Below are 243793 nucleotides of genomic sequence, written 5' to 3'. Positions count from 1 at the left end.
TATTAAAAAAGCATTTCTATTAAAAAAATATATATGTTCATATGATGCTTCTGAAGAGTATTGACCTTCAGGAATTTTAATAACACATTAGAGGAGCCATTGGCCTAGTAACAAAATTATGGTATTAATTATGGTGTCCCACATATAATATCTGCAAACCATGATTTGTGCATCACTGTTATCATAAAATTTTACATAAATGAAATATTTGGATACTGGAATAGGTTACATCACCTCCTACTGGTCCAAAACCCCACGAATTTAGCATATTCGGTGTGTGAATCATACAATACCAATTAAATTCTGTGCTATTGGATTTACACTCAACCCATTTCCATATTGATACGTACTATGTCCTTTACATACACATATTTGCAAGAATTTGCGTTACTGTTCTACATGATTTTGCGGGGAGAAGGGGGGGGGGAGTTAGAGAATAGAGATGAGCGCAATAGAATGTAACTCATCGAATAATTCCGTTGCTGTAAACTGAGGATATTTTATAATTAAAAATAACAGATTTATTGGAACTCGAAATCTATTCGCATTCATAATTATGAAGGCAGTGTTGTTTTTGTCACAATGAAGTCTTCTCGATCATTCATCTGCGTCATGTGGTCGAAAAAATCCTGACTCTGCTTATAGCCCAACAAGATTCAATAGAATTTAAGTCGCCGCAAAAGCTATATATCATTCAAATAAATAGTCTGACCAACTTTTGGATAAAGATATATGAATGTCATATGTATTTGTTGTAACTTGTATTCCGAAGTACTTAGATTACAGGTTAGGAAACTTCCTCGGTAGCTCGGCAAACGTAGCTGTAACGTAACCTCAAATCTTACATGAAACTTAATAGTTTGGCGTAGTTAGGTTGCCTATGTTTCCATGACAACGGGCACCGTTGTAGTAAACACAGAAACGCGTATCACGTATGGTATTGCATTCTTTAAGAGTATATGTTGAATGGCATTGCACATCGAATTTTATTTGCATAAGCTGTTTAAGATTTGTTTTAAATATTACTTGAATTCGAAATTTATATCAAAATGCAGCTAAAACATTTGAAAACAATAATGCAAGCAGAGGTGAGCATGTTCGACTTAACATTTAGCATTGACATTATCATCCAGATTAGAATAAGTTGGATTTGGGTTAACTAATTATTTTGGACGATCCATCTGACCAAATCTGGTATTAATCAGCTCAATATGTGAGCCCACGTTATATATTGTTCATTGCCAGAGAGTTACTGGAATAAATAGGTTAGCAAGTTTATATTTATTTATACATTAATTATGAAAGATTGGATTTGTAGGTTTAAAGTCTACTTGTGCAGGCTTTGGGTTGTGCTACAGTTATGTTCTTTGCTTATGTAGGATGGAATGGCAAAAATTGCAGCTATAGCATGGGCTCCAAATAATGTCAAATTGGCAATCTGTACATCAGATCGTGTAATTCATCTTTTTGATGAAATGGGTGAGAAGAGGGACAAGTTTTCAACCAAACCTGTAAAACCAAAGGTACTTATGACATTAAAAAAAGTTTAAAAAAGAATGAATGATATATTTGCTCATTTAAATGATATAAAATAATCTTACAGGTTTTTGTGTTGTGTAATTTCTGTTCATCTCATTTTTGTTTCAGTATGGGAAAAAGAGCTATGTCATAAAAGGTTTGGCATTTTCACCAGATTCCACAAAGATAGCAGTTGGGCAATCAGACAATATAATATATGTCTATAAAATAGGAGAAGAGTGGTAAGCTCTCTCTTAAAGAAGGGATTTCATGTCTTAATGTTGGCATACAGGTGACTCTTGTTATACATGCTTTTGCTGGCAATAATTAGTTCTGATAAGAGGAAATAAGCACTGATCCTTTCGGTTGTCTGATTGACTTACTTGTAAATGTAAAAAAAAATGTTGAATTTAATTTTCAGTAAGTCTGGTGTAGTGCACTACTATGATCTGTTTGTTTCAATATAATCATGCAGATGAAATTAAATGTGTACTATCCTTCCATCCATTATTTAATTTTGTTACTAATAACAATCATTATTTGTAGGGGTGAGAAAAAAGTGATATGCAATAAATTTCCTCAGCAGTCAGCTGTGACTTGTTTAATTTGGCTCAGCGAAGGTCGTATAATCTTTGGACAAGCTGATGGAAAAGTGCGTTCAGCCAATCATAAAAACAACAAATCACAGACTTTATATGCTACAGATTCATATGTTGTATCTCTTGCATCCAAGTAAGTATTTCTTAGAACAAAGTTGGTGTACAATTTATTAGGCATATTCATTATTATTATTCTTCCTCCACCTAAAATGCTCTTGCTTTACTTACATGGTCCAAAGTTAAAGTTGTCTGTAGTGATTAATTAAACATCACACCATGAGGGAATATGGCAGAGTGGTGGTGTAGCTCCACACATTTTTAAGCTCAGTACTAGATGGAGGTGAGCAGTTAGGTTCTTGCCCTTGGTGCTGTGTGCTAATGGAAGAACTCTAGTTTGACTGTAAGCCGAAGGGTTGGTTTGGAATTTGTAGTCGGGAGAAAAATCCTGACCTGCCAGGAATCAATCCCCAGTTGTCCAGCCTATAGACTAGTCACTATACTGATTAAGTTATATTGGACTGATACAAACCAAAATTAAATTAGGTTTTCAACTTTTAGTGGTGATCCATTGTCCATAATTGTATCCATACTCCTTTCAGTATATGTGAACATGAATCATCTGAATACTACATTCTGTCATGCAGTGTTTCTTAACCAGGAGGATGCAAGTTATGCCTGGGTTTACAAGTTGAGTAGATTCTACTCTTTTATTTTATTGATGCTGTATTGCTGCTAGTTTTAAGCTTTTCTCATCACATTTGTTACTTCCACACTGGAATAAAAACATGATGAAAAAACTATACCTTCTATCTATATTTTACTTTTATTCTTTTCTCTTTAGTCAAAATGTATGAGATGTTTTGGGGAGGGGGGCCACAGTACCAGAGAGGTTGAGGGTTCACATCATGCACTTTATGTGACAGTAAGACTGGTTGATAATAAAGTATAATTTTATGTCTGCTTGAAGAGTTACCTGAAATACATGCAGTACTTCGGAAAGTTTAACATTTTGTATAATTTCCGTGCTTTTATTTTTAGTCCTCGAGGTACAGGCTTCTTGTCAGGGCATGCAGATGGCACCATTGTACGATACTATGTAATCGAAGATTCAACTATGGAACAACAGGTAGTACTAATTTTTATTTTTTTAAATTACACTGTTTAGGCTAAAGTTACATGCATGACAGCATATTCTACCAGTGTAAACCACTTTCCTCTGTTGTGCTGCCTGTTTCAAAATGTGATTATTAATTCATAATAAATGTTAGAGCACCTTAATCAAATTTGACAAAATGTTACCTAATAATGGGACTAAATTTCTGAAATTATTGCTGAACATATCTTTACCATGTATATGAAGTAAGGGTATAGAGGTATAGAAGATTCATTTTAGTTAACCACATATGGATAAATACAAGTAGATTACAGATAACTGGAATTATGATGCCAGCTATATGCTTACTTTACTTCAGGTTTGGGACTTGAAAATTTCAAACCCTTAATTTTTTATTGCACAGATTGTACAATGCATTGTGTATACCTGCACAGTAGATAGGTATCAGATGAAAATGAATTTCACTGTAATAATGCCACTCCAAGGATGCATTTGCCTGTTCTTCCTGTTTAAAATGTTCTGCACTATCTAATCTAACACACCTATCTCATCTTTTACCAACCAGTTTTAATTGACAGACCAATTCTTAATTCCATGGAGCAGAATCATACTTGTCTTTTATGGAACATGTTCATAAAAGCCTATGTCTATCTGCCCTTATTCAAATGAATTTAGTCCACAGCTTCCTTCATGCACATACCACTTTCTTAAGGGTATCCTCCCATCTGTGCCTAGGTCTTACAAGTGGTTTCTTCCCTTCAGATTTTCTGACTAATGATTTGTATACATCTTTCATCTTTCCCATACATGTTACATTTCCCACTCCTGTCATCCTCCTTGACTTGATCATCATACTGATACTTGGTGAAGAGAACAGTCTGAAACTGACTGTTTTTTAGATGTTCTTATAGTCACACAGGTTATGTACCATTTAATGGGGTGGCTGTAAGATCAGTAATAGGGAGCAGGTAAGAAACTGGAAGGAAGTGGTCACAGTCTGTTTGAAGGTTTGCATGGACAGACACAGGAAAATCATTAAACCCTCATTCAGGATAGCCAGTAACCTGACTAATATTTTGCATAGGTTTGTCCCAAATACAAGTCTAGTTTCAGCAGCATCAACTTGTTGAAGTTGATGTTACTTTCTCCAGACACATGATGAGATCTTACCTTGAACTAGGCCTTAACCACTTCATTGTACATCCTTCCTAGCCCATCATTCTTAATCACTTGTCATTTCTCTAGTGATGCGCTTTCTGTTTTGTAGGGACGAGTTGTTGTACATTCAGCCGCACCATATGCATTGGCATGGCCCATGGGACATGTGCTGGCTGCAGGATGTGATAGACGTGTCATATTATACAGCAGAGATGGACTTGTGGCTAGGCAGTTTGACTATAGCCGAGATGACACAGAGAAAGAGTTTACAGTAGCTTGCTGTAGCCCAAGTGGACAAGCAGTGGCAGTAGGCAGCTTTGACAGGTAAGTGTAGCTGGACTCCTTTGTCATCAGGATTGGGGTTAAGATCCAGTGAACATTTCTGTGCTGGGTTTCTCCAGCCCTCCCCTTCCATAAAATCAAATGTTATTGAATGTTTCAAGTACCCAGCCCTTCCTGTGATTTGTAGTCAACTGGTAAAATTAGAAAGAAAAGACGTGGATAGGTGTACTTCATTATGAAACACACACATTTATCAAATGCGTTTCTTGCAGATTTGCTTTTCTTTATGGTCTTGGTTTATTTTAGATAAATCTCAGTTTTTTAAATTTGTTTCATATCTGTCTTGTGCTAAACTGTTGTTGTTGAAGTTACTGTTAAAGGCTGGTGATGAAAGAATAGTATACGAGGTGCGATCGGAAAGTTTCAAGACTGTGTCAATAGAGGGCGAACCGGATGTAGTACGAGCTTCTGCCGCTAGGGGGTGCGGCCTACATTCATAGTGAATCAGTGTGCCAGCCAGCATCATCGAATTAGCATTTGTTTCTTAGTTACGGGCGTTTTGGTAGTGCATTACACCGACCCTCCTGCGATTTCGGAATGGCGGATTTTCATGAACAAAGAGTGTGCATCAAATTTTGCCAAAGACTCGCTAAAACGGCTACGGAAACCTATGAAATGCTAAAGCAAGCATTTGGGGAGTCCGCAATGGGTCGTGCACAAACTTTTGTGTGGTATTCACGTTTTAAAAATGGCCGAACCTCTGTCGATGATGACGAGCGTTCTGGACGACCATCTTCGAGCACAACGCCCGAAAATGTTACGAAGATTCGGCAGGCCATTCACGAAGATCGACGTCGTACCATCAACGACTTGTGCGACATTGTTGGGATAGGCTATGGGACCTGTCAGCTGATTCTAAAGGAAGAACTCCACATGCGACGCATCCTGTCTGAGGACCAGAAGCAGAATCGACTTCTCGTTTGTCAGGAGCTCAAAGATCTTGCAAGAACCGACCCCAACTTCCTTTCTAAGCTTCGTGTGACTTCTTCCTCTTCCCAAAGATGAAAATTCAGCTAAAGGGAAGGAGATTTAAGACGATAGAAGAGATTCAGGCAGAATCGCAGATGGTGCTTGACAGGCTGACAAAGAAAGATTTCCAGGGATGCTTCCAGGCTTGGCAGCGGTGCTGGGATCGTTGTGTTCACTCCCAGGGGAACTACTTCGAGGGTACTGGTTTTTATACGCGCAGTCTGGAAACCTTTCGATCGCACCTCGTATGTTTGTTGTTAATGAAACCAATTATGAATAAAGTGATACAATATCTTTCCTTATATCTCACTAAATATTTCATACCTAGTACATCAGGAATTGATCAGTTTTTAGAAAGTTATAGTTTTCTAATTTAGAAGTGACATAAAAGGATTATAATTTCTTATTTATTTGATTGGCCTTCACTGTACTGTAGGGAATGAAAATTCCTAAAGTAGATGGACATGTTTACTATACATAGTTTGCTCATTTTCCTTTGTTAAGTATGCAACAAACTGGAAGATACCACAAATAAAAGTGGTACATTTTAATAAACAGTATTTTGTATTTATTGTATACTGAGATGTTATTGAACAGCAGATAAAGTTTGATTCAGTTTCATATGAATTAAATGTTATATCGCATCAAGATTAACCAAAAAATAAGTCTTCTGAAACCTTTTTGTACAAAACCACCAATACAAAATTTTGCTGAAATATTTTCTGAATTTGTAGAGATGACATGTGCAATGATCACACTGTGCTTTTACTTTTTGCACTTAATGCAAAGTATACATAAAAAAGTGTTAGTGTTGAATTGATAAAACAGCCATGTATATGCGCAGGTTACGAGTATTCAGCTGGAGTCCTCGGAAGTCTTCATGGGAGGAGAACCAGGCGAAAGAGATTCCATACCTGTATACCATTACTGCACTAAGCTGGAAGCGAGATGGATCACGGGTTGTGTGTGGAGCACTCTGTGGTGCTGTTGAGATGTTTGAGTCAGTGCTGAAGTAAGTTGATTTATTATATACAGAAGGAAACCAAGCAGTTGCAGGCAGAACTCACAGAGCCTATTTTCTTCTTGCACAGACTTCAAGTCATACAAATCTTGTGTTATTAATATTATATCAGATACCTAACCTAAATTTATAAGCTAACAACAAAATGTAATTTAGCTGATAGGTTAGTGTGCTGAATTTGTGAGCAGTTGGTCATGCTATCAATTTCTCATCGAATAAGTATTTTTAATGCATGTAATTGTGAATATGTTACATGCACAGTATTGTTATACCAATAACAAGGTACTTACTGACCAAGTGTTTGGTACCGATGTTAGATGGCAGAATATTCTATTTTACAAATGCTGCATGTTAATTACAGTTCAGTCAAATTGTTGGAATCAGTATTGAATAGAACATATGTTTTCTTGCATTATGTTTTGAGCCCAACTTATCCAGTGGTTGATGGCCAATCAAACGTTATCTTGTGATATGAAAGACCACACTTTGTTGCAGTAATCCAAGGGACTGAAACAGTTTTGTCTGATTATTTTAAAGTTTTGGAAAATGTTCTTCCACTGATGCTGTTTCTTTTTTAATCTCTATTTGATGAAAATATTTATCTCTTGGTTATTTGAATCTGTGGTTTTATTATTTACCTATACAGTATATATTTAAGTTTTTATTTAGTAGTCATATTATTGACCAAAATTATAATTTTTAAACTTCCATAATTCATTATTTTATATCACAATATTATTATTGTTCTGTATGTTACACTCATGATGTTTGTCATAGTTTAGGTCTGTATTTGCTACATACTGCTCAGTATGCTGTGTAATGTCTTGCTGCTTTTTTTTGTAGGCGAACATTATGGAAGAACAAGTTTGAAATGACATATGTTGGTCCAAGCCAAGTACTTGTTAAACCATTAGCACCTGGATCACGTGGTGTTATCCTCAAATCACATTATGGCTATGAGATTGATGATGTACGCATCATGGGCCGGGACAACTATCTCGTTGCCCGCACTTCGGAAACTGTTCTTCTGGGAGACTTACAACGTAACTTACTCAGTGAAGTGCTGTGGACACACACTGGAAGAAATGAAAAGTTCTATTTTGACAATCCAACTGTATGTCTTATCTTCAATGCAGGTGAACTTAGTCTGGTGGAGTATGGACAGAATGACATTCTAGGATCTGTTAGGTTGGTACCATACTATGAACACCTTGTTGAGTATGCACATACATTTACATGTAAATTAAAGTGGGACTGATAATTGATTGGTAGGACACAAAAATGCATCTTTTGATGAATTATTTATGTTGTTAGTCGACATGTCAATGTTTATCTTTGCCTCTATTTCTTATACAGGACAGAATTCATGAATCCTCATCAGATCAGTGTACGCTTAAATGAAAGACATCTTAACACAGCAGAAAATAATAAGAAGTTGGCATATTTGCAGGATCTGAAGACCATTTGCATAGGTATGGAACATAAGATAAAATTCAATTTTAAAGGGTTTTGACAATGGTGTGTTACACTCAGGATTACTAAATTCTTGGACTTTGTCCATTGTCTGATATTCAGAAGAACACAACATTTCAGAAACTTGATCTGTTTCCATCGTCAGGTTAAAAGAGAAGGGGGCAACTACTCACCTGGGTCCATTAGAAAGAGCTAACCTCAGTCACAGTCATGAGATTAAACAACTTTTAATTTAGAAAATATTGGCCATTTTATTATAGCCAGATTAGCTCAGTTGGTAATCTTATTGCCTGCAAACTGGTTAACCAGTATTTGGTTCGTGGTAGGGGTTGGTGTCTTTCCCTTCTCTAGCTGAGGTAAGGACATGAATTACAAGATAGGATGCATGTCTTCCATCATTTGCTTCAGGTCATATGGTGGAGCAAATAATTCGTTTCTGTTTATAGTTTCCATTGACATAGATTTTCACAATGTGAAATTTATTAGCTGTAGTCTCATAGTTTCATGCTATAACCATATTTGTAATTGTTAACTCATAACTATCAGTTACTAACTGACTGACTAACCAATGCTAACTGCATGGAACAGAGTCGTCCTTGGAAAGCTAATAGTACACTCAGCTAGTAAAGAATTTCCCTACCATTTATGGAACCTTAAGATTCATTATCATTTTCACAAGAGCCCACTACCAACCCTTATCCAGAGCCAGATAATCCCAGTTCACAACCTCCAACCCTGTTTTTCCTCTGTCTCTTCCTAGGTCATCCAAGCCATTCATATTTCTCATCTCCCTCATGTGTGCTACATGTTTTACCTATCTCACATTCCTTGGTTGGAACACCCCAATAATATTTAGTGAAGACTACAAATTATTGAATCCTCATGCAGTTTAGTAGGATTTGAGGATTTCACAGTGGTGAGTATCTCAGGCGGGATCTATGGGAGATAGGAGTTGGAGGAGACTGGATTTCGTTGGCCCAGGACAGGGTCCGGTGGAGGGCTTTGGTTAATTCGGTGATGAACCTTCGGGTTCGGTAAGCCATCTAGTTTGTTAGTTAGTTAGTTAGAGTATGAAGATTGCTTTTTTGTCTTGGCTGTCATGGGTTGTAGCACCATTTCACAGGTCCTTGCTGCCTCCATCATTGCCCTGATGATGGAGGCAGCAAGGATGTCTGAAACGTTAGTAAACTTTTACCAGAGTACATGGCAGTACTATCCAGCAGACAACCATTTTCTTTCTCATGCAGTTTTCTTCAACCTACTCTCATTTCATCCCTCTTAGATCCAAATATTCTCGTAAACATCCTGTTCTGAGACACCCTCAGTAATTTTTGACACAAAGAACACAAAATTTTTAGGCATGTTCTTTGATATACAAGAGCTGAACCGGCTAATAAATGTTCATCAAGGCACAAATGAATGATGTAAGATAACAAAGAATTCATTTGGAAATATTCTGTACTCAAAACTGAAGTACACTTTTAGTTCTTCCCTTATCTCAAGAGATTTTTTCTACCATTCTGTTTGCCAGTGGACCTGGTGTATGGAACAACAGTTTCCCAAATAACACATGACTCAAAGATTGATTGGTTGGAGCTTAATGAGACAGGGCGCAAGTTGCTGTTCCGTGACAAGAAGATGCGCCTCACTCTGCTTGACATCTTAAGGGACCAGAAAAATTCCATTTTGAATTTCTGTACATTTGTCCAGGCAAGTAATTAGCTACAACTCTAATAATTTACTCTTTTGCAAGATCTTAGAATCAGGTTATCAAGAAATTTCCTTGAAGATGACTATCTCTTGGATGTTTTATCATGCAGTCTTATGTAAACTGAACAGTGTCTTTAGTTTTGACAATTGAGTTGACAGTTTGTTGCTTTGCTACAACTGTAGGCTTATTTCAAAATATGTTTTCCACTTATCATACTGTATGTCTTGTTCATATTTATATTGACTCCTTAGATGTTATGAGCAGAGTATAATAATCCATGGCGTAACAGCCCTCTGAGAGTCTAAGCCGACTAGCTGGCTGCTGGCCTCACGTTCACATGCCTAAGCAGAGGTGAATGATCATCCAACCAGATATAGGGTGACGTGTGGTTAGCATGACGAACCGCCAGCCATTGCTAGTTTTCATGACCGGATTACACTACCCATTATAGCTCCCCAATTTCCTCGCGATTCTGGGTTGGCACTGGTCCCATACACTGGTCGAAAATTTCATGAGAAATTTCTTCCCCGAGACTCGAACCAGCGCACATTCCATATCACTGATCCGAAGCATGATGCCTCAGACCGTGCGGCTACGGCGCGGGACATGAGCAGAGTATATTACATTAAAATAGACTGCGACTGCTTCTTTTATGACCTTTCATCATTCACAATCTTCCTACCATTTAATGTTATGTAACACATGAGTCATTCAATCACAACTGAAAATCTAGATGTAGGTATGCAAAGTTGACAAAAGAAGTGGCTGCAAGTTGGACAACTGGGATTTCATTATGTATGGAGGGCAAGGATTTTTCCTTGTGTCACAACATCCAGGTCAGCTGCCATCTGGCCACCTGTCCAATGAGCACCGGAAACTTTTTTCCTTGGATTAAAGTGGCCAGAGGATAAAGCTGGCCACTTAGCTACTACTAGTGCCAGGTCTAGAATACATGGAATTTATCTCCATACCTCCTGTCTGCTTCAGTGGCATAGCCCTTAGTCATGTAGAAAACTTTGCTGTTACTAATATTCTATATTTTTTTCTGTGATGACAGTGGGTGCCTGGTAGTGATGTTGTTGTGGCTCAGTCACGGAACAATTTATGTGTGTGGTATAACATTAACGTTCCAGAGCAAGTCACATTGTTCAGTATCAAGGGAGAAATAGCAGATGTCATTAGAGCGGATGGTAGAACAGAGGTACGTTGATTTAACCCTTAATGTCTGTTTTTACAGTTTTCTCTAATATCCTGTGCAGAGTATATTTTGCTACTTTAGGTTTTTTGTATTACTGTTTTTTTATGCTTTCATTTTATTTTTCTCTTATCTTATGATTGTATACATAAGCTGGGGTAGCTCAGTTAGTTTAGTGTCTGACTACACACTGGACAACCAGTGTTTAATGCTTGGCAGGGGCGAAGGATTTTTCTTGTAGCCTCTGCTTCCACATCAGCTCTGGGGCCCACCAAGCCTCCTATCCAATGGGCATTGGGTAACGGATAAGTATTACTGTGCCACTAAAACTTTCTATAACTATCAGATTATGTTACTTCAGTAGTCTCATCCACCTGAAGTGAATGATCTTGTGACATGGAAAATTGTGTGTCAAACACTTATAGTAACATGTAGCACTGGTGGGATTGAAATGTGTGCGCTTCTATAAATATATGTAACACTCAGACTGTCAAATTATAGCAGTAAGAACAAGAGATTGTACCTTAGCTTCCTTGTTTTAGAACAGAAGATAGGATTGTGGTATAATTTTATCCCGGTACACAAAAAGATACTTATAATTTTTTAAATATCCTTAAAACAGTAAAATAATTTATTGTTGTAGGTTAAAAGTTTCATATGTATGGAAACACTGAATTAGCTTTTCATTGTATACATATCACATACATTAATTGCAGGTAATTGTTCAAGAGGGCCAGCATCAGCTGGGTTATGAATTAGATGAAGGCCTTATTGAATTTGGTACAGCAGTCCATGATAATGACTTTGGTCGAGCCATCATGTTCCTGGAGTCCCTAGGAGACAAACCTGAAGCTGAGGCAATGTGGAGTAATCTTGCAAGCTTAGCTGTTGATAAGAACAAGTTGCAGGTGGCTGAACGATGTTATGCAGCTTTGGGAGACGTGGCTCAAACACATTACCTGAGAGAAACTATAAAGATAGCAGATGAATATGCAAAAGAAAATGGTAAGTAACTAAGTAATTAACTCTGTGGAGCAGTCCTAATTGAGAAGCTAATACTTTCTGACCTGTACAATATTTTATTTTGATATATGGAACTCAAACATTTATTGCCATGGTCACAGGAGACTACCACTGGTCTCTATTGTGAACCACATCTGCATCTCATGCCCTATAATTGTAATTAACATATTTAATGATTAGTTGTATTCTGTGAGTGTGTGTGTTTGTGGTGTAATGAATCAGTCATTTTCCAAATCTAGAGAATCATATCAAGGATGCCCTCATTGCAGACAATCATATTTGTTATTTTATATTTTAAGTATTTTATTGTAACACATAATAAACAATTAAATTGATTATTCAGCTGGAAATGGGATGGCTTGTCCTGAAGTATGGGCCCGTCTGGCAATCCTCAACAAGAGACTGAAAGATGCAGAAGCCATTTATTTGGAACAGAACCAATTGGATGAAGCTCTTAACATGTACCAACGCTTCCACAAGTGGGATGAAGGTAGCATATTTTAACTCACTTTTAAAATATTGTGCCTTCTACAGTGCACCTGTTTTTCTTTTTGTTGCTTGTGTTCTGTGTTTGTTCACATCCCATAAGGCCTTAATCTCACCTGTTGCAATATTTTTCAGTAATGAAACACCAGTGCATGGTGAGAGATTGCTGTATTTTTAATATGAATGATACCTACATAATTCTGTTCCCTTGACGAGCTGAATGGTACGTTTGATTTGCAGCGTTAGCATTGGCAGAGCTGAAGAGCCACCCCAAGTATGAGGAACTTCGTGAAAAACACATGAAATGGCTAATGGAGACTAATCAGGAAGAGAGGGCTGGTGAAATTAAAGAAAAAGATGGTGACTACAGCACAGCTCTGAACTTGTACCTCAAAGCCAATCTCTCTACAAAGGCTTCTAGGTGGGTCATTCAACTGAGATAAAAGTTTTCTGGGTTGAAGTTTTGATACTGTTAATTTTGTTACATACTATGACTAAAATTATATACTACATGTTCAATGTATCAGTTAATGTGTTAGCTCTTCAGTGTAACAACAAAACAAATGAGAGTTAGTGAGAATAAAATTTTTAACAAAATGATTGACAGGCAACCTTGTTAATTTGAAATTCACATTGTCGGATGTCATTGGGTCTGAAATAAGCATTTTAAATAATCTAATTGTCTAAGTTCACACTTATTTTGCATCTTTGTTGTGGTTGTCACAAGACTGCACAATGGAAGTGATTCATCGAGTTGTATCTATAGTTCTGTGGAGTGTAGAGAGTAGAGAGTAGGATAGCTCTAATGGCAGAATGATTGGTGACAGGCTGGATTACCTAATTTTGGTATTGGCAAGAAAAGGATCCTTTCTTTGCTACCACATTCAGAACAGATCTGGAGACTAATCATTCTTCATGTATAGAATTATTGGTCATGCATTTTTTTTACAGAAGTGCATTAAATTAGGCATATTGGGAGATGTATCCTTCCATTTGTCTGTGAAACCACTGAACAGATTTCAGTGTACTCATAATTTGGTACTGGAAGTATATATTAAAAGCTATGAGGAAAATGAATTTATTGTTAAGTTCATATTAGTATAATATAATGCCTATGTTACATGAATTTTCATCAAACTTTGTAATTTTTATCAGAATCTTTATATTATGAAGAAGACTGGTACATGACATAAAATGTATGTCTCGTGCAGACCAACAATTTTTGTTTAAACCTTTTTCTGCATTGTGTATATTTAACAAAACACATTTATTTCTGATTCTGTACAATGATACTACTTGTGATCAGCATTGCAACAATAGACTTACATCTGTATTAAATGAAGGTCAATGAGGTATTCAAAATATGAAAGAACACATTTGGAAAATATGTATGTTCATAGTAAGCCTACAATTTTTTCCTCTTGTTCAGTCCTTGGAAATTTCATATTTCCAGTATTACATAATATCAGTTTACATATTTGATTTACTTTGTACATTCCAGATTGATCCAGAATAATCCTGAGATGCTACGTAATGATGAACTGGTGGCTAAAGTTTTATCAGCTTTACTGCGTGGCAAATTATTTGAGCAGGCAGGAGAGCTTTATGAGAAAGTAAACCAGACTGAAAAGGCTTTTGAATGCTATAGAAAGGCTCAGGCATTTCCAAGAGCTATAGAACTGGCTCGATTTGTTTCACCATCAGGTACTGAACAATTTTTCTCATACTATATTGTTGTAAAGAGCGAATTTCTGTAAAACCTTCATATCTACTTATGAATCCATTTGGCATCACAACCCAGAACAAATACATTGTCATCTTCATTGCTATGACAACCTCAAATCTCACAATTTTTCTCACGCTTACTGCTGTATAGAGGGTCTCATGATCAGGTACTGAATAATTTTTCACATTTGTTTACTGCTTTATAGATGCTTGTGCATTCCAAGAGCTATAGACTTGGCTCAGTTTGTTTCATCATCAGATACTGAATAATTTTGACGTAAATACGTCTATAAGGAAGGGTCATTCGGCAAAAAAGTGGAATGAAAAACGGAAACAAAAAAGTGTACCAAGTGTACCTAGGGAACGTCGTGTTTACTCGGAATTGTTGTTACCTAGGAAATGTCATCTGTTTACTCGGCATTATTGTTACCTAGGAAACGTCATCTGTTTACTCGGCATTGTTGTTACCTATAAAACATTACATTACCTTACCTTACCTTACCTTACATTACATTACCTTACCTTACCTTACCTTACCTTACATTACATTACATTACATTACATTACATTACATTACTTTGCATTACATTCAGCTACCACAGACCCATCTTAAGCGTAACTAATTCAAGTTTATTAAGCAATGTCTTAATCAAACTTATCTCAATTGTAAAGCATGTATAAAGGAAATATTTAGAATAAAGTCAATATATAAACTTCCTTTCCGTATAGATGTATTTACGTCAAATTCTCCGGAACCGTGGTTCCACTGACAACTTTTTCTCCTGTGTTTACTACTATAGAGGCTCAGACATTTTCAAGAGCCATAGAACTGGCTCAGAGTGTTTCAGGTACCAAATTAGCATAAATTAATGTTAGCCCATGTCCATGTTTAGATATTATCAGTAATGTTTCCCTTTATCCTCTTTACTTTCTCACACAAAGTGCAGAATGGTACTGTAATTATAAAATGAAAGGAAACAGAGATTTAGACAGAATTACAAGTCTGCATATTTTTTCTATATCTACAACTTGGTACAGGAAAGTCAAGTGGGGCCTACTCCAGATTCAGTGTCTAATGCATTTCTAACTACCTTGGTAGTTTTGAGTGTTGTGTCAAAATTAATTATTAATAATATTAACTTGTATTTTAGGTATATCTGTAAAATATATACAGTCTGAATAATGTATAGCCATTTCACAATTATGTTTGTTATAGAATATTCCTATTTAAGCCCTACAGTTCATGGCTACTTTGAAATATCACCATCCAAACAATTAATAAAAATAGTTGCACAAAAAAGTATAAAGTATCATGATTTTGGTTCTTTACAGAGGTTGTACATCTGGAGGAACAATGGGGAGACCATCTGGCAGCCAACAGGCAGCTTGATGCTGCTATAAGTCATTACATTGAGGCTGGCAAAACACTGAAGGCATTGGAAGCAGCTGTGGGGGCCAAACAGTGGAAAAAATCTGTTCAGATCATCCAGGTCATATTGTGTAATAAGTAGATGTTGCATGCTTTAGCTACAAGTACTTCATTGTTTGAACTGAAGCTATTACATAGCAATTTCTCATCCACCAACAGATTCTCTCCAGTGGTTACTTCACTGTTTCATAGTTCTGTGAAGGAATAGGGTTGGAAGATAATATTTAAATAAATCTTAAAGAAGGTTTTTTGTTTGCTGGATTTCATTGGCACATAATAGGGTTCAGTTGCAGGCTTTTGTGAATATAGTAATTACCCCCCCCCCCCCCATTTTTTTTTTTTTATAATTTTATACCTTTTACTTTTCAATAAATATTATTAGAGTGATCAAGTAAAGGAGGATGAGATGGACAGGATATGTATCATTAATAGGAAAGATGAGAAATGCATATAACATTTTAATCAGAAAACCTGAAGAGAAGTGACCAGTTGGTAGACTCCGACATAGATTGAACAATGATATTAAAATGTATCCTAAAGATAAAGGTATGAGGTTGTGGACTGAAGGTAGTATCCAATGACAGACTCTTGTGAACATGGTAATGAACCGACAGGTTCTAAGAAAGGTAAGAAATTTCTTGATTAGCTGAATTACTGTAAACTTCTCAAGGTGCTCTATGGAGTTGGTTAGATGAAAAACTATCAACTTTTCACACAACACTCTGTACCATGGAACTAGTTATGAATGGATTAACCAACAGTAAATTTAAGTACAGCGATGAAAATTCCAATCTCTTGATTTTCATAGGTGTTTGATGATCCTGAAGTTGTTGCGAAGTACTATACTCATCTAGGAAAACATTTTGCTTCTAATCAAGAGTACTCAACAGCTGAACATTTGTACATTCAGGCAGGAATGCACAAGGAAGCTATTGATATGTACAATCAAGCAGGTAAGACTATAGGATGGAATAAATATGTAACACTTTAAATTTTTCAGTGCCTACATTCTGAACCATAGCTACGAGGCGCGTCCCAAAAGTAAGTTTCCCACCCGTCCCACAGCTAGCAAACCTTATATTGAGCGAAGCGACTGTGCGTACGTGATAGAGCAATGACGTAGCATGGCGCATGCACTAACGGTACTTCCCGCGTTCTCACAGTAGCATCGTTGCAGCTGATGAAGATGGAGGTTCTTATTCCAGCTCCCGCCGACTGTGAAGTGCGGTCAGTGATAACGCTAGGCCGCACACGGCTCGACGGACAGCAAGTCTCCTGCAGGAGTTCAGCTGGGAGGTGTTTAATCATTCACCCTACAGCCCGGACCTCGCTCCCAGTGATTTCCATCTTTTCCTACACCTCAAGAAATTCCTGTCCGGTCAGCGTCAGCGTTTTGAGAATGACAGAGAGGCGGAGATGGTTGTCACACAGTGGTTCCAATCCCAGGCGGCAGACTTCTACGACACAGGTATTCAAAAGTTGGTCCCACGGTATGACAAATGTCTCAATTCCGGTGGCAAATATGTTGAAAAATAGCTGGGCACTTGCTGTATCTGTTGCAATAAATATTTCCATGAAATTGTGTTTTGTTTCTGTAAACGGCCCCAGGGAAACTTACTTTAAGGACGAGCCTTGTACATACCCTGTTGACTGAACACTGTTAGATCACAAGACAGCAGCATTGTATCCTCCTCCTTTTCTTCTTTCATTAGGCAACTTAACCAACTTAATTAGTTTGCTAGAATGTAAATCTACAATATGGAAATTGGTTGAAGTCATGATTTTGCATTCAATTTGGCAGTGATAACTGATGAACTGCCTCAGCCATTCATATGAAATTAGTGTGGTGATAAATCATGAAGCCACATACATATTTTATACGAAATGTTTCTGTATGTTACAAATTACAAACAAAGTGAAGATAATCTCAGAAGTTTTTTCGTAAATTAAACTTAGTGGGAACTGTTCTAATGCAAAGTATGCACATAAATTATTTATTAATTTCTGTAATTAATATATAGTTCTTGTTATTCTCATACATATTGAATTATTTTCCAGAAAATAGTTCTCAGATATTCTTCACTGTTTGTTAAATTCTGCATAATTTTGGGTAACTATTGTTTTGTAGTTGTTTATGTTTCGCCTCCATTCTGTTTGTCCACAATGTATTGTATTTCTTGATGTGCTTTGTCACAGTGTTTGATTTTATAGGTGAGTGGGACAAAGCCCATAAATTGGCAAGCCAGTACCTGGATTCTAATGAGGTATCAACAATGTACATCTCTCAAGCCAAAACTCTAGAGGAGCAGGGGAATCTTAGAGAAGCTGAGAAACTGTACCTTTATGTACCTGAACCTGACATGGCCATCTCCATGTACAAGAAACACCATCAGTATGATCAGGTAAAAATTATCAGAACTCTTGTATTCCAGATGAAGGATGTGATCAAAATGTGGCACACAGTCCAAATCCAGACTCTTTTTTATGGTTACCTTTGTTATCTTAAAATGTAGTTTTGCCACAGTAAGGTTAGGTTTTGTACATACTAGATGTAAAGGTTAAACTTAGTGGGAACATGATTCATTCTTCTGGTATTAGGAACTTCTTCTCCTTCTATGGCTCTCCAGTCCATATTCGGTCCATGGCCTCCTCAATTCTCCTCTTCCATTTGATCCTCTGTTAGGTCCGTCTGTCCAAGGCTTTGATCGAGGTTTCGAAACATCTTCCTTTTTATGGCGCAAGGTTGTTAGCCTTGCAACCAACCCCCAACTTGGGAGACTAGGGTACCTGTCTTAGTCTGACCTCTCCCCCTCGACAATCTGACTAGGGAGGCCCTACCGCCAGCATAGCTCTTGGGGGTCACTGAGGTACTCAAGCCCCACCACCATATTAGGAACTACATAGTACAATATTTGCTCAGAATTAAATGTATTGACTACACCACTACAATGCAAGTCTCCTGAAGTTACAGTAGGCAGTAACACTTCCTCATCGTCAGAAGTAAAGATTATTTTATCATGAGTTATTTTACTGAGATATAATGGTTAGATATTTTTTAAATTAATTAGCTGCCTTTTCTACATACCAGATGTTCAAGTTATACTGCATTAACTTGGTTATGAGAACCTTGTTTATGATGAGGGTGAGATATGTGTTAAGGTACAAGAGGTTTTAACAAGTGCTCTTCACATACTGTTACTGTCATCTGTGTTACAAATATAATGATGCAGTATTTTCTTTAAATTAGATTTAAGTTGAGATTTTAAGTTCTCATGGTGGTGGTGATTGATCACTCTGATAATGGAGGCAGCAAGCACCTCAATGTTTGTGAACTTATACTGGGCTACACAATACAACAAACGAGAAGACAGTCATCTTCATCTTCAAATTTAAAGTCCTTTTCATTTGACAGATGATGCGTTTGGTGAACCAGCACCATTCTGAACTTGTGCAGACAACACATCTGCATCTTGCACAAGAGATGGAGGCACAAAATAACTGGAAAGGTGCAGAACAACATTATCTCAATGCTGGAGACTGGAAAGGGGCTGTCAATATGTACCGTGCAGCCAGTTTGTGGGAGGATGCTTACAGGGTCAGTCAGCATCAGCATCAAACCTTACCTAACTCATGTACGAGGGTCGCTCATTAAGTAATGCCCCACATTTTTTTCCTCAGAACATATTTATTCAAGATGGCTCAAATTTAGTGACAATATAAATCAATGTTTCCTTTACACATACTATTTTTTCACATAGTCCCCATCAACTTGTACGGTTTTACGCCAGCGTGGAACAAGTGCATGCATGCCTTGCCGGTACCAGCTCTTGTCCTGTGCACGTAGCCATGTCCTCACTGCTTGAATCACGCTCTCGTCATCTTCAAATCTTGTTCCGCGGATAGCATCTTTAAGTGGCCCAAAGAGATGGAAGTCGGAGGGTGCCAGATCTGGACTGTAGGGTGGATGGGGTAGCACCGTCCTACCCAATTTGGTGATTTCTTCCCGGGTTCTCAGACTTGTGTGAGGGCGTGCATTGTCGTGCAGGAGCAAAATTTCTGCTGGATGCTTGTGAGGCCGAACTCGTCGAAAACGCTTCTTGAGGGTTTTCAGGGTCCTGATGTACGCGTCTGAATTGATGGTCGCACCTCTTGGCATCACATCCACAAGAATGACCCCATCACTGTCCCAAAAGACAGTCATCATGACTTTTCCGGCGGAGGGAGTTGTCTTGAATTTCTTCTTTCTCGGTGATTGAGGATGATGCCACTCCATTGACTGCCTTTTTGTCTCTGGCTCAAAGTGGTGTATCCAGGTTTCGTCACCTGTAATGATCCGGAACAGAAAGACCTCTCCCTCAGCATCAAAACGCTCCAACAATTCAGAAGAAATCGTTTTCCTTTGAATCCTGTGGTCTGCTGTGAGACTTCGTGGAACCCATCTTGCGCACACCTTCGAATATGCGAGAGCCTGGATAATTGCAATCACACTTCCATTGCTAACTGAAAGCTGTTGGGCCAATTGTCGAGTTGTGATGCGCCGATCCTCACGAATAATGGCATCCGCGCGGTTCAACATGTCTGGAGTGGTGGCTGTGGCAGGACGCCCAGAGCGCGGCAGATCACGGAGCTCGGTTTCTTCACTTCCTGAAGCTTTAACTCTCTTAGCCCAGCGACCAACGGTGCTCCTATCGACTGCACAGCTTCCATACACAGCACACAAACGTTTATGAATGTTCACCACCGTTTCTTTTTCAGCAACAAAGAATTCAATTACAGCTCGTTGCTTGTAACGAGAGTCGTTCACAGACGCCATTTTAACAGTTCACTACAGCTCCGCTATCGGTTGGAATCATTTGAAACTCCGTACACGAACGCGGGAAACATCAAATCTCAAGCATGTAAAAGTACACTTTTCTATCTTCATTATTGGCTGAGAAAAAAAATGTGGGGCATTACTTAATGAGCGACCCTCGTACTTGCCTGGTCATAATGAACCACCAAATATAATGCACACTGCAGTTTTTAAAGGTTTGGTTGAATAATACTTTTTATGCATATCAATTATATAAAGTTTACTGACTCATTTATAAATACAGTGAACATCTGTCAATGCATTAAACATTTTTTGAATTCTTAAGTTTCTCCTTTTTGTGTGCTTTCTCAAAGTTCTCACTTCTGCAGTTTTTCTTCTTCAGTTTGTCACTTCATGTTTGTTTCTCTCATCTTTATTATATTTCTGATTTATCGACATTTTATATTATTTGAATATAAGTACTTCTGGTCTAATTTATTCCACTTACACATATCATTGTGTGCCACCTATGTGTCAGATCTCTTTTGTAATCTGGACTAATAAGATTTTCTTTAATTAATGTACTTTTATTGTTTGTTTACTTTCAGGCATAATCTTAATATCTTACTAATTTGTTTCCCCTTTAAAAGGTACTATTTTTGTGTTACTACAAAACATTAGGTGAATTGTCATTATGAAGCTTAACAGTGATGGTGTATTAGAATTTATGATGTTCTATTTAAACATTATTTATTGTAATTTAAATCACAGGCAATGGATAACATAAAAATAAAATATTAAATAAATTAATTTACAAGCCTTGAAAGATAGGCAGCCAAGCAAATTGTGACTGATATTTTATGCAAACACTGAAACAGGTTCATTATAGTATATATATATTATATGAATGCAGTTTCAACATTACAGGTTGCTAAAAACAATGGAGGACAGCAGGCCAGCCAGCAAGTTGCATTCCTATGGGCAAAATCTTTAGGAGGAGATTCAGCTGTTAAACTCCTTACAAAGTTCAATCTTCTAGAGACCTCTATTGATTATGCCTGTGAAATTTACCAGGTATTGGAATTCTGAAGTACAGTATAGTGCAGGAGAAGTTTATTATTATGAGTGTGACCTGTGACAAACAGTTATAATGAACATTATTTGAAACACTGTAATTATAGTAGCATAATTTTTAATTACCACTGAATGCCATAAAAATTAGCTCTGAAAATATACAACACCTAATTTATTTAATATAGAAATGTTTCCTGAATTTTGTTTCTCTCAGTTTGAGTTTGCATTTGATTTGGCACGCACTGGCATGAAGTCGAAGATGTCAGATATCCACTACAAATATGCAATGTCTTTGGAAGATGATGGAAAATTTGAAGATGCTGAAAAGGAATTTGTGAAGGCTGGTAAACCCAAGGAGGCCGTTCTCATGTGAGTAATATTTATAAATGTATAATTTAAGTGAGGCATGAGAGAGCACTCATCAAAGCTCTAGTCAGTAAAAAATACTGGTTATGTCATGCATAAATTGAATGTTAACTATGAGAAATATCTGGGATATCAGACTGATATTAACTGGAGACAAACATCAGATACCTTCAACATCTCCTGAATTTATAAATAAAGAGATGACAGAACAGTGGTGTGGTGCATCCAGTGTTCAGAATAGATTATATTGTTTTACAGATTGCTAGCATGTGTCACAGTTGCACTTATAAAAAGCCAAATGTCCCGTCTTCATTTTCCAACATTGGACTACAATTTAAACAGTGTTATTAATAGTCTGATCCAAAAACCACCATTAAATTAACCAGTTTACTAGTGATTATCTGACTCATCACCCTGATGATGGAGGCTATACTGCACTACAACCCAGAAGAAAACTTCTTCAGGATGTCAGACTGCCACAACAAGAATTAAAAATGGGATATCTGAAATGCAGAGCAAGAGTGATAATTACTGAACTATGATATTCAGTATTGAAATTAAGGTCCCTCCTTGCTATATGTTACAGGTATGTTCACAACCAGGACTGGAAGAATGCCCAGCGGGTGGCAGAGGAACATGACCCCGTGTCTGTCACAGAGGTCCTTCTTGGTCAGGCCAAAGACGTGTTCAACTCCAAGAATTACCCTCAGTTTGAGTCCCTGTTGCTGCGGGCACAGAGACCTGAGCTCATCATCAAACATTACCAGGTGAGGCCCAGGAGAGAAACTGTCTTATTGCAGGGGTAGGCTATTTTGTTTTGCTACTCTTACTATATCTATGAGTACCCTGATAAAAAGTATGATTTGAGCTCTATGTGATATAGGGATTATATTGAAGTGATATGATTCTAAACTAAATTTGCCTGACAACTTTTAGTATGGATTGAAATTCAATCAATAGTTTTGGAGACTGCATGTGTGGAAGATACTACCGCCCTGTTATGCATTTCATGTGACCATATAACAAAATTACTTTTATTGTCTCATGTATCTTTCAGGATTCAGGAATGTGGGTGGATGCTCTTAGGGTGTGCCGTGAATATTTACCCAGTCATCTACCAGCATTGCAAGCTGAGTATGACCGTGAGGTAGGATCAAAGGGTTCCAGGGATGTTGTTAGTGTGTTGGCTCAGGCCAGAGAATGGGAGCAGAGTGGAGAATATAAAACAGCAGTGGACTGCCTTCTGAAGGTAACAGCTTCTGGTTTCTTTACACATTGACAATCCTGTAGCTCTTGGTTTCTGCCCATCTGCCTTTAATGTGTTAATCTCTTAATGGGCTGAAATGCTGATCTCCATGTATAGATTGGTACATTGCTTTATCATAAAACTGGCTATTAATTGTAATTCAGATATACCCTGCACCTTTCTATGGCATATTTTGAAGAGATAATTTCAGCAGTAAGTTGTAACATCTTTTGGCTGCATTGTAAGCTACTAATTGAAAGGTTTTATCAGAGGAGAGCACCAATTTTCTGAAAAGACATTTCAGTATGCAGCTGCAAGATTGTTTTGGGAATTCACACAATCAATAATGATCAGAGTATCAGTGTTCAATGTGCAGTTTTGATATGAATGCATATCTTAGACCAAATACATGACAAATTGTATCAAACGTTTGAAGATGTGATTTTCTGTAAACCAAACATGCTGTCTTTGTGCAGGAAAAATTCTGGCTGTGAAAGTGTTGAAGTGAGTTGATTAGGTAGTGCAATTGGTTTCACATATAGTCATTTCCCAATATATACTCAGATATGATGAGTAATATCAAGTACAAAATAAATGTTGCATTTCATTTTGTATTGTTCTGTTTTAGGTGAACACGAGTCTTACCAAAGACCAAAATGTCATTATCAAAGCCTGGACACAAGCAGCTGAACTGACAACGAAATACCTTGAAGGCCAACAGGCTGTGGAAGTGGCTAAAGTGTTAGGTAGGTGCAGCCTATCCAGGTAACAAGCTCTAACAGTAGGTTCAGAGTGAAATGACAATGTAACTTTATTTGACACTCCATTGTTATTATAACCAAGTTAAACTGTAAACTGTACTATCCTGGCATTTGTCTGGAGGAACTGAGGAAAATCACAGAAACCATCATTCAGAGTAGCTTGTGTTCAGGCTCCACCCCAAACTACAAATCCTTTAATTCATGCTAAAAAAAAATTTGGATGCCTTTCAGTCAGTATCCATCCCAACCCAATCCAATCAAACTTAACCTAACCAAAAGTAACATGACCTGAACTGCCCTGTATATATATTTGGCTTAAAAATGATGATTGTTGGTAAAGCAACTATGAGGTCTAATAACGTTGATCATTGTATAGGATATACGAGAGTGAGGCAGAAGGTTTCAGCAATGATTTACTTTACAGCTTGTTGTGTTGGCTGCACTGCTTATTTTGTGCGCAGATAGAAGTATGAACATACGTTATTGCGAAATACTTTCGATCTTGGCCAGTCAGTTGTAGTGTAATAGTAGTAGAAATAAAATGGTTGCTTTGCTCTCCGTATGCACCAAATAAGATCAGTGTGCAATTATACGATTTCTGTGAACTGAGCTGTAGCAGGAGCTGAAATCCATCGCAGACTTTCAGGACAGTATGAAAACAGGGCTTTATCACAGCGAAGTGTATACGAATGGATAACCATGTTCACAAATGGTGGCACAAGTGTGACATGAATGATCAGCCCCCACATCCACTACTGAGGAAAACATTGAAAGAGTCTGTGCCATGATTCTGGATAAACGACAGGTGACTGTCGGTGAAGTGACACATTAGTCATGGTTCTGCTCTTGTGTCTGCATGTGTAATAGCCTTTTGTAATATACAGGACCACGTTTATTGGATATACAACAACACAACCTCGCAGCTCATGTGTATCTGGGAGTAGATCTGATTAAGGAGGCTATTGACACATTCATCCATGCTGAGGATTGGATCAAGGCTAAAAGAGTAGCGAAGGAGCTAGAACCAAGGTATAGTTCTCATTGTAATACCATGAGTGGAAATTTTGTTCTCCTGTCTGGAATAAACAGTACAAAACATTTATATATCTCAAAATATTTAATTTGCTGTTACTTTTTGAAACACCCTCGTAATAAGCATTTCATGAATATCATTTTTTCCTAGTATAGTCATGAACCTGATTTCTATTTATAACTCTTGTTCTGAGATGCGTTAAAAAAATGTTCAAATTATTTTACATAGTTACATTGTGACTAGTTTATCTGTCTTTACTTGCTGTTAACTATTTAAGTTTTCTGTGCTACTGTGGTGATAAAAAGTATATATTGCTAGAGAATAGCTAATGCTGGTTTTGTATTTTCAGTGGGTTTCTAGATAAGTGCTCCATTTTCTTTCCCTTTTATATGCCCTTGCGTAGAAGGGATAAAATAGCTGCTTAAAATTATGCAGGTTAGATATATTTCCATTTCTTCACAAAAGACTATCATGTAGGATTTGAGGTTTTCACAGCAGTGAGTCTGAAGATTGCCATCTTCGAAAGACTATCATTTTTGACAGTAATATCAGAGAGAGACTCATCTCATCATTGTCTACCTTTTACTTGGATATCTGCCATTATCTGTCCTGTACCTGGGAGCTTGCATTATCCTGTAATTTTTTCAGTGTTCATGTCATAAAAACAATAGTCCATTCTTAACATTGGACAGGTCAAGGTGAGGTATGAATAGAATTTTTCCTCTAGCCTCTGCATCCAGACCAGTTATGGGGCCCACCCAACCTCCTATTCAATGGGTACCGGGGCCCTTTCCCAAGGGTAAAGCACGGCCATGGCGTGATGCTGACCACTCACCCCCATCTAGAGCCGAGGTGAAGAATAAGTACGAGCTATACCACCTCTCCCCCCCCAAGTACCTATATGGAGTATAGTGGGAGAGCTTTACTTCTCAGCTTTCCTCTTATTATAATTGCTAAGTTATGAAGACTATGTGGATGAGCGATACAAGGACTGGCTCAGGAGACAAGGCCGGGCTGAACAGTTGGCAGATGTGGACATTATTGGAGCTTTGGACCTTTTGGCAGAGCAGGGTCAGTGGGTCAAATGTCTTGAAACAGCTAAGCAGAATGGATCTCAGGTGCTGCACAAGTATGTGGCACTGTATGCCACACAACTGATCAAGGTAAGGCACATTTCAGATTGAGTGACTAATTGAAAAATAAATTAATTGAGTAAATAACTAACCATCTTCTAAGAACCTCTGATCTAAATTATCTCAGGGGCTTACTAAGCCTCCTGTCCAATGGGTACCTGGTGGGGGAATGCAGCTAACCACTCAACTGAATCCAATCCTAAGATTAAGAGTGCTTAGCCTCCATCTCTCCATACTCTTCATAGCATAGTGATTACCTAAGCAAAGGCATGATGTAATACCATTAGACAGTATCCCTTATCTGGTAACTGAATGAAGATGGCTGTCTTCTGGATTGTAGTACCATGTAGTCTGGTACAAGTTTTCCAATATTTCAGAGGTCCTTGCTACCTCTATCATCAAGCCCCTAATGATGGAGACAGCAAGGACCTCTGAAACATTGGTAAACTTGTACCAGACTACATGGCACTACAATCCAGAAGACAGCCATCACAATAAACATACAATATAAAATCAGATGGTTAGAATTATATAAATTAATAGTAGTTCTGAAATAATAATTGCATCTACATGTTATTGATATTGTACAAGTGTCATTGCTACACCAGCCTTCTGATTTTCCAATGTAGGATGGTTATCCACTGGAGGCTTTGGGCCTATATGTGAAGTATGGTGCACCATTGTATCTTCAGAACTATAATATCTATAAACGCATTGCAATGGACATATTCAATATGTCTAGCTTAAGTGGGCCAGATGCTTACAACACCTGGGCACAGCTGCGGAACATGTTACTCAGTCTGGTAAGAATAATTTCAGTTTGGTTTCTTTGTGATAGAAAGCTTCATACATTCCCATCTGTTTCCAGTTTTCATTGAAAACACATTATCTTTTACTGAAATTGAAAGGAAGACTGCAATGGAAAAATGCATTCTAATTTGGAGTATTTTGCTCTGTAAAACATAAGTGCTATATTTTATGAATACATGTATCTCTCTTAATTTGTAAAATTCTTCTTTATGACTTGTCCACTGCATAAATTATAAAATAATAAAACTAGATTGTTGTGGAAATTGGATTCTGCTTGTGTCTTCAAATAGAAATGATAGAAAAGAGGAAGAAGGCCTATCTGTTGGACCCCATGGTTGAGTTGTCCTCTCTTCCCCTTCCCCCTACTTGTTACCTGAAGATGGAAACAGATTTTAGCTTCCGAAATGTTGTAGTTGTATTATTTAATAATATAGACAATGACCGAAGTCCAAAAGAAAATTTTACTTATCAAATGCATCAGAAAGCTGCAGATTTTGACTGCATGTTTGTTTTCTAGTTCCTTCTCTTTCAAGTAAATGCCAAAAATTGCCTTAATACTCCAAGTAAAGTGGGCCTCAAAATTAATTAAAATAAATCAAACTTCCCCAGGTAATACTCATGTAATATAAATTCTGTAGCTATTAAGTTTCATCTGAATATGTCAAAGGACTGACAGGATAATATAAAAGTTAATTTAGACATTCAAGTAAAGTAGATCTTAAATAAACCAAAGCAAAATTAAAGTGACTTGACAAAACTTATTTACCATACTGAGATTTATCAAAATTAGTCCCATAGTATGGGAGTTGTTACAGATGGAAAGACAGGCTTGATGAAATTAATTTGTTTTTCTTTCAAAATTTGTTTCAAGATGCACCTAACAGTAGTAATGACATATCTCAACATTAGAATGAGACGTTAAAAGTTGTGGCTCACAAATATACAGTAGCAGTATAATACCAGTTTCATATTGTAGTGAAGCAATATATATATGTATTTTATAAGCTTTCTTGATTGATATTTGATCATAACTAAATGCTCTCATTATGAAGACAGAAGCCATGAAGACTTCTTCTGAAGCTGGTAGTGCTCTGCATGACGAGTTTGACACTCTGCTGGTGATCAGTCATTACTATGCAACCCGTACTGCCAGCAGGGAAATAAAGACGCTGGATCACCTGGTGGCCAAACTGTCCACCTCACTCCTCAGACACACAGACATTATCCCTGCAGATAAGGCATTCTGTGAAGCTGGTGTTGATTGCAGAGTGAGTACTATATTGCTAAAATGTAAAAACTGCACATTATTTACAGAAACTAATTGTTATTTTAAAATTTCAATTTACCTTTAAAATAATACTTGTCTGTATGTTTGACTGTTCAGTGATAATATATTCCTTTATTCTTCACCCAACATGTATGTAAGTATTCGTGAATTTGCTTTTCCTGTTCTGCATCGGTTTTATAATTTGGATCATTGATGCTGTCTGTATTCATAATTCATATCAACTTCCTTTACATTCGTGTTATCAGAGTGTTAACTTTACTTCTTCTGAAAGAAAATAACCAACCATTTAGTGAAAAATAATTGAATATTCAGCCCAGTAATAGGAAGCTGTAGGTCATCTAATTGTTTGATGGGCTGTGGTATTCACAGGCTGTTGGGCAAGAGAGTGAAGCATTTGTGTTCCTGAACCATTACCTGGATCTGTGTGAAGCAATTGAGGAGGGTAACCTGGATTTGCTTGACAACAGTGACTTTACCAACACTGACTTCCCCATAGAAATTCCATTACCAGCGTCTCTTCACATTTCATCACAGCAACAGGAGGACATCAAAGAATGGGTGCTGGCCATTTCCATAGACCAGAAGGTTGATCAGGTGGGTGCAAGAATGCAAGTTAATAAGGATGTATCAGAACATTCTCTTCATCCATTTATATTTAAATGTCCAGTGATTATAACCAATAATATAAATTAGTGGGACTCGGGGACAACTGTTTTATTCTTTATTTATATATATTTAATGTTTTATATATATATATAACATTAAATTGGGAGTTGGTAAAATCTCTGTAGGTTTCCACTTTTACCTGTTAAGGCACTTTCAGGTTCCATAAAAGGATGGAATTTCTTAACCAGTTGAATATGTCAGTTTCCCCAAGGAAGATACTGCACCATGAAGTTGGTTTGTTATGCTGTACCTCATTGAGAAGTTTGATCTTCTTTGTTACTGATTATCTTTGTTATATACAGGTTTTAATTGGTATCTTCTCTGTGCATTGCCTTCAGGTTTTGCCCATGGATGAACGTGGTCTAACTCCTTCATCCCTAACTTCACCTAACAGATCAGGTCCTCCTGCTTTACCTTGTGTTGTGTCTGGTTTCCCTGTGCTCTCTGACAGGGGACGTAAACCCATCGAATTCAAACGTCAAGGGAAGCAGGCCAACAGGGATGACTGGAACAAGCTCATGATGGCTGCGAAGATGGCTCCTGAAACACACATAACTGATGTCCTATCATTCATTGGAGAATGGTGTGGAGGGTCTCCTAGCTTCTCATTTCAGTAAAAGGTGCAGATATTATTTTACAGTATATTCTGGTAAAGTTGGTTAATTGGTGCTACATTGTGCCAGAGTGAATCTTGACAGGGATTAAAAAAGTGTAATTTTAGAAATGTTATGCCTCCGTCCTTATATCACTGTTGCAAAAATGGAAATGTCACTGTATTTTTATATATATACAGAAAGTAGCAGGTATGAGTCTGGAATGATATCATGACCTATTTCAAGGTACTATCATGGTATTCTAGGGTGACTGGGGAAAACAATGAAAGCAGACTGATGGCAACCTGGACAAGGTTAAACAAGGTACCTCCTATTACTTTATTGTTCATTACAGTTTGTATATTACATTTTTTGCTCATTCTTAGTGTTGCATAGGTAAGTGATATTCTAGTCTTATTTTTGAGACACAAATCATATACCACTTCTTATTATCAGTATGGTAGTTCGTACTCTTGTATCACGCTATAATCTTTCACTTTAAAGAAAAATATAAACCCTTAAGGAAATGTTGTGATTTAGAATTATGGTAACTTGGAAAATGTATAAATATGCAACCTTAACAGATTTTTCTGTAAAACATCAAGATTGAAAGGGCATGATAAAATTCTCAGATGTGTTTACGCAGTGATTGTTGGGTTCAGTATACAGGTTTTGGTTCTTAAGACTGTATATCATTATTAATTCACAAAGCAATGTTGAGACTAGTACCCTTGAATAATTTTGTAATCTTACACATTATATCTAAAAGTAATCAACTCTCCTAATAATGTCTGTTTCCAAATAGTTATAGATATGTTTCTCATTCTTGAAATTTTCTGTGATTTTTAGTTCAATGGGTAGACAATATTACCACAGAACCAATTATTTGTAGCTATATACAATATAATATTAAATTCCTTGGTCTTTTATACTGATTGGGTGGTAGTGTATATAATGATACAGTGTTAAATATAAAAGTAGGACACCTAATATTAAAATTTATTTAAATTTCTCACAATTTTGGTTATTGGCATCATACGTTCGTAAGGATATCGTGTGGGTTGAACAACAGGGCTCCAGAATACATCACAGGATTTCTTCATGTACTAAGCTATTTTATTTTATATTCATAAATGCTACAATAAAAATATTACAGCAATAACAGCTTTCATAATCATACCTTCTGGAAATAGTGACTTCTACAGGTGACTGGAACTATTAGTAGTAGCATAGTATAAACTAAAGAGTGCAAATGAAAATATTTTGAAGTTCAGGAAATTTTTAAGCTAAACTTTTGCTTTTTATATTCTGAACATAATAATTTATCCCACGATAAAGTTTATATATTAAAAATTAAATGGTTTGGTAATGGCTCTCTATACACATACTGTTCAGTCTCTTGTGCAATAATCAGTCATGTCACATACCACCATACATTTTCATATAAGATACACACAGATTTCATCCACATAACATTCATATGTGTACTATCACAAATTTTTTTCTGGGTTAGCAACTGAAACAAATTTGTGGCTTTTATCAAAGTTCATCTAGAAAGAATGCCAAACTATAAACATTCTATTGCAGGTTTGTCCACAAATTATGTATAAAAAAATTAGTAAACTGATTTTAACAGGTGTGCATAAAATAATACACAATGTTTTACACATATACAAGAACACAGATAACACTCTGTTTCACAGATTTTTTGCACTTCTAAAATACACAACAAACTCTTTTGTGATTTAATATATGGAAATGTTCTATAACTTAAAATTTGTTTGCCTTTGTGTTTTGATTATAGGAATCATGGATTTAAGGCTATAATATTTTGCTGCCTTCTCTTTTATTAATACATCAGGGTTCCCATTCATATCCAACTTATCCAAACTTTGGTGGTCATTTGTAAAATATGAATACTTCAATGACTTAATTGCATGTAATAAAGTAGAAACATCTTTGGAAGTAAAGACATGTTATAATGATGTAGTATACTTTGCTTCATCGTGAGTAAATACAGTACTTTCTTGCATAAATAAAGGTTTTGGTACTCAGATCTTATAATGGGGATTATTTGTTGAATCAAACACACACAAAATAGCTTTAAGATATAAAACAATAATGCTGATTTTAACTCGTAAAAGCCATCCAAATAATTTCTTCATGACCATACAATTTTTTGATTCCTTCATTAGTAACGGATACCATTGTGCCCTGACAGGAAAAAGTCCTTGGTACATATAATGACATTCCAGGTTTCACACAATTGTGCAGCTACACTGAAATAGTCAAACATGTCTCCCATATATCCTGTAATGATATCTGCCCACTACTGGGTTAAGAGAAAAAAGCTGAGAAATGGGATGTCTGATACTAGAATCCAAACAGCCAAAATTAAATGTTGAAACTAAATTATATAGAGCAGAGTCCTTCCTGATAAGCTAATTGTACGTTCAGCTAGTCAAGTAAGTCCAGCTTTAATGGGGCCTGAAGGTTCATTACCATGTTCACAAGGGCCTGCCACCAGTCCGTCCTTACCCAGATGAATTCAATAGACACCCTCCAACCCTACTTGCCTGAAATCCATTTTCTTAGTATCCTCCCATCTATGCCTAGGTCATCTAAGTGGTCTCTTTGCTTCAAGCTTTCCAACCAAACTTGTGTGTGCATTTTTCATCTTCTCCATGTGTGACACATGTCCTGTCCACCACATCCTCCTTTATATTTCCCCATGGTTTCTGAAAGTAGGAGGTTGCCTTATATTCAGGCTACTGTGGTGAGGTATATGAAGAAGCCCTTTTATAAATGAAATCTGAAGGTTTCTAATGATGGTACATTATAATCTGTAAAAGTGGTGTTTTAGACTTTGTCCATGGTCTGCCGATGTTTCAATAAAATTGCATTTCAGAAGCTGGATTTTCTTCCATCTTCCAGTAAAAAAAGGAAGGACAAGGACAGAAACCCTGGTCTGAGACTAGCTTAACCAGGGGGCCAGACAGCTAGGGTTTTTGTCCCCCCCCCCCCCCCCCCCCCCAAGATGATCCAGCTTCTGAAACGTAATTGTACTGAAATATAGATGATGGACAAAGCCCATACTACCACTTTTACAAGCTCTTTCATCATTATTTCCATTAGTACTGTCACTTAAGTCTACTTTTTAATGGCCTGCTTCAGGTTCATAACTACACCTCAGAGAGGGGCCAGCGTTGTATTTTATAATACCCTAGAGAGGTAGACTGTATTTATCCAAATACCATGTACGCTTTTTTAAATTCATACATAAAAAACCAGACGTGTGACATACGAGGATTCAATTTTGGTAATACACATTATGCATTGAACTTTGGCAACATTATTTCCAAAACCTGAAATATGCACCAGGTACATCAGTGAACATGAGATTTTACTCAGCTTACAAACTTACTCAAGACAAGAAAAGACGTGCATTTTTATCCCAGCAATCCTGAAGTTATTCTTGTGACTTACTGTGAAACCATAAACAAATTAATTACTTAATTATTAATTGTAAATGATTAAACTTTCTTGTCTGATACCTTTTGCCAGTCATAAACATTACTACTAAGAAGTGTAAAAATGCCTGTTTATGCCTATTTTACTCATATATTAAATATGTAAAATCAGAGATTACAGTGGCTCAACATAACACATCTAGTCATAACACCCACACGACTGAATGTGGCTCTGCGGTCATGTTAGACAAAACCTCTGCCACAGGAACAATTTTTTTGGTCTACAATTTCTCAGTATTTGTGGGAACCCTGTGTATACTTACATTATCACTAATATAAATACAGGAGGCTGTGTATTCTACAACACTGAAACATATTAGGCAGGCACGTCTTCTGTATTCATTTAATAACAACAATGCAAAATAATGGAAGTTTCTGTACACATGTACAATGCACTCTGCATTGCTGATTTAGAGTCAATTCGTTTTTTGGAATTAACTTCGTCAGTGCATGCTGAAGAGGTCCCCCGCAGATGGGAGAGGTGCTAAGCCCCCTGTCACATCTGGGAGTTGTGTGAGGTCAGGGAGATTCTGTATATGGGACTTCACCTCTTGTCTCACCACATAAACCTTCTGTAGCTTCTCTGTATATTCCTGTAATAAAGAAGCAATTGGTTTTATTTCTGAGCAAACAGGCTTATACTGTCATCATGCCTGTCTTCCCCAATGACTTTTGAATCAAGTGGTGGTGTTTTATTAAACATGGTACAACCACCATGCTACTAAAGGCAACCCCATCTTTGTACATTTTAATGTTCTATTATCAGTCTATAAATTCTCTGTAAATTTCATTACTGTGTTCACAAAAACTAGTCAAAAGTTTTATCTTTGTCACAGATAAGGGAAGAGGAGGTATGCAGAAAAATCTGCGCAACATTCAAATGGTCTCGAACAAGAGACCTTTTACTTAGAAATTCAGTAACTTAACCTGAGACCATCAGGTCACTAATTCTCCTTATTGACAAAACACTTGTTTAACTGTAAGTTTTCACCTCTAGCCTGTGTTCAGCTTGAGCAAGCAAGTCTTTCTGTGCTTGGAGAAAGTCCTTCAGCATGGTGGTTAGTTTCTTGCGGTACTCCATCTCTGATGCCAGTCTACTGTTGTAGTCTGTCAACAAATGCACTGCTTCATTCACCTGGACTGATAACTTCTCTGCTGATGCTTTATCTGTAAGTAGAAAAACTATCAAAAGCAGCTGCCCATTTCAACCCTATTGCAGTGACAGCATATTAAAGTATAGTTTAGTATTTCATGGCATAGAGTGGTTACCACCTACAAGACCACATGGTGTCACGATCCAGATCACATCTGACACCTTGATCTCCATGAGAACCTCAAAAATCATATATTTCTTCTGTGTGTATATGAATTATGTATATTTACATAAACTATGTTCATAATATAATTATTTTAACTTTAAACCTGTTCCCTGCACGGTGTAGTTCGAAGCAGTAAAGTGAATATATTCTTCCTGCACACAGTATATTTTGACACACCTCATTTCCACTCAGCATTATAATCCCAGCTGATCATACCAATATGTTTAGTATGCAGTTTCATTCTGTTATTCCTGCACAATGTTATCCACATTAAATTAGCAATGAACATTGTAAGAACTATTCCCTGCAAAAATTACCTTCTAGTTTAGAAAGTAGTCCAATTTCTGAAACCTCTGGAGGCAAGCTGGCGATCTTTTCTCTGACAAGCGCATCACTGGATGCAGAATTTTCTAGATCCTAAAACAAATGAACAAATCAAGGCTGAGTGTATTGTATAATATTATGAGCTATAAGGTTGCATTTACTGAACATATTTTAAAATTCCCCATTTTTTTTAAGAGTGTATAACTTTCTAAATTTTTCATGGATGTGGCATTTACTATATAAGGATTCCTAACATTTTAAAATTTCTAACAGAGATTATTATTTTATTTTCTGAATATTTCTAAGGGAAATTCAGTCCACATTTTTAAATAATATAGCTTGTCTAGTCTATAATTTTTGCATTTTATTCACTTCTAAAATATCATTAGTTACGTACTGACATTTTCCATTAAGCACCAACATTTTTCATCAGACAGCAACACCTTCAAATTCAATTAGCCTATTTATTCTTTAGTATCAATAATTAAGTAGCCAGGCCTCTATCCTGAGTCAGTTGAATTCAGTACACCCTCGCATCATATTTATGTATGTTTAATATTATCTTCCTCTTTATGTGTAGGTCTCTAAATGGCTACTTTCCTATAGGTTTTCTACAAATTTTTGCATGCATATCTTATCTTTACCATGCACACTACATGTGCTCATCTTCCTTGCTTTAAGTATCCTAAATAACATTAGACAAAGAGAAGAAATTATGAAACTCTTCAATATGTAACTTTCTCAAACTAAAATTTTATAACTTTCATATACATTTCCTGCACAATAACAATAACTGACAGTAAGAATTATCAGGAATATAAGTGTAATTCAAATCTCTGTATTTAAATGTATAATGTTATATCTTGACTACTAATTATGAACTGAGGTAACTCAATAAAGTGACTGGCTACAGGGTGGATGACCAGGTTTGAATCCTGGCATGGGCAGGATTATTCTCTTCACCATGTGCATATCAGTTCTGTAATCCTCCTACTCTAACAAGTACTAGGGGCTTTTTCCCCAATGGTACAGCAACTGAGCATGAACCTGACCACTCATTTCCAACTTAATCTGTAACATATTCTCAATTTAAAACTGTCCTCTCACCATCAAAGCTTTAATGAGCTCCTCAGGTTCAGGAGGGTCTCCAGCTGGAGTTCTTGGCGACAGCGTGACATGTAACTCCTTCATCCCATCTACCTCAATTTCTACTTCTGTCTCAGACTTCTTGCGTTCTCTAATAGGAGACCTGGATCTGCCAACGGCCACTCTCTTGGTAGGTGTTTTATCTGTCTCTGGTCTGACATTTTCCACCACCTTAACTTTTTTCTTGGGAGGTGACCCCTCTCTTTGACTTCCTCCTTCTGCTTGGAGTCATGCATAAATATTGAAACAAATGTTAGACTAGCCAATTCAATATATCACAAACTCATATTCCTTTTGATCCAAAGGAATTTTTATGCCAAAATCATTTGAAGCTACCATAAAATTATACTTGAATTCAATCTTCTGTGTTTTCATCTCTGCTATACTAAAAGCTTGTACCTTCCTACCCATAAATCAATGTTTATAAAAAAAACTTCCCCAACATGAGACAATATGTGTTGCAACATTTTTAATTCAAATCTGTTTCTACATATTTAAAATTAATTTGTAAACTGTGGAAAAAGCAGTGAGAGTACTCTTCTCATTTATTACACATTCCCAAAATGATAATTTAAGAAACTGCTCTATGAACTGTAATGAAAATTACATTGAGCCTGATGAATGAAAATTATAATAATAATTTGAAGAATAATATGAACATAGTTTATGTATATACATACTCTTCTGATAATACATGTCTTGGTATACTATGAGATCTTTTTATCTTATATTAGTGTGCTACCATGATATAGATGCTACTCTGAGAATTCTACAGCTCATAATACAAGCATGTGAACCACTTTTCCATACTTACCCAAACCTCGTCTGAATTCTTTTATGAGCTTTGGATCATATACACTTCTTTCTTCCCATATTTGTAGAATCCTTTCAATACTTTTTCTCGTTTTCTCATCACTTTCAGGAACTGCCATATTTTCAAATGCTTTTCTGAGAACATTTCCAAATTCTTGCCCAAATTCTGGACCTTTCTTCTTACTATTTTGAATAACATCATTGGCCAGATACATAAATGTTAACTTCCTATGATCTTTAGCTGCAATGAAAGCATATATATAAATAAACTGCTGGTTTCACTAATGTCACATGCATACTCTCTCCATTTCAGACTCGAGTACAATTATTTATCTTCCCACTTTTTCCATACAGAGTATAAAAATAAATAACAGTAATTCAAATTAGAAATCTGCACTGACCCTTTAAAGTAGGAACCTCTTCTATATAACTCATACCTCCAATACTTCTCCATTACAAAGATCATCTGGATTATGCTGTTTCACCAAATTATTTCTGTTTATTGTGAGAATCATACAAAATCCATAAATACTCTGTGGGCAAACTGCAATTACTGAATGTTAAAGCAGGTATATATAGTTACTATCTCACGTTAAATAGTTAACAAATGTTCTTTCGGCAATAAGTACAAATTTCGAATCTCTGCCCAAACACATCAAATCATATGATGGGTGAAAATCACCAATGACAAGTTACATGTCTGAAATTCAAAGCTAGTAGCTATGCACAACAATACCTGACTGTTTAAATGCCTGAGAATCTTGTATAACTTTCTGACATAATCATGTATCAATATGATGCAAGTAGGGCTTCAACACTCGGCGGACAGAAATTATCTATTACAAGGGTGTTATAAAACTTGTTTTCGAACTATTATTTGAAAGATACGTAAACAAGTAACTTTCTTTAATAAATGTCTTTCCGTTTTCAATAAATATAACCAAACAAAGATTGTAAACTGTCACAAGTACGTAGTTATTTGCAATCTCAAAATGTAACATGAGAATGGGGTCCCAGAAACTCAAATTTTACTTCTCTGGTTAATATGATCTATATCCACTATCACCAATTGCTGGTGTAATATAACAGCGGTCGTTAAGCAAATGTATCACTCAAAACTAAAGCATGCAGCTTAAAAACATTCATCCTAAAAGTAAATAACCATACACTCTTAGCCACTATTCTAATCGCTTACCTTTCTGAAGTTCCCTGAACCAAACTTTTACAATTGTGGCATGATGTTTCCTATGATGTATTAACCACAAGGAAAGTGTCTGAATGCTCTGTTGCGAACTGTTTAGATCTGCTAGCTTTTTCGCTAAAGCACCTTCTGTAAAACCAGCCATCATCTCAATAAACATCCACAGCAAACTGTTATTCTCCAAATTCCGATCCTCTGTTGTTTTGATCATTCGTTTATGGTATGTCGGATAGAGTACGTTAGTATAAACACGTTTCGAGTTCGATTTCGATCGCAAAACGAGGTAGCAAGTTTAGATTTGGGCCGCTCGAAGCGCTGCGAGCAACCCACATACAAGTCGGCGGGAAGTGGCATGGAGTTACATTCAAAGTACACTGATTTTATATGCAAAACATAAAGTGAAAGAAATGCAGCAAGTTCTTCAGCTGACTGGTTCACTGGTATCAAACATGAAGATCGACGAGGTAATTCAACATTTATTATTATTATTATATTATATTGGCTTATAACATACTAATGCGTGATTTGAGAAAGGTCGATCGTGAATCCAAAGAATTTAGTTAAGATATGTGAGAAAAACGTTTATCAGTTTTATCAAAATATTCTTCATAATGTTCACCAACTGGAGATATGCTCGGAGTGGGATGATATATAGAAACTAAGAATTTTAATGCTCGTGTATGAGATATAATGACATACAGGTATGCAAAATTAACTTAAGGCATCTTTCAAATGAACGCCAAATTGATATTGTGTAAAAATGTTTTCAAACAGATTGTGTACCATTATATGCTTAGCATATATATTTCTAAGCTTTATAGCATATTAATGTTACAAACATATACCTACGACATAAGCCTGTATGTGTAGAACACAGTACAACAGAACCAATCAGGTAAAATCGCCCCGATGACGGAGGCAGTATGACCTCTGAAACGTTGGTTAACATCGACCAGACTGCACAGCGCAACAACCCAGAAGACAGCAATCTTCAGGTAAAATGTATTTTTAACCAGCACCAACCATCCCATCAGAGTCATTGCTTGCCATCAATAACTTACCTGTTAGCCACCTCGTTCAGGCTTACGTTCCCCGATTGTTTGCGCAGGCGCAATTAGAAGAGACACACTATAGTTCAGACTCGAGGTATGGAGGGAATGATGACCTACCAAGCTGTTAGCCAGACCTCGACTGCTAACACTCAACTTACTTTTGACGTAGCGCGCCGTACCACATTTCTCGCCTGCGCTGTTTTGTAATTTGTGATCGAGCATCATGGAAGGTAAAGTACGACGTTTTTCTCAGTTTCCATTTTCACGAACCCTTACCCTGCCTCGGGATTTAGCTAAATTTGTTTTAAGTCAAGCTCCGCCATTGTTTAGAACATATATTTACTGCTCAGTTGTATTAATCTTGGTCCACGCCCGAATAGTTTGGTGCTGTATCATGATTGCCCTTGGGTGTGGCCATAATGCACGCCTTGAACTTACAGCCAATGCCATTATCCCACATTGTCTGCCGCAGGGGCTCCGAAAACTCGTGTTTGCTGTCTTGTGGACGTTAAAGACGCTGTCGTTTTCATCGTATTCACAACTTCATATTGGTACACTTTTTCTAAGAGGCCCACTACTAGGCAGATGATATGTTTTGTAAGGTATCACACGCTACTTTATTGACATAAACACGTCCTGAAGCTACATAATGGGATATCTAGGCGTAGAGGGGAGAATAATATTGGAATTTATATATAATAAATATGGTGTGACAACGCGAAATGAATTCATGTGATTTAGGATATGATCAGTGGTAGGCTTTCGTCAATACGGTAATCGATGGATTCCATAAGTCGGATAATTGTTTAACTATCTTGTGCCTGACTATTTTCTCTTTATGAAGGATTTTGCGCAGTGAAGTCTATTATGAAAATGTGGCGGCAACTTTCACATTAAACGTTACAAATAATATTTCAGAATTTTTGTCGACTTTCATTTCTTAATGATTTTAATCTTTGTTGCCGTTGTCATCATCCTAATTATTCATATAAGTTTTATTATTGTTATTTATATTTGTTTCCTTTCTTCGTTCTATAATTGTCTATTTAATGCCAATGTGATTATATAAGTGTTTGATATGTTATTGTGCGACTGCAATTTTATAAATATATGTAGGGCACTAATGTCAAACACGTTTCGACCTCAGGAGGTCATCATCAGTGGCACAAAAGACGAATTAATCCATATATATCAAGGTCTTTGAGGTATGAAAATAAAAAAATAATAATTCAATTTGAATAATATAGATCTATGTGTTCCAGCAGATATACTTTTCCACTCTTGTTTCATTTTATAGAACAAGTAGTCGTACTAAAAGAATGGTGGGTTAAAGGTCGTGCATTTGCCCAGAGTTGTTTATAACTACGATATAGAAAACGATCAGAAACTCGGTGTCGTAGCAAGGAGAAGTTGCCGAAGCAGGTTGTTCTACTCTTTACCTTGTACCGCTGCGGGAGGGGTCAGTGTGGCAGTGTGTCTGCTCTGGTGAAGTTGCGGAGAGAGAAAACAGTTTAGTGGGGTCTCTGACTCTTCCTTTCCGTCGGTAAGACTTTCTGTTACAGTGCCTGACCACCATCATGTTTGATGTACGATCTGTATTGTGTAAAGGGACGCTGTGCGTGATTTTATTCCTTTTGGTGACATACGGCGCATCGCAACAGTTAAGAGGACACAGAAGTGATGCAAGTGAGTGGATCACGTTATATATTTACGAAAGTTTTGTGACAATTTGTCAGTTTAGAGAATTTGGAGATTTGTGGAATTCCTAATGCTGTCTAACTCGAATAAACCACTGCAGTCTTCCGAGTTTAGAAACTGAATGTGAACTCAGGAGCAGCGTGAATTGTTTTCGAGTTGGACCATAAACTTATTTTTAGCGTTTTATTAGGCAAAGACACAGTTTTGCCCCAAAATTTAGTAGCTTTATTTAAGTAAAGTAAAGTAAAGTTTGTCCCACTATACGCCATGTAGGCGTTTGGGGTGAGTGGAGGTATAGCTCCTCTCTTCCTTGACCTCGGCACTAGATGGGGGTGAGTGGTCAGCATCACGCCCCGGATGGCTTTACTCCCGGGAAAGGACCCCGGTAGCCATTGTAGAGGAGGCTGGGTGGGCCTCAGAGCCGGTCTGGACGTAGAGGATAGAGGAAAAATCTTCTGCCCTCGTCGGGGATCGAACCCCGGCCGTCCAGCTCGTAGCTAGTCACTATACTGACTGAGCTATCCCGGCTAGATTTAGTTACAATTATAAAATTTAAATTAGAGAAAAATATAATCTACTTTGTAAAAAGATTACTGCCTGCTGTGAGTTGCATTGTATAATCTCTTAGAAACAGACCGACGTTTGAGAGGAGCTTAGTGCCCCCATCAGTATGGCGATAAGGCAGTTACTAAGCACCCCTGAAATGTCGGTCTGTTTCTAGGGCACTACAGGGCGCAGCATCCCAGGAGACAGCCATCTGCACACCCGCCTTTTTAAGAACCTGAAAGCTCACCTAGTTAATAAGACGTTGCGGAGATGCGAACATAAATTAAATGTATCAGGATAGGGTCCCATGGCGAAATTTCATGTTCATGGTTATGAATCTTAAAAGTTCTGTAACGGAAAATAAATTCCTAACGAGGTGAACCGGACTCAGAACCGCTGGGTTTATTATTTGGCTACATAAGATAGTGTAGTTAGATACAGAGCCTGTTAGTTCTTTGTCATTTATTTAGCTGATTTCATGGTTTGTTATATATTTATTTAGGTTGAATTAGGGAAAATTACGAAAAATTTTACCAAGTCTCGGGACTGGATGGATTCTTTGACACGATCATGGAAGTTGGCCCAGGACAGGGGGCCGATGGTTTTTTTCGAAATCGGCCTCGTATTTTGACGTTGTAACATAGACTGACAGACTTATATGAAATAATTAAAATTATGCGTTTACATATTTTCCCGAAACGCAGCTAAAAGTCAGACGGAAGGACCTATGTAGCTGAAGTGTCAATAACATTTCTGCGGCGTCTTAAAGATTTCACGTATTAATTATAACGGAACTTGAACTTGGCGTTTTATGTACGGCGGGAGAAACCAACCATGACCTCCTCTTTATACCACGACACGAACAAGCGCTGTATTTTCATGAATAAATATTGAACTGACTTCCATAAGCATCGTCTCCTACAGAGCGAACCTTCGTCCCCGATTGAAGTACGTATTTGTAGACTTGACATTTGCATTCATAAATTTCTATGTCTTCCATTGTGTTGTGCTATTCAATGCTAATTTAATGACAAAAAGGATTTCCACTATTGAAGCAAAGTAATTTGTTATGAACTGGGACATTTATATCCCAAGATGCCTGTCTTCTGGATTGTAGTGCCGTGTAGTCTAAAAAGGACCGATGCTTGTCTTCGAGAAGGTGAAGTACATTTTCAGCATTTTCTGCAAAGCTCTTTTGTAAGTTATTCCTTACAAATAAATACTGAATAACAACTAATTTAATTTATCTCGTAAAATTTATATTACTGCACGCATGGGGAAGGCAAGGGGTGTATACAAAATTTTGGTACGGAATCCTTCTGGAAAACGACCACTGGGCAGACCAAGGAAGAGATGGGAGGATAATATCAAGATGGATCTTAGGGAGGTGGGCTATGAGGATGATAAATGGATGGGGTTGGCTCAGGATTGTGGCCGGTGGCGGGCTTTGGTATTGTCGGTGTTGGACCTGCGGGTTCTGCTACCAGGGAGTTAGTTTAGTTAGTTCCAGAGCTTACAAATACTGTTCTAGGTAGGGCTGCGTTTTATGTGGAACATTCTGTATTTATAGATGGGGTTCAGCATCGTGTTTTCTTTCGTTAGTGAGAACAGTTATGACAAGTGAAGGTCTGCATAACAAATTACAAACAGCAAAGTCAACATTTGGCTAGGATGCCTGCCCTTTGCTGTCACATGAAGATGTTTATCAAGACACGATTCGTTGTACTGCTCTCTACGATTTGCACCAGGATGATCCTGTGAACTGAAGCGAGCAGGAATGTGTACTGCCTTTGCTTCGAATCAGGATACCGAGCAACTTCGTTCCCCTATGTTAGTATCATGCACTTCATTTGAGTGAGCACCTTTGCATTTTTTGATGTTTTTGACGCTGTGGTGCGAACAAAGAACGAGTAAAATGCTTTACTTTACGTAATCTGAGTCTTCTTGTCACTTCTTTCGTGGGTGCGAATATTCTTTTCTGCAATTGGTATAGGATGAGAAAACTGTGGCTACGGAGAGAGAGAAATAGTCCTCGTTTTGAAATTGTGAATGATAACGATGTCCAGTTTTATGGCTGCAACCAATGAACCACTGGATATATAAATGCGAAACTACACCTTATTGTGTATTTGAAATTAATAATATCACGACCGTGCGATTCTTTTGAATTTACATCCCAGGAATATAAAATAGGCCTACTCGAAATTTGTACTACTGAAAATATGCAGCATTGAGTTGGATCATTAAGTTGTATGATTATTTATTTATAATTCTTGCTAGACTTCAATAATTGAATGAAAGCAGACGTAATAAGTTATTAAGTAAACTCCTTATTTATTTTAATTTTTAAACTTGTCGATTCACCCTTTGCGTCTTCCTTTCGAAAATGACACTTTCTGCAAATACATGTATTTTATAGATGTCATTCTTATTTTCTAACACTGTTTGCCTTCTGTCTAAATAAGCCTTTCTCTTTTTATCGCTTCCGTTTCGGTGTGACACATATCCCATTTTTGTGTCCTCATAAGCAATTATTTTCCTTACACATGTGTTTTTGTGCCAATGAACTGTGGATTTATTAGATTAAAATCATTTTCTCAGCTGCATGGGTCTCTATAGCGTCTAATTGGAAAATTATTAGTGAATTATGACTTGAGAATGATATGAAAGTTATGGTTGTCTGTTCGAGGTCAATTCTTCTATATACTTGGACTGACTTATGGAAATCACGAAAAAAAATCTGCCACGATAGTCGGCTTTGACTTCAGAATTGGACCCGGATCCTCTCCAATACTTAGTTCTGTTGTAAGTCGTTCGATCCTATGTCTAGTAATATTGTTAGTTTTACCCGGAGTATTACAGTTCATAAATAGCAAATATCGCAAAATTCGCTACTCTTTGGTTATTCTATGTAAATGCGGTTAGGTTAACGGAGAAGAGCCTATTGTTAAGTGCACCGAAACTGAAATACAGTCATACTGCATGTCAATACCATATAATGCTATTCCTCTAAGGGATAAATTTATTTCTTCAATCCTCTCAGATTTCAGTTTTCACACACAAAGGGGACCAAATATTTTGTGAGGAGCGTGGAAAGGGTTTAAACACCAGTTATGAAGGAATCACCCAGCTCTTTCTCCATCTATAGAAACAGATGAAAGTCATGCGGATTAAGAATCAAGGCAAGGCAGTTCAGTTTTCACCGTAACAAGGTAGAACAGGAAAGAATGACTATGAGAATCATCCAGCGAATTCTCGTACAATGTAAATCATTAAACTACAATGTTTGCCTGTTATTGGCTTCTTGCTGTTGGCAAACACGTAAATAAATTAATTGAATTGAATTGAATTAATATAATATATAGAGGAGACCTACAATTAGTAGTAATAACCGAGAACTGCGCTCGTTTGTGAGAATTGTTTTGCTGATGTAATTTTCATCTTAAATAAACGTGAGTCGTTTGTCACGTTCTAAACGCTTGAGAATATTGTCGATTGTCAGGTGGCTTCGATTTATCAACGGCCATTGCAAGTGAGAGTGGTTGGCGTCACGCAGGTTCCAGTTAAGTTGCTTAGATTTAGATGCGCGAGTAAAAGAGTAACCTTCTGCTTAACCGCACTGTCTAATCACAAGGTACTTGATTTTTCGAAGGTTATGAATATATTACATTTCACATACAGTTTAGGTTAGCATTGTGTGTGTGTGTGTGTGTGTGTGTGTGTGATTCCTTGTCTGTCAGTTTCAAGTGTTTCTCAACTGCATAGATGCCGGGTTACAGTGTCGAATGGGAGGAGGGTCATTAAAGATGAACTGGAAAAGATGTGAAAAGAAGCTGGTTGTGATCTTTTGTAATGAACAGCCCCGTAATTTGAATACAGGGTCTGAGAAGACAACGAAAGACGTTGGGTTAATGGACCTCCTGTCAAAATTTCGAACCCGAGGCATCCAGAATACGAAATACTACAGTTGACCTCTCAACAAAGACGTTGTTGTGTTAAATAAGTTAAGTCATTAGAACGTTATCGTATATTTTATTCAGTGCTGTCTATTGGAATTCCTGAAGGATTTAGATATGTCACTTGTGGATGAGTTTCTACAGCGTGTTATTACTGCATTACGGCTATATTACGGTCATTCATGAACTTAATAATTTGTACGCTTAATAAACAATTAATGATATCGTATAAATGAAAATGTTATGGGTATGGCATGTAGCACGCACGAGAGATTCCTAATATTACAGTTATTCGAAAATCTTAAAGGGAAGAACCCTCTTGGAATACATTGGCGTTGATGTGAGAAAAATATTAAAATGTATTATTTTAAAGTAATAGGGTGTGAGGGTGTGAACTGTTTTTTTTTTCCTCCGGGTAGCGAGAAGTGGCAGCAGACTATTGTGAAAATAGCAATGACATCTGGGGAAAATGGCGGAAAATATTTAGACTAGCTGAAGACTATCAGCCTCTAGTGATGAGTATAGGCCTGCATTTGCTCCAAAAGACAGTCGATTTGACGTGCAAAGTTGCCTAACTAGATACTTCACAGAAAGTAGAGGATAAAGCGTGTTAGTCTGATAATGACCCACTTGTTGGTTCTCCAAGTAAAATGGCAAGCAGCCAGAACGTCATCTTAGTTTCTTGTCACATCCAAGGGGTCAAAAAGAAGACATCTCCGTGTTCTAAGTTCAGGAATTTCAAGCTAGACGTGGATAGCAATCCGAAGGAAACGAAACCATTCCAATCGAATATTTCACTTTAATTCTAATTACATTAGTTGTCCGATTAAAAGATGACTTAATGACGGTGCATCAACCATAAATTTGATTTGCAACAAGTACAGAGAGCGTGGAAATTAAGCCACACCCATTCTAAACCTTGACATGAAGTGGGAGTAATCACCGTCGAACTTCGGGTGCGTTTCTCACTTTGGACTGATTAGTCATTTCTGCCCACTGCCTAGGCCCTTGGCCCCAGAACCGATCTGAAGACAGAGGAAAATTAGAAACTAAAACTTTCCCTTCCTTAGAAATTATGGTAACCAAGTTGACCAAGGTGAATGTTTTCTGCAGTCATACTCAGATACGCTCAAAAATGTATGGTATTTTGTAAAGTGGTCTTTGAAATTATCGGATCTACGTTAGAAATGAAATCATTCTATTATTTTTTACAAAGTTGTCAAAATAGTTATTTACTTTGGAGTTATTCAATGCGTACGGACGCACAGACAGGTTTAGCTATTATAATGGGCGCTCAGCATATTTTCAAACTCACCTAAAAAGCAGGATCCCTCACAAAATATTAGTATTGTTAAATACAGACCTCCAACAGAACCAAGATGGGGAGACTTGTAATCACGTACTGTCCGTACCGAATTCGGCAGAAATAAAAAAAATCCATTTATTGATATCCTACTGAGGTTCATTCATCCTAGGGCTCTTCATTTAAGCCGAGGAAAAGTTATGATTATGAAAATATTTTGGGTTGTAGTGGCATGTAGTCTGGGTCCCTGATGTCGGAGACTGCAGGACCACTTAAACGTCTTACCAGACTACACGGCGCTACAACCCAGAAGACAGTTATCTTCGTACTCACCGCCTTGAGAACATCTGAACCCTAGCACGTAATTATATTTATCAAGCAGAAAAGTGTGAAATATGCTTACATGCTCGCAAAAAACCTCTAACGAGTTATACATGAAGTAACCTGTTGTCTTTGGGGACAAAGAAGTCCCCAATTAAAATCGAGTGTTAGCATGTGGATTCAAGGTTTAGAATGCATTTGAATAGAGTCCTTTCGCTTTTGTTAACAATCTTGCTGCGTCATTCATTTTGTAAAGTTCAAACAGACCATGCTAAAGCGTGATGGCCATCCATTATAAATAAGACAGAGCGGCCCAAAGAAGACTAGTGCAATTAAGGATAATAACGGTGTGGGCGAAAGCTAATGGTCTAATATGTTCTTGAAGCCCTGTTTAACAGATCCACATTCCTTCTTCGCCGTCCATTATGAACAAAACAGAATTGAATCCATCTGTACATTAGGACTTTTAATATTTCAGTGGTTCCGAAATCTGTATTCGTAAATGCGTTAGTTTGATTCGTGGCGCCAACTGAACGTAAATATATTACATAAGTTCTCTGGAGTCGAACATCTGGACAGTAGCTCCAAATAGACGACGGTTATTAAAATAAGTTATTTGCGATCGTTTTCAAATTTTAGCTGCAAAACTTAGCTAACATTTCAAATACTCTTAAAGAGGATGTGATCAGGACATGCAAAGAAAAAATAATGTACATTAGAGTGGATACATTAAGAGTGTAGGTTGTGTTAACGAATCTCTGAGCTTGTATTTAGGGTCATCTCTGGATGTCCACTCTTTTTATATGTATCCATATTCACGTAAGTAAATCTTTGCTTCTTGGAAGAGTTGACGGTGTACAAAACGAGTAAACACAAAAAGAAAGACATGAAGAATAGTTAGAAGGTAAAGAAAGGTTTTAGTGTAGAATACTGAGAAGAAGAATGAGAGAATATGAAAAGGGGAGAATAATTTATTTATTTATTTATTTTATATGTATTTAATGACGGTTTAATGAGTGAATGAGGAATGAGAGAGGACATAGAGGCAAGCGGTTGCAGTCTACTTTAAGGTGCTGTACCAGCATTTACCGAAAGGGACTCGAGGAAAACCACGGAACACGTGTGTGGCTCGAGTCCTTCCGAATACAAAGCAGGACAGTTAACCATTCGACCGCGACATTCGCTGAGGAGACAAGGAAAACGTATAAGAGACGAAGAAATGTGATAATAATGAAAAGGAGAGTAGCAGGCGGACGAAAGGAATATTACATTATTTTAATATAAATGTTGATGTTTTATTCTTATAGCCCTTTTGTCTCTAACTTTTGTCTTTGTTCGTAAGTAGCAATAGGAGATTACATAGGCAGAGTCTGCAATATGTCAGACAATTTCGAAAAATTCTGTGTTTATGTAGCTACTTCTTCAAAAACTAGGCTTTATGTATTCTTCGCAGAACTTCTGGTTCCACCTCAAGTCTCCTGAGTATGATTTTTTAATTTGTTTTTAAATCACGGTTTAGAAACAAATTAAGGAATTTGCAGTATGCCTTCATCCATGTCAAATGGAATTCAGCTAAAACAATGCCCCGGGTTTAGGTCAAGGTAAATTAGATTTACAACAGAGTGTGAAGGAGTGTAGGCCAGAATAAGAAGCGGATATTTGTACTCCAGCCAGGAAAATGGCCCTGAATGCATTATTAATTTGATTCATGTTTGCTTCTATAAAAATAAAAGGCCTGTCTTCGTGGTTTTAGGTATAAGTTATTTACACGAAATACGCCGTTACTGGGGGATTGTAGCAGTTATGTCTCCATCCATCCATGTATCTAAGTCTCCAAAACTAACCCCTTGAAGCAGAGTGCGTCTTAGGAAGCTATTAGTCGAGGAATCCGCCACCTTCTGTGGAACCACAACACTCATTACGGCGATAACAGAATCTCACCATTGACCCCTATCCTCAACCAAATGAATCCATTCTACATTCTCAAAACCCACTTCACTAAGATCTGTTTTAAAATTATCAATCGGTCTATGCCTGTGTCTTCCAAATTGATTCTTCCCTCCGGTTGCTGGGGTACAAATTTTATGTTTCAGTAATATATGGTGAAGATTAAGGATTGTAAATGTAGTCATCATGCAACTTTTTTCAACTTCTTGTGATTTCTCCCTCTTCGCTGCAGATGTCAAACTCCGAAACAAATTTGGAATAACTTTAATATAGAAAGTCTGGACCGAAAGATTACTAGAGATTTTATATAAATTCATAACCTTATAAGCAATATGTTGCTACAAAGTGGCAGAATGTTCTTCCAGTAAAACACTGTTAAAATTAATTAGTCTCCACAGTTAATTGGTTTATCTAGTTTATATGATTCATCCTTTAAAGCAAGACTCTATAGCCGTACGAGTTGTGTTTTACAAAGTTACCTTCCGTCATCCACGTATTTGTACATTTATATTGTAGTTTGTGTATCATTTCCTGTAATGTCCATAAAACCATTAAAACGGGTATGTAGCCACTTGCCAAATTTTTTGCTACGACAACGAATGAAGACGATTATTTCATATGTGTTTTTATGCATCGGTTAATATACATTCTCAAGCAAATATCAAGGACGTCAGCATTCTCAAGAGTCTTTCATGTTAGCTAATCTACCTTGAGGCATTAAATTTATAGTGGGTAACAAGTTATTTTGTTGCAATTTGACTTCCATCATATCACAAATTGTCCCCTCTATTAACTTGTCTTTATTTGTCCATGAATTTTTATGTTGAAAATGTTTTGTGTTGTAACGCTGAGCTTGAATATCATATTAATATGGATTACCGCATTAGCATTTGTAAGTGCTTTTGGGGTCATGTTAGATGAAAAACGTAGTTTTTAGTGAGGAAAGAAACCAGTAAGAGCATTTAGGATATGTAGAATTAAATTTGATTACTCTTACTTTGTTCCAGAGGTTAATCAACCTGCTAACCAACCATTAAGTCCATAATGTAGGGTCGTTTCTTGGTATTTTCTTTTTGTTTTTATGTGATCAAGGAATTATCTTTTGTGTTGCAATCCTTCAGTTCTTAAGTTGTAATAAACCATTCAGTAAACTCTATTCCACGAGTCTATTTCATCCATGCCATATCTTCAGAACATAGTATTTAGCAGACATCAAAGTAGATAAAACAGCTACTGATTAGAGACTTACGTCAAATGAACCTCGTGATTAGTGATATTTTGAATTCCTTACAAAATAGCAAAATGTAACAACGGATACATCAAATTAATTCTTGATGGTTCAAAAACATTTACATGCATTATGAAAACTGTAATCCAGGGCTCTCGGGTTCGATTCCCGGCGGTGCCCGAATTTATAACTTGTGTTGGGCAAGGCCGTGGTCTAGGCAACACGGAGTTTTCCTCCGGGGGCTTCCCCGGTTTTTCCATGGCATCCCAACAATTACTCCAATCACACACAGAAGAAGGCAATGGCAAACCACTTCTGAATCATCTGCCAAGAACGTATATGAACAGGTCCCAGTCCGAGAAAAGGATGGAAGGATCCTGTTCGTATGGACCTGTCGTCAGACAGAACACTAAATAAAATAAATAAATAAATGAAAACTGAATAAAATTGTTAAAGATGGCTGTCATCTGGATTTTTGCGCCGTTTAGTCTGGTAGAAGTTTAGTGACGTTTCAAAGGTGCTCGCTGCCTCTGCCATCATCAGGGCGATGATGCCTCAATCATTGTCTTCTGCAGTAGCCCATATGACAGTGATCTTCATACTCGCTGCCGTGATAACTTGAAATCTCACCAAATAAATCGTTGTTGTAGATCGTTTGAAACCATTAAATTCGTGATGAGACTTCGTTGTGCGTAAAATATTAATATTCTGAACCTCGAAACATGCTTAAACACCAGTTTATTGTGGAGGGAAAACTTGTTCTAATTAGAGGGTTCCTTGTTTATGAAACGCGTGATAAACGATTACGAACTGAGTTCATGTTTTACACGGCATCGAAGTCCAGTGCAGCTGCCTGAAATCGGTGTTAGAGTAAAAGCAGACCATCGACAATGCTGCATAGTTGCTCTTCTTGTCAACGCTGAAGTCACAACAGATATATTGGCCAACCTGCTAGAAATATTAAGTACTAGTGTTCTAGTAACACAGTATCTCAATTTTGTACAGGATGCAGTCCAAGATAACACTATAGTTATAAAATAATTCTGATACGTGTTTCGTACAAAAGTGTAATAAATAAAAATGTGATGAGGTATCTGTGCGTGTTCGTATGTTTCCAAATCCATAACTACGTAACGGATTCAGAATAAAATTTGGTTTTTGCACACGTTATGTAAAATTAATTTTGTATTAGAGTTATTGCAGTTGATTTTTGCCATGATGTATATTTGCAAAATGGCATGGATTTGTTCTGGATACCGGTTTGTTAACAATAGTCCGGCTCGTCTAGTTGACCGCCGCGACCGACAGACGACTGTGATGGAAACGGTAACGAACGGGTCCGGCCCCAGTTCTCCTTGAAGCGATATCGCAATCCACCCACCGATGATCCAGTATTCTCGCCAGTTCTTTATCTTCTTTTCATTCGGTCTTTGGCCCTAGGACAAAAGTTCTTGGCCTTTTTAGCTAGCGACATAGTGTCGATTCCGGGTAGGGCTATTAATATTTTGTTATTAACATCATCTCCATACCGACTGTAGGGCTGAAGCGGAAAACGGTAGGGAAATTTGCTCAGCGAAAAGACAACTTAATTCCGACACGTTGTTTTTATTGTCATACGACTACACCCTACCCCAAGTGGAGAAACAAGGAATTCACCTTCATGTGGAGGACGATGTTTGGAGGTAACTTCCCAGTATGTAACGGTCTGTTCTTATGTGAGATGCGCCATACCAACATCGATTCCGGCTGATTACGACATCGTAATTCGCTTTACTTCGATGTTCAGGACGAGCAAGTCACCATAAAGATCTGCCTGATTATGTGGGAAATTGCTGCAGGGCAACACTGGGTCATCAAAGTGGTACAATGACTCCAGGTGCATAAATAATCAGTATGCAACTGTAAGATTTTGTGTTAGGGTTATTCTTGAAGATTTCTGTCTTCTGGGTTATTGCGCTGTGTAGTCTGGTCGATGTTAACCAACGTTTCATCGCCCTGATGACGGAGGCAGTATGACCTCTGAAACGTTGGTTAACATCGACCAGACTACACAGCGCAATAACCCAGAAGACAGAAATCTTCATATTCACCGCTGTGAGAACCTCAAGTCTTACAGGGTTATTCTTGTTTATCCTAACACACCGTGCATAATATGAGGCCTGTACAATCTTCATTTCAGTGTGATGAGCAGAGCGATTAACCGGTGCCTCAGTCTGAAATAAGGGGACGGTGCTCCGTTTTGTGTTGGCTTTAGTGCAATTTGAAGTGCAGCGTTTGTAAGTGCATTTCTTTGTGCTTTGGTTTTGAAGTTTAACTGTATTTGACGAAACTGGTCAGCAGTAGAGATACAACACTATAGCAATACATACATTTATTTTTCCAGTTTATACACAAAACTTGTTTTAAAATAATGTTGTTAAAATTATTTATAACATTTACAATATAAATTGCATTATGTTATATTTTATGGCGCTTTCTGTGTCATTTATCACAGCGCTTTTATGTTATAAATAATTTTAACAACATTATTTTAAAACAAGTTTTGTGTATAGACTGGAAAAATAAATATATGTATTGATATAACACAAACATGACGCAATTAAGATACAACACTATAGATAAATAAATTAAATTGTTGTTGATTATAATAAAGAACAGATATATCGGAATTAAATTCTGGTTTTAATTTGTTGACAAAATTAATTGGGTTCTTGTCAACACAAGATGGTGCGTGCTTAGGTTACGGGTGGAGGTATTATAAATGTGGAAGGTAGATGCGAGTATACTCAAAAAGTAGTCGCGGATGGCCGATAAGGGGCGGTCTTCCACGTTGTGAAGTTTGGGCGGAACTAACCTCTCACTATATGAAAACTAATATCGTATGTTAAAAATTACGCAGTCCTTGGGCTTTGACTGCCAATAAACACCTGTTTGACGGTTATGTAGCACAAATGGCGGAGATAAGAAATTTTGGTCGACGATCATAAAGGAAAGATGCCACTTGGTTGGCCCATTCGTATATGTGAAGATAAGATTAAAACGTATCTAGGATAATTGTCGGTAGGTTGCGAAGTTAGAGACGCGAGTTAGCTGCCTCAGGATAGAATTCAATGTCAGGGGCTTGTGATTACGGCAATGTACTTTCCATAAACGCTAGAAACGCATTCATCATTTCAGAAAAATCAAGTGTTCGTGTAAGATTTTATCTCACGGGGTTCATTGAAGTTATGCTACTGACATCATTTGAGTTGGACCTTCCAAAAGCTTTCTTTAGCAACAACATCATTATCAGAAGAAATTGAATGGGCAGTGCATGTGCTTTCAAATTTCCAAGGTCGCTTTGGAAATAGTGAATGACTTGAACCGTGAAGAAATGTAAAACATTACCATTCTTTTTGAGCATGAGAATGAAGATGTTGGTGATTTCACGGTAAGAGTTTTCCGAAAGTAAAGAGTATCTTTTTGTGAAAAGTCTCCGCTTGTTAAAATACACACACACACACACACACACACACACACACACACACACACACACACACACATAAATCTCTGTCCGAGGTCAACCAATACTCAGACCTGATTCAAACAACAGACTGCCTGGCAGGAAACAAAACAAGTAACAGAAACTAATTTACAGTTACATCATGACGGAACATGCCAATGGGAGTCTGTAAATTTTGTTTCCTCTACGCACATTGGTCGTTATTAAAACCTGCTGGACGACCTGGTATTGATTCTGTGTAGTGACATATTTTCCAGTAGACCTTATAGCCAGTATACTTCCGAGGCCACCCAGGCGCCTTTGATGCCGGGAACAATTTCCCTCGCATAAGACTGATGGTGCATGAATCTGGCAACTCATGTCCGATTATGTTCAGCAGCTTAAGGACAGGTAACACACGAGACTTTCATTCTGGAAAGAACGCAGTTCGAATTTTGATCATACTACCGTCTAGCTTGACTGAGGTTTTCGAGAGTTTTTCCACGAAACTTCTGCATTTATCCTGCAACAGGCCGCTGTAGCCTGTTCAAAGTCCTTAACAAAGTATGTTCACTGTTCATGATAAAAGTTAAGCTAAGGTTAGCTAACCGAACCAAACCTAACACAACATAAACCAACTTAATCCAACCTAACGCATGGCAGTGACTAGTGGAGAGTTGTTATGAACACGGCAATGAACCATCGGATTCAATAGAAGGCGGTGAATATCTTTACCAGCTGAGCGGCTATTAGCTTCTCAAGAAGGACTGAGCTGTGCTTGAGTACCAAGCTATAAGATGTATGGGGGAGTGGAGGAAAATCTCTGGAGATTATTAATTTAGTCACTAGATGGAGGCGAGTAGAGCTTCATGTTCTGGCCATTTGCCCCCTGACAGGAATCGAATCCTGGTTATCCAGCCTGTAGCCAGTCACTGAACGAACACCTATCTTGACTCTTTCGTTTAGAAATATTATACATTCTAAATCGGGATGCGCATTACCACACTTGTTTGTAATAGAGTTTGTAACTTTGGTTGATGTTGTCGTACCTCAGATTATTGTGTTGTTATTAAGAAATCGAATCAGCCGAACATTCCATTTATAGGCCATTATTTACTTCCTTATTGTTCCATCATCTGTCACATGAACTAGCACGAGAGATCGGATTGTGGGTCATCCATATTTTCTGTGTTGTCTCATCACGTAGTTTCTTTAATTTTTCATTGTTTTTCCAGTTTGTCCCTGTGCTACATCATGTATAACAGCTTAAGTGGCGTCGTTAATTTATCACAATTAATATAATTTTTGGAAGAAGGGCTGAAAGGCTATTATAATTTTTAAACTATTGATCAATTATATATCATGGTCTAATCAGAAAATTAATGTATTAGTAGGGGCGGTAAATAATTACCAGAAAGCGAACGTTGTGTTAATCGAGAGGGTAAGCAGATAATCCACACCATAAGCACAGGAAGCAGTCTAATACGTCTTTTGGCTACGATAGCCAGTTCGACTGTCGACTGTCTTTGGTAACTGTTGCGCATTACTGTTTTCATTCTTTGGACCGTATCTGTCTTCTGCTTTTTTTTAAGTCTTCGGAATCTTAAATCCTCAAAAATGTCCACGCTTTTACTCGGTTTTCTGAATCCCGCCCCCTTTTTTACCCGAAGACGAAGGAAAATCCATCCTTCGAAACATTGTGACAAAACACCGTGCAGGAACTTTATCTGCTGCGACAAGGAAGTGAAAGTTCGTAGTTTGTAAAGGCTTATTAATTCACTGATGCACAACAGATAAATAATGCTGTGTGATTCCCTGTCCCATTAAGAAATATATTTGTCTGATGTGTAAATATTAACACGAGGGAAGAAAGATGTGAGTTCCAAGGACGTATCAGCAGAGAAAGTAGTTCGTGATTGTTTGCTGTAGCTTTATCAGAATTTAATTTTGCCGTAGCTGACGGCGAGCGAGGGAAAGACCACGAACTTGACCAACTTTTAAGTGGAAATGGGATTTATATTTGGAACAAAAGTTTATCATGGTGTCCGTGATTAAACATATGGCTAACTGTTTCATAGGGGAACAACGGACTCCTGGGCACTGAATGCAACAAGGTCCTATTGTCAAAGAATGTACGCGTGAAACTGAATAGCGCTCTTGTCCGTTCTTCGCCTGGGTCTCTTTTTATAAACAATTGTATTGAAATAAATTTGCTTATTTATAACATTACACATATAATAACGTTTTAATATTTCAAGTACGTCATTAATCTCCTGCATACGTCGTTAAAATTATTTCGCCAAGAAATATAAATTAATCGATAGATTTGGCTTACGATAGGTATTAGACCTTGCATATCGATTATTTTCTCCACAACATCTCTGCCCCATTAAGTCAAAACTTTTCAAGTAAAATCTTACACTCTAATGAGATCTCTCACCAGTCCCTTCTGCTCAAGTACGTCGGGTACAACGAAAAACTCGCAACGTCAAATTTAATCGCATTCCGTTCAGTAGTTTCGAAGATTGCTATGCGAACAGGCGGATGAATGAACTGGCAGAAACCTGCAAAGAAGCCAGCCTCCAACATTCTACTGCAGTCGGAGGTGTATGCGCTGACAGCGAAAGAGAATACTTTCACCGCGATACGACTTGGGAATGTAAAGTGCCGAAGCCAGTTTTGCATCGCATGCTCCGGAACTGGTTGGACGGGACATCTCCAGCACGACTTTTACGCCCGCAGGATCTGGTCACTGGATGTGTTCTTCGTATTCAGTCTGTGGCGACTTGTTTACCTTCCCAGCCTTGCATTACGCAGGCAGTTTGTACAATTTACAATTCACAATTCACACAAGAACCTTTTCCGTGTGCAGAAAGAATACGGAAGAAAAGTCAAGAGCTGAAACGCTACTCCAATTTGCGGTAGAGTGTGCGTATTTTCTAAATGCGTCTTTTTGCAATTTTGTATCCGTCAGTGACAATGATAATCTACTTATACAAACTGTACAGTGAAAGCATAATTTGGAGATCTCTGTATTCCGTCTAAAATGCTCTATTACAATTACACCACTAAAAGCGCAGACATTTTAAGCTTATTTGGTCACAGACAATTCCGACATTGCTGGCGACATTCGCAAACATCAAAAGTCAAATTCTGGTGAACGCTCAATTATTAATTATGTATATTCTTCCTAGCTTGTTGTGCTACTTATAGATCACAAACGTAAGATCTAGTATTTTAATCTCCACATCTGGCCTAGGTGACTTGAAAACTAGCAGTGAACGAGTTATAAATTAAGAACACCTGTTGACGTTAAAGAAAGCGCAAGTTAAATAAAACAAATATTTCAGTAAGTTGCGTAATATCCTGTATAGACTTTGAAATAATATTTATCTTTGGCTGTGTATTATTGCCAAAGAGTCTGTACAAGATACCTGCCCGGAATAATGGACGAAGAAATTCTGTATCGTCAAAATACATGGGACAAATCTACTAACGTCCTCGAATGAAGTACAGGTTTCAGTACTGCCTAATTCTACCACATTTTGTTTATTTTGCGCTTTTGCACAAATTTCGTAATTGTTGCACTAATGCGATCCCAGGTCCAATGTCATTCTTGTACGAATGCTATCCTAGACTATTGTTGCGCAAATGTCTTACAACAATGGTTGTTCTTGCACTAATGTAATCGAGGGAGATCCCATTATTGCCCGAAAAGTGGTGGACGGTCACAGACGCATATTAGTACATTCTTTGTCCGAGATATCGTCAGTTCAGATTGTGTTGTTGTGACTTGTTGATCTTGTAATCTTGTGGAGTCAGCATGTTCTTTGGAAACGCTGGTGTACTCCTACAACTAACGACGATTTAGCGAAGGGGCTGGAAAGACCACAATCTGTATCTATAGGTTAAATTTAATACAGACTGCCTCAGTCTTAAAGTTTCACTAAAACCATGAGGCATGTAGGTTTATTTTTGAGAAACTGACAATCCCTCAGTTGCTGAAATATTTCGGAACCGGAATGTTTATTACCTTGTTCACAAAAGCTGACTACTAGCCGTTGCCCCGAACCACTTCGATGCAGTCCATATCCTCTCATCCAGCCGATATATCCCAATTTGTATCTTCCTTTCAGGTTTTCGGAATATTTTGTACATATTTCTCGTCTCCATCATGTACGCATGACGTCCTCAATCACTCTTCGTTTATTACTCACGTTAGAATGCTTTCTCTGCTTGTAACTGAACTGTAGCTGAACTGAAGCTGTCGCTACATGGTGGGTTGTGTGTTGGCTGCAGGTGAGATTGCTCGACAGAACCGCATAACACAACAGATCCTGGCACAGTATCTGCAGAGACGTCTGTTCCCCCATCTCACTACCACGACGACACCCTCATCGAACGTCCTCCTCCAACTAAGGGACAACTCGACGGATCATCAACTTCATCATCATCATCAAGCTCATGAAGCCGAAGGCGATGACAGACTGGAAACAGTCGAATCGGAACAAATCTCCAATGTCTACTTCACCTCGGAAGGTGATTTCGGAATATAAAATGGTCCATTGCTTAACATGGGGACATCTTTTGATATTTTATAAATTAATTGTGAGCTGGTCGTTAAAGGAGGTTTTTGTTTCTGGTTGGGTATCGCCATGTTAACAGAATCGAATTTCATTTTGTAGGTGGTATAAATATGGAGCTAAGAATGGCCCGTTTTTGCCAAATTTCTACAAAAAAAATCTTGCGAGGTTCCTTCCTTCGGAGCATATTAAGCTCTATGAGAAAACTAAAAGAGAAGCAACATGGCCTCTCTGTGAGACACAGAATGTCATGAATAATTTTCGAAAACCAGTTGCTTATTTTTGTGAATCCCGTTTGGGCTCCCGGTCTCAAGAAGTGTTAGATATATTTTTCCGAAGATACTGCGAGCATGATGTCATGGGCTGCGTGTAGCTGTAATTTATGGCGACACCTTTGTCAGGAAGGTGCCAATGGGAGCATAAAAGATGTTATATTTCTCGTTGGATAGTGTTTTAGGCATGTCCATTAATCCTACTGCCTCTGCCAAAGCGCCAGCATCGATTCATTGCGTTTCGTGGCAAGCAACTTTGATGGGGATTTTCCAGTTTCGTATTCCACAGATGTCGGGGAATTTCTTGGCCAGCACAACGAGTATTCATTACCTTCTGATAAAGGTCTTCGATTCATGAACTTGTTTGATCAACGAAATATAATTGTACTAGTTTACGACTAGGTCTGTGTGAAGTAAAACTTTTTCTTAATTCTGTCTTTCAGTAATATATTTGTCCGCAAGAAATTAAGACACCGTAGAACACATTTCAAAATTCTGTATTTTTCTTCTGCGTTCTTCTTTTAAACTACTTCTGCATTTTGTTGGAACAGTTCATTCTCTTTCTCCTATTTAAATGGTCATATACGGAAACCAGGCGAAGCACTAGGATTATAGAAAACGATTAACAGTAATATTTGTGTTGGATAGAACTAGTTTCCTTACACAGGAATTCCCAATGACGGTTCACATTATGTTAAATGCTATTCGTGACTAGTGTTGAGTAGAGAGATGTGGTTAGGATCAAACGGGATAAGATCTTTTGCTTTCTAAAATAAGATGAAGTGTCCGTATGATGGTAACAACATTTGAGTCAACTTGGAATTTCAATAAACCATAACAATCAGTTATGTTTTGAACCTTGTCCATCGTCTGATGTTATAAAATACACAACGTTTCTAGTGATTGAGATTAGCTCATTCTAACGGACCCCAAAGTGTATGTGCCCCCTTCACTACACCTGAAGACGAGGACAGCAGATGGACTGACTTCTGACTGGTCGTCTTAATGATGGAGGCAGTAAGACCTCTGAAACGTCGGTAAACTTCTACCAGAGTACACGGCGCAACAACTCAGAAGACAGCCATCTTCGGCACGGCATTATCTTTGTTCTGGGTTCACTACAAAACTATCTGGGACAAATTTATTAGCAATGGACCATTCTTATATTTCGAAGATATGTTATTTCCCTGTCTTCTGTATTGCTTTTAAAATTCACCTCGCAACACACATTACCATTTGTACCACATTCAAAGATCGACTACTCCCTCTACACTTTGCAGTTAATTCTTCTCTGCACTTTCTTATTTCCTTTTCCCTTGTCTCTCTTGATCTTCAAAATAAATTTTTCCATCTTGTTATGCTTATTTGTCTGTTTTCCGTCTCTGGTTATTGCATGTCTGTTGTTGTCTCATAGTTTAATTGACTGCATTCAAATGTGTTTTAACACTTTTAGTTTAATTTCTTATTACATATGATTTTGTCTTCTCAAAATGGGCATGACAAATTAATTTAAATTTTTGCTTAATAAATGTTTAATATACATCACAAGGCTACTGTGTAAATGTACTTCATTTGTTACCCAGTAAGTTTCAAGTTGAAATTTCAAGTTTTTGCGCCTCGCGAAGATTGGAATTTCAAGTTCGAATCCCATTTTAGTCAGTGGTGATTGAGCTTTTCTGTGTCGTTCTGTGAAAATGTATAAAGCCCTTGGTTTTAATTTTACATATTTTAATATTTACATTTTATATAAAAAACTGGAAGACACGAGTTTCTGAGGTAAATGTTAGCAAGATTCTTCCATTTAACCAGCTCTTAATTCTTTAGCGAATGTGATATGATTTGCTACTGTAATTTCCATACATTTGAACTTTACCACATTTCTGAGCGATTTATTAGCTATATTTTATTATGATTTTGCCCTTGTTTGGTTCAATCTCGTCTTCCTATTTTTTTCAATTACCCTGCAGTCTTGGAATAAGTATGATAATGCATTGCATTCAGATATCGGACATTCGCATGTGATCCAAATATTTTGTGATACCAATGCAAAGATCGTGAGCTGCCTACCTTTTTTCTGGTAGTTCATGGTCAGATCTCGGCGACTTTCGACACCCATACTGACGTAACTACCCTAACACGGGCTCCGTAACAAAACGCCCCAAGGTAAGATGAAGTAAATCACTGCTCGCTATAACAACTGTACGAAGCTTCTTGCAAAACGCATATAAAAGAAACTTCTGTGCGTTCCTAAGTAGTCATTCAACAGAAAGGTTACACTAATGGAGGTGGGGCACTAAACCTAATTACCCGCTTCTGTGACTGCATCCTAGCATCCTATGTTAAGAGAAGGGGGAAGTTTCAGTCAAAATCATCTTGACAATTTCAGGAATCGTTCTGGCTTTCAGGGATACAAACTGTTTTCAACACCTTTTAAAACTGTGGATGGTGTATGATTTACATCTTATTTTGCGGAAACACATTGAAATCCTCTTGATGTTACGAATGTAACCAACGTAGCCCTGAGTTGCTTTAGACTGACATTCTTATCATTCTTCTTGATAGCAAAAACCGATTTTAGACTTGGTCTCTTCTCGTTACACAAATTTTTAAAACCGTATCCAAACGGAAGATGTAATTTCTCAATTCAGGGGTGTATAAAATATGACCCACGAAACAATTCGAACTTGCCAGCGGGTATGTTCAATATAACCCGTTACATATATATATATATATATATATATATATATATATATTACTTCGGAAAATTCTACACTTTGCTCTGCTTTAAAATACATTCGGTTATCTCAGTGTGAGGGACGAATCTAAATATGAAACCTCTGTCCTTAGAATATAAAAGGGGGTTTAAGGGAATTTATTTAAAATTCCAGACATAATCGACATTAGACGGAGGTGACTGGTTATCTTTTTTCTCCGGCCGCTTTAGACCGTAGGCTAGAGCCTTCTGTACGCATTGAATTGGAGTTTGGTTTGTCCCCACATTAGGTGTGGTGATGGAGGAAAAAATTCTTCCCCTGCCTGGAATTGAACCAGGTTTCCCAGACTGTAGCAAGTCACTTTGCTGTCCGAGCAACCCCCGCTTGCCCTTACAGACACACTGAATATAAAGTCATTCCCAGATGTCCTTGAATATGCTAACTTTACTGCCCATTGTCTGGTTCTGTTACATATATGGACATAGAAATGAGCTCAAGTTAGTCATTCTATGGAAGTTTGGTACAAAAAGGGCATACCTCGATTTCTTATTCTGGTCTCGAAGTTAGGTCAATAAATGACCTGATGTTCCTCTTCTGGACTTTGGCGTCGTGTAAACTCTTTGGTAGATGCCAGCGTTTCGGAGAAATATTTTGTCTCCATCTTTAGGGCTGAAGGTTAGTGAAATCGAATTTAAATATATGCGAATTAAACGTATCCTAACCGAGCGCAGCGGCCGCACTTTGAATCTAGCCTCTTCGAGACGTTATCTCAGAATTCGTTTTGAATAATTGAGGAAAATTAATACAGCCGATTTCCCGACCAAGGAACACGAACGCTACCCACTCTGCAGCTGCATTTGCTTACCTGCGTTGTTTAAATACAAATGATATGCAAATCATCTTCATAAATATTCTTAACACGACAGAAGTTTAACTTTCATCTCTATGTTGACCTAATTTTAGAAAGATGATTATAAATATTCTGTTATCTCTGTTTTGGGGACTCTACAGAAACTGATCGTGGTTAAACACCGATCTCAATCGGGATAAACTGTGCCCTTCGACGAAACGTGGAAGCAAACAGCCGACCCGTAGCCGGTAAGAATTATTGACAAGACAGCGATCATATCTTCCTCAGGAGCACAATGCACAGGATACTCGCTGGACTGGGCTTGCAGTTGCGTATCGTGCATCCTTTTCCTTCGGTGGATGATTACAAAGACTGCAGTTTTGAAGGTTGTGCGGGTGTGTAACTTGGTCCCTTTATCTTGCGGGATAGTGGATAAATTGAAGGTGCTTGAGAATAGGACGCTAAAGAGAATATTTGATGTTATATATGAGATGCAACGAGAGACTGGAGAAAATTGCGTTCTGGGGACATTCATAATCATTGTCCATTAAATTTGATTACATTACCAAGTAAAGAAGAGTCAGTGTGCTTGACGTAGATGAGAAACGTGTACAACATTTTAGTCGGAATGTCCGAAGGCATGAAACCAGTTAGTAAACCGAGGCGTGGATGAGAGAATACTTTTAAAATAAATCTTAAAAACAGGTTAGAAATGTGTGAACTGAATTTATCAGGCTCAAGATAGCGCCCAGTAGCTGGCTCTTGTGAACACGGTAATTAACCTCCGAGTTTCGTAAAAGGTGGGGGATTTCTTGGCCATCTGAGCCACTACTGGTTTCTCAAGATGGATTTTATTTAATGGAGTTAGTATATCTTTTTAGAGATTTAATAAGTTTGTTTTTATGTTTCTCTGTTCTTTTTATAGAAGATAACACAACGACGCACTTTTGTACACCAGCCCCAAAATCCTCTGCATTTTCTCTTTGCCCCTCTTCTTAGGCATTCTCTTTCTTCGGAGTGGATACTGATATCATTCTAAGAAGCTAAAATATTATGTTTTGTGTGAAGACGGTAACACATCGACGTACGTTTATTCTTCAACTGGAAACTTGATATGAAATTTATTTGCTCGTCCCTGGAGTAAAGAAATTCCTTCATATATGAAACTGGTTGTAACGAATCACCACACTTGAAAGGAGTCTTGTCTGGAAGCTTTTATATCTTTGTCATCACTGTTCAGACGCACATAGACTAGATTGTTTTATGATTTATTATTTTTTGTTTTGTTAAGGGCTTAAAGACACTTCAGCGTCTTTGGCTGTGTGCACCCTAGTACAATTTAGCTCAGAAATAAACCACAGACTAACGTTGTGACTCGAAAGTATTAACACAGTCCTGTCAGAATTGTACTCCGACGCCATGACAAATATCTGCTTCACTTGTAGACGAAAAATTCTTACAATTATTCTGGTCGGAATTCTTTATACGTTATTTCAATACTGGTTATTTACTATGGTAGCGACATCCCATCTGTGCGTACCATGATGAAAGTGTGTGTGTGTGTGTGTGTTGGTATTTTTTGGTTAAAAATGATAACGCATTTGGAAGGAATGTGCGTCCTTCATGAGGGAGAGGAAGAGAAAAATGTTAAAAATACAAAAAAGGAAAAAAAATACCATTTTGCCTAAAATACCGTTAAGTATGACCACATGATCATATATTCATTAGACCTTAGGTAGGGAAATCGGTGACTTCCGGACAATAGACAGACCTCTCGTTTTCGAGGGTCCAGCTTAAGCCCTGGAAATGATTGTGTGTGGCAGGCAGTCTGCTTGCCTGCAGATCTGCGCAAATTAGCGTAACAGCGCAGTGACAGAAGTGTGACAACAATCCTGTCTGTGCCCCATTACGTTTAATGACGTTTATTACAGAATGGGACAAAGCGTAACGAGAGAAAAGTATCAATATCAGCCTTATTGTTAGTTTATATCCGAGGTGAGCCATTTTTTAATATTGTGTGTTGGATTAATTATATTTTTTATACACGGCATTACGGTTGTAATGGTCTAAGGATCTGCATACTTCCAGAATTAATAATGTTTAAAGCATTTAGCGGTTGATCTCGAAAGTTACTAGTAATTTCTAAAGAATAAATAAATACTTTATATAATAATAATAACCTGAAGGTTGGATCAGATAAATCCTAAAAGTTCGTATATATCAAAATTATATAAAGATAACATTAATATAATTGTGTTGTACCACTGTCAAATACGTTTACAAAATTAACCATTTAAGTCCCAGTGTGGATTATATGTTCCACCTGCTTTAACAATCAATAAATCTTTCATTTTATTTTAGTAGGTTTTGTACGATTTTCTGGCGGTACGGGTTGAAATTTTAAAAATTATTTAGGCGAGCTTCGGCTGCAAAAGTTAATAGTCTATAGATTTTCTTTTCGCCTCGTAGAAAGACTGTCAGTTGCTCAAGAAGATTCTGTATTAAGGAGCTGGAAAACGAAACAATTTTTTACATTTCCTTTGGCTAATGACTTGAACCTAATCTATTTAACATCATAGACAAGATTTCTTTATCACAAACGTTTCCGAGTTATGAAATAGGTCGTATTATTACTTAAGCAGATGCCAAGTGTAAATGAGAACAAGGAAATGCGAAACTCTTTTATGTAACAAAATTATGTCATTGACTTTTCTTGTGTACCTAAGCAATGCAGTGAAAAACTGGTCATGAGTTTCTAATTTTGAATAAGCGCATATCGATGACCACCTCGTAATAAATGTTGAGTTCCCTTGTCCTTACCGATCCCTGTGCGTTGTTGGGACAACTTCCTCATTACTGAAGATGGCTGTTTACCGACGTGTCAGAGGCCCATACTGCCTCCATCATCATCATCACCATCAAGGCGATGAGGTGATGGAAGCAGCAAGTACATTATATCAGACTACACGGCGCAACAACCCAGAAGACAGCCATCTTCAGACTCACCGCCGTGAAAACCTCAAATCCTCATTACTGGCAACAACATCGTGGGACAGGGCTATCCTGTAATTTAGAACAGGTTGTGTTATATATATAAAACCGCTTTTCAGTAATGGATATATCAGGCGCTCCTAGAATATTTATCCGCTTGCAGGTAAATACATTTTTCAACCATTTAATTGAACGCTGGAAGACACTTTTAAGGTGAAGTTTGGTCTTAAATATGTATACACTTTATTATACAGTATTCGCTTGTTAATCAGTTGCTCGCCGTTGTCAACTACACCACGAATTATAGATTATGTAGATAAACTTGTGGTACCCTTGATAAATCACCTATTGCAAATGTGAATTTTATAGTTCCAAAGGAAGATAATCCACTTACATTATTCCCTTAGGGAAAGGAAACGAAAATTGGGTGCTTTCGAGATTTGGACCTAGTGTTTGCGCGTCTGGTATAATATTGTAAAATATTCGATAGTTATCGCCTTGGAAATTCCTAATCGAAACAGCAGCTAACAGTGACAGCGTGAAAAGCGAAGAGCCAAGCTTGTCAGCGGAAAGCAAGTCAATGGGATTTACTCAGAAGAGACTAAAATACGTCTTAACGGGAGGATAAGAGCTGTTGCTTAGTCGGTCGTCCTGATAATGGAGGCAGGAAGTACTTCTGAAACTTCGGCCAGTTTCTGTGAGGCTACAGGGCGCAACAACCCAGAAAAATCAAACTTCGTACCTTTTTCAGAAGCTCGCAGGCTGTAACGGGCCCGGGTATCTGTAAGCTGCTTGTCAAATAAGTTGGAAATAAAACTTAGATAAATCTGCGAATTGCAAACGACCTCCAAATTGACATCTGACCTACCTCGATTTTCAACCGCAACAATCAGGAAGAGGAGGGTCTGCTTTAACCTCGATACCTCGTCTCATCATGAGGGAAAGTTAATGGAAATGGTGTGACGTTACCTGCTGTTGGCTAATCCAAGGTTTCCTTCTGTTCTCCTAGTATTTCTGTTGCGCTCCATTCGTCCCAAGTGTTTGTTGCATGAGAGAAACGGAAATTCAGTGGCGGCACCTCACTACGCAACTGATTTTGATTAGTGACGGCGATCAAAGGCGAGGGGAGAAGGACAGGTATTTGGTGGCTTGGTCTTGTTAACCCTTCCTATGCTACGCTATTACGACCACGTATTTATCTTACACTCCTGTTATAACTCGCGACTTTAATTTTTCAAGCTAATTATAAATATTGAACTGAACTTAGTTTAATTATAGCTTCTCGCCGGTAACTAAATCTACATACTATATACTACATACTACATATCAGTCCACTCTACTAAAATAGCTAAACTGATTAAGACATAGTCAATAAAATAAAATATATCTATAAATTAGAAGTAATATCTGTTACTTTAGAACACTTAAAGATAACCACCTGAAGATGACCAATCAAGGTCGAAACATGAGTGGATTCTTAATTGGTTTGTCTGTTGACGCAAATCAACGCAGGAAATCGTTGAGAAGTGTTTTATGAGATGATTTTATAAACGTCTTCCAATTCGTGTATGTAAGTTTTATGTGCATGGATGTACATGAAACTTTTCAATGTATATTATCGGCTGCTTTCTTATATACTCTCTTTTAATCGAAAGAACGGAAGAAGAAACTAGTAAAAAAATGAAATTGATAAAAGAAGAGCGTAAGGAAAGAGGAAATGAATAGGGAATAAAAGCGTGAGGTAAATGATGAAAACCCCGGTAGCAGCGTGTTCCGAACGCGACGCAGCGTGAATCGAATCCCGGGCTTTCAGTTCATATCCTGTCACTTTATCGATGAATCTGTAAACTGCACGAGACGCCGCTGCACGTGAGATTCGATTCAGGCATGAACAAACACTTGACACCCGAGGCTATGCAAATTCCTGTCACCAGGTAACGACTGCCGCATGCAAAATGCATGGCTCCTCACACACTGCACAGTTAGTCTGCTGGGCATGGAAGACACTCGCTCGAAACTCGACACAGTCAGCGGGCTCTTTTGACCGTGCACTTAATTGTTCCTGGGAATTCCCCTGTCACGTGTTTGAACCGCGGCTCTTTAAACTGGTTTATAATATTTCTTCGTCTGTTGGTTTAAATAAACACAACGTTTCGTAAGCTGCTTCTGTTTTCGTTATCAGGCGAGACTATACAAGCAAATCAGTTCAGTCCATAGCAAAAATTCATCTCAGTAGACCCAACTGATAGGGTGTACATTGACATCTTATAACGAAAGCAGAGGTAGCTTACGAAACATTGTGTCTGTTAAAGTGATAGACGAAGGAAAATGTCGAATAATGTGCATCACGTTAACGACACACCTTCGTCAACAAACTTCTAGACTAATCTTGCTCTGTAAGATTTGAGGTTTTCACAGCGGTGAGTATGAAGGATTTCTGTCTTCTGGGTTGTTGCGCTGTGTAGTCTGGTTGATGTTAACCAACGTTTCAGAGGTCATACTGCCTCCGTCATCAGGGCGATGGATTTCTGTCTTCTGGGTTGTTGCGCTGTGCAGTATGGTCGATGTTAACCAACGTTTCAGAGGTCATACTGCCTCCGTCATGTGGGCGATTCTTAGTATGAAGATTTCTGTCTTCTGGGTTGTTGCGCTGTGTAGTATGGTAGATGTTTACCAACGTTTCAGAGGTCATCAGAGCGATTCATCGCCCTGATGAAGGAGGCAGTATGACCTCTGAAACGTTGGTAAACATTTGCCATACTACACGGCGCAACAACCCAGAAGACAGAAATCTTCATAATCCTGCTCTGTTCATTTACAAGACACTAGTATTTCTCTGTAGCTTATACAAAATATAAACAGAAATGGAGATCCTTCTTGTTATTCTCGTGTTGTTCCACGTATTTCCCTTAAAGTGGTTACCTCACCTTGAGGTTTTAGGTGCGTTCAGAAAAACTATTTTGAAAAACATCTGTGGGTTTCGTAATTTCCTTCCGTCCTCTAGCAACATCACCAGAATTACCTGTCCGTTTCGTTCAAAGTCGGTGTGGTTGTTAAACACAGTTTGTCGACTTATTTAACGGACGCTTAAGAACTTAAATGAGTTAAGTGTACATTTTTAATTCCGTGATGAAACGTGATGTCCAGTATCTCGATTATGCTTAAAAGAACTTATCACGTATACGTTTCATTTACTCTAATTCGCTGTGCCATTTTCTCGAGGATCTAACTAAACTGTGAGCCTGTTTCTAATTCTTCGGCAGTCCTTTGTGATAATCATTGTAGTAAAACGATCTTCCCCTGCTCTTCTTCGTTAACTCACGTTAGGCGTGGCATTGTATCAATAGCTACCGTCTCTGAGTTTACTATTTCTGTAAATGAACTTCGACATCAGAATGAGTAAATGTGCATTGTGTTATACTTCCGAATCCTGGAACGCACCACACTAGGAGCGATTGCTCCTAACACCTTACTTGTTTATGCTCGAGTGTGCCGACAACGTAGTACGAGCAGTTTAATCTCTTCGCTTTCATTATCCTTGCAGAGATCAATCAACCGTGTACCCTTGTAGATAACATTGAATATTTATGGCTTCGACCCATTTGTTTCAGCCTTGCGATCTTGATTACACCGAGACCATTCACCAGAAGTTTATTTAGTGTTTCATGTATCAACAAATTTCAAAATATTTTGTGTTTGTAAATTAGGTCGCCGTAAACGAGTTGTTCTGGAAGACAACGAGAAGGAATTATAATACTCAATAAAATTAACACTTTGAAGTATCTGATGAATACAAGGTCATTAGCCGTATACCAATTAATTTAAAATAGCTAACCTAAGGTACTCACTCTATTGAAAGATTATGGATATAAAGAGCAATATTTATATATTGTCTTGCAAAATTTTTGAATACAGAAACCATTGGTCACTCCGTACATGTGAAATGTTGGTCTCATTCCACAGATTGCGCAACATTCAGACTTTATTTTATTCACAAGCATCTCGAATCCTAACTTTTTGTTTATCGAGATTTTGAGGTATCGGTGAAGTATAGACACACTCCGCAGAAGACGTATCGAGGTAAAGAGGTTTAGACTTATCCCCAAAAGAAAAATCCAGTGGAGTTAAGTGTGCACACGAGTGGTAGTACTTCCACTTGTGCCATTTCTTCCAGGCAAATGTTCATTACGAAAAAAATGTGGAGATCACCACCTGTTGAAAGATAATGCGACTCCAGTATGTTATTCAGGCTGCGATATTAACCAAAGTATAGCAGCAGTTTACGGTATACCATTCAATTTACGATCCGTTTCACCTAGACGTAAGACCAGTAAATCTTGTTCAAAGATAACGCACAGAACACGTTCACCTTTGGATTGTCCTTGACATAGTCAGTTGATATGTAAGGGTTTTGTAAGCCCCAAATCCTCACACTCTGTCGGTTTATAGTTTCTGATAAGTAAAATGTAATTTCGTCGCTGAATACAACTACTAAAAAATAATTTTCTTCGTCGCAGATTTTTACTATCATTTCGTCACAAAATGTAGAACAATGATCATTATCAATCAGTTTTATTACTTGTAAAATTTGAAACTCGTAGCTCTTATTTTGCAAATGATGCCTTATGATCTTACATTCAGTCCATCAGACAAGTATTAGACCCGAAATAATAATGGAAACATGACATTTAGAATAGCACTTGTAAAAAAAAGACGTTGAAAAAGTATGAAATCTTTTGTTTTGGTGTTGTCGAATCGTCATTTATTTCATATTTAGCAAAGTACAACTGCTGATGTTAGAAATCTTGTCACTGTGGTTACTACTCGCTAATGATCCTGTCATTTGAATATCCTCACTGAACTTCGTAGCGTGAAGAATTCGAGCCTGGTTCCCATTTCCATAATCGCATCTCCATAGTTATTTCGCATCTGTTCTAAACACGAATCGACACCATTAGATTTCTTCATCACTCTGACAAATCATGACGGAACATCAAGAGTCTGACCGCTTAATTAATGGTCTATATCCTCAATGAACCATAACAACACTGAAAGTGTAAGAATTAATTGAGTTGCGATGTTATAGCATCTATAGATTGTTTCTCCTTGTCAATTACCGTGTATAATCGACTTAGCCTAGTTACAGAAGCCAGAGCAGGGGTTCTCAACCTTTCCCGAACCTGTGGCCACATTCAGCTTTACTTGTTGACTCGAGGACCACAAGGTTAAAAATTACAAAAATTTATTTAAACTTCTTTGGTCTTTATTTAAATGTTACTACGTTACTGTTAAACACAAATTTACATGTTACTCTATAATTGTGGCCTGTGTAACAAATTCGTCGTCAGTGAGGTGTTTTACACTGCTTTTGCTACAGTAAATTTCAGTATCATGCACAGTAAATTTCTGTTGTTACGATTTACATGCATTCTTCCTGCGATGATCAGCTGGTTGCCTTCTATTTCATGATTTGACGTTTTTCATCAAACTAATTGCTCATATCGAAAGGTACTGTCATATAATATCATTATCAGAACGACTTTTCTGGTATACGAGTAACTCAATTATTTTTATCATAAACGATAACAGAAAAAAATACACGAGGCGCAGAAAAGACATCGGTTTGCCCGCATGTAGAACCTCTGAACTGGAGTAAGAAAAGATATGGAGAATTGCCTAATACTGAATCTCATAATTTTTACTTTTCATGTAACATTGCCAGGGTGATGAAACAAGGTGGATGAGACGAGCAGAACATGTAGTATGAATTTATCTTGGAGAAATAGCTAATGTCGTCAACTGGATTCTTTTGGCTTTGGGTTTCATTATGATTTTGGATGTATCGACCGCTTGAACAACTATAAGCTTCTATAAATACCCTGCATCATGTGCAGTACGTAGTAGTCAAGACTTACGAGTAGCGCAATGAATGGCCCCGAATGAATGTCGTAACACACAAGTTGATTACGGACAATGTTGTTATAAGTTTGGAAACACGATTCCAGTCACACCCAAGTTCATTTAATAATAACACACAGTATTGCGTAATAAAACCCCGTCTCTTTAATTTGCGTGCACAGAAGTGTTTCTGTGAAGTTAGGTCACCGGTTGTAGGTGAGGGCAATGATTTCGCGTTTGTGTTCGGTCAAGTGTAAAATATCTATAATGAATCTACGAGCTCCATAGAGAATGTTTTGGAACAGTGATTCTAAAAATGCGTGCGTTATAACTCTTTCTGAATTTTACTGATAAATTTAATGACGAATTCCAATATAAACGTTAACCGGGAAAGCAAATTTAAATAAAAATTAAAAACAATTACTGATTCTCACCTCTAACATAGTGTTGCCCTGATTCTTATTTGCGGTTGTAGAAAATAATGATTTTGTATTATTTTAGGTAATCGGTTACCTTAGTAGTTTGGCGTGCACGTGTTTACCCAAAGAGTGATTTTTTTGACTTTTTGTATTTCGTTTCCTTTCATGTTCCTATATTGCATACACATGTGTATTTCTGAAGAAATATACGAAATAAATGAAGAACATTAAAAAATGCCGAGTAAGCGAAAAATGAATGAACACAGAAAAGAAATTACGACAATTTAAATGCAGACCTATTACAATTAGACCCTTAGCGTCCCTTTCCCGAAGAAAATGATTATCACTTTCTGAAAGGCTGTCTTAAACGACGATATTCAATATATTCCTGGTCTGAGTTTTACATTTGCGCCTATTAGCATTCTTCTTGTAATTGTATAGAGCGAAGCATATTCTGCCAGATTTACATCGTACTGCTTGCTAATTAATGCATGTCAGAAAGCCTAAATTCGATCAAGAATTCGTGTTTCAAGTTCTAAAAACTGCGGTGTACACTTTAACTAACTGGTTTCATGGCTATCTGATTTAATAACTGACTGACTGATTGTTGTTGCTTAATCCACAGCCATTGTGAATCAAGCATAGAAAAGTGTTATTTGTTGGATAGGTTGCATGCAACAAACCAACTGCATTTTTAAAAAGTGTATGTTAATATGACACATAATTGATAGTTCTTTAAGACCATTATTTTTGATATTGAAATAAACTAAAACACGAGAAAATCAGAATGCAGTGCAGGAATTTGAAAAATGGTTTCCTTTCATGTGAAATGTGATCCGATGAACGCAGTCTAGACATCTAATTGGTATCCACGTATGTGGAAGTTTCCAGTTTACGACGTCTATAAGAACTTCTAAACTACAAATACAGCTGACAGCAAGAAAACGGACAGTTGGTGATCTATTGCGACTGTCTGGCATATTTCCGCTAACCATTCGACGTGACTTTGATCACTACAGCTGCAAAATGGACAGGGATAAATTAATGACACATAAAGATACAGAAATTGTGAGAGACAATGACTCAGAAATATCGCAATTTCCAGCTGCGTTCATATACTCTGCGTTTTTCTCCCTCGTCCTTTTGTCTTTATAGATTAGACTTAGGCCAGTTTCAACTTCGTAGACATTTCTTGAATAGTATTTGTTTGTCCATATTTTTGACTTTACTACAGAGAAAGTTTTTTTCTTTTTTGAGTCGTATTGTTTATAAAGTTAAAATGGTTTAACTATTTTTCTGTCCCAATTATTACAGTTTTATGTAGTCGCTTATATGATCAAATGGTTATTTTGTTAGCTGACTAGCTGACTTGTTCAGATGTATATCTATGTATTTTACATGGTATTTTGTTTGTTAAATATGCTTTGACAGATATCTGTTTAGTCAGTTATTAGTTGATCATGAATTTAGCACATAACACAGGCTTTATAATGCAATTTCAAAACTAAAATTCCTTTTTGCCTTCTTCCGTCTCTTTCCTAATGTTTGTCTATTGTGAGATTTACGGTTTTCATAGCGGCGAGAATAATGATTACTGTCTTCTGGGATGTTGCGCCGTGTAGTCTGATCGGAGTTTGCCGACGTTTCAGAGGTCCTTGCTACCCCATTATCAGAGCTATCGTTATGATAAACGGAGGTAGCAAGGATCTCTGAAACGTTCTACTAGATGATACGACGTAGCAACCAGACGACAATCATCTTCGTTTTCCTGTCTTTCCTTTCTCCCTTTCCTTCCTTTTCTGTGTTCTTCAGTCTCTATGTATCTTATCTACCTCGCCTGCCTACCTATCCCTGTATGTATTTCTCTGCTCATCTTATCAGTTACCTGCCTCCTCTATCTGCCTGTGTATCTTAATATATTTCTTTCTGCTTGGAATAATAAGAAGAAGCAGAATTATAAAATGTAAACAGAAGCGTCCATGTAAAGGTCGTGTGGACCATAAGGTTATGTGGTGTCTGACCTGCTTTCCGTTCCATTTCCCCTGACATTAAGCCACGAACTTCTTACATCATCCAACTCAATATTTTGAACATCAATTACTGCTTGTCTATGCTTTCACGTACCGAACTGAACATCATGTTCTTCTTTCCGTTTGCAGTCTTCTTTATTCGTGATTTAAACTATTTAATCTGCTCCGTATCCATGGTACACATCAGGTACAGAAATTACCGTTCCTTCTGATCTAAATTTATTTGGTGTTTGAGGTTACTAAATGTACCATTTTCCAACAAGAGAAAAATTGCGTATCCTTTCTTATTGAAAGTTTTAGTCGACCTCTATGATGTCTTCGGGTTCCCTTCTTTCAATTATTGAAGCAGTTAATCGATTTTCACGAAATGTTGTACAATCGTTATGCCAGGAGGCGCACGATCATGTGACGTAGGAACAAACCTAACCCCATTTAACATAGGTCCTGAAATTATTGCATTAATAGGTGTTCGAAAAATGTGCAACAATTAAGTTTTTTTTTTCAAATCTTGAAAGACCAACTTCGTGAAATCTATCGGCCTATTTATTTTTCGATCTGATGACGGTAATGAGTCAATATTTTGGGTTAGGCATTTGAAATATGATGCGAAGATAGGCAATTACCTCATCTGTAAATTCCTTATGACATTTTTATGTCGACAATTACAAACATGGCGACACTGCAAAACCTCGGCGAAATTTTATTTCAGCTTAATACAATACTGCGGCTATGTTTGGCCACATAGAACCAACATTAATTTCGCTCCACAACTAATTTATTTAGAACCAACTCTACCTTAATCGAAATCCATTGGGTTGTTTTGAGAATGGAATTTATGTTCTGACAGACACATATGAATTCTCGCTAATGATCACATACAAGTAATATCGAAAAGGCATTGATTGAAATAAAAGTCGTTATTTTTAACTTGATGCTTTCTTACTGACTTCAGGTGTCTCTTAATTACTATTTCTACTAATTAGCTGATTGATTGTTCTGGTATTTATGATTTATATTCAATCTGCTCCACTTGTAATAATAGTCATGGCCTCTTGAAACATATCTCATCACGCGGACTTTACATTATTACGTCACATCACCACATTTGGCGAGGAACAAAACCTCACTTTCTGATTTATTTTTAAATTAACGTCTCTTTGTTCTTGCTTGTGGTAAAGAGAATGGAGGAGGTGTTAGAAAGTCGTGATGAATCTCAGACATTTCTGCCTTCGTTTGGTTTGAAAGCCTACATATGTTGCAAATATATCGTTCTCTTCTTACATTCTTTCAAGTTGATTGCCTCATTCTTCTGTTGTTTGATCACGTTTGTATGAAATAACACTTCTGATCAGGGTGCGTTTGTTGTATATAGAGTAGAATATGATGATCTATGTTTGGCAAATTACACATCAAAGAATTACCTTCTCCAAAGAATATCTCAGCTCTTCCAAATCATACGAAATTTAGCATATGTTGACAATACAACAAATTACATTACTTCTGCTACTTTCAGGTTTCGTTGTTATTTCATTGTTATGATATTTATGAAAATCATAATTGAAAAGTAAATTGATCTCGTATTCCGACGACTTCCCCTCCCCTGTAATCGATACGAGACGGTTCGTATATAATTATTTCTTTCTTTCAAGAATCGCTGAATCACCGTGTACAAAAGTTATCTGAACGTATCCTCAGTATAACGTATTATAACAATTCTCCATTCAACGCGCTGTAAATCTCCTGCCTTTATATTGGAAACAATAAAAATAATAGGAACTTCATGTAAAGTGGCCTTTACTTCACGTTTCTTAATTTGTAATTCTGGTTAGATGTGTAACCCGTGTTGCTAGGCAAAGAACACAGTGAATTTGCTGCATTTTATTAAAGTATTTTACGACGACGCTACTATTGCTGAAGATTCATTTTAATATTATTCTTCCATCAACGCCTAGGCCTGTATATTCAAAGTTTTTAGCCCGTTTATAAGGATAGTGAAATCGTTTTAATAGACGATACTGCGCACTGCGTTGGAGAGAGATTCAAATCTTGTTCCCGAATTAACAAGAAAGAGAAACGCACGTAACATTACAAACTACGTCGAATTGTCATTTTCTCCGATTTGTTCTGCATCTCTGTGATAAATTCACTTAACACAGTTGGAACCAGTGGGTGAAAAAGGAAAACACAAAATTCGGCGAAGGGGGTGGGGGGTGGGGTGGAAAGTACTTTAGTGATTACGTCTCAGAGCATAAAGAAAAAAGAAACAAGAACACGAATAACTTTCGAAGGGGATACCAGCCATTCAAACTCCGTGGGCAGTGTTCAGGATGCCAACTAATTACGAAATGTGAATTACTTTAGTTGCGATGTGTCGAAAGAGATTATCAAGAATGTGCAATTAGGGAGATACGTGTTCTTTTGGCTTTTCTAATGTATTCTCCTAGCGTTTTCCAGGAATTACCTGAGGAAAACCGTGACATACTTCAGGATAACAAGTACCTATGCTGCATTAAAATCTATCTCCTCCACTGATCGAAATTTTATTCTTGAAATAGATGAGAGCTGTTGACCCCCTTTCATTTTCCACCAAATACACACATTAACCATCCTTTGTGTGAGATTTCAGGTTCTCGAGATGGTGAGTATGAAAATAATAGTCTACTTGTCTACAAGACTACACGGCCCAATATCCCAGAAGGTTTTCGTCTTTCTTCTCGCCGCCGTTAAAACCTAAAATGTCACATCCTAGAACATTCGGTGGGTTTGTGGCATTGTAGTAAGTTATTTAACAGTGCTGGACTAATTGCGATGCTAACATTTGACGTCGAATGTGGCAGTAGGATTGAAATGATGTGCAAAGTGGATGTTTGGCCTATTTTAGAGAATAATCTGGCATCCACTTGAAGGGACTAAGGTAAACCACGAAAACAGAATAGTCGCGTCCCGGCAAATATTTGAACTGGCACCTCCATCACAAGCGTTGCCATTTAAGCAAAAGTTTTCCAAAACCTATTGGAAATGCGCTCAATTAGACAAGGGGTTTCGACACTTGTGCCGAGGGCCGCATGTGACCCAACGATGTATTTCGTGCGTCCAAATTACATTTCTGTAATAGTGTATCACTTTGTGTAATGAGAAATAGTGACCTCTTAAATTCACTATTTAACTTTAAGTGAATTATTGATCGAAATAACAAATCAAAAATTTGTTACAGAAAATACTAATAAATTTGTGAACATGTTTGCAGTTGTAAATAAATATGGCAGCATTTTTATTCAGTTATCACGAAGATGAAATAAAGTAACTTCATAATCGGGTGTTCCTCTCTAGTCGATAAGAAAGAGCGAATACAGACACTCCTAAGTTTTAAGGCGTTGGCTCTTAAGCTGTTTTTGCCAGTATAAATTTCGTCCCGTTGTGACTTTCAAAAGAAAATCATAACTCTTACAGTATGAAACGTGTGATATTCCAGTGGCCTGCAGAAACCACGTGTGTAATTCATATCCCAGTTGTAGTGTTAGAAAATCATTATTTAATTCTTCGAAGATTGAACATTCATTTTACGATGTAGACTCTCGCGGTACTGAAGTAAATTCTCATGAGAACCACCGTGACCCTCATGGTAGCCGACGTGTTAAAAGACTTCGGAGTCGCTGTTGTAACACATGTGGGGCGCTTGAGATAATTTGGGTCAAACACCCACTAGTAGACCAAGTAAATTATCGAGTTTTGTCTGCTTGAATCAAGGCCAATACCAGACACCTTAGGCAAAATTCAGACTGCCTATTAAACAAGTGGTTTCGTACAAGACAGCATAACGCAACTTGCGTTGGTTCCTTACGTATCCGTCTTTGTCTCTCCCCACTATTATTTGCTCTCTTTCTACCTTGCTGAACACTTTCACTCTTGGAGACGGCCGCCTCACTCCATTGTGCTCTGCGATGGAACCAAGACCGGACACGGGCGTATCGTGGATGCCGAGGAAACTGGCGGGGTTTCTGCTTCTGGTAGTGTTGTATACGCCAGGCTCCGCTCATCTGTTTCCCGCGTCGGAGTCTGCGAAAACTGCAGCAACCGCTCAGCCACCAGGTACTTTTGACAGGGCGGTTGTCGCTTGTCAAGAAGGTTATCACCTCAGAACTTTGGCAAGTCCGTGTTTTTTCTTTCTTTCTGAAGAGACGTACGCACATATATACAGACTTACAACACCCATTTCACTTTTATTTTATTTCTAAATTAACTATTGTAAGAAAATTATGTATTGCCAAGTACATTCTCAAAATCCTGTGTGTATATATTAAGTACTTTAAATGAACAATTCTGTTATTGAGGAGACAATTATTTATGTATTTCCTCTAGTATGAGTATTACATGTACTGTAAATATTTCGGGTATAACCTCGAAAATTCGCGCCGTCGCCATGTTTGTGATTAATTTACAAACAGTAGTCTACACATACAGACTACACATGTAGACTACTAGGTATGTTTGTTATCTCTGTCAAACTGTCAAGCTAATGAAAATCCTCCCTTGGTTACCATGTTGTTTTACATTTTACAAACAGATTGCTTTAAAATTCGATTTGTTTGCCTTGTTAATATCACTGATTTTATGGGTATTAAAAAGTGTGGGATGGCCTCCAGTGGTGTAACGTTCACATCACGTTTTGTGAAAATCTGTCAACTAGTTCAAAGTTGAGAGGAGACATGCAGAGACACACAGACAGCATGATGATCAAACAAGCCTACTTTATTTTCTTAAAAACGTAAACTGAGAGTCGAAATTTAATTTTGGGATTTAAAAGTGAACGTTGTATTGCGCTGGAATGAACAGAAATGGCATTTGTCAGATAGTTTTCAGTATGCACTTCCAGCACCAAATTTAAACGAAAACAGCTGAGTAGTTGTGGATATAAAACGTGTATAGACAGATGACACTATCCTGTTATGTCTTGTTTACACTATCTGTAACAAAATAAACACACTATGGGAAGTTGTTTTAATTTTACGCATTCCGTGCAAAAATAATACAAGAACACATTTAAATTCATTCTTACTTTTTTTAACGGCACTTTTAATTAATCAGGTGTTGTAGCGTTGGATAATAGAACGATTAATGAAGAACACATTAGAAAGGAGGCGTCAGCCGTACGTCTAATTTAATTAATGTACTATCCCAGCACTTTCTTGGAGGGATTAATGAAAACCACGGAACCCTTCAGTCAGAACAGCCAGTCTCGGTACTAAAATTTGAATTAGGGGCCTCTTGAATATAAATCAGTAATACTAACCACTCCCCACGACGTTATGTCGTCTTATTTTAAGTTCTATTTAATTGGAGGCTGTGTGTACGTCACAGACGGTCCGAACGGGCTACGAAGATAAAACGCCTGTGACGGGAATCGAACTTCCCCATCCAGCTAATAGCCACTCGTTTTACTGGCTGAGATCTCCCTGCCCATTCTGACGATATGAAAACGTCTAGCTTAAATCTGGCTGTACAACAAAGTTCTTCGTTGTTTCCTCGGTGTTTTCAAGAAAATTTTGTCAGTGACTTAAAAATACCATGACTCTTTTCACATCCATTAATCACAACTGTCTTACCATTCGACGTCGCATAATCGCCTACAACCACCGCTGATGCACATTCACCCAAGTGAGATTTGTGGCCATATATCTTTACATGTCAGTGAATGTTAACAGTTTCAGATCTGCATTAGATGGTATTGTTAGATTTTATTCCTTTAAATTTTTTAAGAATAGAACTAGTTTATGCCGTGGGAGAACTCTTCTATTTGCAATACTACTGGTATTGAACCCAGTCTTCAACTGAATCAGATGGAGAAACGAGTTGCTGGTGATGCTGACGACATACAGCGTAGAAGTGAATGCATCAGATAACGTACACACATCGCAACAATAAGAAACAGCATGAACCTTTTGAGAGAGAGAGAGAGAGAGAGAGGCGGAGAATTGAGACAAAGACCGTCATTTTGTTACAAGGATCCCAGGCTTTGTCCACCTGTCTTCGATCAGGGCAGAATAAGAGCGAAGGTGTTAGAATGATAAGGTCTAAAATTTTGAGACAGAAGCAGCGAATTTTCAATTTCTGATTAATGTATGGTCAAATGATGCAGAGGAAAACCAGCAAAAGCTTGAAACCCATAATTCCTGTAAATAGTATTTAAAAACTTGGTTCTTATCTCGAAGAAAACATGCAAGGATCAGTTGGTTAATATTCTTTAAAGAAATAATCGTTGTTTTTTCTGATAATCGTATTAAACCAATAAATACCCTCCGTGGGCAATATGAAGTCTGATAGAAATTGACCGAAGTTTCGGGTGTACTTGCTGCCTCCATTTCTTTTTGCCCTGATGATTTACATATCCATAGATTTAGAGCGTGCGTAAGTCAGTTAGTTTGTGATCTGTTGTTATGCTATTTAGTCGATTAGATAATTCGTTAACGAAATCCACAGAAAGAAACGATAGCAAAGAAGGGAAGAAAGAGCGAATAGGACGGGAAAGAATTTGTTTATTTGTTTGTTAACAATGATCCAGAATAATTACATGGTTTATTACTGACAGCAGCAAATATGTTTTATAATAATTTAATTCGATTGTGGAATGCTGAGCTGCGAGGAGTTACATAGCGTATAACTTATGAAGATGAGCTTTTCAATAATCCACAAGCCTTTATGTGAAGTGCTCGTTCAGGGTTTCTTCGCTGCGTGTGTGAAGTCTTTCAGATGAATGTAATTCAAGGCGCCGTATCTCAGTGTTTTTGCCGTGCGAATCCTGGGCTCAAACACACACTCGTTTAAAATTAATGAAGTCTTACTGTAGCTGTTAATCACCTCTTACATGTCTCTGTCTGTTACGCCTTTACATACGAAGTTTCCTTACGCCACTCTTCGCCTGTCTGAATATCCTTGATGTAATAACTGTCTCACTGGTGTCTCTCATATTCCCCGATTTGTGCCCTTGTTTGTTTCTTCGTTTTCCTCCTATTTCTCGTTCGTTCTCATCCGACAATAGTCGGTTATCTCCTCAGGGAAATTTCTGTGTTATATGGAATCTCGGAAGTCACAGTTTTCGTGTTGGATATTGTCACTGAACACTTTAACTGATGGGAATTCTTACGTAACATGTCTAACGGAAAATGGAAGGATGGGATAAGAGGGTGGAAGAAGGATGAACGGGTATTTTTCAGGTTTTAACTCAGCGAGAATCGTAAGATACTGGTTAACTGTTACACGGAATTAGTGAAGCGAAAAATAATCACGAATTAATTTCTTTGAACATTCAACGAACAGCAGAAGCAATGGGAAGATGTGATAGAAAATTTATTTCGGAGAAAGAAAAAGAACAGTTCGTTGGGAGGTTCCCAAGCTTTACACATTCGTCATTTTGATAATACCACTTAAAGTACAGGCTCATAAAATAATATTTAACTTCCTTTTCCCACCCACACAAAAGATGAATCAGTTAATGACGTTCTGGAAAACAGTTACTGTATATTCTGATGACCTAAAGATCTCACACATACATACATTCTTCGTGTAAAATTCCGAGTTACTGAACACTACAGAATGTGGTACACATACTTAAAATTACGCTATAGGAGTTTTTGAAGAAAGTAATAATTTACGAAATGGCAAATATCTACAGTGACCGCTAACAGGTACAATGAAGAATATGTGGAGTTCAAGTTGAGATGAACTTAGTTACGTCATGGTATGCAAAAGAGGAGAAAAGAAAACGCATGTCGTGACATTTAATGTAGAGCTTCGGATTGCATCGGGGTCATCAGAAACAAAACACGCGAGAACAGCGAAGAAACGCCGTCTGTCGTGAGGAGAGCATAAAAGTTTTTATCGAATTTTATTTCACCTGCTCATAAAACAGTCTTTAATGCAGGTACAAAATACTCGCTTCGAAGTACTCCACAGATTTCAGTGAATGTATTGATTTTTATTTAAGGTTTATTTAACTACGCTGTAAGTAGGTCAGACTACATAGGGTTACTTAATAATATAAATAGTGCATTTAAAATTATATGTAATGAATCGGTAATAGCTTCATTTATGGTACTATCCCGGCTTTTTCTCTGACCGGACTGAGGCAAATCACAATATCTCAGTTAGGATAGATGATGATTTGTAGCGCAAGGACTGTCTGTAGATCAACTAGTAACATTCTGTATCAAATTACTAACCCAGACTTCTTCGAATAAATTCCGGTTTCTTCCTGCATTTCACCGGAATGAAAGGGCTTAGGAAATCATTTAAAAGAAAGGCAAATTACGTGTCTGGAGGGAACAAATTATGCAGCCAGAGTGCACGCTGTGTTGTGCAGTAACTGCGCATTGCTGGCTGACACTAGCGAGCTAAAGCTTTCTTTCTATACTTGAAGTCTCTGCCTATTATGAAATTTGGGTCAGTTTTCATCAAACACGTCCATATGTTAATATGACAACTCATATTTGACCGTTATATAAAAATGCACATGTTTTCTTAGAATTCCTTTAACTAACGAAATACTGTATCTGCTAATTCCATGTGAGAGTTTTTTCTGAGTTGTTGATAACTTACCAGATACACTGCTCCGAGCAGCTGTTAATTGATCTACACTCTTGTTTCGTATTAAGGATGTTCCGGGTTCGAATAACATTTCGGAGCACAGTTGTCATGATTTATTTCGCGTTTTCCTACTCCTTCCAGGCATGTGTTGGGATAATAATGAGGTATGACCGCTTCCTTCCTCATCTTTTCCATTATCATATGTGGTAACCTCTATAGAGAAATCAGGATTTCAAATATGGACCTATACACGCTTTTTCCCAGCTATTGTCGTTTACATATAGCCTGCTTATGGTCAGGATTCCAAAAGATACACACGTTTCTTCCACGTTAATGCCACTTCCCCGGAGTTTACTTATAGTTTGGTTTTCGAAAGTATAAGCCTATACGTTTCTTCTCAGTTACTATCATCTCGCGGGAATCTGTTTCTCTTCAGGATTTCACGGTGTGCACATGTTTCTTCCAAGCCACTAAAATTTCTCAGAGGTATGTTTTTAGTCATAGTTTCTAAGTGCATAAGTGTTTCTTCTCAGTCATTCCCATTTTCCTCTTGTCTGCTTCTAGTCAATTCCATGACGTATGTTTATCTTCAGTCACTACAATTTACCTGGGATCTTATTTCTGGTCAAAATTCCACAAAGTACTTATATTACGTCAGTCAGGCCCACTCGACTGGTTTCTGTTTTCTAGTCAGGATTTAAAAATGTGTATACGTTTCTTTTACAGCCACTTCCATTGCACTGAAATCTGTTTGTAGACTGGATTTCCTAGGTGCTACCACATTTCTTGCTAGCCACTGCTGTAACCCTGGGGTCAGTTTCTAGAAAGCGCCGTTATATGGCCCGAGAATCAGTCAAATCAACTGTGCCTCCACCAGACGTCTTCCATGTTTTAGTGCCCACTGTCAAAGTCAGGTTGAGAGCAGAGATACATTTATTACCAATATTGGTCAAATGAAGACTCTCTTAAGTCACCAAGTTTACTACATCCATAAGGTCCGATGTTCGAGTCTCCTAATTACGTCGTACTTTGAAGACCGACTGTTGAGATGGATCGTGAGAAGTAAGTCTGGGGAGTTCATCTGTATGCTAATTATCCCCCCCCCCCAGAACCTGTAATTGCCAATATATGTAACTTCATACAACTATATAAACAGCTTTCAATTAACACTTTAAAGGCAGGAGATTCCTCAAGCTAGTAGAAAGTGTTGGCACACCTTTCTTCACATATAAATCCTGTTGTCTGTTTTGTTTTAATTTGAAAAAGAATATAAGAAGATGTAACATCTATTGATTAGTGCTGCCATACTTTCTACACAGAACGGGCGTTTTCTGTGCTTTCAAGTGAAACTTGGCTTTGAAAGTGATTTTACCAGACTACGCGGCTAGAATTCTTAACCGCCTGATCAATGGCTGCTCGGTTAAAGGCGCGTACGGACTTGAATAACTCGAAAATTGGGATCGCAAACTCGAGTCCTGCTCCGGGAAAGGACGTAGCCCATCTTTTCCTATTTTCTTACGTCGCTCTGTGTAGATAAGAGGCTTTGAGATGGGATGATCCCTTGTCCGTGAGACCTAATTACCAGATCTATAAGCGATTCATTTCTTCAGAATTAATTCTGAATCGGAACAGGGAAAGGACCTAATCTGTGAAAGCTGAAGAACATAGTTAACCATTTCTAATGAACTGACTGAGCCGAAGATGCAGCTGCGCCATGATCCGTTCTTACTAGTTCTTAGAGGATGGTTTGTCTTGTGTGCGCGATTCAGACTTACGTTAACACATGTGCCTTTCAACATCCACACATCCTATCAAGAATACATAGGTGTTATAGGATTTGAGACTTTCGCGTCGAGTACAATCAATAAAATCTTCTCGGGCAATCAGCTGCGTTAACTGGTAACCGTGGTAAACCGACGTTTCGGGAACCAACTCTGTCCCCATCATCAGGGTTCTGATGTGACCGGATACCTCGGAAGTCGCCTGCGGCTGATTGCCCGAGAAGATTTTATTGATACAAAGGTGTGTCTTAAACGAACTGCTTAATTTCTATAAAGTAGCCCGATCGTGCTATGACGTCAAGTAGCGAGCTCTTATAGAAATGGTAATGAATGAATCTTTTGGTTCCGCAAAAGACAAAGAGTTTCTTGGCCAGCCTAGCGGGCATCTGATTCTCAACAAGGACCCTCTTCTGTAGAGTCATTTGGTACACAAGTAGATACGTTGGTATAATAGTCAGTTATGTGTGTTGTTCAGGGTTTGTTAGTCATCTATTTAAACACTTTCTTCTCTGCAAGACGTCATCCCGCTAATCGCCTCGGAGCACGGAACACCTTTCGAACGGCTGTTTAATGTCGATTTGTTAGTGAGAAATATAAGTACAGGGCTACCTTTTGTTTTTGAATTTATAAAACCTCTCATCGAGGTCCATGAAAAATTTGTTAGCAAGACAGAGATGTCAATTAAGTCTTAGCTTCTGGCAATGTCCATATAACTTGATATGGTGCCCGAAGGAAATTCAATTACACATTCTCCTTTTACAGTCTTTGAGACCTTTCATCAAAGATCTCATTACGAAATCTTGGTTTCTACTGTATAAGCCGTTTCTCTTTATTTGACCGCAAGTCTCCATAGTAGGTCTACGAGTTTACCACATTCGAGATAAATACCAAACATCGCTGTTGAGTAGTTAGGATTCTTACTTTACGATCCAGTTCAATGTTTTCTTTTTCCACTCTACGTACTTCAAGGGCTTCCAAATGATCTCCTCCCTTCAGGGTTTTTGATAAAAACTGTGTACGTATTTATAATCTTTCCGACCATCTTATATTCCTTCATTTTATCATCCTAATGAAATTTCCCTGCGTTATAGGCTCTATACGTTGTCGATTGTTCAGACATGAGGTGGGTCTCCACAAACAATCAGTCCACGTTCTCGTGATACAAAACACAACGAACCGCCTAAGACTGTACGCGCCTCAGGTTCACTGCACGCGTACTGAGATTGATTAATATTAAGTTGACTGTCTAATGAAAGTTTGTAATTGTTCAGCTAATCTTATATCCTATATTCAACTCGCTATAAAATATTTAAAATAAAGAAGTGAAGTCGGAGAGATGTTTTTGGAAAGCCCTGTGTTGAAGTGCTGAAGTGTGTTTGCCTGGAAGTCGACGGTGTGTTTGCATCAGTGAGAGTGGCTAGAAACCTGACCCACTAAAGCACGCCCGCCCATTATTATTGGTCTGTCGAGAGATGTACAATGCACAGTACCGGTAAACAGCGCCATCCAGCAAACTGGAAAAGGAAACTCTGCGACCATTTCAAGCCTGGGTGGGAAGCATCTGGCTCCGGACAGCTCCTGCTGCCACTGCACTGAAACATCTGTCTCTCTCTCAATTCCTTTACTTTCTCGACCTCTTTCTTTATTTCTTTGTTTCTCTTTCTTCGTTTACATTCTTTACCACTCTCTCTTGGTTTATATTTCTTCATATGAATTCCTCTTTTTGCCATCGCGCCCAGATCGACTGTTTGGAACAGCCCAACCTCCTACAAATACAAAGTTGTCGCTGCTGCAGACGTGTATGGGAGTGGAGGTATAGCTCCACGCATTCTTAACCTCTACCTTACGGCCCACTGTCAGAAAACAGGCACGGGAAATTCTTTTTCTTATCGGTTGGGCAGTTGGAAGCAAGAACCCGAAGCCTGCACACATTTTTAACCAGGCCTCTCGAACTTTACCACCATTTCAAGTCGGTAGACTTGCTTTTGGTGTGTAGATGAATTTGCCGGGTCTGTTACTTTGTGACTTCCAGCGAGCATTCATAATGTCAAATATCTGCTTTCCAAAAATTGTATTACTCGTTGCCTTCAGAACAAGAAATCTTGCCCAACCCTGGGAGCACCTTCACGTGGGAAGTCCTAAAGTTCTCTGGAGCCATTTTATCGTGCCCGAACAATCTTGACATTTCAATTTTAGGATCCAGCAATCCACGTCGTCCGTTTGTTCCATGTAGCAAGACTCAAGGTCCCCTTTACATACCCAGCTATTAGTACTGAGGTCGTCGATAATGTTGACCCGTTTTGGACACGGAACTGCAATTCTTCCTCGCCTGCAACATTATTTCATAACATGTCAGTGATTATATGATTATGTTAGTATGGTCGTTTTATTCTGATTAAATACGTATTTATAAACACGTATGAATCCAAGGCAAAAGAAAGTTTCAATCAGTTATCATCAACAATAAGAGGCCTCTATAACATGCACTGGCTTTCGGGTGACTACTGTTAATTGTCGTATAAATCTGCAAGTGTGAGTTATTTTCATATCAAATACTATTTTAAAATTTACCATGCCATGGCTCTAAATAATTTTAATGATGGTGCATTACATTCAGTGTTTCTGTTAATCTGCACGCGAGCCATCGTTAAATATTCTTAAACGAAACCAATGTGTTTCGAAAGCTTACACTGCTTCCGTCTTCAGATGAAAATTTTTACCTTTTTAGACCCGATAGTAGGGGCTAATCGGAATTCCTGGACCAGGGTTTTATTTTAGAATAATTATCTAAGAATAAAATTCATAGAAACAGCAATACTTAATAACATTCCGTTCTTGAATGCAATAAATGTGACAACACGTAGCAGATTCGGTGGAAGGTGGTGCCGACAAAGGGTGAAAAGACAGCGACAGTGGATTCTAAGTGATGGTGTGATGAAATGTACATGTTCTTTGGCAGTTCTAGTTGTCTGACAGTTTACTGCGTTAGAGATTCTGTGGGATGATTCCACTCCAAGACAGAAGTACAGAAACCATATGAACTTGGTTCTAGTGCCATGTTTTATTTGTGTCTAATGTTTTAACAGTTTGATTCAGTGAGACTGTAAAAGCAAGCCAATTTGAGAAGCTGAGGAGTTGTGAGTTAGTCGGTTGTTCCCCTAAGCCCAGTGTGCATTTTCTCTCTCGCACCCTTGCTGTGTTCTTGTATCAGAGCAAGGTTATCCACTGACCACACGTAACGGGATGTCGGCTTTCCACTGCATCATCTTGTTACGAAGGACGCGCAGATGAACGGTACATTGAAGAGAATGCACGGATCTGAATTTAATTACTGTGTGTGTGCGTGCGTGCGTGTGTTATAGCTCACTCTGAGCCTTGGTATTTCTGAAGAATGTTCCTTCCATATTTCTGAATTTGTCTTTTCGTCATTTGATAGGACTTCTCGGAACGAGGGCGGTTGGGGACCGGGGCTGCCCGTCACAACGGTGACCCCGCGACCACTTTGATCGGCAGTTGCCATAATCTATGGAATGGCGAGATGCAAAGTTTTCTCTGCTCACTTGATGTTGTTAGAGGATGATATTAAAATGGAGCTTAAATATAATGTGTGATGTAGATCACCAGAGGCCTCTTGTGAGCACGGTAAAAACATCCACGTCCCATAAACGGCAGGAAATTTCTTGTCCAGCTGAGAGACTACCAGCTTCTAAAGAAGAACTCTGTTCAACTGGGTCAGAGTTATTTACAGAGATTTACAGCGATGAATAAAATGGGTAAGGATTTGGAAGATGACGATTGTGGTGCATTTGAAGTAACTACCCTGGCATTTGACTGGAAACTGAAGAAGACAACGTATAATCAATCATGATAGGCGTTAACACCGTTGACATCAGAACTGGGTGTCCACTGCGTACGTATATAGAACTTTATTGCTACAGCCAACTTTTTGGATATGTTATGATGAGCAGCTTACGTAGAAAATGAATTGATATGTAACTTACGTTTTGTTATTAATCCTCGTGTGAAAGGACCTGGTGAAAAGTAAAGCGGTAAGTGTGAGGACAATAATAAACTGGATCATTGGCATGCAAGTTCCAGACTTGCAAAGTGAATTGAAATGGTAAGGTGTGCCTTAGTCATTGCAGTAACGAACCTTCGCGTTACATAAAAGCAATTAGGCCAACCTTTTAATCAGATCAGTATCGGCTATTTACTGATCAGGGAGAACATGCATTCAGAAATCAACCAGTTCTTTGTAATCTCGCTATGAGAAATTTTGGAAACTTGCTCTTCTGTGAATTCCGCTCACGAATATAAGGTCCTTAATATGTGCGAAGATGGACGTCTTCTCCGTTGTCGCGCCGTGCAGTCTGTTTCAAGTTTACCGACGTTTCAGAGGCAGCAAGGATCTCTGAAGCTTTTGGAACTTCTACCTTAACAGAGGCATTATGACTTTCTAGATCGCTTTGATTTTAGTCTGCATCTACAAATTTTTTGTTCCATTAAAACAGTTTTTTGCAATTGTTTCTCTTACGCCTAGGTAATAGGTCACAAATCTAATGCCTTTGCTTCCTGATTTTTATTCGGCAGGTCCTGGGTTCAAATCTCGGCCTGGAGGCAGGCTATCCTGACAAGATTTTCATGGTTTTCCTTAGTCTCTCCAGACAAATTCCGGGATATTTCCTTAAATTAGACCACGACCGCTTACTTCCACGTTCTTTCCAATGCGTCATTCGCTGTCATCATCTCATTCGACGCTATATAGCCTGAGCTACTGAAAAAGCGTCGTTAAATAAACTATAAATAAATAAACTAATATATTTGCTAAATTTATTGGATTCACAAAATAGCTAACAACATAAATATCTGGTTTTGGTGGTTGTGGCTAGAAACATTGTTTCATTTATGCGCTACCAGTGTTATTTAGTATCATATCTTCCGGATGTGACAAATACCTGTTATACAGCAAAATAATTCCCTTGTTTTAATTTAATTTTTTATTCTGTTAGTCATTATTTATGTCACAGCCAATCGAATAACTTTCCTCATAGTTTTTCCCCTCCTGTGATGTTCGTCTATCTGTCGGAGCAAATAATAAAAAGGAGAAAGTAAGTACGCTACCAGAATGGCGTGGAAATGATTCAGTCATTTAAAGAAGTTTATTTTTCGTCTTTATTTCCCATCAGTTGTTGATACGAATATGAGATCTGATTAAGACTTTTCAATAGCCAGGCGGTTTTATAATTTTGTAGCGAAGTCGTGACTTCTTGAACCTCCTGCCTTAACAAAAGGGCCAGAAATGAAGCCCTTAACTTAGAACCAAGGGCCAGAGCTATCGCGCATCTCGTGGGGCGGTAACAGATGAGGACCGAGCTCTGGTTCATCCAGCGTGGTGACGTGTTACAAAAATTTGAGAGGCGTGTTTTTCTTGTGGCCTTGCATATGGACCAAGTTTCGCCAGCTTACATTGCGCTACTTAGAAACTACTGAAACGTGACTCTCAAATTGTTTGGCCACTTTTCACATCCAGCTTACATATTAGTTAGATACTAATATCAGACTGACGGCCTAATCTACTACATCGGAACAGTAATATATCAATATTATTAAAACGGTTCAGTTACATAGCGCTCGTGTACACTGAAATACAAGACAACCAAACTAAACTCTGTTAGCAGAACCTGAAGGTTGTCCATTTCTAATTTTACCCCCGCCATTGGCCACGATCTTCAGCTACTCCATTCACCTGATCTTCTCTACTACCTCCGAAGATTAACATATCCTATTATCTCTTTCTTATTTTGTTTATGTAGCATTTGAGATTCTCAAGGCGGCAGTTGTGAAGTTGGCTGTCTTCTGAGGTGTTGCGCCGTGTAGTCTGGCAGAAGTTTATATGCAGACGATAAGTGTCATACAAGAATCGGTAAACCTGACAATCATGAATCTATAGACCTGCATATCTGTTGTGTACCACAATATGAAGCAGATTGGAACGTGACGTCAGACCGGGCATGTCGTCCTTGGCATTCCGCCTTCTCTGTAACGTTAGAGAGCTCTGTAGGGAACACTGAATTCGATCTAAATTTCTACATGCTGAAGAATACTTTTTTCCCCTCTTTGTTTCGCATTCTTTGCAGTGCGCTGTTTCGACGCCTATCAGTACAAGTTGGCAACAAGTACACAAGCCAGTCGGTACGTCAATCCACGCCGACAGATCAATTCACGGTTCGTGAAATTTGAGATTCTCACGGCGGCGAGTGTGAAGATGACTGCCTTCTGGGATGTTGCCTGATGATTGAGGCAGTAAGCACTTCTGAAACGTCTTCTACGAGACAACACAGCAGAACACCCTAAAAGACAGTCCTCTTAAAATTTGAGGTTAAATAAATATTGATAAGGGAAGTAGACTTACTGAATTGAGAAAAGTTGTTCTTAATTATGGCTGTCTTCTGGGATTCTGCGCCGTGCGCAGTGTAGTATGACCTATACCGTCCGACGTTTCAGAGGCACTTACTGCCTCCACGTCTGCTTTGAAATTTAGCATTTACTAACAAACCTACCATTCGACAGTTTATAGTCTGAGATACAGTGTCGATAAATAAACCACAGTTCTTGACTTGTAAGTGGTTGGTTCGAGAGCGACACAGACTGTTCCTTAAACCGTATTTTATTTATTTGCGGACGAAAATAATTGGCAAAAAGTGGTATCGAAAATAAAATACATCTTATGTGTTCTGGTAGCTATTTTTCTCTGCATAACGACATTTTTCGGCATTCGGAGTGAAAACAATTAGATTAAATACGTATCTTACACAAAAATTGGCTTAATGAACTACTTAGTTATGAAATATTAATATAGACAAAACCTATATCGCCCGAAATCTCATTCGGAGCCAATGATTCACCATCTCTGACACAAACATTCGGTTAGTCGGCTCCTTAAACTTTCTCTTCTCCTCGTTTGCCACTGAACTACGCGACGATTAAATAGTTACGCTAAACTTGCGAAATATACGAAATTAATTTCAGGGAAAAAAATTATTCTAGACGAATTCGTCTTTTTGTTGCTCAAAAATGTAATTTTCCCATCATAAAATTCGATGCCGTCAAATTGGTGTACTCAATATCCACACACACACGCGTGCACACACGCGCGACTCTTACTTCTTTCCTTCCGACTTTCTCTTTCATGTTTATTTTTCCTTCTTTATTCCCTCCACAGGAAGACACGTGAAAATGTTAACATACAACAAACCACAGATCGCGATTTGAACCTGATATTCCTGCGTTTTGGGAACGTAAGTCGTTCGCGCCTTCGAAATGTGATCGACTCAAATAGCTGTCTACTGGACTCATTTCATATTATTATATAACTGCTTAACTGTATTGGGCCAACCTCTGACAAGTCATGCCTTTGATACTATTCAAAACGAATTCCTTGAACTGTAAGACAGATTTGTCTTTCTCTTGACATGAATAATTTACGTAATACTAGTAGCAAGCTGTAATTAATACTGCATTAACACTGTGTGCAGCTCACTGTCACTTCTACTACTATCAATTTTGGCTTGTGTCCCGTCATTTGTCTTGTTACGAGAAGTTCTGGGGCTTCTACATACGTTTGGCCTAAGAGCGGGCAATTTTGTTTTGGATTGTAGGTGACTGCACAAACTGCGTGGACGAGAGTGTCGGCCTGTCTGGCAACAGATGGACAATGCCTCTACTGAAACTGGGAGAGAAACGCTACTACCTCGGAATCTTCTTCAAGGTAAGAAATAGACGTCTGCGTCTACTTACACAGTTTCAGAATCCAATCTGTAAACTTAATACGTACTTTAAAAAGGCTCGTTTTAATTCTGCATATATCCACATATTGATAAGACGCTCCTAGTTTTTACTACAGCTGCAGCAGTCTTAATTTATTTTATTTCGCTTTAAGGGGAGCCTGAGTATGACCATAATATAGACCGAAACATGTCGCTCAGTAATGTCTAAAGTAATAATAATATTCCTGCATAACCTCACATGATGACAGAATATAATAAGTTACTAATTTGTCGTTAATAATTTATTATCACCGAAGGAAGGGTTAAATTTTTAGCTAGTCGTATTTGCCCAACCCTGCTCTAGGCAACTAAACATTCTTTAAAAAACTTCTATTAACTTGTTTTGTCTGTAGAACAATTCAGTGTTCTGGAGAAAAAAACATTTGACGAGCAGCGCACGCGCATTGGGGTTATCTTACCGACAGGAAACATTTCGAAAGTCAGTGAAGCTGATCATTACCATTCCTATTTTATGTTCTTATAAACAGCAAATCACGTACGTCTTCTCCGTCGTAATTTGCTACGAAAAAGATATAAAAAAGAGTCAAGAAACCTGTCGTCATTATTCCAGTAAAAGTTTGCTTAAATACAAATAAAAAGTAATTTCAATCTTCGCTTTCATTTTTTAAGTTATGTGACTGAAGGTAAAAGTAATTTTACGTAAATCACTCCTTTTTCAATCAATTCACCTACAGAAATTGTCACAGTAAAACACCACTTCCTCATTCTAATGTAACGCCCGCATCTTCAAAACCTTCTTCCGCAAACCAACTCTGTAAACCCCAAGGAGCCGAAGGTTCAACATCATTAATAACAAAGCCAGCCATTAAACACGATTCTTAGCCAGTTCAGTCCACTTTACAGTATCAGTACCCGCCTCTCTACGATCCACATTAACACCATCCTTCCATATCCTTCTCGGTTTTCAAAACGTCAGTTTTCAGAGATTTCCTTACCAAAATTCTATCTGTATTCTTTATCTACCCCATCCTAATCACCTATCAGTCCATCATAGCCTCCCAGATTTCACTATCCTAACTGTGACAAGAAGACTAATAGTCGTTTTATTTCATTTGTTGTTTGTTTAAAGACATCTTACCAACTGGACAAGTTCGTTTCGTCTTGTAGTAGAATGAACTGTGAATTTGTGTATGATGTGGTGGTTTCACTTGAGGTGTCTCTCTTGTTTTTTCGATTTATATACTTAATTAAAGAACACATGTTGTGATTAAATGAACACCACTTCGTATTCAGAAGGTACCGGGTTCAGTTCTTGGCCCTGAGTCTCGTTATTCTAAGTTCATCGTGGCTTGTTTAAGTTCTTTAAGGCAAATACCTTAACAGCATCTTAAAACAGCCAGCTACTACTTATTTTCATACCCTTTCAAGTTTATCATTCAGAAGTATCCTAGAATTCGACACTCGGCCTAAACCTCTAACGAAATTAATTGCAAAAGAGTAATTAAACAAAGCCTCAACCAGGGCGCTTCACATACGGAGCCACTACATGACAATAAAGCCGTCTGTTAGTGAAGGCAGAAATAATCTAAATGAAACAATGCTTAGCTGCGTCTTGGAATATGACTTTAATTCCTTTCAACTGCGTTTGTAAGTTATTCTTTATATTAAATAGTTCCTCTTTATATTAAAGGAATTTGTAAGTGGGTTGGTTATTCATAATAAATCAATCAGTTCCAGTTACCTAATTACGAAATCAGTTGATTCTTAGTCTTGCAGTAAGTCGGTTAGTTAGTCACAGAGACATTCATTAGACTGCGAGTTACTAGCAGTCATACTTTTAGTTGTAAGTCTTTAGTTAAAAACTTCACTAGCCAGTTATGTGGTTACTTAAGATAACCACACAATTACTCCGTCAGTTAGTAAGGCCGTAGTGTTGTGGCGTACTGAGGCCCAACTGGAGTGAGTCTGTGGTCGCAGTTCTTGACACCGTAGAACAATAAGTGTAACCTTGGCAGCAGGCAGCGTGTGTCTTTGCCAAGTTCGTGCCGGCCTTCGTGAAGCGGAGACACTTTAGAATGGGGGCGAACCCGATTTGTCCACGGACATAATTCAGAGGTTAAATTTTTTAGGAAACATGTTATATTTTAGTTCTTGAGTCCTCTTTATTGTGAAACTGTAGGTTCTCACGACGGTGAGGATACGATGTTGTTCTCTTGGGTTGTAACGCCTTGAAGACTCGTATGTAGATGAAGATTTCTGTCTTCTGGGTTGTTGCGCTGTGTAGTCTGGTAGATGTTAACCAACGTTTCAGAGGTCATACTGCCTCCGTTGAAGTTCTCACGGCGACAATAATGAAGATGACTGTCTTCTGGGTTGTTGCGCCGTGTAGTCTGTTAGATATTTATCGACGTTTCAGAGGTACTTACTGCTGATGAAGGCAGTAAACAGACTACACGGCACAAGAACCCAGAAGACAGCAATCATCTGCCATTTTCTCGTTTTCCTCTCGTTCCCCAAACCATTCCAGGAATAATTGCTACCTCAAAGGAGGCAATGATTGACTTCTTTCAAATCCGTACCAAGTCACTAATCATTGTCACGTTTCCATCTCATTCGCTTTTATTCTTAATAACCTAATACAACAAACAAACAAATCCCTGCTCGTTCAATTATGTTTCCCTCATTGGCAGCAGCTCACATTACACTGCGGTCTGATGGGTTGCCTATGTTGCAGGCGAACTGGTACAGAGCGGCGCAGTACTGTCGCTATCATGGGATGCACCTGGCGAGTATCAACAGCCAAGAGGAGAACGACAAGTTAGAGAAGCACATCAGAGACTTCGGTACGAATTGTTTTTACTGTTACTATTCGGTCATCTTTCCAAAACACTAAAGGTTTATATGTGTAATTATTAATTTATTATCCTATGCTTTAAGGCAGGATATAAATTAGAAGTGGAATTTAAATTTCTTACGGCATACGAAGATGGCTGTCTTCTAGATGTTGCATTATTTAGGTATTTAGGGAGAAAAACCTGCAGATATAACTACGCATGAATGTACTTACAGAAATCGTGATGACATAAGCGCGTACTTTCAGCAAGATTGATATTAAATATTACTGGTTCGTTTCTCTACAAGCAGGACTAGGACATGAACATTTCTGGACGTCGGGTACGGATCAGGCAGAAGAGGGCGTGTTCTTCTGGATGTCAACCGGCCGACCGGTTACCTTCACCAACTGGAACACCGGAGAACCGAACAACTTCCGATACGAGAACGGAGAAGAGGAGCATTGTCTGGAACTTTGGAACCGGGATGGGAAGGGACTCAAATGGAACGACACACCCTGCTCCTTTGAGACATTTTTCGTGTGTGAAGTGCCTTGACCCTAGAGGGTCTACCTGACTGACTGTACGTAACGTTTCGCCCCGTCCCCTCCGAAGGATTGCTGGTCAATTCGCAGCAAAGTGCCCGCTACACTGTTGCGCTAATAATTCACCACGACCAGCGATTAGACAAGTCGCATTGACCCTTTGAAGCCAAAAGCTAATCTAAATAATGTTTAAAATCCAGTTAATGCCTCAAAAAATTACCGCCGTTATAAATATTGGTTGGTTAGTGCTGTTTAGAATAATAATCGCTGTTCACTCTGAAGATACACAAAACCCAAAAATACACTGGATGCTATAAATGCAGTTAGTGAATGTTAAATCAGGTCGTACATTCAGTAACCATTGTGCTTTGAAGGGTTAATGAAGGTAGAAAGGAATAGGATACTTGAAATAGTCATTCTCAAGATTATGAACATCACAGTCATGATGTCTTGAATGAGAAATCGCGGAAATTTTTTAAAATGCACACATGATGATACTCTAAATAAAAATAAAAGACATTGTGAAGATTTCTGTCTTCTGCGTTGTTGCGCCGTGTAGTCTGGTAGATGTTTACCAACGTTTCAGAGGTCATATTGCCTCCGTCATCAGAGCGATGAACATCTACCATACTACACAGCGCAACAACCCAGAAGACAGAAATCTTCATACTCACCGCTGTGAAAACGTTACAGAAGACATTGTGCTTTGAATGAAGTCACCAGAAGATTCTTTCAGGCATACATATCATGAAGTTAATACTTGAAGTTATAAGGCTTATAATCTTGGCATTTAAGGACGTCTCCTAGAAATTTTTAGGTCCATGTGCATAATTTTAATAAGCATCGGTATTAAAACTCGGGCTACAGAAGGAAGCGAATTCGAATTGTTTTACAGAAAGAGAAGAAATTTGGTAAGTGAGAACTGATTTAAAAGAATGCAAGTACTTAAATAAATATATATATATATATATATAGAAGACGAAATATAAAAGTATATATTGTAATATTGAGAAAACTCCCTTTAGAGACTTTATAAAATATAAGCTAAGTGTCCCGTTGAAACGTGTTAGCATAGTTGAAATCAAATTTCAAAAATATGAATGGCTTTGCATTTTAAATCTATTAAACGCAATGAACTACATAAATGTATGAGCATATGAATCTAAAAATTTAGAGAACTACGCTTTTGGAAACTTCATTCAATATGAATGAGAAGCATTTTCCTTGATCTACTTTGACGTAGTGCAATAGTAATTTATTATAAAGCCGAGAACCAAATAAATTCTCGATTTCAGTGAGTTATCACTGAAACTTGAGCTGTCAGTTGTATCTGCGTCCTTGATATGTTTTCTGTCGATGTCCTGCACAATATTTACGTGCAGGCACAAAGCAGCGTGGCCCATGATGTGACAGGTATTACAACCTGGCTTTTAATTTGTAATACAATCAAACGATTTGCATCATGTGAGTGAAACAGATGTTTCTGGACAACAAAACTTCTTCAGAAAGAATTATTTAGCCTTCTCTCAAAGCACATATTCATGGTACAAACACTCTGTCAATCATGTTTTCAGGGGAAAGGAAATAACTGTAAACATGACGTCAATTGACAGTTACAACAAAACGAAATGTTACTGCAATCCTCTGGGACTCAAGTTATCTATGAGATAACGTAATATGAACAATGTTTGTTGCGTTATAACAACTAACTTTTTTTTACAGACCTGCTTTTATCGAATGCCAACCACTTTCTGAGTGGCAACGTGACCATATTTCTTTACATATTGTGTAACCATGTTCATCCACGTCATTAAACATTTATATCTGTATATTTAAAGTACGAATAATAATTTTTGGGCGGTTGTATTTTCTCTTTGTGCAGTGTTAATTTAAGAGTGCATTTAAAAAGTAAATTCTGTTTTAGCACAAAATTTCTTTCTGCACGAACCTTGTTCATTTCTCAATTTCCTCCCCCTCCCCCCCCCCCCCCCCCCCACCTGTCTTCCTAACTTTGAAAATCTTTAGGTCCCTTTTGTGGTTTGCTTGTCCGCTTATAAATTGTTATCTCAAGTGTAGTGAGGTCACTGATAAAGTTGAACGCAACTGTCACTTCTTAGATCCCGGCTAGAATTGGATGACTCGCGACCAAGCGCTGAAAGGGTTTTCCCGATACGAGTCAAGTATCTCTCCATAAGAATGATGGAATCAATAAGCCTTTTTTTTAGAATTCCCTGCCGTTAGCCAGAAAGAGAACTGGAATGAGGTGGGTGCGGGGATGAAACTGAATTTAATGGCTGTAGTTTTGTTCGTAGGGAATATTGTCTAAAAACCTTTCCAGTTATAATTAATTTTGCAACTGATAGTTGATTGTGAGTTGATAGCTGCACTGAAACAATAAAAACTCAGAGGTTTTTGCGGAATTTGTCAATTTATAGCGGGAAGACTTTGATAAAACACGGACTTTTTTTGGAATGTGCCTTCTACGCTAAATCCGATAGAGTTCTAATGTCACAATACATAACAGTGTTCAGTAACATTACATTCACAATAACAGTCCTACTTTACAGCTGTCAAAACTTGATAAAACGTTTAAATGGTTAGCATCTTGCCTTGTAATAGAGACGTCCGCGGATTCAAATTTCGGCCAGGAGACGGGTTTTGCTAACTGGTTTATCGTATCCAGAAGACAGCCATCTTCTGAGTGCTATAAAATTCAAGAGTTAAAATCGTGCAAATGCACATTACCATCACTTGAGATTAGAATTATTACTTACAGCTCATGACTGCGCTTCCAGTGCACTGTATGTAAGACACCTCAATAAATCGCTACTAGAATTAGTACATTACTTCATTACGTTAATTGACATAACAACAATACACATATGTTACTTGAAATTTTACTTACAAATTTTTTCTTTTCTCTTTGTGTTTTATTTTCTGTTACACTTTAAGTTTTGACCTTTTTGTCAATGCTGTTAATAACTGATTCACTGGTACGATGAGCGTCATTATTTCTTTGAAATACATTTTTTTAATATTGTGTCGTGTTAAAGGAATTACACGCTATCTCAAACCATTTTCTTATTTACTGAGACTGGTTACACCTGCTCTAGAATATAAACTTCAATGTGCGGACGTTTATCGAAGTCTGAAATTTTCTGACGATGGTGCGTTATAATATGTAAAATTGCTTTTTCGGACTTTGTTTATCGTTTAAATTACAAAATAACATAACTATAACGTTTCGGAATCTGTATTTTGCTTTCGTCTTCATCAAAAGGAGGTTAGAAAGAGGGCAGAGAACCTCTCTGTTGGGATCCATAGTTGAGCTAGCCTCAGACTTGGCCTATGTCTCATTCCTTATTTTTATACTTTAAATATTAAATATATTCTAAGTACCTGGTGTTTCTGGAATGGTAACGAAAATCCGATCTATTTATTTTTGATAATCTGAGAATGTTTGAGGCCGTTCGTTCTCTAAATACACGAATAGTGGAGATAAGTATCAACATTTTCTTATCTTTGATTCTAGATTAATTGCACTCAACTTATATAATTTGCAGTACCCTAGTTTTAAAACCTTAAAATTAAGCGTAATTATAAATTTTAAATGTCCGCCATTACGTCTTATAGATCACGTGACCGTCATAGTTTCGGTACCTTCCACAAGAGGATGTAATAATTCTTGCTTACAGTATATCCATAATATGGAAGCTAATGTTAAAATTATTTTAAGTAACCATTTAAATAACATTCCATAATCTTCCAATTTGCTTATATTATGTTAAGTGCAGCTTGTGTTGCCTTGTTCCTGTTTGAACCGCATGGTTGCGTGTTATTCCATTCGTAAGCGTATATTTAGTTGTGTTGGTCAACCTGGTAGAGCAAAACAAGTAGCGCCCATGGCGTACGGACTGGTTTGACAGTTTAGATGGAGTGCGGTTTTTGGTTACATTGGTATGTAGTCCTATCGCGTTTGCAGTGCAATGTTATAGTGTCGCGTAATTTGAATAATACTGTTTTGATCAACTTAAAAAAGTGTTACAAATTGCATATTTTAAAAAATCAATAAAATGTGTTCAAGTGTCGCGAGTTGCAGTACTGGGTGCGCGGAGCAGTAAAGCAGCGAATCTGTAATGGATACATTGATTTGTGATACTTTGTCAGGAGTGCAATCAAATTATAGCCCATCGGAGAAGAACCCTGATTTTAGGTTCAGAGGAGTTTTGTGATTTCGGAGTTTTGGAGTGTGAGTACCAAATTGGAAAAGAAAATGAAAGTGAAACCCAGCTTAGCATTCCGAATAGTGACTAATAACCAAGTAAATTTAACTTAACTTTAACATAACGATATGTGCATTATATGCTTCATTATGGATACAGTCCCAGAAGTTGATAGTCGTAGAGTCTTCAGTTTTGCCGAGATGAGTGGAATAGACACATACACGTCTGGATATTATTCATTCCTGTTTTTAAAACTTGTCAGTTTGACCGGTGTGTGGTTAGAAACTGTCGAATTAGGGTTGCATTCATGTTCCTGATTACGTGTAGAGAACTCGTTGGTTATTGAATGATTCCGTTCATATTTTCTGAAGGTGTTTAAAATTTGGTGTAAAGTTATAGTGGTTGTGAATATTTTCATACTGTGTTACAGTATTTGCAGTTGTTTGTGAATTCGCCAGTATATCCAGAAGAATGGTAGAAGTTTGATAGTGGAAAGGTAAGTTTTGTTTTAATATGTATTCATATATTTCATTTGATCAGGCCTGTCTTATATTTATAAGATAATGTCTCAGCTAAGCAGGCATGTGGTTGGTGCACCGACCTTTCATCATTCTGTTAGCCTCAGATTTTGAGTCTTAGTGTAAACTACATCCCTGTCAGCATAGCTCTCAGGGTCATTAGAACTTTAAGCCTCCCCACCTACTACATATGCTTCATCAAGGTCTGCAGCAGCAGCTTCACTAAATTAAAATTACAAGTGGACCCTCTTTCCCAGTGATGAAGGATTCTTATTATTTTGTTTCTAGACTGCTCTCAAAGTGTTACATAATTTTCTTAAAGAATTAATTGCTGTTGTAACTGTAGAAGGCTTATAAATAGCCAGCCATTCAGTTCAGTGATTATATTCTTGTATATTAATTAAATAGAAGGGTTAATTGATCATATTATTTTTGAGGCAAAACCAGTGGGCTATGTCTCTACAATGAATTATGCTCAACATTTAAATTCAAGTATTTTTAGTTGTGTATTTGAGAATCAGCAGGTTTGTCACCCTCAGTTAAGAGAAGCAGGCTGACATTTAAAAGTAATATTTCATTTTTATATCTTAGTACATGATTTTGCTGGGTTTTGTTTTAAATGGTGTACCCTGTAAAATGTCAGAAGCCTCAGACCAATATCAGTGATGTAATTGATTCCTTGGTTATGCCTATAGGATTGCTAGGAGTATAAAACCCTCTGTTTAGGTAATACACAAAATTGCATCCACAATTCACAACAGTTTTTTTTTATTTGAACCAATATTGAAAAAGTACATTCAGTTTCATATTCATGACCATATCAGAATTGCCATTATAGTTCAGTTCTGGCTAAACATGAATGTATGGAGTATGTAAGGATACACATGTCATCATACTCTGAAAGCCCTCCCAGTTTAATAAAAGGTAACTAGTTCATTAACAGTATTTGGCTTCTAACTGTTTTAATTTGTGTAGTATTACTAAACAACCATTTTTTCCAGGATTCACTTTTCAAAGTTTTAAATAGGTGAACTTTTTTTTTAATTGATTCAAAGATTTTAAAGCCTAAATTATTTTGGAAATGTTATTCGTGTTATATTTTCTACATGTCAAAGGATTGAAAAGTTCAATTCAGAATAACCTTGAAGCCTCCATTCCTAAACATGTTGAAAAGTAATTTCATAACATTATTTAATAACAACTGCTCTGTAAGTTTTCAGTTTGAATAGAACTTCAGTCTTAACTTGGTTTTGCAGTTTAATCAGAAAATAAGCTTAAATTTGTTGAAATATATAATATTTTAAATTCATGTCTTCAAAGTATTTATTTGGCTTCATCAATCTGCACATCAAATCCCTTTTCTTAAAAAATGTTGGAGAAGTCACAATGACTGCTTCTGTAATTCATATGGAAGGACTAGCTTTATCCAGTGGGCAAACCATTCATTTTATGTGAAGACAGAAATAGCCCACACCTAGTGGTGAGGAATAGCTTGATGGGCCCAGTGGATTGGCTTTTCTTTTTTCCTTTTGCCTGAAGACAGGGACAGAGCTAGCTACCAGAACGGTCTACATATTTTTTGTCTAGGCAATGGACAATATCCAAAGAAAATATGCCCACGAGAAACAAATTTTTCTGCCAGATCGTTATTCTACAATAACATTTTTTGAAGAAGAAATGTGATTTAAATTTATTTAACACATTTATGTTTAGGTTTTATATCTAATGACAGATATTTTGGCACAGCCTCTACTTAATTATTATATCCAAGGTTGCATCGGTTATAAAATTGTATGTGTAGGTTTTAGTGCCTCCCATTGGCTGAAGTACTTGGCATACGCAAGGTTGCTAGGTGATTCACTTGCCAACAGAACTGAGCTTTGAGGATTCACCAGTTGGAGAAATTCCCAACTTCTTTTCTTTTCTCCACTTGACAAGTATTTTGACCTTTCTTGCCTCTCTGGCTGGCACGGTGAAATTGAGAGCACCCAAATGATGTTACTGTTTATTCCTGATAAATTCTCAGTATAATTGAAATTTGAAGATTGCAAATAAAAGTAAATGTAGAACAAAGCAGGTTTTTGTTCAGTAAACAGAAGAGAAAGATAAGGAAATTAAAATCTAATTATTGTTTTGGATTTAATGAGAATATTCTCTCTTTTTTTGTAAATACAGGGAGTAATACTGGGCCTTTGCAATTGTAACTAAGTCATTCTCTCACTCTATGGTGCAGAGCCTTTTGTGAAAATTCGGTAGTTTTTCAACTGGCCAGTAAGTTCCCCACTTTCATGGAACCTGGAGCTTCATTATCATGCTCAATAAATCCGATTGGACTACTGGACTGTCATTTAAATCCACTCACATATTTTTCTTAAACCCACTTTAATATCATCCTTCCCTCTATGCACTGGTGTCACAAGTGGATTATTTGCTTAAGATTTATGAGTAGAGTTTTCCCTGCATACCACATGCCTCGCTCATCATATTCGTCTTGATTTAATCAGACGAATTATATTATTTGTAATTTTCTCTATCTTCTATTACGTCGCCTCTCTTAGGCACAGTATTTTCTTCACTCACGTATGTTTTTCCTCCCTTAAAGTGAGATGCCAAGTTTCACACGTACATAACAGCGTCAAGGAGGTACTCGAATCTTATCGGTTGTTTTCAGGATGGGGAGCCTGGCTGGGCCGCCATGAGCGAGCTGCAGGCGACAGTGGAGTTCTCCGTGGAGCTCTACAAGTTCTACAACGTGGATCTCTTCCAGAGAGGGTACAGTGTCTATCATGCCAAGTATAGGTTGCCTGTTATTGCTAGAACTCTTGAGTTTTGTGGTTTTGGGGACATCAGTTCTTAGAATTTTAATTTAGATACCAAATACTAGAAATATGGCAGGAGGCAACCTTTCCACGGCCTCTTCAGCAAGTTTCTTGCCTCTGCAGCATTCATGACTGATCTGCCGAATGCAAATCTACAGAGATGCTGCCACACCAGCCTGGTAGGACGAGATGGATGCTTCCCAGAGCATATGTAGATGACAAAGAAATATATTATATTTGCTTTTTGCTCCTTCTGACTGTGATATTTATTTGTGGTAGAATATCAAAGTTCATTAACACCGTTCAGCGATTTGCTACATGCGGACAGACGGACAGGGACATTGCTAAGCCAACAAATGAATTTTGTAAGTGTTCATCACGGACGTGCCTAAGATCGGTTACAATCACTTGCCTCCATGTCCTGTCAAATTTATCATTAATAACCATATCCGGCAATGCAGTCGTAAAACAAACAGTGAGATTTGAAGAGATTATATCGACGATTTGTTGTAGCGGTAACGCTCCTTTGCTTACCTCGGGAGCTGGTCCAAATCTTGATCGGGCTTCTCACTGCCCTGACTGGGATGTCATTGTTTTCTTCTGTCTGTCTATTCCAGGTAGTACCTTAAAAATATTCCGACCGTTTCCTTCCAAATCCTTATTTATGATCGTCATCACATCTCATTCGACGTCATATAACCAGTTTAGATGAATGAGAATTGTAAACTAATCTAAGAATCAGTAAGTCGATGGCATGTAATATAATTCCTTCAATCTACTGACTACTCATCTCCGTCTAGTATCGAGAGTGAGACTGTGTAGAGTTACCCTCACTCTCTGTTTATGGTGTCGTGCTTAATTAGTCATAAAACATTTTGTCTTTTCACTACAATTATGAATATTATCCATTGTCTACAGTGTGTATGCAAGACTTAATATTCATGACGTTTTGGGACTTGGTCTAGTCCAGTCTTTATGTGTTTATCATATAACAAATTTTGTTGATTTTATTTTTGAGAACCGAAGGTCACGAGTATCTGACACCGGTGCTTTGTAGTCGGGATGTTCCGGGTTCAGATCTAGGCCTGAACGCTGACTATCGTGACAGTAATTCTACTTAATCAAAGCAATTATCTGGACAGTACCTTAAGTTATACCACAACCTCTTCCTTCCATAGCCTTTTCAATTTATTGCTCATTAATCATTCTGTCATTCGACGCTATGTATTCTGAGCTGTTAACGGTATCGTTAAGTAAGCCACAGTGTATTTCCAATGTAGAGAGCAATGTCTTGCTTTAAACACAGATATCCATTCGAAGAGGACGTTACAGATACAGATCACGTTTGATAGCGACATCTTCATTTTATTCAACCATTACATCAGGACGTTTTGCTTAAAGTAATCATGAAACTGGTCGCCCCTTGAGTAGTCCGCTCATACTGTGAACCACTGACACAATTAAATTAAAATGTCAGAACACAAAGGATTAATATTGATAACAAGGGAATGGGCAGCGAATCCACCAACACAAATCGGGGATTCGATGGTCCCTAGGGCCAGGCAAAGGGGGAACAAATCCTGTCACCACCAGGCTTCGGGGATTCATAAGCCCAACACGTGTTAAAACTGCCACATTTCACCTCGCATTTCTCTGGTACGTCATAACTTTCTGGCTGGAGGCGTGAGGGAAATGGCTTGATTTTTTTCCCATCACATTTCATATACACCCGGTGCACAAAGTGGATACAAATGTAAAGGAATTTACCCGAATATTTTGGGGTGACTTTCCTTGCCACTGTTACCCGTAATATACTAACTTCATGTAGCATAATATTTGTTCTGTTGCTAATATGACTTCGCTCAGCTGGTCAACAAATTTGCCGCTTCTTATGGGACACTGATGCTAATTGCAGTGCTCAAAAGAACCCGCCTCTGGTCCCTATTCAGAGCTGGATCAGTTCAGTCAGCTTTTTAATATTATCCACTCATTATGCTTAAGTCTAGAAGTGATTTCAGCTTTTGCAGCCAACATTTTGTATACATTTCTCATGTCTTACGTTTTGCTTCCTCCTCCCATTTCTACCTTATTTATTTGTTCAGTTTAATATTATTTGTTGGCGATCACAAATCAAGAAGATTTCTGTCTTCTGGGTTGTTGCGCTGTGCAGTCTGGTCGATGTTAACCAACGTTTCAGAGGTCATACTGCCTCCATCATCAGGGCGATGATCGTCCTAATGACGGAGGCAGTATGACCTCTGAAACGTTGGTTAACATCGACCAGACTACACAGAGCAACAACCCAGAAGACAGAAATCTTCATACTCACCGCTGTGAAAACCTCAAATCATACGCAAATCATGAAGCTTCTTATTATGCTGTAATCTTCAGTCTCCTCTTACTTCCTCTTTGGCGTCCAAATATTCCCCTCAGCACCCTGTACTCAAAGTCCCTCAATATCTGTCCTTTCCTTCATGCGAGAGCTCAAACATCTATTTAAATTAAAAGTGGTACTTAATATATGTAAAAATATAAATGTATCTATAAAATTTCTCGGATTGGCAGATTATGTGCCATCTGACCAAAACCTTCTCTGTTTTGAACGCATTTATATGAGCGGCAGACACCAAACGTAAACGACATGCCTGTTTGGCTTTTGATTCTTGTTACGTTCATCACCACCTTGTCTATACCGACTCTGTAGCCCTGGCCGATGTCTAATTATGATCAGCTTTGGCAAGAACGAGGCGTGTGACGTTCCTAAAGTCCTAGTAACATGCCTGTGTCCACATGAAATTAACATCAAGGCCAGTAAGTGATGCAGAATCGCGTAGAACTTGTTGATACGATACTTCATGTACCTACTTCCGGCTCGAATACGCCCTTCCACTCTTGTGCCACCTAAATGACAGCCGAGATAATGTTTAATTTATTGTGGAATGAGCAGTCAGGCTTAAATCATGGTGTACGTGTAACAATTTTTGCGCTGTAATTGTTTAAATGCCGTTGTTGGTTCAGAAATTGGTCCTCTTGTCACATCGCAGACTTTTGGAACCATTGAGATATGGAGTCCACATCCAAACGTGACAGTCCGGATCTCGATACCCGCTTCGGTTTGGGCACCTGATAAGGGAATAATGGTCTTCCTTCATCTGAGTTGTCCCCACCCCTGCCTCTTCTGTCTGTGGAATTTGGCAACGTGGCGCCTCCAATATCGATCAACTGGGGCACCGAACTCAGGAGAGAGAGAGAGGGGGGGGGTGCAATCCGAACGAGGGTCACGATGTTAAAGCCACCACCGACTTAGATACACGTGGTAAGGTGGGGGTGAAACGTGACATTTTACAAGTTCAGCTTAGTGATGAACCTACGCTCTTAAAATCTGCAAACCTTCCTACATGTTGGAGACGCCTGCCAAAGCCCGATTTCTCTGGCGAAGCACGAACGCGTGGTCCATGGTTAAGACCTCCAACGATACGGAGTAAGACCCGTCCGGATGTATGAAATATTTAATCTGCCGAGAGGGGTCTAGGTAGTCCACATTCCTCGTGACATAATCATGTACGTGTGTCTCCGCTTGTAACTTTCGGACCAGTTGACGAATTTTAATTAAATTTTGTATGAACAACGTACCGCCAGAGTTCACACCACTCTTTTTTGTTTTTTAATTTCCTGCCGTCAGTAACACGTACATGGTGACCGCTGCCACTATTTAATGTTGATGCTCCAATGCAATATTTTAGTACCTGTGCATGTAATATCCGTACTACTTTCTTTACTTAGGCGTAGAGGATTCTGAAAACCATTAATATTATATCTGCCGTGCTATCTTGCCACCCAGCCGACGTGGATTCTTAGCCCTTGAATACAGTCATCTTCTCCGACCCCACCCAACTCGTTTTCTTAACTGTAGCCGTTGTGAATAGGGCTTCCCTGTTTATTCATCTGAAATGAAAATGTGCCCCCCCCCCCCCCCCCCCCCCATCCATCTCAGACTCCGTCACTGGTTTCAATTTCAGTTACAGCTTTGCAGAAGGATGGTATCATTTTCTGATATTTTCTTCACTCTCTCTCTCTCTCTCTCTCCCCCACCTCCAGGTGATATATTTTTAGATTTTGTCAGTAACAGGTTCTTATATTCAGTTTCAGAGGTCGGCCAATATTACACGGTACATTTATTTATCTCAAAGAGCCGAAGCTCATCTTTACTATTTAAGAATTCAGTCCGTACCTCAAAGAAAACACAGCATCTCCATTACAAGGATCAACTTGTTGATGCTGTTTAAGGAAAGAATCCTTGGTGACAGTGAGAATAATACGAAATCCATGCATACAAAATGCAAAATATTGATTGTTAAAGAGGGCGGTATTTTTAGTTACCACTAGGCTTTAAAGGATTTATCAGCTTGATTTGCGTCTTTACCAGGAAACGGTCACTTTCAGCGTGAAATGATGTTTCGCGTTGTAAAGAGGAACTCAGGTTGAACAGAAACCCGTGTAAGTGGGAGATCATTCCCGGATTATAAGCTTATAATCATGACCAAATTAAGGTGAGGAGTAAGTGCCTAGCATTTAGTGAATTAAGTACCGTAATTCATCCTTAGCTTATTTAGCTACGCTTTTCAACTATATTTGCTTGTAGCGTCCAGTGTAATATTGATCATGCATTAGTTTGAAAAGATATGGACAGAAGTCTTTGTGGCCTTTGTTTTTAAGACATGATCGGTCTAATGTTTATTGAAATGTACGTCACCTTGCGATAATGACGTAGACCATAACACCATGGTAAAAATTCACTGGGTTTTGCTTTTTTAGAAACTTCCGGTATGCAAAGCCGGTGCACAATACAAACGCGTTCGCAAGGTGGTATTCCGGACTCGTTTTTTTCTCTTTAGCACTTTGTTTCTTTGTAAGATCCGTAACAGCTCAGTCAGTAAAAGGTCACGAGGTAGATAACCGGGGTCGATACCCGACAGGGATATGACTTTTCTCTTTAACATCACCGAGTCCCAGCTTCCTGTGGAGTGGGTGGGTGCAGTGGACATTGGGGTCTTAGCGCAAAGCAAGAGACGAATGAAACTGATCCGTCACCTCCATCAGGTACCGAGGCCAACAGTACGTTGAGTTTCACATCCATCACCGCATACGCCTTTATTTAATCACAGGGACAGCTAGTTTTTCCTTTACCTCAAGTTCTATTCTTTCCTGGTAGTGGGAGACCACGTTTCACGTCCTTCCAGTATTGCAACCGAGCGTCGCGTTATGTTTGCTGGTTATTACTCCTGTCCAACATTAGGGAGCTACCTGTTTCGAATGTCGGTCAGGGTGTCGTCTGTGCTGACAAGTTTTTCATCCTTTTCTCGTTACCTCCGGGTAAATGATGGGATGTTCTAGAATCTTCCATTTATCACAATTTACATTCGTAATCGTCTCTTCTCATCGGCGCTACAGCCAGTGAAATCAGGATAACATCTGTAAGTAGATCGTGTGTCAGATAGTCCATGTATTGTTCTGAATCATCGTCACATCGCTTTAATTAAAATGACTGTTGACCTCGCGAATGAAGTGTTGCTGATGGAAGAGTCAGTTAAATTGAATAAGTTTCAGAGGCGTTACAGTGATATTTCCCCGACAAAATACATTGCATTTCCACTGTACCGGGTATACAGTTTATCGTTAGACCATCTGTCAGCGATATCTCGCTGATGGCTCCGTCGCTGTGCGAGAAGTGTGTCGTCGGCTCTGCAATAGGCCAACTCAGGATGTAAAATGAAGCTGTTGCAGAAGCGTGTCTAATTTCGCTGTATGTTTTGGAAAGTAAATTAATAAATAGAGGCGTGTGAAACGGTGTATGACATTGGTGTTCTCAGAATGCATAATAAATCTTTATGTGGAGGATTTTAACGTGTGGAATGGATACATTTGGCTCAGAGTAGGGTGATAGAGGTCAGCTTGTGTGTATAATTATGCTTTTGAGTAACTGTCAGCTGTTCCAAGAACACTTGAAGTAAAAAAATAATTTCTCTGTTTTATCGTACAGGTTTAATCTGAAATTCTTTAGGGAGGAAACAACTTAGAAACCCCAGGCGTAGGTGAGAGGATAATATTAAAATGGCTGTTAGACTGTAAAATCCATCGGATTGGCTCAAAATAGTGAACATTGGCGGGCTGCTGTAAATTATTTTTGAATTCTAGGATTCTGTAAAAGGTGAGAACTGTTTGACTAGCTGAGCGACTAATAGCTTTACCAGGATTCTTCTCCATTGACTCAGTAATATACATGGAATTAAGAATGAACCAAATGGGACTAAGGTAATTACAGTCTTGGGTTGCTCGAGCACTATTATTGCGGATTTAAATTTAGTTCCGTGCATGGATCTATTCCCGCGATTTGTATTGTGTTCTGCGTAAATAATAATTGAAATGAGCCGATTTCCTGTGGGAGTCCTGTCATATGATCAGGGATCCGCTTTTCATAATTAATTCTGATTTGGAACAACACCGTCTGTGAAAGCTGAAGAAATAGTAAAATCAAAACAGGTAGAGGCAAATACTTTATTGCGTAAAGTATATGAAAATCCATCTGGAATGTGAGAGGTACTTGGTTGGAGTTGATGTGCTAAAATATTGGACTGTCTCTGCATACTGATCACAGCACTCAACAGGTAACAGGGTGTGGTTAGGTGCCTCGTGAGGTCGATATTGGGGGAACGAGGGGAGGGAGAGAGAGAGAGAGAGACAGGTGGTAACGACCGCAACCAAGTACAGAGAAATTGCTGTTGTCCTAACGCCCATGACCCCGTGGCCTCTCTGTGCCTCTTTTACCGATCAAGGAAGGACTAGACTCTGCATCATGAACTTGGCTCAGCTCAGTTCCACTTAAGGTAAAGTTGTCTCTATTGCTTAACTAAGCGCCGAGTCTTGAAGACGAATGGGCGAGTGAAGGTATAGCTCCACACATTCTTAACTTCGGCACTTGATAAAAAGGTGGTTAGTTTTACGCCAGGGCCACTTTATCCGCGGGGGAAGAACCCAGGTACCCACTGTTTTGCCAAAAAGCGAATTCCCGTTACCCAGCCCATGACGCAGTCGCCATGCTGACTGAGCTATCTTGTTCCGTTTATTAAGATGATCTTCTTGTAGATTGTTGTTCTGTATAGTCCAGTGGAAATTTACCGATGTTTCTGAGGTGCTTGATGGCTTCATCATCAGGGCGAGCATCCTGTATCAGCTTCTTAAGGAGGACTCTCCTTGTAGTTAGCTAGGCTTTGAACCTGCGGTTATCTACTCAGAAATCGAAAGCACCTAGCCAGATCTAAAGTGTCTTCTATAAGTACGCCGTGGTACAGCGGCAACTTCTCCGACACCGAAGTTGTGCGTTAAGTATAACGAGCAATGAGTAGGCGATCATGCAGCACTTTTGTGTTCCTTTAACATGAACATGAAATACGCGTCGAATATAGAAGGGTTGTAACACAAGTCCACGTGGCACTACTACGCAGCAGATTCCATGTTGGTTTATTAATACAAACAACACATTCTTAGTGCGAAGGTAAAGGTTGTGACCTATTTTGAGGTACTGTCGTAGCGTTTCCTTGAAGGGAATGAGGAAAACCATGATAATGTTTAGTCCCTGCAAATATCCTGCATTAGGAAAATGCTATTTTTAGCCTTCCTGGGAGTAACTACTAGACTGAGTAGAAACCTAATATTATGTATCACATCCACTTTCTTAGATTCAAATATTCTCTTAAAACACTCTCACTCTATGTCTACACTAATATTATACCAAGTATACGTTACGCTTGAGTGTATGAGTGCGACGGAGAACAGAACTGAAATCAAGTTCTGACAATGGCGTCTATGGTAGCATTAAATACAAAAGAGGCTGTGGTAGTGCGTATGGTGGGGCCTGGCGGAGTCTAGTTTTGCTGAAGTTTGAAGGCTGGAGACAGGCCGTCGGTATTGAATTAGCTCGTTTGGTAGGAAAATGGCTTCAGTCGCCGTGAAGATGTTTTCACTTTTGATCCACAAGAAAGGATCATTCCCGTCAACTTTGACGGGTTATACTACGCTATTTCACTGTATAATATTTCCAGTTAAGTCACGTCGTTAAGTGGACCGACACAAAGTATCGCCATAATGAAGATTTCTGTCTTCTGGGTTGTTGCGCCTTGTAGTATGGTAGATTTTTACTAACGTTTCAGAGGTCATATTGCCTCCGTCATCAGGTCCATCATCTATCAAACTACACGGCGCAACAACCCAGAAGACAGAAATCTTCATACTAAGAATCACCCTGATGACGGAGGCAGTATGACCTCTGAAACGTTGGTTAACATCGGCCATACTACACAGCGCAACAACCCAGAAGACAGAAATCTTCATACTAAGAATCGCCCTCATGACGGAGGCAGTATGACCTCTGAAACGTTGGTAAACATCGACCAGACTACACAGCGCATCAACCCAGAAGACAGAAATCTTCATACTAAGAATCGCACTGATGAATGAGGCAGTATGACCTCTGAAACGTTGGTTAACATCGACCAGACTACACAGCGCAACAACCCGGAAGACAGAAATCTTCATACTCACCGCTGTGAAAACCTCAAATCATACACATATCGCCATAATACCTGATTATTTCCACGGCAGTACCTAATTCATTTAATAATAATTCTGTGTTACTGAAGCAGCATTTCAGTTAGGTTTCACTTTGTCCGTTGCCACTCCATCATGTTCTGACTTGCTGTTTGCCATGTATACAGGTGTTTAACTTCTGCTCCGCATATATTTGCTTACATGGCTGGATAAACTGATTGTACTGCAGACTTTTCTAATCCGAAATGGAGTACCTAATGATGTGATGTGTATAACACGACACCGAAATTGGGGTAGTGCGGTTCGAATCTGTATATATATTTGTTTCTTCTCTTCAATTTATTTAACAGCGATTTCGACACATTGTCATTATCGCTGATACGTGGTTAACAGCATTCTTTCGTATTCAGGAGATACCGAGTTCGAATCTCGGTAAGAATAGTGACAGGATTTTTGTGGTTTGTTGCCAAGTCAAATACGAAAAATGAGATGTGAGGACTTGTTTATTTATTTGTATTTTCGTGGTTTTTTAACGACGTTGTCAGTGGCTCAGACTATGGAGTATAGCGTAGAATTATAGGATGGTTAAATTTGTTGAATAATGAATTGCGAAGAATAAATCATCACGTGTTTTGGTTTGTGTTTATATATGCAGGTTTTATACCGAGAAGAAATTATAAGAGACAGCGATGTTTATTCGTTTATTTAACAACAATTACTTAATACCAGAGACTGTTTACCGTCGAATTGGAAATAATATGATAATGATTCGTGAATTAGTAAATCATGTGGTGAATCGAGCTTAGCTTTTACAAATTACACAGTTTTACTGTAGATGCAGAATAAAACAGAATGCATATACGTTCTATAGATCCTTTGTAGGCCCAAGCCAAGGATGTAGAACATGTCATAGCACAAATAAAATACTTGTTTCTCATACAAACGTAAATTGCATAGTTTTGACAGTCAGCTACAGTATTACCGTAAAAATATTTGCTCAAGAAAGCATACCCACTATTACTTACGTGTATTTATAATAACTGAGAATTTCTGGTTGAGGTAGATTCTTCTATAGAGTAGGAGTGAGATAGGAGATACTCGTTTAGTTTTGGCTTAAGCTTTTTTATATCGTGATTCAGACTTTATATAATGGGGTAAGAGGCGAACCTGATTGAGGGTGGTGGGTTTCAGATCGAGATTTTACCCGAAATCAACTGATTTAGAATCAGAAACGCCTTCTGTAAATCGGTATTCGGTGTGGTTGAGCATGGATGTGTACGGTGAATTGAAGAAAGCGTTCTTTTCCTCTTTACAACTAATATCCCAGACCGAGGAAAACCTCGATGAACATGAAATAGCTTGTGTTATGATCGAAATTCGATACATACAAGTTCACTTTGCCTGTGCAAGTGAAATGTACTCCGACTGACACAACGTGCCTGTTTGCTGCCCTCTGGCTTCGTAAGGAAAGTGGTCGGTGAAAATAAGCTGTTGCCACAAAGTTCCCTTGAAACGTGGGCCAAGTGCTTAGTGAATAAACATTCCTTGTGACTACTTAGTGCAGCGCTATCGGCTGATTACCAGGATACAGCAAAAAGAGGTCAGTCGAGTGTTTTTATTAATTTTTTCTGAACAGGCATTTTCTTACGTGCATATTAATGTTTTGTTGAATCGAGAATAATTAATTATGTAACTGAGGACGGCTGTTTTGAAGAGAATAATTTATTACTGGGCGTGTATGTGTAGAGCTATGAACCCCTTTGAATTCGAAGGTTTCTCATCGTGTCCTCAAGACTTAGCCTTGAACCACATGAATCCAGTCTCTTCATCACACCCAGTAAACAAAATAAATATACAGTCTACTGACATGAAGGTTCTAGGCCAGATTCTTCCAAAGTTTTATACCTTGCGCCTCCCCTTAAAACATTTCATAAATTTCACGCCCCCTTCCAGAACAAGTGCAAGCAAACAGATTTGACATAAAATTTAGCTATGATAACTAAACTGCCTCAACTAAGCAAAGGATGATAAAAAATGTTTCTCCATATTTCGTTAAAAAAAGTTTTTCATACAAACAACCCCCAGGGGGGGGGGGGGGGGCACACTTTTTGAACCTCTGTTCTAGGCTATGAATTGTGAAGTCTGCAGGCTTAGTTGCTGTCCCGTGGTCGCCGTCTTTGGTCAAAACCCTGACCTAGAGAAGAAAGAAGTAGCGTGTATAAACCACCGAAGGAGGGTGGGACGGATGTGTTGGTAGTACGATCTGTAGCAGTAGAAGATGTAAATGAGATATTGCGTGGTGCGGAGAGAGAAGGAGGAGTGAGAGACGCTGTATCGATCCACTGCATACAGTTTTATGGTTCATTTCGAAATCACTAAAACTCCTGTGAACCCTGACATTAAACTCGTGTATTTTCTGTGAATCGTCATCAGCAGGTCACATTTGCCGTGTCTCGCCCCACTCTTCTGTATCCTCATTAGTATGAAGCTTTACCACAGTGAACTCTGTGCAGACACCTCCTGTCGGCAGGGGGAGTACAGAGGTAAAATTGTACCCACCACCGAAATAACACTCTGTACCAGAGGTTGCCAACCTTTTTTCCGTTAACGACAACTAGGAGAATCTTAAAATTTGTAACGGATACATTTGGTTGTTAATGTAACAGAAAATGACAATTGAAGTAATTGGATTACGAGTAGATTTGTGCCGTGTGTTCTTAAATCAAGATATTCACCAGAACATTGTTTTAGCGCACTCCAGCTCATGAAAATAGCCTGTCAAAGGGATAGGTGAAAATATTTGTTGTAGAAAATGTCTGTTGTTTACGCCCCGAACCTCGCAATGAATTTGCCCTCTGATTACAATCTGTAAACATTTCGACCTGTCGACACGACAGAGATTCGCTTTATACCACGTGTTTGCGATCGTCAATGACTTAAGATCTGTAGGTTTCACGGCGACTAAGAATAACGAATACTTCTCGGGCTACCAGCCGTTTCAGGGTAACCTGAAGACGAAGACGAAGATGGTTCTCGAAACGTTGGTGTTTTCTCAAATAAACTCTCTGACACGGCTGGTGGCCCGAGAAGAATTCATTATATCAATTACTATTCAATATGAATATTATGAATATTATCAAATTCTCGATGGCACCCACAGGCCCCTCCAAGGGGAAAACTGCAACATCGATATCAAAGATAGCAATCTTATCCAAGGCCGTGGTTACAAGTGTGATCATTGTTGCTGAAGTGTGCTCCAAGGTCATTCTTGTAACATTGTGATGAAATATTCAGAGACAGGCAGACACAGACGTGCCAGTCAGTAATGTGTTCTTTATTACTGTAGAAATTAGAACCGTACTGAACCACGAAAATAAATACATAATTATTTAGTGTTTTATATCTGCATTGAGAGCCATCATTTATAAATTTACTTGCCAAATGCATTGAAAAATTAGCTGTCACTTTTAACTGAAGGTAACAGTTTACTTTTCTTTCAAAATGTAGGTAATGGAAAATATTTTACTTTGTAAAGACCCTTACATTTATAGAACAGAATTTGTAGGCAATGTCATTGTTCAGAGGCAAAAGTTATGAAACAAGTTGATTAAACTCTTGTGTTTTTGTGTTGAACAGCTTCTACCAGATCCGCACAGCTCTCCGTGTCTCACCTAAGCTACCCGTCAAGGTGGAGGTGAATTTGCCTCGTAATCAACGTGAGTGTCATCTATTTTTGAAATCATAATTCCAGTTATTTGCAGATATGGGACAAGACTGTCATGATCAGTAGATATGTTTGATTTAGATTGTGCATATGAAGCAACAGAAATTTTTGGATATAAGCAAATTGCTGGACGCTGTCTCTAAAGCAAAGCAGTGATTTACACAGTCTTTTCAGACTTGTGGAGTAGTAAAAACAGCTGTGGGTTTTCTAAAGTCCAGTGCCCAGTTTGTCTCACATTCTACAAGTAAAATAATAATCTGTAACCTCAAGGTGTTAAAATCAAAGGGGTGCCATAATAACCCCACATTGAACATTCACAATTCAAATGTTTTATATATATATATATATATATATATATATAAGAATTTAGCTTGCCAGAAATTACCATTCAGTCTGTTATAGCAAGGTAATGAGTCACCTAATGAGACGGCGAAGGAAGTGTCAGTGTTCAACAGTACTAATTATTTTTCCATTTACTGGGTCTGTTATGAAATGTTTAGTCAAATGTACAGAGAAGCAAAAATTAAGCCTATACTTATTATATCCACTGTTGGTTAAGAAATACTGCTCTAAAGGACTGATTACTGTAGAAGAACTGAGATGTCTGTTTGTGTTTCAGGATCAGAGTTAGCATTTCCAGCGTGTGTGGTGAATGGAACAGGTGTGAGCAAGACTTTTCAAATTCTATACCGCAACGAGGAAGTGCTCCTAGATGATGTCATCATGTTTCGAGCGCACATTCTAGTTGATAGCCATAAGGTGAACGCAAAAGCTCAAGGTGTTTGTAAAGTTCATGTGCAGTATTCGGCTTAAAGTTTCGATAAAGCACAACATTTAAATAAGAATGTGGATTTATTTTTTGTTGAGACAGCGTACCTAAGAATTAATTATTCTCAGTTGACTTCTTCCTATCATGTCATTTCTGAGTTATTCTTAATCATCCTACACTTCATTAAATGCTGTACCATCATAAATAATTGCAAAACCATCCCAGAACATTTCGTTTTTACTGAAAACATGCACTGTGTGGTTCTCTCATATGAAGGGTACTCTTTAATCAGCCTAGAACATTTACGCCTTAAGTTTCTTTATCAGTTCCTCAAAACAATCATGTTCTATTTGTTTATGCCAATATGGGTTCTTGTTAAGTTCACATTAGCCCTTATTACTTTTGCTTGTATTTTATTACCTCCATTATGCTTCTTTATCCTTTCACTGAAAATGTTTGTTTTAACGGTTTTAGATTGAGGATACTCTCGAACGAGCAGACTTCACACTAATGGTAGAACTGTGGTTTACGGATCAAACGTTTGGTCCAGACCAGCATAGCACCATTTCCTGCGTCTCGAGTCGAACACTGCAGCTACACTTCTCTCCCACCAGAGGTCTTCACTATCACCTGCCCGTCCTATTTGACTACTTCCACTTGGCTGCCATAACAATGACCATCCATGCTAGCCTTGTCGCCTTGCATCAGCCCTACATCAAGTGAGTAAAACCAGTACTTTTATTATGCAATTTGATATTTTGTCATGTATATCTCAGTATTTCGTTACAAGTGTCCAGTGGGCAGTGATATAACCTGGTCAAGCTTCAACAGTTTTTCTGTTAACTGTCTGTTAAGGGTAATGATATAAACTCAACAACATTTTCTATACATCTGTGCTTCATCACTTAAGGACAATAGTATAAGCAGATTTCGTAAAATTTTCTATAGGGTTCTGTGTTTTTCTTTAACTGTTGATATAACCAGGCCTTAACAAATTATCTGTAAATCTGTGTGCTGTTGCGTAAGGACAGAGATATAACCAGGCATCAAAATATTTTCAGTAAGTCGTTATGTTAGCACTCAAGGACTTGAATAGCTTTAATATAGATGTACAGAAATTGTGAGTGAAGATGGAAACTGAAAGAAACATGGAACTATGTTACATTTAGTGAGTGGTTATAAAATACACATTATTATCACAGAATTTTCATTTTCTGCCGAAAGGCATCTTAGGACAACTACGTCTGCAAGTCCTGTACTATGTATAAGAGTGTGATATGGATAAAATTCAGCTGATTTTCTCTTCTTAATAAAGGCCGAAGCTCATGTACAAAACATCATTCATTCAACACATGTGTGGACCAAGATATTTACAGTAATATCCCTTCGTAAATGGAATCTGTGTAATGTATTTGGACCCGTACACATTTAAGAAAATTTTAGAACAGCTGTGCAGTCAATGCAAAATTTAGAAATGTTTGGTTCCGGAATCGTCTTTTTTCCGTAGATACTCTTTTGAGATATCACTTTAGAAAGCTTTAGGTGCCATGTGCTTACAAAGCTGTAGCTATTTATGATCTAGATTAGCTCAAAATAGTGGGATTAACATCGCACAGAACATTATGCAGTCTAACTTAAATCTCTCAAACCTGTGTAACCATGCTGTAGGGATGTCTGTGAGAAGTGTAAGCTCTTATTTGAATTTCATGCAATCATGGTGTAACTTATAGCCAGATAAGACATTATTGATTATATATAGGTACTTAATGAATCCTTTCATGTGAAGAATACAGAATATTTCATCCAAAAGTGTTTTCAGAGTTCTGCCTATGTTTCCTAACATGTAAGTGGATGAAATGACAGTTTTATAATATATTACATTGCTTAAAAATTAAATGGATAGTAGATATAAATGAAGAGAAAATAACACACACCATCATCTCCTTTTATTGCATGTTTCTTTATCTGTAATCCTTTTCTCTCTTAATCCATCTGTCACTCAGCACCCCCTCTAGATTTGTGTAAGTTCTCACAGAAAGGGCACAGACCCTGTAGTAATTGAAATTTAGCAATTAAAGTTTCGTGTGAGAGTATCACATGTTTTGAAGTATTGAGGTATTTGGAATATTTAAGATATAATTTTGAAGGGGGCTTGGTGGAATAAAATCTGTTAATAGTAGCAGGTGACCAGCTTGTACTCACTATACTGTGCCAGTCTTAATGAATACTACTTGTCACATGATGAAATAACATGCACATACACACTCAATGTCATGTATTATAAACTAAACATGTGTGCAAGTTAGCCACAGCTAAAGGGAGTGATGCAAGCTTTTCCAGTTTGAAAATCTTGTTCCCTTTCTTAAGTAATGTTTTGTTGTTGTTGTTGTTCCTCCCCCCCCCCCCCCCCCCCCCCCAGAGAACATATCTGCCTTTATTTTCAAGGTAAAATGACTTAACAGTACCCAGGCCTCAGTACTTAGAGTATCAGGCTTCAGGGTATTGAAGAATTGAGGATTTAGATCAGAACTGGGAGTCATTTTCAAGTTCTCTGAAACTAGATGTTGTTTAATCATGTTATGGTTGTGAGATTAGAGTGAACATTTGGATTCTGGTCTTACTGGTTATGACACCATGTTTTGTATGTGGTTATCAGCATTTCTGAGGAACATATTTAGGGTAAAAGTGAAGATGAAAGTGATAGATTCCTTTGAAACATTGATAACCACCTACAAGATTACACGGTGTTATAATAACCCAGATGACCAACATCCATGTTGGAGTTGTATTTTTTTAATATTTTCCTCCAAGCCCTTTTAATTGTTTTAGCAGTTGTGTATATGGTAAGCAGCAGCAGCAGCAGCACTTTTCTGCAGACAAATGTACCAGTATTAAATACCACAATCCAGTGGTCTCAAATGTGAGTTGCAGAATTTGCAATAACAATTATATCCTTTGAGTCTTAAGTAATATTTGCACCATTGTATTTTAATATTATGAATGGTTGAACATCATCAAATACGACTTTTGTGTTGCTGTTCATTATCCACCCTGCATGTTTCAGCCTTTCTGGCCATTTCGGTGACACCCATTTATATTAGAACATAGTGTGTTCAATGCATACATGATCGTTGTTGGTCCTTATGAAGACATCTTCAGTTTTGTAGTGTTTACTACTGCATTTGTTGTTACTTTTTGTTGAGTCTAAAATCTTTAAAATTATATTTGAGTATACTATGCATTTGTCATTTAATATTATTATTTTGGGTTTATTTTTCTAGTGTTTACTACATACCCATGTTTATTTTTGTTGAATATAAAATTTTAAAAATTATTTTAAAATTATGTTTGAGGTTTACCTTCTTTATTGATATTATTGCTTTTAGTTCAACATTTTGTTGTTGCCCGTTTATAACATATTTTATGGCATACTACTGTGTATTCTCACTTGCCCTGTGCTGTGATTTTTATTTGGTAAGTTTCCTTGTGTGGTGTTTAAAGTAGGGTGTAGAATAAAAGAACAGCGTATTGTAACACAAAAGTCACATTGATAGTCTTCATTCATATCATAACCTCTAGTGCATAGAAGATTTATAGATCCTCTATCTTATTCAGATTTATGGTATTTCTGATATATTTAAAAGAACTGCATTTTGCAACTAGGACTTGATGTGATTGTCTGCAGAAAGAAATCATTGTCGTTTAGTGACTGGTAAATAGAATAAGCACGATAGATAATGGTTAGAACACACTTATCAGTTCAATAAGAGTCATTAGGAGTACAGTATATGTGCACATCAATATTCCTACTGGTATTTTGGGTGCAATATGATGACACTTTGTTGTGATGCACTTGCTCCACTATTACAGGTTGTATGTGTTTCCTCCTTTCTTTTACTTCCAGCAAGCACATTATTTTTATGCGTATTTTGTGTCTTCAGAAAGACACCATTATTTATGCAGAGTGACTATGATCTGGAGTATTTAGTGTTAAAACTACTGAATACGTTTTGGTGAAATTTTTTGTTATGGGCCTACGCTAGTTTCGTCAGGCAAATGTGATGAAGGTTTGTATCAGTCTAAAATAATAACCTGTACTTTTATATGAAGCTTTGATTGAAATTTATTTTCTCAAATGAAAGCTCATAAAAATAATTGGTACATGATATAAAATATGGATCCGGTTAAGTTCTTGCGACTTTTATTTAAAATACTTTTTATTGTGATGTATTTTAAATAAATTATAATGGAAAAATTTCTCTTTGATTCTGACTTTTACCTCTTATTATTGTCACAAGAGTGCAACACAAGATGAAAAATATTTGTGAAATATAAAATTTTAATATTTTTGTGTTACTTCCAAATTAAAAACCATTGTTCCCCATTTAGTATTCCACATGCCCTGGATCTGAATTATTTAATGTCATGTAGGGAAAAGATAATGATATTAGCTTTGTTAGCAACTGCATAGCTTAAGATGAATAGGAAGAAATGTATGGGATTGTTTTGTGTTTGCAGTAATTGAACATGAAGACAGTAAATCAATATACATTTGCAAAGATGTACTCCATTATTTTTCATTTTACACCATCCAATAGTAATAAATTCAATGAATATTGTTTCGTTTAGGCTGACCAAAATTCGTGTAAATTTTGTTGTAACCATTGGACCCTTTAAAGGTCTTACACTTTTCTGCTTCACTTGATACCTCTGTTTTGCCATGTTTAGAAGTACGAAAGTAAATAGTGCAACATAAAATTGACAGTATTTGTAAATTGGAATTCTTTATAACAAGATGCATTCTTTGCTATTATAAATCCTCATTGATTGTTACGTTTGTTTATTATAGACACATGTGTACTACTGATAGAACTAATCAGTGGGATAGCCATTCAACATTACACTGTAGTCATATGTTCTGTTGCTGACAGTAAAGCTTTAGAAACATATATTATTGTTCCATGTATTTTGTTTAACATAAATGCATGTTTTAGATGAAAGTTATAGATATTAATGAAATATATATCTTATTATGTATTACTTTGTTTGTACAGTGAGCCACTTTTTATAAATGCTGTAATGAGTGAAAACAGACAGAAAGACAGACATGACCTCCCAGTTATGTTCTTTGTGCAAAAAAGAAATGACACGGAGATAAAACTGAGGTATTTATGAAGTTGATAAGTTGCTATTTTATAATGTCCTATGCATTTATTGGATATATATATATCCCACGTTTTATAAGGGAAATGATGTATTTTTCCAGGATTTTCAGTTTGCAGCATCATATTTTTTAAACTTGATAGCATCATTCACTGTCCTGCTATTTACTGCCTTTTGCTTGAAATAATTAAATACCTTAAAGTCTAAGACTAGCGTGTCTCTGAAAAATTTTATGCTTGGTTCCTTGGGCTTTCAATTTTTAACAACACTGAAACACTACTAAAACAAAAGAACTACCTGATAAGACTTCAATAAGTTAATAAAACTGTAAAACAAAATGGACAAGTATTGGAAACTGACTTATGCCCATGAGACACTACTTGCTCCTGTGAGGAACTAACAACCACCTGTCATTTGTTTAAATCACAGAATAGATATGCATTTTCAGGATTTTCAGTTTTCCAGGGCACTATCTATTGATCCTTGACATGTGTGCTGAATTTCTGATATTACACAGTGGTCCTAAGAACGTAATTTAGTTGGGTTGAACCTAGAGAAATATATAGGTTGGATGATTGTTTACTGAAATTTACAATTATATGATAGATTTAGTAAAATCATGTTATAACAACACCACTTTGATTAAAAGTTAATTAAAATGAATAGAAGTACAGTAGGAATTGGCATCGTTAAAGTTTTAATTCATGCAGAATAAGTGATAAGTTTTAGTCACTTTAGAATAACATCACACTTCTGTCAAATGTGTACAAAGTTCTGAAAGGCTGAGACTGAATGTTTGTGCACATAATTTATGTAATTGCTGAAGAGGCAACTTCTTTTCACCCTTTGTCCCCTGAATAGGAAGTTGCCTCAGGTTGTCACACTGCACCCATCCTGATGCTGTTGCATAATCAAGGTTTCATTTCTGAATGATTTTGCCCTCATTGCTGCTGCTGCTGCTGCTACTGCTGTTTTCATTTGAGGCTTGCTAGAATGTGCATAGGAATTTCTTATGAAATATAACATAATATTCATATAATTAAAACGTTTCATTGTGTGTCTGGATTTTATTTTCAAAAGCAAAATAATTTACAATGTGTTCTAAAGATGGTGTGTTACATTTAATATTGTGAAGTTGGATTTAAGCTTTTCATGTAGGTGAGTCCGAAGATGGCTGTTTTCTGGGCTGTAGCACTGTCTGGTCTTGTTGAAGTTTACAAATATTTCAGAGGTTCTTTCTGTCTTTATCATTAGGCAGTCATCTTCATTTAATATTGTTCTTTATCTGGACGTGTTCCATTGTTTTATATTCTAAAATATGACCACTACGTTTTGGGAGCTGGCTCTCCTCCTGTCTTCTGGTGAAAATACGTACTCAGTTGATGGAAGAGGCTAATCTCAATCCCATCCAGGAACTTATTGGCATAATTTTATAATATTAAACATTGAAGTAGGTGCATAAAACAGCAATATTAGAAACAATTTGCATTTCTCAGTACAAGAAAAATGTGAAAAATGACATGGTTATTTAAAAACTCTAATTATAACATTTATATCTTCATCATAAGTGCTTAAGAAAATTGTTTAAAATGTTACATAATGATGAACTTTGTGCTTGATATAGATCGCCTGGTATCGTTAGGGTAGTGACATGAAGGAAATTATGTTGGGCTGGATATTGAGGTTGGATGAAAATAATTAAATGATAAATAAAAATTGTAGTTAACTGTATAATAGTACAAACCTATTTTGCTTAACAGAAAGAACTAGGTTCTGAATTCACATCAGCACTCTTATTTATGTTTTATCTGTCAGGTCCTTACCAGACCTTCCAGTTGTAGTGAAACATAATAAGATTTTTATGATTCCAAGATTCACACATGTTTTTACCTCATTGAGGGTATTTAAAAAGAGGTAATTTCAGCCATCTCTTCTGGCAGTATAACTTGGCTTTTCCTTCTTTAAATATGCACAAATCTTACTCTTTACACTATATAATAATGAGAAAAGTTGGTTCTTCATGACATTTTTATTGTCAAGATATGTAAAGAAATTATAATTAGGCTTTTCTACCAATTGAGCCATACTTTCTTGCAGCATGTTGGCAAGAAAAATTGTTACCTCTTCCTTCAACCCTAATGCTCATCGTGTAACAATATGATTTTTCAAGTAGGATTTGAGGTTTTCACAGCAGTGAGTCTGAAGATTGCTGTCTTCTGAGTTATTGCGCCGTATAGTCTGGTAGATTTCCTCAAATGTTTCAGAGGTCATACTGCCTCCATCATCAGGGCGATGAATTTGTCAATCGAGCAGGCTAGCTAGGATCAGGCTACTCCGGTTACTGCCTTGTCCCCATAAACCTGACCCTTTCCGCTCAATTGGCACATTCATCGCCCTGATGACGGAGGTAGTATGACCTCTGAAATGTTGATGGAAATCTACCAGACTACATGGTGCAATAACCCAGAAGACAGCAATCTTCATGATTTTTCAACTTTTGCACAAGTCCGTGTATGACTTCGAACTTTATTTCTAGAGCCTGCCTTTGTGTACTCCCACAATGTAAAGTCATGTTTGTGTTAAAGATGCAGCTTATTTCTGCAAAAGCCATATCTCTAACTGCCAAATATATGATGCTAGCAATGTAACCAGCAGTGGTAGATGATGTGGCTGGGCTTGTAATATGTTCTTCACAGAAAGGTTATAGGAGTTTTACAGAGCAGAGGTTTATTAAGTGACCATTATACCATTATATGGAATTAATTTTGAGTATGACAAGTTCTAGCAAGCCTCTATATAGCCAGAAGAGGGAACCACTCATTGCTTTGTGTTTCTTCCCTGTTGCATGCTCAGGAAAAGCATTCTGCACTATGTGCAGAGTTGGTGAGTCACTCACAAATTGTGCCATGCTTCTGTTCTTGATGCTTCTGCTGTTACACTCCCGGAAGCATATGTCTTGCAGGTGTATCACAGATATTCATGTTATGTTAAGTTACCTGTCTGCTTATTGACATTCATGTGGAGTTAAGGTAAGTAAAAGAAGCAGAAATGGGGGCTTGTCTGTACAGAAGGGAAATTATTTCTCCATTGATTCTCAGTTGACAGCACTTTGACAAAAATATTGTTCTAGGCTTCTATTTTGGAGGTACCCAGTTTGTGTCTCACTTAGATCCCTGGCTGTCATAGGATTTTTTGTTGTTGTTTACCTGTTCAGACAAGTGCCAGGATATTATTTCAAATAGATCTTGACTGCATCCTATCAGATTCATACTACTGTTTATGATCATCTTTCCATCTCATGTGACATTATATAACATCTGCAGTCAAAACAGCATTACTAAATGCTCCAGTAATTAATTATTTGGTTCCTAATTACAACCACTGTGGCCACATTGTTTTCCAAGTGTTACTCCAGCAGTCAGAACTAAGTGGGAAGGTGCAATGTTTAATTCCAGTACAGAATTTCTGTTTTTCTTCATTTGTAACAATATCTGAGTAATGTTAACAATTTAATTGTATCCATGCTTTTTCAAAAACACCAGTAAATTTTTAGTACTTTTAGGTATATTTATGTTTCTAATAAAATAAGTGATTGAATGAGCTAGTTATTTAGGAAATGCTAATATAAATGAGAAGATTTTAATATGTATTTTCTTTCAATATTGCTTGTCATTACTTGTCAAATATGAGCCGGGATAGCTCAGTCAGTATAGTGACTAGCTACGGGCTGGACGACTGGGGTTCGATCCCCGACGGGGGCAGAGGATTTTTCCTCTAGCCTCTGCGTCCAGACCGGCTCTGGGGCCCACCCAGCCTCCTCTACAATGGGTACCGGGGTCCTTTCCCGGGTGTAAAGCCGGCCGGGGCGTGATGCTGACCACTCACCCCCATCTAGTGCCGGGGTCAAGGAAGAGAGGAGCTATACCTCCACTCACCCCAAACGCCTACATGGCGTATAGTGGGACAAACTTAACTTTACTTGTCAAATTCTGTTTGTTGTTTATCTTTTGAATAAATTTTCGTAATCACAAGAAGAATAAATAAAAAAGTACATTGTTGCACATGTTGAATTTTTGGTTATGGCTGAATATTCTTATTAAATTTTAGAAATGATTGTCTAAATGATGTTAAACTTGCTGCAAGAAATAAACCTGTCATGTTCCTTATCCATGTGACCATCACTCATTTTTAGAGTGGGTGATTGGGTTGGTGGAATTGTAGATCACTTGGCATCTTCACAACTAATGCATTTTATTCATTGGACCAAAAAATAATCCCATTTCTTCTAAATGTGATGAAGGGGTTAATCTTCATCCTTATCTTCCAAATCAAATTGATGCTTTCATAAAGTTTTACCTTTGTGTGTTACTGCATGCAACACTGAAGATTGTGATAATACCTGCATCACATATGCTTTCAGATAATTCAATTTAATTAACTGTTTCTCTTGTTTTGCTTTTGCTTCATATTTTTCACATCTGATATTGCTTTGTTATTTTCTTCTTATTTCTTTTGTATACATATTGTTTTCTGTTACACAGTCTGTAGTATTTTGCATGAAGTAATTTTACTATAAGTGTGTAATACTCATATTTTACTCATAAGGAATTAGATACTTTTATCTCCGTACAAATGTGTTATTAATTAAAGTTTGGTGATTATGATACACCACAGGGAGGTATGGAACTTTTGTAGCAGTTTCTTTCCTTTTAAATGTCTTTCACAGCCAATCTTTGCAGTACAGAATATCCAATTTGTAATGTTCAAAACTGTTGTTCTGGCCAGTAGATACTACCATTTATGGACTCTTTGACCTTCCTGGTCTCTTCTTGCTTTAGAAATGGTGGATGAACCCATTTGCTGAGGTGTGGACACCTATGAGGCCAACTCTTCTAACTCTGATGGCAGGATGATATTGAGAATGATGTATGGCAGAAGGAACCTATGTAAATCTTAGTATGGGCTCCAAACCATAATGAGAGCTGATTTTCTCCACTTTCATCAAGTTGTACCTTTATCATAGACAAGGCTTCAGAAAATAAGCAAGGTTTAAAATTTTTGTAATTTATAATTACACGGCATCTAATGTGCCTGATTTCAATTTGGAGGTACCTGGTTTAAGTCTTGGTCATGACACCAGTTACGCTGACTGAAATATTTGTGTGTGTGTGTGTGCGCGCATGCATTTTTTCTGTACCTCCAAGTAAGTGCCAAGAAAATGCTGTAAAACTGGCTACAACTGCTTCTGCCATATTGCTCTCAATTCATCATCATTCGCAGTTGGCAATCATAGCTCTTGTGTTGATATATAACCTCAGTAGCAGTATTAAATAACTGAATAACCATCTACATCCAGGAAATCTCCATTGGCTAAAGCAGTATATTAGAGATCTTGTTGGATGTTTTTCTGTTTGTGAGTTGGTCACAAGTGTTTGTGTTACAGTACACCACGTAGTGCCAAGCCTTGGCTTGGAGCATCACAAAGGCTCAATTTTCGCCAACCACAATCCACCATGGAGACTGTGTTCTTTGGAAACCTGGTAAGTCTGTGTATCAGTTTCAAGAATGGAGTACACTCATTTCACTTCATTATATACCACTGACATGTAGAATTTTGATTATGGTCTAGAGTTAAGATATCAAGTTCTGATTGTATGTGATTTGTTTCACCCACAGAACAGCACAAAGTGTGTAAGTTCTGGAACTCGTCTGGCACATGCACGTCACGTTCATCAGGAGGTGTGCAGTATCTTGCTGGCATCTTATGAGACACTACAGGCACGATTGCAGGAGTACATGAAACTCCTGCCTTCCTGGCAACAGTTGAAGCTTGAAACTACTGACTGCTTCCAGAGGTTTAGCAACCTCAGCGACTTGGCAAAAGTGAGCACGTTTGCCTCAGTATGAGATTCTTCCTCTCCACACAAGTATACTGTATGTAAAATTGGGGTATGTCTTGCGATCAGGAACAAAGCAGATATATAACCACTGTGATTGTGTTTAAGAAGGCACTTTTTAATACAAGTTATTAGAGGCATGTCACATGTTGGATGTGGTTACGCACAGAATGTTTTGAGCAATGGCAGTTTCAACTGTACTAATACTTTTAGATGTTGCACCTCAATATTTTTTAACTGATTTTGGTTTCTGGTGACATGCAGTAAATTTTCCAGTCAGTCAGTATGACTATTACTACTACTGCTACTACTTCATATTTCATATGAATAATGAAGTTAATTTCTCTTGTTTATTCTGTGTGCATGCACACACACACACAACCTACACTCTCTTGTTGTGTCTTTCTTTGCAGTAATATATTAACACCTGTGATGTTTCCAGCAGTCTTGTTTTTGTAAGTTAAGCCATTGTTACCCAGTGTTACACATTAGAACTTGCCCATGTGTGATCTCACATAACTCGCATGTCTTCATGATACTTTCACTGTTAGTAAAAGTAAAGTCAGCTGTACATTAGTTATCAGTTCTCAGCTTTAAACATTCCTGCACATTAAAATATTTTCTTTCTCTAAAACTCACATTGGTGATATCTCTTAGAACACAAATGTCTTAACTTTTAGTAGGATTTAATCTGCTGGTGCATTTCTTTTTCATAGGACAGGCTTGCGGTATTATTATGTCTGTGCGTGTCCTTCATTAATAACTATTAAACCAAGTGGAAAATCTTCATGGAAACAAAAAAAGTGCTTACAGCATTCATGATTAAAGCCAAAGTTTCATTGTAGAAGCTGCTATTTTAAGTTCTGCTTGGATATAGTAAAGGGCTGATTGCCTGAAGGTCTGTGACAGTGTCTGATTTACTGTACTGTTACTTGTGTTGAACAGTGTACATGAGATACATGACTTTCAGGGAGTTGACTCTACTCCTATCTTCAGGTTATTAGTTATTGGATAGGAATTCTGCAAGTTTCTAATGACATATGTCTGGAACATCATCAGGACTTTAAAATAATAACCATTGCTGTAAACATCAAGAAGTCTGGTTTGAGGTTCGTACGGTGACGAGTATGAAGACGGCTGTCTTCTGGTTTGTACTGACATGTAGTCGGGTAGAAATTTCTCAACGTTTCAGGCATACTTGCTGCCTTCATTATCAGGGTGATGATGGAGGCAGCAAGGACCTCTGAAACGTTGGTAAACTTCTACTTGACTACATGGCGCAACAACACAGAAGACAGCCATCTTCAGACTCACTGCCATGAAAATGTCAAATCCTACAATCTGAGAGTTATTTGGTACCAGGTAAAGAATTTTACTTTTTAAAATGTCCAGTTCACAATCTCTGCCAGCTGATCACCGTGACTCAAAACTTTCTCATGACCCTAATATCTGTTAATGAATTATTTGGGCTAATAATTGAAATATAGCCAAAAGGTGTTAGAATCTACTACTGCTGATATGTGTCATAGGAGAGGAATGGGAAATTGTTTGATCGGACTGGCAGCCAGTTATTGTTTAATATGAGACATACCTCAGACAGATCTGCATCATGACCAAGATAAGGTTAAAGGGCGGAGATAGGAAGCAGTTAAAAATATGTAAATAGGCGATAGAAAATATTAAAAAAATCTTAAGATATAAGAAGTATGACTTTTCATGTGACTGAATCCAAGGAAGCAATGATTGTGATTGGGCCCATTATTTGTCTGTTGTGGAGGAGTGTCACCGGAACCTCCTGGCGACAGTCAATCATCGCTCTTCCAGCAACCATACAGAGGCTAACTGGGACAGACTGAGGGTAAAGCTGCCTGTACATCACACTGTTCTTTGCATGTTCTTCTGCTTCATTGGAATGGCATTCTTCTCTTAATCCTTTCCCACATTATTTTTTGTTAAGTGTATGTTTTTAATTAATAACTTCACAAGTAGTAACACTGTATTCATTCACATAACTCATTAACACTTTTCTTCAAATGATGTTACAGAATATTTTAGTGTGTGATTTAGGGAGGGACTTATGAAAATGTTGCATTGTGGAAAACATATATTCTTGCTTTAGTTTAACAGTCTGTCATTGGTATAGATTCTTTGAAAAGTGTGGAAGGAAGTGGTTGTGACTGAAAAAAAGGTACCATTGCAAGCATTTTCCTGGATGGATTGAGGAAAACCACCTGTTAAGATCACCAGTCTCCAGGTCAGCATTTGAACCAGACCTCCCAAGCACAAAATGGATGTGCTAACCAATCAGCAGCAATATTCAATGGAAAATATCACTGTCTTTCACCTATCTGTAAAAATTAACGCTTTATCCAAAAAGAAAAACCTTAGTAAGCTATTTGTGGGTTTAATTAATTAAAAAATAACTCTTTTCTTCTATTTAAACTCTGCTTGTGTGTATTAATTCTCTTCCCATCTCACATGCATTATGCCCATTTGGCGTGACACAGCATCTTGTCTGTCACATTTTAATGGCTGCAATCAGCAACATAGCAAACAACAAATAATCATTTTTATCAGTGTAATGATGCTGACCACTCACCCTTTGTCTATCACCAATATTAAGAATGAGTAGGAACTATACCTTCTCTCCACCCAAGCACGTACGTGGTGTATAGTGGGACAGCTTTACATTTTAGTAATTTTTCATACATAAAGTGGAATGCAGGAAATTGTGGGGATTTTTTCTTTTCTTAATTTTACAGCAAACGTTGAGTGTATGAATTATGTGATGAAATATGCTGCTAATGTGTCACATTGGCTTTGCATTTGGTTCAAAATATTTCATACTGTGCTTTGTATTTACCAAGGAATGGCACTTAGGTAATTTCTTATTGTCTTTATCTCTTACATAAGAAAATATGTAATGACCTTATCCTTAATTTATTGTACAGGAACATTACATACATTATTAATTTACTTTCCTGTACACAGTGTGGATTGTGTAAGGTTGATTATCTTTAGGATGTCATGGAAATATTTTTTAGTGTGGATTTAGTTTTATTATATATGTTTTAGTATTGATCCAGCAAGGAAATTGTATTCTCATAACGTGGCTAATTTACATTATGTAACTGGTTATCTCACAGAGTGGTGAGGTGGGGATGTCATGTCTGTTTGCATGTTTTATGTCTAAAACTATTGACTGAATGTTGATTATATTTAGTAAAAGATGTCAGGTTAATTTAATTTTGGTACATCATTTACATCAAGGTAAAATTCAAATTAATGTTTCTCTCAAAATGGCTCCTCCTACAGAAAACATTTGGGACATGAAATACATATAAAATATAGATTTTGTTAATGTCTGCAACATGTGTTTCAAACATCTTTCAATATGGTGAATATTTAATAAAGAAAAAGAATAACTTGACTCCATGCAGTGTGATGTCTGTAGTGTAATTAGCTTTATATCATTAGAGTTTCTTTAAACAGTAATCGAACATGAAGGTCAGTACTGTGTGCTCAATTTCAGAGAGGAAGTGCTTCAACACAATAATGAACTTTCATTGTAGCCCATAAGAGCATGGAGTTTCTTGAATGGCTTTAAGCACTGTACTTCTTACATAGTACAGTTCTGATGGAGGGCAGAATCACAGTATGGTTGCATAATGGATTATAGACAGTCGAGGTGCTAGGGTTGTTAATCACTCACCCTTTTTCCCTTTTTCAGTTTTGACAAGCTGAGTAATCTTTTCATGAAAGAACTTGCATCATGGAGTTAGATAGATAAATAGATAGTTAGCTAGCTAGTTAGGTAGGTAGTCATTTAGTTAGTTAGTCTCCTCATAGGGGACTGCATGGCTTGGTTTTTCATGGTGGTGATGCAGTGTTTTATTACTTGCCTTCTGGCAGGAATATTTCTATTGGATCCTTGTCATCTTATAAATAATCACCCTCAAGTATGTTTATGATAAACCACTTTTGTATATAATAAGAATATGTCTTTAAGTGATTGTCCATATTCTGTTTTGTGCTTAATTATATAAAACCGAACGTTTGTAATTATTTGTGCTGACTGTTTTTGGCAGTTGGTGGAAGTTGAAGAAGAGTTTGTGACGATGGCAAATAGTGACATTGCACAGCTGTGTGCAGAAAATATTTTGCTGTGGCAGCAGTTCCTGGAGGCATTCTCCTGCAAAGATCCTGTTCACCAACATCTTGCTCGCCATCACCACCATCTCAGGGTAAGATGAGAAACAATTAAGCTTTTATTATAATGAAGTCATATTAACATTTCCTTCTTATTTACATTTAATCATTCCTAAATCTGCTGTCAACATTTACTTCTTTGCAGAAAGGTTTTTCATGGTTTTCAGTAGTCCCTTCAGGTAAATTGTGTGATATTGCCTTGAAACAGGGCATAATTACTTTCTTTCACATCCTTCCATTTGACTCTTATATGAACCTGTGCTGTTGAGAATTAGTCAGTAAATAAAAGAAAGAATGATAGAATATTAATTATAGAAGAATGCTGAGTGATATTTTAATATGAATTTCACCTTTCTTTTCCAGTAATGTTTTATGAGCTTATTGCAGGTATTACATCTGTTAAGAGGGTTTGCTATACTTTGTTCTCTCCCCCCCCCCCCCCTGCAAATTATTCTGCTCTTCCACATTTAGTTCTATTCTCCTTCTACTTCTCCATATTTAATCCTCTTCACCTACTCCTCATCTTCTTCATTTTCTACTCCTTGTCAAAGAAGTTCTTAGTTGTGATACAAATTTAACATACAGTTTTTTTTTTTGCATGCAGACATGCAAACCAAATGTTTTAATTAACTACATTGATTCTAATATTAATTATAATAATTCTCCTTTTCTCCCCTGCAATCCATTTTATTTATTTCAATATGTTTTTTCCATGTTTTTCTGTGAATGTACCTCAAAGTGTCATTGATTCCCCATACAGTGAACATGGCAGAATTCATCATTTATAACTATGATCATTGTAAACAAAGTAACACATTTTGTGCTAGGTTAGTTATGATATCTGTTAGTTTACAGACATCCATTATCGCTGACCATCTTGGTGATTTACAATAATTAGTTCTGTAGGTGAGGAGGCTAGGGCTCGATTTTGGGCTGTTACGCCATAGTAGTAGTAGTAGTAGTTCTGTAGGTAATTTTCAAATAACAGATCTGTTTGCTAGGTAAGAAGCCGTGATTACATAGTAATATGACAGATGAAAGTTATTTCCATCTAGGAAATGTGGAATTTTCTGTTTACTACCACATTCACAGCAGGTCTAGTATCTATCCAGCATCCCGTTCAGTGGATACTAGAGGTTCTTTCCACAGCCAAAATATGAAGCTGATATCTCATCATGCAGCTGGTGCTGAGATCTGCTATGCATGGATATTTACACTTATGCTGTCTCATAATCCTTCACGATGTGGTGCTTAGACACATAGGGCACATTTATCTTATTTTATGCTCTAGGTGAAGCGGTTTGCTGAAGCATTTTTTGTGCTTGACAACCCCCGTCAGTCCGCAGCAGGGTGTTATGATGCCAACTATCAGAACTACCTTACTGTGTCTGATATGGTACGCCGGTCTCGGTACCTCGCAACTCTACCTCCACTTCCTGTTCAGTGCAGTGAGCTAGATGGTGACATCACAACATTGCCCATCATCTTTGAGGACCAGTATCAAGACATGGCAGAATTTGCGCGTAGACGCAGTGTTGCAGGTCGCAAAGCAGGCAGTGGTAAGCTTTGTCTTGCAGTATGCCTTTTCAGGTTGTGCATCACCTTGGTATAATATTACACATGTTACGTGGGTTCCTTGGCTTTATGGCATGGCATATTCTTAGGTTGCAGATGGAGGAGAAGATTTCCAGATATTGGGGGTAACTGCGAATATATTGAATGAACAATTACAGACAACTGATAGAAGTGGTCCTCCAACTTTTGGGCAATCAGTCATGTTAAAATGGAGTTAATTTCCCTTTTAGGGAATGTCTATGACACATTGGAAGTTCACTTCATGGCCATTGGCTTGTGAAGATTTCATTTAATAAAGCATCAATTTAACAGAAATACAGCAGTGCAGGTATAAAAGATGACAAACAGGGCTGAATGAGATCTGACTACTGTTACCACTTGTTTTGAATTATTGGTAAACATGCAGAAGTACCTTAGAAGTTTGAATGTCATGGTACACTGACATTATCACATAAGACCCATTAAAAATATTGAACTAACATCGTGGTATAATGTTTTCCTCAAGCAGTTGGCAGTTATTCAACTCCTTAGGAAATTTCCTGCTATTATTTAACCTGAAGACTGGTCACCATGATCATAAAATTACGTCAAAGTGAACCAATGCAAAATGTTTCCTCCTGTGTTTTTGTTTGAACAGATCCTTTCTTGAGCAGTTCAGCAGATACCAAAACAGAAAGCCACACAACACTGCCTCCTCAGGAAGACTGCAGTTGTGGTATTGCTGCCATCTTGGAGTCACGCTCTCATAAGATCCCAGCATCGGTGCGATCCAGTTCTAGCACCGCTGCACCTTCATCCTCACAGCCCATGCCAAAACCAGGCTCTGGACGACAAGCCATCATACCCTTGTCTCTAGGTAAGTGTTGCAATGAACTACATAATCCAGTTTCTTCCGTTCGATGTTTATTTAGTCAGCTGTCAGAAAATCTCCTGATTCTATGAAACTTGAAAGCTTATTGTGGTGTTCTAAAATCTCACAATTAGATGGTATTCTGATCTATTTGTATTCAGTACACACCTTCACACCATATTTGTCTTAAGAAAGATTTTAATATTATCTTCTGTCTTTGCTTACATCATTGAAATTGTCTTTTCTTGAGATTTTCCGATGAAAATTTTGTATGCATTTCTCATTTTCTCCTTTCATTTTTCATATCCTGTCCGTGTTATCCTCTTTGATTCAGTCACCTTTGACAGTTCTTAAAAATGTCATATACACTGCTTTTTTCTTCTTTTATCTCTCTGTTCTGCTTGATTGAAATCTGTATAACATTCCTTGTGATCGCAGTAAAAAAAGTCATCATGTTCAATTATCCCCATTGCAAAGTGTTTGCAGCCTTCAGCCCTTTGCTTATGGCTACTTGCAAGACTGCACCACATTCTTGAATCCTAATTCATATTAAAAGAGTGCTTGTTTTAAATCTTGTCTGCATTACTGGCTATTCTGACAGGTCATTCATGGTTTTCCTCAGTCTCTCCAATTGAGTGCTTGGGCAGTACTTCAAAGAGGCCATGATGATTTAATTCGTAGTTGTTACTCTGTCATTCATGATCATCTTCCCATCTCATTAAGTTCTCTCTAACTTCTGCAACTGAAATAGCATCTTTAAATAACCAAAAAATATTCCATTTTTACATTGTAGGCACTCTTGGTGTGAATGAGCAGCGGGTCCTTCATGTAGGGGACGTGCTGAAAGCAACACTGACATTGGCGCCTCACACTGGTCGTCGTTCACGCCATCATCACTACTGTGATGCTCCAGCATCTGCCACAGCAACATTACTGCTTCATGGAAGTAAAAGAATGGACAGTGATAGTCTGACCAAGTCTTCACTTCCTGCACGACACAGCAAATCTCTGGACCAGTTACGTACTACTGGCACTGCTGCTTCAGAGCCTGCCCCCATCCCAAGACCACTCTTGCCCTCATGTCATTTGCAGCCACAACCTGTGACCCCCACAGCATCATCATCTGCCCCTAACCCCTCCCTTGGAATCCCACATATGTCAAGCATGGCACGTTCCTCTTCCACACAGATCCGCCGTGAAAAGAGTGTTGACTGTTTGAAGCCCTGTATTAGTGTGACTAGCACAGTAGTTTCATCAGCCACTCTACCTTTGCCTCACCATACACCCCTCATTCCCATTCCAATACGCAACAATCTCAAGGAGAAGTTGAAAAACAACTTACGATTAGAGCTTAAAGTAGCCAACGGTAATGGTGGTGCTGCTACTTCTCCATCTACTGACTCAGGAGACTCTGTGGTGGTTGGATACCGTCGACTGGAGCAGAGTGCTAGCGTACCATTCAACCTGAGCGAGGCTGTCAATGGAGGAGTGTCTCCCAATACAATGAAACATTCACAAAGTACCATGTCCATGCCGAGTGTGGCAGTGCTTCAGCGTGAATGCCATGCTGGCGAGTCTTCCGAAGCTCTTCTTGGTGGTTCACGGTCTATAGGTGCCAACAGTAGTGAATCTATGCCAAACCTTGTGGCACCACTTGCTTCTCCTCCTCCAGCCATTATTGTTCCACCTCCCGTAACAAAGTCCCAGCTAGATGAACCTCCATTAGATTCCATAATTTCCATAGGTGGTCCACTCCCACCCCCTGGGGAGCTGAGCAAACTGGAAGTAGGTCTTTACAGTTCAGTTGATCCTGCCCTGATTTCTGTAGAATCAAGCCTTGCAGAGCCCCTCACTGTAGCCACTACTGTCACAGTTAAATCGAAGTCTCAGTCACCTGGTAAATCACTTTCCTCTCCTCCATCTTCGTCCCTCTCAGATATTACTTCAGAACAGAGTGGTTGGGTCTCCAACTCCAGCCGACGCACCTCAGGTGACATGTCTAGTGGTCAGCTCAGTCCAGATGGCAGTGACTTTGGCATCAAGATGCACATGGACAGGCATCCAGCATCTACCACTTCAAAGCAGCAGCAACGAATATTGAACGGTGAACAGCTGCGAGCAAGGCTGCAGAAACTAGTGGAACCCTCCCCCATCATTCCAGAACCCGAAGTGATAGACCACCCATATGAAGAATTGCGGTTACCCCCACCCAAGCAGTTTCGTGATGACCCTCTGCCTCCAGAGCCCTTCAGGGATCCACCTGTCCCCCCACCAAGACCTACAATTCCTCTGGTGGCACCCAAGCCAAAGCCAAAGGTTTTACCTCCCACCCCAATAGACAATCTGTTGTACCATGTGTATGAAAGTGTGAAAGAAGTGGAGAGGAAGCCAGTAATTGAACCCTGTCCTCGAACTGCCCGTGAACGTGAACATGATCGTGACCGAGATAGAGACAGAAATTGGGACAAAGACAAGCCTTCAAAAGATAAAGACACTCAGTCTCAGACTGGTGGTTCGTCCTTGCAAAAACTGGACAGCAGTGAGCATGTCAAGAAAACACCATCACCAAAGTGAGTTTCAGCAAGGCTGCAGAATACAGTTTAGTTACTAAGTCCATTCATGCAAAGACAACATTATGTTCATAAATAGTTTTAAAAGATATGTATACATACTCTACATTGTGTTATGTTATAGTGGAGTGGTTAGCTCTCCTACTTCACATTTGGGAGGTCCCAGGTTCAAATCTCAAAACATTGTTCTTTTGTGACCATGTGACACAGCTGATTTCCTGTGAAGACTTCATTGAATTTTGTGTGTAAGCTTTTGTGGTATCTTCTGATTCTAGGAACTGTACTTTTTTCTGCATTTGCTCATAGGTGAATTTGAGGAATTCAATTTCATTTGAAGGTAGTTAATGAAATATTTGTCATAGTTTTCCTCGCCTAAAAAATGGAGTCTGTGATTTTATGAGACAGGAAGTAGTCAGAAAGATTGAATTGTGGAGGAATAAGCCACAACCAGAGTAATTTTGAGATTTGAAATTTTTAGTTTGATTACAAATTTCTGATTATTCAGCTATGAAAGTTGCATCTTGTTTTGCAGGGTTATAGAGAGCCAGCAATGTGTCTGCCCCACTAGTGCGTCTCCTCCCATATCATCCACAGCAACAACTGTGACACCAGCAACCTCAGAGAGGGAGTTGCCATGTGACTGCTACAATAGCAAAGATGGACAGGAGCAAGTGTGCCAGAAACTAGTTCAAGCTGTTGGTGATGACACACTCAGCTTCATCAAATCCAAAGAGGAATTTAAACGTCAGATGAATTTTACAGGAATGATATACAGGTTAGTACAGTAGTTGGAACAGTAGAGTCATTTCGTGGTAAGATTTTAGGTTTTCATGGCAGCAAGTATGAGATGCTTTCTAGTAGACGTTCACCAATGTTTCAGCAACATTTTAGAGGTACTTGCTACCTCATCACATTGATGAAGGAGATAGCAAGTAACTCTGAAATGTCAGTAAACTTCTGCTAGTCTACATGGTGCAACATCCCAGAAGATGATCATCTTAAAGACGTTTCATATTTCAGTCTTGATGTTCTCATACCATTGTATAAGGCAGTTAGTTTTATTAGATACCGTCAAGTACAACTTTTGGCAGGGCGGTATTTACACATTGCTGATCTCCAGCATATTTCATATGACCATTGTCAGCATAATCAGACGTACTCTGACACTTTTTCACAACCTGAGGCTCGTGGATATACTTTGGCCTAATGATCTTGAAGATCTTTCCAGGAGTTTACATTTGAAGTACAAGCTGTAATGTAAAATCAGAGGCAGGGCTGAAAGCAACAAACAGCAGGTTCTGTGAAAGAGGACATTATAAGGATGGCCAGCAGAATAAGTAAAGGAAAATGGAATGGTGGGGTTCAGCAAGATGTAAAGGGAGCAAGTGAAAACTAACTGAATAGGTATGGGAGTTGGTATATCTTAATAATTTTGTGCTTTGTGATTATATATTTAGTGATGACACACACATACAGTGTTGAAACATGTACATTTTCTTGTAAATAAATAAAAAAAACATTTTGTGTAGTGTGTGAATCTTCATATCATGTTAATAAGTTACACTACAGAAGAATGTGCTGTAATGTTTCCCATGCATATAACATGTCACATCTGTCTCATAAAACAGTATTAGATGAAGAACAAACATTATGAAGCTTTTCACTTCGTAATTTTCTTCAGTCCTTTGTTACTTCATCTTCCCTATGTCCACAAATCTTCAACTGCAATTTGTTTTCAGACATCCGCAGTTCATAATGCTTGAGGTTTTCACAGTACTGCATATTTGTTGCAGTCTTTGCACAATGCACTGTGTTGTAAATATAAAGTCATCCCATGTTTAAGTACCTACTACCTCCAGTTTTATGGTTGACCCTGCACTGTGACATAAAGGTAAAGACGTCTGAGTATTTAAGTAGACCTAGTGCCTTCTTTGAGATTAACCAAAAGAAGGATGCAGTATGTCCTTAAAAATGTTGAGACTTTGTTTATATTTTCTACTGCACAATATCCAAAAGACTGCAACCCTTAATTTATGTTTTCCTTTAGGGTGAGAAAGTTTCACACAAATTCAAAACAACAGTAAAATAATTGGTTTCTCTATTTTGATTTTTACATGTTTAGACTGGTTACTGGAATTACATTGCATGAGTAATCAAATTGTTATCTCATTATTCAATAAGATTGTGTGCTTGTATGCAGTGACTTCCCTACATTGGCATCAACACTGCCATACTTCCACATCAGCGATGAGTACCGCATATTCTCGCCTGAGGGTTTGCACCTCATTGTGTGTGTTCATGGCCTAGACGGCAACTCTGCAGACTTGCGCCTGGTGAAAACATACCTGGAATTAGGGCTTCCTGGTGCCAACTTGGAGTTTCTCATGTCAGAGAGGAACCAGGTAGTTGCCCCTACTCCCACTTGTTTTATATGATGCTTTGAAATTAGTTTCTTGGAATGAAATATATAACATTATTTTGTAAATTATAATAAAGTTTGTTGAAACTAACCTGAGTGCACCATATCTGTTGTCCTCAGTATACATTTTACTGGCCAAGATGAATATAGTCAGCAAGTATATGAATGTACTTTATGACCATAGTTTGACGGCTGAACACTTTATAGGTAAAATATATCCCAATACACATTCTTTGACTTGTTGGAAGCTAACTTTAAATGTTTAGTAAAAATTTGTAAGTCACTTCATGCAGTACTCTGTATATAGTATAGAAGCTTTATTGAAAGTGGCATAATATTTTAAACAAATTCTGGGAAGAATGTATGACACCTACTTTCCTTAAAATGCTTTAGCCTGTTTATTGAGGTTAGCAAGAACTAAAATTAATAATTATTACATTTAGTGATCCATTTATGTGTATAATTTCCACTGGTACAGATTTGAGCTGTGTCAAATATAAACTCAGTGTTACACATTGTGAGTATCATAGTTGCCCAACTATAGGATGAGATTTTTTGCTTTTGTTTCCACTAATAAATGGAGTTATGAAATGAAAAAGATGCATGAAAGGTAAACCTGATTCAATAATTTTTGAGAAATGAAGACATTTTGCAACTGTAGCACACTTGAAATACAAATTCCTGTACAGTATCCATACATTTCTGGAGCATCAATAGCTGGATTTTCATTACCATAGCTGTCATATTTGTAATCAGCCTATCCAGTTCTATATTTTGGCTCCATCAGACAAGATTCTGCATTCAGATGAATTTATACTTATTCTCATTCAAAGAGAATTATACTTGTATAGCTTGTGGCTAGGATAGCTAGGGTATGTAATAAGATTATTAATCAAATTTGAGGATTGTTTTGTTAACATTTATGATTGGTAAGGTGGTGATTGATATTTCAAAAGGCTTGCTTGAAATGTGGAGGTTCCAGAACAGTTCAGTTACCACAATTAAATTTATTTGCACATTACAAATGTTATGGCATTTCTTATAACAGTCACTAGATGAAATTCTGAAATATAGCTTGATATTTAAGTGGGTAACACATTGCGATTACATTAACAGGGCGATACATTCTCAGACTTCGATACCATGACAGACAAGTTGGTAGCAGAGATCCTGTACCATGTGGAGGCATGTGGGCTCAACCCGTCCAAGATTAGTTTTATTGGTCACTCACTGGGCAACATTATCATCCGCTCAGCCATCACGAGGCCACAAATGAAACACCTGCTTCCACGCCTACACACCTTCCTCTCTCTGTCTGGACCACATCTTGGCACTCTGTACAACAACAGTGGCCTTGTGAACATGGGTAATGCCTTATATATAGACACCCTAGAAGTTTAACATGACAGCATGATACTATTTTGAATGTTAGAACTGGGTAGATTATGGTTTATAAAATGGTAGCTCAATAATTACACCTATACAGAATATGGAATTCCATTCCACATTTGTTTAACTGATTATTGTAGTAGACTTCATTGTATTTAGTCTCCTTGAGCAATGGGAACAGAAATGTGCTCACCCATTTACCATGGACAAGTTAACAGAGACGTTTGATACATACCTTTTAGGCTTAATTTATTTCTTGCTAAAATTTATATAGTATTTATAAAACTATACCTTTCACCAGATTACAACTATTTGTATGACGTGACTGAATTTGTGAAGTGGCTAATAGATATAAGTTGTATTCCTAAAGTCCTAGCCATGAGGACTTCAGACTTTCATTTTGTTCAGGGATGTGGTTCATGCAGAAGTGGAAAAAATCAGGGTCTCTTCTGCAGCTTGCATTGCGTGATGCTACAGATGTGCGCCAAACATTCCTGTATCGTTTGAGCCAGCGTTCTAATCTTCACCACTTCCGCAATCTGTTGCTCTGCGGATCATCTCAGGATCGTTACGTTCCCCTTCACTCAGCCCGAATTGAATTATGTAAGGCTGCAGTTAAGGATACATCTGTACAAGGTATTACTCTTAGATGACACAAAAAGGATGAAAATACAAATGTTGCATTGAATCTTTTGTAGATACAAGAACAGGTTTTCAGGTCTATTTCAAAAGTTACAAGCATATTTTGCATTACTTAAACAAATAATGTAAATGAACTAATAATGGGAAGGTCATTTCTGTCCATCTGCATGTTTAATTTTGAAAAGTACTGTTCAGTTTTCAGTTGAAATTTATATGAGAAATCCATGCCAAAAATTGTGAAATGTGTTTTAGCTTGTAGCAGTTGTGTACAGTACCTGCTTCATATGCTAAACTCGTACATATTTATTTTGTATGAAGTCCATATTTAACTGCATACATTTTCAAATAAATAGTATGTCACCAAAGCAGTTGATACATTGTATAATATATATTAGACATCATTAAGATCTGCAACTTTTATATGAAACTTTTTTTTAATGGAGGTATATTTCATTAAATATAGGCAAAATATTACATTTCCCTGTTCCTAATGAGTTTTGTCAAAAATATGCTTTGTGTTGGTCTGCATTACTAAATGATATTGAATTTTCTACCTTAATAGTTTCATAGAAGGTGATTAAGACAAAATTATATTTTAGTTTGTATCTGCAAAGAATTAACATCAGGACAATAAAGGAATGTGATTTTGGAAAGAACACATTCAGATAAATGTGCATACTCCATTCAAGTACACATTTTCCGTTTTGTTTTTAGGTGCAGCATATCGTGAAATGGTTCACAACATCCTGTATCCTATCATCAACAAACCAGAAGTAACATTTGTGCGCTATGATGTGCACCATGCACTCCCCAACACAGCCAACTCACTCATTGGGCGGGCAGCACACATTGCTGTCTTGGATTCTGAACTGTTCATTGAGAAGTTCCTTGTTGTTACTGGTCTCAAATACTTCAGATGAGGTCACCACTCAGCGTTACCTGGCCTCTGAGCAACACTGGTCAATCAAACTGTCCGCTGTTAGTGTAAATTGATGACTGTAGGTATCTGATTGCATTTGAGTTTTATTTTGTGGGAGGGACAAGTGAAGGAGATGTTTGTTGAATTTTCATGTGGAAAAGATAATATTTCTACAAGACAACTGATACCTATTTTTTGTCTCCTCTTAGTTTAATGAATATAGTAGAAGACATATTTTCATCTTGTCTTGTGCAGTGACATAGGTACCCATGTTCTAATAGGTGTATTATAACTGTATAACATGTGAGGTGCCTGCATAAGCCAACATTTACAACATAAATCATAACAGTTTAAAGGTTTTTGACAAATGTTTATCATTAAAGTGATGCATATTTTTGGACATTTTCCCTCATCCATGTTTTAAAACCACACAACGTTTCAGAAGCTGTGATTAGGTTGTCACCCTACTCAGTTGGGTCATTGAAAGGAACTATCTCAATCCCCATTCCTTATTCAGGTGATTATCTTACTCATTTAGGCCCAATTGAAAGAGCTGTCTTGCCTGGACTGTTAGTTGTCCTGACAGGTTTTTCATTCATTTCCTCACCCTGTCCACTTGACTGATAAATTTATAGAAATAGGCAATGATTATTTTCTTCCCAAACTTTACAAACTGATCTTCCCTTAGGCTGGGGCCACACGACTGTACAACGGACATACTTTGTACGGTCGTGCGGCCCCATCCTTAGCAGGATTTTTGGTTTTCACAGTAGTGAGTCAAGATGGCTTTCCCCCTCCTGCTGGCCAGGCTTGTGGCACCCCCCCCCCCCCACTCCTATTGGCTCCACTTCCCCTGGTCCAACCAAGGCTCTGCCTTGACTGACTGATTCCAAATGCGCAGCTTACTCATCACCTTGATGATGGAGGCAGCAAGGATCTATGAAACATTGGTAAACTTTTACCAGACTACACAGCGCTACAACCAAGAAGACAGCCATCTTTGATCTACATTTTCATTTGGTACTGTATAACAATTGGAGTTGAAACAGCATCATAAAATAACCTGAGAATCAGTGATTCAGTAACTCAGAAATTTTATTTGTCATCTGGAACACTAAGTCGTACAATTGCTTCCTTCACATCATTCATGGTAATTCTTCCATTTTTACTATATAACATATGCAATTAACAAAATGTATGTAGGTAAACTGAGAAACCAATCAGTTATTCTTTATTGTCAATTGATTTATTCTTGGTTTATTTAATTTGGTAATTTCGTTGCTATAGACTTTGAGTTGTCATTTGTCAGGCAGTCTTTGTTGCTGTAAGTCTTGAATTATTAGGTGCCTCTTTATTAGAGTGTATGAACAGAATACTGTATTTACATTTAAAATGTGTTGATATTTTAACATTTGTTTCTTCTACAAGGCAGTTGGACTCAGTAGAAGTCAGTGATTCAGAAATATGTCATAAATGTAAACAAATAATCTACGTTTGGAGGCAGCATTTGGAGGAGTGTGTCCCATTATGACGGTCATTGTCATCCATTGAAATTTCCCCCAGACTGGATTATATTATGACAAATTTTTCTATATGCTGTGTTCGTCCTTTGGCACTCCTCTTGTATCTGCAGCCGCTCTTTCCCAACTATCTTTTGTATATCTTTTCTCCACTTTGTCCTTGGTCCTCCCAAAGGTTGCTTATTCAACATCTGCATTTCCAGTACTCATAAAGGATCCTGTTGTCATTCACATGTAACACATGTCCATTCTACTAATCCTTATTTCACCAACTTTTCTCATAATATTTCTACTTTCACATCTTTCTTAATGTCCTGGTTTCAAATTTTATTCCTTCTTATCTATTTATTAATACTGCCAATTTCACTAAAATAAAGTTATAACATAGTATCTGTTAAATCAAAAGTATCTTGAATTACAATGTGTAATAGACTGTACTGTACTCTATTCATAAAAGTCATACCCATTGTTCTTGTATCACAGGCAAATACAGGCACCTAGTGTGTTATACATATAAGATGGTTTAAATGCCCTATGTTAGTTTTTATTATTTTTCCTGGTGATTTTAATAGAGACAAGATAAAGACATTGTTTTTGATTGGTGCAATGAACCCTCCAGCATTGACTGGAGTGCATCATTATCGCCCTCAAGTCAAGGCTCAAACATGACTACGCTTGAATCCTTGTTGTGCCGTGCCGACATGAACACCACAATGACATCCTGCAGGGAGTCGCCCTTTCACATCACTCAACATCTCATATATTTCGTCATATATGTACAACTAGATATTGCCATACTAGCACCATATTAGCAAATCTTTATGAAATTAACCTTCCTGAACCATTCCACTGTCACTTCTATCTTTTGAGCAGATGTGTTTTAGTTCCATTGATGTGTTGGTCAGTGTGAAGGAATGTTGGGTTGTTTCGTTCCACTAATTTTCTTGTCTGGTCTGGAATGATATTACAGATGTTGAATAATTAATTATTTTGTGGGTTAAAACAAATGAGTGAGCATCAGTTATTATTTTTTTATTCTCCTGAAGGAGTTGAATATAAACCAAAAACGATGTCAATTTATTTGCTCACATGTTTGTTCCTTAACATAAATGTGGGAAAAACATCAGTGGTCCCTAATTTCATTGCAGTATTCACCGAAATAAAAATTTAATTGTGAAACAAGTTTCCAGTTGACTATCATATTTATCATGTCTATGTAAATGTTGGTTTTGTCATTTGTAATTTATTAAACTTGTACTCAGTGATACAATGATAGGATGAAATTGCCAATATTCAGACATAGACTCCCTCCACACCAGGCATTCTACATGTTATCTATTGCTCAGAACAATCTTGGACGGATAGACAGGCAGATTTGGTGTCAGGGTAGTCCAGGTTTAAACTTCTTGTAACTGTAAGTTAGCAATCCATCCATGCCACATCTAGCCACAACTGTTCTCTTTGTGTGTTATTTATAAAATGATTGGAGGCTTCCATGATGGGCATATAGCTCAGAGCATCTTTGTGGCTAGTGTCACATTGTCACAAGCTTATGTGCCGATGAATGAGATGCCTATTCAAGAATGTGGTTAGTTGCAATGAATTTCATCACATTATTCTCTAACTTTTTTGTCGTAGAGATTTTGTCCAATTGATTCTTAATAATTACAGTTAAGCAGACTCAATTCAAAATTTCCTGCCTAATTATGTAGATTGTATGTACTCTACTTTCCTGAAGTTATCCATAAGCTTCTGGCATCTTCTGGGAACAATTTGGACACAGTTAATTCGTATTTTGTTAATGGAGTATTATTGAAATAAGTGCATTTATCTTCTCCTTGTTTTCATTGTGGAATCATAGCATGAAACTTACACAACCTCTTCTGAGTGTAGATACTTTAAAATTACAGTGACTTCACTCTTATTTTCAATTTATTGTTTCCCACACTGGACTGTAATATAATACATTTCTGTTGCAAAAAGGTATTGGAAAAAGATATGTTGTATTTTTTTTATCTTTGTCAGCAAATACAAGTATCTGCTTAATGGCCTTTTAAGGTACATTAGGCCAGGCATGAATTTGAATTGTGTGATGTCCCAAAAAAAAAAATCAACACTTATAAAAACAACAGTTGTTCAAAATGAAATTTTAGAAAACTTACAAAGTGTCTCAAATGTTAGCACATTATAGTACTGCAGCTGCAAAGATGCTCTCAATGAAATAAGAAGGCAGTGTAATTTTTAAAACGTTTTAATTGTATGGTGTTTCTACAGTCATAAGTGCAAGAGGATCTTCCAAAGTGTGAACTCCTGTATGATAGGAGACCCTATAAGGAAGATGAGATGTGATTGGCTTAGTATTATATGCAGGGTTTCAGTAATGATGTGTTTCATGTACATTGTTACTGCATAGGTAATGGGTGGGGTTGCAAGATCCCATAGAACAGTGTCCCTTACATAAAAAATATATAACAGCTTCAGGATAATTAAATATGAATATGATGTTATAAATAGAAATGGTGAATGTCTGGAGGGAGAAGTATAGTGATAGGAAGCCCTTATAAAAGAAGTAGTAATGGGAGAGCAAAGTAGTGGGTTGCTATCCAATGGGAAGCAACCACATGGTTCAGAGAAAGAGGTGATAAAAACTTAAATCGAACACCTTCCACTGAACTTCCACTGCCAGATTGTTTGTAAGGGATTCCCCCCTCAGACATTCTCCCTGAAGATTGCAACTGCTGAAACATTACAATACCTTGAACACTTGATTCTGTTTATCCCCAAAAGCCAAAGTTTTACAACATGAAACTCTTTCTGTGAAAGCCTGATGACAAGTGTTTATATGTTAAATTAAATCTCTGGCATAACAGCTCCAGAGAGCCAAAGCCAACTAACTTGACTGCTGGCCTCACGTTCACATGCCTAAGCAGAGGTGAACGATCATCCAACCAGATATAGGGTGGCGTGTGGTCAGCATGACAAACCCCAGCCATTGCTAGCTTTCTTGACCAGATTACGCTACTCATTGTAGCTCCCCAATTTCCTCACGATGCTGGGTTGGCACCGGTCCCATACACTGGTCGAAAGCTCATGAGAAAATTTCTTCTCCCCCGAGACTCGAACCAGCGCACATTCCGTATCGCCGGTCCGAAGCATGATGCCTCAGACCGCGCTGCTATGGTGCGGGACAGTGTTTAAATGTTAATGTATTGATTTCAGTCGTAGCAGAAACATAATGGCCACTATGATGAGATCTTGCACTTTACACCAAACTTCCTCACTAGATGTCATCATTATGAAAGTACTGAAAATGTTGTAGTAGCCTCATGTTTTTCAGGATGGTAAAGTGTGGAAGTTGTATCTGTCAAATCCAAAGTTGGTGTCTCCTTGGAGGTTGGTGGGGTAATGCAGGATGTATGATGTAGCACTGCTTTCCTGGCATATTATCTTGTTATCTGTACACTGAATTTCTCGTACAATTTATTGATTTTGTTCTCCTTTGCTAGGCCTAAATCAGAACAACTACACACATTATTATATGTGCATGACTGATGAATAAATCTTCCACTTATGTACAAGGTTTGTCTTTGTTTGGATTAGTAATTCATGCAATTGGCATTTTAACCCTTCCATGCTATGCATGTGATGTCATTTTGAAGCATTAGTTCTCCTAATCTGAATTTATTTGGTGTTTGAAAAGATTGGTGAAAGAAACGTAACCTACTCTCTCAGTTGTTAAAGTAAATGTAGCTTTCCAGCAATAAAAATTGTACAATATCATGCCAGCATTGGAAAGGTTAACGTGAGGTATTTGACATAGTTTCAGTTTTCAATAATTTTAAACATTCTGTGATATGCATAAAATTTATTATGTATTCAGACAATCCTTAAGAATTAGTATATTAATTCAACTAAATTTAAAGGTTTAAAGACGAGTTACCAGCAGATTTCAAGCAATCTATTAGAGGAAAGAGAAGTTTTGTTGATGTAAAATTGATGTAGGTATTCTTATAAAATACATTTCATTCCTTATTTTTCTTTCTGTGTGATTTTGTTCAAAGGAAATGCAGTTTCAATTGTCTTAGTGTAGCTCAAGGTTACACTTCATTTTGTGATCAAGGATGTTATTTACTTTTTAATATTCTGAAGGAACATGTTTCATTCTTTGGAATTCTGTTGGTGAACTGGGGACAGCCATCTACAGGTTCACCTACTCATAATCGATAATGTGTACACTGATTGACTGATAATCATGAAACTTTGTGTGAACATCATTCCACTGCAGAACACTTCAGTTTTTTTCTTTCAGACTCCCTTTTATTAACAAACCCATCATGGCAGATATGTGAACTTGTGAGGATAAAACAATGTTAGTGTGATGCTATGGGTAGTCAATCAGTTAGGTTTGGAAATCTTGTATGATAATAAATCACTGAAAGTATGTAATTTTTCAGTCAGTCTTTTTTTGATAGAAGTTTCTGAATCTAAAACTATGATACGTTATCATTGACTGTTCTTTATCAGAAATGAAATCTATTATATATATATTTCTTAGAAAGATTTGGATGTATCATTATGGCATATTTAGGTACGGAAAATCTGTAAATTTTTTAGTCACTAATATAACCTATCAAGTGGTCAAGTAGTGTATAAACCCATATCAGCTGTGTACTCAAAATTCAAGTTAGGCAGGTGGTCAAAATATAGATTCATTCACTTATAAATTAATCATTTTGCAGACATGATGCATATCTCTGAAACTGGGTAAAGTGTGACGATATATATATATAAGCAATGTTTTTCTTAAGGATTGTCAGAAGGTTAAATTCTTTTAGTAGTACAGTATTCTGGTAAAAACTGAAAATATTATTGTAATGTGTTATAAAAAGATATACAGTAACTCCTTGTGTTATGAATGTAGGAAGTTCCTGAAAATTCATTGTATCTCATTTGCTCATAAGTCAGTAAAGTATTTATTTTTTTCCATAGGTCCTCTATATATAAATCATAGTCAGTACAGAAGGAGCGAGGGGAAATAGCAACTAACTGTGAACTGAAGTGCACCATGGGTGCAGGATGTGACTGCTCAGACTTTTATATCTGTGAAGTATGAATCCGTGTCAGGAGAAGTGGATTATAACAGATGACATTTGTAAAAATGAAGAGTTACTAAGTGAAATATTTATAACTTGGGGAATGATTAATTATATCTGAGGTAAGAATACACGGAAAATTAAGTTACTTTCATTGATTTTATAAACCTAAATTGTTGTATTTTGGACTGCGCTCGTGTACCCATGTAATGAAATTTCTTGAGCCAAAAGGCCTAATTTCACTATCAGTATTAAATTGAGCTGCAGTGTTTCATTACTGCTACAAAACATAAATAAAGTATATAGGTACATATATATATTTTTAATTTTAATGTATTGTCATTAATGTCAGTCTTCTAGCAGCTCAAGTGTCATGGAAGTACACATGTAATATTTTAATACACTGGAAAGGAACATCACGTGAGAGGAGCTCAATACAAATAATGTAATGGAACAGATTTGTTTTAGTGCTGTGATAGAAGGATGTACTTTTTACTGTTTATCATGAATGATAGTGATACTGGTCATCTTACCATGTGGCTTTTTTTATTGTTGTTTTGCAACATCTTGTGATAGTGGAGATGACTGGTTGTTCATATTCATATCTGCTGTTATCCCTTATCAATTCTTCACAGTGTCCTTGAATAAGAAATGTTACTTCTTTCAGGGCTTTTCTTTCTGGCAGTATAACAGTATGTTGTGTGCCATACTGGTACATTTTTCTTAAAAAATAAAAATTGTATTAAATTTGGTCATAGGTATGTTAATTTTTAAGAAATTGATTTTTGTTGTTCACTTTCCTAACAATAATATTATTTTGTTTCCAGTAACATTACATTTTTATAACAAAATTAAAGACAGTACAGTAGAGTCCCGATTATCCAACCTCAAGTCGTCGGACATTCTGTTTTATCTGGCGTTCCGTGTTGGAATTTCCTTTTTATCAAGTCGCACATCATGTAGCAGAATGAATAACATTCCCCCACCATGCACCTTCTACATTTTAAGTCCTCGGTTGCTACAGTTGTGCTACTGTTCAGGCACTGGCAGACCTTGCTGCAAAGAAAAGGAAGGAGGCTCATTACCAATTTCTTTAAAAAAAATAAACTCTTTTATTTACATTGTGTTAAATACTGTTTTTGTTTTGATATTTCTTCATCAGATGACATTTTATTTTCTTCATAATTTTATTGTATAATAAATTAGTTGTAAATTGTGTTAATATTGTGTTAGTCTTCTGTGTTATCGTATCGACCATTGGTTTTGTTTAGGTCAGATGATCGGGACTCTACTGTAATTAATTTCCAGAAATAGGATGCCATTACTCTAGTTTCAAAGATAGGTGAGCATTATTATCAATTATTACCATTGCCATAATATGTCAGTTATTTTGTAGTTTTTAAATTATTTTATCAAAAATTCACCTTAAAAAACTAGTGTATTCTTTTCTGAAAAAAGCAAACAACAAAAGTTAGTATATTGAAGAATTAATGCATTTCTTGGATAAAAAGTTGTAAGGGATTGTTATGTCTGTCTTTGTGTTGCATGAAAGAAGTGTCAGTACAATGTACATCTGTATTCCACCTCGAAATTGTCTCCCCTCTACTTTGTCACCTGGCACTTTTTTTGTAAAGAAAAAATTGTGCTCTTTGGCTGGCTTTTTGTATTTTGTAAGAAAAGATAAGTATGTGTTATCTGTCACCCTTAACGACTTTGAACCAATTGGCAGATGTTAATAGAACTTACAAATTAGTGTGACTGTCACGTTACTAGATGCCACTTAAATTTTGTACTTTTTATTACTAATATCTTATTCTCAGTAATATCAGTGGCCATGCATACTTGATACGTGGAACATGGAAATGACTAGTGCCGTCAAATTAAGGTCCTGAAATTCTGTGTGGCAATAAATCCTCAAAAAATGTCACTTTTGCTGAGGTAATTCTTTTCTAGAATGTTAAACAATCGACAGCCTCTTTGAATCCATACTTACTCTTCTGTTTGATGGCATGTGAAGTTTTATAATCAAATAGACTATGTATATATCTTCATGGTGTAGTGTTTAGGCACTAAGACTACTTTGCCTCTTTGAAATTCCTTCTCCTTCCTTGGTTGTCAAGCCATCCAGTTTGACCTTAACATAATGGTGTAATCTGAATTCAAGTATTATGCACTTCAACTTGTTCTTGATCATTGACAGGTACTCTGACCAGTGGCAAATTCTGGTCTAGAAGCTTTGGTATTAAAACTTCGTAGTTGAACAAAAAGCCAAATTTCAAACCTCACCATTGAACTTCATCGTTGAATCGGATCAATTAAATTGGTAATTTTTAGTTGTAGAAACTATTTGTATAAAATTGAAAGTAGACGTCTTAAATTCTTTACATAAATTGTAAAATAAAATACAGTTTTTATTCCAATCACTTAAGCGGGATTTTGTCAAATTCTATAAATGAGCAAGTAATATTTGTGTTTTTGTTGCCCTAGTGGTGTTTTGAAAACAAGGATAATATTAACATGCTGACACTTCAAACTAGTAATCCAGCACCTTTTTTATTTCCATTTGGAATGGAAAGTTACAAAAGATGCGCCTGTTTGCCTCACCGTGTTTGTATGACCACCCGTCTGTCGACGTATAACTCGAGAACAGCTATACGGATTTTCATGAAATTTTATATTTCTGAATTATGCCGAAACTTGTTGACAACATGCAAATTTTGGTTAACATCAGACAATAGTTGACAATTCAAATAAGACATGCATGCGTTTCAGCACGTTTTCGAGATAATTAAACTGAGTTTACATTTACTTACCGAAAATCTAGTAGCTAAAACAAAGCGAAACATCATAATTGTTATGCTAAGCATTTATTTTGCAATCTGAGTTTCTCTTTGTTAAAAGTTGTGCGATTGCCAGGAAACTTGCACAATCACAGAACAAACTTCAAGGTGTCAGAATAAGTATGTTTTTTTTAAATTTAATTTGATAAAATCGTTTGTTTATCGAAACTGTTAGTCTAGTCATGCATAACTCCTAGATTACTACAGTTTTTTATATGCAGGCAAGTCGCTAATGGTATAACCTTGTGAAAGCTTCAGATATAAACCAGTCAAGAGTCTTGTTGCTAAGGGAAAGTAATCAGTTGTTTAGCACTTGCTTCTTGGCACTTACGCAATTCCTTCACACCAGACAAAAGCAAACGTGTAATGGCCTTCAGTTTAATCTACGAGATCAGAGAGTTGCAGATAGGTAACATTATCTCGCGTAAAATGGTTTGATGAAAAGTGTTAAAATACTGCTGTATTAATAGTGTTTCCAGTAAAGGGTAAAGTGAATTCTAAATACTGCCGTCTAAACGGAACTGGAATGAAGAAGTTTTGGTTTTAGAAGAAAGAAGAATTTTCACGGTGAAGTTAGTGTAGTTTTAAGGCAGCTTGAGATGTATAAAACTCGTGCGATTATTTCCCTTTGTTGATAACAAGAACAACAGTGTAAATGTGTAGGCCCAATAGTTTCTCCCTTTTCGTTTCTTTCGACTTTGCATCTTGCTTCCTTTCTTTGTTTTGTATGTTTCTTCCCGTTTGGAGTACACGTATTTTCGCACTACAGATCTGTTGCAAAGAGCACATGTTGAATAAAGATGTCACCTTGGATTTTGTTAAGTTTACACCAAACTGACAAATGTGTGAAATGAAAATAAGGTGTTTCAGAGAATGTGCCAATTCTTATGAACTGCATTTGAGTTTAATGTAAACTTTGGGTAATGTTGAACAGATACTGGCCAACATTAAATTCGCCAATTAAATTTTGGCTTACATACGAAACAAATTCTGTAAATTACACGGCACTACAACTTAGAATACAGCCGTCTTCGGACTCACCGCCGTGAAAACAAGTCCCTAGTTAGTGTCGGAGAATCGTTCGTAGGTTTTTCAATTCGATTTCGTCCAATTATATGAAGTCATGACGGGTTAGAAGGTGAGGATTTGAAAAGAAGCGGTTTTGGCCTGGTTTGAGGTGTTGTCCCGGTATCCGCTTAAGGAAAACTAGAATAGATGTAACCCTACAGACATTCGAACCTGTTACCCCGATGCTGCATTACTGTAAGTACAAGTAGTGATTCACATGCTCATCACTATGTGGCTTGTATGGACTCAAGTCACCGGCTTGTTGCAGCCGCCCGGGTTCGCGTCCCGCTCGGTCCAGTGGGATTTGCAGTGGACGAAGTGGCACTGGGATACGTTTTTCTCTGAACTGTTGGTTCCGACGGGGAAGGAGGGAAGTTAGTGTGGTTATGTATGGCATCATTTATATAATCCAGTATTCTAACCAAAATAAAATTTATCCGATCTGAGCACAGTATGAGCAGTGTAAACACGTAACAATGCAGCGTACACAGCCGCGCAAAATGATTTTGATCGGTGGCTACCTGCTTTTCTATCCCGTTAAATTGAACAAGCTATGCCACTATAATAATTACTGCGGAGTGTTGGTGGAATAGCATTGAAGTCCGTCATTGGACACAATCCTGAGACACTGTTTACTCCCAGCTCCTCAATCTTCCAAGTGCCCATTCAAAGGAAACGTCTTATCGATTGTCTTTTGGGTCGTTGTGCCATGTAGTATTTATGCTGTGTGCCAACGTTTTAGGCTAACATAGGCCCACTTCCATTAATGATTAGGAATACGTATTTGAAATTACGAAAAGTATTGATTGGAAGAAACAAGCGTGGGAAGCAGAGACAAAGAATAACAAGAGAAGCCGCAGATGTGAAATTTATCGCCCTTAGCTGGATATATAAGGGAGAAGTAAAGATCGAGAATTTAATGCAGTAGTTGGGATTTCTACACGCAAAATGATGTGGAAAGACCATGTGGATACGTTGGATGAGGACGTGAAGGAAGACATCGTGCAGCTACACATCAAAGACATTTATAAAATGTCATAGGTGAAGTAATTATTACTAATGAAACAGGTAAATGCGACTACATGTGGCCTGGTGCTGCTCAATACAGACATGAACAGTTACATTTGGGCGCATGAACACTAATAATGCACATTTGTCAAACCAATTGGGCGAAAGAATTTAGTCTCCTGTATATCTACCATTTCTATTAATATATGCCTGTCTGGCGTGGCATGATGCCTTCCTTTCGCCTACATGTTCCGGCTTATATTGAATCTTTTTTATGCCAAAGTAAAACAATTGTCGCCTTGTACAATCAAAACACATAGGTAATAAGATTCGTATGATTCCCGCCAGTTAAAATGTACTGAGGTTACACATTGAAATTAAGATTTAGCCAATTACATTGAAACAGATAATACGTGGCAGAAGCTATTTTTGTTTGCCTTAAATTCTCTGTCTGATTAGTGGCTTGGCATTGATGTAGACAACTATAATTGTATATGTTACTTTTATAAATGTCTTTGTCTGGGTGTTCAACCCCCAAATGCAATATCTGTTATTTAAACGGCGAGTTTCAGATGCTGCGTATGATGTACGTACGTTCTGTAATTTATTGTTAGGTAGCCTATGTACAGAGTGGGTGGGAAGTAAGTAGGCATTAAATAATCGCTGCATTGGAAATATAGAGGTTATAACCATTTATCAATGCCTACTTCCCACCCACTCTGTAGATAGGTGGATGGCCACTGACCTGTTCTTCGTTAACCAAGAAGTGTGTTGTCACATTTTATGCATAGACCGAAAAAATTATTGTTTGGTGGGGAGGTGCAATCAAGCCAAAACATGTTGATATAGTGCAGGAGCCTTGGAGGTAGTTGTTGTTGTGGTCTGTTGCATTTTAAATAGACTTTTAGTGTATGAGTACTGGCGAGGAGCGAAATTACTTTTCCTACGTGTAAATTTATACAGCTTTGTAAGTTCTTTGAAATACAGATCGCTAATGAAATTTACATGTAAATAAATTAAAGTTACGGAATGTGGGTGCAAGGGTATCGAGGGTACCTTTTGGGTTCGTGCCAATTGTGTAGGTGGTTTCTCTTTCTCTGTCTTTTCTGGGCTATGCTGTCGATTCTCCACATTTAGCACCAGTGCACAACCAGTTCATTCCTTGCAGTTGAACAGCTGTTATTTACTGCATTGTGCAGTGGTTCCTAACCTTTAGAAGCGGAACGCGTTTGACCTTGCTTGGTAGCTGATCTGTGCTCAAAGATTGGTGATGAAATACTAGATATATGTCAGATATAGAACTAGTTGTGTGTTTTTGAGGTCGAAGGTCGGTGTATTCTATACTGATATTGAACTCCAAAGGTTAGGTTTTTTATTTAATCTTGAAATATGAAATAAATAGAATAAAATAATATATCATGTACAGAACTGGAGGGTCCATTGATTTTGTGACATCGCGTTAGGAACAGTTATTCATTTCCAAGCAAAGTTATCATTATGTCCACTTCGCTGTTCTTTACATCTGTTGTTAATCATGTTATCAACATGGGGAATTTTACTCGGTGCAGCGGGTGGGCTAGAAATAGGAGCGGACAATTCAGAGGCTGGCCCAATTTTATGCGAACAATGGCGACCGGTGGTAAGGACGTGGGTGACTGTAACTGTTTAGAGAGGACAGAAAAATGTTTTGTGACAATAGAGAACATGAATCCATGTTTAAAGAGAATGGAGTATGCAGTACGAGGCCCACTTGTAATCAGGGCATCCGAAATCGAAAAGGAACTACAGGAGGTAAGATAACCTTCGTGTTGACATGAGGGGTTATTGGAAGGGCTGCCAAGTCACTTCGTTACCTTTAGAACGCATTCATGGATAACAGGTAAGAATGCAGGAATAGCTGTAACAAGAAACGCACAGTATTTTGAAGGGTATCTTGTCCAGCATATTTGAGAACAATTATGTTACTTTGTTAGGTTATGTGTTCATTGCATGCGTTAATGATACAGTGACACTTCTGACATTTTGAATTGGAACATTGATGTGCAGGAAATGAAAGTTGCCTGTATATAATTGGAAAGTGAGGACCTTTATTATGACAAGCTACATATAAACATGTCATATGGTCTGAGTTTCATACAAAACTGAAGAATGCAATTTGGGTTCAAGCCAAGCACCTAAATTAAAGTATAGTAACTTAATACCAAACCTAGCACAGCCAAGTCAATCTAAACCAAATGAGGAAGGTGAAACTTGCAGTTCTGATTCTGCTTTTCTGCTATTGAGATCTTATAATGTGTTTCAGGGAGTCAAGAAGCCCTTTTCTGAAGTGATCAAAGCCAATATTGGCGACTGCCATGCAATGGGACAGAAACCACTCACATTTATCAGGCAGGTTAGAATTATTGTCTTCACTGATTGCCATGTTTACAATTGTCTCAACTGTACAGGTTGTTTGATCAATTCCATTGTCATTTCAGCAATATGAAATAGATCTAAAAAAATGAAGTGTTCCCTAACTTAAAACTTATTTTCTTCTACAGTTTCTCAATTAGTAATCATCTTTCAAAACATATGATTACACTTTTTTGTCATATTCATGCATGTTTAAATATTTCAGCATACTGCACATTCCATTTGTTACCTAGACATACATGTGCCACTGTGCATTGCACATCTATCTTAATTTGTGTTGTGCCCCCAGCTGTGGCACTACCCTGTTCTTGCATGCGTTATTGTCTTTTTACCAGGTTCTCGCCTTAGTTTCTTACCCAGCACTTCTTGATGACCCCCGGTTCCCAACTGATGCCAAGGCTCGAGCAAAAGATATCCTGGCTGGCTGCAGGGGTGGAAGCGTTGGTGAGTTTCCATATTGTCAAAATTAGTGATCTGAATCAGATATGTTTACACTGCAGATTGTCTTCTAGACAAGGAGTGATAATTTGGGATAAGTGATTGCCAAACTGTGTTCTGCATAACATGTATTCAATGAGGAATTTTCAGAGATGGTATAAAGTAGTGCTTTTCAGTATGAATGCCAATAAAAGTCTTATTTTGATTAAATTAAAAATTTGAAGTTGAAACGAATGTAATTTTTCTTATTAATTACAAGTGCACTATAGAAGTCTTCAGTTTTTATTTTCTTTGTTATTCCATTTCTGTATATCATAGAAAACTACAAGGTAATGGTGATTAGGACTCTTGCCTTATTTCCAGGAAATCAAATGTTTGATTCTTGTGTTTAAACCAGGCTGTCTGGCCAAGGGTTTTTTCCTCCCCTTAGTCACTGAAGTAGTACCTTAAAGTAGACCCTGATCACTTTCTTCCCCACATCATTGTCATCCTATCTGATGCTGTATGGCCTATGCAGTTGTAATTGCAGTGTGTTTTTTTTAAAAACATTTCTTACAGGATCATACACAGACTCCCCTGGTATTGAGATCATAAGGAGACATGTTGCACAATACATAGAGAGGAGAGATGGGATTGGCAGTAACTGGGAAAATATCATTCTGTCGGCTGGAGCCTCTGATGCTATCAAGGTGATGCATGAGGAAGTTTGTTAATTATGCAACTGAATAAGAATAATCAAATGAGGCTGTTATTTATTCTGGACAGAACATTTAGCTTTGATGAGTGAAGCAAAATGCTCATTGAACTTTGATGGGAAAACTCTTGGAAGATTAAGATGGAAATAATATTAAAATTAATCTTACAGAGATGGGATGTGAGTATGTGTAAGTGGTTTTAGTTAGCTCAGGATAATACTATTTAATGTAGACTTTGTTATTAGGGATATTGAACTGTCGGGTTAAAATGTATGCTCTGAACTGAAATATACCTTTCAGCTCTTGTTTAATATCTTCATGATTATTTGATCACGTTATTTACTAAGCTCTCATGACATTTACATTTTGCCTTTTTCTTGATTTTTGTCAGTCAGTGATGAAGCTGTTGGTTAATGAAGTTGATGGCAAGAAGAGCGGAGTGATGGTCCCCATTCCCCAGTACCCTCTGTACTCAGCGACACTGGCTGAGTTCAACATGCACCAGGTCTGTGTTTGTATGGTAACTGCTTTTTATCCCATGATGTTTGATAATTGAAGTGAACGATTAATTACCCGAACTCCCCTCCACAAAAGACATGGCCACACATATTTTAGTAATGTTACTGTTTAAGACTTGAGGTTCTCACAGCGGTGAGTATGAAGATTTCCGTCTTCTGGGTTGTTGCGCTGTGTAGTCTGGTCGATGTTAACCAACGTTTCAGAGGTCATACTGCCTCCGTCATCAGGGCGATGAGTATGAAGATTTCCGTCTTCTGGGTTGTTGCGCTGTGTAGTCTGGTTGATGCTAACCAACGTTTCAGAGGTCATACTGCCTCCGTCATCAGGGCAATGATGACGGACGCAGTATGACCTCTGAAACGTTGGTTAACATCGACCAGACTACACAGCGCAACAACCCAGAAGACGGAAATCTTCAATGTTACTGTTAGCTGTGAAAACACAAGTTTCCTTTTCAATCAGGATGACATGACTGTCAGTGCCCAAAGATGGTAAAGATAAGCTTAAAATAAACACCACTTCTTCTGGATGGAAACTTCTAGTGTACCTCAGACATTGAAACTATGTACAATATAACCACATTGTATTGCCTGCTGCTTCTGCAGTGAGGGATAATCATTCTGATCTCTTCAATTTCAGATTGGCTACTACTTAGATGAATCACGAGCTTGGGGAATGGATATAGCTGAGCTGCAGCGGTCTTTAGATGAAGCAAAGAAGCATTGTATACCACGAGCCATTGTCGTAATCAACCCTGGAAATCCTACAGGTATTCTGCATACTGGCTTGTTTCTTATTTTTTTTGCTACTATAGTCAGACTCAAATTTGCTAGTACCATTTCTGAAAATACATATATATGTAACTGAACAAGTTAGTGTAGCAATTACACTGTGGACCTGTATTTATGAGATTCCTGGTTTAAGCCACGTTTTGGTTTCTTTGGTGTTTCTTTTGGTTTCTTTCATTTTCTTTATATTAGTGCTGTGTTAGTGCCTGAAAGCAGGTTACGACTATATCCTTCTAAATACTTAAGTACTCACTGTTTATTTTCACCTTTCTGTATCAGTTAATATTGTGATGAACTTTTATCAAGGAAGTGTTGATAGCTTTTGGGTCATATGTAGTATCAAATGGACACATTACATATTGAACTGATATAATCCACTTCATCTCTCTTTGGAACTGTTTGGAGACTTTCAGGTTGCTGTGTATTTCTGTGCATATTTTTATAACCTGAATAGACTCCACTATGAAAGAATATTATTTCTTGAAATTAGATTGTAGTCTGTACAGCAGTACGTTATGGCTGTTGTGTGTGTTTCTAACCGCAACAGTATATATGCTCAGCAGTTTAAATAGTGGCGTCAAGAAATTTTTGAATTGTTGAGAATTATTCTTTGAACTTTCAAATTGAAATAGCTTGTATGACTGATTAAGCTTTCCACTTATGCAGTTTGGTGCTTTGTACTTATTGTGACACAATTTATTGCTTTTAGGTCAGGTGCTTTCCAGAGAAAACATAGAAGAAATTATAAAGTTTGCATACAAGGAAGAACTCTTTATATTTGCAGATGAGGTGAGGAAAGAATCGGAATACAGATAAAGTAGTCGAGGACACCAAATGCGCTCTCCCATTCTTCATAACTCTAGGTGCAGTCTGTAACACATTCCTATTCGTACTTATCTAGTAGAGACAACTTCAGTCATTGCAGGCAATCAAACACTGCTGCATCCATGTCTAACACGCTGGGAACCAGTGACACTAAAGTTCATCTGATTTCTTTTTAAAAAAATTTGTCAGCAGTAGGTACCTTTTCTTTCTTGTAGATGCAACACACTCATGATTCCACCAGTAAATTATATCTAGACTACTTGTAAAAATTTAAGTATCAACGATAAAAACAATACCAAGATGGCAGATTGTTGAAGAATTGGTAGTTGGTATTTGAAGTGAACATATATTCAACTACCTTATGCATCAGAGCAGCTTGATACTTTCTCCATTCCTGCAGACTTTGAAATACCCTATATGTTAAGAACAATTATATTCATTGATACTGCTTTATGGTATTTCATATTCAGGATGAAACAGAAGCCACATAGTTGACTTTCTGGGCAACTTAAGTTTTCCCAGGAGGCATTAAAAATGTTTTATAATTCTTTATATACATTCCGTAGTTATGCTTATTGGTAATTCAAGTCTTTTAATGTAAATATTATTAATTGTTAAAAATCGTAGATACATCATCATTATCAGTTATGAATGCAAAGTTTTTAAAAGAAGTGGAGTGATATGTTCCTTCGAATATGGCAGAACATTTGGAATTGATACATCTCTGTGGAGAATGTTGGGATAGTACCTATTGAGAGCATTATTAAGAAAACCATAGATAAATAAAATAATATACATGTAATTTTTTATAAACTAACAAATGTTTATGTCTGAACACAGGTGTATCAGGACAATGTATATGATCCAAAGAGCAAGTTCCATTCCTTCAAGAGAGTTCTGATAGAGATGGGGGAACCATATCACAAAATGGAGTTGGCTTCATTTATGTCATGTTCAAAAGGTAAAGAGGTTGAATTTTGAAACTGTGAACATATTTATATGTTCTTCTGAACATGGAATATCTTAAATATGGTAGATTGGAGTGTGTAATACAAATTAATAAGTAGTATGGGTTGATATTATAAATTACACAAAAGAGACATTTGGAAGTGAACTTGAAGTTTGTGGATGTTTAAAGGAATTAACAGATGGAAAGATTGCAAATGTTTGGACATGTTAAAAGAATACTTGTAAACAGAATACCCAGAAAAGAATATAAATTATGTATGGGATTTGAAAAATGATGAAAGATTGATTCACATTAAAATGACTTACTCAAGTGGTTTGTGTATTAAAGCAGAGGGAAGGAATGAACTGTCATAAAGATTAAATAATGTGATCAACAGAGACTTTAAGACTTGTCATCCATCAACACCTACCTTTTGCTGAAAATTATACTTGTAGAAGAAGAATAAATTACATAATTATCGTAGAATTTAAGGTTTTCTCGGCGGCAAGTCTGAAGATGGCTAATTTCTGGGTTGTTGTGCCATGTAGTCTGGTAGAAGTTTACCAACATTTCAGATGTCCTTGCTTTCTCCATCTTCAGGGCAATGCAATGGCACAACAATCCAGAAGACAGCCATCTTACATAATCATTGTTTATTAAATGACCTTTTTTGATTGTTATTTTATTGTAATATGTGTGAAAACATTCATGGCATTGGCTCACATTCATATACTCTGTTATATGCTTCAGGGTACATGGGAGAGTGTGGTCTACGTGGTGGTTATTCAGAAGTTATCAACTTAGAACCTGATGTCAGAACAATGTTATTTAAATCCATCTCTGCCATGTTGTGTCCAACAGTTCTTGGACAGGTGTGTAAGAAACAACATGCAACATAATGAACACCATGTGAATGTCTTTTGGTTGAAGGTATAATCTGTCTAGTATCACACTCTAATAAAAGTGTAAGCCATTGTGTACATGTTAGATTGTCTGTTTCGCATCTTTTGTATTTGTGTTTATGTTGAAATCTTAAAATCATCAAGTCAGTTCTAAAATATCTAATATAATGTGTCAGTATGTTATGGCATTGAAAAATATAACCAAGTGAAATTATATTTAGATGTGAGGCAGTGGATAAAATTGTTATCTTGACTGAAAATTTAATATACTTGAGAAGTAGTATGTCATGTGCTTTTGCAGAGTGTGATGGATGTAGTTGTGAATCCACCGGTGCCAGGTGAGCCTTCCTACGAAGAGTTTACAAAGGAAAAGAAAGCAGTTCTGAATTCATTAGCAGAACGGGCCAAGATGGTTGCTGAAACGTTTAACAGTATTGAAGGAGTATCTTGCAATGAAGTTCAAGGCGCTATGTATGCTTTCCCAAAGGTAAAAATATTTTGATGCAACAGTTGGAAGTGTTAATTGTCTAGTTTTGCCTGGGAAGGTTAAAATAAGAATTTACACTTAAAATTATTCATTGTCAGGACTTTTTCCATCGTCTGTTCTTTAAAACCACAACGTTTTGGAGACAGAATCAGTCTCCGAAACGTCATGGTTTTAAAGAACAGACGATGGAAAAAGTCCTGACAATGAATAATTTCAAGTGTAAACTACCGTCGTCAAAACCCTTCATATTTAAAATAAGAATGTTCAGTTTGTACAAAGTGTTAATGATGTTTAACCTTGATCCTTCATTTTGAAGAATTTAACTTGTTTGTTGCAGCTTGATCTACCAAAGAAAGCTATTGAGAAGGCAGAATCCTTGGGACAATGTGCTGATGTATTTTATGCATTCCAGCTGCTTGAAAATACAGGCATCTGTATAGTACCTGGTTCTGGCTTTGGGCAGAAAGCTGGCACATTTCATTTCAGGTAAGTGTTGCTCTTGTGCTTAAGCATTATACTGTGAAGGCATATGGAGAGTGGATGCAAGATCCACACATTCTTAACATTTGCACCAAATGGCGTTTCATGCTTTGGCTGCTTTACCCCTGAGTCATTCGTCAGGGATTGCAATTTTCACTCATAATGAGTTACTGAATTTTTTAACTGTGTGTGTCCAAATTACTTACCCCTCATGTTTTCTTATGTTTGGGCATTGTTTTAATGTTCTGGCTATTCACTATTTTGATGCTCTGCCAAGGTGTTTAATGCATGAATTGATTTATAATTACTGGCATGAGGTTATTTAGTGACAGATGAGTTGAGGTGATCATGAATGGATTGTGTAAAGATATGAAAGGAGATATTTTGTGGGCTGTTTCTGTCTACTGTTTTGGCCTCAGCCTGGAGAAAGTGAGGAAAACCATGGAAGCCCATAACACCTGGACTGTGATTTTAAGTGGATACTGGCTGAGTATCAAGCCATAATATTACTGCTGCATTAACCCATTAACCCTTCAATTTCACAGGATGAGAGATTTTTCTTTTTATGTGCAGTTGAAACTGTCATTAAATAACCTTAGAATCTATTATTTATCTGTGATCTTGTGCTTCAGCACAGCTGAACTTTTAATTATTTTTAACGAGTTCTAGTGCTGAGGTTAAGAAGGTCTTTAGTGCCATGGATATATGTTTATAATGTAGTGCTTAAGCACAGGGATAATTTTACTGACTCTTGTTTCAGGACTACAATTCTCCCCCAACCAGATAAGTTGAAGATAATGCTGAACAAATTTAAGGAGTTCCACTTAAAGTTTCTCACACAATATAAGTAAGAAACTTAGTTATTGGGCTCCCCTCTCTTCCTGTTTCCCTTTCAGCCAATTTAATCATGTTATGTTTTATACAGGTGTCATGAAGACATTTTAATGTGATTTATATTGAATTGAAGGTTGGGCACACATTTACGTATCATTTATTGTTAAAGAGTAAGATTGTTCTGAATGGCAAACTGTTCGGAAGATGAAGTTCAGAGTTGGTCTGCAAAACTGAGGAAAGAGAACACTGATGTGAATATGATGATGCAGGTGCTTGGAATTTTTGTGTGCAATATTGACTTCATCTTAGGAATCTCTTTTGAGAATTCTTGTTGGTCTCCATTTTGAATATCCAGAGTTTGTTATCCTGATAAATGCTGTTTGCAGAGATTAGGAATTGCAGTGCATAGAAATGTTATGCTATAGTATTCAGTTGTTTATAGTGGTGATCTTAAATAACTGATATTAAAGCATCTAGTCACCAGTTACCATATTAGGTTTGAGCTGCAACACATGCAGATTAATAGACCAATTTAACATGTTTTAAAACTGTTGTTCAAGCTGTATATGAAAATGTAAAATTATTCTCTTTCCAGAATCTGTTTCATGTTTATAAGAGGTTAGATTTAGTAGGGCTGCAGATAAGGTAGGACCAAGATTTTATTTAATAACCTCATATCGCTTCATGTAGTATTATTAGGGTTATTAAATTAAGGCGGGTGAGTTGTGAGGGGCATCTAGCATGCATGGAGTTGATAGAAGCATATACTAATGAATAGTCTGGAAAAATATTGTGGTAATGGACCACTTGGGAGACCCAGGCATTGATGCAGGGGTTGAATATTAACAGAGTACTTAGAAAAATAGGAAATGAGCATGTATACTATATTCACCTTGCTCAGGATAGGGACCAGTGTTGGGCTTTTAGGGACACAGTTATGAACTTTCAGGTGGGCAAATTTCCTGACCATCTGAGCAACTGTGAAGTTTTTTAAAAAGCCATCGAGTTGGTATTTTTGTACCAAAAGTCAATTAATTATTTATGTGCCATAATTAAATGTCAGGAAATATAATAATTATAATGTTATTTTATACAAAAAGGGGAATTATATTTAATATTTTATTAAAAAATATATTAGTGAATATCTGGCCCTTATTAGTGACTACTGTCTGTAATATATAAAAGTTTTAAGTCTTCCATAATTTATTTTACATATAATCAGTGCAGTTCTGAGTTAGTTCAATCAGGAAAGTGACTAGCTACAGGATGGATATCTAGGGTTTGATTCCGGACAGGCACCATGATTATTCTTTTTACCCCATATCCAGATAAGCTCTGGGGCCCTGACCAATTTTCTGTTCAGTAAGTGGTGGGGATTATTTTCCTGGTGGTAATGTGGTCAGAGCTTGTACCTGACCACCGACCTCCAGTTAGTGACATGGTTAGAAATGAGTAGAGCTTTACCTACATGTCCCTATGTTGTTTCATGGAATATAAGCAAGGGTAAAACTTTTGAATCACCTTTATACCTAGTAAATGACTAACCTTTCAATCAGTATTTTGTTCAGAGTTGGCAGAATTTTTAGGTGTTTTAAAAAAATTTGTTTCTATAAAAATTATGTTAACCTTTAATATCCCTACATCATGGCGTATGCACAGTCCAATTTGCTGTTTGTTACATTAGTGTGTCACTAAGCCATTAGATACTAGTTAAAGGCTGGCCTGTAGTACCATAGTATGGCATTTCAATTCTCTTTTCTTATATGATGAAGATTCATTAAAAGTAAGGTTAGGGTTATGGAATTAAGTTTTTTGGATGTACCATCAGTCTAGTCCTAACAAACTTCCAAATTTGGACCTTCTATTTCTCTGAATTTCAAATTCTTAAAATAATATACCTCCACTTTCAGCCCCTTGCCTGAACCTCAGAAATCTACTTTTGCATCAGCTGGCTCGGTATGAAATCCAGCGGTGGTCAGCTGTTGTGATTGCATATATATATTTCAAGAAAGACCCTGGGCCATGTAATCAGTTATTAGCAAACTACAGAGATACTTCCTAGTGATGAAGTCTTTTGTATCAACAAAAATTCTGTTATTTTATCATTAATGTTTCAAGGTAATGAATTTAAAATAATGCGTGGTTTAAATTATTTTGTTTATTGATATGAGATTAAAAGGTTTGCAGCATAGCTCTAAATCCTGCAAAACACAAATTTGCTTAAACTATACTGCATCAAGTAGATCTGTGATATTAAGAATGTACAGTGGATTCTGGTCAATTGGGACACATCAGGACTAGAACACTTTGCCCCAATTATGTGAAGTTCCATGTAAAGAGTTAAAAAGGTTTGTTCTTTAAGATTTGTCCCAAATAAATGGCTGGTCCGATTAACTGATGGCCCAATTAACCGGACTCTACTTTATTACAAAAATACTGCATGGCTTGGCAACCATTAAGACTGCTTCTGAAAGGTCAGTGAATCAGAGTTGTTAAGTATCTGTCTTCTCTTTAATTTTTCTCAGTTTAAATATGCAGTGGATTAATTGATGGAAGTACAATTGGGCATATCATTTGCTAATGAATGGCAGTTAAAAAGGAGAGATTGTCCACAAAATGTTAAATGTAAAATTAAAATTAGAGTTGAGAATTAATATTAGATTCAGGTTTCTTGGTGTGTACAAGGTGCTTGAAGCATTTTGTATGATATATTAATAAGACAAACCTATGTTCAGTTGTAACTTGGTCCTGCATGACAGTGGTAACTGAGATTTGAGGTTATGTATGTGGATGGTAGTCTTCTGGGTTGTGATGTCATGTAGACTTGTTGGTTCAGAATGTTTAGGAAGAACTTATTTCTTCCATTTCTAGGTTTGATATAGCAGTCAGTAGTTTGGAGATCATTGTTTCAGGTAGCAGTGATGATTACCATTGTGTGCCAACAAAATGACAAATTTAGAAATGTAATTATATGATAAATTTTTATCTTAGGACTTAGTGGCAATATTGTAGATTGAATTTGGTGATATGGGTTGCATTGAATTTGGCATACCTTGATGATTGGGATTATGACGTATATTCACAGTTCAAAGAATCTGTTTGGAAATATGTGATTTTGCGTTCTTTTCGTGATGCGGATTTTTTCCATACTTTTAGTATAAACATGTTACATGTGGTCTTCATCATGCTGAATTTCTCTTTCCACGTATTTTTCTTTTAACCATAGACATTACCATATTTTATCTATGTTGTGGCTATATATTGGGTGCTAACTTTTATTAGGTCACAAACTCGCTCATTGATGAAAATGTCTGTGGTAGGACAGACTTCAGATGTGAGGATTCACATCACAGTGTTCCTGTATCATATCAGTTATCGTAAAAGTCTGCATGGGCCTGGGCCTCAGCACAGATCATGTTTTAATCTGGACCGGGTTTGGGCCCGGTTCAGATGATAGCGATCGAAAGTAACGTAGAACATTCTGACCTTTCTCGGGCCATTCTCTTTTGTAAAGAAAACTTATTTGTAGTTGCACTCGTCATGCTTGTGACACTGTTGAGCTCTATAAATGAGTTACACCAACTTGATTTTCTTGGAGATTTTCATAACTGCCCCCCTCCCAGAAATCACTCAGAGTAGCACCTTACAAACTAGGTATCAGATATCTTTGTACCAATCCTTAAAAGCCAAAATAGCCATAGATACTCTTAGTGCATCATTAAATAATTCATTCAAGGATTACTGGCATTTATGCGTTAATGAAAAGTCGGGTTTAGGTCTGGTACAGGTAACGTATTTGAAGATAGACTTCGGGCTCGGGCTTTATGTTCCTTGGGTTGCACTGGATGAAATTCTAAAATCTCAGCCCATGCAGACCTGTAAGATATCTTGTGATTGAAAATTACAGTAATTTGGTATGCACTTAATTTTCAGTGCTACCACAATAACACTGAAAGAGTTTTACAAGTGCATTGTGTTTATTTCAGTATCACTTAAAATGTATTATGTAGTACAGGACGCCATTGGCTGGATTGAATAAGGAGGAAATACGATAAATCCTATCCCACGTTGCATGCTCGTAATACTTAGCGTTTAATGTCCACCAAGATTCCTTAATCCATTTGTAGTGCAGTATTATGAGATTCTGAACAATATCTTTTTCATAAGCTTTTTATTTGTTTTGTGACATGTACATATTTTTTTGTTTTATATATTTTTAACCATTTTGATAGATTTTACCTCAGTGACTATAGCAATGAATTCTTTTACTGAACTATAATATTTAATTATGTTTGTGTTTGTACTTTTATATAGGTGTATTTTGATGCATTTTATTCTACTTGTATTATTTATTCAGTTATTCTTCATTACACATGGCTTCTTTCCTATTGGGAAAGATGGACAGTGTAAAAGCAACATTAAAATATTAATAAATGTATATATTACACAGCCATTTGTTGTTTAACCTTCATGGACAACATTTCGTGACTTACATGCAGTCCACCTAGCAGCCTCTTGGTATGATTTAAAATACCCTATTCTCATATGATAAAAGTTAATGGCATTCAGAAAATTTCCTATAATTGAAATATTTTAAATTTGTAAGATTGACTGGAATTTTAGCAGTTTTTGGTTGGTTGGCTGTTTTGTTTCAGAGCATGGACTGTGCTGTAAAGAGTTTGAACTGCCACCCCCACCCCCCATTTTCATATTCATACTTTTAACAGTTGATGGCACTGTTTATACATTTATTTTCTCTTCATCTCATCATCAGTGTTTTCAGCAGAGCTAATACAATTTCAGTCCAGTAATAGGTCTGCATGCTCATATTTGTTCTTATATTTTATTCAACATCCGTTTTAATAATATCCTCTCACCTATGCCTACATCTCCCATGTTGTCTCATCCCTTCGGGCTTTCTCAGCCAAACTGAGTGCACACTTCTCAAGTCTCACAAGCATACTACATGTCCCGCCTATCTTACCCCAATCGTCCTAATACTAAGTAAATAGTACAATCTGAGTCACTAATTTTTAACTTTGTTTGGATTCATCTGCCTCGGGATGGAGACCAGTGGTTTGCTTTTGTAAACACGGTAATGAACATAAAAGACCGAGAATTTCTTTGCCAGGTGAATGTATTATCAATAAGGAATCTACTCTATGCACGAAACAAAGTTAATGCTTTGCACTGCCTTCCACAGTGAATGTTGCTTCCACCAGACAGTAGGACATTGCTTTTAATTAATGATTGAAGATTTCTTTAGTCGTTGTTCAATGTTGCCAAGTTTTGTATATTCTTCCGCATGTTGGCTTTCACTTTTAGAAGAAATGGTAACAAACAGTTGTGTAATAAGGTCCATATCTTTACCTTGAGTTTGACGGCTCTGCATCACGCATGCGTGTTGCATCAGAAGGTGTTCACGTGACCATGACGTCTTTGTTAAGCATACTTCTCTCCTTTCACGTAAAGAAGTATAATCATGTTTTATGACTTGAAATCTGAGCCTTGTTAACACTGCGTGTCTGTATTTCCTTCTGTCGAACGTAACACCTGAGATTTAAGATCTGAAATAATGAATTTTTGACATTTAGCATGACTCCTTGGACAGTAAATTGGCCTGGCTTAAGACACCATGTAAAATAAGGCGTCCATAAATGAATGCCTCGAACGGGAATCAAACCCGATGTTTCAGTGTACTAGAGGTCAAAGACAGCGCGCGGCAAATAATCTGTACTCTTCCCCTAATAATGGTAATTAGGTTACTGAACGACTCTATATCAGTTACTTTATCATGTAACCAAATGACATGTGGGACGAAGCGATCGTACGTCATTTCAGGGTACTGTTTCGGAACTGGCTGGAGGGGTTGAGGTGAGCCATTAATTCGGTCGGTACAGCCGTCCTCTGGTCCGAGACAACACGGACTTTCTGGAATACGAAGCCACATCTTGCCGTTCGGTCGCGGAAGACATTTCGCTACCAAAATTTTGGTTACGTTGGTTTTAAGTTTAGTTTAAATTAACTAATTTACGTATGTACTTAATAGAAATTTCAAATATTAATACACTTCAGTCGAATGTAAAACACAACAATTAATCATTCCTGACAGCATTTGGTACTTAACTAAACTATTTAGCTAAACATAGTCTGGTGATAGAACCAACGACGGCCACTGGGCTCGATAGTGAACTAGTTCAGTTCCCACAACCCTGCTTCGTAACGTCGAATTTAGAAAGTAAGAGGAAGAAGCAAATTACGACACATGAACTTTTTGATGATCACTCTGTTCTGCAACCTCGCCATATAAAGTAGTCCTGCTGAAAATTACTTCCTGAACGAACGTATTTAACCTACTTTTGTAACATAACGAAAATAAGACGACTGTAAGTTCAGTGTGATCTACTTACAGCTTTGAACTCGCCAACATTCGTTCATGAAACTGAGAATCAACTGTCCCCTTCGATCTTCGACATTTTCGCATTTCCATAATACAGCTCTCGAAGCACTGCTTGATATAGATATTCCACCAGCAGGAAAATTTCGTGTTATATTTGTGATTTTGAGCTTTTGGAATTCTGAATTAGAGGAGGCACTTTAAGACTGTAAATATGTTACATAATATTATATATGGCCAAAATTTGTTCACATTAACGAGAGGGGAGTTAAGGATGATATGTTAAATGTGAAGCCTTTTCAACCTCTCCTTCACATGGGGCATCCCGCCTTTACTAACGAGACTGGATACCAGATCATGGCGTTTGTTGTAGAGGAAATTCGATTAGCTAATTAATGAAAGCAGGCCATTGCAGTAAAACTACTCATCTGGGAGGAAATGTAGTTTTGCATTTGGTATATGTTGACAGCAGCCGATTAAAATCAAAGCTTTTAAAGAAAGTACAGGTGGCCTCGTATAGTTAGTTGCTCTTGCTTCCAGATTGACAGGTTTGGTAATAGTGGGTCGCTTTTGTGGAAGAAATGAATTCCCATAGTAATACAGTGATTTATTCAGTCGTAAAACTCGTTTACATAAACTTAACAACATTAAGTGTCGTAAACACAGGGGGGAACTTGGGTAATGCAGGAAATATTTGATATCAACATCAACCATGCACACTGCAAGGAGACTTTGATTATATAATGCTAGAAACAAGTTGACGTTACTCCACTGTTTTTATTCTGTTTAGTAGCCAATTCCCTTTCCCGGTTTTCCTTGCAATTATAAAAGATATTAAATATATTTATGGGTACACAGATGTTTGAAGAAAATCGCGACAGTGTATTTTGGTGTGAATAATGCGAATGTTTTGAAAGATAATGAAAATTATTAAACTTTCTTGATAGTCTTTGGTCACGTGTTTGAGCAAGTCCAAATTATCACAGCACATTTATGCAATTTTTTGTTTGGTATACCCGTAATTACATATTTGCAACCCTTTCCTTGTTCCGAACGCCTTAAACCATACTTTAAATCAAACTTACCAGCCTATACAAATTCTAACGGCGGTTGAGGCTGTCTGTTTTCATTGTTCAGACAATGCAAATTATAAGTTGCTATTTTAATACGTAAATAAAATACTTCTTAGCCAGATATTCAGCACAGAAAGGGTTAAATTGCTGTGTGATAATTTAGTGCTTATTTTCGGGTTGAACTTGAAGATAGCGTTTGTTTTATTTGTGATGTCCGAAGCCCTCTCCGAATCCTCCATGCTCAAGTCCTCCATGCCCGAAACCTCCTTGCCCAAAACCTCCTTGCTCAAATCCTCCGTGTTCCAGTCCTCCATATTCAATTCCTCCATGTTCGTGATGGACTGGTATTGCCACAGGGACTTTAACTGGATAGGGCACAGGCTTTTCTACAGGATACGGCACTTCCTTCTCCACAGGGACTTTAACTGGATATGGAACAGGTCTCTCTACAGGATATGGTATTTCCTTCTCTACAGGGACGGGGTATGGTTTGTCTACATGCACTGGGACAGGCCTGTCGTATGGGACCTTTACAGGGTAAGGTACTTGCTTCTCTACAGGATAAGGAACAATCTTCTCTACGGGATATGGTACTTTCTTCTCTACATGGACGGGGTATGGTTTCACTACATGCACAGGAATAGGTCTGTCATAAGGGACCTTCACGGGATAAGGTACTGGCTTCTCAACCGGATACGGTACTTTCTTTTCTACAGGGACTGGGTACGGCTTCTCTACTGGTACTGGGATTGGCCTGTCGACTGGAACTTTAACTTCCACAGGGACAGGACGATCTACGTGTACAGTTACTGGGACTTTGACGTGGACGGGGTAGGGCTGAGGAACAGGGACCTTGACATGGACTGGATAGGGTGCTGGAACTTTCTTTTCGACAATTACGGTATAAGGTTTTGGTACGTGAACAGTGTAGGGCTGTGGTACAGGGACTTTTACTTCGACTGGGTATGGAACTTTCTTCTCTACTGTTACGTGAACTGGATATGGCTTGTCGACGGGGACCTTGACAGCGTACGGCACGGGTTTGTGTACTGTGTAAGGTACGGGTTTATGGACGGTTACGGGGACTGGGTAGGGACGATCAACAGGGACTTTGACAGGATATGGAACTGGCTTTTCTACTGGGTACGGAACATGTTTTTCCACTGGTACGTGCACTGGGTAAGGCTGAGGCACTGGTACTTTTTCGGTCAGAGTGATTGTCTTGACGTGTTCCTGGTGTAGAGTATGATCGTAGCCACCGAAAATGCCACTGTCCAGCCCGTGGCCAAAGCCTACACCGTACCCGAAGTCGTGAATAAGGCCTCTCTTCTCTTGCTTCCTGTCGCCCTGTTCCACTTCTTGCTTTTGCTCGGTTTGTTTGGATTCTTCTGTTTTTTGCTGGTCGTTCTTTTTTTCTTCCGTTTGTTTTATTGCCGCTTCTTTCTTTTCTGCCTCTTTGTGTCCCGGTTGATTGTTTTCAGCCGTTGCCAGAATGGCTAACGCCAGAAATAAGACCACAATCTGCAACAAAAGAAAACAGTGTACACATTTATACTGCACGGTGACATTTTTACATCACCGCAATTTTAGCTCGTTTCCCGTATTTTATAAGAAAATACAGGCTTATATCCACTTTATATAGGGTCCTGAAATTATGTTGGTAACAGATCTTTTCAATATATGCGAATTTTGCAAAAGTTATTTTCGTAGAACGCAAAATGACAACACGGCTGTCGCTCGAAATGAATGGCCCTGTTAGTGGGTTTTTGGTCTGTCTGTCCATGTGTTCCAGCTGTGGTAGCCTGTCACAGAACGGAGTTTCATAAAGTTTGATGTTGGTGAGTTTTACAACTCGTAGCCACATTTCAGATCAGATTTGAGTCGGACAATTTGGTTACCGTGGCAACCTGGGCAATACCCATTTAGCCGCATGGGAAGTCCCGTGATGACGTTACCAGCCAGACACTGCGCCTACGCAAAAGTCGTCCCCAGACAACTCTGACGTCACTGGCGCCGTTGGCAAAGGTCAAATTCTGGCGAACCGGCCAGAAGTGTTTCACTAAGCGTGCATTCCCCCAACTTACTTTTGCATTTGATAAATTTTTATTTGAGTGGGGTCTGTGATGCAGGGCCGACCGACATGGGTCAGAATTGAATTCCTCTGGGAACTCTCACAAAACATTTAATTCGGACACTCGAAGTGATTTAGACTCCATCATGAATTTGCTATATGCATTTCGTACAAAACGCAAAATAAATTCAGCCGGCGTCATTAGATTTCCTCGCGAACTTTCTGACTCGTCCGCTGTGAGGTGCATGTGCTCAGTGAGTCACACGGGTTACCTCGTGGCGAAGAAAGTGGAATGCAATGCCATATAGCTGGAACTTCCTCTTTTGGTTCATTCAATTAACATGTTAATTCATTGTGACGAAACTTTTCAACCGTAATTTCTCCGCCATGCCCCTTGCATGTGTTAGAGGAAACTAGTGAAATTTCTCACTAACACAGCTGACATAACTTTCAGCACAACTGTGGCCCTTGTTAATTTATTTTATTGTGAAGCTAATAATTAGTTAATAAATTCTGTTTCGGTCATTGACACTGAGTCACGATCAGAAATGTACTGTTTCCAGGCTCCTGACCAGTGGGTGCAAAGATTTCTTACACCGGGGATAGAGCTAACTTTGGTACTGACAGAACGTGCGGAGTTTCGACCTCCACTCCTGTATACGCTATCATGTTGCTGTGCTTAGACTTCTTACCAGCATCGTACTATACATGAAGCTCAAATCAAGTGTTACCAGTTTTATTAAAACTGCCCAAGTCACGCTATTCAAACGTATGGGGGAGTAGAGATAGCTCCAAGCATTCTTAACCTCGCAACCACATGGATTTAGTAGTTAGCTTCACGCCTCGTCCCGTTTACCCCCGAGGAGAGAACCCCGGTACCCACTGGACCCAGAGCCAGTCATGTGATGTCTGTAATACATTTGGCTTTGCAAAAGTAGAGTTATATCTACAATAAATGAACATCAATGATGCATGTGAAATAGAAAAGAAACCATTCTAATAATATATGAGGTTAAAATCGGTCTCCAGGTAACGTACATGCCCTGTGTAAAATAATTGCTGACAGAAACAAGTGAATAACCAGTGCGTATCATAACAGTACGTACTGTAGACGTATTTGTGCAATGTTTAGATGCAACGAAGCGTCTATTAATTATATGCCTATCCAGAATATTTCTACATACATATCTCCTAGAACTAGTTTCACACATGACATCATTTAAGCGAAATAAGATTCCGTTATTTCAAAATAAAAACACATTTTACCTCTAGTCTCGTGTCATAATTAAAAATGGAAGTTGTTCTGCGGGGGAGAGAAATTCGCAACGCTTTCGTTATTTTGCGTGTATTTCACATAACCAGTTCGTAACCCAATGATGAGTATCTCTTCTGAAACGTGACCAAGTGTCAATACTTGATTTTATAAATGTTGTTTAAAACTCCATCAGTCGAAATCAGTCACATGTCATCATGGCAATTGAATCGACCTTTAATCAACTATTCAATCAGTTATCTGTAGTTTTAAATTCCGTAACATTGTTAAGAATTTCAAAGATGGGTAACCGTAATTATTTCTTAGGCATAAAATTGCCTTGTTAATGTAATGCGTAAAGCCATTAACAAACATACTTTTTTTACGTGATTTGTTGGCTGTAATTGTTGAGAGAGTCGGGAGTGTTTTTTTTTTCCACAAGTATTCTCAACATCAAACAAATCTTGGCGAGGTATATTTTGAGTAGCATACAAGGAGACTTGCAGCTAGTGGTATATACCAAATAAAGAAAAAATAAAAAAGTTGAAGATTGATGTCTTCTGGGTTGTAGCGCCGTGTAGTCTGGTAGAAGTTTATTGATGTTCCAGGTGTGCTTGTTGCCTCTATTGTTAGAACTTATTGCCCTGATGATAGTGGCAGCAAGCGCCTCTGAAATTACGTTAAACTTCTACCAGACTACACGGCGCTACAACCCAGAAGACAGCCATCTACAGACTCTCCGCCGTGAAATCCCACCAAGAAACACATTTTTAACATTTCGGATACATTATCCTTTGGTCCACTTTTGTCGTAATGAAGAGTGGATGGTGTATTGAATGTTCTAGATTTTAGCGCCTAATTTTGTTACTTACTGTGATCTTCATGGTAAAATGAGAGTAGGTACTGGATCCCAGAAAAAGGACTGAATGAATGTTGGAAGGATGGAGGGCGCTTTATATACCAACATGGTATAGGTACCACTTTCACGACTCTGTGCTTGTCTCTCTCCCCTCGCCCCTCAATATTTCTCCGTGGATCATAAACATAATACCAGCCTATTGCGGCTACTTGGAAAGTTTTTTTCGTCATGTGGGCAGTAGGTACGTCTAAAATAACAATTGAGAAAGTACTTTTTGCATCATTCCTCTAAAATGTAAACATTTGTTATGGCAGATGCGCCAAGATTAAAAGACTCGATAACACGCAAACATGATTCTATATTACATACAGTACGTGAAACTTCATGTCCCATACGCGGAAATGGTAGAACATCTTCCTGTTGTAGCATTTCCGGTTCTATAGGCTACACTTTCCGCAGCTCATTACTTCTTCGACAATTTACGATCGCAGTGCGTCGATTGAATATCGGAGAGCGAACCTCGATCGATAATCATGGTTGGTTTGTTTATTATCCAGTTTATTGTAACAGTCATACTAGTGAAATCCAAACTGCATTTACATCGACTGACAATTTTAGACTATGCTGTATCTGTTAGAACGGTTATTTAGGATATGTTACATTAGTGCCAGTGAAAGAGTGAAAGAGTGAATCGGAATGCATAAATCATGTGACAGCGCAACTTTACTCTAGTTGAAGTCGGGACTCTGAAGTTGGAGGCTAATGTGACACAGGACAATCAATAGGTCTGTACCATAATTATATCATAGTTCTTACGTGCAGTGGATTTAGGTTTGATTTTCCATGGCGTACGCGCAGGAAACAGAATACTAATATTTACAGTTCCTCAGATGTTGATAATTCATTGGAAACAATGTAATGCCAAGCTTCTAATTTACTCTCTTCTACCTGAGTGCAATCTCTAATATTGATCATTATCATAGTGAACTGTGCAATATTAGGCTTAATCGCCTGTTCGTGAACCATACAAGTGCAATTGGTGTCTTCGTATTTTCTTCCGGTGTCCAGAATATTTTCGCCACAGTGTTCCAGCTCTTATTCTGGTATTCTGTTTTTAATTCCTGCATTTGTATTACAGGCCTGTCCTTTTCTTTTGGTACTCTGTCCGGGGATATCTTGTGTTGTTTGAAAGGGCCTACTGGGTTTTTTCTTTCCTTTGTGTTAGTAGGTTTACTAATGTTTTTGTTAATTGAAAAATAACAACACATATAAAATTAAATATTTTTATTATTTGATTTTACATTAACTCTCGTGCAAAAGAGAACCGAAATTGTTACCACTGTTCTAGTTCAGTTTTAAAATTTGGTGACGCTGGCCAAGTTGATGTATTTTCAGAGATACAAAGCAACTGCTAAAAGGCACATTCGGTGTCGATCACGAATATAGTCGTGAATAAAGACTGGTGACAAATACAAAGGTTGTTTTTATAGATGCCAATGTTTTACAATATATGCTTCTGCTGGTAGAATTTGTATTATGATTTGGAATTTGAACGGAAGACACGGTATTGGACGTCGTGATTTTTTTACAGCGACGGAATCTTTTTCTTCCGGAACTGGAGGTTCTTCAAATTGTGAGAAACGCCATACACATTTCATCGCAGTAATAAACAGCGGAATGACATGTTACATGGATGAAGGGAAGACTAAATAATATGCCTATTAATAGACCCTACTTTCATGCGATTGAATTGAGGTTATCCACGAATAAAATTAGATATGTAAAGGTTTAAAATGTTTATAATCTAAATCGGAATGACTTTGCCTTATATTGAAATTGTACTGACATTCTTTGTTGCTCGTTTGCTTTCTGTTCGTTGACACCACAACGCAACAAATTTTTTCAACAAAATGTGACGTCTACTGTTATTTGCTTTACGCTCTTGGCTGGGGTTTGAGATTCTCAACTGTTTCTCTTCTGTAATGAACGATTGACTTTTGGGCTGTTAACTCCAGTTTTGGCTGCTGAACTTTGTGATTTGGAACCTTGGAGCGAGTCACTTACGGAATTTCATACGACTCGTAACAAAGCAGTAGCATATTTTCGGCCAGTCTGTTTCCATTTCTTTTGCAGATGGGTTTTGATAGTTTTATTCCTATATAAACGCTGTCGGACATTGTCAATTGTCTGAGGCTTATTTGATGCACACAACGTTCTAGGAGTTGGCTGTGCTACCATCTTCAAATGACTGGTTGTCATTAAACTGATACTTTGTGGCCGTCCCGATGGTTTAGTAGTTAGCGTAATTTGCGTATTTGAGAGGTCCTGGGTTCGATCCCGACCGTTGTTACTAAGAATAATGTTAGTATAATTACAACCAATCATCTGAAAATGGCAGGAGAAACAACTCCCGAAATTCTTGTATATAAAATATACCTTAGACAAGGGACAATGTGTCTGTTGCCTTTTGTCCATCTATTTCTTTTCACTTGTCTACTTCTACTACGTCATCGTCTCCCATTATCGTATTTTTCTTTGTTCTTCTACGTCTTCTGCTTGTAATTCTCGTTATGTTGTTATTCTTCTACGCCGCGTGGTAATACTGATTGCTCTTCCAACCTAACCTAGTCTTGATTTTTCACTGTTCATTTCTCTCGGTTTCGTAAAATATCTTCTTCGGAACTTCATAAACTTCCATTCTCTACACCTTTAAATCTCTTCCTCCTTGCAGAATATAACTAAATCACAATTTTATTCCACACCAGCAACTCAAATGTGACATTCGAATTCGATTCATATTTGTTGCTCATGAGGAGAGTCGACTTTGATATGCAGCGCCCGTACTCAAGAGACATCGGCCATTGGCATACAGATTATTTTCTTCCGGTCAGCTCCTCTCAGCAGCTGACAATGTAAAAACGCTGGCCTCTTATTTCCGCGACTGGACATAACTGGTGAATGCCGCTGAATTGTAGGATAAGTGTATAATGGCCAACCTCACAATTTTTATTCCTTACCTTATACTGTTATGGTGATCAAATTATGGCGGGTGGCATTGGAAGGCCATGTCACACACATCAGGGAAATGAGGAGTGAATTTTGGTTGGAACATCTAAACGGATGACGCTAGATGGGAGAGCAAAATGTGGGAGCACATACGTGAACTAGGTTGACATATCTGAGGACAGGCTTCTTACCTAAACACCACTTCGCACAAATATACGCATTTTGACCACGGCGCCGGATGGAGATGAGTGGATAGTCTCACGTCCCAGCCTCTATACCCGAGGAAGGAATCCGGTACCCATTGGATAAGAGGGTAGGAAGGCCCCAGAACCGGTCTAGACGTAATGGCGAAGAGGAAAATCCTACTTGCTGTAAGTCAGAAAACGGCCGTCCAACCAGTAGCCTTGTCGCTGTATTGATTGAGCTCGCAGGATGTAGAAAACATAAATTTCTTGACTGAGTGGTGAGTAACTGCCAGAACTCTATGAGATCTCCATGCCTGTGTCGTGACTCCTTTGCTATGCATTTTTTTGATTAAATGTTTCCGAGAATAGATTTGAGGCTCTCACAAAGGTTAGCATACCGAAAGATGTTCGTCTAATGGGTTATAAGACTTGTAGGTAGCTACCAGCGTTTTGGAAGAACATACTGCCTTCCTTATCAAAGATTCATTAATTCCCTCAGCATTCCCAGGTGAATACCGTCACAGTAACATAAAATAGGCCACTACAATCTCTTTCAATATCTGTACCTAGGCTTAATCAGCATTCATAATCATTTTTTCACCTTACCAGATGCTGTAGGCTATAGCATAATGTCGGTAAATAACGTAGCAAAGTCTGCGTTAAATGGTCGGGGCGATGCATCTCAGCTGAAGAGAGCGGAGGCTCAGACGCACGTAGGGATCGCATATTTGCGACAGAAATGAAACCTCCGGTATTTCATATGTCCGGTTGAACCACTTCTTACTGCAGTGCTTACATAACACGCGAGCCTGTCGAGAGAAAACCAGTTGCACTGGTCCATCTCAGGTTGTGCAGTTCGAGAAGCGTCTTTAATCCTATGTTATTTAACGACTCTGTATTATTTCACAGGGTATTTAACTTGGAATGGTAATATAGTTGTCATATACGGAGAATTGGAAAGGATTCGACTCTAAAGAAACTGGTTTTTCAAAGTACTGTCCTCAAACTGAGGAAAACCACAATAAAGCAATTATCACGTTATCTCCGAAAGCGAATTTCGTCCACCGTCTCGAGTTCACCAGATCGAAGACATTTATATTAAAATGCAACATTGCTATGACTCATTGACCTCTCGACTGGATGGCAAATACAAGGAAAAGTCCCAAGGAAATATTTTATACTATGTATCTTTGGTTGACGCTGTTCAACGCAGAATTTCTACTCTTGTTTTGTCGTTAAATAGTGAAGCGTATTTTTTTTTACACAGGTGTTGCTAACAGACTCACAAAGCAAATCCGAATATTGCTACAGTTATGTATGTTCTCGCCAACAGCAAGTAGATTTCTCGCACGGGGTTTGATTTTTATTGGACGGATTTCCTGCAAGTCATAAATACCCCGTGGCATGGACAGAACATCTGCAGATGTGCCGTCATTTCCTTCATAAGGATACACACTTAGATCCGAAAGTAAGAGAACATGAGTTTCACTTTCATACAGTTAAGACACTGAACGTCGAGGCCGAGTGAGGCCCTGCTTCGTATTCAGGAGGTCCTGGGTTTAAATTTCGTCTCGGTGACTTGTCAATCATCCATGAAATTGCGGGGTAGAAATTTAAATTAGGCTACCACCGCTTCCTTCCATATTCTTTCCAATTCATTATTCGTTAATTAACCTATCACTCGTCGCTGTATAGTCCGAGTTACTGTCAGCGTCGTTTAATTAACCACAAACCAACACACAGTTAACAGGAAAGTCCTTATAATAAAACTGAAAATACGGATACACACAGCCTAGCGTTACTTGCGATTTTAAATGCCTCGGCCATCTTGCCGTTCATTTACTGCACATGCAAATGTATTTGTATTATTTTCACCCGGAGCGAAGCAACAGTCCACACTCTGCTCTGCAATGCCACATTATATCGTTGGAAAAAAAACTAATAAATAGCCTGCTGGTAATGTTCCACTGTAAACAGTCATAAATAAATGTTGTTCACTTTCATTTAGTCAGCTCGGACTATTAACAGATGTTTCAAATAGAGATTACAGACCTTTAAAATGAAATCTTTATGTTACATCGCGTGCCAATTCTTTCGTACGATATGCCGCTTTTAAGAAATGTTATTAACAGTTTTATTTAAGCTTCGTATAAAGTAGGGATTATATCAGCCCAACATACAAAATTGTAACGTAAACCTCTAATAAAACACTAAATCGATTTCGTTATGGTACATAATTTGAGATATTAAAACAGGAGGTCGGCTATAATCTTACCATTAAGCGATGCCTGGCACTTCGTGCTTGGTAAACAAGAAACATCCACGCTTAGATTAAGATATGGTAGGAACGGATTGCCTAGTTTGGATACAGTAAAGGATTAGATAGGAGAGGATAGGAGGCAGTAGGATAAGCTGTAGTAGAATATGATAGGGCGTGGTTCCATGTAATGACGTGGACGGGTTTTAGTAGGGCACAATAGGCCGGCAAAAGGGACAGATAGGTCAAGGTAGGATATAGTATGTAGGGTATAATGTAATAGCGCTTTGTATCAGCGTTCTTTAACGTGTTAGGTACCGCAGACCCCCTCCCTAAAATTATCTCGTACATTTTGATTAAACAGAATACGAACTGATTAAAATATATCCTCCTTTATTTGCTCCATGATGGAAGCAATGTTATGAAAGCAAAAGCTTAAAACTCGCGGCAGTTCAATATAAAAAATAATCAACTGAACTCATGGACCTCTTAAGTACAACATGCGGACCCCCTGTTGAGAAACATTGTTGAATATGAAAGTGTGACGGAGACTAGAACAGAATGTAAAATATTACATAGTTTTTCCAGACTAGGTAGGTTAAGCCGTGCTACCCTAGGGAAGGGTTGCGCTAGGACCAGGCTAGGTTAATCTACTTAGGATAAATTAGGCCAGAGGATAGGATAAGTACGTTAGAAGATAGAACGACCAGAATAAATGAAAGCGGAAGTGCGTACGGAAGTTGTATATTCCATTAGTCATTCTTACCGTGCTTAGCCAACTTACAGTTGTTGGAAACACTTGCATAACACAGCTTTCTTGGGCTAGTAAACACTGGAAGAAATTTTAAAGATCATTCTCTTCATAGATCAATTGAGGTTGCTACACGATGTCTCGAAATTGAGTTCATGCCTCCAGTTGGCTGAGGTCTGCCATTCAACTGGTACGTTTATTACTCAGTAATGTGCTTCTGATTTATCGTCATTTTACCCCTACTTATTTCAGTCTAAATTCCCGATACAGAGTTTTATCAAAATCCGTTCAGTACATTTGTTGTTGAAATGTTAAAATGAACAAACGGATGGCAAAAGCTCTGCATTTCCGGTCTTTTTAATACATTTATGCATCGAAGTAAAGATAAGCGGAACACGAGAAAAATAGTAGATTTATATGAAGCCTGTTTAATATTCACATCATTCATTTGTAACATTTTCAAAACGGTCAATATTTAAGGAACTGGAGGGAAAATAAATATTATATTATTTCTGATTTCCTTGAACAACATATTTAAGGTCTGTATCATTCATTTGTAATATTTCTTTTTAAATATTCAAAATACACAAAAACATTATTTTCCAGCGGCACTACTTTGTAACTCGATGCCTCAATATTTTTGACGGTAATGTATTTGGTGTACATAATCCATTCGTTTGTTTTTCTTCCACCCGAAAGCTGGTGACGTAGGGGAAACGCACGGTTTCATCTCGTTTACAGTAAAGGCAGTTGTGCGTGTGCTTTAATGAATAAGCTAATAATAAGTATACAGGGTTCCACCAAAGTTACGTCAGTGTTTACAAACTGTTACGGGGCAGTTTATAAACTCAGGCTGTATGAGGGAATGTTACATTTTAATGTCTAACATGAATTGTAAATAAGCCTTGCTAGGTACCAAGAGCTGTGTTCGCTGCGAAACATTTTTCTGGCTAGCCTGTTAATTTTAAGAATATAAACACTCATTTTCGTGTATTTGTACAGTTATATATATATATATATATATATATATATATATGTGTGTGTGTGTGTGTGTGTGTGTGTTTATATGTTGATCCTCTAAATTAATTTGAAAGTAAATTCTTGATTCATTAGAAATTGTCTGCTTATATTTTACTCCTTTGGGTATTAATTGTTTAAAGTGAAGTACCTCCTGAATTACAGTATATAATTTCCCTTTCTCATATTTTTTTATTTTATCTTATTTTATTATAAATACTAGGAACAAGCATTGATGCTAGCATATTATATACTACCTATTCTTTCTTCTGAACTCGTCTGTTAGGTGTATGCTATATACTTTTATAACCTTGTTTCTTCAACAAGATCGGTATGAAAATATTAAAGTCGCCTCTCTTTAGATAAGATAGGTAGGAGAATAGAACAGTTTTACGGATAGGGGCCTTCAAAATGAAAAGAATGCGGCTGTTTTATCATGAACCACTCTTTATTTTAAGATCACATGTATGTACATGAAAGTGACTGGGTAAATTGTATTCTTGTTATTTTTCTTATGACAATAGTATAGCCTTTAATGGGGGAAAATAGTACAAATATAAGCTTAAAAATGCTCATATTATAAGAAATGCAGAATTTCTGATTGTTAAAGCACGTGGTGCATGCTGTTGCCACTGGGTTTTGAGGGGTTAAACATCTTAGTCCCGCGTCTTGTAGTCACGCTTACAGAAGTTTTTGAATGAGGATGACGGAAATGCTGCTTTTGTCTAAATTACACGTTTACAAAAGCCTAAAAATTATCTCTACTGTAGAGCGAGTCCCTCTGTCCAGAACTAATTGGCAACGTAATTACAATGTATCTTCGGCCATTATTGCAGAAATTCCTGTTGGTGCCTGATTCTGGCTTTCACTGGCTTTCCTTTCTCTTCTGCAAAACAGGTATGTGTTAAAGTAGCGTCTAAATTTTTTACTAACCATATACAGTGCTATTGGGTTGAAACAAGAATTTCCGAAAATAAGAGTGTATGTAATGAGGGAAACTACGTAGTACGTTGACTGGGAGATGCTGAAGTCGGTCCATGCGTACACAAAAAATAGCAGATGGAGTGGAATATAGCTGACCGCTGACAGAATTGCCAGTGCTATCAGGACGTTTGAACTAACAATTCGTATTTTTATAACTTTCTCCATTCCTATGGTTTCGCCGGGCAGTTTTCGGACACTTTTTTTCAACTGATGAGCTGACAAAACTGACAATAAGATTATTATGGCAAGAGGTATGAGGCAGAAGAAAAGGAGATCTATTAAAGTGATAGCCTTCGGGTAATAGTGATGTTCAGCCGAAGCTCCATAACAGTTACCTTCATAAATTCCAGCATAGACAGTATGAGGTATGGCAATCATAGAACCAATAATCCAAACGACTGAAATTAGTAAAGGCACTTTCAATTTGTTCGGTATTTGGCATCCATATCTTCGAAATGTGATGGACTCAGTCACGACTATGAATCTCTGAACACTTATGACTACTATGGAGTACACACTGACGCCGATACCCAACTGACGAAGAAAACGGTAGGTTTTACACAGATATAATCCAAACTGCCATTTTGTCGATATGGAATAGGAGTAAAATGTCGGGATGTTTACTATGAGATTAAGCAAATCCCCAACAGCCAGGTTCAGCAACATAATGTTGGGAACTGTTCGTGTATCTTTGTGCCTGGCGAAGATAAGCACCAGGACTCCGTTCCCGACGAAACCAATCACGAAGATTATTCCTTGTACAGTGGGCTGTATATATTCTTGCATCAGAACCCTGAACGATTCATCTTCTAGGTATCTGTTAAGTTGTTCCAACTCTTTCGTTTTGTTGTCTAATTGTAATTTCCACACATTTAAATCGAGGAGTTCTGTTGTGAAATCAGTTTCATAAATATCCTCTAAATTATTGGCTTGTGTGAAACTGTTTATGAATTGGACGCTTTGAAGAATGCTGTATATCATTGCCTTCACTGATTCTCCTATCTCAATTGATTTTTTGAGATCAGTAAGATAACGAAATGTGTTGTATTTTTCAATAATATTGTCAGATTCTTCCTTTGCCTCATGAATTTTGTAGTAATCGCTTATTAAATCACGCAGATACTTAAATTTTAGAATTATATTTTTATGTATTCGAAGTTCGTCTTCGTATTCTTCCTCTGGTAAATGTATAGGTGTACAGTTAAAATTATCAATAAATGTGTTGATGTTTTTTATTCTAACGAGGAAATTACTTTTCCGCTGTAAATACTCTCGACCTAAATTGGTGGCGTTACATCCTACATCTTCGTCGTGATTGTTGATGTATGACCAAGTGCCATTTATAACCTCTTCGAGCATGATTTTGATTGTATTGTTTAAAATATTAAATTCTTCTAGTTCATTTCTAATCAAGATTTTCATGCTTTCGTCACATGTTTTATTTCTGTCGTTGGTTTTATTGTAGACGTCCGTATGTATGGATTTCAGCTGATAATTAAAGACATCAGGGATTGTAGTTTTGTTATGTTCATTTAACATATTGCCCAAATGTATTTTATTTTCATCGATATTACCATGGTCATCTGTTGGCATATATGTATAGAAAGAACTATTATTGTTTTCTTTTATAGTGTTGTATATAGTGGCAGTGGCGTATTGATCAGATTCTGTGGAAGTGTAATCAGTTCTTAAGGTGTCCAGGCCTGTGCTTTTGGTAGACTTCTTAATGTCCATGGAACATAGTACTTCTAAGTTGACCGTCAAGGACAGGTGTTGTACAGCCAGGTATATTATCTGTGAACATATCACCGTTTGCAATCAATAATAATGAAAATCATTTTTTGGTGATGGTGATGAAAATGCGGACTCTATAACAAGTAACTGTATAACTTTTAACTACTCAAGGACTCTATAATATCGAGTCGGTGATATTGATATTAGAGAATTTTGAAACTTACATAAAAATATATTGTATCCAAGGTTCTTACTGTTGTCTTCTGGGATGTACCACAGTGTAGTCTGGTAGGTATTGACAAACGTTTCAGAGGAGCTTTCTGCCTCCGCCATCATAGTTATGCATGTTATTATCCTGATGGTTGAGGCAGTAACGCACTCTGAAACGTCAGTCATTATCTGCCATATTACACTATACTATGTTCTAGAAGACAGCCATATTTGAAGACTAAAATGATTACCGCTAATACTAAAACTCGCTTGCTATTGATTCTAGTTCCGTCCGTTTCAGATTCTTTCACATTTCACATTCTGTTTCCCTAAGATGCATTTTTTTAATGTTATACTAGTGTTTGCAGTCACATCTCCTTTCGATGCGTACCTGTCTTTCTATAAAATAAATCTCTTCCCCCCCCCCCCTGAATTTGTATTCTTTCTTCCTCCGTCCGAGTCGACTGCAACTTCTTGGTATTTCTTACATCTAGGGTTTATACCAATTATAAGTTTTTAAATGTGGTCTATATAGTGTGTCACAGAGTGCCGGCTTCATGAGGTCATCAAATTTAAGAAATAAAACAATTAAAGCTTAAGAGTTACTTATCCTAAACTTATCCTTTACTCACTAATTCCATGTCGCAGAATTTTTGAGAACCCCATAGTTGCTCAACTTGTCAATAACTTCCTTGAAGTTTATGTAATGTGAAGGTTCATCACCTTGTTCACAATGAAACGTCACTGGACCCCACCGTAAGCCAATGAATCCAGCCCAAATTTACACACTCTTATTTCTACAAGATTAAATTATGATTTATTCCTATGTATTTAAATTTTCACAGAGGTTTATGGCATTTGTGATTTTACGAAGCGTCCTGAAAAGTGTAAGTATGTGTGATTGTACTGTAGTGATAAGGAGTATGCAAATTATGAAACTCACTGAAAGCGGTAAGGGCTACATTAGATGTGTTGTGTGATGGTACATAATGTGGCATTATGAATTCTGCTGAAAGTATATGCAGTCTGTCAGATTATAGTGTCTCATGGCAAAGAATATTAAAATTATGAAACAGTGACGATTGCATTGCATGTTTTGTAATGGCAAATGACTTGGCATCATAATGGCTGATGGAAAGCTTGAAGTAGATCTATATGTTACGTTTTAATATAAATCATACAGTATAGTGGTAATAACATTGCAAATTACATATAAAACGCGCTTAAAACGCTAGGGATATTTTGATGTGTATTGTGGTGACAAATGATGGAATTTATAAAACTTGCTAACTTACCAGGTGGTAGATAGTTATTAAAGTTGGGGAGGGTGGAGAAGATACTAAATGTCATGGATTGGTATGGGTGTGAATGACCTTTACAAGTTACCATGAAATCGACTCTCGATTGCTGAATACGTCACTTCCCTTGAGCAGTCCTTCGAGCTAGGTGGTTGCTCTCTGCCATCTTCAGTGTTTTCTGTGTTTGTGTGTGATAAAAGTAGTTTCCATCTGTGTGATATACTTGCTCATTTTCGTTAACACTTTTCTTGTACAAGTTCGTTGCTAGTGAATGCTTTCTACAGGAGTTTGGCAAGGTTTTTAGTTACATTGTTTAGTGGTTATCATGGCGTGAATTGTGATCAAAGTTTGTTGGGCCTGCGTTAGTACGAAGTTTATATATAGAGTAGATCGTGGACTAATTTTACATGTCACGTAATGTATTTTTAAATATCAATAACAGCATGATTACTGTAAGAATATTTCGTATATTCGCAACGAATATTTGCTTTCTACATAAGCAAATTTTTATAGAACTATTGTCGCATTAGTTCAGGGTCTACCACCATCGAAATAGTATTTTAATTTCGTAATTGATCTACAAAAATAGTTGTTGAACCTTCATATTACGTGTTGAAATATAATAGAATATAATTTTATTATTGTTTTTGTCAAAACCATAGGTAATGGATAATAAACAGATCAATTTCTCTTCGTTTTCTGTTTTTCAGAAACACTAAGACAAAGAAGGTTTACAGAATAAAACGTACGCCATTTGTGAAAATAAACCTTGCTTGAACATGGCATGTTAATGATAGATGAGATGCACGTTTTTGTTTTAATCACTTTTATAAAACAAACATTGCTTTACGGACTTTACATGTTTCCAGTAATAACCAAGGTCGTGTGGTAAGTTTTACGAAACAGTTCAAAGTAATATGTAACTTATTTCTGAATAATTATACTGCATAGAGACTGGGTTTTATTTATAATTGACTAGACTCAATCCAAATCAAACTGCCATGTCTGCCCTCTCATTCTACACCGATGGTACACGTCACGGAACATCAGTCCGTTTCTCCCAATCCGAAAGGTAAACAGAATGTCACCTGATACGCTACCTTGAAAACGAAGAGCTTGTATGCAGGGTACAGCACGTGTATAAGACAGTTAGGTTATATTGTGCATTATAACTTCAGCGGCCGCCCAGAGCAGTGCGTTTAGGGTCTGGGATTGCTGGAAGTCTAGTAGCGTTGAATGTATGCCAGCGTTTTTCTGTGTCATTGTATTTAAATATCTACTTTACTAAAATCTGAACATTTAAAGTAAATAATGCGATAAAAACCTGGGTATAACAATATATATTTTCATTGCAGTTAAGATGCTTTAATTGAAGAATGTTTCGATTTGGTGCATGTGTGAATGAAAACTAGGAAATTATGCTGTATAATATGTCTATTTTACATGACGCACAAATTGAACTTTTTATCGATCTCTAAAGCAGCTCATCGTGCAAAAGAAATAGGCACCTAGCATGATGCTGAACTTATTAAGATTTGCACATTTTATTTGTAATGTCTTTGGATGTAGTTAAATGATTATACATGCAAGGAAAATTACTTATTTACTTTGAGCGTGATTCGTTTGGATAAAATGTAGGGCAGCACTGTGAAAATGTTGTTTCTTGGTGTATGTGGTTGAATTATGCAAGTAATGCCATTCTTCATGAACTTTAGTGAATATTTAAAGCGTTTTAATTTAACTATATTCCTATAGATCTGTTGTGGGCTATATATACATAAACTTCGTCACAACTTATTATAAAGTTCGATGTTTTTCAATACAATCGATTTCTTAGTGTTAGTGTGCAATTCTCGTCAAACTTTATGGGAATGTTAGTGTTTCATGGAGTCACATTCGTTGTTACGTTGTGCACAGAAAAGGAATAACATTTATTTAGAGATAAATGTGTGATACATCTTTAAAAACATTAACAGTTTAACTCACAGTGAACTATACATTGACGTAGTGGTGATGTATTTTTTCTGTGATCGCGTTCATTTATTAACCTGTGTGATGAAGTGTGAAATGGAGGAATTACACGACGCCCACTGGACCTTATCAACGTTCCATCATCCATGCAAGACAGGAGCCCGGGATCTGGCAGCAGGAGCGACGCGCAAACCGTGAGTAAAACTGAACTCTTATCTTTTTGGGAAAATCCGCCGGAAGATGGGAAGGGTTCCTGCAGCAAATCAGGCACGCCATTTTATCCACAAAATCTTGTATTATTTAGCCTCAGCCCATCATAATAACAGAACAGTACTTTGCCAGGCAAGTGGATTCGGCGCAGTAGCACTCAGGTCTCGGGGATAATGTTAAGATCAAGTTAGCTACCCTGTGCATCTGTAACTTTTATGTTATTTTGCAAGCCCCGGTTACCCTCCTTGCCCTTACGTTAATGGTATTTGCCAAAAACAGCGTACAAGATGTATTGATCTTATTTTCAGATTTAGCTTCTGTCCCATTAGCCTCCAGAACGAACGTTATTTACGAGGATTTCATTTTAAGAGCATGTATGTGTTTAGTGGTTTGTTTATACCACAGGGTGCACAAATTGACAGGTTCGATCAGTGCGACAAATGCGTGGTGGAGATTGAAGATCCATTAAGATATTTAAAATCTCTCACTGCTCTGAAATGTAAAAATCAGCAGTACACACATTGAAATCCGACATTCACGCATTTGACCTAAATCGATTAACTTGATCGGATTTTAGGAGAACGATAAAATAAAATTATCTGACAATGTGATGTTAATTGCTCTGACAATAATTACTGAATAATTTTGTGTGTCTTTGTGATATCATTAAATGTCTTACTACATAGGGTAGCAATCAATTACGTCGAAAGCAAACAGTACATTCTGCGGGATTTATATAAAATACAACGTTTATCAATTCACGTTTTATTTTTGAATCGCTTAATTAGTGTCATATTTACACAAAGTACTTAAATGATGTATGAATCATTTTCCATTTATGTGAATTAGAGTGCACTGAAAATATACCAGCTACTTCGATATATCGATATAGCTGGTACATTTTCATTAATCATTCTATCATTAGACGTTATATATTGCTGACATCGTCCGTAAATACACTACAAATAAATATATAGAGTCCAAACCCGTTCTGAGGGCAGTCCAGCCACCTGTGGAACCGTTGCTGGGGACTTTTCCTCTGGGGACAATAAATCGCCTTGACCAGTCAACCCCAGTTATCCCCTTCTAGTGGACCAACAGATTAGATTTCATCGCCTGAAGACGGGGGGGCACAACGAGCCCCTGGAACGTCGTGGCTTCATTTTAATACGCGAAAAGACGGATTTAGTAAAGAAAATTGAATGTAACGCACCACTGTTAAACATTTGAGTCATAGCATCATTTGCGGCTTTGAAAATTTCGCACACAAGGCAGCTTTCAGAGGCGTGAAAATCCTTGGGAAGTTAAGATTTCGGTCATTGCTAGAATTTCGAGTGAAAATGCCATTGTTATTAGTGTGTGCAGCCTGAATGTGGTTGACGAGGAAATGATAATTCTGAAGGAAAACCGCAGCCTAAACGGCGAACAAAATCCTGTTTGTCTGACACGATCGTTGCGTACAGAACTTTCTGTCCTTGGCCATCACAAACTGCAATCCGCTTCGATTATGATGGTTAATTTTGAAAATTCGAAAAAGCTGTTCTCGCCAAAAATAAGATGATGGAAACTAATCGTGTGTATTATTGGGTCCAAGTTTGTGTTGGGTTTTCGAGTAACAGAATTAGCATTTACCGAGAGAAGGCAAGACGGTAAGGAATTTTCTTACGGATTAATTTTATCGGTGGAAGAACATTAATGAGAAACATCTTGGCTTCCGGTTACCATTGAGAAGTCTGGCGGGCTTGGAGTTGTACCCAGTTACTCTGCTTTATTTTCTATTTTTTCTGAAATTATCCTTCGCCACAACAGCTGTAATAAAAGTTTATAAAGTGAATCGATTTAATTAACGGCCCAGGATTTATTCTGCAGTCATCTAAAATGTCAAGTCTTCGACCCCAAACCTAAACTTTACTTACTGCCAAGGAAAGAAAGAAATGCATAAACTAAATATGGATAGAAAATCTTCGCATGTCAAAATAGAACTTCGACACAAAATCGCTTTGAAGTTGTTGGCACTTTGCCGTATTCTATTGGTCGCGGGTTCAGTTATCAGTTCGGTGGCCGACTATCTCTTCTTGAGGTGTTTCGTAACGTCTATCACTTACTTCAGCCAGATACTGGAGTAGAACCTTAAAACATGCTGAGATAGCTTCCGTTAACATCCATCATAATCATAATATTTCTCCTATTTGACGCATTGTTAAATCAAATAAGAAACAAATAGAAACAAGATGGTCCGTAACAAACAATTTGTTCTGACACTAAAGTGTTTAAGAACTCCAGCAAACCAACCTTACAGGTACCTTTGCAAATACGAATAGAAAACAAAACTCTTCACTGTACTAAAGTAAGGAATAGGGCAACTAATGCAACTATTATAATAAAACACAGGTAAATAAAATACTTGTGAGATTCATGCTCACAGAATGAACCATGCACGAAAAGACTGATTATTCGTGCTACATTAAAGTGTGGATTTCTTGAAGGTGTTTAATTCTTTTAATGTCAAAAGCAGATTCTTCGTTTTAAATACTATGTGTACTTTGAACAGTTTTGTATAATTCTTTTCATGTCATTAAAATGAATAAAACTCGCATATAATTTCACAAAATTAGGAAGTAACAGGATGAGAATACTTCCTGCAATCTTCCCTATAACTTCTTATTTGTGAAAATCGTGACAAAACTAAACAAAATGAGGAAACAATTATTTTAAATGATTTTGCAAGACGAGAAGATCTTGAATGATTCCGCTTTTAACACAGCTTGAACGGTGCCTGTCAAGTTGAACTTGTGTCTCACGTTTAAGTATTATAAATGAATTATAAGTAGGTTTCCAACAATAGCAGCTAAAAAGGCATTTTGCTATGAAAACTGAAGTATGAATTGTGCTAACTTACCAGCAGACTTCTTCCTGATGGGAACATGAGAACAGATTTATATTCGTAGCACGCTGGAACGTTACTGTGGTCGGCCTTGAAGGACACTGCAAGCTCCCTGGAGCCCTACCCAGGCCCGGCGTTGAGAAGGCGTCCTGGCTGCTGCGTCAGTTACGTGAATAAAAAATTCCACGGAAACTCAGTGCTCCTTTTCCATTTGCTGTTATCTGACACTTCCTTAAACTTTATTGGAAGGTTTAAACTACCGCTTCGTACAAAACACTATCATCACATCGAATGTCGTAGTCAGGTGATATCACTCGCTGCTTCGTACTAATGGGGTCCCGCGCTCGAATCTCGGTTATCTTGATTGTGGTTTCCTGTGTTTTATTCTATTCCCTTCAGATGCGGAGGGGAAGTGTCTTAAACTAGGCCACGAAGTCATTGTTTCATATACTTTGTAATTTATTGCTCACAGTGACCTTGCTATTCGACATTTCATAAGTTGTGCACTTGAAATACCATTACCATAGTCCATTTAAGGACGTGGTTTTAGCAGCATAGCTTAAGTGTAGTAGATGATTAAGAATAGTAAATATGAAATTATTTTTAAGGTAGTCGTGGACCGTTTCGAGATATTCCAATATAAGCTTTAAAAACTGAGGAAGGTGGCGAAAATCATCAGTCAGGACAGCTGGTCTTCGGACTTTGATTTGAATCTGTGACCTCCCGATCATCATTTGCTAGGTCTGAGGAAGTCTTCTGTCCCATATGGTCTGTACAAACACGCTGGTTTGTGAACGCTCAGTAGTCTACGACCTTGCATTCCCGCGAGGTCATGTGTATTGCGTAGGGACGAACGATTCGAAAGGCTTATTCTGTTGTGTGATTTATGAGAGTCTCTGTCGTTTATTTTATATACGAATAATTTAAATGAACTGAAATTACTCAGTAAAGCGACTGGCTACGTGCTGGACGACAGACCCTCCCCCCTACCCCAAAGAAGAGACAGGGATTTTTCTCCTCGCCTCTGGTTCCAGGCTCTTATCTTCGGCAGTTTCCAGGGGGCAGTGCATTAGGCGGTGTAACTGGTCATTCATCTCCATTTAATGTTAGGTTAAAACTCGTGGATCTTTACCGTCACCCCGATATGTCTTCGTGACGTAGTACTTACGCATAGTAAAAACTTTATCTTTTTATACCTCGTACGTATATCTTAACAGAAATACCTTAAATCCGCCTAAAGTAGTTCGTCCTAGACAAAACACCTTTCAGAATTTTCTAGTTTTGTCTAGGACAGACTACTTTCTGGTAGCATCTGTATAAAATTAAGTAGTAATTTATTGTATATTCCTAAAGCTGTTTTACGCTCACCCGTTACGCTTCAACTAGTCTGCACAGTGTAACGAAGAACATATTTCCAGTGCAGTGTACAGAAGGTGCCGTTTAAAACGCAACCCAACAACATTCACGCACTGCGATACAAAACTAAGTCGAAAGCAGGTTCAGGTCCGTGTGACACTCGAGTCAAGATCATTCTTGTTGCTAGGCCGCTGCTCACGCCAGTTGTGCAGGTGCCAACAAGGTGTATTCACAAGCAGAACGTGTGTTCCTTCTGGAACATTACTTCGCATTGAAATCGTTTGATGCTATTTGTGAAATATATAGCATTACGTATCCTGACAAGGAAGTTCCGACTGTTCTATAAATTTGTCCTAACAAATAACTTGTTCTTCTTGTATTGACGTCACCAAAGCTTACAAATACTCTTGTATTTAGGGCTACGTTTAATGTGGAACATTCTGTGCAAGAAGAGCAGTATAGCTGAGAATAATATGGTTTTTAATCAGGCTGCAATAGAATTTACATTTCTGGAAATATATTTCAAATTTACAATAATGTATATACATGCCCATTTTATGTATGTTTGTAATACATATGCTAAACTTGTCAAGTTTGCATTATAACTTTATATACAACATTATATTTTCGCTCAATTTATAATTGCAGGAGATTAAGTACAATTTTCACCGCGACAGAAATCTAGAAGCTACCAGCTGTTCTGAAGAACTCGTCAGTTAATTCAAATGATCGAAGGGGTAGCTGATGCTCTGTATTGAAGAAAATCTTGAACAGCTGCGTGCATCTTGACGGCCTCGTGTGAAATTAAATTCCTTAAATGTGTTGGGAGCAGAGCGTATAATTGTCTTCTTATCGAGAATTCATTCCCGTCAGGTCAAGTAATGAGATGTAAACTCATTTTTTGCAACTCTGAGAACATGGCGGTCATATAAGAAACATATTTCTCATATTCTTTTAATGTTCTGAAGGTTGATGCTTGTTCTTTTACAGAAATTAACACTAAAAGACTGCTGACGCAGAAAGATATTTGTGCATTCGTGCAATACGTGATTGTAACTCCTTGTCGTTACTGTGTGCCGAGAAAATGGTTTCATACCTCGAAATGGGCGTTTAGCCTTAGAGGATTAGATTATTGTGGGCCCATGAAATATTTGGATATTTTCGTTTCAGAAACGTATGCACTTTACAGAGGAGTGTCCGTTGTGTTATTCTCTGTATTAAATTGAAGTTGCTGTTTTTCTTGTCTTCTGTGTTTATTCTTGTGCCGTTTGCAGAAGAAGAAATGCGTGTTGATGTAACATCTGAAGGTTCCACTTGTGAAATACAAAGCCACAGGATTGAAGCTGCAGTTCACAAATATCATGCAATATAAGACTCCTTTAATTATCGTGTATGAGAGGGAATTTATATCTGTACCCAAGAAAGAAGCTATGGTTATATAATTATAGTAGGGTAAAGAAGTGACAGCAAAGATAATTGGAGTTAGTATTAAGATATTTTTGCTTCTGAAAAGTAATTTTTTCTGATAAGCTTTCTGATCTTCCGGCATGCTTACTGGAAGACTTTCTCCTCTAAGTTTCAGATGACGAACTGTCAACCAGTTGAGTATTGTGATTATTATTGCAGGAATTATGGAGAGGCTTATCAGATCGATTGAGAACAAAGTGATCGCAATTTTGGAATGGAGTTCCACATTTGTGTTGAAGCACTGCTCAAAATAAAGACAGCTGTACAAACTATGGGGTACAGCGAAGAATATGGCGAGCACCCATACTGTCGCAATTAGAATAATGCAGTTGTGTTTTGTTGACTGTCGGAGGATAAATCCGCCGCGAGCCGAGTATTTGAGGGTAGTTGAGAATCGCTGCAAGCAGAGTGCAAGGGCCGAGAAGACGCTGAGTCCGAAACAAAGGAACCGATAAAACATGAATACCTGAGCAGTTTCTAGACTCACACTCCATGATATCGAATCGTACAAGTGGATTACAGGCAGATTGACAATAAGAGATAGTGTGTCAGCTATTGAGAGGTTGAGGATAATCATGTTCCTGTATTTGCGAATTTTGGGATAGCGAGCGAAAATAGTGATGAGCACTCCGTTTTCAGCCAGTCCTACCACAAAAATTATGACGAAAAGAGTGGGACGGACATACTTATTGATGAGGCCTGCTACCGGGATTTTTGTTTTCTCAAGCAAAAGTAGATCTTCCGTCTTGTTTTTCAGAAGATATTCCCAGTATTGTATGTCTAAAAGTTGTTCAATCCAGAAGTTTGTAATTACTCCCGTCAGATTGTGGGATATTGTGAAATTCCTTACGTTAGACACTTCTTGGATAAAGGACTTTATTTCCCTCACAAGTTCTCGAGCTAAATGCGTTGCATTCGATAGTTGTCTCTTCTTACCCTCCTCTTTAAATTGTTTTGTCAGATTGTTGGCGTATTCATTTGTCTCGTTCAATTTAAGTAACATTTTGTATAATTTTAAAACTTGTTCAAGTTTTGATAACTCGTTCTTAGTCTGATTTAACTCCTGTTTCCACCTCACTTCATTGAGAAACGAGGAATTTCCCAAACGTAGCATGCTCTGCGTCAGGTTTAGTTTGTTTGCATCATTATTCACAGCGTGTATTTGCGCTATGAACTCCTCCCTTCCGCCTATGTACCCCTTAACGATGTCAATCGTCCTACGGGCTGCAGATTCGTTCTGACTGAATATAAATCCATCAATTTCTATTGAAGCATTTTCAAGTTTCTCGTTGAGCATCTGGTTGGTGGTGATTAATTTGCTGAGACTTCTGAGTACATATTCTCTCCCGTTTGTGTCTTCAGGATGGAGAAGATTCTCTGTTCGTACGCAGGACACCAAGATTACAGCCAAAAGAATGTGAGGTCGGAGTAGCATCTGTAATAAAATGCACATTTCGTATTATTAGATTTATGAATGTTTTGAGTCTTACCTGCTAGGTTTTTACATTATTATGCCAAAATAGGTCACAAATTAACAATACTTTGAAAATTCAGCAACGTTCGTGTATGTGGGAACGACGGTAACAAATCAAATTTGTCATCATGAAGAAATTGATGACAGATTAAATTCGGGAAATGCTTGCTAGGATGCTGTTCAGAATTCTTTGCCTTTCCGGGTTTCACTCTCTGGTATGGTTTATGTGTGACTATAACCTATCTTTGTGTAGTACATAAAGCTATTCACGGTCGTCGTTGTTGTGTTGCTTGGCAGCTCTTCAATTAACAAAGCGATCCATTGCTGTGCGAAAGTAGTATAAAAATGTGATTCTCTTCCCCCAACGGGAATATAAAAGAAATGTTTCGAACGTGAGGTACATAAGGACACTGAAACGGTATTTACTACCCCAGACATGCAACTGCTTGAACACGTGCGGACATCCTAACACTTTTCCACGTAATTACCAACCCTTATTCCAGCGGAAAAGCAGGGCATGCACTGAAGACCTTCGCAAAGGAATCAGGGCCATATGATATTGTCACCGCAGTAATATCGGCATTCACAAATCTCTACCCAAAAAAATCCATTTTATAGATCCAAAGAAGTGAAATAGTCCTAGGATACTTATTCGTAACGGTGTTCAGGATGCTGCAAAACCTTCCCCAATACCACCAGAACAGTTGTGTGGGTCTGTCAGGCGTTGACATGGAGCGTGTTCACAGCATCACCCAAGAATCTGTTGATGAATTTGTAATGTTGCCATAGTCGTGCAAGGACATCTAAAAGCCCGGGGGCAAAGCTCCATTCAGAGCCCCCTCCAATATTTTAGATAACTTAATCGTTTGTGGGCCCCTTCACGTTGCCCTTTGCACGTAGAAAACGAAATGCATTTCTCATATCCATATTTTGTCGAACCCACTAGTCCCCTCAGATGTTTGTATGTCCACTTGTCTTGTTTACACAGAGGTCTCAGTAGTTTATACAATTACATACAATTCAAAATATTTCTGTTACGTACCGTCGTTAGGAAGGAACAGGTCACACGAAAGAGTGAGGCCTAGCGGGAAGATACTATTAAAATAAATCTTAGGGAAACATTGTTAGACGCGTCTCTTGAATTTTAATACACTTACGTAAACTCACTAATATTTGTTAGGTTTTTGCACTATTAATATTGTACTGTAGAATGTGAGATGTACTTAAAAACCTACTTTTTTTACTGGTCAGTCGCTGATAACTAATGTTCTAATCAGAGATTTACACCCAATCTTACCTTGAACGGTAAATAGCCTTTAAAACCTTAAATCTTGCTGTAGAGTTGCTGAAAACCAAACACCTAAACGTTAGAAATCAGAACACATTAAGAAGTGATGTATCGAAACACCACTGCAGGAACACTGGTTGTATGTCTTTCCTTCCAGGAAGCTGTGGTTTTGCTGCTAGCGTCATCCTAGTGTTGACGTTGATGAATCAGGATGTCCTAATATTTCCTAGAAGGAAGTAGTGTACCATGCAGGTAGAATTTGTCTTCGAACTGTATCCAGCACTGAGACAGTCACAATGAAACTGTAGAATCTGTAGACACACTTCTCGATCCTGCTTCAAGGGTGGATATTCCAGCACTTTAAGGTTTCTACAGTTTTCACGGTTTCGAGCTTAGGAGCTTCCAATTTTGATTTTTTTTATCATTTGACAAAAAAGAACACGAATGTTTCTTTCCATGTTTTATACGGTTTAAATGATTGTGTCGAGCCTGGAACCGATCCGCTTTTGGATCTTTTTTGTGTTTGGGTCCGTTTTAGCGTCAGCTGTTTATTCCGTGTCGCAGTGTTCCACATCGATTTGTGTGGTTTCTGGGTAGAGAGTATATTGCACTTAGAAGTGTTAAACGTGTAAAAGATATATCGGTCTATCACAATCATGTTTACGGGTTTTGCAAGAAACATCAGAAATATCCTTAAAAAACACAATCGAGGCAAATATGTGAAATTTTGAGGTTATGTGTGAAAACCTTACTGTTTGTTTATTAGTCGATACCTCTACACAGTGGCTGTGTCCACTAACACCAGATTCTGTATTACTAGAAATTATGCACAGAAATATATATTTAATTAGTGTAATTTTTACTTATAAACTTGATAGATTGTGAATGTATATTTAAGCATGCAATGGAGATTATATGTTACTACTTCCTCCCATCTATGCTTAGGTCTTCAGTTTGGTCCCGTCCGTAGGGTTTCCGGTTGTATGAATTCATTTCTCCAATGTCTGCTACATGTAGTACCCGTCTCTTCCTTGATTTGATCACGTAATAATTGGTGGAGAGTAAATGTGACGAAGATCTTTATTATGCAGTGACTGATAATTTATTAGGGACGGAAACGTTTAAGATGTACTCCACTAAATGATTAATTGCTTTATATATGACACAGTTTGTGGGGGAAATGGAACGGTTACTTTTTCACAATGTGCAGCACTTAGCGACTTTATCCTCATATGTTGTTGATGATGAACGTTAAATATGTATCGCATGAGTTGGATATTCTATACAGTATTCCCTTTCTTAGGCTAAATGTTTGAATTTTACAACAAAGCAAAAATGTCCATAGGTCGGTAAATAATTAATTCCCACTACAAAATACTTTTGTGCATTTACAATGAAGCATGCTATGAAAAAGGAAACAGCAGGAAAATGGAGAAAATTACACAGTGAGGAACTTTTGATATTATTCAGGCCATTATTAAGGGAGCTTAGACATGTATTATGGTAAAAGTGAGGAATGCGTACACAAATTCCTTCATAAAAATAAGCATACAAACAAACTGTTTACACTGTAAATGACACTAGTGTCATATTCCAATACACTACACGGTATGCAAAGTTTTAACAAACTCCTTCGGTAAAGTTGACGGAAGTAATCTTTGTTTTGAATGCTACTACTAATAATGATGTTAAAGCGATAAAACGTGTTAAGTTTTGGATTTTATTCATTAATTCGGGTTAATATTTAGTTGAGGGTTTGTTGTGAAGGCGGTAGTAGTCTCTGATTTATTACTACTACTACTACTACTATGGCGTAACAGCCCAAAATCGAGCCCTAGCCTCCTTTATCTTCTTCCTCCAATCCTCTCTATCCAACGCTATCCTTCTCCAAGCTGCTGTTCCAAGGAGATTTCTGGAGTCAGTCGTCACTGCATCCAGCCATCTACCTTTAGGTCTTCCCACTGGCCTTCTCCCATATATTGTTCCTTCCAATATTTTTTTGGGTATCCTATACTCTTCCATCCTGTAAACATGTCCAGCCCATTCCAACCTTCTCAGTTTAATGTGAGTTACTATATCATCACTTTTATATAGTCTATATAGCTCATGATTGTAGCGTATCCTCCACTTCGAGTTTTCCTGAACTGGTCCAAAGATTCTTCTCAAAATCTTCCTCTCAAGTGCGCCCAGCATCATTTCTGTTTTCTTTGTCAGTGTCCAGAGCTCACTTGCATAGCAGAGGATACTCCTGATGATGGTCTTATATATCCTTATTTTACTGTTTTTATGTACACAATTAGATTTCATAATCCTTTTTAACGCAAAATATATTTTATTTGCTGCTGTTATTCTACTTTGTACTTCAGTCAACTCATCATTATTACTTGTCAGGATTGTTCCAAGATATTTAAATTCTTGTACTTCTTGGAATATCTCCAATGTCATGTTAGGCTGGATCGTTATTCTTTGTCTATCTCTACTTTGTATCATCCATTTAGTCTTCCTTTCATTAACATGTAGCCCTACTTTAGCAGCTCCTAATTCCAGATCCTTATATATTCCTTCTAATGCTGGTAGCGTTCGACCCATTATATCGAGGTCATCGGCATATCCTACTATTTGGGCATTCTTATACAATAATGTGCTATTGAGATCCACCTTGGTTTGTTTAACAACCCAGTGCAGAGCAAGATTAAAGAGCATTGGTGCTAGACCATCCCCTTGTTTAAGTCCCGATCCAACTTCAAATAGGTCAGTCATACCGCCACAGATCTTAACCTCTGATTTATTACAACCAGGAAATCTCTTTATCAGCTGAATAACTCTCAGCTTATATCTTAATTGCTTCATGCTTGTGTTCTTCAATACAATAATTTTATTCACCGTCTTTACACAAGCTTATAGATTGTTAAAATCACATAAAATTATAACATTTCAACATTTGATATTGTTACATTTTAAAATGACGACATGTTTCGATGTTCATTCCATCATCGTCAGGTCTATCAATCAAAATTAAAAACTGTTGCATCTGCTGCTCTGCGTATACTGATTTTGTTCTATCCGTTAGATTTTATTTGTTTAACCTCCAGGCTTCTTCCATTTAATTTTGAGGGCTGCGCCTGGATGCCTTAAATCGGGTTGTGTGTGAGGTGCGTGTCCGATATTACGGAACGGTAGACTGCAAGAGTTGCAGTCTACCGTTCCGTAATATCGGACACGCACCTCACACACAACCCGATTTAAGGCATCCAGGCGCAGCCCTCAAAATTAAATGGAAGAAGCCTGGAGGTTAAACAAATAAAATCTAACGGATAGAACAAAATCAGTATACGCAGAGCAGCAGATGCAACAGTTTTTAATTTTGATTGATAGACCTGACGATGATGGAATGAACATCGAAACATGTCGTCATTTTAAAATGTAACAATATCAAATGTTGAAATGTTATAATTTTATGTGATTTTAACAATCTATAAGCTTGTGTAAAGACGGTGAATAAAATTATTGTAACTCTCAGCTTGTTGAGCAAGTCCCATTACCATAGAGTTAGTTGATCCATTGTATGAAAGAAATGTTTAATTCTGTAGGCGTGTTTAAAAAAATTGTCAACTGGCTCGCAAACATACCAGTTAACTATCTTGCTTACTTAACATTTCTGCCAACCAAATCTCCGGTATCAAAATCTGGACGGTTTACGCGGCTAATATCGAACCTCGTCATTGATCAGCATCCTCTGTCAGTTTTATCCATCCTCCATCACTACAACCTGTCTACTGTTAATCTTAACGTCATCCTCCCATCTTGTTGTTTCTGGGTGTGTTTGGATTCCAAGCGGTGTTTTTTTTTGTTTGTTTTTTTTCATTTTGTGAGCTGTAATCAGTCCCATCATAAGCAAAAAAAAATTTTAGGGATATAAAACTACAGAATCTGCCATAAATATTTTATTGCATTATGAAAATGGTTGGAAATGACATTCGACACAACGGTCGCAAACGACGCCGAGCTTCGCGGCACATATCGCCCAGTCGCCGTTACAAAGCCCCGCATTTTGCAAAAATGAGGCTTAGGATGGAACACAAGACTCTGGGATCCCGGCGTCGAGCGTCACGACGCTTATTATCCGGTTGCGGAGAAGAAAATGAATCAGGTTATGCTCAGAATCGGGTCGTCATACGACACGACGCTGGTAACCCCCTTCCAAAATGACGCCTAGCGTCTGTATGCGAAGCCACACAAGATTCTGAACCAAGCGAAAAGAAGCCTCGTGATGTCAAGCGACGGCAAACCGACGCCAAGCTTCCTTGCGCCTTTAGAAGATCCTGAATGTTGCAAATAACAGGCTAACTCTAACCTAACCTATATAAGTCAATTTTACCCATCCTAACCTAACAATACCAAACTCAGCGTAGCTTAACTGATGTACGGAGAAGGCGGGTAAGATTACGGGACTGCCAAGAATACGCAATTCCTTTTTTCAGTAGTTCGCTGCCCTGGGAGCGTAATTGGATGTCTCTTGTCATCGCAGAATGTCAAGACGTTATAACGATCTGTATGCTGCTGTTCTATAAGTCTCTTGTCTGTGTCATTAAGATTTTATATTCTGTCTCCAGACTGCAATTTATACACCTTAAGTAGTATAAGCCTAGCTAATTGGACCATTCCTTTCTCTCTTCCTTCCTGTAAATATTATATAAATCTGAGCCAGAAGTTACCCAGCATAATGAAGAATTTCTGTTAATCCATAATTAATTTTATATTAAAATTATTCCATATTCCTTTATTCCACGCTGATCCCACCATATTTATTTTCAGAGAAGAACGAAAGTTGATTGCTGTAATAGCACAGTAGAACTTTAATTTCTTTAGTTTAAACGGGCAACTCACGCACGTGGAAAGTTCTAGAACTTTCTGATTAGCGGTCATTTGAGGAAATTTCCCTCACCTCACAGTCTGTCATTATACTTTGTTCACGTGCCGTAAATTATAGTAAAGAAAATGTAATTGACTAAATGTAATATAGACATCATCTGAAGAGTCCTTGCACTTCTGAATATTCTGTTCGTCAGATGACAGGGAACAATTGTCTGAATAAGTACGACGGTGACAAGTTATCTTCAAATTAGCTCTGAAGGATCAACTTTTGTTTTGCTGAAAAGTGTACATTCTATTCTGTAGGGTTTCAAGCATACTATGAAATTGTTGAGATAAAAAGAAGATACAGGATTCTGTACGAACAAGTTTATTTAATTTTTTTCGGTTTAGTCTCTTACATTCGATATTTCGATTACATCACATTTAAACACGGAAAAAGCTGAAATAGCTCATCATATGTATACAGTATGTACGTTAAAAGCAAGCATTAAAGAAAATATTCAGTCGGTTTTCCTCCAGGAGTTTTTAAAAGTTCAACATTACAAACTTAGTAGTGACGACCGTTTACAAAAACTTCATAAACACTTCAGTACACGGCTATATTTTTAACACTAAAGGCACTTAAAACGTACTTATTGTGTTATAGATTTAATAAGAGGAAGAATACTTTGTTACCTTATCATAAACAGAACGTAGGCCTATTTATGATGAGTAAAAGCGTGAACTTAGGCGGAATGAATCGTCTGGAATTACCGGAAAGTCTCAGGGCACTAAATGTTCTGAGTTTTAACTTAAAGCTGTTGAGGTTTTTTGGAATTTTAATAGATTACTCTCGCTCGTCGTCACGATGGGAAGTGCCACTTTATCTCATGCTGCAGAGTGGCATCGTATTTCTGCACGCTCAGCACGTCATCTGTACCATGGTAGAAATGTACATTTTACGTGACAGGCCTCAGGACGTGGGAGACGGCTTTATTTTCCTAATAGCTCACGTGAAAAACGTCATGAAACTGGGAACATTAATCGTTTACCGCACAAAATTCATTTCTCTAATCAACTCTCTTGAAAGAAACTATTTTGTCCATGAAAGGCCGCATACAGACACCGAATTGCCTTTATTAGAATCTTATATGCGTCTTACAAAAAGACTAGCAATGCACGTCTGGATTTCATATGCACTGACTACGTCATCCATATATTTCAATACGCCACCACGCCCGAAATTTGATATAGAGTCAAATTCTACTATGTCCGGCGAGCAAATGACCATCCGGAGAGAGTCTGGGATGAAGGAGTGGTTGCCATTTCAAGCTATAGAAACTCCATACTTTGAGCTCGTTACGGCATATGAGCTGTTGAGCATGACAGCATATTTCGGGTGTGTTACCCTCATGAACATAACTTTTCTGGCGCTTATAATCTACACAACAGCTCAATTCGCTGTTCTAGCCAATGCCTTACAGCAGGCTGCGACGAACGTTTCGAAAATGCTAAATAACCACGTAAACTACAGCTTATCATCCACAACAGTTGGTAAGTAAGCATTATTCGTTAACTGTTATGGTTCTTCTGTTAATGTCTTTGGCGATGCTCTTGTATTACTTTGTTTTGGACTTCATCCATCGTATTTTTTTTAAAGTCTTGAAAATCCTAAAATCATTTAAGGACAACGTTTTGAAGGATGAACCTTCATTCGTCTTCGGTTAAAGAAGGAAAAGAGACATATTTTGTTGGACCCGATAGACCGAGCTGTTCCTAATCGGTGACCCACTTAGTAGTGGAGAGAAATAGCACATTCCAATGTTCCTTAAACGCCTTCGAACAACATTGCACATCGTCAGAATATATTTACTTTCTGTAATATTTCAGATGCCAGTGGCTCTAATACTGAACTTTCTGAGGGGAAACAGGATTTTCGTCCTGAAAACAGGTAAACATTTTGACTAATTACGTACAGTTTATTTGGACCCTTAATCGGAAATTGTCACACTAATTATTTATGTGGTTGGGAATATAATGCCTGAAAGATTTCTCTAGAAGTTTTATAGTACTCCGGGTGTCCATAAATGATGTGCCGCAAATGACAGAGAACTTTCTGTTCATTAAGTTTAGTCAAAAATTCCCAGAGACCATAGGCCTGGAAATGTTTAAGCGAAGACTCAAGGAGTGGCATACATTCGTCTGCCTACGTATTTAATATTCAATCTTTAGAACGGAATGTGATTTAAGTTGGTATTGGGAATGTTATATTAAAATCTATGGTGAGAATTTATTTTTCATTAACTTGCACCTGACAGGAGTAACGTAACAGGAGATATTTGTACGAGGGTCGCTCATTAAGTAATGCCCCACATTTTTTTCCTCAGAACATATTTATTCAAGATGGCTCAAATTTAGTGACAATATAAATCAATGTTTCCTTTACACATACTATTTTTCCACATAGTCCCCATCAACTTGTATGGTTTTACGCCAGCGTGGAACAAGTGCATGCATGCCTTGCCGGTACCAGCTCTTGTCCTGTGCACGTAGCCATGTCCTCACTGCTTGAATCACGCTCTCGTCATCTTCAAATCTTGTTCCGCGGATAGCATCTTTAAGTGGCCCAAAGAGATGGAAGTCGGAGGGTGCCAGATCTGGACTGTAGGGTGGATGGGGTAGCACCGTCTAACCCAATTTGGTGATTTCTTCCCGGGTTCTCAGACTTGTGTGAGGGCGTGCATTGTCGTGCAGGAGCAAAATTTCTGCTGGATGCTTGTGAGGCCGAACTCGTCGAAAACGCTTCTTGAGGGTTTTCAGGGTCCTGATGTACGCGTCTGAATTGATGGTCGCACCTCTTGGCATCACATCCACAAGAATGACCCCATCACTGTCCCAAAAGACAGTCATCATGACTTTTCCGGCGGAGGGAGTTGTCTTGAATTTCTTCTTTCTCGGTGATTGAGGATGATGCCACTCTATTGACTGCCTTTTTGTCTCTGGCTCAAAGTGGTGTATCCAGGTTTCGTCACCTGTAATGATCCGGGACAGAAAGACCTCTCCCTCAGCATCAAAACGCTCCAACAATTCAGAAGAAATCGTTTTCCTTTGAATCCTGTGGTCTGCTGTGAGACTTCGTGGAACCCATCTTGCGCACACCTTCGAATATGCGAGAGCCTGGATAATTGCAATCACACTTCCATTGCTGACTGAAAGCTGTTGGGCCAATTGTCGAGTTGTGACGCGCCGATCCTCACGAATAATGGCATCCGCGCGGTTCAACATGTCTGGAGTGGTGGCTGTGGCAGGACGCCCAGAGCGCGGCAGATCACGGAGCTCGGTTTCTTCACTTCCTGAAGCTTTAACTCTCTTAGCCCAGCGACCAACGGTGCTCCTATCGACTGCACAGCTTCCATACACAGCACACAAACGTTTATGAATGTTCACCACCGTTTCTTTTTCAGCAACAAGGAATTCAATTACAGCTCGTTGCTTGTAACGAGAGTCGTTCACAGACGCCAATTTAACAGTTCACTACAGCTCCGCTATCGGTTGGAATCATTTGAAACTCCGTACACGAACGCGGGAAACATCAAATCTCAAGCATGTAAAAGTACACTTTTCTATCTTCATTATTGGCTGAGAAAAAAAATGTGGGGCATTACTTAATGAGCGACCCTCGTATAATAAGTTGCGTAATTTGTGTTTTTCACTAGTCATTAGGGTCGTCATAATAGGAGCATGAGAATCCATGGCATGTAGCACACATGGGAAAGATGAAAAGTAAATATATAATCTTAGTTGGTAAACCTGAATAGAAGAGATCAGTTTAAAGACCTAGGCGTAGATGGAATGATATTCAAATTAATCTAAAGTAAATGGTATACGAAGATAAGGACTGAAACTGAAGTTAGTCGTACTTGTACTTGATCGATATTGTATTGCATTTCCTGAAAAATTAACAATATAAATATGGTTCATATAAAAGTTGGTCATTCTATTTCATGTACCATATGCAAAAATTCAGCACCAAATATTTTCGTGATCCTTACAGTTAGTTTGAATATGCGACATGCGCACACAATAATTTTCTGAGGTTTGTTCATTGGCTCTTATAACTCACTTTGTTACACACAAATTTCCGTGCCATTTGTGACACGCCATTTATAAGCATCCAGCATTAAACATCTGAGTAATCCCCGGCTGATATTATTGTTGTCCTGTACTGGCTCTTTTGGTAGAACTGCAACAAATTACGACTCTGAAGACACTGACTCCTCTCACAGTCCTAGGACTCAACTGATAAGATGTGCCAGTCGATCAACATTTTTTGCCGACAGTGTGAAGAGAAGCTCGGGAAAGGTCGGGTTTCATGAAGAGATGCAAAAGTACTTGAGCCAATGTGTCAAGCATCATCAGATTCTTCTGGAGTGAGTTAGCCCCAGTATTTCCAGAACTACGGCATTAATTAGTGAATGTATCACGCTCTTAAGTCACCCTACTTTTGGGTTTTGTAAGCAGTTAAGTTGCTTATTCAGGATCCTGTCGCAGAGCCGGTCTGGACGCAGAGGCTAGAGGACAAATCTTTTTTACCTCGCCGTGTATCGAATTGCAGAGTGAAACGCTTTGGGCTGTTCTACATCTGCCCTGTAGCGTACATTACATGTTGTTTTGTTATATCGCGTTCACTTTCCCCGTAGACATTAAAGCAAGGATTGATAAGCAACTAGTGCAATGATGATTACTGGTTTCGTGATGAATTTCTTTCTCTCCTCCATATTTCTCTGTGAATTTTATTGCGAGAATGGACATCACTCCATATGTCTATAGATCTGCTGTTCAAATGCGAACAGATTATCGTGCTGTTTACAGTCGTATTACAGAATTATTCGTGTTATCACCAGACGTGTTCTCTTCCAGTTACTCCAAGCTGCTGGACAGAAGTGTGAGTCCCGTAATGTTCATGCAGATGCTATGCACTGCCGTTCTTCTGGCCTTCATCGGCGTGCTGCTGTCTGTAAGTGTAACCACCCAGGCAGTCGTAATCACCCAAAACATATTTGGGGAATGGTGCTTACTAATTTACATTTTTCCAGACATTGTCCACTGCCCCGTGTTCTACAAATGGAACACTACGTTTCGGGAGCTGGATCTGCTTCCGTCTTCAGGTGAAAGGGCCGTGGAAGAAGGCTAATCCCAGTCCGTATCTGCTGACCTCTGTAACGGACCCAAGTGAATAGGTGAAGTTTACCTGAAGGCCGGGGCAAATGTAGCTCCCGAAACATAATATTCCATTTGTAGAATTCAAAACAGAGGACCAAGTCGAAGAAACTGTGGGTACTAAATGTAATATGCCGTCGTCAGGGGCTATTAGGCGCTTGTGAAGTTTCTCGTTTTGTATTTTTCTCCGTTTACCGTATTTCCTCTCTCTTCCGTCCAAATGTTCCTCGACACTTTGTTCTCGACATTCTAAATCTCTGTAGGATTCGAGGTTTTCACAGCGGTGAGTCTGAAGATGGCTGTCTTCTGGGTTGTTGTGTGCTGTGTACTCTGGTAGAAGTTTACCAATCTTCTAGAGGTTCTTGCTGCCTATAATTAATTGCATTTATACCACGAGAAAATGTTGCAAAGTGTTTGTCATTCTTCCTGTGCAGACTGCCACGGACAGTGCCCGGTACATCAGAGCCGTCTCCTTCCTTGGCTATGTATTAATGGAGTTTGGAATGATCTGTTGGATTGCCACTGAGCTTCAAGTACAGGTAACGAGTGTGCCTAATCCTTCGGAACCATGTCGAATGCCTTGCTCATGTATCTCAGCCTGGCTTATCCAATATTACTTTTCCCTACAGAGTGAGAGAGTTGGTGAATCGATTCTGTTGGTCGAGTTCTACAACGAGCCTGTGAAGTTTCAAAAGAACATTCCGTTGATCATAATGAGGACACAGCGCCCGGCGCGTCTATCCGCCGGCCCGTTCGGGTGGTTGTCTCTGGAGCTGTTCGCTACTGTGCGTAACACTGTCACGTGTCATGCTAAGTGACTGACCGGACACTAATTACTTAATTAATTGCTTATCGAAGTAAATAAATGCCTTGTCAACAGACGATGTATACAACTGCAAGTGGGCAACCAAGTAACTAGAAAACAAAAATAAGTAGATAAATAACTGAACAAGATAAGATGCAACTAATTAAATGACATTTGAAGGAGGCTATCACTGAACATAAATAAACTTGCATTAAGTTAAATTAAATTGTTTTGACTGACTGATAAGTCTGCCATTTTGTCGGTTCTTTGTCTGTCAGAAAGTTGGTTGGTTAGTTAATTATACATTTAAGTAGTTGATCGGTTAACTTGATTGCATTTTAGATAGTTGGTTAGCTAGGTAACCAGTCGGTCAGTCAATAAAGTTACTCAGTTATATGGTCTATTGTCAAGTTATTTAGTCATCTTTTTACCTAGTCTCTTATCTGGTTACTTAATTAATGCTATAGTTACTTAGACACGCACTGCAGGACTACCGACGTTTTTCCTGTTGCAGGTTTTGAATTCAGCTTACTCGTACTTCACGATTCTTAGAGAAGTGACTCGGGAGTAACCAAGAAGAAACTACATTACCTGTTCTACCCTCATGGCTATCATTATTTTTATATTACACTATAGAATTATCCCCCAAATTATAAAAGTTTTAATGTGTTTGTTGCTGAATTGATTCTCTCTCATCCTTTAACAGTTATATTTATGCATACCGCTTGCTTTAGTATTGAATAACTCCTGTAGAATTTAGTTGTGCATTTCGTTGGATTCTCAGAACAAAGTCAAGTTTTCTTGAATACTATTAATGGATCAGTCTTTCTAAATTGGGTGCACGCAGAGGCCGGAAGTAACTTTTAAAATTAAATTTATATTACAAGAAAAATATCGTCTGATAACGGTGTTCCATGTTATGTATAGACCCTATGGAGCCTAAATATGTTCTGATTAGGCTATGGCGTCTACAGGTACGAGTGATTCCCACTTTAATTACTAATGAAAACAAACTTTCACCTCAGTTTTCGTCTTATAAATCTACGGAACACAGGCTAATTGTGATTAGCGTTACGAAATTTACAACCAACTCGGCTGAAACGTACAAACTCAGGGCACTTTGTTTTTCTTGAAGCCCAAGTCCTGATTGGTGGCAGAAGCGGGAAGAAATTAGAATTGCAGAGAAGTGCAGTATGAAGATGTAGAAGTGGTCGAAGGTCCTCCACGTCTGTACCATCACTCTGGAGACAAATGTGTCTCCTTCCACTGACACCACCAATTCCAATTTGATCATAATCCGTTAAGTATTTTCGAATTTGAAGCCTGCATACAGACTGAAAGCGAAGAAGGATGACCGATCATTTAGTTGTCGGCTTAGACGTGTAAATCTATGGGATGAAAGTAAAAAAATTGTAAACACAACACCATCATATATTGAAATTGTGACTAGAAGAAATATCATTAGACTTGCAGTACATTTTGTAACATTTTTATCGTCCTTAGGAAACACTACATACAAAAGAGTTTGTAAACACATAGGCCTAATGAAGTTATTGTGACACAGGTACATTAGCAGTGTTTTGACAAAAAAAACAGCATTGTGTTGCATTGACATATCCGTCCATTTTCTGCTTTGTAATTAAGCTTGCTTTGCTTTCAGTAAATATGTTGCGATACCAGCTTCTTATTTATTATAAATATCTACAAATTGGGAGCCTATAAGAATGTATACCAGGCCTGCCTTTCAAAACGCAGTTTTTGAATGTTCACAGTTGTTTTCGTTGTTATTAGCTGTGTAGTGAACACATTGCCTTTGAACTGTAAAGTGTTCGATATGAGAACACCTGCGTCGTATTAAACAAACAATAATGGCCGCCAGAATATCCTTGGAAATAATTTATGTGCGTTATTCCTGATGCTAAACGAAGCTTAATTGTGCTTGGATTTATGTGTTCCTAAGATTAATTCAAAATATACCATACACCTTTTACCCTAAATACAATTGTTTGCTGTTAGATGCAACTTTAACCCTGAAGATAGATACAGTATGTTTCTCCGAAACGTTTGTATCTACCTACAAGTCCACACGGCGTCCCAATCCGAGAACAACACCGATTTATTCCAATGGGATGACTCACAATAAGATTGAGTATTCTTTTAGAATGCTTCAAGATTCCGTCAATTACAGGGATTATTTCCAAAGATTATGTAGCAGTAAGAGGTACATCTGCTTGGAATGCCAGAACTGCCCAAATTTGATGATTATGGGGATGCGGGATTGATGATATAGGTTTTGGTGGGAAAAATACAGATATCAGTGCTTTGTGCTGGATTCGAACTCTCTACAACAGCGTCTATTTTTTCGAAGACAAAGCAGATACTGGGATCGACTTAAATATATTAATTTCTGTTAAACATTCACAGATTATTTCTAGCAAGTGTGTAAGTTGTGCCCTATGCGTAACTTGGTGCGTAAAGTGATTGGTTTTAGGCTAGACGGCTGGGGTTTGATTCCTGACAAGGACAGAAATTGTTCTCGCTGTGTCCAAACGATCTCTCGGGCTTTCCCAGCATTTTGTACACTGAGTACGAAGATTACAAAATACATAATACATAATTACGGGGTATTCACAGAACGTAATTTCTAACCCTTTGAAGTGTGCATATATTTACGTTTCTCTAAAATGGCCTGCACAAGTTATGCACATATATATATATATATATATATATATATATATATATATATATTAGCCACACAAACTTTTCTTTCGATATTATTCGTATACAGCTACACTCAATCATGTTTTGAATTCTTAAGACGTTTCTAGTGCTGAGACTTCTTTTGTAGGAGCTCAGTATGAATTTAAGGATCTGTGTCTGTTATAAAACATGAAAATTAGGCTAATGAAATCGGTGCGACATGAATATTGCGCAGACCAACAGATACAACTCGTTCTGATGCTACAGTATGCGCCGAGAAACTGTCTTCCGGCAGTTAAATATTGTGCACTATAATCGTTCAACCGACCTACTTTCCACTGACTTCTTTGAGCAGCGTGAAGTAAGAGTAGGCAGAGTTCATGATCTGCAACACAAGCAAACGTCAGCGTATTTATGTGAGATCTAAGACACACTTTTATTGCAATTGCACAAAAGTATAAAATATTCATTGCGAATTCTAGATGTTAACGTATATTTAATTCAGTTTAAGGTCGGAAGGAACTAAGCAGCTAATCATTCGACTAACAAAAGCACAAACTCATAAAATAAGTAATCGGTTAAATATATATATATATATATATATATATATATATATATATATATATATCCAACTAATTAAACAAATACTTGTCTAACGGACGAATTAAGTGATCTTTTAGTTACCTAAAATACAAACTGAATAGGCTTGCCTATTCAATAAAACTAATGGCCTAGTGACTGATTACATGGTACAAGATCTTGCTTGAACATTTTATATCAGCTGAAACTGAAAGGGAAATTTACTGTTGTCACAGATTCTAAATGTCCATATCACTTTACTTTACTCCGTGGCACTACAGACCTTTTGTAAGGCCTTGGCCTCCCCGACGAATTTCATCCATTATGATCTATCCTCCGCCATCCTCAAACTTCCAAGTCCATGTTATAAAATTTACTGCTATAAACTACTTTGGTCCATGTCAAATCTTCACAGTCTCTTTCCCGCACGTCGGTTAGAGCTCCTGAATGTTCTAGTTTCGCTTGTCTTTTTTTTTTAAATACAGTTTCATTTGCGTTCCTTGTTCACTGCGCCTGATACATGCCCGCTTATCTAATCCTTCATGATTTTATCACATTCTGTGCCACTCCCTTTCCTCACAGTCTCATCTGTCTTGGGGCCAAGCATCCTTCTCTCCATAGCATAGTGAACCGAAACGGGTACATACCTTCCCGAACAGCTCCAGCGACAGTGTCCCGAATGGTCCCACTGACAGCCTCGCCGGGCGCTGTGCCCTCATGATGATGGGGATAATCGAATTCCGGAATCTGATTGATTCGTTGAACCACTCACACCTGCCTGCCGCCGCGCCAACTTCCTCGCTCTAGGACCAGGAGCAAAACATTTTCTGGCTAGGTATAATCGCGCACAGTCGAAAAGGGGTGGTCCTCAAGCTTGGAAATTGGTATGGGGTTAGGATTCCTCTCAATAAAATGACACAACGAAATAGTGCGTGAAGGCTTAGACTTTGACTTTTCACACTGGCTCTTACAGGGGTCGAATGGCGGCCTTTAGTTACATGTTGTAGCAACCGAATAAAACGTTCGTTGAAGTAAAGAAGTTTGTCTGTTTCAGAGGGATGGCCCTTGCAAAACTGCAGAAGTTGTATCTATTCGATTACATGTGTATTTATACTATAAAGAAGAAATGAGTTGCAATGGTCCCGTTATAATATTTGTAACAGCAGTTAGATGTCAACGTCAGTGTGGTAGACAGTTAAGAAATGGATAAAGGAAAGGTAGCCAGGATTTAAGGAATGAAGATGGAAAAGAAATAGTTTTTTATTGAATGTCAGAGGGCGTTTTATATCAACCATGTGTAAAAACTGTGCCATTTCTGTTCATAATTTTCAGTAGCCTAGATTAAACTTCCCGAAAACTTCAGTCGGTTTCGCACCACGCTTGTAACTTCCAACATATTAAACACTCTTATACAAAACTTGCAGGGACCGGTATGTATTTTTATGGCATATCTCCAGAAAAAAGAAATGCCTGAATATAAATACTTTTGCTAAATATAAACTTCAGTTGTCCCCATTGCTGTTGTTATTTTTGTAAAACTATGTTACCATAAACATTTTGAGGGCCCAGTATCAAGTAGCGTTGTTATCTGTATCATTTCAGAAATTTGCAAAGCCACCATGTTGGTTTTCTTGGCGATAGGGAACAGAAAGTTATAAATGTTGAATGGACTCTGTTAATACAGCATTTGCCAACTATTATGAAAATCCACTAGTTGTTCAAGGATGTAACTGTAGGTAAATAAGCGAGTTCAGTTTAAAATTGTTATCATTGTACCTGGGTACTGAGCTCGGTGGCGATCCAACAGACTAATCCAGTCTCCAGCATTACGTACGTCAGACAAGTCATGGCCATTATGAATATGGAGCTGTCTGTCGCGGACTGAAGAAGGAGAGAACGGTTTACAGATTAAGCTACCGCTGAAACAGTACAATTTAAGATTGGTAATCTACGTAATACTCAAATCTTAGAGTGTTATGTCATCAGAACAAATAAATAAATAACTTAATTAGACATGTATATGCTAATACATAAACGAAATAAGTAAAGGGCATGTGTATGTTCCTTTGTTTTAAAACATTTTTTGACTGAGAAAATGGCTGTCTTATGGATTATTGCGCTGTGTAGTCTGGTATAAGTTCACCGACGTTTCAGAGGTGCCTGCTCCATCCATCATCAGAGTGACAAAATCGTGTCCATGTCAGCTTTCGAAAATTATGTTCAGTTGACTCCTAATTAAGTAGGAGCTACACATAGACACATGGGCATATTGCCATAAATTTAGAAAATAAATGGGCAGAAATAACTACAAGTATTCAGCTACGAAGTGTGAGGTCCGAACAAATATAATTATATCTTATAATTATATCTTATAATTATGTTTCGTCACTCACCGCCATTAGGATTCCTATGAAAGCAAATAGTATGGCCGATGTAAGAATTTGGGTGAACATGATTGCGGAGACCACAGAGTCCAGTAATTCTACCATCCTAAATAAATAAGAAAAATTATTAGAATAAATTTTACTGTCATATTTTTAATAACTTGAGGACACTTATAAATTACATTTTATTATCTTGTAAAGTAGAATTTCTATTAAACTGATAAAAATCATAATCAAGTTCGCCCGCCCGAGCTTCTTGATGTCATTTGTGTAATTAGGTGAGAATTCATAAAGTAACTCACTGTAGAAGTTCCTGGTGATGTGCTACATAACAGCCTAAGTATCGGTCCATCTCTCTATGAAACATTTCTCTTGCTGACAATTCAAAGAAACACTTTTCCTCAATCGGTTCTTCAGTTCCCCCAATCACACGTTCAGATTTTCCACAAATCTCAGATTGCCCTTCGGTATCTGTCGACTCCAGTCTGTAGCAACAAGATGTTCTTATTTAAGGACAAATCTGTTACCAAGGACACATTTTCTTCCCAAGATTCTGATTATGTTACAAATTACATTTAAGAAAAATTGAAAAGTTTGTTAAAATCGTTAATTGACAGTGGATCACGTCTCAAACAGTACACGAATCGAACTGGAAATTACATTTTTGGAAGTAGTTCTGGTCCCAAAAACACAGAAGGATGGTAGATGCAGAAGTACGTCTAATTGTAATGAAGATTCGTTAACGCGAAAACATACGAAGCAATTTAATGTTATGTAAAATGGTCTGCAGAATACATGTATTTTTTTCAATTTATATAATTTTATTAGTTACGTAATTTATCTGAGAACGATCATTCATGCAAAAAATCTACAAGTGCCGAAAGACAGAGGGGTAAAACGGAAAAATAAATAAATAGCGTGCGTTGAGTTTTGAGAGTTATATGGGGTAAAGGTTCAGTTTTCAAAATGGTGGCAACGGCTACGTCTTCCTGTCTATCTCAACATTAGTTAATTCAATTACACGAATATCTATATTTGTGAAACCAAGTAACAGAATTTTGTGAAATGTCGTACGAAAGAATTGCATCGTAGACCTTCTCGGTTCTGTATTTTACAACTTCGTGATATTAAGAACAGAAACATGGAGTCCAGGAGAACTTATTAAATGCGAACAACACTTACGTCATTCAATGTTCTGAAACACATGGAAATGTATTAAGCAGTAGAAGTGGAAATTACAGGACATTTGAGAAACCTTCATAATGTCGACTCCTTACATTGTATTCTTCAACGAATGTTATTAGGTTGATAAAATCGAAGAATATATGATGCATGTATGAGAAGTATGGTTTATACAAAAACCGACTTTTGAAAAAACCGGTTTCGAATTCCAGTATTTCCAAAAAACTGGTTAAACCGGTTTTCGAATTTTTACAGAAAAAACAAAATATAGTTAAAACATTAAAACATATTTATACTTATTTTAATTTTTTTCAGTTTATTTAATATTTATAGAACTACAAAAATATAACAAAATAAAATAAGAAACTAAAATAACTAAAATCCGTACAAAATATGAATTATAAACTATGTCGTTTGCTAGATCCAAGTTAAAAATTTGTAGCCTCTCAGAAACTAATTCTAATGTTTTCTTAGCATCGCAGTAACTAGCTTTTGGAACTAACCCCAAAATAAAATCTTCCGCAAAATGGTGTACGTTGATATTCAAATATCTGCGATTTCTTTTGCTAGTCCACTGATCTAAAGTTATAGGAAATTTTTCCAATTCTTCTTATTACAATCCAATTCATTTATAATTTTTAATTGACAAAGCGTGACTATGCGTGATATACTGTAACGGCGTGACGAAATGTGACCATAAGTGTCGAATCGTCACAAAAATTTTCAAAACATTACCGAATGTAACAAAATACACAAACCTAACCTAACCTAACCCAACCCAACCCAACCCAACCCAACCCAACCCAACCCAACCCAACCCAACCCAACCCAACCCAACCCAACCCAACCCAACCCAACGTAACCCAACACATGCTAACCTAACCACTTCATACTTCTTCTAACATATTGCAATGTAGCCAAAAATAACCGAGCCGTACGTAGCATAAGGTAGACGTGCCGAAACGTGACATGTTGATCACGCGTGCTCAAGTGTGACATAGCGTGACTATGCGTGACCTGTGCTCACGTCGTTTCAAGGGATCACCATAAGTGTCGAATTGTTACGAAGATATACAATACGTGATCAAGCGTGACTAAGAGCGACAAGGCGTGATGAAGTGTGACTAGACGTGATTTACTATAAAGGCGTGACGAGATATGGCCAGAAGAGTCGAAAGATGGCGAATATATAAAAAGCGTGAACATGTGTGACAAAACGTGACTAGTGACGTACTATAACGATGTGACGAATTGTGGCCAACAAGTCACAAAAATTTTCAAAACATTAATCTAACTTAACAAAATACACCACCCATGCATGCAGAGTTCTAATCAGAAAAGTGAAGGGAAAAGAACGTTTCTATAAAAGGATGACATTAGAATGTTTGGACGGAATCGTCATAGAAGTGTTACTCAGTGTGAATGGGTCTTCTGGGTTGTTACGCCGTGTAGTGTGATAGAAGGTAACCACATTGTCAGCGGTGCTTGTTGCCTGCATCATCAGGGCGGTCATTATCTCCGATAAAAAGAGAAATATTTACTTCTGTCTAGACACATTTTTATATGGATTCGGCACGATTGCCCTACCTTGTTGGATAGATTCTGCCGGTCCGTTGATCTTGTAACAGTCTGACAACTTCAGCGCCAACGCCATATCCTGCAATAATAAAATGTCTGCCACTAGAACTCAGTTTACCCTCGTAATAAGAGCAAATCAAATATTGAAGAAGGAAAGCAGTTTAAACGCTGTAAAATAATACGGGATTGTTTACATGCATTAACTTTGACACTAAATTACTTATTATTCAAAGACGGGATAACAGTTTGAACAGACAAATTGAAGTACGTGGGCTTCAGAAGAAAAAACTGTAATGAAATTGTACGGTCGTCAGCGAAATAATACTAGTCAGAGGAGTCTACTATTAGTTCCATTGAAGCGAAGAATTGTACCCAAATAGCTTAACAAACTCTCGATTAATTTAAAGATGATTATCGAAAACAAAGAAAAGTAAACATAACAAAATATTTTACACAAAATGTGAAGAAATACCTACAAATTTATCGTGTCTAATATTATTTATTTTCTTGCAATCTTTTCATCCTGTGGGAATACCGAAAAGTACATTAAAATTAAGTGGAAGAGAGAAGCACGAGTCGTAGCAGCAAATTTTGCTATGAAACTGGGAGAAATAACTGGAAACCAGTTTAAGAATTTAAGCTTCAAGTTTAATCACAAACGGTCTGAAGAAAGGTCTCCTTCCGAAATTAAGTGCTTATACACGACTGGAAGAAACACCGGTTCCTTTTGCAACGAACTGCATTCTTTCAGGTGCTTTGAACTTAGGAAATTTTCATGTAGTGCATTAAGGCCGCCCAGTGGATCATGCGACTTACATATATCTATTTTTTACGGAAGCCTTTCTAATGGTTGTTATACTAGCACAGAATCACTACTCTTGTATCACTGAGAAGTTCATTTGTAATGCGTTTAATACGAATGAATATTTGTCACAAATACGTTTGTCTAATAACAAAGAATTTTTTCACAGTTGCTTTCACGTAATCCATTCTCACAACTTCACACGTTTCTGAAGTTATTTTGCATAGACTAAGAACAGATGTACAAAATATCAATTTTAGATCTTCGTGCTAATGTTGCTAAAGGTCGTAATTCAACTAACGGGCGTTCTTCACTGCTGTAGATTTTCCCATAACCCTATCCTTTTCTTAACCCTTAATTTAGAGTTTTTTCTCTCACTGTCTTTCTTATTGCAGTTTAAGTGCATATATGTGAGTCTAAGAATAATTGTAATACGTATCAAAACTCTTTAGAATTGATTAAAGTTTCTTTCGCTTTAAGACAAGAGGGTGCCTGTTTAGTTTAAAATAAAGGAGTGGTGCATTTTGAGTCGTCTTACCTGTGTCACGACGCTTCTGGCTTAGCAGTTCTGCCACGCGTGTAGCCCCATTCTGTATCGCGTCAACCAGAACAGCAAATTGCCCCGTCATGTGAATTATGAGGCCAACAAGTGTGATATTGACGGTCGTCGTAAACGCGAAATATATGGACATGGTGATGCATTCATAGACCGCAGTCACTTCGAAATAAGGACTTTCAATTGCTTTAAATGGGAACCACATTTTTATAGATGAGTCTCTTCGTATGTTTTTAATTTCTTCAGGATCGGCAATAAGTTCCAGATTTGGTCGTGGTGGCATGTTGGCAGCTAGAGACACCTGTGTTATGAAAAATGAAATCCAGACGTATTTTGCAATTCTTTTCGACAAGTTCACATACTTTTCAACTAACGATCTTTCTGAATTTGTAGGAGTTATTCCTTGGATGTAGTTGTTGTTTTCCATTTTAGCAAGAAGGAGAAGAATTCTTTTACGGTATATAATTAGAGTTCCAAGTTTCACAGCGTTTTTCAGGTGGGATATTAAGAAGATAAAGCAATTGCCAGCCCTTTGTACGTTATCCATTGAAAGATACAGTTCTACTGCCGTACCCAGGAAGTACTGAACGACCAGACTTGTTGTAAAAACCTGTTTAATTATATCCATTGCTTTCTCCCACGGTGTTCTCTTAACAGAGTCATCCAATAAAATCCCATAATATTTAAATATCTTTAAGTTAATTTCAAGAATGTTCTGTTTCCTAAGTTTTTCCGATAATTTCTGGAAAAACATTCTTCTTTGTGTTCCGTTTTTTGAGTGCACCTCTGGGAATTTATTTTTACACTACCAATTTATATTCCAAATTGTTATTAAGTTGTGAATGTTTTATTCGAATGTAATAACTTTTACTGCAGTCGATATTCCATATATATATATATATATATATATTATAAATCCGCGTAAAATGCTTAATCGTGAATATAAACGAAATTCTTAATCCAACAAATAATGATCTGTGTTAAGCCAACTATTGCAGTGCTAAGCAGATTACGTCTTGGTATTCTTGCTACCGCTTTTATTCTGTGACTTCTGGAATGTTTCTGTCAAGATCCTTGCCTGTATTTGAAGTGACTCATATGCATATTTCCACATTTCTTTCTTCGTCAGTACTCATTTATTAGTTCTTTGCTTAAGAAACACGTTAAAATTGAATTTAAAACTCGTAATTTGATAGAAGAAAACCTACGTATCACGTCCTTAGAGCATCTATAGTTTCCTTAAGTTCGTTGCATGTACGAAATTGTTATCTACACCACAGTAATCATTGTGCGAAATTATTAATTTATTTACAGGATGACAGACTTAAAAGAAAGTTAAACTGTTTAGTGCTTTAACAGTTCAAATCACAGTGGAAGCATTGCTGGATAGACCATGCACTGGGGAAAGATTAATATAGGCCTAATACTTTAGCATTTTCTTTAAATATTTCCAAGGAAAGGATTTCAGAGCCCATTTAACTAATATCATATTCATTTCTTTTCACTATAACAAGAAGAAGAAAACTAATGGAATTTCTCATATGTTTATGTAAGCATTGTTTGTAAAAATCGTGTTCATTGTTATCTGTCCATCTTTCTGTCCGCATGTTTCGTTTCCCTAATTGTTTTACCGGTTTTTCGAGAAACTGGTAGCACAGAATATGGGCCTATTACATAATTGCTTTTAATCTAAGTAGATTATTCACCCGTCAGTGTAGAAATCTATTCTCTATCTGCAAATATATTTGTCTTCCTATATATCTCACAATTTTTGTGTGTAGGATTTGAGGTTTTCACGGCGGTAAGTCTGAAGGTGGCTGTCTTCTGGGCTGTTGCGCAGTGCAGTCTGGTAGAAGATCACCGACATTTCAGAGGTCCTTGCTGTCTCCATCATCAGGGCGACCTCTGAAACGTCGGTCAACTTCTGCCAAACAAGTAATAAAAAACTTCTTAAAGAAAATTATGGGACAGGCAGGAGAGAGGAAATGGAGGATATCTGACGGAAAGTAGACGAAACGCTATTATAATTTATAATTTTTATTTACTGACGTCTTTTTGACGGCATTGGTTGTATAGCATCCTTGGAAAGGAACCTGTATTCAGTGCCTTTCCGTATTCTATACAAGCTTATACAAATAAGCATGATGAAGTGAGTTGTGCTGTAAAGACGCGACAAAACATTTTATCAAGGCAAGAAATTTGACCCTCGAAAGCCCGGTAGTAACTATATGCACTTCTTGGTTTAACAGTTAGTAAATGGTAGATTTCGTACGGTTGGTACGAAAGGGATTATGTCAAACAGTACAAACAGTTCTATCTTTGCAATGGTGTGGCGTGTGTGTGTATGTGTTTTAAGTACTGACTGATTTTCTGAATATAATTTAGACGAACTTCGTCTCCATTTACTTATTTCGTGCTTGTATTTTTTAAACGTGGCTGATGTGGTTGCACTCGAAAATGGTGTTGGCCTACGGCCTGATTCAGTTCACCAAGTTTCTCCAGAATCTCCTCTTTACTTCTCATGAAACTGAGTTAGTACTGTGAAGTAAGAATAAGCAGAGTTCAGGATCTGAAACATAACATAATATAATAATAGTAGCGTAATTTGGTGTTCAGAATGTAAGCCTGCCCTGCAGTATAACCATAGCTACTAACCGCCCGAACAGAAGGTGGATGATTTGGTTGCTCAGAGCAAGGATTTTGCTTGATATCAGTTAAACCTAAAAGGATCAATTAGTTTTTGTTTCTGTTCTTCTCCTCTTTCCGTTGATGCCTTCAAAATTTAACGTTATTTGTGTTTTGTTCCTTTTTATTTTTAGTTAAGTGGTAATCTGTTGCTGTCTACGGGTTGTTGTATCAGAAAGACAATTCTGTTGCATTATGTAATTAGTCTGAGTTAATGTGGTATTGAAAGACGATGGATTATAATAATTTTGAGTACCCTAGCAAACAGCTCCATGGATAAGGTTCCAAAGGGCCCCACTGACAGTGCAACCGGACGCTGAGCCCTCATGATGATAAATCTCAGTGAGCGTTGGAAGCTGATAGGCTTACTGCACCATCTACAATTGTACACCCCTTCACCAACCATCTCACTCTGAAAACAAACAACATAACACAGCAATGCAGTTTCCTGGTCAAACGAAACATATTTAAACCCCTTTTTTGTGATCATCTCGTTTCTTTTGAGAACATAAACTAAATATATGCACCCACATTTTCCACTTATTAATAAAGAAACCAAAATATTTTTCTACTTCTCAGGATAATAGCCTACCAGACTTTTCGTCTTCAGGCATAATATTTACGAACTCTTAGAGGTACATCTTTCCTGAAACCGTTTCTGATTTATCTATTGATGTCTCACGACCTTCTGTCCTTGAAAAATGAAGTTTTATTCCCTAATACCGTCGTTCTTTGTCCTGCCCAAACGACACATCTTTCAATTCTCTCCCAACACAACGCATTTACCACTTACTCTAGTCTGTGAACATTATTTTATAACGTAACAACTTCAAACTGTCTTACTTCTAGTTAATTTTCTTGTTTTTGTTATATATAGAATGTTTCTATATTAGACGTACCAGTTTCACAGTTTAGTTTTGCGTTGTGCATCCAAAAACAATGACAAGATAATTTTACATGAGGCCGCAGATTCTTGGTGTACGAAGTTAGGGTTCTTTTTACATGCTGGAATTTCATGGAGAAAGCGCCTTGTCATCGTACCTACTGGCCTTACGCACTTGGCATGGCTGACTGCACAGTGGTGGCGTATGCTATTATTACTGAAACGTAGTCCGCAAACACCCAAACACCATTAGAATTGAACCATATGGCATTAGTTAGTCGTTATCTAACTACACTGCCTTTCCATCTGGCTATTAAGGCTGGTTAGCAAGGTCTGAGACCTGTCAGATATACGAATGGAGGCCGATTACAAGTTACGTCACAGCTCGATTATTTTGATCCAGCCTCTGGCCTGTACGAGAGCGGAAAGAACATTTTAATGGGGCGGAAGTGACATTTATCTTCCATTTTCGTACACAAGGAGAGGTAGTGAAAAAGCTGATGTAGGATCTGTTGGAAAATACTATCATTAGTTTTATTGATTTATTCTGCATAAATTACAACTTTAAGCAAATATACTTTTTGACTCACGTCTGTTCTTAGCATTTCAGAGCCTTTCAGTTTAAATAGTTTAGACGGCTTCAGTAGGGCTCATTGTTGAATACCGATTCATTGTTGTCGTACTAATCCCCCCCCCCCCCCGCGCTTGCTGTTTTCGTACAAATCAGACTGACTAACACTTTCACACACATCGTGCGAGTATACCCAAATATTCCCTGCGTGGCCAAAACACATTGGTCTTCATAAAATATTTTGACTGTACGACAGCGTTTATAATTTCGGTACATTTTGGTTTCATCTGTTTGCTTAATTACCTGCAACGAGAGTTTCGATGCGAACCAACACGTGAGCCCCGTCTCCATGATGCTGTATAAAAGGCCGGCTACGTATCTTAACAGCATCACTTTGTCCGTTGTACGCTGTTGATGTAAGAAACGAAAATTGTTTCATGTAATCAACAAATACAGAGATAGTGCATCACTTAAAACAGTGCGTGAGATATTAGAATCGACTTTACGAAATTTCCGAATGTTTCAATGATATTTTACTCCTTTGTTTGTAGGAGTGTTACGTTCGTGTATTGTAGATACAAGTCTGTTGTTGACAGGTTTCATCACAATTACTGGTTCATGTTCGGTTTGCTTAGGTTATGTTAATTACGCCGCAAGAACTTTACTGTATAGCATGCAGACAACTGGTCCTACTGCTCATGAAACACATTTTATACCCAGTATATTTTTCCATAAGTCTTACTGATTCTTATGTCTAGTCATCTCACAAATCGAGATACAATGGACTGATTTCTATCAATGTTATGTCCGCCCATTCGTTTGTCTGTCAGCTTTTAACCACCCTTTGCCGAATCGCTCATAAGTGATCATAACTGGCATTCTAATTTAGAGACAATAAGGGATAGAACATACCAGAATTTTTACTCTTGTGTGACACTAACCGTTATGTAAAAGCCGTCAAAGCCAAATATGACCACAGCAGACAGGATCCTCATGAACATAATGGGGCTTAGCACTGCATTCAGCTTCTCTGAGGATCTGCAACCAAAGCATTGAGGGGTGAACAGTTTTGATACTTTATGCTAATTAAGGCTATAATTAAGTTTAACTTTTTAGAACTAAGATTTGAGGTTTTAACGGTGGTGAGTACGTATTTAGCTTTTCCTCCATCATCAGGACCTCTGAAACGTTGGTAAACTTTACCAGACTACAAGGCGCAACAACCCAGAAGACAGACATCTTAATTTCTTCTTATGTTTCGCTTGCATGCTGAGTAGCTGACTTTGTCTACGTAATACAAATGCAAACGGGTGAACCAAATTAATACTCACTTCAGAAGTTTCCGATGATGTTCTATGTACTGTCTTAAGTCAAGTTTTGCCTCATTACGAAACTTCAGACTTTCTGCGGATTTGTCTCTCTTCTTCCTTTTTGAATCTTTATTCTTGGAATCAACTGAGTCTGGCGTTTTCAAGTCATCGACTCCGATTCTGGAAGAAAGAAATATTGTGAACCGCTTTCAGAAATTCAGAAATTTATAGGCAACTTCTTGTTGCTATTTCTCGTAGTCAGGCATATATTGTAAATAGAAAGTCAGTAAGTATTTATATTTAAATATTATTGTGATATGTGACATTATTTGTTTTAAGCTTCCACATCTTTCTCGCAATGCCTGTGGATATTTACACAAAATTGGGTGAACATTTTTGTCTCTCTGAAGTATAAGCGACTCTTAAGAACGTCTGCTAGAGGGTGATTCCCTCCGGTTGTGAGACCATCAGACTATAAGTAAAGAGGATCCACTTTAGTGAATAAAAGTTATGAAGTTATTTACCTTTGTTGGTCAAGACTTTCCCATTTTTCTTCATTAAGCGAAGATTTAGATTTTTTGGGCCCTATCGGTTCTGTAAATTAATCGAAATTTATTAATTAAACAAGCAACTTTCTCCATACAGCATAGTCCCTCTTGAGAATCTAACAATCAATCAGCTAGTTAAAAAAATTATCGAATTTTATGGAACCATAAAGTTCTCATATGATCCATTTTAATATTATGCTCCTGTCTTCGCATAGGTCTTCCGAGTGGTATCATCCTTTCATCATTTCCAGACAATTTCGTACATATATCTCATTTTCCGTATACGTACTATGTACTCCACCCATCTCATCCTCCTTTATTTGACCATACTAATAATATCAGATGGTGATTATAAATTATGAGGCTTCCCATTACGTAGTTTTCTCCAGTCACTCGTCATTTCATCATCCTAGGGGTCTCTTCAATATCACGAGACCTGTACATATAAATGCTACAAAGGACAGAGTAAGGCTGACTTTTGCCTTTCCCAGGTTTCACTCACTGGAAGACGTTGCTTTCCTTTGTTTACGCTTTCGTTTGTATGTTTACGACTTTGTTCGGAAGATTTCAGATGTACGAGTTCGCGTTCGGATGACGATCGAAATGGAGAGTATGCTCTTCATTATAAAAGTTCTTATTAATTGAAGTTTCTTAACGCTAATCTTCGTAAAACGAGGATTGGATGTAGAGACGACGTTTAGAATTCGTAGTGCTTAACAGAAGATTACTTGGTAATACTACATAACCCGTGCACTCGTTATGCACAAGTTATACTTAGCTTAATGATTTATTAAATTATACCAGAGAAAATTGACTCATACCTGTGTTCGTAACATCGCCCGTTTCATTTGTGAGATTCTCGATGCATTCAGCCAGCAGATTGAAATGACCGGCGAAGAATACAATAAGCATTAATGTCAGCAAGTTAATTGTTGTGAACATTATGAAAAATATAGTGACACTTATCATTTCATAGATTATATCCAGTTTTAAATACGGATTGTTCAACTTCTGAAACGGAGTCCAGACTTTATATGCAGTGTTTCGCCTGCCCATAACTTGACTATCAAATTCATTTGCATGGTTTTCCACGGAAACGTTAAACGTCGGGACTAACTCAAAAAATACTGAACTCAGTGTTAGCACAAAACTTACCCACATGAAACGTGCTAGTCTGTTAGCCGTTTGCACGTAACTGTCAAAAATAGGTATTTCCGTTTTACCCAGTGGTTTCCCATTCATGGAGAAATTGACTTCTGCAGATTTTATTAAATCGAGAAAGTTTTTCCCAGAGAAAATTAGTGCGTAAAGCTGCATTGCTCCTTTCACATAAGATAGAATAAGCCCCAGAGATTCGAACTGATGTGACTCGTCATTTGAGATGAATAGCTCTATTACTGAACCAAATATAAATTGAATATGTATGAAAATGGTAAAATACATAATTCCTTTGCGTAATACATGACCATGTCGATTTGTAATCAAAGAATTGTCAAGCAAAAGACCAAATGTTTGAAGTACTCGAACGTTGAAACGAAGAATCGGTATCTGTAATTTTTCTTGTAAGTACGACCTACTCATTATATACAGAGATCTGAATTTCAAATTCACTTAATAGATAATTAGGACTGATTTCACTCGATTGAAATTTGATTACAGTTTGAGTCTTATATTTCTTTGTGTAATACTTTCTTAAAACGCTGTTACAGAATTCAGTTTTCTAACGAACTCTTTCCTTGGGTGAAACAAGTATTAGTCCCGCAGGTGCCCATTTCAGTTGAGAAATGACGACTTTTCACATACCATCGCAGTGTCGACTTTTCGAACAAAACGAAGTAACCTGCTAATGCAAACTTTATAACACCTCATACATATATAAAGAGCCTATGTAATTCTCGAAATTCGAATTGCATATTGCATGTGCAATTGTGTTCCAGCATTTTGCTATGTTTCCTGTCCTACATTTTGTATTTTCAAATTGAACTGATGGGCGTTAGCACCAGGTAGAACAAATAGCTTTCAGTCTTAAAAGCTTCATCTGGCAGCTTTCCTGTTTCCGGAATTTTATAGTACAAAATTGTCTTTCACTCTCTACATCTTATAGAATGTTTCTTAGGCAACCGTTATTTAACTTATAAAAGAATTCCTTGTAAATTCCGAATAACCGACCAGGTCTGTGTAGCGGCAACACTCCAAACTTTATTCAGGATGTACGCGATTCGAATCTCAGATCCGGTTCCGAATTTCCGGAGTTTTGTCGTGGTTCAGTCTCCTTAAACAAACAACGGAACGCGCTTCCTACATTAATCTCCCATTTTATCTTTTTAATTTAATTTCCGTAACATTTTTACATAAAGAGTACAAATTGTGAAGCTCCCACTTACGTAATTTTTTCAACCATCCTGTTACTTTCTCCTTCTTAAGTTCAAATATTATTTTCCTTAGCGCAATGTTAATAACGTTCTATATTGTTACATTGCAATTATTGTGTTATGTCTATACTGTAGGCTATAGTGTCTATTCACAGGATTATTAGTGAATAATGAATTGGAAGGGATGTGCAAGGAAACGGTCATGGATTGGCTTAAGATACTATCCTTGCCTGGACGGACTGAGAAATGTCTCGAAACCCTCAATCAACATAGCAGGTCTGCGAGCGGAGATCTGAACCAGGGACATATCGAATACTAGCAGATGTGCTACTCGACGTTTAGTGACATTGTATATAATAAGTATTGTTAACTCATTGTGTGTTACATGTTATATATCCTGGGTGTTTCGTATTATTATATATTACGTTGTATTTATATATATTTTTACATTATGAAATAAAAAATAATAATTTTAATAAAATAATCTAATAGAATATATTATTTTTCGCTTGGACTTTTATACGTAATGGAAATAATTCTCTCTTGCGAGCAGTCTGTAGCACGTATTGAATTTTCTGTAAGTTTCTTTTCTTAACAATTTTCTCTCATGTTTTTTCTTCAGAATGCTTAAATATATTAAAGATAAACCTCGTTTTAGACACTTATTAAAAAGAATATTTTCCTTTGTGTAATTGAATTTTTTCTGAAGTGTATTCGCTGAAATAATAATTATTCTCTTTTATTCTCTTTTTTGTGGATTTATCGGTTCTTAAGTTCGGTTAGTAATAAAATGTTGAACACAATAATTCTTACATTGTGAATGCGTCTTAAACTTCCATGCGGCAGAAAATTGATCACCTGGCCCAGCTAAATTTGCTACACTAAATAATATACGTGAAACGAAATGTCTTGAAGTGCTAAAAGAGAATTTAAAATCAAGTATTTCTTGAAGGGTTTATATAATCGTAGCAAAGAATAGATTTACTTTCTGTTGTCAGTTTTAGCTGCAATAAACTGGCTCGTAACGGAGCCCATCTTTAGCAGGGAGGTGCTTTTGTAATGATGGTGATGAGCTTTCGGCTTCCATAACAGCAGGAATTTTCTTGATCTCCCGAATAATTATTAGTTTTTTTTCGATTGCTGTATACAGTAAATTTAGTCAGTCACTTAGGTGGTTTGTTGACTAATTTTTCGGTTGGTACGCACTCAGATAAGCGTGTAGAGAGGTAGTGAGTTCGTTAGTTTGTTAATCAAGAAATCATTTGAGCCCTTTCAGTCACATACAATAGTCTCTCTCCAACCGCCATATTCATTTGTATTTAGTTTTGTCAACGACGGTATTCCGTTTTATGTATCGTTGGCTTTTAACTTCTGTGTTTTACAAACGAATCAGTTACCGCAGAGCTGTAATGGCGAGCAGAATCCAGTTACATCCTCACACTATGTTAAGTTTGTATAAGATTTTAATATTATTCACTTGTCTGCGCCTGTATCTCTGAACTTGTCTTCCTATCTTAGGTCTTGCGACTAAAAACTTCCCTAATTGCACATGAATTCCTTCTCGCACAAAGCAAGGAAACCATCGGCCATATTGAATTTTTGCAGCCGTATCACGTTGCTGCAGCTGATTGATGAACTGTTTTGTTTTGTGACTCAATGAGCGCTTGCCACGAATTCTTCCTGTGTCCCAAAACGATGTAGTGTCTCATTCGGTACTTCCCTATCAGAATAAATCCCTTTTCTTCACGAAAAGCAGCAAACGATTACGATCCGAAGTAATGTTCGAGAATGAACACTCTTGAAAACACCATGACCTTACACTCACAGCCTTTGCGTAGCGGCCGAGGAACCAGGGTCTTCCTCTAGTATCATTGTGGAGGTTCCGAGAGTCTATTACACGTAGTAAACCTCATCTTGATTTTATTTGTGTACACCAGTTGTGATTATTGCTGAGTCTTGAATGGTACATTCTGTACAAAAAGAGTTCAAGCCATGAAGGCGGATTAATACCGCTAAATTTTGAATCCCCGAAAAGCGAGAAACGCACTTATTCATCCGTCAGCGAGTTGTAGGAACAGCCGTCAGGTGGCATAAGACTCAGGGTGCCGCACAAACAACGAAGAATCGGTGCCTTGGGAAGGTTCCATTTAACACAAGACATCAATATTCATGCTGACATTTTCCGCTGCATTCATGGTTCGTCCTTTCCGTCTCTGTTTGTTACAGTTATTACTGTGCTGCTGACAGTAGCAACGCGGGGTTCGATCGTTCCAGCACCTTAATTATGGGTTCGAATCTTGACCGATATATTGGTGTTTAAAAGCGTTTGTATTGGCTGTGCTATGTTAAGTAATATGAGAAGAGAAATGGAAAAAGATAGGTTTTGTAGAAAGAAATAGAGTGTAGATGAATGTAAATATAGGGAGAAGTCGGACAAGAAGACCAGTCATGTCCGACACTGCAAATTGTAAGTACCAATAGACTCAATAAATGTCAATGTCAGTGTTTGATATTCATTCCATCGCAAAGCGTTTCAAATAAAAGTTATAAATGTCAATCTAAATCTAATGAATAACGCCTTGAGATGCTTGGATTCTTCTTCAATGGAGTCATGCCGTTTGTCTTAAAGAAACCAACAGAAAGAAAGAAAAAAGAACGAATGTAGTAAATACAGAAACAGGAAGACAAAGAACTCTCAACATTAAAAGGTGGCTATAAAGCGAAATTTTAAGAGCAAGCGGATAATATGTGTAAGTACCTCATGAGGCTATGTAGTTTGGCAGATTATTGTTTTTAGAGTAAATTTTAGGCGCTTTCGCCATCCTGTTATAATCGCTCCGTTGTCGTCCGTTCTTTGGTTCGGCTATCAGTATCCATGAAATAACTCGAGAACGCATAAACCGATTTTCATTGAATTTGGTACTGCATAAGTTTACGAAAAATTTCAAGCCATTCCAGTATGAATTTAGATTGGATAATTTTAACGACCACTTTACATAAAAGCTTTAATTTATAATGTAATTAGTACAATAAATGCTTCTTCACTTGTTTCAGCAGAAGATCTTAACACAGAACAAATGTAGGAAAGCCACTGAATTTCGAGAAAGTTGAAGTCATGCGTATGTTTTCTGTTCCTTCTTGTCGTTCTGAATGAGTTTCGATTACTAGCATATGAAGGCAATGCTTTTTAGTAAGAAGGAAACTTTCGTCGTAGGCGTATTTATTGAGTGCAGTGTGAGCTTTTCTTCCACGGATCGTCTCAGGTCAGTTCGTTTGTGCGTATATTACCATAAGAAATAAAACATTATTAGATCTTTCACATTCTTGTTATTTTGCATATTTCTGAGTTTTACCCTAGCACTCTTCAAGATTACGGTCAGGTGTCGTTTCAGTCTGAAAGGTATAATCTAATTTTATCACGTGTTGGGTTATGAATTTCTAAAATTGGATTTTAAACAGGAACATAGTTGATGTGTCGCCATTATGATTTAAGACGCTTAAATCACTCGTTTAGTTAAAGCGTGTCAGTTTGAGGTGTTTGTATTGTGGAATGTGATATGATATGGTGTGATAGTTATGAATGATTTTCATTAGATACTCTATAATCGTTATTGCTGGGACGGTATCATTAATTAAACATAGAAACAAACTAGCCAGGACCAAGTCTGTATTTTAGACATTTAACAACTTATGTACGTAATTTGTATTTATGAATTTCTCATCAGTTGTGCATTTTCTTTGCGCTTATAATTTCTATACATAATTGTAAAAGTAAAGTTTGTCCCGCTATACGCCATGTAGGCGTTTGGGGTGAGTGGAGGTATAGCTCCTCTCTTTCTTGACCTCGGCACTAGATGGGGGTGAGTGGCCAGCATCACGCCCCGGCCGGCTTTACCCCCGGGAAAGGACCCCGGTACCCATTGGATAGGAGGCTGGGTGGGCCCCAGAGCCGGTCTGGACACAGAGGCTAGAGGAAAAATCCTCTGCCCCCGTCGGGGATCGAACCCCGGTCGATACATAATTGTACTTTATGAATTATAGACTGCAGTCACCCAATTTAAATACGTTTACGTTACTATTCATGTAGAAACTGTTTTGTCCTTTGAAGGTGTTTCGTAATATGTAGGACGGAAGAACCGAGGATAATTAAGTCTCCGTGAGCTGTTGTTGTTCTCTTTGTCTGTCCTGTGTACGTCAAACAATGAAGTAACCCTTGTACTCTTTAAATCAAGTTTCGAAACATCTGATGAAGTGCCTGTAAGTGTCGTGGTGTTTTGAAAGCCTTTGAACGTCAGTTATTAATTATTCAGCTTTTTATCCTTCGTCTCAAACAAAAACAAAGTATAACTGACGCCAATGAGAATTGCACTTGTGAGTCGCTTTCACAGTGGCCTGTGATACCAATCGACTTTAACATAACTAACGAGAAAACACAAGGGTAGGAACTTCTGTACGCCTACCCATCTCTTGTTCAGCCTCTCCAAAATGCTTGGCCATGTGTCATTTTATTTCGCATTAGTTATACTTGCATTTAACGTTATGTAATCTAGGTGCCAAGGCTTAACAACGTCATTGAATCCCTATAAATGACGTTGTGTTTATGGGCAGTGAGTGTGCATGTCCACACCAGCGGGGCGAGGCGTTCGCACATCCGACTCGTTCCTCAGACGTCTTGCGTGCAACGGGGCAGAGCGGAACAGATCGGAGTTGAATGTGCATTTATCGCTCAAATTTATTATCGTAACAGTTTGTTCGTCACCAGCTGTTTGTATACGGTTAACAGTTTGGCAGCGGGCCACAGTTTTGTTTAAGTATTTAATTTTTTTGGTAGTCATTTAACATAATAATATTTTATAAATCTAAATTCTCAAATAACATGGTGTAGCCTATTGCTTCGTTATATGTGTTCATGGAAACCCAATTTGTGATTTTAACTCTTTCCTATAAACATAATACGTTTTGGCTTAGAAATCTGTGTCCTTTGCTGTGAATACGTTTATGAGTTAAATAAGTGCTAATAGAAAGTAACTTTCGTGGATGTCTGTCGACAGCTTAAGCTATCTGTCACTTCCCACACATGGAAGTATGTGAAGAGAAGATATTCAGTTGCTATGACCCTTAATAAGAGCGATTTGGAAACAGATGTACTACGATAACTTGATTCAAACACCGATCGTTCATTTCTTATTAAATTATATTTTTATACAAAAATGGATAACATCAGCTTCATAAGCAGTGAAATTTTGAAGGAACTGCCGCATGTGTTGGAATCCTGGTGGAAGATTATTGTGACCGTCGCAAATCAGGTAAACAGCGGTCTCTTTACCAACTTTGTTTCCTCACGAGTATGGTCGGAAGTCGCCTCGGGATACGTGAAGTCTCTGGGTCATGGGATTAACATATATTCAACCTGGTGGACTGTACCAATTATACTTCTGTTCACTGTATCTTTGCCCCTTTATCTGGTCCATTATCGGACACAGAAACGGCTTAGAACAATTACATCTAATTTACCAGGACCATCGACATTGCCAATTTTGAGTAATGTTTCAGCATTTACAGGTTGTAATTTTGTGCAGTTTTTTCAAGAACTTGTTGAAGCCATAAACAAATATGGACCAGTAGTTCGCTTCTGGAAGGGGGATAAACTATATGTAGTCTTATCAAATGCAGAAAGCATTGAAACCCTTCTCACCAACAAAGCACTGAATAAAAAAAATACGTTCGTTTCAAGTATTGCCAGTAGTAATGGTATAGTAACGTCTGGTGATAAATGGAAAAATCATCGGAGAATAATTTCATCGACCTTTAATAGCAATGTTCTAGATCAGTTTATGGGAAATTTTGTTGAGAATAGTTCGATCCTAACACGAAAACTTAAATCACTTGCTGGCGGCTGCATAGTTGACATCTACCCGTTCGTGTGTGCATGTGCTCTTGACGTAATGTGCGAAGCAACTATGGGAACAAATGTAAATTCCCAAATGGAAGGAAACGGTGTATTTGTGAAAATCTTGTTGTGCGCCATGGAGGAAGTAGGGGAAACATTTAAGAAGCCTTGGACAATAGAAGACTGGATACACTATGGAAAGAAACGAAATGAGAAAGACAAAGAAATTTGTGCGAAATACTTTCATGGAGTTGTTGATAAGGTGATTGAAGATAAATTGGAATCGCATCGCAATGGATTTCGTCAGAACAGAGACGGGAAGCAAGTAGAATATTTACAGTGGATACGAGGGAAGGAAATGTGTCTGCTGGACCTGCTGATACAAGACGCCAAGTTGTCTTTGGATGACATCAGGGATGAACTGTGCACCCTCATAGTCACCGGTACCAGGGTGACGGCCCTCACATGCTGCTACGTGTTATCATTATTAGGAGTGTACGAGGAAGCCCAGGACAGAATCTTCGAAGAACAGAAAAATATCTTTGGAGAGGACATTCTCAGAGCCGCTACTAGCAGTGACCTCAGCAGCATGAAGTACCTCGAGCAGGTATGCGGTATTTTATCTCGAAACTCTGTAATATTTGTGTTATTTCAAAGCGGTTCGTAAAGAGTACTATCATTCTGCACTTAAAGAATTTAAAATAAATGTGGACGAAATTTTGTGCTCAAGCTGGACTCATTAGTTTCATTAAATCAATTGGACGTTTTGGAGAAAATTATAGTTTCCATATCCAGTGATTGTGGCCCTACTAGCGTTGACAGTATTTACCGAAACGTCAAATACAATTAAAGAAGCTACGCGGAAAACTGAGAAACTATCTGAATTTAGATGAAGATGGTTTACATGAATTTCAAGTAAAATGTTTGTATTGTCCGAAAAGTTATATATAAAATGTCCGCTGATGAAATTTTGCAAAATGTTTGTTTTGTTTCAATTTAATTTATCCAGTCACTCGATGACTGGTTTAGACTATAAAACAGCCACTTAATTAGTTACTGTTTGCCTTATAGTTTATTTAACAACTTTTTTTAGAGAATGGTAGGATAAATGTGAATGATGAAATTGAAGTGAGTGGAAGGAAGCTATAGTAGGTCATTATAAGGCACTCCAATATCCGCCTGAAGGGTTTGAGGTAAACGGCAAAAAGTCTCATTAAAGCCTACTCCGGGCACTCGGGGAAACAAGACTGGTTGTGACGTAGTAACTTCAAGGCTCTGCGTTACATAAGCTGAATGCTGTTCCCAGGTTATAAAGGAGACGATGCGTCTTTATCCTCCAGTGCCGCTTCTCTTTCGAGAAATTGAAGAAGATACTCAACTAGAAAACGGTTACATCCTTCCGAAAGACAGCTGCGCTGTGATATTCAGCTACATGACGCACAGGAACTCTGCGTACTTCTCCGACCCGGAGTCCTTCAGTCCAGAACGCTTCTCAGGTGGCAGCCACCCTCCTTACGCTTATATCCCCTTCGGTGGTGGGAGCAGGATTTGTGTGGCGTACAAGTACGGGATGATGGAAGCCAAGACGATCCTGTCCGCAGTTCTCAGGGCGTACCGCATAAGAACGCCAGGGGGAGTCACGTCCTTGGACAGGAACCTTCAGGCTGGCGTGGTTCTGACACCAGCAAACGGGTTCAGCGTCCAGCTATTTCAGAGACCAGTGAGCATGATCTCCAATGATTCGTGATGGTTGGAGGTTGAAGTCTTTTACTCGAAGTATCTGTGATGACGACGCAGAATATTTTATGTTGAAATGAAATTTTAAAGAAGATATGATGATGCTGTATAGCTATTTTCCTTTTCTTGTTTCTTCGCTCTCTCTTGTTTTCTTTGCTTCACATTTTTTTTAATTTGCCCTTATTACTTCATGTCTTTTTTTAAAAAATCTCTTTTCCTTCTTGTCTTTATTTTTCTTTTGTAAAATTGTGTGGGCTTACTATGTAGCTTATGCTAAGATATTTTTCACAGCTTTCCTCCACACAGTCCCCTTAAGTTAAAGCAGCGCTTGTAAGAGAAGCTTTTATTTCCTTTCTCTTAATTTCTGTATTGCGTCATATATTTTGCAAAATTATGTATTTTACCCCCTACTTCAAATCAAAAAGGGCTGTGTAGATGTCACAACGCCATTCTCTCATCAAATGATCCAGTCTTTAGAGGTGGGATACAAACAGCTGTGGGTTACCATAAACAATAAGTGAACAATCAGCGTTTATAATTCCCACTGACACAGATATTAATTTAAATTTGTCAGACACAGCCTCAAAGTTTCGCATCTTAGCATTGTTCTTCAATTTTAAAAATTACAAAAATTTTATGCATATTTGTTACCTTCATACTAGGCATAAATGACCCAATAATTACGTCTATCAAACGGAAAGCTTATTCATCGCCCTGATGATGGAGGCAGCAAGGACCTCTGAAAAGTTGGTAGACATCTACCAGACTGCACGTCGCAACAACCCAGAAGACAGAAATCTTCAGACTCGCCGTCGTGAAAACCTCAAATCCTACGTAATACTGTTGCTTCATATTCTGGCCTTGTCTTAATAAGAAGTTGCATAGGCCTTTTTTCTAATATCAAGTTGTATTACGTAACGTTTTAGGACTATGCAGGCTGGTAAGTGTCTCCATTTAATTTTCTACATCAGAAATTTGCGAGTCCGTCAAAACCATTGGTGTTGTTGATCTAGCTGCCAGTGGTAAAATTGTCGTGGTATTCCGAATGTCTGCGAAGTCTTTCCGGAACAGTAAATCGATGATGCCATAAATATAGGGTATATTTTCTTATTTAAATTATAAGGGAATTGTTAAGTATGTAATATTTAATTGGCTCTTAGCATACATTGACAGGTATTTTTCTTCCTCCCAAAAATGTTTCAGAACTATATTTATTCTCATGAGACTTCTATATAAAAAACAAGACAATGTTGAATTGTGTTCTTAATGTCGCCCATAGCGTGGTATACAACGTGTTTATAAGAAATATAGTTTCTGAACCCTATCAAATTGTGGGAATTTCCAGCCTCACGTTCCATTCAGTTGTACTGCGTAGCTTTTAAATTAGTGTATAAGTGAATGATAGATGAGAAAGCATTATTTTTTCTGTTTGCATTGATATCCATATTGGTAAACCTAATTTGTTGAGAGTAGCCTTAAATATTCCTAAATAAAAGAGAGGAAGCTTCAGGATCTGTCTGTGTACGAACACACTATACTTTCGATCCAGGGCACGTACTTAGACACCCGGGTGTAGATGGCGGGGATGTCCTCCACTGCGCAGTAAACGCCAAACGATATTACACCCACTATATCGAAGTCACACATAGGCGAGTGAGCCATTACCTGCAGCGGTCCACCAGAGTCACCCTGTAACATATAGAAATTACAGTATAGCTGCGGCCTGAAGAATGATGCATGAAGTGCGTAACAGGGAAAACAGCTTGTGAAGACGTAAACTGGATTTCGAAGAAATCCGTTCTGGTCTAAGTGAAGTTATTATCCTGTAACTTTTCTGAATGGACTAGGGACAATTTTAAAATAATTTTAGTCAGAATAGCCTGAATACCTATTTCCTTCCAAGTGCATATCAGTATTGATAATTACTTGACCGAGACGTTCAGATGAATTTTGTAATGACAGTAATTATCCTTATAGAGGAACATGAAGATTACTGTGTAGCCAATTGACAACATTCATTGCCCTGATGACAGAGGCAGTGTGACCTCTGAAACGTTGGTTAACATCGACCATACTGCACAGCGCAACAACCCAGAAGACAGAAATCTTCATACTCATCGCTGTGAAAAACCTCAGGTCTTATATAGAGGAACATCCTCACCTGGCACGAGTCCTTGCCCCCCTCCAGCACTCCGACGCACAACATGGAGTCCTCCAAGAGGCCAGCGCCTAGCTGCTCTTTTAGTTGTAATGGGTTCACGTTCTTGGTCAGGGCGTCGCTGCACTTGTCCATGGGCTGGAACTCCAGATCCACCTTTAGGAGCTTTTTACCCGTCGCCCTCCTACCTGAGAGTTTGAAACTACCGTTTCTATGCTGCCTCTGTCATTCCGAATGAGATTCAAGGCTTTCACGGCGACGAGGATGTCTTATGACGCTCTTATGAATCGTGAAGCGCGTATGTATATACCAGCGTTTCGGAGGAACTCAGTGCATTCGTCTTCAATCGCCCGACATTCGAGATGTGCTTGCTGCCTCGTTCTGCAATTGCCTGATCATAGAGGAATTATAGTCCTCTGAAACTTTGGTATCTACATACAAGTCCACGCGACGTCACCACCCAGAAGATCAGCATTGACAATCTCTCATGCCCTTCAGCCTTCAGATATTCATGGTTTCTCCCATATTTTGTGGGAAAGGAAATATAACAACTGAAAAGGGGTTGTATTTGGTTGTTTCTCACTCCTGTGTAAGTGGTGAGTCTGTACTTATTAAGTCAATCAGATCGTTGTAAAATTAAGATGATCTTATATTTTACGAATGCTTCATAGTGGAAACAGATCATTTTCTTAAGTTTGGAAATAGTTTTACTTTTTATGCAGTTAGGGCTAGTTCTTTTACAGTAACCACAAGATTGGACGTAGAGGACCTGTAGTATCCCTAAGAGACTACGCTCCGCTCACAATTATCATTGATCAAGAATAAACATAGGGAGTTCAGCATCACACTGAGCCGACGATTACAAGTTTTGCAGAAATACGAGCATCAGTTATCATCGGAGCCAACTATGAATCATTCCTAATAACATTAACAAAACTTGAAAGGTGTACTGTTTCGAGTAGACTAACATTTCAAATGTGTTTTTTTTTCACGCCACGCCATGTTAAAGCTGATTTTCTTCGTTTGCATGTTCGTCCAGTAACCTAATTTTTCAACGTGTAGTGCTCCTAAGCTTTCAATAAAGATCGGGATGATGATACTACTGTAACTGACACTGTACATAATCGGAATAAAATATGTTGTTGTACCGACTTATTACGTTCGTAACACAAAAATGGTATATGAGGCCATTGTTTGATTCTTGTTTGTTCCGACTCCCTTTACGTTCAATGCACTGACTGACATAGCTGGAGATGTCTCCAGTCACTGACCTGGTTCGGTGAGCCCCCAGCCCGTCGCTATTGGCATGTCGTCAGGGACAGCGTTCTGCGTGTGAAGACAGGCTGGCTTCACGAAATTGTTGAAACGCACGTCTTTGTCTAGTTGAAGCAGCGCGATGTCGTGGTATTTCTCGGGCTTCCTGTAGTCAGGGTGGGCTATCCGCCTCGCCACGTTGAACATCTGTACATCAGCGTCATCAACGGAGCTCTTGAGATCTGTGTCTCCGAGACGCACGAATCGGGCTTTGCCACTGCGGGAATGCGCGAAATACGTCATGTTCCTTCCATAATGGTGTATATTTGTTTATTGTTTGCAACATGTCTATAAAGGAACCTGCGCGTTTCAAAATGGGTCTAGTCCTTGTAACTGAATCTAATAATGGCGTCTTAATAAATGGTCTAATGTCGTCTGTTGTTCGCATGCATTTTAATAGACGGTGAATTCAAATATTTTAACGTACGTGCCCTCTTTCGACATCATCCCGTGTAATTACGCCTTTTTCGATTGTGCTGTTTATGATTAAAATCAGGGAATTCTTGCTACAGTTCATTAACATCTTTCGTGTCCCTGTCACCTATAAGCTTTGGCTATTTTTTAGTTACTCCGATTACAGACCTATAGCATCCAGCGATAAGACGATTGTGGAGTAATTAACTGGAAAGGATATGAAAGGAAGCAGTCATGGCTTAATTGAAGCCGCTGTCCCGAAATTTGGCGGAAAATACTGAGAGAAACTATGAGTGGAACACTAAGTCAGTATAATTGATCTCTGTGCTGAGAATCGAACCCATGACCTCCTCAATACGAAGCAACAGCTGTAACCACTCGACGACCACGGCGTTCGTTGTATCTGAAACCTAACACCATGGAGTATATTCCTTTTAGAGAAGCTTTGTCTTGCAGGTGGTTACCAAAGTTTCTAGGAAGGAAGGAATCGTCTCCATCTTCAAGCTTCGAGGCTCTTAAACCAATAACGAGCGGATTTGACCTTTCTGCTGAATCTTGATATGTCATAATCGCCCTCGAACGGTATCTGTTGAACCTATAACTCCGATAACGCTAGCATTTGAACCCCCTCGTACTTACTATCGATATCTCGAATTATCTTCCACGCAGTGGGCGGCGGTCAGCACGAATCTCTTGTGGATTAGTGACCCTCCGCACAGCCAGAGCGTTTGGCCCCTCTTCAGGAATCCCACGGCAGCCTGGACAACAGGACAACATACATACACTACTTTTATTCATTCTGTACAGAACGTGTATAAAATGTACTCGTAATTTGGAGTGTGTCTATAAGTATGTTTCTTCTTTGGAACTACTAAATGGGTTTTCACAAAATATTGTAATCGGGGTCTAGTCTAAGATTTATGTGTCGAATTTAATTTTGATGTGTAGCGGTTTATTATAAACCTCTGCTTTATATAAAGTCTACATTTCGTATAAAACTTTATAAAATTCCTCCAAAAGACCCCATTTATGATATGTAGAATAGTATAATGATCTGTAGGCTTTGTTTGAAATATTTTTCATTATTTACATTATCTAAAATATTTTTTCTCTCTGATCTTTTATCAGCAACACGATTTCCGGCTGTTATGCAGTGTAGATTCTGTAGTGTTACAAATTGCATCAACGGATTTGTATCTGATAAATTAATACTTAGACTAGTGAAATACATAAATTAGCAAACAACTCATCTAGAAGAAATGCCTGTACATTTAAAGTTGTCATATTACATTGGAACAAGAATTAATAAAATTTATGAATGCGTAATAATTGTATGGAACAGGAACAAAGAAAGAGACAAAGAATGAGAGAAACAGGAACGGGGTGGAAAGAGAGAGAAAGCGGGAGAAATAAGAAGATAAAGGAAATGACAAAGAGGAGGAGATAGCGGAAAAATACAAAGAGGGCAAGAGAGAAACACGAAATAGAGAGGAAAAGGAAGAATAGAAGAAGGAAAGAGAGAGAGCAAAATATTTTTTCAAGAAGGAAGTGTGTACCGTGGCAGACGCACTCACCATATGGGGGAATTCCCTTTCAATCACGTAGCTTCCCCCGTAGATGGCATAATATTCGCTATATCTTCTAGCCCTTGATGTGTCTTCCTGAGGTACGGATTTATTCAAGTCGGGCCCTTCACATACTGAAAAAAAAGGAGCAGCATTCGCTTGTACGTAGTATTCTTCATGCCAGTGTCTGACGAACTATTTCCTCTGTCGAAATATTTAGGTTTCAAAAAGTACTGAGAAACACTCCCATCCCCCCAAAGCAAACTGTTAAAGAAAGATTCTCTCCCCCAAACGCCTGCTTGGTGTATAGTGCCACAACTTTACTTTGTTACGAAGAACCCTGCTAAATGCTTCTCTGTTTCTTCGTGCTTCTGGTATCTTTCTTCAGCATTTACGAATAAACTCCGAAGTAAAATTACGAACAACCTCACCTCGCTTCATCGACTCGACCCCCCTGGTGTTGGAGCAGCAGACGATTTGGTCCGTATTCTTGGACTGACAGAAGACGGGGAAGGGCAGTCTTCTGTACCGAATGTTATCTTGTACAGCCGGACAGTCCGACAATGCCCTGCACACACCAGCCGATCCGTCGCTGGACGTGCACAATGACTCTGTCAACATAATGTCTGACAAGCGTCATTAAACCAAGACTGAACCAGAATGAGAAGGTGTACTTGACATATGTAGTTAATGAGTAACAGACATAGTTGGGGTATTTTTATAAACGGACATGAGGAAAGTAAATTACGATCACACGGACAGGTTTCAACTGGCACAGAATAGGTTCAGTGGTGGGCTTTTGTAAATATGGTAGTGAACCCTAGGATCCCATAAAAGAGGGCAATTTCTTGACTTGCTGGGCAAATACAAAGCTTTTAAATGAAGACCCTGGGTCATTGAATTACATAATTAATTGATGTTAAGTAAAGTAAGCATATTTATACTTAATAATAATTAATACAGTTTAATAGTTTTACCAATTACAAACCTGGGAGAAGGGCTGCAAAAACCATGTTTGTCAGTCCGTCCTTCTGTAAACACGTAACAACTCTGAGACCCGTCGAATATATTTTTACAGAATTTTACATTTCTGGGTTCTACTGACATTTGTTAACACGTTCCACTTGTGGTTGTTATATTTTGCGTTCGTGAAGAACATTATGAAAATATGATTCTTCACGGGTACGTTCATTAATGTTTGTATATGAGCGCGGTCTGGGATAGATGAGGACGCGGTAGGCATTCATTCTTCCGTCCTCACAGCCAGTCCAGAGCGTCGTAGAAACTGCTCAGCGAGTACCAGGTGTGGCGTTTCTTTGACGTCCTGTAAAAATTAATACCTTACCTTCCGAAGGCTGAACTCCACTGGATGCCACCTTAAGAAGAGCGATGCCTAGGAGTATAAGACCAGCAGATGTTTCCATCTTTTTGTGTACGTACTGAACAGGCATCAAAAATAAGAGTCGATGTTAATTTACGTTTGATGGAAGTCACTTTCGGCGGATGTGTTCGTGGTTAACCAAACTGGCGATAAATCTTGGTGACACGGATGTTAATTTCCTTCCTTTTAACAAAGATTTGTTCTCGCGAGAGAGCATGTTATATGTTTTAAACAAAATTAGGAATATTTTAGAGTTTTCAGATGCGCTTTCTGCTGTTTTTAGGTGTTTGTCACTCTCTAGAGTGAGCGAAGAACGATTTATGGGCCCATCAGTGTCTGTCTGTCTGTCTGTCTGCCTGCCGCACTGTTCATATCAGTTGTGCCGGACGTCTCGACGATTACCTGAGATTGCAGTGAAGAAACAGCTCTTGAAAATTAGTTTACTCCAAAGAATACACCTATCCAATATTGTCATATATCTATGTATGGCCTGTACAAGCTTTATTTTTCTTGTCTTTTTAATACACATATAATTCCTTGAATTCTATTAGCATTCGTCCCTCCAAGTGCAACTGACCATTTCTTAGTAATATGCATTCTAGTTCTTGATTTTACTTTCTTCACCCAGCTGCACAGTTTTTATTTTTCACCATCCAGGGTGACACAAAAAATAAAACGTAAGTCTGACTGCACAAATTGTATTGGCTTGTCACACGCGACCTGCGAACTGCGGGTTGAAAACCTTTGACTTTTCTTCTCTGTTATCTGCTTTTAGCACGATGGCTCAGTGATAGCGACGGAGCAAATCTTGCGTCAGTGATTATTCCAGAACTTATGGCGTACTTATGTTGAGTTTTATTACATTATATACAAGCCTAATACATGGTATATATGATAAATTACTGATACAAAATGCTTATGTGGCGTGGTATGATAACAGTTGTGGTGTGTGTGTGTATGTGACGATCTGATCGTTCGTCAAAGGAGTCCTACCAAATTACCAACAAAAATATTAAGGAACATCGCATGTGTCCTTCAAGGACCACAGAGTCATTGATTATATATATATATAATGTGATATAATGTTACATATATTACAGGTTTACGTAATATTGTAATATATAAAAAGAGACATTACATCATAATGCAATGCATATATTATGGTATAGGCCTACGTGACGATAATATGTCTTACGTATGGCAGTATTATACAGGACTGTATATATGACAGATCCTTCAACTTTTAAATATTAACGATACACAAAATATAAGTGTATGAAATACGTATAACGTTTTATTCAGAAATATTATTATTATTATGAATCCTGGCTGCAAACGTAACACTGAACACATAGTCAACAATTGTGATACTGACACCTCAAAGCCGAATTATTTTTTTATGAAATTATTATTATCATAAATTTTGCTTTGATTAAGTGAAATACATGAGAGTACATCCAGGGATTATCATCCCTTTTGCGTCAAAAGCGTGAGGGAACGAGGGAGGTGGATAGTGCATGAACAAACAGCTCGTAACGATCTCGGAGGAAGTGTTGAACACGCCATATTGAAAATATTTACTTCAGGTTTCATTTCAGGGTAGGCGTTCACGAAGTGCATCCGATCCGCAGTGTGAGTTATGTGAACTTTATGTTTGTGTTTTAAGATTTTGTTTCATTGAAGAAGTGTTGTATTTTATTCAAGTGGTTCACTTTCTGAGGTCAAATGCGGTTTGAATGACTGGTAGAATCATTTTCAGTTTTCTATAATTTTGCAGCCCAGACACAAGTTGAGTGCATAGTCTCGTTAGCATACGAACGAGAATCTGTTTATTATATTGTACTTTGTAGTGAAATGGACTGGCGAACAGATGTAAAATATTCTAAAACGATTGAAAACCCTTTTTATTAAAGGAAATATAATGCTTCATTAACAGAGAGGATGAACTATTAATTACTATTCCTACCTTATTAACGAAATAATATTTCGTGTTAGTTATAATGCCAGTTTGGGTAAGATAATGTTTGCAAATTGTGTTGAAGTATTTTCGGGCGAGAAGTAGAGAGACCAACTTTTGTGTGGAAAATGGCGTTTTGTTAATGAGGATGAAAATTATGAGAGAATAACTGTATTGTACTGATACTGCAAAAAGTAACATACGCAAATAATTAAAAAAGCTATATGTAAACGAGAGAATAAAATTTGTAAAATATATAAGTGGGAATAGGGAATGGAAGGCTAGGTGTGTCAGGATAATAACGCCGATACAGATAGTTTTATTAAGCTGTGGTAAACAAATCTCGTTGTTAGGCATGCAGTCTTCTGTATAGAGAAATTATCTTAGGGAATGAATGTGATAGGTTTCGACCTCTTATTTCTTCACTACTCACTCCTTTGCTGCAACAAACAGCTCATTTTTAACTAGGTTTTAATTTGTCTCCCCCATGCCTTATTCAAGTATTTTGTGTCCACTTCATACACATCATAAATGAAGTGTTTAGATATGATAACTGGAACTGAAAATTTCTCGACGATTTTTTACAAGCGTCGGCTCACTGTGGACTAATTTTTTAAACTTTTTCTGTCTTTTGTTTTATGTGTGTTTATTCACTGCAGGCATCGTTGAACAAAAGTAATTTCATTTTCACTCCATGGCCGCCTCGACGTAAAAAAAATAATTAAAACGACATTTGTTGCGTAACAGGTCAGTAATAACATTTCGACCATCTAATATTCCTTGAACTGATGAACTATATATACGTCATCTCCCAATTGCAACCGTCTTCCGGAACAAGCTTCTTTACGGTACTATATTTTCTGTTGACTAACCTTCACATACCAACAAATTAATGGATATGTTACGTTACTATTAACGCGTTGAATTGTGTATCCGATGTTCTTCGTTCGATCCTTGGTAAATATTTTCTGACCTTTTGTGGTTTATCTCAGTCATTCGTGGGATTTACGGAATAATGCCTCGAGAGCGAATATGTTTTCCCCCCAATCTTTCTCAAGTTGCCAGTGAATCATGTTCTCATCAATTAACCTCTGCGGTTGATATACGTGTTTGTATGCAGTGGTGTGTCTAGCTCTGTATTCAGACAGAGACTGTGCTTCATGGCATGCGTAATTCTTAGCACAAGACATTTTGCTTATGGTACAATGGTAAAACAGAACACTGAGGCAGGCTGTAGGCACGTGCAAGTAGCTCAGCTCTTTGTAACTAGAAACAATCGTGAAAAAATTAAAACAGACACATGACATTTGTTCTATCCTTGATGTCCTTCTCCAAAACTGTCGTCCAACGTCCCTCCCTCCTCCATGCGTTCCTCGGTCTTCTGTGATGTGGGCACGGTTATTTCTATTGGGTAAATTACCGACTTCTCCACAGGATGCAGCGTGGGCTCCACAACGGATTCCTTGACAGGGTATGGTAAGTTCTCCTCAACTGGATACGGTGCCTCTTTCTCTACAGACGCTGAGTATGGCTTCTCTGCTGCAGCAGGGATTGGTTTGTCCACAGCGACTTCCACGGGGTAGAACACATTCTTCTCGCCCGGGTAGGAGGAGACTTTGTTCTCCACTGGGTAAGGGATCTCCTGCTCCGCTTTGACTGGATATGGCTTTTCTATGGGCACGGGATACGGTCTGTCCACGTGCACCTACAATGCAGACGATGTTTTATTACAACAAGAAAGGGAAATACTACGTTTGCTTATTCGATCATAACGTTTCTTAAGATTTTATGCGCTTTGTGTAGTATTCTGACGGTTATAATGGGAAGCACAATAGAAGCGGACCATAGTAACACGCGAAGTACTTTTTGAAAATTAGGCATGTGCATAAAATTAAAATCTCATTAAGATGTACAAATTTTACTTTAAATTTCTTTCGATCTGTTGTATGTCTGAAGAAATGCATTAGGGCTAAACCTGCTTGTAACGAAATATCAAGGTATCTAAACATTTTTCGTTTTAGACAAGTTTACTTTTAACACAGCTACTTCTAGATTAAAGATAATGCATAGTGCATACTTTACTTAATTATAATTTACATCAGAGGCACCCTAAATACAAGTGTGTTGGTCTGTATTATACCTTTATATATTTTCAGTTTCCTTATCTTTATCATTTTCATTCTTTAAAATATTTTTCCATTGTCTGTTAAAGTTTTCAGTAGCTAATCTGTTGACAGTTTAACTTAATTCTTCTTTCTCAGATTATCGACGAGAAATAGTTTCCATTTTTCAGAGATAATTTTACATGAACTTTCACTTTGGGCCTAAAGAAAATTTTTATGAAGACAGAATGTTCTTTAATCCAGGTATGTTTTTAGACGAGTTATAGGCTAAATTTTGAAGGCAAAATCTTTGAGTCTATGCAGCGGAGTATCTTTGCAGTTTATGATTTGTCGACGAGATTTGTATCTACGATAAATAAACATCAAGAATGGAATATCTTAATTTATGAAAAATAACAACAATCTGAGTTCTCCGCTTAAAACAAAGTTGTGTGGTTCACAGATCTTGTAGGATATTTTTCTGTTGGCGCTACTTTCCTGTTTTCCCTCTCCTTGTAACAGTAATTATCCCCCTGCTCAGCTTCTGAGTGTGCCCTACTTGTTTGTTCTCTTTCACTTCTCACCTTGACAGGATATGGAACCTTCTTCTCGACAGGATAGTGGACTTCCTTTTGAAAGATAACAGGGTAAGGCTTCTCCACCGGCACAGGAATTGGCCTTTC

General features: G+C 37.8%; 14 protein-coding genes and 1 long non-coding RNA gene across 46 annotated transcripts in view; 6 read left to right on the top strand and 9 right to left on the bottom strand.

The window, feature by feature from the left end:
* The first annotated feature begins 447 nt into the window (after nt 1-447).
* Oseg2 (intraflagellar transport protein Oseg2) lies at nt 448-31510 on the top strand. Of its 3 annotated transcripts, none has more exons than XM_087356910.1 (30): nt 448-1088; nt 1380-1523; nt 1648-1760; nt 2065-2250; nt 3156-3243; nt 4499-4713; nt 6545-6712; nt 7565-7909; nt 8078-8193; nt 9726-9904; nt 10963-11106; nt 11817-12105; nt 12467-12613; nt 12850-13030; nt 14111-14313; nt 15667-15824; nt 16572-16716; nt 17975-18165; nt 19176-19358; nt 21483-21629; nt 21844-21998; nt 22582-22762; nt 23053-23244; nt 23870-23987; nt 24887-25031; nt 25994-26198; nt 26798-26971; nt 28031-28246; nt 28636-28860; nt 29271-31510. In XM_087356910.1, exons 1-30 carry the CDS (start codon nt 1050-1052, stop codon nt 29547-29549), a joined length of 5271 nt encoding a protein of 1756 aa, XP_087213036.1. In that variant the 5' UTR covers nt 448-1049; the 3' UTR covers nt 29550-31510. The 3 variants fall into 3 exon arrangements, with proteins under 3 accessions (XP_087213036.1, XP_087213035.1, XP_087213037.1); XM_087356909.1 differs by having other exon boundaries at nt 17960-18165; XM_087356911.1 differs by lacking the exon at nt 448-1088 and adding an exon at nt 1129-1265 and having other exon boundaries at nt 17960-18165.
* Nucleotides 29836-38136, bottom strand: LOC110831462 (regulation of nuclear pre-mRNA domain-containing protein 1B). 2 transcript variants are annotated; one of them, XM_022067476.2, is made up of 6 exons: nt 37853-38136; nt 36659-36898; nt 35806-36065; nt 34692-34791; nt 34047-34222; nt 29836-33648 (listed from the first exon to the last, which is right to left on the bottom strand). In XM_022067476.2, the coding sequence occupies exons 1-6, from the start codon at nt 38067-38069 to the stop codon at nt 33499-33501; spliced, it is 1143 nt and encodes a 380-aa protein (XP_021923168.1). In that variant the 5' UTR covers nt 38070-38136; the 3' UTR covers nt 29836-33498. The 2 variants fall into 2 exon arrangements, with proteins under 2 accessions (XP_021923168.1, XP_021923169.1); XM_022067477.2 differs by having other exon boundaries at nt 35806-36062.
* A 2177-nt stretch (nt 38137-40313) lies between these two features.
* Nucleotides 40314-96602, top strand: tfc (Brevican core protein triforce). The gene is made up of 5 exons (XM_022067479.2): nt 40314-40596; nt 57690-57929; nt 91167-91276; nt 94030-94138; nt 94440-96602. The coding sequence occupies exons 1-5, from the start codon at nt 40488-40490 to the stop codon at nt 94682-94684; spliced, it is 813 nt and encodes a 270-aa protein (XP_021923171.1). The 5' UTR covers nt 40314-40487; the 3' UTR covers nt 94685-96602.
* A 1945-nt stretch (nt 96603-98547) lies between these two features.
* On the top strand, nt 98548-148329 carry LOC110836020 (protein FAM135A). Of its 18 annotated transcripts, none has more exons than XR_015537508.1 (19): nt 98548-99390; nt 102084-102184; nt 114472-114551; nt 115179-115318; nt 115803-116047; nt 120383-120493; nt 125935-126031; nt 126168-126374; nt 128166-128246; nt 130477-130632; nt 131889-132156; nt 132810-133028; nt 133816-135592; nt 136125-136367; nt 137793-137997; nt 139128-139377; nt 139809-140036; nt 140757-141040; nt 147471-148329. XR_015537508.1 is itself a non-coding variant. In XM_087357564.1 (19 exons), the coding sequence occupies exons 3-19, from the start codon at nt 102108-102110 to the stop codon at nt 140960-140962; spliced, it is 4590 nt and encodes a 1529-aa protein (XP_087213690.1). In that variant the 5' UTR covers nt 98548-98920; nt 99325-99390; nt 102084-102107; the 3' UTR covers nt 140963-148329. The 18 variants fall into 18 exon arrangements, 14 of the variants coding, with proteins under 14 accessions (XP_087213690.1, XP_087213702.1, XP_087213693.1 ...); XR_015537507.1 differs by having other exon boundaries at nt 140757-146060; XM_087357564.1 differs by having other exon boundaries at nt 98548-98920; nt 99325-99390; nt 140757-148329.
* Nucleotides 142036-150650, bottom strand: LOC147872336 (uncharacterized). 4 transcript variants are annotated; one of them, XR_015537514.1, is made up of 5 exons: nt 150388-150650; nt 149568-149708; nt 148461-148630; nt 148108-148213; nt 142036-143434 (listed from the first exon to the last, which is right to left on the bottom strand). It is a non-coding gene; the product is annotated as an uncharacterized LOC147872336 (long non-coding RNA). The 4 variants fall into 4 exon arrangements; XR_015537513.1 differs by lacking the exon at nt 142036-143434 and adding an exon at nt 144717-145989; XR_015537512.1 differs by having other exon boundaries at nt 148108-148630.
* Nucleotides 150651-150844: 194 nt separating this feature from the next.
* On the top strand, nt 150845-166272 carry LOC110836059 (alanine aminotransferase 2-like). Of its 5 annotated transcripts, none has more exons than XM_022076885.2 (13): nt 150845-150981; nt 154059-154281; nt 154793-154882; nt 155238-155346; nt 155899-156029; nt 156427-156540; nt 157194-157323; nt 158052-158131; nt 159008-159128; nt 159867-159988; nt 160320-160505; nt 160843-160991; nt 161746-166272. In XM_022076885.2, the coding sequence occupies exons 2-13, from the start codon at nt 154108-154110 to the stop codon at nt 161834-161836; spliced, it is 1497 nt and encodes a 498-aa protein (XP_021932577.1). In that variant the 5' UTR covers nt 150845-150981; nt 154059-154107; the 3' UTR covers nt 161837-166272. The 5 variants fall into 5 exon arrangements, with proteins under 5 accessions (XP_021932577.1, XP_021932578.1, XP_021932580.1 ...); XM_022076886.2 differs by having other exon boundaries at nt 150847-150986; XM_022076887.2 differs by lacking the exon at nt 150845-150981 and adding an exon at nt 152532-152550.
* Nucleotides 166273-168808: 2536 nt separating this feature from the next.
* Nucleotides 168809-173568, bottom strand: LOC110836024 (uncharacterized). Its single transcript, XM_022076815.2, has 2 exons — nt 173485-173568; nt 168809-170810 (listed from the first exon to the last, which is right to left on the bottom strand). The coding sequence occupies exons 1-2, from the start codon at nt 173494-173496 to the stop codon at nt 169491-169493; spliced, it is 1332 nt and encodes a 443-aa protein (XP_021932507.1). The 5' UTR covers nt 173497-173568; the 3' UTR covers nt 168809-169490.
* Nucleotides 173569-181114: 7546 nt separating this feature from the next.
* On the bottom strand, nt 181115-190509 carry LOC110836021 (uncharacterized). 2 transcript variants are annotated; one of them, XM_022076811.2, is made up of 2 exons: nt 189994-190509; nt 181115-183465 (listed from the first exon to the last, which is right to left on the bottom strand). In XM_022076811.2, exons 1-2 carry the CDS (start codon nt 190018-190020, stop codon nt 181495-181497), a joined length of 1998 nt encoding a protein of 665 aa, XP_021932503.1. In that variant the 5' UTR covers nt 190021-190509; the 3' UTR covers nt 181115-181494. The 2 variants fall into 2 exon arrangements, with proteins under 2 accessions (XP_021932503.1, XP_087213707.1); XM_087357581.1 differs by lacking the exon at nt 189994-190509 and adding an exon at nt 186900-187988.
* Nucleotides 190510-191797: 1288 nt separating this feature from the next.
* LOC110836023 (neuropeptide CCHamide-2 receptor) lies at nt 191798-195911 on the bottom strand. The gene is made up of 2 exons (XM_022076814.2): nt 195573-195911; nt 191798-194236 (listed from the first exon to the last, which is right to left on the bottom strand). The coding sequence occupies exon 2, from the start codon at nt 194234-194236 to the stop codon at nt 192518-192520; it is 1719 nt and encodes a 572-aa protein (XP_021932506.2). The 5' UTR covers nt 195573-195911; the 3' UTR covers nt 191798-192517.
* A 4850-nt stretch (nt 195912-200761) lies between these two features.
* Nucleotides 200762-208323, top strand: LOC110836018 (uncharacterized). Its single transcript, XM_087357587.1, has 7 exons — nt 200762-201971; nt 202308-202368; nt 204659-204847; nt 205338-205434; nt 206072-206176; nt 206267-206422; nt 206957-208323. The coding sequence occupies exons 1-7, from the start codon at nt 201143-201145 to the stop codon at nt 207011-207013; spliced, it is 1494 nt and encodes a 497-aa protein (XP_087213713.1). The 5' UTR covers nt 200762-201142; the 3' UTR covers nt 207014-208323.
* Nucleotides 208324-209161: 838 nt separating this feature from the next.
* LOC147872335 (uncharacterized) lies at nt 209162-216981 on the bottom strand. Its single transcript, XM_087357588.1, has 7 exons — nt 216206-216981; nt 214875-214944; nt 212408-212590; nt 212115-212211; nt 211498-211602; nt 210369-210524; nt 209162-209527 (listed from the first exon to the last, which is right to left on the bottom strand). Exons 1-7 carry the CDS (start codon nt 216975-216977, stop codon nt 209471-209473), a joined length of 1440 nt encoding a protein of 479 aa, XP_087213714.1. The 5' UTR covers nt 216978-216981; the 3' UTR covers nt 209162-209470.
* A 1307-nt stretch (nt 216982-218288) lies between these two features.
* LOC110836057 (4-vinylanisole receptor) lies at nt 218289-223181 on the bottom strand. Its single transcript, XM_022076882.2, has 7 exons — nt 223042-223181; nt 222197-222266; nt 221694-221852; nt 221304-221400; nt 220666-220770; nt 219165-219320; nt 218289-218792 (listed from the first exon to the last, which is right to left on the bottom strand). Exons 1-7 carry the CDS (start codon nt 223160-223162, stop codon nt 218736-218738), a joined length of 765 nt encoding a protein of 254 aa, XP_021932574.2. The 5' UTR covers nt 223163-223181; the 3' UTR covers nt 218289-218735.
* Nucleotides 223182-228467: 5286 nt separating this feature from the next.
* On the top strand, nt 228468-235528 carry LOC110836014 (cytochrome P450 4C1). Its single transcript, XM_022076789.2, has 2 exons — nt 228468-231089; nt 231789-235528. Exons 1-2 carry the CDS (start codon nt 229803-229805, stop codon nt 232227-232229), a joined length of 1728 nt encoding a protein of 575 aa, XP_021932481.1. The 5' UTR covers nt 228468-229802; the 3' UTR covers nt 232230-235528.
* Nucleotides 233347-239172, bottom strand: LOC110836015 (trypsin-1). 3 transcript variants are annotated; one of them, XM_022076791.2, is made up of 7 exons: nt 239016-239172; nt 238102-238281; nt 237680-237804; nt 236745-236863; nt 235649-235908; nt 234381-234565; nt 233347-233908 (listed from the first exon to the last, which is right to left on the bottom strand). In XM_022076791.2, exons 1-7 carry the CDS (start codon nt 239119-239121, stop codon nt 233726-233728), a joined length of 1158 nt encoding a protein of 385 aa, XP_021932483.1. In that variant the 5' UTR covers nt 239122-239172; the 3' UTR covers nt 233347-233725. The 3 variants fall into 3 exon arrangements, with proteins under 3 accessions (XP_021932483.1, XP_021932484.2, XP_021932486.1); XM_022076792.2 differs by having other exon boundaries at nt 238102-238296; nt 239016-239141; XM_022076794.2 differs by lacking the exon at nt 239016-239172 and adding an exon at nt 238659-239009.
* A 932-nt stretch (nt 239173-240104) lies between these two features.
* LOC110836013 (uncharacterized) overlaps nt 240105-243793 on the bottom strand; it is a 13453-nt gene continuing 9764 nt past the window's right edge. For both annotated transcript variants that reach the window (XM_022076787.2, XM_022076788.2), the window contains exons 2-3: nt 243695-243793; nt 240105-242713 (exon numbers count right to left, since the gene is read on the bottom strand). The exon at nt 243695-243793 is cut by the window's right edge and continues 1200 nt beyond it. In XM_022076787.2, coding sequence (XP_021932479.2) covers nt 242321-242713; nt 243695-243793 — 492 coding nt within the window. In that variant the 3' untranslated portion in view covers nt 240105-242320. The remainder of the gene's footprint in view (nt 242714-243694) is intronic.

The sequence above is a fragment of the Zootermopsis nevadensis genome, unplaced genomic scaffold, assembly GCF_977971745.1.
Source record: "Zootermopsis nevadensis isolate Lab colony 2312 unplaced genomic scaffold, Znev_1.0 Znev_ptg000028l, whole genome shotgun sequence".
Classification (NCBI taxonomy): Eukaryota; Metazoa; Arthropoda; class Insecta; order Blattodea; family Termopsidae; genus Zootermopsis; species Zootermopsis nevadensis.
Note: the sequence above shows the minus strand (reverse complement) of the source record. Positions and strands in the feature narration are given on the sequence as shown.

What these genes read in the sequence shown, in the direction of transcription:
- Oseg2 (XM_087356909.1), top strand. Translation starts at nt 1,050, where the DNA reads ATGCAGCTAAAACATTTGAAAACAATAATGCAAGCAGAG. An exon ending in GCAGTAGGCAGCTTTGACAG is followed by an intron (nt 4,714 to 6,544) that starts GTAAGTGTAGCT and finishes GTATATGCGCAG; the next exon opens with GTTACGAGTATTCAGCTGGA. An exon ending in GGAAGTGGCTAAAGTGTTAG is followed by an intron (nt 23,988 to 24,886) that starts GTAGGTGCAGCC and finishes TGTAATATACAG; the next exon opens with GACCACGTTTATTGGATATA.
- LOC110831462 (XM_022067476.2), bottom strand. Translation starts at nt 38,069, where the DNA reads ATGATCAAAACAACAGAGGATCGGAATTTGGAGAATAACAGTTTGCTG. An exon ending in AGCTCATTAAAGCTTTGATG is followed by an intron (nt 34,792 to 35,805) that starts GTGAGAGGACAG and finishes CATTTGTTTTAG; the next exon opens with GATCTAGAAAATTCTGCATC. An exon ending in AAGCTGAACACAGGCTAGAG is followed by an intron (nt 33,649 to 34,046) that starts GTGAAAACTTAC and finishes TCTTTATTACAG; the next exon opens with GAATATACAGAGAAGCTACA.
- tfc (XM_022067479.2), top strand. Translation starts at nt 40,488, where the DNA reads ATGTTTGATGTACGATCTGTATTGTGTAAAGGGACGCTGTGCGTGATT. An exon ending in TGTCTACTTCACCTCGGAAG is followed by an intron (nt 57,930 to 91,166) that starts GTGATTTCGGAA and finishes TTTGGATTGTAG; the next exon opens with GTGACTGCACAAACTGCGTG. An exon ending in GAAGCACATCAGAGACTTCG is followed by an intron (nt 94,139 to 94,439) that starts GTACGAATTGTT and finishes CTCTACAAGCAG; the next exon opens with GACTAGGACATGAACATTTC.
- LOC110836020 (XM_087357564.1), top strand. Translation starts at nt 102,108, where the DNA reads ATGAGCGAGCTGCAGGCGACAGTGGAGTTCTCCGTGGAGCTCTACAAG. An exon ending in TTGCATCAGCCCTACATCAA is followed by an intron (nt 116,048 to 120,382) that starts GTGAGTAAAACC and finishes TTGTTTGTACAG; the next exon opens with TGAGCCACTTTTTATAAATG. An exon ending in ACCTCAGCGACTTGGCAAAA is followed by an intron (nt 126,375 to 128,165) that starts GTGAGCACGTTT and finishes TCTGTTGTGGAG; the next exon opens with GAGTGTCACCGGAACCTCCT.
- LOC110836059 (XM_022076884.2), top strand. Translation starts at nt 153,988, where the DNA reads ATGTCCACTTCGCTGTTCTTTACATCTGTTGTTAATCATGTTATCAAC. An exon ending in GAGCCTCTGATGCTATCAAG is followed by an intron (nt 156,030 to 156,426) that starts GTGATGCATGAG and finishes GATTTTTGTCAG; the next exon opens with TCAGTGATGAAGCTGTTGGT. An exon ending in CAACCCTGGAAATCCTACAG is followed by an intron (nt 157,324 to 158,051) that starts GTATTCTGCATA and finishes TATTGCTTTTAG; the next exon opens with GTCAGGTGCTTTCCAGAGAA.
- LOC110836021 (XM_022076811.2), bottom strand. Translation starts at nt 190,020, where the DNA reads ATGTTCCCATCAGGAAGAAGTCTGCTG. An exon ending in CATCAGGAAGAAGTCTGCTG is followed by an intron (nt 183,466 to 189,993) that starts GTAAGTTAGCAC and finishes ATATGTTCACAG; the next exon opens with ATAATATACCTGGCTGTACA.
- LOC110836023 (XM_022076814.2), bottom strand. Translation starts at nt 194,236, where the DNA reads ATGCTACTCCGACCTCACATTCTTTTGGCTGTAATCTTGGTGTCCTGC.
- LOC110836018 (XM_087357587.1), top strand. Translation starts at nt 201,143, where the DNA reads ATGATGAGTAAAAGCGTGAACTTAGGCGGAATGAATCGTCTGGAATTA. An exon ending in TCATCGGCGTGCTGCTGTCT is followed by an intron (nt 205,435 to 206,071) that starts GTAAGTGTAACC and finishes CTTCCTGTGCAG; the next exon opens with ACTGCCACGGACAGTGCCCG. An exon ending in CTCTGGAGCTGTTCGCTACT is followed by an intron (nt 206,423 to 206,956) that starts GTGCGTAACACT and finishes TTCCTGTTGCAG; the next exon opens with GTTTTGAATTCAGCTTACTC.
- LOC147872335 (XM_087357588.1), bottom strand. Translation starts at nt 216,977, where the DNA reads ATGTTTTTCCAGAAATTATCGGAAAAACTTAGGAAACAGAACATTCTT. An exon ending in GGCAGAATCTATCCAACAAG is followed by an intron (nt 212,591 to 214,874) that starts GTAGGGCAATCG and finishes TTGTTGCTACAG; the next exon opens with ACTGGAGTCGACAGATACCG. An exon ending in CCACCGAGCTCAGTACCCAG is followed by an intron (nt 210,525 to 211,497) that starts GTACAATGATAA and finishes TCCTGGTCCTAG; the next exon opens with AGCGAGGAAGTTGGCGCGGC.
- LOC110836057 (XM_022076882.2), bottom strand. Translation starts at nt 223,162, where the DNA reads ATGTTCACAACAATTAACTTGCTGACATTAATGCTTATTGTATTCTTC. An exon ending in GAAAGTCTTGACCAACAAAG is followed by an intron (nt 221,853 to 222,196) that starts GTAAATAACTTC and finishes TCTTTCTTCCAG; the next exon opens with AATCGGAGTCGATGACTTGA. An exon ending in TTGACGGCTTTTACATAACG is followed by an intron (nt 220,771 to 221,303) that starts GTTAGTGTCACA and finishes TTACATCAACAG; the next exon opens with CGTACAACGGACAAAGTGAT.
- LOC110836014 (XM_022076789.2), top strand. Translation starts at nt 229,803, where the DNA reads ATGGATAACATCAGCTTCATAAGCAGTGAAATTTTGAAGGAACTGCCG. An exon ending in GCATGAAGTACCTCGAGCAG is followed by an intron (nt 231,090 to 231,788) that starts GTATGCGGTATT and finishes TGCTGTTCCCAG; the next exon opens with GTTATAAAGGAGACGATGCG.
- LOC110836015 (XM_022076792.2), bottom strand. Translation starts at nt 239,121, where the DNA reads ATGCCTGTTCAGTACGTACACAAAAAGATGGAAACATCTGCTGGTCTT. An exon ending in AAAGGGAATTCCCCCATATG is followed by an intron (nt 236,864 to 237,679) that starts GTGAGTGCGTCT and finishes CCTGTTGTCCAG; the next exon opens with GCTGCCGTGGGATTCCTGAA. An exon ending in CTGGGGGCTCACCGAACCAG is followed by an intron (nt 234,566 to 235,648) that starts GTCAGTGACTGG and finishes TCAAACTCTCAG; the next exon opens with GTAGGAGGGCGACGGGTAAA.